Below are 227,989 nucleotides of genomic sequence, written 5' to 3'. Positions count from 1 at the left end.
TGATTAATACCCCAGACAATCAATCAGTCAATTAACAAGCATTTAGGCATTGTGTGTAGGCACTGTGATAGACACTGGGAATATAAAAAGGGAAAAAAAAAAGAAACAATTTCTATTCTCAAGGAGTTTACATTTGACTGCAGGAAACAATATATGTTTGTATGTATGTGTGTACACAGTTATCCCTTCTACATCATTACTTTCCTCATGACAGGTCTGATATATCCTGGGTCAGCATGAAAAATTGAATGCGATTTTTTGGGGGAGTTTTGCAGAAACCACAGATGACACTCAAAGGCCAGCAGAAAAAGTTTAGAAACTCAGAAATGCATTTTATATATATGTGTGTGTGTGTGTGTGTGTGTGTGTGTGTGTGTGTATAAATTATATATTATCATATAATATCAACCTAAATTTTACAATAAGGTACTGTAAACATTCCATGAAAGAAAAAGAAAAAATTCAGACTTCTCTGGTATGGAGGGCCAAAACATTTTATTCAGATTTTCCAGGTTGGGGGTGCCATGCCCCTAAACCCTCCCCCAATGTAGAAGAGATAACTGTATATACATATATTAAAATACAAATAAAATAAATATGAAGTAGATTGGGAGGGAAGGGACTAGCAACTATAATTTGCAAAGACTTCATATAGTAAGTGGGGTTTGAGCTGAATCTTGAAGGAAGAGAAGGATTTATGAAGCAGAGGTAAGGAAAGAGTACAATCTAGACACGGAGGATGAACCAGGGCAAAGGCACAGAGAATGAAAATGGAGAGCTATATGTGAGGAATAGAGAGAAGACCAGTTTGTCTGGAGCATGGTAGGCAGGAGGAACAATATATGATGATTCTGAAAAGATTGGTGGGAACAATTATGCGGCTTTAAAAGCTTATCAGGAAAACTTATATTTGATCCTACAGGCAATAGGGAGTCACTGGAGTTTACTGAGTAGAGGAGTGACACGTTCAGAGCTGCCCTTAAGAAAAATCACTTTGGAAGTTGTATAGAGGATGAACAGGTATGGGGAGAGACTCGAGACAGGGAGACCAATTAGGAAGTCATTGCAGTCATCCAGGTGAGAGGTGAAGTGGACCAGAACTAAGACGGGTAGAGAAGAGGGGTCAGATGAGAAAGATGTAGAGATAGAAATAGGAAGGGACCATATTTGGATGTGTGGCATAAGGAAGGGTGAGGAGGTGAAGAAAATGCTGAATTAATGACTGGGGAGAGTGGAAGAATGGTGGTATCTTCAGCAAAAATGTAGAAATTTGGAATGGGAGGGATTTTAGGGGAAAGATAACGAATTTTGTTTTGGACATGTTGAGTTTGAGACATTTTTATTCAATTTTGGGTGAGAATCACTGTGGTATCTTGCTGCCCAGCCCTGTCCCTTAGCCCCAGCCTCTGCAGTGTGTCCATGCTCGTGAATCCTCCTGATACTCCATAACCCTGCTATATGTATAACATGGAGTCCTTCTCCCTTACACTGTCTCCTCCCATGTGCCTTTCTGAAGTAAAGCAATTTCTTTTTCTCTACCAGCCACTGCATAGGAGAAATGGAATCCAGTGATTGTAATTGGTGAGCAATCAGAGTGGTCTAATGTGAAGAAGGTAAAAATGCATCATTGGTGACTCAGTCAGTGACTTTACTACTGAGTCACTGTGCATACTTGGGCAAATCATTAACCACTCTAGATCTTCATTTCTTTATTGGTAATCACAGAATTACAGATGACTAGAGCAGGAAGGATCCTTAGAAATTTTTTAGTCTAAAGTCCTCATTTTACAAATAAGGAAATGGAATCTTAGAGAGGTCAAGGCCATGTGTGAGATCAAAATTCTTGACTTTTCAGGTTGTAAAGAACCTTAATAGTCAGCTTAAAAGTGGAACTTCCTGGGAGAGGGAGGTTGTGGAATGAGGCCTAGGTGGCCTGGTTTCACCCTAAAGTGTGCATGATTAATCAGGGAGAGATAGGAAAATGAGTCACATCCCACACTCCTCCACTCCTCCTACCACTGGTCTCCCATGTGGCTACCCCAGGCAGGGGCTCCAGAAGCTTCAGAACCGATGCAGATAAGTGTCTTACCCCAAGTGTCCCCACACCCTAACCCTTGTGGCTGCTCCAGGTCTTCTACTCAGTGGTGAGCAGACTCTGCACTCTGGGGCGGCTATTGGGGAGAGATCTCTCATCTTCTTTTCCCATCCTTCACCTGAAAACACAAGATAAAAAAAATGGTGAAGGAAGAGCAAGAGTGGTTGGGTTGTGCTTACATTACATTTTCCCCTCAAACCCATCATTTTTCTGTACTTTCCTATTTCTGTTGAGGGCATCACCATCCTTCAAACACCCAAGTTTACAATGTGGGTCCAATCCATTTCCTGAACAGCTGCCAATGAGATTTTCCTAAGGCACAGGTGTGACCACGCTCCTCCCACATTCGATAAACTCCAGTGGTTCTCTATTGACCCTAGGATCAAGTGTTATTTCATTTTTCATTCATCCTTTTATCATTTTGGTGTGTCATAGTATACATAATTATTGGTATAATAAATGTATATAATTTATAAATCAGTAAACATACACATATTGGTGATACACACTTGAAATGACTTTTCTTGCTGACACAGGTGCATGATCAAAAAAGTTTGGAGGTTTCTATCATCCCAGAGTGCAGAAGTCCTCTCTATGACCTATATTAACTCAAATAATGGAAAGAATCTTAATCTTGTATCCAGTTGTTCCAACTTTCTGTTGTGAGCATGGGGAAGTCAAGTAACTGTTTTGAGCCTCAGTGTCTTTATTTGTAAAATGAAGATAATAACATTTGTCCTACCTTCCTCATAGAGTTGTTATGATGAAAGTGCCTAACAAAGTTTAAAGCATTGCCTAAGTGTGAGCTGTTACTATTATCCAATTTCTTTTTGAATGTGTCCAGTGATGGGGAACTTGCTACTCGAGAAGGGTAGGCCATGACACTGTCAAACAATTCTAATTGGTAGAAATTCTTCCCCAAGTTGAGCTGAAAGTTATTCTCTATAACATCTACCCCTTGGTTCTAACTTGCCATAATAACTTTTTGAAGATTGTTGTGAGGATGAGATGATAAAAATAAGATGACACACATGAAAGTACTTTGAATAATAAGAAAATGCTGTCTTTCTGGGCCATTGGAAAGTGAATTATCTATAACATTTATTTCCAGACACAGCCTTTGTACCTATTAATTCACCCCACATTTACCAGCTTACCAAGAATTCGGCAGCAAGCCTCCACTTACTAATATTATGGCACTTATGCACATTGCCACTCAGAGGAGAAATGCCCCAATATGGTGGTTCATAGCTAGGTCTGGAATCATGGGATGTTAGAGATGGGAGGGATCCTAGGGACCTTCTAGTCCAACCCATGCATGAAGTAATTGAGACCCACAGATATTAAGTGACTTGCCTAGAGCTCCATAGTTAGAATATGACTAAAGCCATAGACTCTTAGAGCTAGAAGGCACCTTAAAGGCTATCTAGTCCAATCTTTTACCAAATGAAGGAATCTTTCCCCGACATCTTTATCAGAATTGGTACTTTGTTGTTTTAGTCATTTTTCATTTGTATCTGAGGCTTTGTGATTCATTTGGGGTTTTCTTGGGAAAGGTACTGGAGTGGTTTGCCATTTCCTTCTCCAGCTCATTTGACAGATGAGGAAACTGAGGCAAACAGGGTTGAGTGACTTTCTCAGGGTCACACAGCTAGTAGGTGTCTGAGGCCAGATTTGAACTCAGATCCTCCTGACTCCAGGCCAGTACTCCATCCTCTCTGCCACCTACCTGCCCAAAATTGCTGCTTATCTTGCTTGATTTATCTTAGGGCTAACCTGATTTTTTTCTGTCTCTTCCACATAGTACAGTGAAAAGATCACTGATTCTCGAGTCAGAGGATCTGGGTTCAAATCTCACCTCTACTACTATTACTTGTATGACCTTGGGTAAATCCCTTAACTTCCCTTCACTTGTTTCTGCATTTGTAAAACAAAGGCATTGGACTGCGCAGAATCTGAAATACCTTGCAGCTTTTGCACTACAATCCTGTGAAACAAAATTGACTTAATTAAAAGTAGGTTTTATAGTAAGAGATTAACTCCCTGTGCCCAGGGCCTTAGAGTCGATGATGTGTTGCTGACAGACAGCCTGGGCTACAGCCTTCATTATGTTTCCTGACTAAGTGAATCATGTCAGAAGTAGCAGACATATCAGCAGCAGCAGTGCCAAGCATAGCAGCAGATTTATGGATTCTGTGATAGACGGATGTTGTCTCCTAATAGTGAGTATGGTATGGGATGTGACAGAATCACATTGCTAACATCATTTCCTTGTTGACCTCGGGCATTGCCTGCATCCTGGTGTTTGAGGCCTGGGCTTCTTCTGCTTGTTTCTACAGAATAGCTTTGCCCTAGAATCCTCATCTTTGACTAGACCCAAATTGGTGCCTTAAAACACACACACACACACACACACACACACACACACACACACACACACACAGTTTTCTTGTGCCAGTTTAAGTTATTCACTGGACCTGGAAATCCTTGTCTTTTTTTTTTCAAACACTCTCTGCTTTCTTTTGAAAAGTATTAGCCAATGACTGACAAATTAATAGAGGGCAGAAAAAAAATGAGACCATAGGGTTGGAACTCAAATACAGAGTTTTCTGAGCTTATGTGTGAGACCTCTATGTCGTAAAAATAAACTGTGAATGTTGGACAATTATTTGTAAAGCCTCCTGGATTTCTTAAAACTATTTAATGGATGTTGTCCTCTTAACAGCTGTGATGCTGGTGTCTACCAATTCCTATGGCTTTTGCTTTTGTTCCCAAGGGACAGTGACTGGATTGCCCGGACAATGCTGAAGAATTGTTGGCCGCTGATGTAAGACTTCATGAGCAAAGGCTAGGTAAATGACGTGAGAAATGACAGGAGTAACCTAGGCCTCAGGAACTTCTGATAGGACCTCCAGAAGCTGTTTTCTTTCTACCTGGAATGGATTCGGTACATAAGAGGCATTCTTGTGGGATGACCTCTTCCTGCCCCTTCCCCTTCTTTTGTTCATCTTCTCCCTTTCAAAACACTTCCTCTTCAGATGCCCCAGAAACTTGCCAAATGGAAGATGAAGTTAAGAAATGAGAACATATGGGTTCATATAAATAACCGGTCTTTCTAATGTAGTAGCTTGCCTTCTGAGGTAACCAAGGGAGACCACATAATTTATCACATATATCCAGATAATTAATTATCCATTGTTTGGAGGGAGGGAGGAAAGGAGCAGGGCATTGTTTAAAGAGTCTCATCCTCTTGGTCACAAAACGAGCCAAGGCTTGTCCTTTCCTTTAGTATTGAACCTCCAAGAGGGAACATCTGAGTAAAGGTTATTAAGAGGACAGAAAATCTACAATGTGGAACAGCATTCACATGAAAAGAGCTGTCACACCACAAATCTATTGCAATCAGCCTTTTTCTAGAGCGTAGCTCTTTAGCAAAGAAGTCACAGAAACCATGAGTCACAGAGAGACGTTCTGCACAGTGGGGGTAGAGGTGTTCGCAGCCACCATTGGGCAAATGGAGAGACAGCCATCTGTTTTCTTTTTACAGCAAGCCTTGGACATTTTGGGCTTTGTTCCTGATGAAAAATATGGATCCTTCAAACTCATGGTGGGGTGGGGGGTGTCAAGCAATCATGCACTTTGGAGACTTGAAATTTAAGCAGAGATCCAGAGAAGAGCAGGCAGAGGCAGATGGCATTAAAAGTAAGAATTTCAGTAAAGCAGAAATTTAAAAAATGTTTCACTTTCCTCAAGCCCCCAACCCTACTTTGTTCCCCTCACATCCTCTACTGAGGATAAGGTAGAACTACGGGCATAAAGTAATGTGAGTAAAGTTCCCTCAGCGCCCTCCCCCCAAATAGTTCTCTGTTTTCACCAGTGGTATGCATTAAGCTCGGGGCAGCATATCTTGGAGTTAGCCTTACCATTGACCCTTCTCCTTCCTCTTCCCTAATTCATCTCCAGCTATTCTGTTCTATTCTACTCCACTCATTCATTCATTCATTCATTCATTCATTCATTCATTCATTCATTCATTCATTATTTGTTTGTCTATCCATTCACTTATTTATTTATGTAGCTATACATTCATTCATTTACTTTTTAGGTTTTATTTATTTTATTTTTAAATTATGGAATAAAACAAGCGTTTCCATAACATGGTATAACAAAAAAGATGATTGCGTATAACATTGCAAATCCATTATATACAACTTGCTATTCCTTTTCAATATGTAATAATGTTATCATATACATTTCTTTTTTTTCTCCTCCTCCCCTCATTATCTCATGCAAGTCTCTCCAGACACACTGGAATATACCTTGGTTCCTTTCCTTATCCTGTTCCCTTTGCCTAGGATGCCTCAACATCTTTCCTCCCTACATCACCCAGACCCCTGCCCTATCACAATCTTGCCCATCCTTCCAGGCACAGTGTTGAACACCTTTTCCTCCAATGAAATGATCCTCCCAGTCAGAAGTGATTCTCCTTTCCCTAAATTCTTTTAGCACTTGCTTTGTCTTATAGTACTTATCACAGATCACCTTGTACTATAATTATTTCTGAACGTGCCCCATCTCCCCTACTAGATTATAAATTCCTTGAGGGCAAGGGTTTATTTTTATTTCTCTCATAGTGCCTAGCAAAGTCTCTTTTGAAAGCATGAATGCATGAATGAATGAATGGCATTATGATACCCTACAAAGAAAATTCAAATGGAATAGTGTTGGGCTCTTTTACTAAAAGGGTCCTTCAGCTCAGCTTACAGTATTGGAATTTGTTCCTTTCTTCTGAATTACTTCATCTTGCAGAAGTGACACAGTGCTTAGCTAAGACACTAACAGGAATTAGTTTATGTGATTAGTCATTACTATAAGTAACTTGTCTGAATATGTATAGACACTGACAGGTCTTAGAAGAACAAAACTAACTTCTGAGGTCCCTCTCAGCCAAAGACCTCTTTGGGTGAATCTGCTCAATGTTCTTGAGCTGTCCTCAGCTGCCCTGGGTCTGCCACCTTCAAACTCTATTCTTCTCCTCCAGTAAAAACCTGTCTATCTTTTTGTGGTCCCTTCATCAGGTCCTTGCTCTCTGCTGAGGATCACTGGGGAACATTAGTTAATTATAGAAACTAATCTTTGCTAATGCATTGGCTTACCAATGTATCACTCTTCCCAGTTAAATTAATGCTTTTTAACTCAATGAGAAGCAAAGTCTCTTTGGAGACTTGTGAGAATTAATGTTAAATGTTGGGGATTTCTTTTTTAATCCTTCATTTTATTTTATTTTTAATTAATAAGTATTTATTTTCTTTCTTTCCCACCTCTCCCTTCCCAATTTAAGAGAAAAAAACCCAAAGTCCTTGGAATAAATTTCATAGTTAAGCAAAACAAATTTCCACCTTGTCCATGACCAAAAATACATGTCTCATTCCTCATCTTGAATCTCTCACCTCTCTTTCAGAAGGTAAGTAGTGTAACATCATCACTTTTTTTAAACCATGATTGCTTGTTGCATGGTCATAGTTCTCAAATCTATCAAAGCTATTTATCTTTAAAATGTTATTGTTATCATATGAATTTCTCTCCTGGTTATTCTCGTTTCATTTTGTATCTGCTCAGGGCATCGGATCATGTACATCTTCTCTGGTTTCTCTGAAACTATCCTTTTTCTATTTCTCAGGGCACTAGAATATATCATTACATCCTTATACCATAATTTGCCCAGCCATTCCCAAATTGATAGAACCTCCTCCCTCAGTTTCCAGTTCTTTGTCACCACAAACAAAGCTTTTATAGATATATAAGGGTCCTAGGTTTAGTAAGAGGGTCAAGTAGATTTTTGAGGAAGGTATTTTGGTTATGGGGAGGGGAGTGGGCCTTCTTATGCTGGCCCTTAAACATATCACAGAGAAGTGGAGCCAAGATGGTGGAGTACAAAAGCGCTCAGCTGAGCTCTCCCAAATCCCCCCTAAACAACTTTAAACTAATAACCTCAAATCGAATTCTGGAATGGCAGAACCAACAAACGGTCAGGTAAAACAGTTTTCTACCCCAAGACAACTTAGGAAGTTGGCAGGAAAGTCCTGTCTCACCTGATGGTGCTGGGCTCTGGTAGCACAGGCAATGTAGGCCAAGCCTTGGGGAGGAGGTGAGTCCTATGTTGGTGGCGGCAGCTTCAGGAGTTCTCAACTCACAGATGGTGGGGAGGTCAGACAGCTGGTTAAAAGGAGATTGCAGGTCACCTTTTCCCAGCACTGGATTCAGGATCCTGTTGCATTGCCCATATGCATTCCCAGGTCACAGTCCCAGAGACAAAAGGAGTGATGGCTGTTGTGACCACAAAGGGGCAGGGGCCTAGGTAGAAGTTCCAGGGCAAGGAGGAGGACTTATGGTTGCTCATAGGGCCAAGCCTTGGGGGGTGGCTGCATTGGTGGCAGCAGCTTTGAGAGCACTCAGGCCATGGACTAACAATCTCAGCTACAGGAAAGTGGAGGTCCTGGTCATAGTTCTGGGGGCAGGAGGAGTGCTAGTACTGGTTGCTACAGGAAAACAAGGTCTCTTCCTGGGTAAAGAACAGAGTATAGGCCAGGAGAGCAGTGACCACATCTATCCTTAGAGCATACCAGCTTGAAAGCATTGAAAACCTACAGATCCCCAGAGCTAGCTGTAAACATAGCAGCAGGAAAGGGACAGCTACATGCAAAGCTTCAAATAAAAACGTGAATTGGTCACAGGTCCAAAAATCATTCTTAGAAGAGCTCAAAAAGGATTTAAATATTAAAAAAAGGTGTAATGGAAAAATTGAAAAAAGAAATGAGGATGATGCAAGAAAATAGTGGGGGAAAAAGGAGTCAACAGTTTGGTAAAGGAAGCACAAAAAGAATACTGAAAAAAAATGACATCTTAAAAAACAGAATAGTCCAAATGGTACAAATGGGCCACAAATACGTGCAACAGGCCAAGAGGCACAAAAATCTACTGAAGAGAACTCCTTAGAAACAGAATTATCCAAATTGTAAATGAGGCAAAAAATCCACTGACAAGAACTTTTTAAAAAGCAGAATTGGCCAAATGGAAAGAGGTACAAAAGCTCATTGAAGAAAAGAACTCCTTAAAATTAGAATTGGGCAAATGGAAGCTAATGACTTTATTAGGCACCAAGAAACAATAAAACAAAATCAAAAGAAGAAAAAAAAAGGTAAAACATTTTATTGGAGAAACAACTGACTTGAAAAAGAGATCCAGGAGAGAGGATTTAAGAATTATTGGACTACCTGCAGGCCATGATTGAAAAAAGAGCCTAAACATCATCTTTCAAGAAATTTTCAAGGAAAACTGTCCCAATATTTAGAACCAGAGAGTAAAACAGAAATTGAAAGTATCCACCAATCATCTCCTGAAAGAGATCCCAAAATGAAAACCCCCAAGAATATTATAGCCAAATTCCAGAGCTCATAGATCAAAGAGAAAATATTGCAAGCAGCCAGAAAGAAACAGTTCAAATATTGTAAAGCCACAGTCAGGACCACACAAGATTTAGTAGCTTCCCCGTGAAAGGACCAGAAGGCTTGGAATATGGTATTTCAAAAGGCAAAGGAGCTAGGATTGCAACTAAGAATAAACTCAGCAAAACTTAGTATAATCCTTTGGGGGGGGAAATAATGGATATTTAATGAAATAGAGAACTTTCAAGAATTCCTGATGAAAAGACCAGAACTGAATAATAGAAAATTTGACTTTCAAATATAAGACTCAAGAGAAGCATAAAAAGGTAAACGTGAAAAAAAATCATAAGCAAATCAATAAGGCTAAAATGTTTATATTTCCATATAGGATGATGATAATTGTTACTCCCAAGAACTTTCTCATTATTAGGGCAATTTGAAGTAGTATATATAGACAGAGGGTGCAGGTGTGAGTTGACTGTGATGGGATGGTTTCTTAAAAAAACTGAGAGCTGAGAAAGAGGGATGCACTGGGAGAAGGGGGAACTCTATATAGAGAACTGAGTCAAATTTATAAGAACATGAGTCATTCCCCAGTGACTCGTATGATCAAAAGGCTATAAACAGGCAGTTTTCAGAAAAAGAAATCAAAGCTATTTATAGTCTTATAAAAATGCTTTAAATCACTTTTGATTAGAGAAATGCAAATTAAAACAATTTTGAGGTACCACCTCACATCTATTAGATTGGTTAATAAGATAGAAAGGGAAAATGACAAATATTGCAGGGGATGTGGGAAAATTGGGATGCTACTGTAGTGTTGGTGGAGTTGTGAATTGAGTTAATCATTCTGAAGAGCAATTTTGACCTATGCCCAAAAGGCTATAAAAAACTGTGTACCTTTTGACCCAGCAATACCACTAGGTCTGTACTCCAGAAAAGAAAAGCATAAAATATGTATATATGTATCTGTATAAAATATTCATATGTATATAAAATAATATATATAATATAACTAAAATTATATAATAATACATAAATAATAAAACAATATATGTATATAATAAAAATATAGGTATAAAACATTTATAGCAGCTCCCTTTGTGGTGAAAAGAATTGGAAATTGAGGGGATGCCCATCAGCTGAATAATGACTGAACAAGTTGTGATATGATTGTAATGGAACACTATTATGCTATAAGAAATGATGAGCAGGATGCTTTCAGAAAAACCTGAAAAAACTTACATGAACTCATGCAAAGTGAAATAAGCAGAACCAAAACAACACTGTACACAGTTACAGCATTATTGTGTAATGATCAGCTGTGAATGACTTAACTATTCTCAATATCCAAGATAATTCTGAAGTGCATATTATGAAAAATGCTATCTACTTCCAGAGAAAGGACTGACATGCAGATTGAAGTATGCTTTTCAATTTCTTTAATATTCTTTTTCCTCTGAATTTTCTTTTTGCAATATGGCTTATATGGAAATGTTTTATGTGACTGCACATGTATAATCTATATCAAATTGCTTACCTTCTCAGTGAGGGGGGGATATAAGAGAGAGTGGGAGAGAATTTTGAATCCAAAATTTAAAAAAAATGAATGTTAAATTTTATTTACATGTAATTGGGAAAAAATAAAAATTAAAAATCACACCATAAAATGGCTATTTAATCTATCTATGCAAGAATACCAGCCATGTATAAAATATGCTGTCCTGCCTGTAGCTATCTGTTTCTTCATAGCAATACTCTGGTGTAGGCTTAGACATTTGGCTACATGTTTAAAATGTTTTAGTCTCTGCTATTTAAAATAAAAACTTATTTAATGAATGAAAATGAAATAACTCATTGCTTTGAAAATGATGACTATACATTGTAAGCCATTGAAATATATAGGAGAAAAAGCACTGACTTTGTCGTCACGGGAGATGGGTTCAAATTTTGGTCCTTCTACTTATCATTGGTGTCAACTTGGACAAATGGCTTCATTTCTGGTCCTCCAGTTTTCTCATCTGTGAATAAGAGGGGTTGCACTAGATGATGTTAAAAGTCCTCTTCATGTCTAAATCCCATCATTTCCTAGCAGCAGGAACAGTGTGTGTCCATAGGGATAAGTAGGTGCTACATTCATATGATGCTAGACTATTTGAGAGGCGGCTGTGAAGTTCCTTAATGCTTTCAGAGGCTATTTCTGGTGGTGAGTAAGGTGGAGTATTTTATAGAAAACTCAAGTTTCTTTTCTTTGTGGATAATAATAGACTCCCAGGACCATTTTCTGACACTGGGAAGGGGACAGTGAAGGCTCTGGGAGTTAAAAAACAATTCTTTGAGGCTATTACTATCCTTTTATTATCCATGTGAAGGCTTCCATACCTGATCAAACCAGGCTCCAATCTTTCCTGGACAGTCACTAGGCTATTGTTTCTTATTACTTCTCCCAAATTTCTATTCTTCTCCCAAATTCATCACACACATTTCATTTCTCCCTCTCTTCCATCTCTAAAATTCTGTGATTCTATAATTTTAACCGACTGGGTTCTCAATATGAATTAATCAGGCTTTCTTCTCTTAACAGCAGTGTCAGCAGGGATATTGAAGCACAGAATGAACATGTCTATTTTGCTTTCACTGTTCCCATTGAATTCCCCAAACAGGGTTTGGGATGTGAAAAATGCCCCTGCAATAAAATACCTTGGTCTTTATTACTACAAATAACTTGATATAAAGTAGTACGTACTCTGTTTGTATATTGATTTTTGTTAACAAGTAAATTAAACATTTCAGTCCTATAAAAAATAAAAGGATGCTGTACCTAAAACACAACAACCAATAGCTCTGTAATGTTCTTTTGTTTTTCCCTTCCTGTTTATAGTGGTTGTCCAGGAAATTTTTATTCTTAATTTTTTTTTTTTCCGGAGTAGGAAGGCTGCTTTCTTCTTGCTCTGGGCATTTTTTCTGTAGCATTTATATGTCATAAACATTCTGCTGTAGCTCTCTGGATTCATTTAGTAAGAAAGAAATAAGCTAGAGAGAGATTTCAGAAGGGTGGAATGTGAGTTTTGCTTGGCAACTGAAATGATCTACATATTGGAATATGCTCATAACTTGCTTGCCTGTGGCATGTTTTGTGGTATATTTATCTTTTAAATACCTAATGTGATGTGTGCCTATTCATTGTTTCCTACTTAGAGAACCCCACTCCCTCTTTCTCCATTTCTTCCCACCCCTACCCTTCTACTCCTGTTCCAGGGAAAATGGGAATGTCAATATATTGTTATCACAGTGGTGCAGTGCCGAAATATTCCTGTTAGACAGCAGAGGGTACTATGGGGCAAACAGAGATTCCACAGGAAGAAGGAAGACATTTTGTCCATACCGTGCAATCTTTGTGCGGGCTGCAGCTGATTGGCAATTGTTTTGAATAATGAAAACCATTGTTAACTGGGTCCTACTTCCTTGCAAGCATCTACAATTATAAACTTGTTGCTCAGAAACAACTGCACGCTCACTGTCGTATCTCCCTCCTGTAATTGTAGGGAAGAACAACGTGATTGGTTGGTATTTAATGTGAAATGGGAGGCCTCCTTGTTTTTGGATGAACATTTTTCTTTATTAGAGCAGGTTTAGCACAGTGTATCAGATCCTTTCAAGCATCCAAGAATCACGACAGTCCAAAGGATCATAGGTTTGGAACTGCATGGGAGCTTAGAGGTCATGGAGTCCAACCTCTTCATTTCATAGATAAGGAGAGGTGAAGTGATTTTCACCTAACTCGTAAGTGTCTTGAAGTAGGATTTGAATCCAGGTCTTCCTGACTCCAAGTCTAGTTTCCTTTCCACTATGCCATGTTCATAGTATCATAGACCCTGAGTTTCCAATGACATCAGAAGTCCCTCATTTTACATAGGAGGAAACTGTTGTCTTAGCTGTACATACTCTTTTATTCTGCCATTCTGAATGTGTAGATCCTCAGATATTCTATCCTTTAGGGAATGAGTGTGATTGTAGAAAGAGTCCTTGACTAGGAGTCAGAAAAACTAGGTTTCATTATAGTTCTAGAACTTTCCAGCTATGACCTTGGGCAATCCTTTCTGAGACTTGATTTTCTCAGCTGCAGAATGGGAATAATACTCTCTATCCTGCATACTTTATAGGGTTGTTTTAAGAAGAAAGTGAAGTGTTCTGAAACTTCTAAACTTCACTATGCAAATGTAAGGTTTGAGTGTTCTTTTTAAAATTAAAGCAGAGTAGAGTAATTTTTAATGGTGTTTTTTTTTCCTTTTCTATTAATGGAGCTTAACTAGGTGCTGACAAACTTGCTTACATCACAGGCATTAACTCCTCTGATGTGCTGAATACCTTAATATATCCCAGAGTCAAAGTTGGAAATGAATGTTAATATAGATCAAAATGTATAACAGGTGAGAAGATATTTCCAAATACTGGGGCAAGGTATGAGTGGATGTGTTTGACTTCTTGGAATATCAGCCATAAGAAGTGATCTAAAAAGCAATACAATATCACTGGGGCACAACACAATGTACAAGCCACCCACAGATATGTGCATACAACAGGTCTTCCTCCATGATGACTCTTTAGTTGGAAATCCATACTTCAGACAGCTTTTCTCTAGATAATCTCTTTTCTCAAGAGTGTAGAGAAACATTTCACTTGTTGGCTATCAGTTTGATGGCTACAGCTAAGAGGTTTTCAAAGCTGTTTATGGAGTGAAGGAAACTGAAAAATTGATGTAACTGAGTCTTTGAGCTGTTGAATTCTTTGTGGCAACAGAAGCACATACTATTTGGAAAATGTCTGAAATAGTGGTGTGGGTACTGAAGAGGGTAAGAAGAGAGATGGGAGAAAGAAGAAAGAGCCAGCAGGTCACCTGGTATGGGCTCACCAACCTGGTACAGGTATTGAGGTCTTGCTAAGTATCACAAAGATAACCTGTTTTAATGGTCCAAAGTTAGCTAGGTAATGTTGCCTTGTAAATGTAGCATCTGAAAAGCAGTAATAATTATAGCTAGCATTTATATGGCCCTTCAAGGTTTGCAGAGCAATGTACATATGTTACCTCATTTGATCCTCACAACAACCCTGGAAGGTAGGTACTGTTATTATCTACATTTTATAGATGAGGAAGCTGAGGCTGAGAAAGGCTGAGATGAGAAAGATCACCTAGGATTATACAGCTAGGAAGAGGCTGAGGCAAGATTTGAACTCAGGTCTCATGGACTCCAATCCATCAGTTTTACTCGGTGTGCCAGCTAGCTGCCTGAAATACCAACATAATTCAGTACCGTATGGTAGAGGGGATATCCTTGGTATATGAATATGATGCCACTAATTACCTTTACGGGCTGTGTTGGAGTTGTTTTTTGAAGGACGGAGCTGTGCTTGACCTTCTGTTCTTTCTTATCTGGTTTCCCTTGTAATGAACTCCGTGCATTTATGACAGGTTGTGACCATAGAACAGAATCTCATAGTTGTTCAGTCATGCCCTTCATGACTCTGTTTTGGGGTTTTCTTGGCAAAGATACCGGAGTGGTTTGTCATTTCTTTCTCCAGTTCATTTTGCAGATGAAGAAACTGAGGCAAACAGGGTTAAGTGGCTTTCCTAGGGTCGCACAATTCATAAATGTCTGAGGCTAGATTAGAACTGATCTGTTCTATATCCACTGCATCACCTAGCTTCTATCCTGGGCAAAGTTAACTGGCCCATAGGAGAACTGAACCTGTGACCTGTGCTTCTTAAGTACCATTCTCCAATGACTCAATTTACCTAACTCCAGATATTACTCTGTTAGCTTCAAGGAAAGATGGTGAGTGTGTGTGTGTGTGTACTGAGCCTACTACCCTTCCCCCATACGGAGTGACAAATGAGGATTCTCAATTAAGACTTTCTTTTCCTGGAAGTTTCACTAAATACACACAGACAACGGTCATTACTAAGAATAGGTATAACTTAAAAGGGGAAGATGATGTGGGAAGAAGCTAGGAAAAAAATCCTTGCAGCACGAATTCCACAAAGGAAAATTCACTTTAAAGAAACTGTAGTTGCAGCTCTGTCACTGTGTGACCTTTCGTGAGTTAATTCATCTCTTTGAGTCCCAGCATCCCCCATCTGCAAAATGGGTGATGGTAGTGTGAGAAATGAATATTTCTCTCTTATATTTAATAACTAATTATTGAATCAGGACCAAGGTTTTTTTCCATTTTTTACTAACCAGTGTGTGAAATCTCTCTTAGAGATTCATCCAGGCCAAGATCTAATCAGACAGTAAAAGAAATTCTAAGTATGGGCTAATGGATATATTCCTGTTCATCGTATTTGCTCAGACAAGTCTGGGGAAAGGTTGATTCTCCCTATTATCGAGACAGGTGATATGGAAATTGATGTACCTTTGACTGAGATTTGAGTAACCTAAGTCATGTAGCACAAGACCTTCATTTTAATATGGCCCCCACCTGTCTTTGCAGTAACCAAGATGACTGCTGCTCCTCAGGAACACCTCCTCTTTGAAGGGCATATAAACTAAGACCCCTCTGCCATTACTGGTCTTTGGTCTGAGAGAGATGGCCAAATGACCATGCTTTTATGAATAAACTGTTGACCTTATTAATAAAATGATTAAATTACCCAGAAACTATGTCTCTTCTACCTTTTAATCGTCACAATAGCACATAATTTCTCAGGCCCCCTCTACCTCTAAGATTCTATGATGGATGTTCCAACCTCATACAACCAAAAAGAGGGTTGCTTTCCTTTGACGTTTCCAGAGGTGTCACAGAAGCTTGGCAATAGCTGGCAGAAGAGGAAACAGAAAATAAAGCTCAAGGCTCAATGCTTTGGGGTTTGTTTTTTTTTAAGGAGTGATAGCATATGAACATGTGAAGGATCTGTGTTTTTTGGCAGTATGGGGAGGCTCTCCACTCATGTGTTTCATAATCTATCAATCTAGTGAAGATACTTTGCAGAGGTGCTTGAGAGGACACAGGTAATTTACCTGCCTGCCCAGGACCGCAGAACTGGTGAGTGTTCCAAGGGGAATCTGAGCCCAGGTTTTCCTGACTCTAAGCCTAGAACTCTAACCACTGCCCCACGTTGTTTTTAAAGCAATAATAATTTTTTTACCTTTACTGTATGTATATGAAACTCTACAATTTCCCTATTCTTTTTTTCACAACAGCGCTGTGAAATAGATTGTCTAAACCAGGTGTGGGGGGACCTGCAGCCTCGAGGACACATGTAGCCCTCTAGGTCCCCAAGTGCTGCCCTTTGACTGAATCCAAACAGTTGGATGGCTGGTCCAAACCATATTATTTCCATTTTACAAACTGAACTGAAGCTCAGAGAGGTGAGCACAAAGTAAGCGAATTGGTGTGGATAGGACTCTGGACTTTAAAGTTAGGGAGACCTTGGCTCTAGTACTACCTCAGGCACTTATTAATGTGATCCTGAGCAAGTCACTTAACCTCTCTGGGCCTCGGTTTCCATTTCTGCAAAATTAGGGTTATGAACTCAATGGCTTCCAACGTCCCCTCCAACACCCTAAATACGATCTTAAGAGTTAGAGCAGGATTTGAACACAGGCCTTTCCTAATTCCAGGTCAAAGAGTTCACTCCACACAACACTGCTTGATTAAGAAATGAGTCATTAGTTCCATGGAAAATGGTAATCAATATGTTGGCAGCACCATTTTTTTCTGCTTTGGCTATAGCACTATTTGTGCTATTTTGAGGTGGTGGGTTCTGTATTGAGGTTGCTATTCATGATAAGCTTTACTTGATTCCCTCCACGATCCACACTGCCTACCATTCCCCTTCCTCTCCCTCCCCCCCAGCCTTCTTCCATGCTTCTTGATCCCCATCAGTCCCATCATTCTCTTTCCACTCCCACTTCTGGTTTAGATAAGTGGTTTGAGGGGGTGGTTGGGTGCTGGAGGTAGCAAATTGGCAAATGTATTTTTTCAAAGTGTCAAAGCAACTGTGCCAGAATGAAGATTGTCTTCCAAAGGTTGAAGCTCATTATCGGTATTTTTTTGGACATGTGCACTCTTGACCCTGATAATAAAGAAAATGTGATGCTGTCAGGATTATAGGTGACTGTGGGAATGACTCCAGAGAGCTGATCAGAGAGGGGGTGACTCATAGCTAGATCACCACCAGACACCAACGGGCTCGTGTTGCTGAAAAATTTATGTTATAGGCCTGTTTTAAATGTTAAGTGGTTGTGGCATGTTCTGTTCACCCTGTTTGGAGAATGGCCAAGTGAAATTCACTCCTACTTGGAGTCTGTCAAAAGCCTGCTACTACCAGTAGGGCTGTTAGCATTGTGGAAGCATGAGCGGCATTTACATACTGCTATCCACCCACAGGCCTGGGAGCCTTCTGTACCTCCCTCCCAAGTTCTCACCTGAACCTTTACTCCATTCTAGGAAATGAAAAGCAGCATTAGCCTCTACTTTACAGAAGGAGAAACTGTCATGAGGTGCTAACGTATCCAAGTTCAGGAAGGAGTTTAAGAGAAGAACTGAGAAAGGAAGCTCGCTGTCTTATTACTATCCTTCTTATACTTTACGGTCCAAAAAAAAAAATTAGATTTAGATATTATTTGAATCTGCCTCCATTAATGAGCTATTTAGTGAAACTTAAATCCTTCAAGTGCAAAGTCATGTAGTTCGTTCCAGAGCCGCTAAAACAAGGCATCCTTAACTCAGTGCCTTTTCTACTTTATTCCGTTCTCCCTACCCCCACACCTTACCCCCCATATTTAATCCTTTATTAGAATGAAGGATGTATACATTTTTATCTCTTACATAAACTCTTCATAGGCAGGGCTTATGTCTGGTCCTTCTTTTATGCCCATAGCATTTTGCACAGTGAACATAGTAGGTCCCTGCTAACGGATGAAATTGATTAGAAACTGGAAGTTGACAGAGAATGTCGACTATCAGATCTGGTATTGTTTTAAGATGATGAAGTGCTCCAAATGTGCTTTCCAGGTAATGTTTGCTATTGGTGCCTTGTCTAAGTCAATATGTGATTGAATGTTCGGGTGACTGGTATCACACATCAGTGGAACTCTAGATACCAGGTTGTCAAGACAGTTGTTCATTGGCATCCTTGATGTGGATAGACATGAATCTTCTGATGTAAGTACAATTGGCTGAGAATGCATTTAGCACACATTTGAACAGAAGAAAAGGAAGGGAAAAGAAGGAGGATATGGAGATTATGCTTAGGAACATAGGATTGGAACCCACCACCTCCACATAAAAGCCACTAGTTTATTTTATTAAAATTTGATAGTATTTTTTTCCAATTACATGTAAAGATAGTTTTCAACATTCATTTTTGTAAAATTTTGAGTTCCAAATTTTTCTCCCTCTCTCCTTCCCCTCCCTCTTCCCCAAGATAGCAAGCAATCTGATATAGGCCATACATGTACAATCATGTCAACCATGTTTCCACATTAGGCATGTTGTGAAAGAAGAATCCGAATGAAAAGGAAAAACCACTAGAAAGAAAAAACAACAACAAAAAAAAGAGTGAAAATAGTATGCTTTGATCTGCGTTCAGATCCATAGTTCTTTCTCTGGATGTTTTCTCCACGATGAGTCTTTTGGAATTGTCTTGCATCATTGTCTTGCTTTGAAGAGCTAAGTCTATTGCAGTTAATCATCACACAGTGTTGCTGTTGTTGCATACAACGTTCTCCTGGTTCTGCTCACTTCGCTCAGCATCAGTTCATGTAAGTCTTTCCAGGTTTTTCTGAAATCTGCCTGCTCATCGTTTCCCATAGCACAATAGGATTCCCTTATGTTCATATGCCACAAGTTGTTCAGACATTCCCCAATTGATGGGCATCCCCTCAATTTCCAATGGTTTGCCACCACAAAAACAGCCACTATGAATTTTTTTGTACTTGTGGGTCCTTTCCCCTTTTTTATGATCTCCTTGTGATATAGATCTAGTAGTGGTAGATCAAAGGGTATGCAGTTTGGTTACCCTTTGGACATAGTTCCAAATTGTTTCCCAGAAAGGTTGGATCAGTTCACAACTCCACCAACAATGCATTAAGTGTTCCAATTTTTCCACATCTTCTCCAACATTTATCATGTTCCTTTTCTGTCATATTAGCCAATCTGATAGGTGTGAGGTGGTACCTCAGAGCTGTTTTAATTTGCATTTCTCTAATCAATAGTGATCAGAGAAAAGCCACTATTTTAAATGGAAATTTGGTCTCAGAAAGTTTCCAGGTCAGGCTTAGAAATGCAGTTTCAAATAAAAATAGAGTAGAAGAACTGTCTTTTGTGATTTTGATAGTCATTAAGTATTATTTTATTATTTATTAGTCTGTGAGAGGCAGTAGTGGTACAGTGAATAGAATACCAGGCCCGGAGTCAGGAAGACTCATCTTCCTGAGTTCAAATCTGGGCTCAGACACTTATTAACTGTGTGACCTTGGGCAACTCACATACCCCTGTTTATCTCAGTTTCCTCATCTGTAAAATGAATGGGAGAAGGAAATGGCAAACCACCTTAGTATCTTTGCCAAGAAAACCCCAAATGGGGTGACGATGAGTAAGACATGATGAAAAATGACTAAATGACAAAAAAAAAGAGAGAGAGAGAGAGAGAGAGAGGCAGAAGTAGCACAGAGGACAGAAGGCCAGCCTTGAGTCAGGAAGACCTGGCTTTGAGTCCTGCTTCTGAAACCTACGTGACTTTAGCTTTATGACCTTGCACACATTACTTAAAATTAGAGTACACCAGGAAACTCTCTGAGACTGTAAATTAAAGAGAATTGTGGATCTATATCTGCGATGGGAGTGTCAATAGTTGGAATTCCCCAACAGGATGAAATCATGAGTCTATATGGTAACTGTTCTCTAAAGATGTCCTGAGCATTTCATTAGGTGTGTCACAAAATTTCTCCCATCACCAAGGGTTGACTTCGAGGTGCCTTTGAACTATTGTTTTATGAGCCTTCGTCATTTCACCTCTATGGACCTCAGCCTCCTTTTCTCTAAAAATGAGTGAGTTGTACTAGATGGCATCTGAGGTCATCTATGATTTTATGAAAAAGGATACTGCATTGTGAGCACCATTTTGGGAACCATTGGATCACAGTCTATGCCTTTGGGTATATTCCTGATAAAACCAAGACTATATCTGAATATTTGATGATTCTCAAATATGTTTATTCCCATTCCACAAGAGACTTAAGTGGAACATCAAACAAGGCGTTCTATTTGTCATTAGCTGGATACATGCTCAGTTTTCTGTTGATCATTTCTTTGCAGATGAGCCCTTGTCTTCTTTTTCTTTTTGTCTCCTCTCTGTCCATCCACACATTTACAGAAAAAACAGCTTTGAGCAACTCTGCATTAATTTCACCAATAAAAATTGCAGCGATTCTTCCATCATCATATATTCATCTTGGAATAAGACGAATATAAGAAGAAAGGCAATGACTAGGTAGTCCTTGACTTTGCTTTGGATTTATAGTACTGCCCCAATTTTATTGACAAGATAACACAAAGCTTTTCACCTCTACTCTTTCCACTTGTAATGGATTTTTCCCTTGGAAGATTCCCTCCCCCACCCTGATCCCTAAGCCAGTTTGCCATGGTATGCCATGTCAGAAGTCATATTTCATGGGTGGAAATATTGCCCTGCAATTTTTCATTTAATATCTTTTCAGCCCAGTGCCCACAGCATCCTATAGCCACACTCCATATGGGTTCCTGCGCTTCATAATCCATGACCCAGGCTTTTGTTACTTATTTGTTGCTTATATACGATCTCTGAAGATAATGTACAAACAGCCTTGTCAACATTAACAGGTATCATGCTCTGTACTGGAAAAGCACAGAGCTAAAATGTGAGCATTGTAGGACTTGGTTAATTAGCACCAAGTGAACGAGAAGACCCAGAGCTCCTTAACTAAATTTGGCAAATTAACATGCAAAAAAACACCTGCCATAAATCCTCAAGGCTTGCACTACCTTCCAGAATGTAGTTTGTTCATTTAATTGGACAAGTCCCAGTTAGTTTAGGTGATTTATGATGGTGCTCTGTGGTTTGTTAGTGAATTTGCCATTGTGTATGCTTTGCTAATACAGTAGCATCTTCATGCTTGAAGAGCACAGCCCAGTCTGTGGGAAAGGAGTACGTCCAGGGTTTAGCTGTAGGGCCACCCCAAGGTCCTCTCTATTGTCAAGTCTGTGGGAAACAAGCATAGCCATGTGTACATGGAAACATCTACTGTGTCACACTGGGGCTAAGGGAATGGGTAGATTTCAGACACTCAGTAGGAATTTCAAGACTAGAAACAGGACAATGAAGCTGTGACTGATAAAGCATGAACAAAGATGGGACTTAATTGAATTGATTCAACAAATACCTGTTGAGTCCCTGCTATGTGTAAAATAGCATGTTATTTACTTGACCTAGAATTTAAAGATAAATAAGACAAGTCCTTGCCCTGAATAGTTTATAATTAAGGAGGGTGAATAAGATGCATGTTCCATTAGTAAGAGGCAGCCTGGCTTTAGTGAATAAAAAGCTGGCCTTGGAGCCAGGAGGACACGAGTTCAAGTCCTGTCTCTGACACAGGTTGATTGTGTGGCTCTGGGCAAGTCACTTAACTTCTTAGGGCTCTGGGCAACTCTGTAATACTCTGAGTTGCAAAGAAGGCGTAACCTGCATTGGCAGAGGGAAGTTCCTCATTTGGGAGTTCCTTTTCTTTTTCTGTTTTTTTTTTTTGGCAAGGCAATGGAGTTAAGAGACTTGCCCAGGGTCACACAGCTAGTGTTATGTGTTTGAGGGTAGATTTGAACTCAGGTCCTCCTGAATCCAGGGCCAGTGCTCTAACCACTGCGCCACCTAGCTGCTCCCTGGGAGTTTCTTATACCAATGAAACCATGGGTCCACTCTCTATCCTATTCTAAAAGTTATGTGGCAAAATTGAGAATAATAAGTGAGAGTTTCAAGGAATAAAGACCATTTTTTTTTGCTGATGGAATTAGGGAAAACCTCATGAGAAAGGCGATATTTGGGCTGGGGTGTGGAGGAGGGGTAGGATTTCAGTAGATAGAAATAATGGGGAGTTGGGAAAGGAAGGCAGAGAGTTTGTGTAATATTGTATAGTATGATTTGTTTGGGATGTAGAGAATATGAAAAGAAGTAATGTGAGATAATTGTCAAAGGTAGGTTGGTACCAGGTGTGACCAATAAATACATCCCCATAGGACGTAAGCTCGTAGGTGGAAGAACTGTTTGTCCTTGTCTTTCTATTCCCCAGTACTTAGCGAAGTGCTTGGATGGCAGCAGGTGCTTAAGAGATGCCTGCTGAATGATTGTGGAGGGGCTTGGATGATAGGCTAAGGATTTTCATTTCATCTTTCTTCAGTAGGTAATATGGGGCCATCAAAAAGTTTTAGTAGTACAGTGATATCATCAGAAGTATACATAGCTTTAATCTGGTGTGTGAAAGGATAGATTGGAGGAAGTGAGACTGGATGTGGGAAGCCTAATTAAGAGGTTACTGAAATAGCAGGTCGGGGGCTGAGGGCAGGGAATGTTGCACTTCTTGTTATACTTAGTTGACGTGTTGTTTAGATTCACTGATTTTTTTTGTGGTTGTTATAAAGGGTGGCTCTCAGATTGGGGATGAGAAGAAATATATTTGGAAATGAAGGCAATGTGAAAATTAAAGATAACAATAAAAGAAAACCTAAAAAAGAAGCTATTACAATAGTACAAAGAAACAATAATCAACTATAAGAATTACAGTATTTTCAAACTGGAAATTTCTCATTTTATAGATAAGGAAACTGATGCCCCCCAAATTAAATAACTTGTCCAAAGTCACAAAAATAGTCTCTGCACATAGAAAGAGCTTAATAAATATTTGTTGCCGTGGATTGAACTGATTGAGGCTAAACTTAATTTAAAGGAAAGATCAAAAGGTAGAGGCCAGGGGCAGCTAGGTGACTCAGTGGATAGAGCACAGGCCCTGAAGTCATGAGGACCTGAGTTCAAATCCAGCCTCAGACCAAACACTTGACACTTACTAGCTGTGTGACCCTGGGCAAGTCACTTAGCCCCAATTGCCTAAAAACAAAAAGGTAGAAGCCAGGCATGGTAATGGGCTGGAGCTAGGGAGGTCAGGATGATGACAATGATTAAAAGCCAGGAAGTCAGTCAGGTGTCAGGAATGCCCTTCAAGGGTCAAGGCAAAGCCCAGGATTAGCAACCACAAAATCAGTCAGGAACCAGAGGACAGATTTAGGTAAGACCTAAATCTAAGCATCAGAAACCCGATAAAGAATTGTGTCAGCAGATATAGAACGTCAGGATTCAGAAGGCCTTGAAACTTAGGGCCCAGCCAAGATGCTTATATACATACACACACATACGTACATACATACACACACACACACATATGTGTATGTTTGCGTATGTGTATACACATGTGTGGATATGTGTATACATACATGTGCATATATACAGGTGTGCATATACATACATATGTGTATATACATACGTATCCACACACATACACACATACATATACATATACATACACACACACACACACACATATGCCTCTTTCTATAGGTAGAACAGTGGATAGAGCACTGGCTCTGGAGTCAGGAAGACCTGAGTTCAAATCTGGCCTAATACACTAGCTATGGGATCCTGGGCAAGTCACTTAACCCCGTTTGCCTCAGTTTCCTCATTTATAAAATGACCTGGAGAAGGATATGGCAAACCATTCCAAGACCTTTGCCTAGAAAACCCCAAATGGGGTTGCACAGAGTCAGACAATTAAACAATAAGGACAAAGGCAGAGAGCAATCTCAGGACATTCCAATCAAAATTCTGAAAAAGGGAAGAGGTGAGCCACATTAATTCCGATAGAGTGAGGTTTATGAGCTCGATGAGAGGGATAATTCTCTGATAAAGACATTTTAATTGTTTTTACTCTAAGCTTTACTCTAATGCCACCCACGCTACTTTGTTCATAACAGTCATTGACGTTTTTGGGATACAGTGGGAGAGGAAAATAAATTCACTGACCCCACTTTGTTTAACCATTTGGCCCTGTTGGGAGCTACATCACACACAGGCATGCGTGCATATACACAGGCACGCACATGCATGCTCACACACGCACACACTCGAAAACACAAGCCATTCTACCTTTTCTTTCTGCTATGTAGTCACTCTCGGTTTCTTCCTCCTAGTAAAATATTGGCAGAGAGGAGTCAGAAAATGTGGTCATCATGAGAGGCTAGGGAAGGGGTATTACAGGATAGTGAGTTTGAAGTCAGAGGCTTTGGATCAAATCCTGGCTGTGCCAATGGCCCATCTGGATGACCTTTGGCAAATTGTTTAACCTCTCTGTTTCTTCATCTGTAAAATAAGGAGGATTGACCAGATGCTCTCTTGGGATCTTTCCTGCTCTAAATCTCTGATTCTTTTTATCTTCCCCATTAGAATATAGGGTCCTTACAAGTAGGGAATATTTTATGTGTTAAATATTTATCCCCAGTGCCTGACACATAGTAGGCACTTAATAAATACTTGTTGATTGATGGATTCTGTGTTTTGCTGTTCACTCTAATGTCACTGTGTCTGGGGAAAGAAGGGTCTCCATAAACTAATTTAAAGAATGAGCAAACTATAGATGTGGGGCTTGAGTCTTCCTGTTTAGACCAGGTTCATCACTAAGAGAACTTCTACAAGTTTTAATTCAATAGACTTGGCTTGTAAACAAACCATTCTGTGTGGGAGAAGGCAGAGTGAAGAAAGCAAAGAAGGAAGGATGTATGGGGTACTGAGAAAAGGACCCTGGCTCAATACTGGACTTGAGACTAAAAAGATTAGCCAGAAACAGCCTTTGCTCAAATGTCTGAAACTATGGTACTTTCTGTTTTGGGGTCTCTGTTTTGTCCCCAGCAGAGCAATCAGCTGGAAACTTCCCCAGTTTGTGAGGAAGCAGAGCAATTCAGGCTAAACATTTCCCAGAATTATATGATCCTGGAGACCGAAGGGGGTCCCTAGAGGTCGTAGAGTTTAAACTCCGCCTGAAGTGTCTATATTCCTTTAAAACACCTTTAACAAATGGTTATCCAGCCTCTGCTTATAGATTTCTAGGGGCAGAGTACTCACTCTCAAGGTAATTTATTTCATTATTAAACAGTTCTAATTAGGAAGCTCTTACTTTTATTGAACAGAAATCCACCTCCCTGTATTTTCCATTCATTGATCCTAGCTCTGCTCTCTGAGACCAAGCAAATCAAATCCTTCCTGCATATTACAGGATCACATATCTGGAGCTGTTTGGTCATGTTCAATTCAATCCAACCCAGCACTTATTAAGGGCCTACTATATGCAAAGCACTGGAAATACAAAGATCACAACAAAAGTTGCTGTCCTCAAGGTGTTTATGTTCTAGTAGGGAGATGACAACGTTTATAGAAATAAGTTAATACAAAAGTCAACCTGGGATAAAGAGGACTATCATAGCAGCGACAGCAAGGGTCTTTCATTGAGGCAAGGGGACTGCAATTCAGAACACCACACAGCACTAGAGTGCAAGAGTGCCCAAAAGAAGCACAAGGGGTGGGGTTAAGATACACTTTAATACGAGGAATTAAGTTGTTTTGCAAAATAGCCAAAGGTTGGGGAGTGATGGACATCAGGCTCGAGGTGCAGAGAGTTTCCACAGAGATCCCAAGCTGTGCTCCAACTATGGGATTAGTGAGGTCAAGGGAGCCCATTCTGATCTCTGCATTCAACACAAAGTAATTTCAAGAGGGAGAGAATGCTACAAACAAGGGAGGATTAGGAAATGCATCTTATGGGAGATAGCCTCTGACTTTGTTTTGAACAAAGTTAGATAAGGATTCTACATGGTGGAAGTAAGAAGGGAGGCCATTCTAGGCATGGGTGACTATTTGGGTAACGGCATAAAGGCAGGAGATAGACTGTCATGTATGTGCAACAATTAGCAAGCTAGTTTTACTAAAATGTTGTTTGTCCTTTATTCTCAAAGAGGACCATGACATCAAAAAGGTGATGTCATGACTTACAAATAAATTGTATTTAAGTGAGGCAGGGCTGTGCAAAGTCACCAGCCTCACTTTCTCCTCTGGAGTAAATGATATAATCTGGAAAAGATAGGTGGAAGCCAGATTGTGGAGGGCTTTCAATGCTAGGCTGGAGATCTTAGATTTTATCTAAAGAGCAGTAGGGAATCATTTGGAGTTTTGCAGTAGGAAAGGTGGCATGCTCAGATTTATGTTTTCAGAGTTTGATTTGGTAGTTAAGTAGAGGGGTTTTCCATAAGCCCTCATGACTGACAGTATCCAAAGGCCTTGGTCAGATCCATAAATATTGTGCACAAACCTCTGTTCTGCTCCTGGCATTTCTCCTAGAGTTGTCAGGCTGCAAACACCATAGCCATTTCTGAAGCTACACTAGTTCTTAGGTAGCTGACCATCTTCTGGGTGAAGGCTCAGTTTACTAAGGAAGACTCTAGAAAGAATCTTGCCAGCAATGACTAACAGAAAGACCCCTACTGTGATTGTCACAGATCAGTCTATTTTCTTTATATTTATAGAGATGGACAACGGAGTCATGTACACATTGACAATGAGGTTGATGCACCCATTGCCAGAGCTAGTTCAGTGTTTGGGAGATTTGGAAGGAAAGTGTAGGAGAGCAGAGATATTAGACTGACTACCAAACTGAAGGTCTACAGAGCCAATGTGCTAATCTCATTGTTATGTGCCTGCATGGTTTACTAAAGCCAAGCTAGAAAACTGAATAGCTTCCATTTGAATTGTCTTAGGAAGATTCTGAAAATCACCTGGCAGGATTAGGTACTGGACACTGAGGTCCTTTCCGGAACTAAATTGCCAAGTATTCAAACTCTACTGCAGAGAGTGCAACTCTGATGGGCTGGTCACATCGTTAAAATAAAAGACTATTTTAGTCAGAAGAAGTGATATGAGGACACTATGAAGGTCTCTCTGTAGAACTTTGGAATTGACTGTGAGACATACAAGAGGCTGGCAAAGGACCACCCAGCTTGATGTGCCCTCATCAAAGAAGGTGCTGTGCTCTATGAGCAAAAGCAGAACTTAAAAAAATGAGATATGCAAATATTCACATGACCTATTTAGGCCCAGCCTGTGGTAGAACATTCTGAACTCACACTGGTCTGATCAGCCACAGCTGGACACCTTGCAGTTTGACTCTAATACAGTAATTCATTTTGGTCCTCTTCGAGAACAAAAGACAAAAACCAACCAAGTAGATGAGTATTGGAGAAGGGAAGGGACTGGAGATGGGAAGATTAATTAGTATGGAGGAGGGATGGAGAAGGGGAGGTGTGGATTTAATGAGTTCTGTTTTGAACATTCTGAGTCCCCAAGTCTTTTCTTTTCCAGGTTAAATTTTTTAGATGACAGATTATAAGCTCCTTGAGGGCAGAGACTAAAGGTCTTTTTACCTTTGTCTCCCAGCACCTAGCATAGCCCCTTGTATGTAGCAGGTACTTATTAAATGATTCTTGAACCAAACTAGTCTAATTTTCTTCATTTAATCTTCTCATTGTCACTGGATTGATTATCCCCAATCCTATTTGCCTTAGAGCTGGACAACACACAGTCATTAATATCTTTTCTAAAAAAAAAAAAGTGGTTTCAGAACTGCAAAAACTACTTTCTATGTGGTCTTAGTTGTGCAGAGTAAGGTGACTTTATCACTGCCTTTATTTTGGACTCTATACTTTGATTAATACTGCTTAAGATCACTGCAACATTTTTGGCTGCCTGAGTACATTGTTGACTCCTATTGAGATTGCTGCCCCCTAAAACTCATAGGTCTTCTTTTCACAAAAATGGCTTTTTTATCTGATTAGATTCAGCTCACTGTTCCAGCTGTTTGAAAATCCAGATTCTGTCATCTAGTAAAGTATTAGCTCTCCCTCCTACTCTCATTTCACCTACAAATTTTGTAAGCATGTCATTTATGTCTTTTAAAATTTTTATCAAAGGCCTGGATAAAGAGAAGATAGTCCTGCACAGAGCTCCGTGGACCACTGATAAGAGTACTCCCACAAGGTTAACAGGGATCAATTAATCCCCACTCTTTAGTTCTTGTCTTTCATACAGTTCTGAACCCGCAACTATCATTACTCCCACTTCTCCTTTTTGTCCACAAAAAATATTGTGAGAGACTTTTTTCAAATACTTTGCTGAAACCCAGGATACTTTGTCTGTGGCATGTGTCTGATCTACCAGTCTTATAACGCTTTCCAACAGTGAAATACACTTATTTTAGTATTCCTTATTCTAAATAGATCCATGCAGATTCTTTGTGATCACTGTTTCTTTTTCTAAGGCTAATAAATTGCCACTTTAATGTCCGGTTCTAATATTTTTCTAAGAATCGATGTTAAGTTCATCCACTTTCTTCACTATTGTGGAAACTGGACCATCATTTGCTCACCTCCAGCCCTGTAGCACCTCCTCAAGTTTCCACATTTCCGCAAGTCATGGACAGCAATTCAACAACCATATTTTCTAGTTTTTTCAATCACCTATGAAGCAAATCATGTGAGCCAAGAATTTGGAGCTCAAGGATAGCAGTTAGATACTCTTACCATTTATTCCTCAATTTCAATTTCCTGTTAAGTAGCTTTGCTCTAGCCTTCCCCTTGGATATTATTCTCTTTGATGGGGAGAATAAAAGCAAAATAAGGTTCCAGTGATTCAGCCTTGTTTCCATCATCCATTATCATTGCCCCATCCCCTGCCAGTGTAGCTTTATTTCTTCTTTATTCTTCCTTTTGCCTCTAGGTAGCTGAGAAAGAAGCCTTTGTTTTTGCTCTCCTTAGAAGTTACTGGAAACACCAACTAATGTTCAGTCTTAGCTTTTTGGACAATATTCTTGCTTATAACTTCCATCTCTTGTACATGCCTTTCAATCAGTTAATCAATGTGCATTTACTAATGTTTACTATTTGCCAGCCACTTTATTAAGACTTACCAGTGAAAAGAAATGTAAAAATAGTCCTTGCCCTCAAGAAGCTTAGTTTCTAATATAAACATGATAGGTACATGCACAATACAGAAGGTAGACGGAACTTGTCTATGAGCTCTGCAGCCATATGAGCTTCTTCACGTATTGCACTCTTTTCTTCTTCACTGTTAACACCTTTGGACCATAATCCCAGGATTTCATTCTTTCATCATTTTTTAGCTGACTCTCCTTTTAAAATCTTGGATCACAAAGAGAACCCTACCCATTTTTTCCTCTGAATTATATGAATTATATTTTTTAGGAAGAGGCAACTGGGATTAAGAGACTTGCCCAGGGTCACACAACTAGTAAGTGTCAAGTGTCTGATTTGAGACCAGATTTGAACTCAAGTCCTCCTGACTCCAGGGGTGTTGCTCTTTCCACTGTACCACCTAGCTGCCCCAATTATATGAAATTCTTTTAAGGCAGGGGCAAAAACAGACTTACAAAAAGAGATAAAGAGGAAAACTACATTTTCCCCCTGAAAGGTAACATAGACAATGAGTTGATTTGAACACTTAATCTTTCAGTACTTTGATGCTCACCATGTACCCAATGGTAAAGCTTCTAAATATTTAAAGGAAAAACTAAATGAATTACAAGGAGAGAAATACAATAAAAATGTGATAGTGGAGGAATTCAAATTATCCCCATTAGCCCTATGTAAATATAATAACAAGAAGACAGAAATTAAAGACTTGAACAGAATTTTAGTAAAACTAAATATGATAGGCCTTTGGCTATTATTGAATGGAAATAGAAAGAAATACACACATTTTTCAGCTGTACATAGCATTTAAAAATTGATTTTGTTTCAGACATAAAATTTTTACAAACAAATGCAGAAAAGGCAGAAATTTTATAGGCATCCTTTACTGATTGCGATACAATAAAATTTTGTTAAATAAAGGGCCACCAAAGAAGCATTACAAATTAACTGAGGACTTAATAACAATCACAACAAAGTAGTGGGTCAAAGAACAAATTATAGAAATGAGAGATAATGTACAATAAAGCTAACATTAAAATGGAAGCAATTTGGATAAATCTTTGCAGCAAATTTTTTGTGACAAAGCTCTTATTTCTGACATACATAGTGAACTGATTCACATTTAAACGAGTTAGATATATTCTCCAATGTTATGGATATGAACAGGAAGTTTTCAGACTATCTATAGCCACATGAAAAATGTTCCAAATAACTACTAGAGAAATGAAAATTAAAACAATTCTGAAATTCCAATTCACACCCTTCAGATTGGAAAAGACGACCAAAAAGGAAAATGACGAATGTTGGAGGAGCTGTGGGAAAACAGGAATATTGATGTACTACTGTTGGTAGACCTATGAATGGTTATAACCACTCTGGAAAGCAATATACAAAACATTATTAAACAGTGTCTGCCCTTTGACTCAGTCAAATCACTGCTGGGCCTATGCCCCAAAGAGATCAAAGAAAGAGGAAAAGCTTGCATATGTATACAAGTGTAGCACTGCTTTTTGTGGTGGCAAAAAAACCGTAAGCTAAGGGGATGATGTACATCAGTTGAAGAATGGCTAAGCTGTGTATGAATATGCTAGAATATCATTGTGCTGTAATAAATGAAGAAATAGAGGATACAGAATGAAGTAAGCAGAACAAAGAACAATTTATACTATAATATCAATATTACAAAAATGAATAACTTTGAAGAACGATAAAGTGAATAGAACAAGAGCAATTTATACAATAACAACACTGCAAAAAAAGACCCAACAAGTATGAAAGGTGTAAGAATTATTATCAGTACAATGACCATTAATGATTCCAGAGGATCGATCATGAAACATGCTATCCATTACAAAGAGATGATGGATTTATGTCGCAGTATGAGATGTATATTTTTACATACAGCCATTGAGAGAATTTGTTTTGCTTGACTATGTGTATTTGGTATGAGAAATTAAAAAAAAAATTTTAATAGGGTGGGGGTAGGAAGAAGAAAAAAATTTTTTATTAATTTACATGAACGTTCAGATGAGGTCAATAGATTATTAGTTTTATTTTGTCGTAAGAGAACTCTTATGAAGTGGAAATAATCTGCAAATGTCTCCAACTCTCACGAAGTGGAAGTAATCTGCAAATGTCTATAATATAATAAACAAAATGCAAGAATAAAACTGAAAAAAAGAGAAATGTTCTTTCCTAAATACTAAAGTGCTAGTCAGATTATACCCAGTATTGTGGTGAGGATCAAAACAACAAATGTAAAGCATTTTACAGACTTAAAACACTACATAAATACTAGCTATTTTTTTTTGTTATGAGCTATAAGATGATATGGTTTTTTCCTTCCGAAGTTACCATTATTTTATTTGTTTTTTTATACTTTATTCATGGCTTTTGCTTTTAGACCATAGTCATTTTCAACCATGCCCCACCCCCAGAGTGGGTTTTCCCTTGTGACAAAAAAAGAGCAGCTACACAAAAAACAACCAAGACAGTGACCAAGTGTGACACTGTATGTGACATTCCACACCCAGAGCCACTCAACCTCTTTGATAAAAGGCAGGACATGCACTTCCTCATCGCTCCTCTAGGGCCAAGATTGGTTGTTATAATTACACAGAATTCAGCTTAGTTTTATTTTTCTTCATATGCATGTGTGTGTGTATGTATATATGCATGTACATGTATATGTATGTATGTATGTATGTATGTATGTGTATGTGTGTGTGTGTGTGTATATGTATATATATATATATATATATATATATATATATATATATATATATATATTCCCTACTGGTGATTTCAGTAAGAGAGACAGAGACAGAGACAGAGAGAGGGAGGGAGAGAGAAACAAAGAGAGAGAGAGAGAAAGACAGAAAGAGAGAGAGAGAGAGAGAGAGAGAGAGAGAGAGAGAGAGAGAGAGAGAGAGGCATAGACAAACTTAGAGAGGGCCCTAGATAGGAGCACAGAGAGATGCCTAAAGAAAAGCCTAGAGCAGAGGGTTTGAGACCACATGTGGCCCTCTAGGTCCTCAAGTGCAGCCTTTTGACTGACTCTAAACTTCAAAGAACAAATCTCCTTAATAAAAAGATTTGTTCTGTAAAATTTGGACTCTGTCAAAAGGATGCACCCAAGGACCTAGAAGGCCACAAGTGGCCTTGAGGCTGCAGGTTTCCCACCCTTGGTCTAGAGAGATATAGAGGGGCCTAGAAAGAGGCCTAGAGATGTCAGAGGCTCACAGAGAGAGTACTAGAGGGTCCTAGAGAGGCTTAGAGAGGATATAGAAAGAAGCCAAGAGAGGGGCCTAGAGAGAAGCCTAAGGACATAGAGGAGTGTGGAGAGAGGCATACAGAGGCCAATTGGTAACATCTCTGATTTATAGCCTTGCCTGGGGGCAGAGATTGGGTCAGAAGTGGAACTTGAACATTGGGCTTCCTAACTCTGAGAATAGCTCTCTGTTCGCTATACCCTGATACTTTATTTCATTTGCATTACAGGAATCATTGTATATTTGTTGTTCAGTCCTGTCTTCGTGACCCTGTTTAGGATTTACTTGGCAAAGATTCTAGAGTAGTTTGCTGTTTTCTTTTCCAACTCGTTTTACAGATGAGGAAACTGAGGCAAACAGGGTTAAGTGACTTACCCAGGGTCAGTCATCTAGTAAGCGCCTGAGGCCAGATTTGAACTCAGGAAATGAGTCTTCCTGACTTCAGGCCTGGCACTCTATCCACTATACCACCTAGCTACCCACCTGCCATATAGGCATTTAATAAATGTTTATTGAATTCAATTTAATTCCATAAACAAATAAGAGCAGCATAAAGAAGATTGTATATGAAATTGTGAACCTCAGTTACATCTAGTTTGGATTTTCTGTGTATATTAAATATAAGGTGATAGTAATAAAAGTATCATGTTGGAAAATGCATGTCTCATTCTGTACCTCTAGTTTATCACTTTTCTGCCAACAGGTAGAAATTATTGCTTCATCATCGTCTTCTGATATTCTGATTGGTTTGTTAATTGAATAGAATTTTTAAGCTCTTTTCCTTTCAAAGTTATTTTTCTTTACACCATTGTCATTTAAAAAATTATTCTGGTTCTGTTTACTTCACTGTAACTTAGTTTATATAGGTCTCCCCAGGTTCCTCTGAATCTATCCTTTAAAAAATTTCTTACAGTACAATAACATTCCATTATATCTTTATACTGTAATTTGTTTAACCATTCTCCAATTAACTGGCTATTACTTTGTTTCTGTCTTTTCTTTTGCTATTTCAAAAATTGCTACTATAAAAGTGTCTTTTATAAATGAATCCTTTTTCTCTGCCTTTGACCTCTTTCAGAGATATGCCTGGTAGTAGTATTCTTGGGTTAAAGGGTATTTATTTAGTGACTTTTGGTGCATAGTTCCAAATTCCTTCCAATAATGATTGGTGCATTAGTAAGCCTATTCTCCTATAGTACATCTAATAATCGCCATTTTCCTTTTTTTTTCTTTCATTTTTGCAAATCTGATGAGTATTAAGTAGAATTTCAGTGTTTTTAAAATTTAAATTTCCTTTAATATTGGTGATTTGAAGCATTTTTTATTTGTGTATTTAAGTTGCATTTGTTCTTTTGGAAGCTGTCTGTTCTTATCTTTTTACAATTTATCTTTCGGGGAGCACCATATTCATTATTTCTCATGGTACAGTTATATTCCATTACATTCCCACACCACTATGTGTTTAATTATTCCCCAATCAAGATCCAACCCCATTTTGAACAATTGTTCCTTTTTATTGGTCAGAATCAGGTTGAGAAAGATGTTTTTGTCATTTCTTCAGCTTTCTGAAAGATGAAATTATCAGCACAGCAGTTCAAAAATTTTTCAAATGTTCAGTTTTTAACAAAGAATAACCTCCAGCAGATACCTAGGTAGTTGAAATTTCCCATCATAACTATATCCTTCTTCTGTGACAGCTTTGTGATCTGTATCCAGAACTCATCATCTATTTCCTTTATCTAGCCAGGCAATCAGTAGTATACTCTCAGCAGGATAGAAAGGTTTTTTTTTCTAATCTTTACACAACTGCTCCCCATCAGGTTCATGGATTTCCATTTGACTTTATATGCTGGTGATATGTAATTCTGTTCCACAACCCCTTACATCTAACTTATTCCTTTTAAACAAGATGTATCCTAATTCTGTATTCTAGAAATGAGTCATATCCTGCCAAATATCAAAGATATCTAAGAGGTCACATTTACCTCTTGTCCTAAGATCTCTGGCCCACTTTGCTGCCTATATCTCACATACCTTGTATACAGACATCTGAGGCCACCAGTGTCATTTCTTCTTCTTGTTAAATGCTCTTTATTAATTGCAGGGCACAACCACTACCATGCTTCTATGTCATACCTGATACCTGATATTCTATAGCATTTAGTTTAGTGCTTATGTTTGGTCAGTTTACTTCCTTATTTCTATTCTCAGTTAAAACCATCTTGATTAGATCAGCAAGTCTCCAGGCAACTACATTCTTCCCAGCCCTCCTTAGATGTAAGGAGATGTCTGGTCCTCCTGGTCAAGAGTCCATCATTGCTCAATCTTTAGTTTCAGTTCAGAAAGCTGGATCCCATTCTCTGATAACATTTATTTTATTTTATTTTATTTTATTTTTTTAGGCAATTGGGGTTAAGTGACTTGCCCAGGGTCACACAGCTAGTAAGTATCAAGTGTTTGGTCTGAGGCCGGATTTGAATTCAGGTACTCCTGACTTCAGGGCCGGTGCTCCATCCTCTGCGCCACCTAGCTGCCCCTAACATTTTTTCTTTTTTAGCTAGCAGTTCACTGCTCATATCCTTTTTCTTGTGAAGTTCCTCCCTCTTCTATCAGAAAGAGTGATGAAAAACTCACCTCTTCTCCCTGAATCCCTCAGTTTCCTGCCCAGAGTTCATATAGAAACATTCTCATAGTAAGAATTGTTTAACCTTGAAATGAACTGCTGAGTGAAATTTAGTCTCCCTTTTACTGAAGGTCTCCTGAAATAGGATAGCTTCTTGTCTGTTTGAAATAGGCCCAGGGCAAGGCATTTATATACGTGTGTCTTAGGTGAGTTCTAAAAATTATATTTTCTTGTTTCCCCCACCAAGGAAACATAAACAGAACTTGATCTCTTAAAAGATAGTTTATCAGTGACACTGGTTTTATGGAGGGTGGGATATTGTTTGTGTTTAACCAGCTCATCTGCATAGGGAAACATCTTCCACGAGCACCTGTTCTTGGAGTTGTCTGGGGCACTAAGAATTTAAATGACTTGTCCAAGGTCACACAGCCAGTATATCAGAGACAGGACTATGAACTCAGCTCTACCTGTCTCTGGAGCTGCATTACATGACAGCAGCCTCTCTTGGGTCACTGTAACACATGTGATTTGACATGACTAAATACCTATGTGCCATGTAGAGTGTAATTTTTTGGCAATAAAAATATGTGAGTTCATAAAAAGTTATAATGACAAGTATCCCTTGTAGTCATCCTCTCTCCTTCTGTCCTCCATTGTATTTTCTGTGGCTTCCTCTTTTGCTAGTTTCTATTGTGGCCTGGGATACTTTAAAAGTGGAAGGAGCAGATCAATATTATTGACATCATCATACATTAACAGTGTTCTTATCAAAGCACCTTCCAGGCACATACCCTATCCAGTTCTCAATCACCCTATGGGGTGGAGATAGATGATGTCTCAATGTCCTTCTCTGTCTTCTGGCCATCAATTTGTATCAGATGATTTATATTCAGAAAGCTTCAGATGACATTAAGGTTTTCTGGAAAATAGTCTCCTGAGGCAAATACTCATCCTATTGATTTCACAGCATAATAGATCTAGAGGCAGGAAGGGACCTTAGATATAATCTGAGATGACTATGTGGTTCACTGGTTAGAGCCCTGTACTTGGAGTCAGGAAGACTTGAGCATAAATCTGTCCACACACACTTACTAGTTGGGGGACTCTGGGCAAGTCACTTAACCTCTGTCTTTCTCAGCTCCTCACCTATAAAAAAGAAGATAATAATAGTACCTACCTCCCCCACTATTGTTGTGAGGATCAAATGAGATAATATTTGGAGAGCACTTCGCAAATCTTAAAGTGGTAATATAAATGTCAGCTATTAATATAAATGTAGTTTGTTCCATCATCTGAGGAAACTGAGGCTCCAGGAGGTTAAGGTCACAGAGGTGATAAATGGCAAAACTCAAGCCCCTTGCTTTGAAGTTCAGCCCTCTCTGTTCTCTCTAGCTTATCATATTGCTAGTGACTATGAGAGATGAATACGAGATATGAACAGTGATGTAGGAGCATCATGGAGGAATAGATAGAGGTCCTGGAGTTGGGATGACCTTGGCTTAAGTTCTACTTCTGATATAGGCTAATTATATGATGAAAGACCATCACTTATCTTCTCAGTTCCCTAGGCAAGTCTCTAAGATTTTAAGTTACAAGCAAATTTCCAATCTGCATCAGTGGAGGGAGTTTCTATACTGTGAGTTTGCTAAGCCAATGAAATCACGGGTCTGGACTGAAGTAGTAAATCTCCTGTTGGGAGGACAAGTTTATAAAAAAATAGAAAGGTAAAATGTCAAGGGTCAGTAAGCATTTGGTGATTATTAGTAAGGTTGAATGTTGCCTGTTCCATTGTATGAACGAGAGGCCTGCAATTGCTATACAGGTCAGATTCATCTTTTGGATGAGTGTCATCTGTGATATGACAACAAAAATAATGGCATTAATAAATAACACCTATAGTCTTTTGTAATAACATAATAATAATAACATATAAAGTATTTTACAGTGAGAAAGCACTTTATGTGCTTCAGTTCATCTGATCCTCACAATTAACCTGAAGAGAGAGGTTGTACAAGTATTATTCTCCCATTTCACAGATGAAGAAATAAAAGCTCAGAGAGCTAAAGACTTGCCCAATATCACACACCTCAAAAGTGTTACAGCTGTGAGTTGAACCCAAGTCTAACTTGTGGGCTAGCGCTCTTGCCCCGTGCCACACTGACTCTGTCCGAGGCTTATGGGGCATTCTCTAGTCCAGTACTTGAAGGACTTGAAACACAACTTATCTATAGTCAGTGTCAGGCAGCCTTGTAAGTGTTCATGATTTTTAGTCTGAATTTAATGTTTTTTTTTTCTTACCTACTTCTGCTTCTCTTAAATGACACTCTGGCTCTACAGACAGCATTTCCTGTAGCATTGTCTAATGATAGGAAAGAATGAGAGAATGGAAGAAATGCTCTCTGGTTTCAAGGGCATTTGGGTCACATGCATGAGGAATATACAATTTTTCTCCAAAGGGAAGAGTCCATTATATTTGCCCAGTGTATCTGAGGGAAGTCATCAGTAAAAATGAAATTGATTAAAGCCGCTACATGGATTTGATTCATGCTGAAGCATGAACCTAAGAGAAAAATTCCCCAAATGCAAAAACATTTCAGTGTAGGCCTGGAGTGTTTTATTCTATTCTATACTATACTATACTATACTATACTATACTATACTATACTATACTATACTATACTATACTATACTATACTATACTATACTATACTATACTATACTATACTATACTCTACTCTACTCTACTCTACTCTACTCTACTATACCATACCATACCATACCATACCATACCATACCATACCATACCATACCATACCATACCATACCATACCATACCATACCATACCATACTATACTATACTATACTATACTATACTATACTATACTATACTATACTATACTATATCATCCTATCCTATCCTATCTTATGCTATGCTGTGCTATGCTATACCAAGCCGCACCACACCATACTCTACTCTACTATGTTATGCTATATAATGTTATATATACCATCATATTGTATCATGTTATCTATTACATTGTCATGTCACATCATATCATATCACATTATCACATTGTATTACATATTATTTATGTTGCTATATCATGTCATATATTATATCATGTTATGTTGTGTTATATTAACTTTTGGTCATCCTAAATATAGGGTGAAGTGAAAATTGCCATAGTTCTACAATTTTATTAATATAAAAATATTTCATGGAAGATAAAATTTAATTCAGTCATTTTCAGTTGTGTCTGACTCTGTGACCCCATCTGGGGTTTTCTTGGCAAAAATACCTGAGGGGTTTGCCATTTCCTTCTCCAGCTTATTTTATAGATGGGGAAATTGAGGCAAACAAAAAGTTAAGTGACTTGTCCAGGGTCATGCAACTAGTAAGTGTCTGAGGCCAGGTTTGAATTCACCAAGATGAATCTTCCTCACATCAGGCCCACAGTTGTGTTTTCCACTGCATGATCTAGCTGCCCACAAAAGATAAAATAGGCAACTTAAGAAACTATAGCCATGAACTGAACATAGTATTACGTTGTTTTTAAAGTGTATGGTTACTTTTGTCTATACATACTGTGCATATCAAATGCTTTAGAAATGTCTTCTACTTGCTTCGTTATTTAGAAAAACTCGAGTTTATAAAGAACTTAAATACAAATCATCCTATAATATATATAATGTGTGTAATACTTAATATAGCATTCATTCATTCAACTCATACTTACTAACTACCTACTACGTGCAAAGCACTGTGCTAGGCACTGAGAAAGATACAGAATTTAAATAAGACTTCATCCCTGCCCTCACGGAGTTTAAAGTCTAGTAAATACAATATTACAAGATGCACACGTACATATATAATACATACATATACATACATGTGTGTTTATATGTTTATATAGTAACAAAACTGATTTTTAAACAAATATATCAGAAGCTACACAGAGACCCTGTCTTCCAGGAATTTGCAATCTAGGAAGTAACATGTATAGTTTTGTCATTTTTTTCCTCCAAGTTTGCTGAGAACCAAAGATTCATTGCAGCTTAGTAGAAATCAATGCCTTGTAATGTTCCTCATTGCACATTGTGCTAGTCTGCAGTGCAGCCTGGATGGCTATGTTAAAGGGATGGCATTTGGGGGCTCTTCAGTGCAGCAGAAATTGATTTGCCTAATCAATTAACAACTTCATGGTCACTGAGTACTCATTATAGAGCACAGTTCTAGGGCTATGGAAATATACAGAGGAAAGGGAAAACTGCAGTCTCTGCTTTAGAGTTTGAAACTGAAATCAGCATCCAGGGCAAATGCTAGGAGGAAAAAATAGAAGATACTTATAAATAAATACATGAATAATCCAGATGATGGTAACATATACAAGTGCAGAGAGGACGTATGTGAGATGAGTAAAGCTTGGCATTAATGAAGGAAGGCTTCAGACACAACAGGATTTCCAATAAGGAGCTGGGGAATTGACAATTTAGCAGAGAATAAAGAGAAAGGCATCATGGGTAGCAGAAATAACATGCATAAAAACATGGAAATGGCAGAGGGATGACAAATATGTTTGGCTGGAAACCAAATTGGTGGTGAGGAGTAACTGAGTAAGTGGAAAGTGTTTTGAATTTGGGGGCTTTGCACCTGGATTTGAATCCTGGCCCTGCTATTTTTTTTTTGCCTGTATGACCTTGGCTAAGTCACTTCACCATTCTTGATCTTAGTTTCCTCTTTGTAAAATTAGGAGGTTGGATTAAATAAGACATCTTTGTTCCTTTCTAATTCCAGATCAATGATCTTGTCATCCCTGAATGTGATAAAGTGAATGAAGAATATTGAAACATATGCTGTTGTCTTTAAGGATCCCCAGTGTACCATTTGGGGGGAATTCAATTCATTAAACATTCATTAAATGCCTACTATACACAGGGCACTGTGGTAGCTACTGGAAGGGAGTCTGCCTTGATGTGGGCAGCAGCCCTTTGGCATACTGTATGGATTCCAAGCACCAGGGATAGACAAGTTTGGACCATCACCTACTTTGATATATGGTGGGGTGTGTGTGTGGGGGAAGCAAAATAAGCAATACTTTAATATTACTTTTCCCTCTTATACTATTTGACTTAAACTTTATCTTTCAATTTATGAGCATTTATTTTATCTGCCTCCAACCTCTCCACGCACACTATTAAAAAAACAAACAACAAAAAAAAACCAAAACCAAAACCCTTGGAACAAATAGGCAGAATCAAACAAAACAAAATCCCATGTTGGCCAAAAATGTATGTCTCATTCTGCATATTGAGTTTATCACTTCTCTGGCAGGAGGTGGGCAGATTCCAGAGTATCTTTAATATTACTTTTTATAAGCGCATTTATTTTAGTGCCAGACAATTCTGCCCTCCATGGCACATAAATATTTATTTTGTGCTGCCTATTACAGTGAAGGCTCAAAGCCTGCGCTGGACAGTGATACACATTTTTGGACATATAACAATGAATAAAAACAGTCGAGTTAGGTGTAGGCAGTAAGGAATGGAAATTGAAATACGCTACTTTTTGAAGAGGTAAAATTGTATTTATACTTTCATAGCAGGCAACACAATTTTGGCCTAATTCTGATACTATTGAGAGGTTTTTTTTTCCCATCAATATATCTGCTGCCATAGCCTCCTAATGAAAATGTGAGCTTTTTGAAAACAGAAACTGTTTTTGTCCTTCTTTATATCCCCAGTGCTTAGCACAGTGCCTGGCACATAGTGAGCGGTTAATAAATGCTTGTTGATTGATTTGTTGATGCTGTTCCAGATTAATTTCCATTTTCATTAATATGTCCCTTCTCTATGTCTCTACAAAAGCCATTGGACATCCTGGTTATCCTTGAAGAGTAAAGCATGTTCCCAAAGGCTACAGCAATGACGTTCAAGACAAAACTCTATGACAGCCATCTTGGGAAGTCTTTCAACTTCCCAGAAACCCAGGCCTGACAGGAGGAAATATTTGGCTCCCTTTGAACTTGTACATTATGCAGGAGTGGTGAGTTGCCCCAGGCACCCAGGCTCATGTTTTTTTTGGCATTGCTTCAAATGCACTCAGCTGGTGTCCTTAGATAATGGTTAAGTGAAGTTTAGATTAAGAGAAGAGATGAATGAAAACAAAGTCAGCTTGAGATAAAAGAAGGACAAACCCTCTTAGACTTAGGAAATGAAACATATATGCATTAATAGCTGCACATTTCACCCGGGGGTCAGAGATCCAAAATGGTCTCTGGCCCCACCAAACATTAAGCAAAGCAGCTTCAGAGAGGAACAGAAACCATCAAAGACATTGGATTTTTTCCTATTTGTCTCTCCTTTTAACTTAACGTTGTGCGTGTGCATGTGTGATGTCAAATGGTCTTTTTATTGGAAGTCCTTTTTAATCTGCCATAAAGAAATAGCCCATGGGTAACTGTGTTCTCTAAGCTGTAGCTCAGCAAAGATTTCTGGTGACCTTCACTGCCCCTTCTCATCTTTCCTCTGGTTTATGTGTCATCCGTTTCCTCTGCTTTATACTTCTGGCCAGTGATTCTGAGTGGAATACAGGTAGGAGGATTGGGAAATTATGACCTTCACAATCTCTACCTGCAAAAACACTGCCAGTTTATGTAGACCTATGTAAATATGCTTGTGGCTCTCTTCCTGTTAGACTGGAGTGTATCCCTCCCTACTGGCGTAAAGATTTTATATTGGGAATGCAAAATGATTATTTCCCATTTTTTATAAAGTACAGATAATAAAACCAAACTATCTCATTTCTCTTTTGAAGGCACATAAACAGGACTGTTATCCTAAAGGCATCTAAGTGGTGAAATGCATAGAGTGCTAGCCTTGGAGTTAGAAAGACCTGAATTCAAATCCAGCCCCAGACTATTACTAACTGTGGGTCCCTAGGTAAGCCACTCAACCCCTGTGTGTCTCAGTTTCCTCAATTGTAAAAAAAGGGGGCAATAATGGCACCTGACTCCCAAGTTGTTGTGAGGATCAAATGGGATAATATTTGCAATGTGTTTAACACAGTGTCTGGCACATAATATGTTTTTAACAAACACTTTTTTCCTTCCTTCCTTTTTTCTTTCCTTTCTTCTGTTCCTCCTTCTTTCCTCCCTTTTCTTCCTTGCTTCCCTCATTTCCCCCTTCCTTTCCTCCTTCCATATTTTCAAGTTAAAAGAGCCATATCACAGCTTTCTGTAGTGGAAAGTACAGTGTTGGGAGTCAGCAGACCTGGGTTTGAAACCTGGCTCCAACATTTACTTGCTCTGTGACCGTTAGAAAACCATTCAAACTTTCTGGGTCTCCGATTCCTTACCTGTAAACCAAACCAAACAAAACTAATATAAGCACTATCTACTTCACTGAGTAGTTGGGAGAAAGTTGCCTGGTAAATCTCAAAGCACTTTGTAAATAAATTGCTATTATTATTTCAAATAATGCACTGGCTAATTTACGTATTCTCTTCCTTCTGTTATCTGAACTGCATACTTCTCTGTAGGTGCCTTATAATATCACTGGTTGACTTGAGAATAACCAAGACTATCTTAATGAATCAGTGGTAGGAGTTTTTCAAAAGTCTTCCAACAGCCTCTTGGCCAATCTTTTTGAAAACTACATCAGTACTGACAGCAGTGAGCAAAGTAATCTTTCTTGACCTGAATCTTCAGTGTCCTTAGCTCTTGTGTTATTCCTGTCCTCTTTCTCACAAGGACCTCTCTTCATCCTAGCTGTGACCTGATTGTACCTCTTGTTATTCCCTAGAGGAGGTCTGCAAGGAGACTCTTTCTACCTGTAGGTCCCAGCAAGGTTTACTTGTAGATTAGGGTAAGGCTTGCAAATACTCAGTCAAATCTAGCCCAGGGAGTTCTGTCCATGGTCCTGCCTTTATTTTCCACTTGACCTCGTGTATTGCTCTGATAGTTTCTCAAGTGCCTCTGAGAGGCATGTTAGCTGTGAGCCCTTAGCTTAGGTGGTTTCATTAGAGTGATTTTCTAGGCATTGGACAAAAGGAATATGGATTTTAAAAATTTTTTTATTAATTTATTTTGATTTATCAACAATCACTTCCATATGCTTTTGAGTTGAAAATTTTTCTCCCCCTTCCTCCCCCCCCACCCTTCCCAAGATGGTGCACAATCTGATATAGGCTTTACATTTACATTCCTGTTAAACATATTTTCACATTAATGAAGTTGTAAGTAAAATTAAAACCAATAGGAGGAACCATCAGAAAGATGAAACAAAACTCAACAGAAGGTAAAAATAAGTGATAGCGATTCGACTTCCATAGTTCTTTCTTTGGATGTGGACAGCATTTTCCATCCTGAGGCCTCTGGAGATGTCTTAGATCCTTGTAATGCTGAGAAGGGTTCAGTTTAACAATCTTAGTCATTGCTGTTATTATGTACAGAGTTCTCTTGGTTCTGCTTACTTCACTCAGCATCAGACCATATAAGTCTTTCCAGGTTTTTCTGAAGTCAGCCTGTTCATCATTTCTTATAGCACAATAGTATTCCATTACATTCGAATATGGATTTTTTTTCTTCACAATTCTTTATGCTGTATCACGCATGCAGAACCAGAAGAAGGGGGGGGGAGTAGACAAAATGGCATTTTAAAGGAATCTGCATCTACTCCTATCTATGACACTTTTCCTCAAAGTTTCTAATTCATTTGTTCACTTAACTTCACTCAGATCATAATCTGAGGAAGAATTGGCACCTATGTCTTGAAGTGGAAAAAGTGAAACACTGTCTGGTAATACAGTGTGATTGAGGTCTCCTAGCATGCCATTAAAGAATCAGTACTAAATTTCTAACAGTATGGAAAGAACATTTAATTGTGAATTGGAGGACTTGGTGGATTCAGATCTCAACACCACCACTTATTACTCATATGACCTTGGACAAGTCACTTAAACTTTCCAAGGTTTAGTTTCTTTATCCATAAAATGGGAGGTTGGACTGGGTGACTTCTAAGGTCCCTTCCAGATTTAAATATGTGTTCTGCTCAGGAGCACTGACTCAACTAAAGAGACTATTTCATAAAGTTTCCTTATGTGTAACTTACCTGTTCTCTCTACTGCTTGTAGTTGCTGCTTTCTACATTCTTAATGTTGCTGAGCATCATAAAGCAATTTAAAGCAATTTGGATTTCATCTGGTTCGATGTTTATGGCCATGTATATTCTCCTCCTCACCCTTCCCCACAGCTGATACAAATGAGGAAAAGAAATTCAAGAAAGGGACTTCCTTCCAGAGTATATCATCTCTGTACAGGGTAACTTCTGAGTCAGTGTACATTTGAAATGTTTCACATTTCAGAGGTGGGATTTTATCTGTTTAGACTAGGCAGAAGCATCTCAACTTATCTCTGTAGGAGGAATTAAAAGGTATTTTTAGTACCAGAGCAAGTTTCTCAGGACAGATTGGTAATACCCTTAGGCAGAAAAATGTCAATAAGTATTCCTTCTTCCAAGCCAATTTATTGACTCATCAAAAGAAACTGTTTCTAATCTTCAATGAAGTTAGAAATAATTCAGAAAAGCATTTTTATTTTGCTATGTCTGTCCTACAAAGAGTCTTGTGCTGAGGAAATAATTACTTTTACTTGACTAGTAGGAAAGGATGCTGACTTCATTATTTTGCTGTTAGTGCTCATGGTTGGGCCAGTAGAACTTGGGGGAGGATTTATTTGCAAGGTGGTTTAAATTATAGTTATTATTGTCCTCACTTTAGGAAAAATAAATGAATTGGTGACTAATCTGAAATAAATAGTGCCTTGTTTTGTGAGTTGTCTTATTCCAACAGGAATAAGCTCCAACAGAGCTCCAGGTAAAGAACTAGATGATGAATTATATTTGAATTCCATTTGGTTGAGTTATATTTTGAGACATATTTATTAGTCCCTTTCAAAGAAGTGAAAAGTTATACAGCAGAAAAATGAAAAGGAGTTCAAAGGTAGGTCTTTGGAACTATCTCAAGATTGTCCCTGCATAACACTTATTGGCTGTGTGACCCTGGACAAGTCACTTAACCCCACTGCCTAGCCAAAAAAGCCAAAAAAGCCAAAAAACCAACCAAACAAACAAACAAAAAAGATTGTCCCTGAACTGAAGTCCAAGTGGACATGCAGTGAGATTTCATCAAGCAGGTCCTATTGTAACAGACTAATGGACCTGATACTGGGATCATAGAATCTTAAAGCTTTCAGTCTGGAAGAGACCTTAGAGGTCCCATTGGTCTGATCCAATTTACTGATATTACATATGAGGATACTGTCATCCTAGATGGTGTTGGTCTAAGAAGTGCTTGTCTGTCACCATTCCAAGTTGTTCTAAGAAGTGTCTCAATGATATTTTCTGCAAAGCCAAATGGGAAAAGGACATCGTAAAAAACGAATGACTTGGTCTTAGTTGTCTGAACTCAGTTCCAATTCAGTGGAGAGTTTTTGCAGTGCTAATCTCTGCTTTCCCAGTCCCAGTAATTTCTCCTTTCCCTCTCACAACTTTTATGTCTTCTTTTTCTTTGAGTAATCTTGCACAATGGGCATTTTTCATTGGATGGTAGTAGTGGTGTTTATTTTAAATTAACCAAATCAAAGATACAATGAAAAGATATGATCTTCTCTGGGAAGGGTTCCTTGAGAATAAAGAAATGGAGTGCTTAAAAACTACACTCTCAGAAAAGAGCTTAGTCTGGGTTTGAGACCAATTATCATCCAGGCTTATCACTCATAGTTTAAGCCAGTACCCCACTTCCCTCTCACTTTTCACAAACATGTGAAACTCCTCTTATATTTCTGCTTTCCTAGGAGCATGAAGAAAGGATACATGTCCTTTTTGCTTCCCTTAAATAGGGTGACCCAGAATGAGACACAAAATAACTCAGTGACCCAGACACCACAGGAGAGAAGCAGAGGAGAGATTCCAGAAGACAATATCCTTTAGAATTATCTTGTTTTGAAATTTCAAAGATTTTTGTTTTCAGCAAGCTGAGAAAGGAATCCCTTATATCACTAAAAATGTCTGTGATGATAGTTGATATAGCCCCAGGCTGATGTTCTCCAGTGGGAGCAGCATTTGATAGCACAGTTCTAGCTGTGCTAGTCTTAGGGCTGTTCTCTTGTTGCACACCTGCACGCCCATTCCCTACTTACATGGAGAGAGCTATTAATGGTAGGTGTAGCTTTAGCTGACTTCATTGGAGCCCCAGGGCATATGTGCATTGCTAGCTGCTGTGACTTCTTGATGATGTTAATTATGCATCTAGGGCGTTGGTCAGTCAGTCAGTCAATAAAAATTTATTAAGTACCTACTGTGTTCCAGACACTGCTAAGTGCTGGGGATATAAAAAGAGGCAAAAACCACAAAAACCAAAAACAAATGGGGCAGCTGGGTGGCACAGAGTATAGAGCACCAGCCCTGGATTCAGGATGACCTGAGTTCAAACGTGACTTCAGACACAACACTTACTAGCTGTGTGACCCTGGTCATTGCCTAGACAAAAAACCAAAAAACAAAACAAAAACAAACTACATACACACACATACACAAAACAGTCACTGCCCTCAAGGAAGTCACTATCCAATGAGGGAGACAACACGCAAACAAATATACACAAACAAGCTATATACAATATAAATAGGAAATGATTTAAAAGAGGGAAGGCACTAGAGTTCAAAGGGATTGGGAAAGGCTTCCAGTAGAAGATGAGATTTTAATTGGGACTTAAAGGAAGCCAGAGAAGCCGAGAGGCAGAGCAGAGGAGGGAAAATATTCCAGACATTGGGGAACAGCCAGAGAAATGCCCCTAGCTAAGAGATGAAGTATCTCATTCATGGAACAGCTAAGAGGTCAGTGTTAGGTTAGAAAGGAAATCTCTAGTAGGAAGAATTCTTTGAACCAGAAGATCTGGGCCATAGAATTCTAAAGGATTTTTCAGATGGTTGAGTCTGACTCCCTCATGTACAGACTATATCACTTGCTGATGATGTGACTTTGAGCAAGCCATTTCATATCTTTGAGCCTGTTTCTCACTGTGTAAAATGGGGGGCTCAGTCAGTCAGTCAACTAATATTTAGTAATCACTTGCTATGTCCCAGTCATTGTGCTAATAGGGACAGAAAGAAAGGTAAAGACAGTACCTGATCTAAGGAGCTCACAGTCTAAGGTGTTTGGACTCTTCCACTTCTAAATCTGATGACTGCCTATCATTACTCGTGCAGTGTTACCATGAAGATCAAAAGAAATATTTATAATGCTTCATTAATTTCAAAGTTGGTTATAAATATGAGTTACTATCATTAGGCATTTAATGTTGAAAATCAACATGGATTTCTTTGTTCTTTTTGTATCTATCGGACCAGGGATGGGGAACAATTTGTTCTGTGAAGTTTGAATTCAGTCAAAGGCCCACACTTGAGGACCTAGAGGGCCACATGCAGGTTCCCCACCCCTGTATCACACTATTATGGGGCTTAAACCTACAGGAGGCCACATTTCAAAATAGCAATTACCCATGAAGCTTTAGTCTCAAATTATCTACTTTTAAGAGGAGCATATATAGGCATGAAATTCCATGGAATTCTCTTCCCCATTCTCCCATTCCTGAATTCATTGCATGAGAAACCTACAAGAAGAGGTTTGGAAAAGTATTGGGGTCAGGGTATCTTCAGGAGTGAGAGATGCAAGAAACAAAAGAGAGAGAAGGAATGGTGGTGCCTAGATTGTGCTGCCCTAGCATGATTGCAAGGGGGCATTGACTCTCTAATTGTTGTTTCAACAAAAAAAAAAGGTTTGCCTGGCCACCATAGAAACAAAGGTTTGCTGCTTTGACAGAGGCTGCTGCCACTGCTAATGACCCGTCACACCCATGTCACGAATCTGGACTGCTTGTGTTTTGCTCCTCTTGGGCTGGGATCCAGGGAGGGGGTAACTGAGGAATAATGCTCTTGGAAGGCACTTGGTAGGGGCAGGCATGTGGTATGGGAGCCAAAAATGTGACTGCTTAAAGAAATGTCATTGCTTTGCCTTGCTGCCTTGTTTTCAGTAGTTGCCTTTTACAGACAATTTCGTGTGTCAAATAGGGTTTTTTGTCTGCAAGAGGATTAGGAGGCTTGAATCAGACGTTTGAGGTTTGAAGACCCCCAGCAGCATCCCAAATTCAGGAAGTAGTGAAGGGCCCCAGAGTTATGTGGGCATTTGAAGGAATCTGTGCTGCAGACCTCAGGGGAATGTCATCATCAGCACCTGTGTCTGTGATGTGCTCATCACCTTTGGAATATGTAGCCAGATGCTACTGATTCTAATTCCTACAGGCTCTCTAGCATCCTGCATCTTTATTAACCTCCTGTAATTAAGACCCTAAACTTGACAGTCTTCAGTCTATTTCGGGAAAGTGTGAAGCAAAACAATGATGCTGCGGTTTGAGTTTCTGCAAGAGAAACGCTTCAAGTTCACTCACTGATGTACGCTTTTTGTCTCATTGTGTCTTATCAGCTGGGCTTCTGAATACATTCAGGAGCATTGCTTCCATCTAGCAAGGAATCTAATTAGTGGTATCTATTTTGAAGCAATTCTGTTACCTATTAGAGTTGCCTCCCCATTGAGTTGCCTCTGGTTTCCGTGGTGGTTTCTTTTTCTTAGTCATAAGAAAAACTCACAACCTAACCAGAAAGATGGTTCATACTTTCTTAAGAAGGAACATGAGGTTCATGCTTGGAATGCAGGTAAACAGTGGGGGGTGACTCCATTTTTGTCTTTTCCCTGCCTTTCTGCCTCTTAGTTCCTGGCGAGAATGGGGGTGGGAGAGGAGAACGAGTTATTAGCACAAGGCTTAACAGAGAATGTTTTGGCCCCTGAGCACAGGCAGGAGGAGGCCACGCGTTTTTCCCTTTTTGTGCTGCAGGCACAGGTTTGTATCTGTGAAGCTTACAGAGGACAGAGGGGAAACCAAGATGTGGCAGAGCAGTGATGCTGAGTGACTCTTTTGACCACAGTCCCAGGGGGTGGCTGATAGGTAAAATGGTCTTCCCTTGATGGAAGAGGTGAGAGAGAGGAATGCTTAATATGGAGCAACATGATTTTGTTGCTGTCGTTCAGTTGTTTCAGACTCTTTTCTGGGCAGAGATACTGGAGTGGTTTGCCATTTCCTTCTCCAGCTCATTTTACAAAAGAGGAAACTGAGCCAACCAGGGTTAAATGGCTTGCCCAAGGTCATACAACTAGTAAGTATCTGAGGCCACATTTGAACTCAGGATGATGAGTCTTCCTCACTCCAGGCTCAGTGCTCTATCCGCTGTGCCATCTAGCTGCTGTGAAGCAACGTCATAAGACTGTAGATTTAGATATTATAGAGGCCTGAGTTTAATGTCCTTATTTTAGGGATGAGAAAACTGAGGGCCAGGGAGGGTGACTTGTCCAGGAGCACACAAAAAGGAAATACTAAGGGGTGCATTCAATCCCAGATACTTATATCCCACACTGTTTCCACTGTACCACATAGAACGTAAAGCTTGATAGGACCTTAGAGAATTTGTAGTTAAATCCCTCATTTTATAGATGAAGACATTGAAGCCTAAGAAGATGGTCCAGCAGTTGACAAAGGTTGATGAGTTGGGTTGGTAATCACAAGATAACCTCTTGGTAACATAGAGAAGTAGGTCAATTCTCACTATTTTCTGAGCAACCTAGTCTTTCTCTCATCTAGATCAAGCTACCAGTACTCCTATGTTCTATTATCCATCTTCCTAGCAAAACCTGCTCTCCTAGGAGCATTGACATTCTGTTTCTTATATGTAATTATGAAGTGAAAGACTTTGATCCCAGTTTCAAGCATCAGTAAATATGTTGAAAGTATAATTTGGGGGTGATGGTGCTTGGCTTTTTATAACATCTGAAGCCATGCCACCTATGTGGTTTCCTACCACAGCACTTTAGTTAGCTGTGGTAGGGACTCTCAGGTGAGGAGAAAGATGAGGTCCTTTCTTATGTCAAGGAGAAATATCAACCACATACTTTCATTTTTTTATTTCAGCACTTTATTCTGGCTCTTTGATTTCATAGTTTTTTTCAGTCTAATATTTATTTCAGGAACGAGCCCAATTTGCCTTCTTCTTTCGGGTATAACGGATCTGTATCTGGTACCACAGCAGTTTCACTGTAGTGGTGAATCAAGATAGATTCAGAATTGCTGTCAGGATTTTCCAAACAGATTGTAATACAATTATCCCTTCTGTATTACAGGGATTCGGGGCACAGTACCTCCATGATCTAGAGAATCCGCATAAAATTTTTGGCCCTCCCTTTGTACCAAAGAAGTCTGAATTATTATGACAATATCATACAATACGACACATGTATTTTGTGCATTTTAAAGTTTCTAAACTTTTTCTGTGTCATCTGCTGGCCATCGTGTGTCATCTGGGGCTTCTTGGAGAAGTCATTATGTGGAAGGGTTAAATGTATGTTGAATCCAAGCAAAAGTAAATCTGTGGGCCCAGGATCTGGGGAATACAGGATGGTTTCTTTCACTTTTCCTCATTTGGACAATGTGTTGGGAATCCAGTCTTTGTGTCCAATAAATCACTTAATTTTGGTGGTGAGAAAAGTTGTTTTGACTGGTTAATAGCCTCTGTCGTTTGTGGTTTTGTTCAGGCTAAGGAGCTTGTCCTACATCAGTGTCTCATTACCCTGGGTGCTTGCATGGGAGCACAGGGCCCTTTGGGTGATTTTGAAATTTATTGTCATCGTCATTCTTACTGAATGCCTTTCCCAAAGCCTCATATATCAGTGTTAACAGGGAGAACCCAGGACCTATTGGATTGGACCTCCTAGGGTGCATGCATGCATGTTTTGGCTCTGTGGGAAGGGGCTTGTGCTCTGGCTCAGCTCTGAAAGACTTGGCTTTGGGAAGATGTAGCAATCTCATATTGGTCTCTGATTAGAGGCTATGTCAGATATTATTAGTCACTGATCTAGGAAGAGCTAAGGAGAACAGAAAGATCCTGTGACATCTGCATTATCTTTAAATTTGTAGATTAAATGATCATTATTATTTTCTTTTATTGGAATAGACTTTTTACTGGAATAGACACAATTACCTATATATTAGTCATATTTTTTTTTGGTCTTTTTCCTTATTGCTAGGCTGCTCTGTTCTTAACCTTTAGAGTTCCTCCCCATTCTAGTATGTAACTTCTGATCTGCTACTACCTGAAATTCATATCAGAGTATAGAGGTTAATAATTAATACTGAATTAAATAATTATTACATTTAATTAATTTGTTATCGCATGTTGACACATGTTGTATGTGTTTGTGGCGTGTTTCGCCATGTTATACTAGGCTACACCATGCTATATCGTATCAAAGTGTACTATACTACAATATAACATGTCACACACGCACACTATGTGATCACATGCCGTTAGCATGCCACCACATGCGATTGCACGTTGACACATGTTGTGAGCATGTCACCGCATATTGTTAGCGTGTTATCGCAAGCTGCATGTGTTTTGTGGCATGTTTCGCCATGGTATGCTAGCCTACACTATGCTATATTGTATCAAGGTGTACTATAGTACAATACGGTGCGCCACACACGCACAGCATGCGATCATATGCTGGTAGCATGTCATTGCATGTCACAACATGTTGTTAGCACACCACAAACATGTTATTTACATGCTATTGCATGTCGACACCTGTTGTGTGTCTGTGGCGTGTTTCGCCACATTATGCTAGGCCACACTATGCTATATCAATAGCATCAAGGCGTACTATACTACAACACAACACGCCACACACACTATGCGCTCACATGTTGTTAGCATGTTATAACAACATGTTATTTACATGTTATAGCATGTTAACAATGTTGTGTGTGTTTGTGGCATGTTTCGCCTTGTTATGCTAGGCCACACTGTGCCTATATCACATCAAGGCGTACTATACTACGATATAACATGCCACACACACGTCATGCTCTCACGTGTTGCTAACATGTCACTCACAGGTTCCAGCATGTCACCACATGTTGCCAGCATGCTAGTAACATGATAACACATTATCACATGTTATTAGCATATTATAGCATGTTGACACATGTATTGTTTTTGTGGCGCGTTTCGCCATGTTATGCTAGGCCACGCTATGCTATATTGTAACAAGGTGTAGTATACTACAATATAACATGCCACACACGCACACTCTGAGACCACATGCTGTTAGCATGTTATCACATGTTGTATGTGTTTGTGGCGTGTTTTGCGGGGGATAGATATATCTGTCTTACTAGGGTTACTGTGAGGATTCAATTAATGTATTCGTTCAGTAAATATTCAGATTTAGATATATTGAGTACCTACCCTAATAATAAAAGTAACTCATGTTAATGCAGTATGCTAAGATTTAAAAAGGCATTGATTAGATGAGATAGTATATGCGAAAGCACCCTGAAATATGTGAAGTTCATAAAATATGAATAACTATTATCATTATCTTCATTGTAATTCTAAGAGTTATATGAAAATTGGTTATAATGAGCTTCATGGAAATTGGAATTGTGGAAGAAAAAGGCTTCTTTTTCATCTTTACTTGTCCATCTCATGGTTTATTCTGTCCCTTTTGACCTTGGCCTAATAATTTACTATGTTTATTTAGGTATTGCAACCTGAATCCAAGTGCCATTCCAGTAGGAAAGTCAAGGAGAGTGGGAAAGTAGCCGTAGAGCTCCCTGCCTCCTTCCCTTCCCTTTGCCCAGACCCATTTTGGAATCACTAAGGTAACCAGAAAGCTACAGAGAGTGTTTTCGTAGAAGAGTGGGTAGAATGAATGTGTTTCTTAAAATATCTATGAAAGCACAACCGTTAGGCAGTCTTCCAACCCCCACAGCCCAAACCGCCATCAACAATACTCTTCTGACTATACAAATACAAAGCAGTTTGAGAAAGCAAAGTCAATGCTTTTAAAACCTCAGTCATGATTGTCACTGCCTTTTTGCAGCTTTTTGCCAATAGACACAGTACTGGATGAACTTGAGAGTCTGAGATCAGGTGGTTACAGATCAGGTCTCCTTTCAAGGTGCTTCCATTGTGGAAGCAAACCACTTGCTTATGTCAGGAGAACAGACTTATTCAAGGAATCTCTTAGGAAATAGCTCTTCCAGTTTACTAAATGACATGCATGTCCTCTGAAATCAATAAATCCATTAACAAAGATTTATTAAGTTCTCACTATCTGTGAGGTCCTGTGCTGGGTTCTGGGGAAACAAATGTTAGAATGCAACAATCCCTATTGCAAGGAGTTTACGTGCTTTTGGGAGGCGCAACAAGTACCTCCGTGAGTATATGGTTGGTTTTTATCTTTCATTCTTGAAGAGGAGCAAAATGACATCACTGTTTCAGTGTGTCTTACTGTGGCTGACCAGACCAATGTAAGCTTGGATATTCTCTCATAGGGTGAGCACAAATAGCCCATGTGAACAATCGGGGTGGGTTCTCTAAATCTGCACATCTCATGTTTCTTTTGAGCTACTCCAATTCTGCTTTCCTCATAGAGCACAGCACCTTCTCTGATGTGGGGACGCCATGCTGAATGGTCCTTTGCCAGCCTCTCCCATGGCTCACAATCAATTCCAAAGTTCTTAAGAGAGACCTTGAAAGTGTCCTTGTGTTGCTTCTTCTGCCCGCCATGTGAACTCTTGCTTTGTCTCCCCCAATCTGCCCTCCCCTCTATCATCCCCCCTCTCTTATCCCTTTGCCCCCTATTTTCCTGTAGGGTAAGATGGATGTCCATACCTAATTGAGTGTGTATGTTATTCCCTCCTTAAGCCAAATCCAATGAGAGTAAGATTCACTCATTCCCTCTCACTTTCCCCCACTTCCCCTCCACTGTAAAAGCCTTTTCTTGTATTTTATGTGAGATAAATTACCCCATTCTACCTCTCCCTTTCTCATCTTTAAAATAGTGATAAAATAGCATTCTTGTGGGAGGCCAAATGAGAGAACAGATATAAACTGCCTTGTAAACTTTAAAACACTAGATAAATGCAAGGTATTTTTTATTATTTTCAGAAGTAGTAGGTATACCCAAATTTTTTTTCCCCTTAGGCTCTTGTTGCTTTCATTGATGAGGACTTTGCTCTGGTCCTGGATATCTCCTTAGCCAAGGATGACATTCTCTCAATGAGATTCTGTCTTGGGTTAGGTGTATTCTTACCTGGCCCTGGGTTCTTCCCATGTGGTGATGCCACATTAAGGAGGATTGATTAGTCCAAGTCCAGTTCATAATCCTGCTCATCTTCACTGTTACATCTTTATACTCAGTCTGGCAAGCAGAGATATAGGGACACACACAGAAACAGAGAAGAAACCCTATCTTAGAGGAAGGGAGAAGAGAGGAAACATAGAGATAAGGACTCACTTCTCTAGAAGGGTGACCTGCATGTCTTCATATCCATGTGCTATCTCCCCCAGAGAACCACGTGCTCCATGGAGCCAGCTGACCCCAGGATGACAGTAGGTGGAACCACAGGTGGAGGGGAGTGGTGGGGAGTTCCTGAGCCAAATGGAGCAGTGAAATAATTTCTAACCCAAGATAACTTGGAAGGTCAGCAGGAAAGGTCTGTCTTACTTGGGAAGTATAAGACCTGGAGCCAGGAATAACAGAACATCAGTAGCATAGGGATCTAGGATTTCTTGGACCAGCAAAGGGTTCCTGAACCAAGCTTCTTAGACCCAAAGGAGAAGTTTCTGGACCAAGCAGAGGAGTTTCTGGGCCAACTGTATCAACTGAGTCAGAACTGTGTAACAAGAAGAGATAGAGCCAAAATGTGGAAGAACAAACTTAGTCCTTGCCCTTCACTAATAGAGCGATTTATATGTACTGAATAGACAACTTCTGAATAGTTCAGCTACTTTCTCCATCCCACCCAGGGTAGGGGAAATCTTGTTCTCTGTCTCTGTCTCTTTCTGTCTCTGTGTCGCTGTCTGTCCCCTCTCTGTCTCTGTCTCTTTCCTTCCTTCCCTCTTGGTCTCTTTATCTCCCTGCCTCTCCATTTCTCTCTTCCCTTTTCTCCTTTCTCTCTCTTTCTTTCTGTTTCTGTTCTCTCTTCTTTTCTCTCTCTTAAGTGTACATACAATATATGTTATATATGCATATATAATACACTGCATGTATTATATATGCATCTATATATACATATATAACTGTATACACATATATAACTTACATACACACATATGTGTCTGTATATATACCTGAGATATAGGACATACCAAAAGTATAGGTTGCTTAATTTCTAGCAAACCTAAGTTCTTTCCCCTGTCTGGGCCCCATGCTGTGTAGGTAAGTCTAGAGAACTATATAGATCCCTAAGAGAGGTGGAGACCCATCAGAAAGGGAAGAAAAGTTGTCTTGGCTGTTTATGGGCTCAATCCTTAATGTTGTTGTTCAGGTTAAATTAAATGTCTTGTTGGTCTGGACACTTGCTTGGGAGTACAGGGCCCCGTCTAGGCACAAGCTAGATCCTGATGTTCCCAAGGGAAGTTCTAGGTGGGGCACAGCAAAAAAAATCCTGAAGAAAGAAGTTTCCCCACTTGGACCTTATCCAAAATAAGCCTAGAGCTTATTCTGTGTCACAGGTTACAACCCTATTTGACTCTGGGCTTACCTCAGAGGTAAAGCTGTTAAAAGAAGTCAATTAATACTATCTTTTAGCACTATACGCTTCCAAAATGAAAGTTGGGAAAATGACATTTTGCACCTTTTTGCATCTCTCGTTTTGGAACGCAGGATGGTGAAGTGGATAGTGACCCAGACTCGGAACCAGGAACACCTGAGTTCAATTTCTGCCACTGACACAGACTGTCTGTGTGACCACGGGCAGCTCACTTATTCTCTAAGTGCTCTGGGCATTTCCTCGAGACTATAGATTGCAAAGCAGTTGCTGATCTGAATTAGTAGAGGGAATTTCCTTATCTAGATATAGATATCCTATATCACTTCTGGGAGCCAAGATGGCAGAGTAAGCAGGAAATTGCTTGCATTCTCCCATATTCACCTCCAAACAACTATAAGATAGCATCTCAAAATGAATCCTGGAATGGCAGAACCAACAGAAAAATGGGGTGAAACAATTTTCTAGCCTAAGATAACTTGGAAGGTCAGCAGGAAAGGTCTGTCTTACTTGGGTAAAAGGAGAATACAGTACAGGGCTGGTGAGCCAGAATCAGGTCCTACCTCAGCAAGCCTGGGGGAGGCCAGTGACTGTGGGCCCATGGGCAGCAATGGGCAAGTGGCCAGCCTTCCCTTGCAGCCTGGTGCAGCGTCAGCCATGCCCCGCCTCCCCCTCCATGGGGCCCAGTGAAGCACTAGCCACACCCCCACAACCCTGCTCAGTGTAGGACAAATAAGTGACCAGCCCTCCCTGCCAATAGCCCCAGCGCAGCAGCAGGTGAGCAGCCATATTCTACCCCCAGGCCCTAGTGTGGAACCTCCCCACCCCTGCCCTGAGGGCCTCAGTGCAACACCAGGTGAGCAGTCAGATCCCACACAGCCCTTAGCACAGCACTAGGCAAGTGGCCAGATTCCCCATGGTCCCTGTGCAACACCAGGCAAGCAATCAGGGCTTGTAGCCTCAGGCACAAGAAGCTTGGGACACTTGCCCCTTCCACCCCAGTAGCAGAGCTCAACTTTAAAAGCAACAAAACAGTCTGGAAAAGGTAGGTAAAAAACAAAAGAAAACAAAAGAAAACAAAAAAAGAACCTGACCATAGAAAGTTATTATGGTGACAGGGAAGATCAAGACACAAACTTAGAAGAGGATAACAATGTCAAAATGCCTACATTTAAAGCCTGAAAGAAAACTGTGAATTAGTCTCAGACCCAAAAGAACTCCTAGAAGAGCTCAAAAAGGATTTTAAAAACCAAAAAAAGAGATAGAAGAAAAATTGAGAAAAGAAATGAGTTCTTATTGTTTTAAGAATGACTTTGAGCGAATAAGTTATTTTGTCTGTTTTAAATACTCAAATTAACTATAAAGGACATATAAAGAAAGGTGTTATCTGCAGCCAGAGAATGAAATGATAAATAGAAGTATGTATAGAATAATTTTACATATGTGTGTGTATGCCTATTTGTGTCTAATGGTAGCCATCTCTAGGGTGGGGGGGAGGAGAGAGAAAAAAAAAAGAAATTTACATGAGAATTTCATTGTATATTTGAAAGGAATAGCAAATTGTGCATAGTAGATTTGCAGTTTATGTACAATCATCTTTTTTATTGTATTGTGTTATAGAAATGCTTGTTTTGTTCCATAAATTAAAAATAAAATTAAAAAAGAAGAGTGATGCAAGAGAATCATGAAAAAAGAGTCAACAGCTTGATAAAGGAAGGATATAAAGTGGAAAAATATATACAAAAATTTACCAAAGAAAATAATTCCTTAAAAAGTACAGTTGGCCAAATGGAAAAGGAGGTAAAAAAAACCTAACTGAAGAAAATAATTCCTTAAAAATTAGAATTGGGCAAGTAGAAGCTAATGACTCCATGAGACATCAAGAATCAATCAAATAAATTCAAAAGAAGGAAAAAGTAGAAGATGTAAAATATCTCATTGTAAAAAACAAGTGACTTTGAAAATAGATCCAGGAGAGATAATATAAGAATTATTGGACTACCTGAAAGCCATGATCAAAAAAGGACCTGGACATTATACTTCAATAAATTATCATAGAAGTTTCTTATATCAGTGAGATCATGATCTGGTCCCCATCCTTATTGCTATTAATAATGAATTGTTAGAGTATTCAATGTTTGCTTTCACTTGATAAGCTTGGGTTCAGGCCAGCCCTCAAGCAGGCACTTATTTACTCTTAGGTACTTGGCCGACATCTTTGAATAGCTTCTATCAAATGATGGTGGTGTCCGGGTTATATGACCTTGTGGTCAAGACAGTTTTACTGAGTAAGCTAAGGAGAACCAGCATTGTTAATCGCTGTTGGAGGAAGACAATCATCTAAGTACAATTAGGCGCCTATCTCCCTAAGCCTTAATTGTTATCAATTATTACTTTAATTAAACCTAATTTTCCCCTAGCTTGGGAAGAGCATTTTCTCCAAAGCATTATAAATTTCTCTACTTCACATAGAAAGTCTCCTTTTTGTGGGGAGGGGATTTGGGAAGGGAGAGAGATTTATAACTTCAGTACTACAATGATGTATTGATACTCATCAGTGCTGAATAACAGAGTGTTTGCTTTTGTTCATCGATCTAGGAAAAGAGACAACTAACTGTATTTAATAAAGGCAAACTAATGCCTGCCTCTTGATTAACTTATATTTTACTCTAGAAGTTCTTGCCAGCAGTTATTTTGGCTACTCTTCTGCTCCTTCTGCACATTTTTCTTGCCATAGTTTATAGAAAGAAAGAAATAAGGATATGGTACATTGCTACATTTCCTCACTGAATTCCTAAGGTTGTCTTTTTTTCCCCCCTGGAAAAAGGGAGTCAGCTGTACCTGCTAACCATAACTCTTTGCCCTTTGGAGGTAGAGCTTGCATTATTCCCAATTTGCATTAAACGATCCCTTAGCAATAACCACAATATAGGATTTAACTTTCTTTAAAAAAAACATGCACAACCCTGCTTTCTTGGGGTTATGAACTCAAATTTACAAAAAATATATAACTTCTATCTAGAAATGTTTGAATACAACTTGAAGCAATTTTACAACAGAAATATAAAGTGCTGTCACCACAGACATGTTGTGATAGGAAAGGACAGACCAACTACTCTCTGAGTAATCATAACACCCATCTGCTTTCTCTCTAAGGTGTTTTACAGCTGGCCTCTTGGATCACCTGGAAAAAATGAAGGCTGAGAGACTAGCTAAAATCTTTATACTAATCCAAGCCTCAATAGGAGGCAAAGTGATGTGGGCCAAATTCCAGAAGATTCTAGAACAGAGGTACCACACTTTATAGATAGATGATGCATTCCAGAATCAACACAATCTTGTTTCATTCCTTGTCCAGTGAAATGAAGAATAAATGACACTGGTCTCGTAGTCAGAAGGTTTGAGTTCTAGATCTTTTATTAACTTTCTATGTGACTGTGGGTTAGTTACATGTCTCACCTTAATTTCTTCATCTGTAAAATGGGGATAGCACTACCTACCCTGTATACCTCATTGGATTATTATAAAGACCAATTGAGATAGTGTGCAAGTACTTAGAAAAGTGCTTAAGATTATGCAAATACAAAGAGCTATTATTTCTTTAAAAAAAATATTTGCAGTTCCAAATTCTCTCCCTCCCACCACACCTCTCCCACCCTTTGACATGGTAAGAAATACAATAACTTATTCACCTGAAGTCATGCAAAATATATTTACACATTAGCCATGTCCCAAAGAAAAAAAAGCTAAAATAATACAAGTGGAAAAATATGCTTCAATGCGCACTTGGAGTCCTTTGTTCTCTCTCTGGAGGTGGATAGCATTTTAAATTATGAGGGATTTGGAGTTGAGTTGGATCATTTTATTGATCAGAGTAGCTAAGTCTTTCACAGCTGATTATTGTTACATAATTACCATCATTGTACATTATTCTTCTGGTTCTGCTCACTTCACTTTGCATCAGTTCTTTCTAGGATTTTCTGAAACTACCCAGCTTATCTTGCCAGGAACCATCCTCCTTACCACTTCCAGGCCATTTCCTTACCATGCTGCCTAAACTCCCATCAGCCTTTTCATCTATCTCTCTTCCCCTTTTCAGTTCCTCTTCATATGTTGTCTTCCTCCATTAGAATACAAGCTCTTTGAGGGCAGGACTGCCTTGCTTGTACTTGTATCCTCAGAGTGTTAAAGTATTTGGCACACATAATGGGTTCTTAACAAATTGTTTATTTTTTCTCTGGAATCAGAGCTGCACTTCTTGTGGTCCGGTGGAATATCGGAGTCTTACTGGCTGGGAAGAGCTGGCCCTGAATGCAGCTTTTTCTTAAAATCAAGTCTCTTGTGAAGTCTAGGGAAAGTGGAAAAAGAGATGTCTGGGCTTAAGGAAGAGCTGGCAAAGCTAAACAAAGCCTTGGAGAAAGCAACATGTCAGGGGGAGGAATGCGAAGCAAAGCAAGCCTTCCTTAATTGTGAAAAGAACGACTTAGTCCTCCAGCTGCAGGCTGTGAGCATTCCACCTGGTCCGCTATTCACTCACTCATTCTCTCTTTGGAATTGCTTGTGATTTTTTTGGTAGTGATTGCTTGGAAAGGTTAAAAAAAATAGCAACCAGCCAGAAGAATGTGAGTTTTTCAAACTCCATCAAATTCTGCTGAATATAGGTAATTAAAACATTTTAAAATGCCCTCTCTGTTTCATAACGAAGTGAGGAGATTCTTTGGCAGCTGGTCTTTGTGTATAATTAGGTTTTACCTTATAGAGGTACGTACCATTATGTGTTACAGGGATCAGTTAACTTCTAGACACTGAATATGTATATAATGGTGGAGGGGAGGGGGAGGCTGGCCAAGGATGGTCCAGTCCTTAGATTATGCTCAGATTTTCCTTTCCTGATAAGATACATAGAGTATGTTCTAAGGACTGGGACCTCGTTGGCCACCCGCACCATTATATGTGTATGTGTGTGTGCATGTGTGGATGTGCATGCACACGTACACATTTTAAAGTCTTTAGGTAGACCCTGATCCACTTGCACCACTGAACCATATATATGGATGCATAGTGACTTAGAAAAAACTGCACATTAACATGATCTTTGTTTTATTGTGTTTTTATTTATTTTGTTATTTACCAAGTACTTTTTAATCTGGTTTTGCTGCATTCAGGAGGGTCTGGGGAAGAAGGGATGGTGCTGTGTATTTGACACCTCTGGTCTAAAGTACAGAAAGAAGCTTGATTGTGGCCAGATTGTCAGAATAGGCTCCAAAGCATTCCCCTGCTTTCAGTCTTTCCTTGCATACACAACACTTAACAGTCAACCCCAAAACATTGCTTTCATCATATCACTCCTTTGCTCAAAAAAATTACTCTTTTGCTCAAAAACATTCAGTGGCTCCCAGGGCCTAAGGGATAAAACCTAAACTCCTTAGCCATTTATCAAAGACCCTATCTGGATCCAACTTACAAAGAGTGAAGAACCCTCCCACCTGTGTGCAACAGGTACCTCTGTTGAGAAGAATAACTCTTTCCCTCTCTCCCTTTTTCTCTAAGCAGCCCTAGGTTCATTTGTATGGCATGGCTCTTTTGGCCCAAACACAGATTGGGACTAGAAAGATAAGGAAAGAGACGGAATGAAGGAGCCCTTCCATGGGAAATATCTAATGAGTAGAAGGCTACCCCTTAGAGAGTCAAGAATAGGAAATGGAGACTTGCTCAAATACAGCCAATAGGTCAGCCTGTGGACCCATTTAAACACACATGCTCACACAGGCAGACAGAATGAGTAAATACCCCCAGGAACGTCTTGGAGTTGGGTGGGAGCAAGCTATAGTACTGTCAGCCTCTTCTCTCATCCAACTGGCACAATTTCCTGGGAAGATGAAACAGCTGTCTTGGAAGAGCAATGGAGAGGAGAACCTATGATGCCTGGTAGGAGGAGGAGCCAAAGCAGCTGTTTCCTTCCTTTCAAGGACGATCCTTCCTGGCTTTTGCTCCTGGTCTCCAGGAGATGGTGCCAGGTGTTGAGCATCACTGGAGAGAAGGCCTGGCATTAGTATAACTTTTTCATGCTCCAGAACCAGAATAACTCTAGGCCATTTACTTAGCCAGCCAGTCAACCAGCGTTTAGTAAGGGTTTCCTATGTGCCATGCCCTTTGCATCCAGGTGCTGGGAGAACTGTCTTCTATTTGCTCTACTGAACTGAGTCTTCATTCTCTTATTCTGGACTAAGTTAGAGTTAATCTCTCTTATGGGTTCACTCTCTCCCCAGCTCTGGAGACTAGTGCTTCCAGTTCTTTTGCAGTTTGCCAATGAGTCCTAGGATTCTTCTGTTTCCCCCTTTCTGTTGTCTTTCTGGTCCCTTTCTTTCTCTGGGGCAACTGGGTTAGGTAATGAAAATCCGTTCAGGGCATTTTTAGAGAAAGCACTAAAAAAAAAGAAGCTTGAAGAGGCTGGTAGCTATTCTCAGCAGGAACCCAAGACACAGGATTTGAACGGAGGGCGATGAGGGAGGCATAAGGAGCAATCCACCACTATGTAACTTTTCAGACATCTCCTGCTGTTCCTTTAACAAATCCTCCACATCAGCTAAATTGGTCTGCTTACTTACCCTAAACATATGCTTTTTTTTTTTTTGCCCCTGAACAATTTACCTGGGCTGCTTTCTTTTCCTGCCTCTGACTAGATACATCATTACCTCTCTTTTCAATTCTAGTTCAAATTCCGTCTTCCAGGAAGACCGCCTGGTCATCCTAGTAGGAAGTAATCTCTTCTTCCTTTGAACCTTACAGTATTTTATGGTCTGAATCTGTCATGTGACACTTCTGATATACCATCTAGTATTGTAATTATTTGTGTGCATCTCTTGTCTGCCCTAATACCTGCTGAAGAGCAGTAACTGTCTTTCAAGTTTTTGTATTTCCTTCCTGGTAGTACCTGGCATGGTGGCTTACATATAATAAGCATTCAATGCTGACATAGTAAGTATTGAATGAATTGCATACCATCAAATAGTAAGTACTGAATGAATTAATCAATTGAAGAAATTAATTTTAAAAGCATTGTATTAATTTTTCTGACGTTCAAATTCAGTAACATCAACAAAAACAGCTTAACTGTTTAGGTGATTTTGAACTCATTGAAAGAATTTTAGGGGAAAAAAATAACTTATTAAAGAGCTGAATTGGGGAAGCTAGGTGGTGCAGTGGATAGAACACCAGCCCTGAAGTCAGGAGGACCCGAGATCAAATCCAGCCTCAGACCAAGCACTTGTCAGTAGCTGTGTGACCCTGGGCAAAGTGACAACCCCAATTACCTTAAAAAAAAAAGAGCTGAATTTAACTCTGCTTTTCCCTTGGGTCAATTCCATGTTTCAAATTTACAGAGTCTAGTTGTCTCTGCTGTTAGTTTAACCATATGCACACACTTTTTTTTTTTACTCTTTTTTAAAACCTCCTTGCCCTACCGTCATTCTTGTTTAGAATGAGTTGCAGTGTGTGATAGATTTGGGATAACTACAGATGAGACTCAACTATCCTTTTCTGCCTCTCTACCCTACACAGGAATGGAACATATCAAGTGTTGCCTTGACTGTCCATGGAGACGGTTTGGTTAGTGGAGCTCCAAGGGGAGTGGGAATGAAGGTTAGGACGATGGAATGGCAGACCTAATGAAGGAGGATGGGATTGTGATGAAGTTAAAGAAAAATCCAAGTCAGCCTGGTTACCTAGAGGATGGGTGGTGTTTACACTTGTCAGTCACTGTGTCAAAAACAGACAGAGCTCAGCTCAACAGGGGTCAAACCAATAAGCTTTCTTCTGACTTAGCCTTGGAAATCCTAAGTTATCCCCTTCTAATTAACATAGTGAGTCTGTGTGGGAATAACAGTCATTGGGGAAAGAATCTTCAGGCTGTTAAACTGGCACCTACCAAGGCTCAGTCCCCAAACCCTGCTGTCCTGGGTAATGAATGGATCAATGACAGTCAATTGGATACACCTCTTCATTCAGAGCTGGTAGCAGGCCCTAGATGCACACTGAATGGAATGGAACAAAATATCTGTTCTGCCTGTCAACTGGGGCTGCAATAAGATGAAATACATCTATTATTCCCCAAATTTTGGAGGCTCTTCTGTCTTGCTTCTGACCCTTCCTGCTAAAGCTGTCTTTACATTTTTCATTTAGCTCCCTCTTTGAGGTCCTGATGGAGGGTGGAGATTTACTTTTCTCCCCTTTTCCTTTCTCATCTTTGTCCTTAACTCTTCCCACCCCCTCCCTGTAACCAGCTGCTGAGAGCCACTAGCTTCTCCTGCCAAGAGCTGACCCAGAGGCCAGTAAACAGGATTTTGCCTTTATCTGCTACTGATCTAACAGCAGAGACAACTTAAGCATAGCAAATGAGAAGATAATACACTTCCTGAGCCAATATGTTGCAGAGGACGGGTGAGGTCTTGAAAAGGGAAATGGAGATATGTTTGGAGTTGTGGTGCGTTAAGACCTGGTGCAATCAAGAGCTTGCTCACAAAGAAGAGGTTTCATTTAGCTTCTAATGGAGACAAATTAGAGGGAACTTGATTGAGGGATTCAGACTTATGAAAGGTGGTTTATACTGAAAGGCAATCAGTTCCTTCATTCTGATCCTGACCCATAACACGAAGAACAATGGGCCACTCAGGGAGAGTTTGAGGCGGTACAGTTGGAAATGGATAAAAGGAAATGCTTCTTTATGCAGCCTCACTACAACTTGTGGAGTTTGCTGTTGTTGGAATCCTCGAGGCAAAAGGTTTATTAGAAATCAAATGAAATGTAGCTATTGACTTCAAATAACTCTGGGAATCTTGAATCTGGGCTTTGAGAAAGTAGTACATGATTTGATTCCATTTAAGAATAGGGACCAGGACTGGATCTGTGATTTTTTTGTTATAGGCAACTACAGATGAAAAAAGACCCTCTACCTATGTAGGTTAGCACCTTCTAGTCTAGCTTGTTGGGGAAAGCACAGAGGGTTATTCAGGGTTATACGCTTAATGTACCTTCTAGTCTAGCTTATATAGTCTTAAGAGTTATAGAAAAGGGGCAGCTAGGTGGTGCAGTAGATAGAGCCCTGGCCCTGGATTCAGGAGGACCTGAGTTCAAATCTGGCCTCGGACACATAACACTTACTAGCTGTGTGACCCTGGGCAAGTCACTTAACCCCATTGCCTAACCCCCCCCCCAAAAAAAATAAAGAATTGTGGAAAGCATGGAAGGTTACTCAAGGTTGCACAGCTTAATGTACCTTCTAATCTAACTTATATAGTCTTAAGAGTTGTGGAAAGCATGGAGGGTTACTCAGGGTTACACAGCTCAATGTGTCCCAAGCTCAGAATCCAGGGCTTCCTGGCTTCAAGGTCATCTCCTCTGTCCACTACAATGCACTGTCTAATAAATGGTTACATTTACTAAATATTTATTTAGGTTACAAATGAAAGTGTTGAGGACAGAGGTACAACTAGGATTTTTTTTCACATGGGGACAAAAATAATGAAAGTGTATGGTGGTGGCAGAACAGAGAACAGTCCAACTGTGGATGTAATCCAGGAGAGAACAGCTCATCCTCCAGGAAGTCCAGCAGGAAGATTGAGAGGCATAAGGTAGGCTCCCAGGCAAGGGGTGTTAAGGGGACAGGATGGGGAGGGTAGTGGCCTGCAGGCAGTTGGGCTGTGTCTATCGGGTATTTGGAGTTCCTTGAGGCCAAGTAGGGGTATGACATTCACACCAGGGAGAAGGTACCCCCCTTGGGGAAGAAACTCACCCCCTAGATACTAGGATCCTAAGCTAAAGCCCATTTACTCTCTGCTAGTTAACAGCTCTGATTGATGATATTATGGAGTGGATTCCATCATAAATAGCCTACATTCTGTAGTTCTGGAATGTGATTTTTCACCCTTTTGGAAACAATCACATTCACTCATACTATATACCAACATGAGCATTTCTAGAAATTGTGGGTTTAGAGGCACATGGCTTATTTTTTTTTAAACATATTTGTTTTTTGATCGCCAGGATTCCCTTCAGTGCCCTGGAAAAGGTAATTTAATTTATTAATCAGGCTGGAAGTTTGAATTTGCCTCTAAACATAAATAAGGCACTCCCATCAGAGCGATTGTTATATTATTTTAGAGGTTTAAGAAAAGGTAGGTGGACAACATGTTATACAGAGGGCAGGCAATTAGCTCTCTGCTAAATGTTAAACAGAATTCTTTGCTGATGAATTATTTCCAGCTGTTGGCAACTATTTTCTCTGCATCATGGTAGGAGTAAGAGACCCTGGCAGATGTTGAAGAACAGAACAACTCTGATAATATCCAAGATCCAGCTGGAGGCCAAAGTCAAAGCACTCTCTGAGCCAGTAAAGGAAGAAGAGGAGATAAATTCTGAGCTGAATGCCAGGAAGAGGGAACTGGAAGATGAATGCCCTAGGCTGAAGAAAGAAATCGATGACCTGGAAACAACACTGGTGAAGTCAGAGAAAGAAAAGCACTCTACAGAACATAAGGTACTTTTTTTTTCCCCTCTGAAGAGGGAGGCCTGGTGGCCCACATGCCTGTACTACAACTCTCTCAAACCTGGTTTCTGTCACCAGCTTCTTTTTAATTAGCACAAGAACCGGCTCCCTTAGGTTACAGGAAGGTTAAAACTGGTATAAGATATAGAACACAGTGTGCTGAGCCATCAAATTTAGATTTCAAACACAAGCTTATGTTGAAATCACAGTTAATCTTCTAAGTAATTTTCCCCCATTTGCTTCAGTATCATTGTGTACAAAATAAGATAGAAAGGTTAAAATAGATTTCTTTGGACTCAAAGTGGTTTTTTTTTTGTCATAGAGGGTCACAGTTAACTAAATGGCTGATTTGGAATAGGTAGCAATTTTAATTCTGCCCTGGATTTGCTGTTGGAATTTGAATGAATTGCTTTATTTTTAGGTAGAGAATTGATTCTCTTGTCTTTGTAGGAGTTGAGAGTAGCCAAGAATGATGTGTGTCAAACATTTGGAATTGGTAGACATCCCATATATAAAACTTTTTAAAATTCAAATTTAATTTTATTTTCATTCTCTTTCTCTCACCTCTGTCTTCTCCTGTTGACCCATTGAGAAAGCAAGAAAAACAAAGCTTATTACAAGTGTGTATGCTCATCAAAACAAATTTCTTCATTTGCTGTGTCAAAAAACAGTCTCAAAGTATTCTCTGGATCTGTCCATCAATCAATCAATCAGACATTTATTAACTGCTTACTATGTGCCAGGTACTGTGCTAAGCATTGGCTCTTTCTATCCAGAGATGGGTAGCATGTTTCATTTTGAGTCCTCTGGAATTATGTTTGGTCGTGGTGTTTATCAGTGTACCTAACTCTTTTGAATTTTTTCAACATATAAAGCTTTAATGATGACTTTGACGAGTGACACCTACTCCCTTTTCTGGCTCTCTTTCAGATGAATAGATCCCAGTTTCAGGCTCACATGTTTTGTTTTTAGACATTCTATTCCTAGAACCATTCATCTGGGCACTACCACATATGACCAGTATAAGAATGGTATTTTGTGTTTTGTAATGATGCTTTCTATTTGAATGATCTTGAGCAATCATTCCATCTCTATGGGCCTCAATTTCCTCATCTATAAAATTAGGGAGTTGGACTAGATGATCATCTTCTAACTTCTAAAGCCGGGAGCCCAGGTCCCTGAGACTAGCAAGATTCTTCTGAATCATCAGAGAAAGACTTCAAAGTAAAGCTAATATGCTTTTTAGTGTTACCTATGATTTTCTGTATTCTCACTTCATGAAAATTGGTCATTTCTATATAGCATATGGAGTAACTCTTTGATTACCAGAAATTTTGATTAACTAGATCGTCATGTCCATGATCATGGCAAATAATTCAATTCAGTAGATATTTATTAGGTACCAACTATGTGAAAAACACTGAGAGAGTTTACTATAGAAAGCAGAATGATCGGGAATCTGTGAAGACACTGTTCTCACACACCCATGATGAGGCCAGATCCAGATCCAGGTTTACCAACTCTACCTACATCCCCATATTCTCAGGTAGATGGTTTTCAGTTGGTCCCACTCTGCAGGAAAGGTATATCTTCCAAAGGTCTGTCTCTTTACAATTGGCAATGTGGTATTGGGGAAAGAACACTGATTTTGGACTCGGAGAACCTTGGTTCAAATCCCAGGTCATATCACTTGTGTGATGTTGGACAAGCCACTAAACTTCTCTTAGTCTCCATTTCCTGACCCTGCAAAATGAGGGGATTGGATTAGATGGCCTTGAAGATCTCTTCCAGCTCTAGATTTTTAATTTTTGATCCTTTGAATATAGGTCGGTAACACAGGTAATGTCCATCCAAAATAACTGGAGGGGTCATTTTGCCTCAGAATTTCTAAAGGTCCATCAGGTGTTAAGTTTCTCTGTTCGTCATGATCCTGTCTGTAACACTGGCTACCGTATAAATGTCCAGTATGAAAAAAAATGGATGAAAAAAAGATGGCCTCCTTAAACATCCTGTTGGTTCTGATGAAGGACATCTTGAACAGTTATTACTCCTTACCCACAGGTCAAGAACCTGACGGAAATAGAGTTGCTGAATGATGACATTGAGAAACTTAACAAAGATGTAAAGGCTACCAAGAAGACCCACCAGAAGCCATAGATGAAGTGCAAACCAAAGGAGACATACCCAGCACCCCAAGCAAAGCAAAGCTCAAAATAGAATAGCAAGTCAATGAGGCAAGTGATTTTCCCCCACCCTTTTTGGATATGTTTCTATTTTTTATGTATTTTGATTTTAGAGAATCAAGAAAACTTAGAGGCATATTTTGTTTCAAAATTATTATCTTCATAGTTGGCAATTCTTTCAATGTATATCAATCAACAGAATTCTATAATAAACATGACTAGGGTAAGGCTGGGTCTCCATAGTGGGGAGTAGAATAAAGACATGTTCTCTGTCCTAAGGAACTTAAACATAGATGGAGAGATAATATATACAACTTCAATACTAAATAGAAGACCATATACAATATTTAAGCTGATCATGTTAGGAGTTGAGTTATGTCTATGTTTTTCAGGACTTCATAGAAGAGTACTAAGATTGACTTCATGGATTTTTCTTCATAAAGTGTTCTCTTTTCCTTGCATATTGGAAGAACCTTGCACTGCAATAATGGAACCTTGTTCTTACTCCTATTTTCAGTACCACAATTGGGTTCCATCTTCACATATGCCATTCTAATGCTAGTTCTATGAAAACTGATCAGTATCTACCCCTGACCCTCTCAGTTTTAATCTGGCCTCATTCTTGGCCTTTGTCCCATCTTCATTCTCTACTTCACTAATTGGCATTAGAAGACAGGGTTAATACCCTGTTATAAACTAAATGACTATATGCAATTATATATTGTTTAGCTATGTGGCATGAATTACATGCAAATATAGGCTTTGTTCTCCAGTACGCTGGGACTTTAATGGATCTGTCATTTTACTGGCATGGGTACTGTTTCCTTAATGCAAATTATAATTTCTCCTTACCTTCTCATCCTATGTGATTATCAATATTTTCTCATAAACGCTCCATAAAGAAACTACTAAATATTCTAGGGATATCCCTCTTGTTTTTTTTTAGAGTATCTTTTAAAGTAACTTGTAAAAAAGTGGGCTTTTTATTTGTTATCTCTCATTCTTACTTTTGTAGTCATATATGTTTTTGGTAACATTTCATACCAATTTTTCTTGCGAGTTATTGTTAACAGTGGGCTAAATAAGGCCTGCTTATATCAACCACTCATTTTTTTCATTGCCCTTTAGATTATTTGCACTTCTTTTCCTTTGATGTCATACTGTTCCATGAGTCAAAGCCATATGCATCACCAGAAGAACATTGATGTTAATGACATGAGTCTTAAAATAGTGAGCAGTTTGGGATCATCTACAGCATTGCTCATTTTTCTAAATATAAACTTCTTCCATTCTGGGGTAGCCCATTATCTAGCCTGTCAGGGATAATAATAGGCTAATTTGATTGGCTGCCCATCCAACTAGATAACAGCTAGACACTGGGTGTTTTTTATCCACTTTGTTTTTTTGTTTTTGTTTTTGGTGGATGGTTCCAAAATTGTTTTGCATTGCTGTAGATTCCATGGAGGAGATTTTACAGTGTTCCAGGGATAAATGCAACTGATACAATGTCATCTGTGAGTTGGGGCTTTTGTAGGACTTTGGTATCAATAAGCAATCCCTTTGGGGGCTTTTGACTTCACCTACTACATCTTTTATAACATTGTGTCAATAAGCAAAGATATAGCCATAGTCATAACTTTCATTGATGTATATAGTTTTAATGTATATATAGGAGACACAGTTTGAACTGTTTTCCTCTAAAGAGTTAAATATTTTCTTATGTAAAGAATTTATGAAGATGAAGTTGACCAGAACTAGTTGAACAACTGGACCCCAAAAGTGAGTCATTAACAATAGTTCAATGTCAATGTGTAATGGAGTCTGGAGTGGAAGGCCCATATGATTCTGTGTCATCTAAAATTTTTATCAAAGACCCTTAACAAGACATTTCTAATTAATTAATTAGTTAATTTTTAAATTTTTAGGCATCGGGGTTAAGTGACTTGCCCAGGGTCAAACAGCTAGTAAGTGTCAAGTGTTTGTTCTGAGGCCAGATTTGAACTCAGGTCCTCTTGACTTCAGGGCCGGTGCTCTATCCACTGCATCACCTAGTTGCCCCAACAAGATGTTTTTGATGTGCTTATAAAATCTTCACATGGAACAAAACTAGGAAAAGTGGTTAACACATTAGGCTATCATTAGGATCCAAAAAGGATCTTGACAGGTTAGAATATGGGGCCAAGTTTAACAAAGGAAAATTTAATAGAAATAAATGTAAAGGTCTATAGTTGAGTTGAAAAAACTAAATCTATAAATGCAAAATGGAGAGGTGTGGCTAGATAGCAGTTGATCCAAAGAAAATCATAGGGTTTTAGTGGACTACAAGTTCCAGATGAGTGAACAATATGATACAATAGCCCTACAAAATTAATGCAGTCTTAGTTGTTTTAAGAGAGATAGTGTTCAGGATTGGAGAGGTGATAATTCCACTGCACTCTGCCTTGGTCCAACCACATACGTAAAGCTGCATCCAGTTCTCAGTTCCAGATTCTAGGAACAGTATTGATAAGTTGGAAAATGTCAAGATGGGAGCATCCAGGGTGCAGAAGTACCTTGAGATGATGACATATGAAGACTGATTAAATGAACTGAGTTTTTTCTGAGGCAGACAAAACCTAAGGAGTACATGACCTTTATGTACAACTATTTGAAGGGTGATTCGACTTGTTTTGCTTAGATCAAGAAGATGTGAAGTCAGATTTTGGCTTAATTTAAAGGCACATTTCCTAACAATTTAGAACTATACAGAATTGAAATGAATTTTCTTAATAGGTCATAGAATCATAGTTTCATAGATCTAGAATTGGAAGTGATTCCATAGACCATTTAGTTCAGTTGTCTAATTTTGTGGATGAAATGATGTGTTCCTTTTCACAGGAGGTCTTTAATCAAGGGATTTTTGTTTAGTGTGGGGTTAGTTTAGATGGCTTCTGAAGTCCTTTCCAACTGCATGATTCTATTATTCTGACTATATATAATATATATATATATATATATATATATATATATATATATATATATATATATATCTCAATACTATACTCTTAATAATATAAAAGATCTTTCCTCCTTCATCCCTCCCAATAAAGGTGAATGAGAAGGCATAAATAATTACCAATTCAGATATTGGCTTTCATATCTATACAAACTCTCTCAGAATGGTCTATAAACACTCTGAAGGCATCCTTAATGAAAACATTAGAAAGGAACAGGAAGGAATTTTCAGGTGATTATCTATAACCAACTACATTTTTATACTTACGTGACTGAGAAGTATAAGGAATATGAGATCCCACTATGTGTGTTTGATTTGTAAATGTTTTACAATTCATGGCAGATAATAACTTAAGAGTTCTAAAGGCAGTGGGAATATTTTGGTTTGCTCTGGTTTAAGCTCAGTGTGTGTTCACTCTCATTTTTTCCTAGAAACTGTTCTGCATTTGAAGATATGGACAGTCAGCCATGTGTTCTCTCCATTTTCTCTTTTTCCTATGTCTCTCTGGCTTTTCTTTCTCTTCTCTCATCTTCTTCCCTTTGTTCCCCAACCCCTTGCCTCCTAAATGAGGTTAACCTATGGGTCTCAGTACCAGGATTCCTAGGGACTTTCAACTTTTGCATACATACTTCCTCAGGAAGTTCATATGCTTTCATTTTAACTGCCATGACTTTGTGTAAAGTTTCCAGAGAGTTTTCCCTCATAGCAATTCCATGACTTTATCTACAGGGCATTTCCACCTATATGTCCTACTACCATGCAAAATTGTTAATGTCTGCCCTTTCAGATTGCCTCCTGTTTATACTCTGTGTATGTGTGAGTAATAAATAAATGTGCGTATGTGTGTATCTATGTCTATGTACATATCTACATACATACATACATACATACATACATACATAGCATATGTAGTAGTTTTGTGTTGTCTCCTCCATTAGAACGTGAGGCTCTCAAGATGAAAGAACCATGGTCTTGCTTCTCTTTGTATTTGCAGTTAATTAGTTAACTAGCATTTGTTAGGAGCCTGATATATGCTAGGCACTGTGCTAAGGGCTGGTGATACAAAGAAAGTCAAAAAAATATTCCCTGCTCTCAAAAGAGCTCACACAGTACCTGGCACATAGTAGGTTAAATAATAATAGATAGATAAATGCTTGTTGTTTTTAAATGTGATAATGAAAAGCTCTTCTTTAATACTACCAAGGCTTTCCTTTGTGTTAGTACAAACATTTATTTGCCATATTTACAACATGTATTGCCATATCGTATTGATATTTTAATATAATGTATACATGTAACATAAATATATGCACATATTATAGAGAGTAGAATGTATACATTGATATTATTTACAGGGTATGGTTTTTGTTCTTTCTTCTTCTATGGGTTTTAAGTACATTATACACACCAACCTTCTGCAAGAGAGTTTTAAGCATCTTGATGTCATTAATCATTTAGTTAAAAATAACAAATTTTTCTTTTGTCAGCTTGAGGGTGTCTATGAGCAGGAGAAGAAAATAAAGATGGACCTGGAATGGCAAAAGGAGAAACTGGAGGGTGATTTAGATCTAAGCCAGGAAAGCATCATGGATCTGGAGAATGACCGGCAGCAACTAGATGAAAAATTAGAAAAGTAAGATGCCTTTCTGTTGGCCAGATAATTTAGGAACCACAGTACATACTGGGAGGAGCAACTAATCTGTTTTGTCACTCTTGTGCTTCCAATGCCTCATTTTTTAATGACTCTAGGGAAAGATAACAGACTTAAAAAAATCAAACTTATGTAGTATCTTGGCAAAAGGGCTAAAAGGAAAATCAAATGCGTTAAAGAGCAGTGTGTGGTTGGATTAAGGCAACTGTCCTATTCCTCTGGAAATATTTGGGGAATAGGCTAAAGACAGGATTGGCAAAAGGTATGGCCAATAGGCTGCTCACTTTGTGCAGCAGTAAGAATCCCAGTGGTAAAGGCCAAGAGGAAGAAAAAATTTAAGTGAAGTAATAGATATAATCACTGAGGTAAAACAGGTAAGCATGTTTTAGAATCTACATAGGTAGAGCATTTATTAAGCCTTTGGTATATTCTAGTGCTAGTGCTAAGCACTGGGGGATACAAATAAAAGTAAGTAAGCAAGATCCTGGCCCACAAGGAAATTACATTCTACTGAGGGAAAATGATAAAAAGGGTGTTGGAAGGGGTCAGGGAGGTATGGTGTGGAAAGCTTCTTGGAAAGGGCATGGAAGAACAAAATAAGTCAAAGACCAATGTTCCAGGCTGAGGGAGGTGGCATGAAGTCCAAGTTTTTAGTGGGGTAGAGATAGAAGAGTAGATATCTATAAAGTGGTGTCAGGAATTAAATATCCAACCAAATTGATTTGAATTCATAGAAATTGTATATTTTCCATCCTGACTTACTTGATACAAAAATTATTTCAATTTTTTGAATTTTTGAATTTCAATTTTCTAGGGCTGTATTTTTGAGTCCTAGAACGTTGGGCAAGCCTTATTCTCCCCATTACCCTTCGCCCTGATTGTTTACATGTGCTTCAGTTTTGAACAGTTTTCCCTCTCTGTTGGTGTTTTTTGGAAGTTTGTTCATTAAGGCAATGCAGCACTGGCATTGTTGGGAAGGAATACATAAGCTGTGCCTGCAAAGTGACTAATCCCATAAACAGCAGAAGAAAAATCAGTCTCGTTACCTTACAAAACATCTCATGTCTTTTCTCTTGTTTTCCTGCTTTTGACCTGCTTTCCTCTAATTTTTTCTTTTCAATAATATTTGGTAAATTCAATGGAACTTCTCTAAGTTTTAAAGCTACCTAGAATGGATTTAGAGGAAACAAAGCAGAGGAGAGAAAGCTGATCATAGATTTAGGAAGACCTGGCTTCAAGTCCCATCTTTGACACATACTGGCTGTGTGACTCCAGACAAGACACAACTTTTCAGGGCTCTAGGCAACTCCCTAAGACTATAAGTTGCAGAGAAGGTACTGACCTACATTGGCAAAGGGAATTTTCTTACCTGGGAGTTACCTATACCAATGAAATCACAGATCCAGTCCCTATCCCTAGTCTGGAACAGAATAAAAAGGGAAATAGTTAATGAGGTACAAAATGAAGGTAGGATAAGGGTTTGGAGCAGGAGTTCTTAATCTAAGGTCTATGAACTTGTTTTAAAAAATACTTTAATAGTTGTATTTCAATATAGTTGATCTTCTTTGCAATCCTATGCATTTGTCTTTAAAAATATACTTCTGAAGAGGAGTCCACAGGCTTCAACACTCTGACAAAGGGGTCCATGACACTCACGCAAAAAGGTGGTTAAGAATTCCTGAACTAGAATAAGGCTAGGTTAAGGGAAGATATGTGGTTTGACCCATGGAGATAATAACATGGACATAAAGGTAGGGCTGTGGTTAGGATAAAACTGGTTAAAAACCATGAAGAGCCAGAATCAGAGTTGGGCCTGAGTTATTGTTATGTGGGGGTGGATAGTATCATGTTCTATACTACCTAGTCCAGCTGGGAATTCCAGGTAACTGAGTATTTGTGGAAAGTAGACACCAATCTTAAAAACTGATGTAAAGTCTTTACTAATAGTACAATTTTTAAAAACATTGTTATATAACTGTAGTATCAGTAATAAAGTTGAGGATTTGGTAGGGGAAAGGAAGGCCACTGATTTAAATAAACTTACCTGCCTTCTGTCTGTTGCCTTTACTTTTGAAGATCTGTATCCTTCCTCAGCACAGTGGTGATAGAATCAGAAGTCCTTGGGCACCCTTACTCAGAATTCTAATACTTGCTTTAGAAATTGCTATTTCTAGGTCACTGTACTTTCACTTAAAAGAGAAAAAACAACTTTCCTCTCTGACCAGAGGTTCAATTTGAAGGTGTAGAGGAACCATGCTTCTGTTTGTTCTTGGATTCTCTCCTTAAAAAACTCAGGAAAGAATTGGAAATGGGCCTGCTGAATCCAGATTCCACAGATGAGAGGAACCTCCTCAGCCAGTTCCAGAACATGGTGGAGGAGCTTCAGGTAACCTCAGGTTGCTGAATACTGTATTCATGATCTGGACCAAGCAATGATGGATGGTCCTGCAGTATCCACCAAGGCAATTTTTTAATAGATGTGTTGTCTGTAACCAAAAGTCCTTGACATTGGAGGTTAGCAGTTTCTTTTAACTGCTAAGAACCTCAGAACATACTGTGTTCATCAGTGAATTCTTTTTGTTTTGAACCTGTAATTGAAGCTAACTGGTGCAGTTAGATATGGAGTTAGGAAGACCTGAGCTCAAATCTTGCTTCAGACAATTACTAGTTATGTAACCCTTGGCAATTCATTTTACTTCTTTCAGCCTCAGTTTCCTCATCTGTGAAGTGGGGATAATAAGAGCACCTACCTCACAGGGCTTTAGTGAGGATCTAATAAGATAATTTGAGTAAAGTGCTTTGCAAATCTTTAGGTACTATGTATATGCCAGTTGTTTTTATTATTATTATAGCAACATAAGGAGGTCCCAGTGTGGAAAACCTTTCCACAAATACAGAACAGCAACTCATCTGCTTCTTATAATCTTAGCAAGTTGCCTTGGGCACTGAAAGTTTAAGTTACTTGGCCAAGGTCAGGTAGTTATCATGGGTCATGATCAGGTCTTGAATGCAGGCTCTCCAACTCCAAGTATGAACTCTATGCATGCCAATTACCTATGTATAAGTACCTAATAAATACCTGTTGGTTGGTATATGTGTAGTGCCATAAAGTAATGAGACTGACTTTAAAAGATAAATGACTCTTTAAAAAAGCAACAACCAGACCATTTTGTTAAAACCCCTTGTTTTAGACCAAAAATGGTATTACCCAACTTGATCATCCATCTAATAATTCACCATTATTGGCTCTCAATGACTTTCATCTGCTTTCAGAAATTAAATTCACTCTGAAAAGATGACTATTTACCATCACTACAGATATTCAAAAGAAGAGCTCCAAAATATATATAAGAAATGGCAGCATCCTTAGAATAAGAATATTTTGAAGGGGGAAATACTGATTTGGTCATATACATCTATTAACCATGCAAGTCCTTTTAATTTATAGTCATACTTAAATCATTAATTTTGTGGTTGAGTCATTTTTCAGTCATATTTGACTCTTTGTGACCCCATTTGGGAATTTCTTGGCAAAGATCCTGGAGTGGTTTGCCATTTCCTTCTCCAGATTATTTTATAGAAGAGGAAATGGAAGCAAACAGGGTCAAGTGACTTGTCCAGGGTCACACAGCTCATAAATGTCTAAGGCTGGATTTGAACTCACAAAGATGAATCTTCCTGACTCTTATGTCCAGCACTCTGTCCACTGTGCCACATAGATGCCCCCCAAATCACTAATTTTAGTCATACCTCAAATAGAATGACAGTTAACGCTCATTCATCAGATAGGACAATTTACTTAAAACGAATTTGCCTAACACCATTGTTTTCCACGACTCAGTCATCATGGCGAACTTCAGTAATTTTATTCTTCTGTAATACAGTGAAGTTCTCAAGGATTAACAAAGGATTTGGGCCCTTCCCTAAATGGATCCAGACCCTAGGCATTTTGAGTTCTATTTTCTATAATTGTTTTGTCTCCTCCCTCACTGTCAGCTGCCACTTCTTAATGCTTGTCAGTGTACCTACCTCTCCAATCCCCTATTTCTCTCTCCTTTCTCATTTTCTAATTTGTTGCCTCAAATCTGCTGTGAGCTTAGAAACCAGGTAATCAAACTCAAAAGAGGTGTTGTCTAAAATGAATCTACAGGCTCTGGCCAAGGTCCTGAAGAGGTGCCTCTGAATAAAGTACATGACCTTTGTGACATCTATTTTGGCTGGTGGTTTTGCTTACTTTGCAGCTCTTGGCTCTGTTAAAGAGGAACTGACTTTAGGTGAATTAGTTTTAGGCAAATTGTTCTGCTCCATCCAGAGAGATGAACTTTTAGCATAGCTTTTAACAGCTGACATTGCCAAGTAAGTGGTCTTCAGGTTAGTGAGACATTACTGTGTGGGGAACCATCTTACTATTGTTCTTTTTGTTTTTTTTTAAACCCTAACATGTTATGGATCTATATTCAAGTTTATTTTCAAGGAGTAAGAAAAGAGTTTCCTTTTTTAAAAACTACATGTAATTAGAGGAGACCACATGTCATGTAGGGCTAAGAGCTCAGGAACTGTGAGTTCTAATTCTGGCTCTGTATTGATTTGGGGTAAGTCACTTAACCTCTCTTGGCAACACTTTCTTTAGCTGTAAAATAGTGACCCAAAGAGCCAACTGACCTTTCAGAGTTATGAGAACCAATAAATAATGCCACTATAATGTTCCCTGAGTATAAAACATGGTACAGGTTTCACACTAAAAGAAAAATTATTACTGTTGTACCAGGCTCGAACAGTGGAGTTGGAAAAAGAACTGGAAGCTGAAAAAACAACACAAGCCAAGGTGGAAAAGCAAAGGAATGACCTGGCTTTTGAGTTGGGAGAGATGAATGAGCAGCTGGAAGAGGCCAGAAGCACCAGTCTGGCCCAGATGGAGATCAATAAGAAGACGGAGGCTGGGTTTGTGAGGCTTCGAAGAGATCTGGAGGAGGCCGCCTTTCACTTTGATACCACTGCTACCACCATCAGAAAGAAACACGAGGAGAACCTGAAGGAGCTGAAGGGGCAGGTGGACAACCTGCAGTGGGTCAAGCAGAGCTTAGAGAAAGAGAAGAGTGAGTTGAAGCTAGAAGTGGATGGCCTGCTGACTAGTGTGGAGCAGATGGCTAAAGCAAAGGTAGGGTTTCTCGGGCCACCCTAAGGAGGAGGGTGGGGGGAGGGTGCCAAGGGAAAAGAAGGCGGAGTCTGGCTACCTGTGGCTGAAGGTCATTGGGTGTTGAAGCTCAGAATCAACTGACTGGGTTTGTGAAGTCATCCAGTGTCTAAAATCACTTGCCACTGCTTGGATGGGATTTGACTGTATTTAGCTTAAATAGGGTGTTGCAAGTAGATGACCTATAAGCTCCCTTCTACCTCTAAAGCTATGAACTTAATATAGCTTTATGGTTTTGTTGTAGTTTTATAGGACATTTCCATGAAATACACATCCTTAAACATGTTACTAATGGGCCCACCTTGAAGTCTTTGTGGAGAGACTCAGGATTAAGCAAGTAAGGAAAAGGAACGTTGTGCTATCTGCTTCTGCTAGTGAGGGAGCCTGCCAGGAAAACAGCTGGGTACCGTGGGTGGCTACTGCAGGGAACTCAGACAAGGCTAGAGTATATCTAGATATGACTTGTCCAACAGTCTGGCTGCCCAGGAAAACTGTCCTTTCTCCACCACACTTCTGTGGGTATTTTTCCATCAACCAGTACTAGCAGAAAACATTTAAGGGCATATTCGTAGAGCTAAAAGGTCTTCTGGAGGCCATTTTAAGGATGAGAAAACTGAAACTCAGAGTATTAGGTATCCTAAGGCAAAATTAGGATTACAACTCAGGACCTCTGACTCCAAATCTAGCACTTTTTCCATTACATTATTCTGCTTTTCTGTTTTTCTTCATTAATCACATTAGCAACACATAGCAAAGAGGTCTCTTTACTTTTATTGCACCCAGCCCATAGGGTTAGTGATCAGATTACAAATAAGAGCAATTCTTCCTTCAGGAACTCTGTACGGGGAGGCTAGCTTTAGGTAAGCCAGACTGAAGGGACATTTCTTATTTTCTTTCTTGTTAAACTTAATTTTTTTCAACTAATAAGTTGTTATTTTGTCCCTCTGCCACCTCCCCACTCCCAGCTGAAAAAAAAAGATAAAGAAAAACTATGCCTTTGTAACATATGCGTGGTTAAGCATAGCAAATTTCCTCACTGGCCAAGTCCAAAAATGTATGTTTTGTTCAGCATTTTGATTCCATCACTTCTTTCTTGAGTAGGTAGCATGCTTCCTTTCCTGTCTTCTGGAATTGTGGCTGGTTTGTCTTTATAATGTCGTTGTTGCTAATAAATTGTTCTCCTGTTTTTTCTCTAATCAAATATGTTTCATTCACTTTTTCTACCCCTGCTGTTGGGGGTTGGAGAAACTCATGGAAACATCATGACTAGGAACCCTACATCCCCCTGGCTATTCAATTCAACAAACCTTAAGTGAGACAGTTTGGTGGCATAGTGGATAGAATTCCGGATTTGGAATCATGAATTAAAAATCCTGTTTTAGGCATTCCTTAGTTTGACTCTGGCCAAGTCATTTGACTTGTATGTCTCAGAGTCCTCATCTGACAAATGAGAGGCTTGGTCTATGGTCCTATGATCTTGTAAGTGACTACTGCATACAAATGCAAGATATTTTGGTTATAAAGAAGTTTTGGTTCTATCTTTTACCTTTTGACCTTCTCCTGACAACTCTTATTCTTGGATCACTTTGCTTCCAACTGTGTACAGTGCCACCAAAAAAAAAATTCCTCTAATTTTCCTCCTTTCTACTTTAAGAATTTCTCTATATTGTGTCCCTTCTCTTCTTTCTTTCCTCACAGGGAGTATCCCTCCTTCTTTGCACATTTAATATTTTCTTTTCTTTTTAAAATTTTTTTCATTCACTTATTTGTAGTTTTCAACATTCACTTTTATAAGATTTTGAGTTCCTAAATTCCCCCCCTCCCCAAGATGGCATGCAATCTGCTATAGTCTGTACCGCATTTAATAGTTTCACTGATGCTCGTGACCTCATACTCCTCTACCTTTTAATACTGATCCATGAGTTAACCCCTCACTTATTGCTTTAATCTTTCCCTCTCTGAATGTTCCTTCTTTCTGACTTTGGTCAACCTTGGGTCTTCACTATCTTAAAAGCAAACAAAACAAAACACAAAACCAACTCTCTGGGTCTTACTATCCAGTTGAATTACCACCCTATTTTCTTTACTTCCTTTCATTCTCAAACTTCTCACAAGAAATGTCTGTATTCATTTCTGGGCCACTTCCTCTGTACTGCTTTCTACTGACTAGGGTTTAGAGTACTACCGTCTGCCTAAGATGTTTCTCTTCCAAATTACACCAATGACCTCAGTGTATCATACCAGGCAAGATACAATGTCCTCATCTTAGCGCCCATTCTTCTTGACCTGTCTGTAATATTTATCACTATAAACCACTGCATCCTTCAAATTCTTTCTTATTATCTTAGCTTCTATGACAGTGTATTAAGCTGGTTCTCCTCCTGCCTCTCTGACCATTCTTTCTGTCTCCTTTGTGGTCTCCTTCTGCTCCTTAAATGGCAGTGTTCCCAAAGGTTCTATTCTCTGTCCTCTATTCCTTGAAACATGGTTTCAACTATCCTCTCTATGTGTATGATTTCCAGATCTTATTTCTAACTCCTACCTCTTTCCCAAGTCCTAACAGTTACATTTCCAAGTGCCTCCTGGAAATTTATCCCTACATATTTCATACACCTTTCAGATCCAATGCTTGAGATCCAACTTTTTATATTCCCACCTATATCTGCTCCTTTTCTGAATTTTGCTGTTTCTGTTAAGGACACATTAGCTTCTGTCAACCTGAGTCAAAATCTTAGTGCTGTCTTTGACTTCTTCCATCTTTCTCTCCATGACCAAAATCATCACCCAGCCCTGTTAATACTATCTGTATCTCTCCCACCTCCAATCTCTTACCTCTCTAAATGTATTCTTCACAGAATTTCCAGTTTAATCTTCCCAAAGTGTAGCTCTAATTAAAGCACTCCCCAACTCAAAAGCTTTTAATACCTCCCTAGAGACAATCAAATAAAATTTAAAACTCCTTGCCATATCATTCAAATTCTTCAATGATCTGTCTTCATTCTACCAGTTCATGCTTATCTCCTGCTATTATTCTTACATATGTTATCTGTTCCAGTCACACTTTGCTCCCTGTTCTCCAAACCTACTTCTTCTTCAGCTATCTCTCTTTTCTTATGCTGTTCTTTCTTCTGGCATGCCCTCCTCCATCTCTTCCCATTGAAATCTCACATTATTCAAGGCCTAACTCAAATGCCATTTCCTCCATGAAACCTTCACTAATATCCCTCACATAATCAACTAGAAGTTATTTCTTTTCTTTCTAAAACTCCTTTAGAATTTGGATTCCTTTGGTACTGGTTTTCATTGAAGGCCTTTTACATTTTAATAAGATATGGCAGGTGTGTGGTATAGTGGAAAGAAGGCCAGATTTGCAAACTGAGGATTCTACGTTCTGGTCCTTACTCCTTGGATAAGTCACTTGACTTTTCTAGGCCTTTGTTTCCTCATCTGTAAAATGAGGTTGGACTATATGATCCATGAGGTCCCTTTGAATTCTAAATCTCTGGTCCTATGTTCTCATCATCTTGAAATATATTTACGTACCTGCCTTATGTAAATGAGAGATTTATTTCATATCTTTATATCCCTTTACAGTGCCTTGCACATAGTAGGCATTCAATACGTGATTAATGAGTGAATGAAGGAATAAATGGATTGATTACTATCACCCTGCCTGACCTGCACATTACACAAAACCTTTCTGAATTGTTTATTGCAGCCCTGGCCACTGAAGTGTAACCAAGCAAACCAACACACACTGGCACGGGGAAACTGCAGAATTTTAAAAGCAATGTCATTCTGGCAGAGGGGCCTGGGATAATTCCGAGGTTATAGGCATGAGCATAATTATCCCGATGATTATAAAATCACATTGGTTTCAACGGCATTGCAGTCCATTTCTGGGAGGCAGTGTTTTCCTACATACCTAAAAAACTTGGGGAAAGCGGTTTAAAAAACTGTCCTTCAGATTGGAAATGAATCCTCTTGATGGCTGTAGCCATGTATGTGTGCAGGTGGGGTTGAAGAGACTGATTGATGCATGTCCAGCTCGCCTTTCCATTCTGCACACGTGTAAAGGCTGTCATTTGATAGCAGCTGTGATCCTTAGTTGTTGTACCCAATCACTACTGATGCTTTGGCCTCTTGGACTCTACATTGGCACAAAGCCTTGGCTCAGAAAACAACTACCCCTTGGGTGATTGCTAGATGCCAGGCTTGGTGTCCAAAGAAACTGTGTTGGGTAGTGGGCAGAGACCTGGCATCCAGGTCAGAAAGGCCCCTGTTCAAGTCGCACATACTGGTATCATGCTCCTGGGTAAGTTACAATCCCTCCGTGTCCAGGAGCCTCTCTACAACAGGGGTTCTTAAATGTTTTTGTATCCTGGACTCATTTGGAAGTGTTCCAAAACCTTTCTTAGTATAATATCTCAGAAATCTTTCTCAGAATAATGATTTGAAATATTTAAAACAAAATACATAGTATTACAAAAATAGAAGGCAGCTAGGTGGTGCCATGGGGGTGAGTGCCAGGCCTGGAATCAGGAAGATTCATCTACATGAGTTCAAATCTGGCCTCAGACACTTACTAGCTCAGTGACCCTGGGCAAGTCACTTACCCTTGTTTGCCTCAGTTTCCTCATCTGTAAAATAACCTAGAGAAGGAAATGACAAACCACTCCAGTATCTTTACCAAGAAAACCCCAAATAAGGCCATGAGAGTCAGACATTACTGAAATGACTGAACAACATTGAAAAAGAAACCAATTCTATCAAAGTACAGTTATCAAAATTTTTTTTTTAGTTAGGCAATTAGGGTTACATGACTTTCCCAGGGTCATACAGCTAGTAAGTGTCAAATGTCTGAGGCCAGATTTGAATTCAGGTCCTTGTGACTCCAAAGCTGGAGCTCTATCCACTGCGCCACTTGGCTGCCTCTCAAAATATTTTTAAAAACAAATGAATGGATCCTAGGTTAATAACCCCTGCTCTAAGTTGGAGAATAGCTGTAGGTCTGCACTAGTAGAGCTAGTTTCCTAATTAGGGAGCTTCCTGTATCTATGAAATAACATGTCAATTCCACTCAACCCCTCTTCCCCACCAAAAAAAATTGCTCTGATGAAAGCTATCTATATACTACATCATTTGAGGCTATGGTTAATCATTTCATGCCTAGAGCCTTCTTTTGCCATCCCTATTCATTATAGCCTCTCAAATACTGATATTGGATCGGTCATTCAGTTCCCCTCTCATTTGACAGAGGAGGAGAGAGGGGTCTCTAGGAAAGTAACTTGCTTAATTCAAACAGGTAGTGACAAGTTCAGGATTAGAACCCTATACTGTTTCCAAAGACCATGTTTGATATTAGTTCTTAAGCTTACTAACTACCATTGGGATGAATGGATGGCTGCTATAAGTCTTTCTTGACAGATGTGCAGCCTGGCAGAATTGTGCCTCTTCAAAGGTGGTGTGACTGTCTAGATTCCAGTTCAGTATAAAAAACATCTGTTAGGTATGTTCTTTGGGCAAAGACTTTGACACAAGGCTTGCTTGGATAGTAGACCTTCATTATGGCCATGGAGATAATCTTTGGACTTTGGCAAGCTGTGACACTAAAGCACACACTCTACCTGGCCCAATGGTATGGACAGCTTCGTTGTTATCTACCAAAATGGCCACTTCATAGATCTATTTTATTCTAGGGCAATTTCTCAAGTCTGAGAAATTGATTTTAAAAAACATTTTGATAACAAGGATTCATTACCGTTGGTTCCTTTTGTAATTCTGTGCATATTATTTCATGCATTTAAATACATCATTCTGAGAAGGGGCCCATAGACTTCCCCAGATCTCCAAAGGGGGCCCAGGACATAAAGGTCAAGGTCATCTACCCGGGGTCTAGTAATATATACTTGGCTAGTCTCCCAAAGGCATTGCACCAGCTTTCTTGGCTCAGGTGTTTGTCTCTTGGTCAGTCACTGCATTATGTGAGAAGGTGCTTGCTATGTAAGAAAATCCAATGGCAGCTTTTAGATTTCTATTTACTCAATTTAACAAATATTTTCTGAGAGCCTATTATGTGCAGAGCACTTTACTAGGCATTCGAAGAGATGGAGCTTGGAGTAATAGAGGGATATGCCATGCCTATAGACTAATGTAAAATGAAAGGTACAGAGAAATTATTTTGTGGAGCTGGGGGATGGGGAGGAGAGGGAGAGAAATTGGTTACCCATTGGGATAATCATGGAAAGCTATAAGGAGAAGGTGGCATTCGAGTTGCATTTTAAAGATTGGATAGAAATTTAGCAGACAAATAGAGAGAGAGAAGGTAGACATAGTCCAGACTTTCCATATAGCCTAGGTGGGTGAGTCAAAAAGTACAAGGAATGCACCTTGCATCTATAGAACATTTAGTAAGTACTTTCCATATATTCTACCATTGGGCCCATCCAGTGACCCATATGAGGTAGGTTGGGCATGCAGTTATTATCCCTATTTATAGATTAAGAAACTGAGGCTCAAGGAGGTTAAATGACTTGTCCCAGGTATTAGAGCCAAGAGTCAAACTCAGGTCTTCGAATTCCTGAGCTCTTTCTCTTTCACCATGCTATCTCTACCTAATCAATTCCATAAAAACCTGGTTATATAATAAGTAAAATATTCCACAAAGAATCCACAAACCAGATAATATACACCCAAATACCTTTTGCCTTATTATACAGCAACAACCAAGATGCAAGCTAACTCTATTGGATACCCTAGACCATTGCAGCTGCTTTAGTACTTACAGACTTTTGTAAAAGAGATTAGACTGGTCAGTAATGCTAAAATCAGGAGACCTTTATTATGGCCACATTTTATAACTCAAACAAAGTAAGGAATAAGGTCCAAAATGTGAACCCAGAGGTGGGCAGGAGCAATCAAAGATAAGGTCAAGGAGGAAGGAGGGAACAAACATTTGTAAAGTGCCTACTATGTGACAGGTACTTTGCCAAGCACTTTATACATATCATCGTATCCTCACAACAGTCCTGGGAGGTAGGTGTTATTGTCCTCAATTTGAAATCGAGGAAACTAAGGCTAATGGAGGTTAAGCGACTTGCCCAGCATCATCCACCTAGGAAGAGGCTGAAGCTAGATTTAAATTTAGATCTTCCTGACTCCAGGCCCAGAGCTCTATCAACGTACCACTCAGCCACTTCAAGGCACAGCACAAGGAAGGAGATCAGAGAAGGTTCTATAAGAAGCTATAGTTTGGATTTGTCTCAAGCTTGCATTATTGCTTCCTTTTTGGTGGGTAGGTCACCTAGATCCCTTCATCATTTCATACAACTCATGTGGATGGATGTGGATTGTGGGTCTTATATGAAGGAGAGAATTCTCATTCAGGAAAATTGGATTGGTCATCCACCTCTGATTTCATAGGCAGGGAAGGGGTCATTTTTAGTCATCCTGATCTCTATCTGGCCACTGGACCCAGATGGCTCCAGAGGAGAAAGTGAGGCTGGTGACTTTGCCCAGCCCTCCCTCCCTTAAATCCAATTCACTTGCAAGTCATGGCACCACCTTCCTGATATCATGATCTTCGTCTAGAACAAAGAACAAATAACAACACCAACATAGTCAGGGAACCACTTGCGATTGGCTTAAGGGTAGCTTGGGGCATGGAAGTTAAAGGCATGGATGCCAACATGACAACGTTTCTCAGGCAGAGATAGGCTGTCTTAAATGAGTCTTATGAATCTGAGAAAGGAAATTAGAGGTCTTTGTGAATAATCTCAGTAAGTGAAAACACCTCTGCTCTTCCAATGTACCAACATTTAGGGGTTATTACAGCTAAGTCAGGCAACCAATTGTACTGGATGAGGCTACTGGTCTGGGTCTTAAAGAGATAAGCCTAAAAAATTTTAATAGCAAAAATGAACAAACAAAAAAAGAGTTAAGCCTGATGGGAAGCTTGGTCTGTCCAACTGATCACTACAAAGCTAGGTAGAATGGTAAAGGTGAATAACCACAACAAAACACAATGATTAATAACAGCTGGCATTTATGTAATGATTCTGTGCTTCACCATTTTCTTTTCTTTTCTCTTCTTTTTTTTTTGGTGAGGCAGTTGGGGTTAAGTGACTGCCCAGAGTCACACAGCTAGTAAGTGTTATGTGTCTGAGGCCAGATTTGAACTCAGGTCCTTCTGAATCCAGGACTGGTACTCTATCTGCTGCACCACCTACTTCACGGTTTTCAAGGTACTTTACATACATCATATCATTCATTTCTCACAACAATCCTGAGAGGTAGACATTATTATTCCTCCCATTTTATAAATAAAGAACCTGAAGCTTTGTGAGGTTAAGCAACTTACCTGGGATCAAATAGCTAGCAAGTTTCTGAGGCGAGATTCAAGCCAGGTTTTCCTGGCTTTAAGCCTAGTACTCATGTCCTCTGCTGGAGAATCCAAGATAGTTTCAAGAAATTTTGGGCAGCGTCAGAGACTGGGGTCAATCTCTGTCAATGCAACAGCATTCTCTGAAGCAACCATAGCAATTGCTCTGACAACTGTCTTTTAAGCTGAAGGAAATCTGGTTTACCAACTAAGCCCTTCCTCATTTAAAGGGCCCTCCCTAGGCTTTCATGGGATCTTCTCATTTTTAATACTGGTTGTACTTCTGTACCTTCTTTGGATGGATTTGGGGTGTTTGGACCAGGGTCTCTGAACTCAGACCCCTGACCTCTTCTTCATCTCTGTTCTAAGGTCTGGGCAAGGGACCTGATGCTATAATTTCTCATACTTGCTTTAGATTGAGGAACAGAGTGGTCAGTGCTCTTAAGTTCAGCAGGGAAAGCAGCAATGCTCCTCAGTCTACCTGCTTCATTCTATAGACCAGTCAAGGCAATTCCCTTGCCCTACTCAACCCTGACCTGAAACCACTGATAGGGCAGAGGGAAATAATGGAATGAATTTTGAAATTCAAATCTTGGCTTGGCCACTTACCACCTTTGTGACAGAGAGGCAAGTCACTTTGAAAATCTGGGCCTCAGATTGAACTCTTAGGGAGTTCAATTAGGTCTCATAGGTTTCTAAAACCTATGCTTCTTCTATTAAGCAGCACGGTGAACTACACACACACACACACACACACACACACACACACACACACACACACACACACACACCCCAGTGCGGCATACAACTATCACTTATCCTGCAGCTCCCAAGGTAAAGATCTCATGTCTCAAAGTCCCTCCTAACTTTTCCACCCCTTCAGTTGCTTTACACAAGGCTGCCTTAGGAAGTAAGGGGAAAAAAAGAGAAAAGCTCTTAGACAGATTTAGTTAGATCAGGAGGGCACTGCTGGTATGTAACCATCCAAGCCTCCTGAAGGGTATAAAGTGCTTCAGCACCAGAAAAGGATGGATTACTTGGGGTGTGGAAGATATGTTCAACTAGTGGTCTTCCTTTTGTCTTAGCTCTTCAGGGTCTAAGATACTCCCAAGGTCATGAAACAAGGACCTGGATTAAGAGGGCATCAGACTGGGTCTTGTTTCCCAATCCCTGAAGAAACCAATTAATCCTTCCATTATTCTATATTACTTCAATAATAAGAGAAGCAATGTCAGAGCCAGGAAGACCTGAGTTCAAGACCTTCCTCTCACATACCTGTGTGCATCCTGTGTGATCCTGGGCAAGACTTAATGACTCAGTACTCTAGGCAACTCTCTAAAACAATGACATGTTGGCCTGTATTCCCTGGGAGTTCCCTATACCAGTGAAATCACAGGTTCAGTCCCTGTCCTGTGCTTCAATAAACCAATCCTACTACTGAGCCATCTGTGTGTTTTCCTCCCAGAAAACCCTCAAATGTACTCATGTCTGCCAGCTAGTCTGAGGACTAAGTCAAGAACAAAGATGAATTCCTTTGTTCTAAAAATAGGTCACTCTGCTATAATCAACTTTCTGTCTTTTTCCTTCCTCATGCTTAGTCAAAGGCTGAGAAGCTCTGTAAACTGTTTGAAAACCAACTTAATGAGACAAATGTTAGACTTGAAGAGATGGCCAGATTGGTAAATGATGTTACCACCCAGAAGTCAAAACCTGAGAGTGAAAAAGGTAAGTCAAAGTGAGGGGAGCAAGGGATGGAGCCAGGAAGGTCTCAGATGACTCATTTGGTGATTTGTTTTCTTTAGACGATTTCTCAAGGCAGCTGGAAGAGAAGGAGGCTCAGAGAAGCAAACTTTCCAGAGGAAAGTGTAACTTTACTCTACAGATGGAAGAACTGAGAAGACTGCTGGAACAAGAGACTGAAGTAATGACTTTCTTATTTCACAGTAGGATCTCACCAATGAGAACCAAACAATAATAATTCTTGATATTTTTTTTTCAATTAGACCTGAGATGTCCTGAAAGTCTTTTAGTTTCAAATGAATTGGGAAATGTACTTTATTTTAGATTATAGGAAAACAGAGGTTGGGTACTGCGTGTGTCAGGAAGATTTCAATATTCACAAATAAATTTTGATTACTAAGCATTCTGCTTCAGGAATTCAGATTTTCTCCATAGTCTGTCAGATTAAGGGCCAGTAAGGCATATTTATCCATTCTGCTTTTATCACTATAGAGAGAGGGGAAAGTTTTGACTTTTAGAAAAGTAAATCCCCAAAAGGTGAAGTATTTAATGAAATGTTTGATTGAATGTATGTGGAAGACATAATGATAACTGTGTGGCTTTATTTGATCAGCAATATTTTGGATTTGTTATTAAAGTTATCAGCGAATCATAAAAATAATAACCATGGCTTCCTCTGAGAGAAGATAAAATTACTAATAAGCAATATCAGTGGCAACAGAATCTCAATTAGCATGGGCGATTGAAACATGAGAATTTGGAATCATGGAGCTCTAGAAACAGGAAGGACCTTAGAAATCATCTCATCTAAGCTTTTTATTTTAGTGATGCAGAAATTGAGACTCAAAGAGGTTATGTCATTTGCCCAGAATCACAAAGGTAGGTATTATTAGAGTTAGGATAAGAGAAATCTAGTTTCTTGAGGGCCCTGATCAGCACCACTCTCATGAGACCATTACAGAATGAAATTCAGTATAAGATAGTTTCAACTAATAACCCATTCAAGGAGATTTAGTTAACAAAAGACAAAAATAACCCTGATATAAAGCGGTCGCACCAATAAGTCATGGGTTTCAAGAATAGAGTTATGGCAAATCTCTGTAAAATATCCTTGGATATTTTTAGAAACTCCTTCAGTCAGCTCACTGTAAAATGTTATCATCTTGCTTTTCAGATGAGGTTTTAATGAAAATGCACTGCCGGGTTGACTGGGTCACCAAACTAGAGATCATCCAGAAAAGGGCAAAAGGATGGTAGGGGTACTGGTGACCAGGTCATGCAAATAGAGGTTTGAAGAACTTAAGGGAAGACTTAAGGGGGATATGATAGTTCACGAGGAAGCACAGTACATCAGAAAGACCACAGGATTTGGAATCAGAGGACCTAGGTTTCAACTGCAAGTAGCTTATCCTCCTCAGGCCTTAATTTCCTCATCTGTGAAACAATAGGTTTGGACCATGAGGTCCCTTCTGGCTCTAAATAAAAATGGTGGAAATGGAAAAGTCAACAATTCAACAAGCATTTGTTAAGTGCCTACTCTGTGCACCAGGCACTACACTAAACACTAGAGATACGAAGAAGGACACTTAATTTCTATAGGCCTAAGTTTTCTCAGCTATAATATGAAAGGGTTGGACTAAACAACCCCTCAAGTCCCTTTAAGCTTTAAGTTCATTATCCCATGACTAAGTCTTTGAAAAGCTTTCACATGGGAGGCAGATTTGATTTACTCTTGCTGGAAATCATTCTTTTTTTATAGTAGGTCTTTACACAAGGCTGGATGATCCTTGTCAGGAGTGTTGTAGAAGGCATTCTTGGTCAGACATAGTTTGGATGAGAGTGTCTGATTTTCCTTTTAATACTAGATTTGCTAAAGGGAAGAAGAGATATGCTATGAGGGAAAGACTCGGGCCTGTATAACCTCATGCACATTATAAGACATGTTTCCTGTTGCCTAAAGGATAATGAATATTTTTACTTTAAAATTCTGTTCCCTTTTTTTGGAATTATTTGTCCACATGCCCAAGGTGTCCAAATATTCAAACAAGGACAAGCTTGAACAAATTAATCTCCCCTACGTAATTATGAGAGCAGCAATTTTAAAAAAAACCACTTTAATCTTTCCTTTCTTGGTCCTGTGTTCTATAGTCCCCAATTTTTTCTATTTCACTGTAGCCTGTATTGGGAGTAGAGTATATTGTTGGACTTCGTTTTTTGTGGGCAGGTTGGCCCACTCCCAAGCTATAATTAACAAAGGTACCTTTGTCATTTGTAGTCCAAGAAAGTCCTTGCACATGCCCTGCAGTGGGCAAAACATGATTATGACCTTCTGAAGGGCCAATACAGGGAAGAACAAGAGGCCAAGAATAAGCTGCTATGGGCTTTGACCAAGGGGCATGCAGAGGTGGTACACTGGAGGACTCACTATGAGACGCGTACTCCCCAGAAGAGTAAAGACTTTGATGAAGCCAAGTAAGTGGTGCTACCTGTCGACTGTTCTCTGATGAATTTAGTGTCCCAGCTAGTTCTGTGGATGAGTGAAAAGATCATGATTTGACTGATATGGCTTGGAAAGACACCCTTACAGCCATGTTCCACTTTGGCCACCAAAATAATTGGGTGTGTGGTGTGTGTGTGTATGCACTCGTGTGAGTACATGTGTGTGTGTGTGTGTGTGTATGCGCTCGTGTGAGTACATGTGTGTGTATGCACTCATGTGAGTATGTGTGTGTGTATGCACTTGTGTGAGTACGTGTGTGTGTATGCACTCGTGTGAGTACATGTGTGTGTGTGTGTGTGTAAGTAGCCATCACATCTCTGCACTTAAGCCTCATATATGTGGTTTATAAGAGGTCAGTAAAAAGTGGGTCAGGGACTTCTGATAGCACTTTTGCACTCAGAATTTTTGTTTCATGGTACTAAAGAGATTCAATTTTTATCAAAAATCTAAAGAATATAGATTTGGAGCTGGAAGGAACCTTTGTTGTTGTTGTTAAGTTGTTTAGGCATGTCTGACTCTTTGTGACCCCATGGGCCATAGCACATCAGGCTCTTGTCCATGGGGTTTTCTTGGCAAAGATACTGGAGTAACTTGTCATTCCCTTCTCCAGTGGATTAAGGCAAACACAAATTAAATGACTTACTAAGGGTCACATAGCCAGTAAGTGTCTGAGGCTGGATTTGAACTCAAGTCTTCCTGACTCCAGGTACAGTGCTCTATCTACTGAGCCATCTAGGTTATCTAAGTCAATGCCCTCATTTTACAGATGAGGAAAATGAGGCCTAGAGAAGTTAGATGATAGGTGAAGTTAATAGGTAGAAGATAACAGATTAGAATAGAATGGGAGTTAATAGATAGGAGATAGGTGAAGTTAAATTAGCCTAAAGTCACATATGTAGTTAATGACAGAGGCAGGCTTTGTATATAGATCTCCATCGGCCTCCATAAGGTCATAGATTCAGAGTTGGAGGGGACCTTAAACATGACAGAGCCCAGCCCCCTCGTTCTATAGGAAGCTGAAGCACAGAGAGGTAATTTGTCCAAGGTCACACAGGCAGTAAATGTCAAAGGCAGAGTTTCAGCTCAAATCTACTGATAGCAAAGCCAGAGCTCTTTCTGCCATATAGTATACCATGCTGTCCCCTGCTGAAATCAAACAAATAAGCAAACAACAACAATAACCCTAAGGCATGCTCAGGCCACCCAAGCTAAATGCTATGGGTTAGAAAATGAATTTCACTGACAACTTGATGTAAAGATTTTTCTTGTTTTCCATTGAAACTCCTGAAATATAGGGCCCAGCTGGCTCGGAGGATCACTAGTAAGGCATCAAACATAGCTACTGAAGCATTTTGTTCTGAGATCCTAAAGAACTGGGTATATTTCAGAAAAGACGTCAGACAGTTGCCATGAGGGCCTGTGATCACGACAGAACTTTGCTCAAAAGAATAAGTCCTTTGCTTGCTGTCTTGGCCCAAATCCAGAGCGGACAACTAAACTCCTCTCCTGGCTTCAACCGATGGCATTCTCTCTTTTCAATTCTTCCCATAAAGTGGTCCCTGAGCAGCAGCTGTATTCTGTCCCAGAGGTGTGCAAAGTGATCTGTCTCTGCATCCACAGTCACTTTAAAAGGGCTCTGGGATGACAGACACTAAAAATACCTGCATCAGATGTTATTGAAAACTGTGGGCAATAGAGAAGTGGGACTTTGAAATGAAATGTCTCCTCAACTCTAAATATAGCATTTGCTTTTGAAGTGAGATTCTTCCTCCTCTAATGATGGAAGATGGATGGGAAAGGCAGCTATCTTTCATTTTACTTTGATGAGTTTTAAAATTTTTTTAAGGAGAGCAGAGGAGCGAATGAGAGGGAGTCTGGTCTGATGATTACATCGTTCTGTTGGAGTTGGTCTTGGAGTGAATAGACTTTAATTAGGTCAGGGATATCAATCCATCCATTTTTGTCATTAATGGCTTGTGGAGAATTTATTTTCTTTCTTCTTAAATAGTGGCAAAAATAAATAAATCAAGCTCTGTCTAGATCATGCTTTCATCTTAGAAGCTTAAAGGGAAGCTCACTCTTTTATAAACACGTCAGGATATAGATGGCACACATTTTAGCATACCCACTTTAAATTTGGGAAACTGAGGATCTGTCTGTTTGCTTTTTTAGAAATAGAATATAGGCTACTTTATCCCCATTCTAGTGTCTCCTTTTTACTTCTCCCAAATAATAAGTTTCTTGAGGGTGGGATCTACATTATTTGTGACTTTTTATGCTTCCCTCTCACCCTTGCACCCTTCAAATGCCATGTGCAGATTCAGTATTTAAATATTTAGCAATGAGTCAATCAAAAAACATTTATTAAGCATTCATTCTATGTCAGACATTATGCTAAGCTCTGGGAGATAAAGAAAGGCAAGAAACAACCCATATTATTAAAGAGGTCATATTCTAACAGGAGAGATGTCAGGTGAACAATTAGGTACATACAAGGTGTATACCAAGTAGATGGCAAAAAATCTTAGTAGGAATGGCAACTCCTAGTAGGAAACTCCTTATAGGAAACTCTCAGTAGGAATGGCCAACCAAAAGTTGGGGAGACTGGGAAAGGGGTCCTGAAGAAAGCAGAATTGGAGCTCAGTCTTGAAGTCATTAGAATGTAAGCTTCTTGAGGGCAATGACTGTTTTTGCCCATATTTCTAGCACTTAGCACAGTGCCTGTCACATAGTAGGTGCTTAATAAATGTTTAATGATTGACTGATTGAAGGAAGCCAGGGAAACTAAGAGGTAGAAGTGAGGAGGAAAACCATTCTAGGCATAAAGGACAGTTTATGCAGAGGCAAGGATTGAAAATGGAGTGTCCTGTGCAAAGTGTAGCAAGTAGGCCATTGTATCTGCCTCATAGAGTATGTAGTGATTGAAGTGTAAGAACACTGGAGAGGCTGGATTATGAAGAGTTTTAATTGCCAAACAGAGGGAATAGAAGAGGGCCACTGAAATCCATTGCGTTGGGTGGGTAACTCTGGCTTTTGGAAAATCACTCTGGCAGCTGAGTGGAGGATGGAATAAAGTCGGGAAGAGATATAAGGGAGACTAATTATGAGGTTATCACAGTAATTCAGTCCAGAGGTGATGAGGGATTGAGCTAAAGGTAATAGCTGTCTAAGTGGAGAGAAGGAGGTGTATACAGGAGACATGGAGAAAAGAGTGATGAGATTTGGTAATAGTTTGTATATCTAGAGTGAATGTGAGAAAGATGTTGAGAATGATACCCTGGTTATGAGCCTATGTGAACCCAAGTGAGATGTTAGAAAGCAAAAAAAGGAAGAGGGCCCAGGACAGGAATTTTCTCTCTGTGTATCAGTATTATCAAATGAAGATACTGGACTAGATAACTCTGAGATCCCTTCCAGGGTGAAATCTATGGGCCTATTTTTCAACTATAGTATTGGACTTCAGTTTATTACAGTGTAGTATAAATAGGGCACTCAATTTAGAACCAGAATAAGTGGGTTCAAATACAGATTTATTAGGTGTATAACTCTAGGCAAAAGATTTGTAATTGCTGAATCTCCGTTTCCTCATCTGTAAAATGGGAATAATCTTGCCTTTGGTAACTCTTACAAGGTTGTTTTGAAAAGCCCCTTGTAAACAATAGAGTGCACAGATTTTAATGGAGCTGTGAGCTCATAACAGTGAGAATAGCTCACATTTCTATAACATTCTAAGGTTTACATAGTGCTTTACATAAATAGCTTCATTTAATCTTAATAACATTCTAAGGCTGATGTTATCATTGTGCCCATTTTACAGATAAAGAAGCTAAGGCTCTAAGAGGCTACGTGATTCCCCAGGGTCACACAGCTAGTGCGGGTCTGTGGCTGAATTGGAATTCAGCTCTTCTTGACTCCAAGTGTTGACTCCCAACACCATCAACTACGCCCCCAGTTGCCTTGTTACAGCCCATTACAGTAGTAAAGTTCTCTTCATGGGTAAGGACCATCATGCATCTGTGCCTTCTCAACCTGAATGGAAGTTCTACAGGAGTCCATGTTCTTCATCTATAGGAGGAAAATATCCCTCTATAAAAATATCTCTTTAGAGGGCAAGTATCTCTCTATAGAGGGTAAATATCTGTCATTCACATAATGCTTTAAGGTTAAAAAATGCTTTTCATCCATTATCTCATTTGATCCATACAACAGCATTATGAAATAGCTACTGTTATTATTTCCATCTGCCCAGTGTTGTAGAGGTCTTCCCCTGGGTCTTTGAATATTTCATGAGCAGCCAGCGTTAATACTCAGAATGTCCCTCTGTCATATGTCACTCTCAATGGCATAACTAGCCCGTCTCCTTTTCCAGTCCAAAGTATGTCATGGATGATGTTTTCTGCCCATGAGAAAGTGTCATATTACCCCACGTAACATGGCCCCACCTACTTATATTTACCATGCATCTTCCCATTGTTCTTGCACCATTTGCAGTTTTTAATTCTTTTGGGGTCGTTGTGTTTCATGATTTGCAGCCATACAGCATCATCAGGAGAATATTCGTGTTAAAAGGATGTCCTTTGGCAGCAGGGAGTAGTTTGAGATCATTGAAAGAGCCATGCAATTTCCCAAATGTGATGCAGCCCAATCTCCTCGTCCTATTCAATTCTGAGCCCAGTTCATTGCCCATATTCAGTGTCTGCCTAAAATATATGAACTCATCGAATAACTCAATGTACTGTCCATCCAAATGCATTTCATAATCTGAAAAATATTCATTCTTCATCGACTTGATTTTCCCCTGCTCGTCAGTCTGTGTCAGCCTGTTTCTGTGCCAGTCTCTTGAGTGGTTATGAAACTCACTAGGGTATCACTGTAGTGTTCAATTCAATTAAATTCAGTGGGCATTTATTAAGTGCCTACTATGCCCCATTAACCATTTTAGGAACTGGAGACACAAAGACAACAACAAAGAAGTCCTCCTTCAGAAGCTTTTGTACTGTTGAGGAGGAAGAAAATGCACACAGAAAATTCAATCGAGATTTCCAAGGGGAGGACAAAGACCTAATATGAAGGGCAATAGGCTGGAGGTTCCAGAGGGCACAATGGAAGGTCAGGATAGAATGTGATTAGGGGCATGAGAAGGATGAATAAGGCCATTATTATGATTATCATAATAATCAAGGATCATTGTTGTTCCGTTGTTTTCCATCATGTCTAACTCTGTGACCCTGTTTGGGGTTTTCTTGGCAAAGATACTGGAGTGGTTTGCTATTTCCTTCTCCAGCTCATTTTACAGATGAAGAAACTGAGGCAAGCAGGGTTATACACCTAGTAAGGCCAGATATGAACTCACAAAGATGAGTCTTCTTTACTCCGGCTCCAGCATTCTATCCACTGTGTCGTCTAGCTGCCCTGCTAGGGTATTATCAAGGACTCCCTGACTATACGCTCAGGATATTCTCATAATGATTTTACAACAATGAGATAGTAGGCCTGTGGGTCAGTAGTTAATTGAAGTCTTCTTAATCATCTCTCTTGATCATATTAATACTGTCTGTGGATTTTTCTCATGTTTTATAATCTTCCTCTCTTTAAGGACTTGAAAAATCAATCTGTAAGTGTCTTTAAAATTCTGTCACCTTCAACATGGATTTCCTTTGTATTTGCTCAGATATTTGCCACTGGAGAATTGCTTAAAGGAACCTAGGGATATTTAGCCTGGAGAAGAGAAGATATGACAACTATCTTCAAGTATTTAAAAGGCTATAGTCTGGAACTAGAATTAGATTTATTCTGCTTGACCCCAAAAGGAAACTAGGAGCAGTGTGTAGCAGTTGCAAAGCTGCCAATTCATATAAGAACAAACTTCGTAACAATGAGAGCTATCTAAAAACTGAATCGCCACTTTGGGAGGTAGTGGGTTCCCTCCCTACCTCAATGACATGCTTTAAGCTAAGGTTGGGTGGCCACTTGTCAGATACGCTCCAATCATTTTTTCCCAACTTGATTTTCATAAATGTCATTTCCATTCTTCTCATATGGCACACCAGTATGGAAACACTAGTTAAAGTCCATATATGGTGGTTCTACTGTAATCAGTGATATCAAGCCCATAAATCAACCAGCATTTATTAAGCACCTACTATGTACTGGGTATTATGCTAAGTGCTGAGATACAAAGATAAAAGTGAGATAGTCTTTGATTTAAGGAGCTTAGAGTACAGGTGAGGAAGAGGACAGGTACATACAGAGATATCCACAGAATATCTGCAACATTGATTGAAAGTAATTTGAGAGAGGAGGCACTGGCAGCTGGTCGGGTTGGGGGCAAAGAAATCAGGAAAGGATTCAGATAAAAGGCATCATTGGAAGCTGAGCTTTGAAGGAAGTCAGGGTGAAGAGAAAGTGATTGCAGGCATGGATGTGGCCAAACAGGAGAAATGGTCATATAAAAATAAGGAGACCAGTTGGGCCAGGCCATGGTCGGGGTGAAGGAAAGCGAAGTATATTAAGATGGAAAGATACGTCGCAGCCAGGTTGTGAAAGACCTTAGTCAATGGAGACATCTTGGTGGGTCTATCGATTTCATTTCTACTTGTCCTTTTTCTAATTTCGTCGATAAATGCTCTTTAGCTGTGTTTCCTTGGGTCTTAAGCTAAGTTGTCTATATACCCTTTCCTTCTTCAGGTCTCATTGCTGTTTTTTGAAATATGATTTCTTGCAATCATAGGGTCATATTATCATATATATTGTCTCAGTACATAATATTCTATAGTCATAGAATATTGTTACACATTGTACAATATGCAGGAGTAATAAATAATATTATCTAATATATTATACAATTTTATCAAATAATACATAAATATATTACATTATACAATGCTATTATATATTATAATAATATATTATTTATTGTCATATGTGCAGTAGATAGAGCACTTGTCTTGGAGTCAGGAAGGCTTGAGTTCAAGTCTAGCCTCAGAGACTTACTAGCTTTGTCACGTATCTTCTTTTGCCTCAGTTTCCTCAACTGTAAAATGGATATAATACTAGTACCTATCTCCTAAGGTGGTTGTGAGGATCCAATGAGATTATCCTTGTAAAAGCACTTAGTACAGTGCCTGGCACATAGTAGATGCTACATAAATCCATATATGCTCGTTCCCTCCCCTCTCCTCCATATATTTAGAGCTGGAAGGGAGATTAGTAGCCATCAAATCCAACCCCCTCATTTTAAAGATGAGTTTAAGAGGTTAAATGACTTGCCCAGGATCATAAGAGTTTGTGTATGAGGTAAGATCTTCAGGAAAAGATAAAATTTAAGTTGAGTCTTGAAAGAGGAGAAGGAAACTGAAAGGTAGAGTTTAGGGGGCAAATAATTCCAGGAGTAGGGGGACAACTAGTGCAAAAGCATGGAGATTTAGTATCATACTGAGTGTCATATTAAGGAAGTATAAATATGCCAATGAGTGGAGGAGAGTAAAATGTAAAAAGATTGGAAAGGCAAGAAGGAATCAACTTATGAAGAGCTTAAATACCAAATAGAGGATTTTTATTTGATCCTGGAGGCAATAGGGAACCACTGAAGTTCATTGAGCAGTGGAATGACATGGTCAGACCTAAGCTTTAGAAAATAACTTGGGGGACAGCTAGGTGGCACAATGAATAGAGCACCGGCCCTAAAGTCAGAAGGACCTGAGTTCAAATCCAGGCTCAGACCAAACACTTGACACTTACTAGCTGTGTGACCCTGGGCAAGTCATTTACCCCAACTGCCTAAAAAAAAAAAAGAAAATAACTTGACATGGAGCAACAAGGCTGGGACAATAGTCCAGGTGAGAGGTGAAGAGAGATTTAACTAGGGTTGTGGCTGTGTGAGAGGAGAGAAGGAGATGTATTCAACAGATGTTTCAGAGAAAGAAGCAACAAGATTTGTCAATGGATTGAATATGTATGTTGAGTAAGAGCAAGAAGTCGAGGATGACACTGAGGTATGAGCCTAGGTGACTGAGAAGATAGTGATGCCTTCAACAGTAAAATGGAAGTGTACAATAGGGTGGATTTTGGAGAAAAGATAATGAGTACTATCTCAGACATGTTGTTTGAGTGCCTATTCTACAGGAGATGTCCTAAAAGCATCCCCCCAGTTCTCAGGGCAACTAGGTGGCACAGTGGATAGTGTGCTGGCCCTGGATTCTGCCTTCCTCAGTTCAAATCTGGCCTCAGACACTTACTAGCTGTATGACCCTGGGCAAGTCACTTAACCCTGTCTGTTTCAGTTTTGTCATCTGTAAAATGAGCTGGAGAAAGAAATAGCAAACTACTCTAGTATCTTTGCCAAGAAAACCCCAAATGGGGTCATGAAGAGCCAGATGTGACTGAAAAATGACTGAACAACAACATACACACCTAAAAATATATACACATATACATATTTATGTATGCATATATATATATATATTAAGCATAGTATATAACTGAAATATACATAGGTGAATTTATACATTTATGTATGTATATATAATAAATAGTATACTGAGTATACTGGTAGTAATACTAAATATAACTGAAATATGGGTGTATATTTGTACATATAGGTATATTTACATATGCTTAATTTGTACATATACATATATATGTGTGTATGTGTACAAACACATATTTATATACACACTCACACACATATGTGTATATATCTACATGCACATATATATGTCATCCTCCAAACTGACAAAATAGTCCAGATTTGTTTGGATGACATCAGAGTAGTGTAGGACTATAACCTTCTGTCTGTCTGTCTATCCATCTATGTGTATTACATATATACATACCCATATATACGTACATACATATATATGTATCTCAAATGTCTGGTCCCTCTTGTTAAGTATTTTACTATATCGATTCAGAGATGAAGTTGGATGGGTTCTCTTAGTAGGGCTTCTTTTATCGTCCCTTTCTTCTCCTTAGGAAGAAGCTAGGGTTTTGCTTCCAGGCGGCTGGAGAGGCCATCCAGGAAGCCAATGCCAAAAGCACCTCCTTTGAGAAGACAAAACAACGTCTCCGGTTGGAGCTGGAGGACGTTGTATCTGACCTGGAGGAAGTCCATTGTACGGCAGCCTTCCTTGATGAGAAACAGAGGAACTTTGACAAAGTCCTTACTAACTGGAAGCAGAAATACGATAACTCTCAAGCAGAGCTTGAAGCTGCTCAGATAGAGGCAACAAGCATAAGCAAAGAGCTGTTTAAGCTCAAGCAAGCTTATGAAGAGGTTACAGTGAACCAGGAGGCTCTGAAAAGAGAAAACAAGAACCTCCATGGTATGTTGGGCAGACCACAGACCTGGAGAAAACAATGTTAACAAAGTCTTTATGTATTCATGTAACTATGTCTATGCCTTATGTTTGTATAGCCCTTTGTGTAGCTACTTCAAACACTGATGAACCAGCTGGACCAAAGTGATCTCAATAGACTAGAACGCTGGGTCAGATAGAATGGGATGTAATGAAATAGAGATAAATGTGAAGTCTTCCTGTAACTTGATTTAAAAAAAAATCAGCTTCATAGATATACTATGGGGGATGGATGGCAAGATGAAGATTCCTGGGAAAATTTCTCAGAAGGGGTGGTATTTAATGGAATGAATATTCAATAGCAATATTGTATAGTTACAAGGATACTTAGGGTCACAGGGTTTGACTTTGAATCCCAACTCTGTCACTTATTACCTGTGTGACCATGGGCAAATCATTTAACCTATCTCCGCCTCAGCTTCTAGTCCAATAATGTTGGACTAGATGACTGCAAATGTCCTTTCCAGCTCTAAATTTTTCAACCACTGTATGACATGACAGCCAATGACAGTGATACCCAGAACATGGAAGGTTGTGGTCCTACACTACTCCGATGTCATCAGATCACATCTGGGCACCACATCTTAACCTTTTTTGAGCTTCTGAATCTAGCTTTTATTTTATTTTATTTTTAATTTATGGAATAGAACAAGCATTTCCATAACATAGTATAATAAAAAAAATGACTGTACATGAAACTGCAAATCTATTGTGTACAACTTGCTATTCCTTTTAAATATATAATAAAGTTATCATGCCAATTTCTTAAGAGAAAAAAAGGGGGACCACATTTTAGGAGACCACATTGATAAGCTGGGGAGCATCTGGAAGAGAGCAACCTGGATGATAGGGGGGCCTCAAGATCAGGCTATAGGAAAATCTGATGAAGGAACTAGAGATATTTAACTGAAGAAGAAAAGACTTAGCTGGGCACATGGGCATATATTTGTAGTCCCTGATACAGAGGAGTCTGAGGTTGGTGGATTGATTAGGTTTGGGAATTCTGAGCTACAATAAGCCTAAAGCCAATCAGGTTTCTATACTAACTCTGGTACCAATATAGTGAATCTCCCAGGAGAGGAGGACCTTTAGGCTGCCTAAGGCAGGGTAAGCCAGCCCACGTTCAAAAAAATGAAGCAGGTTTTGTATTGATCAGTATAGGAGTTGGTCCCATGAATGGCCACTGTACTTCCAGCCTGGGAAAGATAGGGAGATCCAGTCTCCCCCTAATGACAATAACAATAACAGTAAAGACTTAGCAGAGTTATGATAGCTGTCTTTAAATAATCAAAAGACTGTCACTTTTAAAAAGGGGATTTGACTTTTTCTGTTTGACCTGATAGGGCAAAACTCAGAACAATGGGTAGAAGCTGTAGAGAGGCAAATTTAGATTTGAAGTGGGGAAAGAAACTTCTAACCAGTACTACCCCCTAGTGAAATGGACTATTAAAGGAACCAGTGTTTTCTCTTCCTTGCTAGAGGTATTCAGGCTAAAAGTGGATAACCATTCCTTGTGGGTGTTGCAATGTCAATTCCTAAACAAATATAGGTTGGACTAAATTGTCTCTTTGGTCCCTTCAAAACTTGAGATTCTGAGAAAAAGGTTGTGTGGGAGATCTCAGATGAAAAAGTATATAAGAATCCTTGAAAAAAGATGAAGATGTGACTTTTCTTCTCAGCTAGCCTATCTAGAAATGGAGTCTCTGCATTGTTTCTAGTATTTCAGAGAAGGCTTCTCCACATTTTTGTGGTCCAAAAGTATGCCACTTCTTTCCTGAAGTTTTGAAAACAGCTAGGGTCTGGGAAGAATTCACTAAACACAAAGTATGTATGTGGAGATTCTGGTAGAAAATTTGTCAACAAATCATAGAAAGCGGGGAAGGGAGGGGTGGCCAGGAGATGCAGAATTTCAATCTTGAAAGTTTCCAGTTATGTCCTTCTTGCCACCAGAAATCACCATGGGTGATAGTGAAGGGGGGGGGGGTATGTTCACAGTTTGTAATCTGATAGACTGTGAGAATCCTGACAAAACAGTATTATCCTGTGTCTGGAAGGCACCAGGGTCTGACAGCTGCCCAAAGCTGTGAATTATGACCTGTCCGTATTTAAAACCACCAAAATGATGGTATTTACTAAATATCATGGTAGAAGCTAGCCTATGGGTGTGTGAAAGGAGGAGGGTGAACTGAGAGCTAGTGGGGGACAGTTAGAACTGCCAGAGTTTAAATAGAGGATAGAATGAGAAAAGCAGTTTGACTAAGGGTTAGTTTGGCATATATGCAGCAGGAATATCAGGAGACAAGAACCCTAGTGGTTTGTGCATGAGTGTGGAGAAAGGGGAAGGAGTCTGTTTATGGTGGAGAGTATGAAAAACTCCATTCATTGAGACTAGAGTGCTTGGGTTTCCAACCCCAGTGAGTATGTAGTGCCTCATTGTGAATGAGAGTAGGAAGGAATTGGGGCACTGTTCTATGCCCTACTACCTCCTCCCCACCCTGACCTCCATGCATTGATACAAGTCTTAGAGGGATCATGATGAATGAGTCTATTTGGAATCTATATCTGAACGGTGAATTTCTGAATTCCTTGTAGTATCCTCAAGGGAAGAGTATGCCTAGAATACTAGCTACAAGTGAGTTAGCTGTAACTCTTCTTTCTAGCCAGGAGATATTTGAGTGAAATTCCTGAAAGCCATATGCTTTGTGATCTTTTAGTGGCCTATGAGCATTTAAAACAAGTATCTGAAGATATCATTAATGAAAATATGAGAAGGGAATAGACAAGCCTTTTCAAATGATTTTCTACATCAGAAAGAGCCACACAATTGTAGAGATTGTAAGATCCTTCTCTGTCTATAGTTTGTTGATTTAAAAAAAATGCGCCTTTGACTTTGACTTTGTAGAACAAAACTCACTCTTCAAGGTTCACTTCAAAGTATCTGCTACCAAGATGTTAAGATCATTGACACAACTGAAGATAGAAGATTGTTAAATGATTATCTCTATCAATATCAGGAGATATAAAAAACAGGGAGATATAAGTTCACTGATGGTATTCACCAGAGAAATGGTAGATGCCTTGTGCAAAGTCCAAATCAAAGAGGAATTCCCTATGTATGGCAAGATTGTCCAGATGTTCCTGGAGGTAGATGATGATGTGCTGATTTCAGTGAGCCCTTGAACACTAAAGGACTCCTTCAATGAGATCCATGGTCACTTGAGAGCAACCTAGCCACCCACACTGAAAAATTGAGTGGAATTTAAAAAATCCTATTACCCAAGTATGCAATGAGTTAGCACATCATTATATACATTTTGGACAGGTACTGCAGATGACCTCAGCCCATGTGTGACCAGTCAAGGCCATGAGCTAGTCGAGTTGTGAGGGTAAGGGATGAATAGACAGGCCAAGTGGTTCACTGGGATTCGTGTAATGTTTACAAGAACCTGAGAAAGGCCTTCAGTATGTCAGATAAATTCTCTGTGGAGGACTTAATAATGATAATAGCTAGCTTTTATATAGTGCTTTAAAGTTTGCAACACCCTTTACATATGCTACCTCATTTGATCCTTGCAACAAACCTTTAAGGGAGGTTATTATCTCCACTTTGCAGATGAGGAAACAGGCTCAGGGGGGCTAAGTCACTTGTCCAAGGTGCAGGAGGAAGGATTTGAACTCAGGTCTTTCTGACTCCCAAGTCCAGCTCTCTATCCATTATGCCACCTAGCTACCTTACAGAAAATTATGAATAAGACACAGGATGACAAAGAAGGCTTGGATGAGTTGTTCTCTCTTGTAGTTAAAAGAGTTCATGATAATGAAATCATAGCTCCCTTGCAGGGTGGGGTACAATTGGCTTAGAAGTAGAAGCTGCAAATTGTCCAGGTCAGAGTCTGTCCCCAATCTGTCAATCATAGTCAATCCCGTTCTAGAGAGAATGCATGTCGGAATATGTGACCCCAGTAAAGGCTGCTAATTACTGAACATTTAAATTGCACTTATAAAGTGTTTTGCAACCTCTTTAAGATTATAGACTCTGCCATAGACCTTATGAGGGAATTCAGCATTTTCATCATTCGTATTTTACAAAAGGATGAAACTTAGGCACAAACAATTTAAGTGATGGACGCAGAGTCACCAAGCACAGGTCAGAAGGACACAGCTGGTATTGGACCTTGGAGCACCACAGCCTGTGGCTAATTATCTACTTCCAAAGTCACATTATCTTTCTGATGCCCCCTGGCTCACAATATATCTTTTATGTACTTGAGATTTTACCATGAGGCACGATGACAATAATGCTATCAGGCAGCTGAATTTCCGACAGTGCTGGCTACATCACCCTATTGAAAGCTTGATTCTTTCCCTTTACATTCAGGAGCTCATGCACTTAAAATTTAGAGGGGCTGTTGCCTACTCTAGTCCTGTCTTGAGCATCTCTAGCTTATCTGGGTTTGTGCCTGGATGCAGGCAAAGAACAAATCTGCCTAAGTCCACCTTCCTCATGGTGGCTGTTGAATCCCCCTAACAGGAGAGCAGAGGAGCTGATGAGAGCACTTTAAAAGATGCATATTCTCTGGCTTTAGTCCAACCTGTCTGGATAAGCACCATTAAAAAGGAAAGAGGAGGGGGGAGGGCGAAAAGGGAGGGGAAATTAGTGTTACAAAGAGTCACTGTATATTAGTGCTGCATCTGTCTTAATAAAACTGAAGCTGGTACCCATCACTAACATGGTTTTTCTTCTTTCTATCTCTTTAGAAAAAATCTCTGATCTGACAGACCAGATTAGGGAAGGAAAGAAGAACCTGTCTGAGATGGAAAAGGTCAAGAGATTGGCTGAACAGGAAAAATCAGAGGCCCAGGTGGCCCTGGAAAAAGCCGAGGTATTATCCCCGGGAAGAGCTGAAGGTTTGCATTTCCCTGGTACGCACAGCCAAGCAGGTCTCTCCTGCTGGCACCAAGAGCGGTGGGGCTGAGTAAGACAGATGCTGTGATGTGTGTTTCTACCTCTTCGAGTTCACGATTTAATGTAAAGTACCCTCAAACATAGTCATGAGGTACTTATATGCACTTGCCAATTATTATTAATTTTTATATCTAACACTTTGTAAACTGTGAAATGCTATATAGACACCGGTGACATTTGTTATTATTTACTAATATTAATTTAAAATAGCTGATTTATCACATTTTATAGTTTCCAAAGGCTGTTTTATACATTATGACCTTTGACTTTCATGTCAACCCTCTAAGATAGCCAGGACTCATTAGAAAAGACTGTGATGATGGGAAAGATTGAAGGCAAAAGGAGAAAGGGACAGCAGAGAATGAGACGGATAGATAGGGTTGGAAGCAATAAACGTGAGCTTAGACAGACTTTGGGAGATAGTGGAGGACAGAAGGGCCTTGTGTGCTAGGGTCCATGGGGGTCACAAAGAGTCAGACACAACTGAATGACTGAAAAATAGTAAAGCAAGAAAGTAGAATGTTAAACCCTTTGTGAAAGTGCTATTTAAGTGCCAGCTATTAGTATGAAAATAAGGTATTACCTAATAGTTAATATATAGCATTTTACAGTTGAAAGTGAATTTTATGTAATATACTTTATAGTATGCAATGGACTTCATATATTATCTCATTTGTGCTTCATAACAACCCTCTGAGATAGGTGACAAAGGTAGCATTTTACTCATTGTGGAGGGGAGATTTGAACCCAGGTGTTCTGGATCTAGTGCAGCACTCTATCCACCATACTGTGGTATCAGGCTTCAAATTCAGGCCTTCTGTGTACTAGGGATATTTCCTTCCACTGAGCCATGTCACTTTCTTCATTATTTCTTGACTTAGGTCTCACGAAAAGTAAGTCTCTTCCTTCCCTCTCCACTCCCCTTTGCCCCTTGGATATTAGCTGGCAATTAAAATGCTCTTCTCAGTATGCTTGAGAAAGATGGAGTAACTATTTAGCAGATAATGTTCATTGCATTGTTAACAAGTTTCTTTTCTATTAAATTGTTCATTCTATCTTGCCCTTAGAAAAAAAATACCTCTGCAGTTTAAAATATGTGTATCTGAGGAGCAAATGCATTTAAATGGTGCCGCATAGACCGTTTGAGAGTATGACAAAAGGAAACAACCCATCAAAAGCATTTCCTATACTGAGGAAGATTGTTCCAGAGGCCCTCATCTTTAAAGTTGTTTAAGATTCCTTCCTGAGAAAGGCGTTTCACATGTTAAATCTATGGATAGAGAATTCATTCAAGAAACATCTATTTAGTGTTGTCGACATGCAATGTACTTACTGTGGTAGGCACTGGTGAAGATACAAAACTGAAGAAACTGTGATTCCTTCCTTATAAGAGCTTGAAATCCTCAGTAGACCAGTTTACAGACAAGAATTGTTAGACAGTCAGCCTTATTTTCCTGTCACCCACAAACATTTCTTGAGGTCCTTCAGACTGCTGGTTGTTTTCATTTGTTCTTCATTCTAGAAGACAACCATGACATCAGGGAGGTGACGCCATGACACGCAAGTAAATTCGATTTAAGTAAGGGCGGACTGGGCAAAGTCACCAGTCTCACTCTCTCCCCCAGAGTTATCTGGGTCCAGTGGCCAGATAGAGATCAGGACAACTGGAAACGGCCCAAGATTACTAGCAGAGCATATCTGATAATAGAAAGGACTGTCCTTGATAAAATGGCAGTAGGCTGAAGTAAATAAGAAGACGATTAAGAGGCAGTCCTTTCTTTTGAAAAGGTTATAATCTATTTAGAAGAGTTTGATCCTGGAGGAGGAAGAGCTATGAAGATAATTTTATTATTTATTCCAAAATAAGACATTCACATTGGGAAAGAGGGGTCCTGGAGGAAATACATTGATCTAAAGGAGTATAGAGAAAATGGTGGAAATTTCAGACACTGTGATTGGCTGCAAGGGGAGAGTTTGGGTCAGAGGTATCAGATCACTGTATATAGGCTATTCTGCTTACAAGCCTAATAAGCTGTCTGGTCCATGCCTCTTGCTAAAGTTGTATTCCTTGATTTGTTTGTTCCCACTAGATGGCATTATTCTCTGCCCACATGTACTTGATTCCAACTTCGGCCATATTCATGAAAGCTTAATCAATATGGGCTCCATCAATTTGTGCAACTGGCTTATTTCTTTTTCTGGGCAAACCTTTATGAGAAACCTTATCAGAAACATTTTGAAAAACCCAAACTAAATTGTTATCCTAGGTCACCTTCTCTGGCTCTTTTATTAAACTTTTTTTTTTCAGTGAATTCTGCAGGGTTAGATAGAGGTTATGCAGTTTCCCCTGCAGGAGCTACATTGGCTCACTCTGAGGAAACAGCCATCTAATGGTTTTTTTTTTTTAGCTTGTTTCCTTTTGATTGAGGGGAGAGATTAGAAATCAGGGCAGTAGGAGGTGAGCATGACTAAAATTCCTAATATCTTCTCTCTGTCTATTTTTAAAATATCCACCAGTGCTTACCACATAGCAAAATCAACATTACTATTTTCAGAGTACTGCTCTTAAGAATAACAGTTTTGGCATTGGAAGGGACTTATGACATCATCACATTGTATTTAATGAGAAAACTGAGGCATGCAAAAGTTAAGGGTCTTCTACTAGTAGCTAGTAGCAGAGCAGATAATTTTAAACCTCCTGACTCCCTAATTCAAAACTCTTTCTACTACATTATACTATCTCCTTCCTTCAGTCAAGCAATATATTAGTGACTTCATAATCTTACTTCTGACATTTCTAAGAATCTATTGAATAGCTTCATGAACTTCTCAATGACTTTACATTTAAGTTTTACTTTTCATATATATGTGTATACATGAAAGGCATAATATGCATATACATATTACCTTTCGTGTACCTATTTACATATATTATACATATACACATAATTATTTATATATAATATACAACATAATTATTTACATATATTATATGTATATATAATTATATATATATATATATTATATAATTATTTTTATATATATCATATATATATTATAAGAATTTACCACTGGTGGATTTGTCAAAGGAATCCAAGCTTTTAGTCTCTACCATACCTATTTTTTTTTCTAAAAACTATTTTTAAATGCCTTAAAAAAGTAGTTACCTTTTATTACCTTTAGTACCTTAAAAATTTTAATTGTTGAATAGCAGCTAGAATGACCCACTGAGAATGGAAGACAAAGGTTACAGTGTAGACCAGATTGCTAGATTACCTCTGATCTTGCTCTGATCCCTGAAAAAGGTTAGTTAAAACCCTGCATTTTTTCCCTAGGAACTCCAAGAAGATCTTTGTCCTTAAAACAGTGTGCTCTTAAGTAAAATGTAAGCTTTACGAGAGCTGGGACCACCCCTTTTCTGTATTTGTATTCTTAGCACCTATCACAATTTTGGAGACACAGTAAGTGTTTAATAAATGCTGATTAATTGCCTGATCAATGATGTGGCTCTTTCATCAAAATAAAATAAATAAATTTCTAAGTTTGGTTGTGTAAAAACAGATTCAGTTTGGTGTATTTGATTTCAGGGTGTCCTAGAACGTGAAGAGAGCAAAATCCTTCATTTTCAATTTGAGGTCTTGGAGGCTAAAGTAGAACTTGAAAGGAAACTTGTAGAGAAAGAAGAAGAAATTGAAAACTTGAGGTATTTAAGACTGATACAATGAGTAGTCATTATGTATTTCCTCCATTTGCTTTAACCAAACTGAACTTATTATGTCTTTATAGTCACACTGCTTATCTTACTCTCATTTAGCAAATCATTGAACCTACTAACCCATAATCTCTGACTGGCCAAAGAATCATCACAGTTGCTTACCTTTCATGGTGTGTGTGTGTGTGTGTGTGTGTGCGCGTGTGTATGAGAGAGAGAGCTGGCTCTGAGTCACTGCTACTAGCTTGAGTGTTTTGTATGTAGTCTTCCATATATTCTGATTTTTTTTTTTGGTGGTGCCGCTGCTGGTAGTGGTGGTGGGAGGATGCCCTTCTTTTCATGTGTTGTCCCCTTTCTACCCTGAGATTGTAGGGAAGTGAGCATGTCTACAATTTTCTTGATAATTATTCACAAGTCACACTACATTCCTTTACCCATAGTATGTGTTTAATAAATCAATGATTCTTGAAGGGGATGCTATAGCATCATGAGCGTGTCATGTGTTTCACTAGATACTCTGTAAAATTTTGGATAATCCAGATTTTTAAAATTATAAACAATTTGGCTTAATATAAAATGTACTTATCCAACATATATAGTATGGTGCATCTAGTATTCATGAAATAAACAAAACTTGCCTAATACATAAGTATATCATATATTACAGGTATATCATCATCATTATATTATGTAGTACAAGCATAATACACGATACAAGTTTAATACTTACTACACTAAACTTGACCTTATAAAGACCTCAACAAAATGGCTTAATGTTTTGAAGAGAAGTCACACTCCTTTTCTGGGCTCTGGGCATTTTTGGTGGCTGTCCACCATCCCTGAAATGTTTTCCCTCCTCATCTCTGACTCTTTGATTCCTTGGTTCCTTTCAAGTCCCAGCTCAAACCCTACCTTGTACAGGAAGCCTTTCCCAGTCCCTCTCACTTCTGTCGCCTTTCCTCTGATCATTTCCTATTCTGTCTATAGTTTGTTTGTATGCAGTTGTTTGCATATCGTCTCCCCCAGTAAGGGCAGGTACTGTCCTTTACCTCTTTTTGTATCCCCAGTGCTTACTTAGCACAGTGCTTGGCATTTACTAGGCCGGGGGCGGGGAACCTTCGACCTCAAGGCCCCATGTGGCCCTCTACGTCCTCAAGTGCAGCCCTTTGACCGCATCCAAACTTCACAGAACAAATAAAAGGGATTTGTTCTGTAAAACTTGGACTCAGTCAAAAGGCCTCACCCCGAGGATATAGAGAGCCACATGTGCCCTTAAGCTCATAGGTTCCCCACCCCTGGACTAGGCACTTAATACATGCTTGTGTTAACTAATAGACTAATGTGTATGTTTCCCAGTTCTCCTGTGGTGATGCTCAAACATTTCAATTGTTATGATTTCTCATGAGAGCAATCTTTTTTTCATTTATTTATTTAGGAGAATCACTGTAGTAAATGTTAGCTGACTGACACCAACTTTAAAATAAGAAAGAAGAATCTTCTCTTTCCCCTCCCTCCCACCCCCCGCCCGCCTTCCAGGATTCAGTTGTGGCAGAAAAAGACTTTTACTTACCCTACATACTGTTATTCCCCGGGGACCCATTGCCTGCTTTACAGCATCTGCTAGCCTTGGTGTGAAGGCAGAGATTTAAGTGGCTTCTTGAAGCACAATGAATTTAAAAACAACCAAGGAAAGAATCCACATCCCTTAGTGCACCCATCCCATGCTGAGGATGTTAAATATGCCATTTCTCAGTCCCTCAATTAAATGAAGAGGATAAAAGGAGCCCTTTGCCTATCTCTGAAGGGGGTAATGAAGATCAGTGAATCTGTTTACAAAGCCCTTCAAACTTTATAGATGAAAGGTACTATTAGAAACACAAGGAATTTGTGATTATCTTTTCTCCCTGATTTGAAAGAACGGATCAAAGGGCATTTATTAAATGTTTACTATGTGCCAAGCACTGGGCTAAGTGCCAGAGATAAAACTGGAAAAGCAAGTCAGGCCCTATTCTTAAGGAACTACGCTTCCTAGCTGTGTGACCTTGGTCAAGTCATTTAACTTCTGTTGGCCTCAAGTTTCCTCATCTGTAAAATGGGGATAATAATAGCACTTACCTTCCAGAGCTGTGGTGAGGATCAAACAAAATAGTAATTATAAAGCATGATGACTTACATATACTAAGCAGTATCTAAATATTAGCTGTTATTGTTTGGTGTTGCTGTTACATGTAAGTGTATAAGTATTGCGTGTAGGTGATTTCACCCCAAGGTCAATGAAAAGGCCCCTTTGGTCCTTATGATGTAGTGGCAAAGCAGATGGTAATGTATTGTCTTTAATGGTATTTCTGTTAAATTAATTAAAACTAGACTGGTTTCTGCTGTTGACTCATTTGACGATGTCAAGGACTTTGGCAGTAAGAACTTTCTTTTCTGTGTCTTCAGTAGTTTGGGCTACAACACCTGCAGAGACAGTTGCCAGGTTGCATTTTCACAAGCATTCCCTCTGGGGACCACGGCTGGGAGAGCAGGGGTGGGAAGTAGGGCCTGGTGGTCAAAGGAGCACTGCTGTCCCCTCGATTTTTGGCCTAACCTGCCAGTTTGTAGCAGCTGATCTCCAATTGGTAGTAGTGGTAGTAGACGTAGCCAGCACCTTTTTCACAAGGACAGGGTAGATGATCTAGGGGCATTTCTCTTCCACAGGTTCTCCGGGTCTGAAAGGAGATGGTAATTTAGTAGGTTTGACCTCCTGGCTCATGCCAGCTCCTGTTTCTTCCTCGTGGTGTTTCGTGTCTCCAGCTAGACCGGCTTGACTACTTCATTAACGGTCATTGCTCAGCACCTGGTCTTGTTGGTAGGAATATTGAACCTGTTCTCCACAAGGGTTCCTGCCTTGGATGATGACTTTCAGGGGCTGAGCTGGAAGCCGTACCAGCAGTCTGAGGACAGGGATACTGCTAATTCGGGGTTACTTGGGCTCGTGATATATGTACGTATGCCTTCAATCTTTCTTCTCAATCATCCCCTTAATTGTTAGGAAGAATGCTTCTTCTGTGGGCAAGAGAAAGAAAGAAATTCAAATCTACCATTCAGCAGTCAGATAATTACTCCTCATGTGTTTGGAAAATATTTTAAAAAATAAAAAGGAAAAAGACACTTTTTATAAATCTAAAACCATTCAAATATATTCTGTATTTGGCTCATTTCTACAGTCCATTGTCGGAAGAAACTCCTACTTGGGTCAAGTTTTTAATGAGGATGTCAAACAAAATTCAGCTGTACCTCATGCTTTAGGTTACCTATGCCCTAGTATGTGAAAACTTGAGCCTAAACAATGAACTGGAGTGAATGAATCATTTTTGCTTCTAAGGCCCTGTGTCAATGTCCAAATGGACTTTCTCGATGAAAGGCAGAAATACTAGGACTCAAGAGTTGCCCTACTTTGAGGAGGAGGAAAATAAATGCCTTCTTGTGCAGTTAAATAAAATGATTTCAGGTAGTGTCAAAGGAATACCTATAAATAAACTTAGCCAAGGAAAAATGAATCCTCAGGGAGGCTGTATCTCATCAGGTACATGTGAGTGGTATGGAGCAATTTGCCAGTTATTATAATCTTAGTGCAAAGGAAGCAGTGGATCTAAACAGCTGTCTAACAGTTTGGAGAAGAAAGTACCAAAGGCTAGGCATGAGAAATGAAGAACTGAACAAAGGGGAGGCAGGAGAGTGATGGCTGAGCTGTTCAAGAGTTTTAGTCAATGATTCATAGCAGCTGTAATAATAGATATATTCAGAACAGGCATTAGAATGTCTCCATAGCCCGTTCTGTGTGGTTGTGGGCAGTGGCCGCATGGCTCTGTTCCTAGAATACCAGAATGGCAGAGTTTATGCTATTGAATATGAGTACATGATAGCTTCATGGTAAGTCATGAATAGAGGGAAACGGGGAGGATTGGGTCAGATTCCAGGAGCCAGATATTAAAGGCATCCCCAAAATGGGAGGGGCTGATAAGCATTAAAAATCAAAGAAATCAGCATCCAAGGGTAAAATAAGATAAGATGTCTAAAGCTGGTTAGTAGTAAATAAATCCATAGGGATTCAGTTCAATCCACATTTATTCAGACATAGAGCATTGTTTCAGTGGGAGAGATGCAAAGATAAATCCCTGCCCTCATGGGGCTTGTTTTCATTTGGACGTATATCATCTTCCCTTACTATAATACAAAATATGTGTAAATACATGCAAGAGAGTAAAGAAAGATTAGGAAAGTTCTAGGAAAGGGATAAGATCATTGACTAGGGAAGTCAGTGAAGGCTACGAGAGAGAGCTGACATCTGCGCCAGGCCTTAGAGCAGTGATATCAAACTGGAACAGAAACAGGGGCCACTAATCTGTGCATAAAGATCCCTGTAGGATGCATGTTGACTTAGTTTTGAGATACAATGTTGCCTTTTTTTCCTCATATTTTTATTTATTTTGTTAAATATTTCCCAATTACATTTTTGGTTCAGACAGCACTTTGGAGTGTTGCAGGCAGCCTGTGGGGCGTGTGTTTGACAACTCTGATTGAGGAGATTGGTAGTCAGTCTATAAAGGCATACAGAGCATGGGGAACTGCATGAGGAAAGGCAGTGAAGTAGGAAAGCATGGGATGTGCAAATAGAGGATGACAAGTAATCCAGTTAAGCTGAAGTATAGTCACTATGGAGTAAATGAATTTGAGTTAAGGCTGAAAAGTAGGTTGCCAGATTCTGGAGGACTTTGAATACCAAGCTAAGAGTTTGAATGTCTCTCATAGGCCACAAGGAGCTCTTCTTGGAGGTTCTTTAGAAGTGAAATGTGACCAGTTCTATACCTAAAGATGCCTAGTTTCTTAAGGTTGAAAGTGGCTTTCTTCACCTATACCTGTTTCTTCATGGACATCTCAGCATTGTTGAATTTCTTCCAACTTGGTTGTTTTTATAAATATGTATATAAACTTTTGAATTTTTTAAATCTTATTTATTCCATTTCTGTAGAACATGGCAGGTATTTTTTAAAAGAAAATGTAACATAGCAATTTCTTATCATGTCCCAAATCTGTTGTTTAAAAAATAAAATCAAATCGGAAAAAAGAAAGGCATTTCAGAAGTTATCTATCCAACCCAAACCTGAACAGTAATCCTCTCAACAGCATCTTTGACAAGTAGTCATTCAATCTTTTCTTGGAACCATCCAGTCATGGGGAACTCAAAGCAATCCATTCCACTTTTGAACTATTCTGATGACTAGGAGTGTGATTTCCCTACATCCAACTAAAATCTGTCTCTACACAACTTCTACCATTTGCTCCTAGTTCTGGGTCAAATAGAACAAGCTTAATATTTCTTCAGATAATAGACTTTCAAATATTTGAATATAGTAGTATGCCTCTGATCTACCCTCACCAAAGCTTCTCTTCTCCACACCGAACATTCCTAGTTCTTAGGACTGTAGGATCTTTGGGCAAGAAGCAACCTTTGGGATCATTGAGACCAAGACCATCATTTGACAGATGAAGAAACTGAAATTTGGGGCAGTAAGATGACTGGCTCATAATCCTTCATGACATAGTTCTTTGAACCACCTCTCAGCACCTTTAGTCTTTTCAGCATCCTGAAAGCATGTGTCCTAGCTTGCAATGTTCTTCCCGGAACACAGAACCCATGATACAGTGCTCTCTATGTGTCCAACAGGCACATCATTGCCCTTGTTCTCAATGCTATGCTTCCCTTGATGCACTCTAAGGTTGTGTGAGCTGTCTTACCTGCTAATTCATATATTTGACTCATGCCAAGCTCACAGCCGACCAAGACCCTAGATCCTTTTCACACAAAGTAATATAAATTCATATACTTACGTTAAAAAAAAAGATGTCACTAGACATTTATCCTACTAAATTTTGCCTTATTAGATTTAGCACATTGGTCAGACTTGGATCTTGACTCTTTTATCCAACATGTTAATTCTCCTTTGTCACATCTACAAATCTGTTCATAATGATAGCTAACATCTGTATGCAAGCTAATGCTAAACCAAAGTGCTTTACCTATATTATCTCATTTGATCATCCACAATCCTGCTATTGTCTCAATTTTACAGATAAGGAAACTGAGGCTGAGAAATTTAATGACTTGATAAGCATACCAACTATTCCTTCTCCCAAGTTATTGATGAAAGTGCTGCAAAAACCAAAGGACATATCTTCATTTGATTTTTGGGGTATAATCCAATATAAGCAGCATTATTTAGTACATACTAGGTACTGCTCTTACTAGTACCTAATACTATACCTACTGGTGGCTGCTGGATTCTGGGATACAATGATTAAATGAAATAGTCTTTACTTCAAAGGAGCTTATGTTCTATAACGGTGATTCAATATGTAAACATAACTATTTACATGATAATTTAAGAAATAATTTGCTCTGGCCATTCCACTGAGTCTACCTAACAACTATTACTCTAGAACACTTGTTTCAGTGTTGTCTAAGAGAATATCATGGGAGACAAACTCATTTAGTAAGGCACTTGACAACGTCTGTAGCATTTCCTTGATCTAAGTCTGATGGTCCTATCCAAAAGGGAGTGGGGGGAATGACCTGTTCTTAATGAAGCCATGCTATTTCCAAACTGTCGTTGCTTTTTACAAAAGTAGTCATGAACTATGCCTTCAATATTATATTCTATCATTTTCCCAGGAACCAAAGTCAAGCTTTCTGGGCTATCGTTTGCAAACTCTACCTTCTTCTTTTGAAAATTGGAATGACCCTTGCACATCTCTAATCCTCTATCACTTCTGTTCAGCACAATTTTTCAGAAATGAAAGATAGTGGTTAAACAATCACAAGTGTCTGTTCTTTCTGTTCCCTGGGGTATAGTTTGTCCAAGCCTAGTGATTTGAGGACCATGATCCTGAGGCAAGTTTCTATTTCAATTTCAGCTGCCCTTATACTTATCTCATCTGGAGACCTAATGGTGATGGTAATGTTGGCTAGCTAGTTGGATAGTAAGTGTATAGGTAGAGACACTTTTCTGACACCCTAACTCAGGGGATTTCAATCTTTTCTTGGTGGAGTACTACATACGATTTCCTCAAGTCTTATGATCACTGTCATTGATGGGTAATTATGGCTAATAGTGAAAGTTTGGTGGCTGGCTGAATTCTTCTTTCTCCTGGTAATCTCTGCTAGTCACAGAGAAGGGAGTGTGGTCTTGGTAGTCTTCTTAGAGATCAATCAATTAAACTTAGACATCCACCAGAAGACAGAGCAACAATTTATGTATTAGGAAGCCCCAGCTACTAACTCGTGAATGTAGTTGACTTAACTTGTTACTTAGGTGAATACTGGGCCTTCTGCAAACGTCAGTCATATCCTCCAAATCCCAGCTAAACTAAGCTAAAGCAAACCAAGGGAAAATAGAAATTGCATTTCTGGTTGAGAACTGTGCTCCATGTGTGATATGTTAATAACAGAGGCCCAAAGGGATAGCATTTAGCAGGGCCTAGTTGGTTAAAAAGACAAGTTCTGGCTACTTTATTTGGTTTAAGCTTTAGATGAATGCTTGATCTATTAAATAATCGTGTTTCTTTTGATATGATGGATATTTTTATTTTTTCATTTGATATTGGATTTGGCCATATCTTCATTTATTTCTCCCGTCTAGTTGTGGGGACAATTCAGGTAAAAAGCTTTCCAGCTTTCCACAAGTTTCTAGAACTTGTATGGTTCTTACTATGCTGGGTCATGTGATGGAACATGGATGAGGTAGATGTTTTCTTAAAGTTTCTTTGTTCTAGGAGGATTTTAGACATATCCTGAAACAACCTCCACCACAATAATAGTTAATATTTACACAGTGCTTTAAGGTTTGCGAAGTGCTTGGCACTCACACCTCATCAACACCCTGGGACCCCTCTGAATGGTACATGGAGTAGAAAACTCCCACTCAAATGTTGACTTAAGGAGGCTCTCTGGGCCAGACAACTCTTCATTTCCCATCCAGTTGCGCTTCTTTGGACTTCTTTTGTCACTCCCTTGAGTTTGGTACCCTCACCCAGGCCCTTCCACTTTTCAGCTTTCTTCATTTGTTATCTTCCCCCAGTGAATTGTAAGCTCCTTGAGGGGGACAGGCATTGTCTTTCTTTTTCATATTTGTGTTCCCAGTACTTAGCATAGTACCCGCACATAAATGGTGCTTCACAAATGTTTATTGGCTGACTGGCTGATTTGACAAACATGACTTCATTTTATCCTTACAACAACCTTGAGAGGTAGACGCTAACAAAGACCAAGACACGGCCCAAAGGTGCTTCCATGATTGCTAACTACCCCATTACCTCTTCTCTTTATAATCCTTCTCCAGGAAGTTCTCTTCTTCTCTAAAGTCACAAACATGACAGAAGCATTGTGGGTCCAAATGAAGATGCCTAGTCCTGACTGGGAATCCTCTGTTGTCTCATACTTCTTTGGCAGAGAATGGCTCCATTCATCCCATTGCTAAGCAACAAGAATTGAGCTCATCTCTAACATCTTTAACTGCCACTTTGGTTCCTACCAGACTTTATTAGTTAATTAATTCATAAAGGTTTCTTAAAATGAAATCAGACAAATGAGAGAGAATAAGACCATTATTCTTCAGATCTAGAGATGTGATAGTGCTATGAGGAATTAGCTTTAAATTAATGTGTGATCAGTTAAACCATTGAGTTCATTTTGATAAAATGGAGAATTCATTTTATTTTTTCATTTGATGCTAGATTTGACCACATCTTCATTTATCTTTTTCCTCTCCTCTAGTTGTGAGTATGCTTCAAGTAGGGGTACTTTCGGGTACTTTCTAGCAAACTGTCCTTGGTCATGGAGTGTGGTATTTGCCTATGAAATGAAAGCTTTCTCAAGGCCATCTCTTAAGATTTCTTGAATCTATATATAAGGTATTGATTGGCATGGATATATTAACACTGATGAAGAACAGCTTCTAAAACACTTGTCTGCTGGTATATTTTTATGAAACTTTTAAAAAAATTAATTTTTACTACTTTTAACTTAGAGGTGAGCATGGTTGCAAAACTACAGCATGACTATTTGTTGTCTTGACAATGGAAAGTTTGAGCAGAACATATTCCCATATAGAGGATTTTCACTCAAGGCTCTTAAATGAATGACTCTTAAAAGAAGTAGCTTTGAGAAAAATCTTCTGGTGCTGTAAAAATACCACTTGGTTTTTCCAACGTAAGAGCTTTAGTATTCATGTTAAGTTCACCCCCCTATATCTGTCTGTATCACAGTCCTCCCACCCCTATTCCTTAACCCTGACACCTAGAAGAAAAGGAATTGGAGGTGGGGGAGGATTGCAGAAAGAAGTATTGAAATATTTGAAAGAAAAGACATGCAGATGAAATAGAAATATTCACCCAATGCAGTGGATCAAGAAAATAGTAATGCATCTGTACAAACAATGATGTTACCACATTCTGATTCTAACCTCTGCTTATCACAACAGTTTACATGTCTATGTAAGGTTTACAAAGTACTTTTTAGTCTCTGCAACAACCCTGTGAGGTAGATTCTATCATTGCCACTTTATTTTACAGATGAGGAAACTGAGGCTCAGAGAGGTTTAGTATCTTGTCTAAGGTCACACAAAGAAATGTCTGATTGAGATTTGAACTCAGTTCTTCCTGAATACAAATACTCTCTTCACAATGACTCACTACCTATAGTCAGAGGCAGTGGGGCCTCCATCTCATTTGCCATCTATTCTATCACTCCTTGGATACATTGAGGGATAAGTTATATCACTCACTCTCCATCCCTCAGTTCCTCCTGTGTTTATGAAAGAGGCTTTTGGTCCTAATGGGCTTACTTTATTAAACATAATGAAGCATTCCTAACTCAAATTCCTAGTGATCTTTTTTTCTGACACTGCACCTGATACTTTTTTTTTTGTTTATGCTGCTGAACTCTTTGAGAGCAAAATGAAGGCTCCTTTTGCCGTTCTTAAGCTCTGTCCCGTTCATAGAACTTGCTAATGAGCAGTGCACAGTGGAGAGCTTGCACCTCCATGGGTTTACTGCTGGGCAGCTAACAGGATACTTTCATCCTTTGCAAATGAAATTGCTGCTCAGACTGTGTGACTGCAAAGAAACCCTGAAGCCTCCCAGATATGATGCTCTTATGGATTGGCAATTTCATTCATGTAGATAACTCCCTCCACCCATTCACAAGTGCTCCCTCTGTGTCTTCTCCTCCTGTACAATTTCTGTCAATGTTTCCCCATAGATGTTCCATATAGGCTCTATTCAGCATACTAGAAGGCTTCCTCTGGTCTTTTCACCTCTTGGAGTTCCCATTGTATTACTCAGGCCACCTACCTAGTTGTTGACACTTGTGCATGACTGGCCCACCTACTTTTTTGGACCATATATTAGAATTTCCTAAAATCATCTCTGATTTTAGATTTCTCAACTAATCTTTTGTTGTGTTCTTTCCTCTCCCACTTTAATATAGTTAGTCAGTCAACAAACATTTATTAAACTCTCATTATGTACCAGGCACTGGAGATACAATCCTAGGGACACACAAAGAAAGGCAAGAACACAGTCCCTTCCCTTGAGGAGCACATATTTTAATGGCTATAATGCAACATCAGCTCTGTTTCACAAAGAAAGAAAAGTTTGAACAGTTTCTTCTCCATTCTCTTTCCCCCTGCCACTTGAATGGATTCTGGAGGTTTTATTCTGTTGTCTAATCATTGACAGAGCCTTCTGAGAACATTCCAAGACAAACATGCAGTCCAGAGCTCTTCGTGGATGACATTTCAAGGGAGGGAACATATTGGTGATGATTGGGTGGATGTTCCATATCAACTTTTTGCAGAGAAGGGTGACAGATGTAGGAGTTAACCTTTTTGTCTATGAGTTGTCTTGAGTTTCTAATGTACTATCCCATGTACATAACTCTTTTTTCCCCTACAAAATAGTTCAGTTTTTTTTACAAGTTACTCCATTGTCTTCAGCTCATAACTTCACAAAACTGATGGCTGCCAAGGGCATCTAAAGAGATGCTGGGGTATCTCTTCATCGCAGACTGTGGGCAGATTTCTAGACAGGGAAGCAGGTTTGAATATATGAAAGGATGTCTCTATGCACAGCTGATCCCAGGGTATAAGGAATTGGAGTGATTGTTTGCCTTAGGCCTCTTGTCGGGAGGCTAAAACTAAGATGTACAGAAGGAGCTATATTCAACTCAATTAGATTCAACAAATATTAAGCACCTATTGTGAGCAGAGAAAATTGCCTTTTATGCTTTAAATGTTCTAGTATATTGTCATAGGAAATTAACTTTTTATTTCAGACTTGATTGTCATCTCCTTAAGAGCAGAGGCCATGACTTATTTCTCTTTAAATATCCTGTGTTTGGGGCTGGGAGAGATTCATGGAATGTCAGAACTGGGATAGACCTTAGAGTTCAATACCTTCATTTACATAGGAGAGAGCTGATGTCCACAGAAGTTAAGTAACTTGGCCGAAGTTTCACATCCAGTCAAATGACAGGATCAGGATTCTAATCTAAGTCTTCTTGTTCAAAGTCCAGAGCTTTCCCCACTACAATAAAGTCCATTAAATGCTGGTTGAATAAACCAGCGATATACATATACTTACTAGCCTAATACGTCAATTTCATGGTTTTTTGTTTTTTGTTTTTGGCAATTGGGGTTAAGTGACTTGCCCAGGGTCATACAGCTAATAAGGGTCAAGTGTTGGATCTGAGGTGGGATTTGAACTCAGGTCATCCTGGCTTCAGGGCCGGTGCTCTATCCACTGCGTCACCCAGCTGCCCCTCATGAGTTTTTTTTTTTTAAGCAAGAAGATTCCTGATCCAATTTTGTTAGCTCAGAAAATAGGGACCCCAAATTCTTCTTGTTGCTTAAATCACTGTAAACTCACCAGGTAATCCTTCTTAATCAAACACACACACACAAACACACACACATACACACACACATACACATTTATGTTCTGGCTGTCATCTGAAAACTAGGAGAGACCAGCAGCGCACCATTGATTCTCTGCAGTCGACTTTGGATTTGGAAGCCAAGAGCCAAGCTGAAGCCTCTCGGCTAAAGAAGAAGATGGAAGGGGACCTCAGTGAGATAGAGGTACAGCTCAACCATGCTAACCGACAGACATCAGAGGCCTCCAAATCTCTGTGCACCCTCCAGATGCAAATTAAGGTATTTCCATATTCTTCCCGGAAAATTAAATACTTCTATTTATAGAGATACAGCCTAAGGGATGGAAAATCCTCATTTACTCAACATTCTATACCAAGATCCCTTCCTGCAATTGTAGATGTAGAGCTAGAAGGGACCTCTGAGGCCATCCAGTCCAACATTTTACAGATGAGGAAACTGAGGTCTGGAGGAGTTAAGTGACTTGCCTCAATGTCACACAAGTAGCTTGTGGTGGGGATTTGAACTAAGGCACTTTGACTCTAAATCCAAGTTTCTTTCCAGTGACCATCCTGACTCCTCTCTTGAATAATTATTAGCCAGTAACAGCTTTTTAAATGTGCGCTCTCTCTCTCTCTCTCTCTCTCTCTCTCTCTCTCTCTCTCTCTCTCTCTCTCTCTCTCTCTCTCTCCCTCCCTCCCTCCCTCCCTCCACAATAAGACATTTCTTTTTTCCTTTGCTACAGAACCTACAAGTGCAGTTGGATGAAGCTACACACCAGAAGGAAAGTTTGAAGGAGAAAGCGATGGTGGCCGAGAGGCAACATGCTATCCTGCAGTCTGAATTGGATGAGTTGAGGTCTTTGCAGGAACGTACAGAACGTGGACGGAGATTAGCTGAACAAGAGCTTCTGGAAGCCACTGAAAAACTGAATATGTTGTACAACCAGGTAAGGATAATGAGGATGGTCTTTCACCTTCTGGCCACTACCTTGTAAGAGGAATGTTGACAAATAGGAGTATGTCCAGAGGAAATTAAAGGGTGTAGAAACCATGTCATATGTAGGATCATCAAAGGATCTGGGAATGTCTAACTTGAAAATGAGAAAATTAAGGAGAAACACAATCATGATCTTTAATATTCAAAAAGCTACCCTACTGAATAGAAATTTGATTTATTCTGCATGGATCCAGAAGGGAGAAGAAGAACAAAGGGTTAGAAGTTATAAGGAGACAGGTTTCAATTTAATATAAGAAGGAATTTTCTTCAAACGTGGACCATCTCAAAAAGCAATAAGTTTCTTTTCACTGAAAGTAGTCAAGCAAAAGCCGGATAAGCATCTACCAGGGACATAAGAGGATTTCTTCATTGTGTGGGAGGTGAGACTAGGTGCAGTGATGATACAAGGCATTTGCATACTCTAGGCAAGTTCTAAAATTATTCTCCCCTGTCTTACTGGCTGGAAGACCTTTCTTCACCATAAAACATATAATAATTCCTCACAAAATAAATGCCTACGGATCTCAGAGAAAGGCTTTTTCCAGCATGTCAAATGCCACATCCTATTGTATGTGGTTCTCTTGGCAACTATTGCCTTGCTAACCCTAGTCCCAGTTCTAGCTAGTTGACTTTGAAAGTCCCTTTTAACTCTTAATTCCTCCAGTTGGGGCCAAGAGATGGCTTGTGTAATTCCTTGGTTTCAGAGTTTACAGCAAAGTATATTTCAATTCTTGAAAACTTTGAGTATGAGATGAAGGTGGTCATGGTGTTTCACCACTCTTAATGAAGAAGAGGTGATGCTTTCTCTTAGGATGCTCAGTAACGAAGTAGCACAGTCAACAAATTCCAGTTAGTGGCCGATGGAGGAACAACATTCCATTATCCAGTAGCTGGAATTTGTTCCAGTTAAAGAAAACTACTTCTATCCAGAGCAATTTTGGAAAATTTCCAACTTGGAGGGGAAACAGTATAATGGGAAAAGCCCTGGTCTTGGAGTCACAGAGCAGGAGTTCAAATCGTGGCTTTGCTAATTACTTAATGTATGGCCTTGCCCAAGTGACTTAATCCACAGGGCCATAGGTTATTCTCTTTTAAAAGGCAGAGAAGGTGGACTAGGTGATCTCTACAGTTCCTGTTAGTTTTAAATCCAGTGATTTGGGTTAAAAATTGATAGAGCTAAGGATAAGATCTGCCAAGAAGATAAACAAGGATGGATTATAGAATCCGTGGTCTTTGCTTTGTAGTGCAATATCTTTTGCCTGACCCCAGAATAGCCTTTTACATGAGGGAACCTCCCCACTAGTTCTATGAATGCAGAGTTCTCATCACTTCAGAACTGTGTCCTGCTGGAGAGATGGGTCCCTGCGTGTTAGCCTAAACAGAAAGTTACCCCTTCACTATGTGGGCTCTTTTGTAGCCCATCTTTCTTTCTAGGATCTCCCCAGCCATCCACATTCTGTTTGGTTCCAATCAATCCATATACTTGAAGTTATAATGGACTGACTAAATGGGTATATAGTTGTGTCCTGGTTTAATAAATTCTAAATGAACATTTGGAGAGGCAGTTTGACATAGTAGAGGGAGGACAGACCTTGGAGACTAGGGTACCTAGGCTTAAGTCCTTGTTCTGACACAATACTAGCCATGTGACCATGGATAAGTCACAACTCCTTTGTTTGCTTTAAGTTAATTTTTATTTTTATTCTGAATTTAGCAAACACCTTATGAAATGACCTTTTGAATATGCATAGCAGCATAGAAAAGGAGGACTGTATATGTAACTGCAGGTGCCCCCCAGACTATTCTCTATTGATATAAATTATAGAACATTTGCTAATCTAGATTGGTGGAATGTTTCCATACTGGGAGTTCTCTAACACTGTCAATATCTCAGATTAAAAACCAGAAAATGCAAAAGAAAATTTAGATTTGCAAAAAAGGGGGGGTATGACTATTTATCTTGAAAAATTACTTTCTCATTGAAAAGATTCCCATAGTTATTCCTTTTGCATAGTAAACTTCTCTAGTGACCCAGGAACTCAGTATCCTTGTCTATAAAAGGAAAAGGTTAAACTATGCTTCTCTGAGTTTCCTTCTAGTGCTGATGTTTTATGGTCCTGTGAAAATGACATTCACTTTATACACAACTTTTCAGAAACATACTTGTCATATAAAATGACATACCTGTTATTTGGTCTGGATCTGTGATTGCACTGGTGTAGAGAATGCTCTGGTGAGGAAATTTCTACTACTAATACAGATCTGCAATTATTCTGCAACTCATAGTCAGAAATTTGCCCAGGGCACTGAGAGGTTAAGTCAAACAATCAATCAGTTGAATTTCATTAAGCATCTGCAATGTGCCAGGTGCTGTGCTAAGCTCTAAGCACTTAGTTTAAGTTATTTTTCCAGGGTCACATGACTGGTAGGGGTCGGAGATGGGCCTCAAACCTAGCTCCTCCTGACTCCAAGGGGTCTCTATCCATTATGCTATGCTGACTCTCTAAAGTGAGGTACCACCTATATAGCCAGCATCTTGAAACTACATACCTATAACTATAGCTCACCTCCTACTGGACATGCCTACAGAAATAGGAACCAAGGAGGATGGGGATGGGTCATGGCCTTGGGAAGATTGAGGGTAGGACTATATTATGAGAAAGAATCAAGGAAAACAGACTTATTGTCAATGAATCCTTCTATGGAAGAAGTAGGGGACTAGCCATAAGGCTAGAATAGATTCTTTTCTATTTCTGAATTTAAATCCGGACACCAAGAAGGTATTAGTTGGGAAGGAATTAATGAAATGATAATGGGTGAGAAATTGCCATATGAAGCCTTTATGTACAAGGCACTCTCTTTGATCTAGGCATCATCACACCCTTAGTAAAGTTGTGCTCATAAATACAGGCTAAAAATTAGCAGCTATAAGATCTTTGATCTACTGTGCTAGAGCCATTGGAGGAAAGGCAGAATCCAGCATTGTAATGGAGACTCCCAGTAGGGAATCAACAAGAGAGGGAATAAGATAGGAGTCTTTGTGTGCCACTTTGCAGTGGAAGAGAGACAGGGAGAAATTGGAGTATGGGATAGGAATGGGAAGGGAGAAAGGAGCCAAAGGAAAGACAAGAAGCTCTTTCTTCTTTCCTAAGTGGCCCAGCTGGTGAGTGAAGTTTTCCCCAGGCTCTATAAGGTGTCTCCACTTGACCTCAACTTCTGATCTAAGGGCAGTGACTGCTTACCACATCAAGGAGTGGTGGGCATGCAACCAAATTCCCAAGCATGGAGAAGTCAAAATACATTTTCTGGGGAGTTTGCACTTTCTGGAAATGATGGAAGACATCACTTTGCACTGATTCAGACCTTTCGCTACTTCACAGCTGAGATGAAACATATACATGAGGATAATGTGTACTTTGTGTGTGTGTGTGTGTTGGGGGTCTCTAATGTGAATTCTTTGAGTTTATGCCTATTTAGAAAAATAGCTTAGGGAATCAAAATAGGAGACCCTGTCCCCTGCCCACCTGACCCACCTACCCATGGATATATAATAGGAATTCTGGTCCCTGGGGCAAATTCAGTTGGTTGAATACGACCTCTTCTTTCTCAAAGTCAGCACCAATCCTCTTGGGGGGAGGAGTGACCATTCTTCCCCCCCCCAAAAAAGTAACCCCTAAGGCTAAGCTGATATAGGAGAGGCAACACGGTACAGTGGAAAGAGCACAGGCTCAAGAGTCGGAAGTCTCAGGTTCACATTGCACTTCTGATATTTACCTCATGGCATTTTCCTGGCAGAGGATTGTGAAGTGCTGGAGTGATGAGCCATATGTTCATGGAGGGGAGGAAGCATACAGTTGGATGTTATTACCCCAGGACAAAGCCCCAGTTGCCCCTTCTTAATTATGCCTATTCATCTACCTTCTTCACTGCTGATTAGATTTTGTCTAAATGAACTAATCAATTGTGGGACTCTATGTAGTTATTTTTAGGCAGTTCTAAGGTAATTATTTGCTTGCCTGCCTTCCTTCCTTCCTTCCTTCCTTCCTTCCTTCCTTCCTTCTTCCTTCCTTCCTTCCTTCTTTCCTTCCTTCTTTTTTTTAGAATACAAGCCTGCTCACTCTGAAGAAAAAATGGGAAACTGACAATGCCTGTATGAAGAAAGAATTAGAAGATGCAACAGAAGAACGTCGGAGCGCTGAAGAAAAAGCTAAGAAGGCAATTACTGATGTAAGGAGATGGTTGGTTCCCCACTGTTTTCTGAAAACAGTCTTGGGCTATGGTTGAGGGGCAGTATCAACTACGGGGCAACAAACAAGGGTAGTGTCTGTGCCATTCCCCTGCCTCATGACCAGGAATAAGTTGGTTGGTCTCTCTGTATCTAACTCTATTTGAAAAACATCAGCTCATGCTATCTTCCTCCTAACTGTTTCATGAAGTAATGAGGATAATTGGATTGATCCATGTAAAGCCTTTTTACAAGAAGGAAGCAAAAAAGGGATACAAACCATTTGTAATGTGAGAGTCAATATGTCTTGTGTTCTACAAACATCATAAACTTCCTGCCATCCCTTGCAAAAAGCTTTCAAATAGCTATTTGCCTCAACTCAGTAATGGTTTGTGTCAATGAGTGGGAAAGAATCCTGCATCCATTTTTTTTTTTATAATTCATATACCTCCTGGGAGGCAAGAGCAGGCTAGTAAAGAAAGATCTGGGGGTTTGAGAAACTTTCAGTATTTCTCTTTAGTGGAGTTGTAGGTGTTTCTCTTCCATTGGCAATACTACTGTCTTGAATCCATGCAAAAACCTGGCACTTTGGGTACAAAGGAGAAAGAGAGAAAGATCCAGAGAAATTAGAATTTAATGAGGGCTTCCTTTAGGGATTGTTAGAATCCTACAGAATAGAAGATTGCGTGTCCATAGTTCCTCCAAGTAATGGTCTGAGTCAGAATCATAACTAGCGCAAAGCAACTGAGATTTTTTTCCTTAAGGTGCCAACATCCAAAGGGGACTTTATTCCTCACTCCACTGCCCATATCTGAGCTTCCACTGTGAAGATCCTGTAATCATGATATGTTTCTCCCACAGCTCACCTTCTTCCACACCTGTCGTCCACATCCTTCCCAAAGCTTGAGTAGTCAGGAACTATTGACCATGTGTGTCATAGAGGCATGGCCTGGACTCTCTAGAGGATGGAATAGATTGTCCTCTGTGTTACCCAATCACTTGCTCTCTCCCTCACCAAATGTCACAAGAATTCCTAGTTATATTTTGACCTGAGCAATAAACCTCTAAAGACTTTCCCTAAATCCCAATAGCTGTGCTAATTCTGAGTCTGGAACTCTCTACAGAAAGTATGGGACGAGGATGAGCACTGTCACTCAGACATTCTGAATCAAAGCAGATGCTGGTAGAAGGGAGATGGGTGGTGGCTTGAGAAAGCTTGAAAATGTATTTGCTATCCAAGAACAAACAATTATCTGAATGTTTGTGAACTCTCATCCCCAGAGAGTAGCTTATCTCTGCTGAATTCTCTCTCCTCTTTCCTGTCTCTGTTTGACAAGTTTATGCAGTAGCAGGTTATAAAAAGCTGAAACTCCTAACACTGGCATCTTATTAAGCTGTCCTTGACAATTTTGAGAAGTGAAAACTCCTCCACAGCCTCTCCACAAATCCATTCAGTCTCAACCAGCTCTGCATAGGGCCGTCTGGAGATGTCTCAGGAAATCATACCATGTCCTGTCCTCTCTGTCTTTCTTGGGATCTCTCACACACTTGGTGTTAGGCAGATGACTGGGAACTTGACAAATAGATAAAGCTTTAATTCTGAGGGGCAGTGTTGCCAGAGACTGTTAAATGAATGAAGGACAGCTCTTAATGAAGTACAACACAATGTGAATGGACATCAGGCTAAAGCCAGGGATATGCTTCACAGACAAAAGTTAACCCAACTCTGCCCTGCTCATTGGAATTAGGAATGGTAGCCTGATTTGAGGTCCTTGAAGGCTACATTTAATAACTCTAATTCTGTGATCTGTGGATTTAAATGAGACAGGAAAAAAAAAAAACTTTAGAATGAATGATTAAGTAAACTGTGGTACATTAATTCAATGGAATAGGAAGACAATATAGCATAGTGAAGAGAGTTCTGGCTTCAGAGTCAAGAAGATTTGGGTTCAAGATCTGTCTTCGATATACTGGTTGGTATACAAGGACAAGTAACTCTAGCTCTTAGATTCTTCAGAAGAATCTAAGATTCTAGATTACAGAGAAGATGCTGACCTGTATTGGTAGAGGAAGAGTCCTCATTTGGGAATTCACTATACTAGGGAAATAACAGATCTCATGTCTCTCTCTCTCTCTTTCTCCATATATATGTATATGTATATGTGTATACACATATGTACTGCATACACACACATGTATGTGTGTGTACATATACCTATAAGTACGTACATATTATATATGTGTATGTATATATGCACACATACATATATGTGTATTTTATAGTGCTTCATTAACCAAAAAGAAGAAATCCATTTTTATCTAGACTTTTCCACTTCTTCCCTAGAGTCCACTGCAAAGATTTCCACATTTTCTTTGGCTCAATATACATAGTAGAGTTTGCCAGCTTCCATGGGACGCACACCCATGATGTTGTGTGATGGCGCCAATCTGGCTGCAATACAGCCTTGAGCTTGTTCTTCCTCCGGCTTTTCCCGAGACCTAAACCATGCCCAATCTGGGGAGACTGAAACGTGGCAGAGCCAACAATAGCTGCAGAGAGACGGAAAGATGGAGAGGAAAGAAGCAACAGTGAGGCCTAACACTCCACCAAACCCTAAAAGTGCAACAATTGGATTATAGATTTACTAGAAGGTATCTTAAGGGCCATTGAGTCCAACTACTTCATTTTTATTTCAAAAATAATTTTACATGCCTTTGTAAAGTTTCTCCCATCACCTCCCAAGCAAAACCAACTGACCCACCAACCCAAAAGTCAAAAACAAAACATGCATCATAAGCAGCAAAACAAATTTCTGCATTGGCCATGCATGAAAATGTATTTTAAGTTTATCACCTCTCTGGTAGGAGATGAATCAACTGCTTCATTTTACATCAAAGAAAATTGAGATGTCCAGGTTCATTAACTTGCCCAGCACCACACCACTCATAAGAGTCTAAGGCAGGATTTGAACCTCAATCTTCCTAATTCCCCATCTCATGCCTTATCTATGGTACCATATTGTAAGGGTGGCTAGAGGAATAATGCCATCTTTTTCTCATTCCAGGCAGCATTGCTGTCTGAGAATTTGAAGAAAGAACAGCACACCTGTATTCACATGGAAAGGATAAGGAATAACATGGAACAGACCATTACAGACTTACAGAAAAGACTAGAAGAAGCTGAGCAGAGTACTGTGAAGGGGGGCAGTAAGCAGATCCAGAAACTGGAATCCAAGGTATGGGTTTGGCTTCGAATTGGGATAGGTCCCATTAGGACCCATTACTAAGGCAGCTGGAGATATATTGGGAACACAGATAAGGCAGAAGGCAAGAGCTCAAAGCATCACAATAGAAAGAGGAAAGAATCTTGAATCTTGGGCCCACATTTGCCTCACCCCCCCCCCTTTTTTTGACATTTGGAAGAAGAATGAACAGGAGCAACAACGTCTGATTCCCCATACGAATGCTTAGGAGCATTATGCTCCATTTCCCAGGGAACTCCATCTTTCCCAGGCCTGGCCTTGAATTTAGGGGCTTCTCTCCATAGTCCCACCCAAAGCCCAACATCACTTCCCCAAACCTCAAGGAATTTTTTTTCCTGAGTTCCACACACTGCCTAGGCCCTGCTACCCTGACCACTGTGCTGTTTTCCTTGAGAATGTTCAAGGCTTACAGGTTACCTGATCTTGGTTTAGTGTTTCCTTATTGTTCTCAGGCCAACAGATAAGGCATTTCTAGAGTAAACCATTGTATTAGGTGGTTCCAAATGGTCTTGGGATAGGCAGGCAGGGGTCAAGGTGGCAGAATCTTTATTATATCTGCCCATTTGTGGGGGGGCATTTTGCTGTAGAAATTAATGCACACAGATGTATATGTGTATATACACGCAGATGTATGTATAAAACCATTATATATAATGTAGATAAATATAATGGTCCTGTACTATATACATACATGCATCTATATGTGCATGCACATATAGATGTGTATACCAGACCATTAAATATGTATTATATATAATAGTCCTGTACTACAATAGCTTTATACACACACATACACATACCCATACACACATACAAATATATGTGTGCATATGTGTATATGTATAAGTATATGTATATTTATATCTATCTACCTGTCTATCTATCTATTTCCTCTACTACAATAGCATCATGGTACACATAGCATTTAGAGCACTGGATTTGGAGTGAAGATGACCTGGATTCAAATCCTACCTCCAGTATTGCAAACTCATGTACAAGCCACTTAATTTCTCTAAGCCTCAATGACCTCATTTGTAAAATAGTGGCAGTAATATATCTACTTCACAGGGTTGTGAGGACTGAATCAGATGATGTCTGTATAGCATTTTGCTTCAGTGCAATCTAAAAATCATTGGTTGTTATACAAGCTGTAACATCTGCCTTTTTTGAATCATTCTATAAGACAACATATTAATCGTTCAACTGCAAAGCCCTTCAAGACTTACAAAGTCCCTTCCTTACAATGGCCTTGTGAAGTAAATAGTACAGGCATCCATCTTCTTAAGCCTCAGTTTCTTCATTTGTAAAATCAGAATAATGACTGAATTGTCTAGCATCACAAGGTTAAAAATGTAAGATCCTAGGTCTTGCAGCTCTCTACTACCTACTGCCTCTCAACATTGCAATCGTAACTGTGCTACATCTCGAATGGTATGTGATTACATACAAACCACAAACTTATATTCTATGCCTATGCTTGATTCCAAGTTCCATTATTAGGGTCTTAAATGTCATGACTGAACAGGGGAAAGTCTTAGTCCTTTCTCACATCTGAAGTAGACTTTGAACCATGGGAGAAACAGGCTAGTTCAGGGGTGGGGAACCTGTAGCTTTGAGGCCATATGTGACCTTCTAGGTCCTCGGGTGCAGCCTTTTGACTGATTCCAAGTTTTACAAGCAAAACCTTTTATTAAGGAGATTTGTTATGTGGAGTTTGGATTCAGTCAAAGGGCTGCACTTGAGGACCTAGAGAGCCACATGTGGCCTCAAGGCTACAGGTTTCCCCACCCCTGGGCTAGTTCATGAATAGTTGATAAATAGACCATTTAAGATTTCAAAAGGTCCTTTCAGTTCTGGTCCAGTCTTCAAGAAAAAGAATTGTCCCAAACAGATAACAATATTTTTAGAGGCCACAATATAGAGAGATTCTCCAGCATTCCTTAATTATCCCCCTTCCAATGATTTTGTGGGCTGGCCAATGGAATGACCATTTTTCCATCAACCAGTAAACTGAGGTGCTGTTTTGGTTGCAGATCTGTGAATTCGAAAATAAACTAGAATGTGAAGTACGTCGGAGTTCTGAGGCCCAGAACAGAACCCTTAAATTTGAGAGGTCCATCACGGAGCTGACTTATCAGGTATTGTGGGAAAATTATTTGAGGCAGTGAGGTGATACAGTAGACAGAGTCCTGGACTTGGAGTCAGGAAGATCTGAATTTGAATCCTTCCTCAACCATTTATTACTGATGAGACCTTGGGTGGTAAGTGGCACTTAGCCGCTCATTGCCTCAGTTTCCTCATTTGTAAAATGAAGGTAAATAATAGCATTTATTTCACAGTGTTGTGATAATGAGATAACAACATAAAGTACTTGGTGAACCTTAAAACACTAAATAAATGCTAGCTAATATTATTGTTGTTGTTTTTGTTGTTATGCTTTTTCATTGTTGGTCCTTTCCGGAAGAAATGTAGCCTTTAAAACCTAAAATGACTTTCTCTCTCCCACTGCTTTCACTCTCCATCTTTCTTGGTCCTCAGTCATAGATACAGACTCACCCTTCCTGGTCTCCCATGTTGTTAGTGGTATGGGTGGGCCCCTCCCCTTTCAGAGCTCTCAGGAAGCAGGAGCTGACTGGCAAGCCGCAATTAAAAGTGAAAAGCTATTTATATATTCAAGTCATTTTTCACAGTTGATGTCTACAGCTCCCTCAGAAAGACGACTTTCTCTATGATGCTGGGTGAGAACAGGGTATAAATGAAGAGAATGGTAGGCAGTCCAAGCCAGCTACCGTGGGATGCTTAATAGGAAACTGGACCAACATGGAAAGAACAGCCAATTCTGCTCCCAATTTTCAGGTTCCACAAAATTTAAAGATACAGAGCAGCCTAATGATCTACGTTACAACATGTATATATTATTAGCAGGCTATTTGTCAGCTAGGTTTTATCACCTTCGGCCCTCAAATATTCTTTACTCGATGACATCTCATGAGACTTTATTAATATTGTAGATTTCTTCCAAAGTTAGTGGTCACTGTCTTTTTTTCCCCTCTATAGACAGAAAAATGCCATACCTCCAAAAAGCCCCACAAGTTGATTTCAGCACCTCTAAAATAACAATACAAGCCTGCAAATGCAATGCATTTAAGAGAAAGAAAAAATAGACCCGAGAAAATAAAAATCAATCAGGGGGAAAAAGTACACCCATACAGACCAAAAGACCCCATCTTGCTCTAGCCTCACTGTACAATATAGTTCACTTGCTAATTTCAAAGTAGAAAAGCAAAAAAAGTATGAAGACAGTAATTTATAGACCTTACTCAGATAAAGGATGCTTGATCCGTATCTAGCTGCTACAGGCTGGAACCAGCCCATCTGGGAGTCAGGAGACCAAGATTCTATTCTGGGCCCTGCTTCTGATTCTTCGTCTGACCTCCATGCCAACATTTCTCCACCTCTATAACAGGGAGGATGGTGTTAGTAATTGGCAGTAGATAATGTTTCTGAAGGGTTGCGATATTTTCAGAGGGAATGTTCAGGGAATACAAAGTATAGCCATTACTTGTAGAGTTTTTCCTTCAATCCTTGTCAAGAATGTGCAACTCACCCTGGAATCAAATACTTCTCTAGACTAAGCTGAGAATGGAAAGCAGTAATGGTATAGTGGGGAGCATTTTGGTTTAGACTTAGAGGATCTGGGTTTGAAGTCCAGAACTGAAACTAACCACTTGTCTGACCTTGAGCAAGTTGCTTAGCATCTCTGGGCTTTAGCTATCTTACCTATGAAAAGAGGAGTTTGGGCTTAGGTGACCCTTAAGCATCCCTTCCAACTCTAACTCTTTGATCCTTTGGTTCTATGAGGCCCTAGAGAACGAAGGACAAATCACAACCACAGGAAAATTCCTTGGGGTGCATGTGGCCAGCTAAGCCCCTCAAAAACCTGAAAGAAAAACCTGCATTGTGCTAATCTGCTCCTGAGAATGGGGGAGCAGCTATTTTTTTTTAACTCATGTGCATGCCACTGAGGATGAATTGTGTTCCTTATTAATAAAATGTTTATATTTCCCCATTCATTTTTCTTCTTTTTATAAGCAACTTTACTACTGAACAAAATACCAAAGATACACAATTTCCTCCACTTTTCAGTGTCTTAAAGAATGCTTTCATGTTTACTTATATAGTAGCTTAGTTTTTAGGAAGTATAGGCTGGTCCAGGAATGTGCTAGAGCCAAGCTTTTGTTAGCTCACAAGAGCTGATTGTTAATGTTTTAGTATGATTGTTAAATTTTCACCTCTGAAATCAGCAAATACTAAATCTTACCTTGATTTATTGTTTTGTTAATTGTCTAGACTTAAAAAAGTGATGGAGAAAATGTGAATGATGTCAATGAAACTTAAAATTGTGCATTGTGCACGTTGTTTTTGGAGAACTAGCACCAACACACCCCTGGTAGTATCCTTTACTGACAGGCTCAACGTAATTATTTTGGAGATAATAACTATTCAATCCATAGCTCAAGTCCCAATCTGACGCATTAGTTTCTTGCTAGATAATGCCATAGACACATAAATCCAATCAGCAAAAGCATTTAATTAAGACATGCAACAACACAACAAAATTAGGAACAGAATCAATTAGTAGAACATTTTCTGCACCTGTACACAAATAGATAAAATCTCTTACACTTTACAGGGCCAGTTAAAAACAAATGTGGTGAGTGGTAAGTCGGTCTGACTAGACTGTGGGGTTTATGTGAAGGAGTTAAGGAGTCGTGACAGAGTGGGAACAGATCATGGACTACTTGGAGAGACAAGCAGAGGGGGTCTGAACTTCGTGAAGCAGGCAATGGAGAACCTCTGTAGGTTAGAGAAGGGAGGACTGAAGTGACCGAGGCAGAGTTTCAGGAAGATGAGTCTAGCCCCAGGGTGTAGGATTATTGGAGAGAAGAGAAAATAGAGGCAGGGAAAAAAGCACAGAATGTTATAATAGTCAGGACCTGAATAATATGGTAGTAACGGTAATGGAGAGGAAAAAGCGCACCAGAAAGAAATTTCAAAGAAAGAATAATTGGATACAGGAAGGGTGAAGGAGGAGGAAGTCAAGAGATTACAGAGATTTCTAGCTTAAAGTATTGGAATATTGGTGCTATCACTGAAAGTCAGGAAAGTTGGGCAGGAGTGTTGATTTGAGAAATTATGTAAATAGCTCTCAGCTCAACATATCCAAAAACTAAAATCAAAGTGTAGGCACTTGGAAACATGGATCTGTAGCATGAGTAAGAAGTCACGACTGTCGATAAAGATTTGAGAGTCATAATATGCCAGATTTAGAGCTCGAAGGGGTTCTAAAGCTCATCCACTCCAATCCTCCCATTTAACAGATAAGGAACCTGAACCCCAGAAAGGTTAAATGGCTTGGCTAGCAGAGAGGCAGGATTTGAATCCCAGGTCTCTGGCTCCCAATCTAGCAATCTTTTCCTGAGTCATCTGCAAAGGGATGTCTAGTTGAAGCCATGAGAAAGAGAAAGACTGACAGATAGGGACAGAGACAGAGACAGAGACAAAGACAGAGAGGGACAGAGACAGAGAGAGATTACATAAGAATTTTAAGAGCCCAAAATGCTCAATTTGTACATCAGAGCAACAGAGATGATTCCATTGAATAAATGATTGACTCTCACTAACAAGAATGTTTAAGAGGAGGTACTTGCACCATTTGCTCACGATGTAAGACTTCTCTCAACCTCATGGGTCTGCTTGTCCTTCCTAAATTATCTTCATTTATGTCCTCTTGTGCTTGCAGGCAGAGGAAGATAAGAGAAATCTAAGTAGAATGCAGACTCTGATAGATAAACTGCAGCTAAAAGTGAAAAGTTACAAACACCAAGTAGAGGCTGTGGTAAGTACCAGGGGCAACCACTCTCTCTCATAAAACTTACCTATTCTGTGACTATTCCCATTCAGTTGTCACCTGGGAAAATAATCTAATGATTGAATATTTAATAGAGTGTTTATGGAGCGATGACAACAAGTACACATAGCTTTGAAGGAGTGACACATTAACTGAGGACCCTTAAAGATAGCAATGTCTCAAAGAAAAGTAATCTATCATGGTAGGCCTGCAGGTTCTATGGCAAGTTAGCTAGAATATTTTGGTGTGGTAGAGCCTTACCTGTAATTATAAGAGTGACAAAAACATACCATTTTATTTACATAGACTCAAAGAATCTCATAGTTGGAAGGAACCTCAGAGACCCTAGTCCAACCTTGTCCTTAATCCAAAGTACCTTCTGTAGCATCCTCAAGTGGTCATTCAGTCTTTCCTTGAAGAACTCTAGAGACAGGAAACCTATGATCTCCTGATGAAGCCCATCCCACTTAGGAATTTTTCTCCTGTGTCAAACCTAAATCTGCCTGTCTGCAGTTTATATGTATTGTTTCTAGTTCTTGTCTCATGCAGTTTTCTTTTATGATTTCTTGAAATATAGCTCTGGTAAACCAGGCTTTGATAAAGTCCATTGGAATTCAAATGGAGCTACTTAACTATGCCTTTAAATCCAAATCGCTCTGGCTTTCACTGATTGACCAATAATAGGTCCCAGTCCAAGCCTCATTTGGTCATTATTTGGGTTTTGAAGGCTCAGAGTGAGTGTAAATAGCAATTGTTTCTGTTCTGGCCAGAAACTCTGAGAGTCTTAGCCTCCCAGACTGATTCTTTCATGAAGTCAAACTAGGCCATCTTTTGCCTCAATTCTTACCTAACCTTTAATCACTGAATGAATGTCGCCTTAGAAAAACTGAGAACTGGGAAAGTCCTTAGCTTAAAAAGGCCAAGGTCTCCCACTGCATCTGGGGCCATCATCAGTGGTACTGACCTATGTCTTGCCGCCGAACTCTTGATGATTCTAGAGGACAGAGTAGGGCTGATGACTACACAGACCTGCCTCACTTAAATCCAATTCACTTGCAAGTCAAGACATTACCCTCCTGATGTCGTTGGTTTTCTTAAGAGAAGGAAGAATGAACAACCACCCCCGATACCAAGTAACACAAGTCTAATCCAGGTAATAACCCTTTAAATACTTGAAGACTGCTAGCATATTCCCTCTGTATTTCCTCTTCCTACAGATTAATGTCCCCATTTTCTTCATCCTAGTCTCCTATATTGTGTCCTCTAGAGCTATTACTATCCTGGTCACCCTCTTTGAGAATGCTCTGACTTCTCATTCCCTTCCTAAAATTCAGCAACCAGAATTGAATGCATGACTTGGTATATGGTCTAACTAAGGTAGAGGATAACAGAAATGTTCCTTCCCTCTTTATGAGCCCTGTGCTTCTCAGTGCAATCTACGATACAATTAGATTTTTAGGCTGCCGTGTCCCATTGTTGACACGGGTTGATCTTGTAGTCCACTAAAAACCCCAGATCTTTATCACAGGGACTGTTTCTGGTCATAATTCCTCCATCCTTTACTTGTGAAGTTGATTTTTTTTTGAACAATGTATGAAACAATATGCTTGCCCCTGTTAAATTTTATTTTATTTAATCTAGCGCATGGTTGCATCTATAAAGCTCTTTCTGGGTCCTGACTCTATTATTCAAAGTCTTGGCTATCTGTCTCAGTTTTAAGTCGTGTGCAAATTTGATAAGTGTATTTCATGCAAGTTATTGATAAAAATATTAAATGCTGCAGAGCCAAGGACAAGATCTGGGACACTCCTCTCGAGACTTCTGTCAAGTTGTCATTAACCTATGACTAAGTTTTAGATCTGGTCATTCACTCAAATCTACCTTCCTGTAGAGCCCTGGGCCTTGAGTCAGGAAGACCTGAGTTCAAATCTGGCTTCAGGCAGTTACTAATTGGGTGACCCTGGGCAAGTCACTTAACCTCTTCCTGCCTCAGTTTCCCCAACTGTAAAATGGAGATAATAGTCCCCAGTGCCCTGGAAACATCTGCTTCCCAGGATTGTCGTTAGGATCAAATGGGGTAATATTTGTAAAGTGCTGATACATAGTAGGCACTTATCAAGTGCTTATTTCCTTCAGAATTTGTCAAATGCTTTGTTGAAATCCATTTATTTACAGCATCCTCCTGACTTACCCTGTCAAAGCAGGGTTGGGGTGGGGGAGAGAGGAAATTAGGTAAGTTTGTCATGATTGTTCTGCTTCCCTTTCTAAGTGCTCATTAACTAACCCTTAAATGATGCGTTCTAGTATTTTGCTAGGAATAGAAATCAAGATCCTTGGCTTAGAGTTTGCAGATTCCACAATCTTCCTTTAAAAAGGGGGAGGAGGAGGGTGTTTACCCTTCTCCAGTCTTGTTGTGCCTGCCCTGTTATCCAAGATTTTTTGAGAATTACTAACTGTAGCTAATCAGTCATATCTGGCAGTTCTTTCAGTGCCCTGGGATAAAGCTCATTCAAGCCTGTGACAGGAACTTACTGAGGATGATAGATCCCATCTCATCCCTTATATCTGATTTCTACTCCTTGCTTAGCATTTTTGTCCTATTCTTCCCAGGCCAAGATCATCTTCCTCCAGAAAGAAACCAATGAGCTATTGCGTGTCCTGCTCTTTATTATACCAGACTTGGCTCATCCATTGGGGGAATTTTCAATTTCCCTTTCTTTTTTTAGTGTGAATCACCCTTGACTAGGGTTGCAAGGTTAAAGGCCGTTCTTAGGGATAACCCAGTCCTGGCCAGGAACTCATCACTCCTACATTTTACGTGGTTCAGAAATCCAAATCCTGCCATCAGACACCATCTTCTTAGCCAGCTGTTCATTTCTCAAATCTAGTTTTTTTCTTCTGAATTCTGTACCTTCAATTAGTAGCAGTGATTGAAAACCTCAGAAGCACAGCTGGTGTTTTGTTTGGTTTTCAGTGTTTTGCCTGGGACTTCATAATCTTTAGCAATGCTCTTTAGGTGCCTCCTTGTGGGGATATTATTTATCCCCACATGGATCTTTAGTAGAAAGTATTTTAACAATTCTGTATATATGCTCCTAGAAGCTGGCAAACTTCTCTGTCACATAATAATAATAGCTGCTATTTTATATAGAGATTTAAAGCTTGCCAAATGACTTAGAGATATTGTCACCTTTTATCCTCACAACAGCCCTGGGCAGGTACTATTATTATCTCCATTTTACAGATGGGGAAACTGAGGCAGACAGAGGTCAAGAGACTTGCCCAGAGTCTCACAGCTAGTAAATGTCTGAGGATGGATTTGAACTCGGTTCTTTCATGACTTGAGGTCTAGCATTTTATCTGTTGTGCCTCCTACTTGCCTCTATGTGTCAGACCAATAATTAACTGCCTTAGTATTGGTCACCAGATACCATTACTTATCTCTTCTTCTGTTATTGGGTGACCTTTCATTTGGTAGCATCTGAGCCATAACATCGTTCTTTGGAGTATAAGAAGTACTTCCCCTCCAGGAACAGCTTTATATCCATTACCTAGCTTCAAGTGTTGAGTTCTCCTTATTCTCCCTCTCTTCTCTATGTCCCCTTCTAACCTTTACTTCTGATTCAGGTGATGTTTTTCTTCTGTCTTTTTCTTCTTTATTTTCTGTATGGAACACTCATTACATTCTTTCAAAGAACACTTAATTTCTCCTGTTACCTGAAGAGGAAAAAATGTGTTCCTGCAATCCTTTCACTTCTTCTGCTAGATGGAGATTAATTTGCACTTTATGTCTACCCAAGTCTTACCTGACATGAAGCAGAAACAGACATAGCACGCTTTCCTCAGGTCATCATAAAATTCCCTTCACCTTTCCTCCATAGTTGCTTGAACCAAGATCATCAGTCTTTTCTTCTTTTTGGTGGCTCTCTTGTCTAACCACTGTGGCTAATTTCTAACTAAATACTTAAATTCTATATGGTTGACAGGGAGCCTAGCAGTCAGGAAAGGAGAAGAAGATATCTGAAGATCAATCACATGGAGACATAGGAATATAGATCAATCACAAAGACACAAGAAAATTGATCAATAGAATACAGATCTATAGAATATAGATCAAACATAAGGAGATGTAGGAATATAGATAATTAGAATATAGATCATTCTCAAGGAGATATAGGAAAATAGATCAATAAAATATAGATCTACAGAATATAGACCAAATACAAAGAAATATAGGAACATAGAAGGTAAGGAATATGGATCACATTAAATAGCTGCGTTTTGTCTATGTCTCTTGAATGCTTGTGTCTGCTAAATAAATAAAACTTTCCCTATTTATTTCCCCCTCCCTTTCCCATCGCTGGAGGTGATAGCGAGTGTGGCCTGTTCATCATGACTATTTCCGGTTCTGTGGTTTCTGCTGCTGGTACTCTTAAGCAAAGCCTTATTTATTTAAGTCAAACTTTCCTATTCTGGTCATAGAACAGCAAAATCAGCTCGGCTACTTTTAATTGCTTGTCATCCCATTCTTGTTATACCCTAAAAGAGATAGAAGCAAATAAAAACCAAATCACAAATGGAAATCTAATCTAATCAAATTTATCTTTGTTTCTCCTTGATGCTAAAGTTTCCTTCTCTGGACACTATGCACAGTGTGCCCACTGGGCTTAACGATAGGAGGATGGGACAGACAAAGCTGTATTTAGCAAACACAAGCTCAGATGACACAAACCTTCAAAAACCCATATATAGGAAAATTGAAAAAAATTTAATGGGAGCTACTGACTTTATTTCACATTCTCACTGACCTCTCAACGTCTCCCTGTACTTCCCTGGCTGCTAAGCTTTCTGTCAATCACGTAATATATTCGGTTTATCATTATGCACCAAGGATTTAGGGAAAACTTTACTGCACCTAATTTGTGCAAAATTTATGTCTTATTAAACTGTTTCTCAAGCTTTTTGGGCTCAGGACCTTTTTACATTCTTAAAAACTATTAGGGGCAGCTAGATGGCGTAGTAGAGCACCGGACCTGAAGTGAGGAGGACCTGAGTTCAAATCAGACCTCATACCAAACATTTGACATTTACTAGCTGTGTGGGACCGTGGGCAAGTCACTTAACCCCAATTGCCCCCTCCAAAAATTATTGAGGACCCTCCCACAAGAGCTTTCATTTATATGGGATTATATCTATTGATATTTGCCATATTAGAAATTAAAACATTTTAGTATTATTATAGAAATAGCTTTGATCTCCCAAAGACACTTTGAGAACCACTGCTCTATCATTAAGAGCAATATTACAAAACCAGGGTTTGAATCTCTGATTCTTATTATCTGTATGACATTAGGCAAAGCACTTAAACCTACTGGGTTTAAGTTTCTTCAGTTCCCTACTGCGACTCAGTTTCCTCATCCAGAAAATGAGAGAGTTTGACTAAATGATCTCTGTTGTTGTTCAGTTGGGTCTGACTCTTTGTGACCCCATTTGGGGTTTTCTTGGCAAAAAACCCAAAACACTGGAGTGGTTTGCCACTTCTTTCTCTGATTTATTTTACAGATGAGGAAAATAAAACAAAGATCAAGTGACTTGCCCAGGGTCACACAGCTAGTGAGTGTCTGAGGCTGGATTTGAACTGAAATCTTCCTGATTCCAGGCCCAGCACTCTATCCACTGCTCCACCTAGCTTCCCCAGTGATCTCTAAGTTCTGTGCATCAGCCCTCAGTTCAGGAGAGGATGCTTTAAAGGGTGTTCTGTTTGTAGCTTGAATTTCTGATGTGTTGAAAACTGAATTCCTGCATATTTCTGAAATGTCACAGGCTTGGCTCAGAACTCAGGAGTTGTAATCCTGTTATACACTTCTCAAGTTTTTTTTTTTTACTATGTTAACTGTGGTCATAGCAGAAAAGTGTGAGACCATCTGAGCCCTTGGGACTTCTTGTTTCTTGACAGGAAGCACAAGCCAATCAATATCTGTACCAGTTTAAGACTCAGCAGCATGAGTTGGATGACGCGAAGGAGAGAGCAAAAGTGGCCGAATCCCAGGTCAACAAACTTAAGGCTAAAGCGAGAGAGATTGGAAAAAAGGTATGTCCTATATACCAGGGCTCAACACATATTAACCATTTCACCAGACGTACTTTGTTGTCCACGCAATTTTATTGACCTAGCTTATGAAAACTTAAAAAATACCTGACTCTCCCTCTCTTCTCTCTCTCCTTCCTTCCCTCCTTTTCTCCCTCCCTTCTCCTTCTCTCCCTCTCTCCCTTCTTCTTTCCTCCTTTTCTCCCTTCCTCCTTCCTTTCTTCCTTTCCTCCCTCTTTCCCTTCCTCCTTCCCTTCCTCCCTCTTTCCCTTCCTCCTTCCCTTCCTCCTTCTTTTTCTTCCCCTTCTTCTTTTCCTTCCTCCTTCCCTTCCTCCTTGCCTTCCTCCTTCCTCTCCTCCCCCTTTTCTCTTTTCCCCTTCCTTCCTCCTTCCTTCACTTTCTCCTTTCTTCCTTCTCTCTCTCTCCCCCTCTCTGTCTCTTCCCCCATGTATACATATACACACATATACACATATGGATAGATATGTATGTGCATACATAATATATGTGTATATATATATACACACACAAATATACCTTTTATTTAATGCTTCAAGGTTTATAAAGTGCTTTCCTTACTACAGTCTTGTGAGGTAAGTAGAGCCTCATTATCCCATTTTATAAAGAGAGAACCAAGGTGACATATTCATGGTTCCATAATTAATGAGGGTCACAGCTGGGTCTCAAGCCCAAGTGGACTAACCCCAGGTCCAATGTTCTTTTTGTCATTCTACATTGCTGCCTCTTCTGTAGGTGAAAAAGGCCCAGACCAATTCTACAGGGACACACTTTTAATTTTTATTAGATTCCTGACATGCCTAGTTTCTTTCAGGATCCATTTCAGTATTGTGAGCTAGGCTGATCTGTGTCAAATGACAATCAACAGCCCTGCAAGAAAGGTTGATTGACAGGCATAAGAAGGGAACCGTTTGGAATGTCAAACAGATCTAATTGTACTTTTAAAATATAACATTGTTGTCAAAGGGTCACAAAGCATGAATGGTATCAGTGTGTGTGTGTGTGTGTGTGTGTGTGTGTGTGTGTGTGTGTATGTGTGTGCGCGCGTGCATACGTGGGTGGGCATCTAGGTAGTGTCTCATTCTATTGGCTTATATCCCCCACTGAGAAGACCCAGGAAATTGTAGCATGATGGCCCCATTATGCTGAGACAGATTCTCCACTTGCAAGCGTGTCATTCTAATAAAAGATGATTAAGAAAAGTAGAGAAAATAGAGTCCCATTAGTTGCATGGATGTGTTATATTCCCCTGAGTTGTTTGTAGTTCTAAATGGGAGAGTTCTGCTGGCAAAGGACTCTTCCCCATAATTCCTCTCTTGGTTGAAGGCAGGAGTGAGGAAGGGAAGGTCATTTTTTCTTTTTCTTTTCCTCTTCATTTTTCTGCTGATCTTCTTGATGGCCCCCAGCTGCATAATGTGACCACCTCATCTGCCAGTTTCTCAGACCAGGAGAAGATGAGTCTCTAAAGCTCCACCGTCTCTCTCCTTCGTACAAGGTGAAGGCCAAGCCCTTCTAAGCTGTCTTCTTCCTGGGGGTCATCACCCAGCATCTTCCTCTTTTCCCTTGTCTTTTTTCTTCTTTCAGTATCTTTCAGTTACTGTCTCAGTATTTTGGCAGCCATACCCTGTGGGCTGATGATCATGAACAAAGGGAAAAGGAAAAGATTCCAACGCCCAATAATAATAGTAGCTCATACTCACACGGTACTTTGAGGTTTGCAAAGTGGTTTACTAAGGAGTGACATGTTTATTATTTTGATAAATTGGAACACAGGGAAGAGTGCTTCAAGGGACTTTAAGATTAGAGGACTAGGGTTTTATCTCTAACTGTCCCTGAATTACTGAGGTGAAATTTTCCCATCTCTGTGACATTTAAACTTTATACTTGCAAAATGAGGGTAATAATTTTTACCTTGGGGCAGCTAGGCAGCACAGTGAATAGAGTGCTGGTCCTCCAGTCAGGAAGACTCATCTTCTCGAGTTCAAATTTGGCCTATGACATTTACTAGTTGTATGACCCTGGACATTTAACCCTGTTTGCCTTGATTTCCTCATCTGTAAAATGAACTGGAGAAGGATGTAACAAATCACTCCAATATCTTTGCCAAGAAAATCCCAAATGGGGTCAAATAGTTGGACACGACTAAACAACAACAGTTTTTACCTTTGTATCAGAAAGAGTCAAAGAACAGAGGAAGGACCACTGGATCAGTAATCATGCCACCTAACTCTGCTACTAACTGACTGAGTGAACTTTAACAAATCACTTAGCCAGTTGGGGCCTTAGTTTACTCATCTTTAAAATGGAAGGATTCAATTAAGTAATCTTTGAGATCATTTATAGCCTGACTATTATATTATCTGAAGTTTGAAGTTGTAAAGGGAATAAAAAACAAAATAAAATGACTCACCATTATATTGATAAGCCACTGCCCCAAAGTCTAGGGCAGATATAACTAGTATAAGAGCAGGTGAGAAATATGACTATCCAGCCTACCAATTTCTTAGTCAAAAAGAAAATGAGGCAATAAAGTTCTCCAATCTTTCAGTTCTGTCTCCTTTGAGAAAAATAAAAGCAAGAACCTGCAGAGTTTCCTTTTCTGGGATATTGTTATCTCCTCTCTCTGAGGGTGTTCCCTCTGGCCTCTGTCATGGCACCAGAAGGAAATCATAACGGAGCCCAAGACGGTCAACGCTGTCATGCTAAGGTGATCTTTCTCCCCTGGAGGTCAGAAATTGCCACAGGAAGCCATGGGCCAGTCAGGTGGAGAAGGCAACACCCATCAGGACTCACACACTTGAGTTGCAGAGTCACCAGCCAATCTGCAACTGTTCTAAGTGGAGTGATGTCATAGGACCCAAGGATTCAGAGCCTGAAGGGGCTCCCTTCATTTAAAGATGAGGAAACAAATCCATGGTGAACTTGCCCTCAAGTTCACAATAATTAGCATTTAAGAGATTGGAGAATTAAAACCTAGGTCTTCTGAATTTGAGTCCAGTGACTTTCTCTGACACCAGGCTTCTCTTGATGATAATTTAAGTGAAGTTGCCTTGGTGATGAGGTCTTTGATGGAGGGGTTCCCTATATATTGTTGACAAGGGCAATAGAAATGGCTTCAATGCAGAAGGACTTTTGAGAAAAGGATTATCTTTTCTTTATTTTTTACGTTTTTTTGAGGCAGTTGGGGTTACGTGATTTGCCCGGGGTCACAAAGCTAGCAAGTGTCTGAGGTCGGATTTGAACTCAGGTCCTCCTTACTCCAGGGCCAGTGCTCTATCCACTGTGCCACCTAATTGCCCCCAGAATTCCCTTTTCTTAAGAGTTAATTTTAAAAAATAATAATCTTAGTGTTTTTCATCTTCAAAGCGTGGAAGCATTTAACACAGTGGAAAGAACCACAGCTTTGAAGTTGGAAGATTTTAGTTCAAATTGTACCTCTGACAATTACTACCTGTGTGACCTTAGGAAAGTCACTTTATTTCCATGGTTTTCAGTTTCCTTAACTGTAAAATGAGAGTTTTGAGCTTGATAACCTCTGAGATCCCTTCTAGCTTTACATTTATGATCTTATGTTATAGCTACAGTCTGAATTATTGGAAGACTTAAGAAGTTCCTGACTGTAACATGAGAATTCATATTGCTTCACTTGTGAGGCTCTAAAGAGGCAGATAGATGTAAAAAGCTTTTCAAGCAGCTTTAGAATTAGAAAAATATAATATAGAATGTAATTTTGGAGTCTCAGTTCAGTGACTGCCCAGAATTCTCATGTGACGCATGGATTTGTGTCTTAGAAGGCTGGAAAAGCTGTCTTAGAATAAGGGATTGGAGTGATGCAATGACCCTACTTGAACAGGGAGTATAAAAAAGTAGGTTTAATCCACTTATCAAACACAGTCCAAGAATATATGCTGATAATCCTGATGAGCTCCAAGACCATTCCTCTGCCTCCATTTTCTCCATGGAGATGATGCTTGGATAGAGGCATGACCTGTGTGGAATGGAGGATCTGCCAGAACTGAGGAGGTGGGTTCTCCCTCACTGGGTTCTTCTTATATGTTTGAAGGGGTGTCCAAGGTAATTACACTAGTTCAAAGTCTGTTGTGCATGAGCAAAGAAACAGTTGTGCCTTAGCTACCTACCTGACAAAGTCTACTAGGTAACAGTAGTCCCCATGGGGCTTGTAATCCTATCTGCCCATAGTGTAAGGGCTTCCAACTTGAAATTCTGTCTGTATCACATGGTCTGATCCCTCCCTTATAATACAAGTGGACCTAGCTGTGAACTACTGCATTCCACTAATTGGGATCATGGTGACCCAGGTAATTTAGTCATCCTTAATAATGAGGATCTGGCCTCTGCTGTCGTCTGCTCTTGGTCAGAATTGTGAATTGGGTATTGTGAATAGTTGCTGGGTATAGGATACTAAGCAAAATCTTAGAAGCGGGCTATAAAGCCTCTTATTAACAATCCAAATAGTTTCGTTATCCAAGTCTAGAGATCTTCTATTCCTCATTCTGGAACTTACGAATCCTTAGTAACCTTTCTTTCCATGAGCATCTTAATCAATAGCTTTTCCTTCCCAGTGAAATTAGTGTTATTATGATACCTACCATCACCTACCACAACCACCTTCCATTAGTTAAATGTTCTAAATTTGGTCTGAATCAGCCATCTAATTGGCAAAGAAATTTTGAAATTGGGTGGTATCTCCCAGGTAACTCAAGGGGCTATTGCTCCTGCTTTGTGCAATGCCAGGTTAAATCTTCTACCTCCCAATATAGTAACTATCAGAATGAAAAACAGTTCTAGGGTTATTCATTATAATTATATTAATATACAGCTCTTTCTCTAGCATTTCCACCCCCTCTTTAAAATGGCTGTAATTCAAAAATTTGAGGTTGGTGTTCCCCTTCCTCAGATCTTTGGTTCTGAGCAGAGAGTGGGACCACTCACCCACTAGATAGCATGGGTGATAGTCACTGGAACTGGAGTCAAGAAGAACTGAGTTTGAATCCTGCCTCACATATTAGCTTTATGACACTGAGCAAGTCTCTTGATCTCTCTCATCCTCATTGAGTCTACTACATGTGGTTGTTATAAGGGTCAAATGAGATAATATATGTAAAGTACTTTGCATTCCTTAAAGCATCATATAAATGCTTCTGCTGTTATTGTTGTTATTTGCCTGGAATGGGTAGTGACATTTTTTCCCTCCCTGGTATCCTCATCATTATGAATTCAGTGATACCTGATGATAGTTACGTTAAGATTCATCATAAAACATTTGTGTGTCTCCTTCCAGTAGAGGAATTTGCTGTGAAAGGAGGAAGAAGGCTGTGGTTGAAACAACTTCAAAACTGAGTTGGGAGGATCCTGTTATTATCTTCATAAGGCCATGATCTCCACCTCTCCATCAATCCACATCCACCTTGGTGACTGTAATGTTGAAGTACTAGGTGGCATTCCCTCTGTTAGCATCTTCCTCTGAATGATGAGTTATTGGCTATGCATCATAAATTCTCTTACTAGAAATCAAACTGAGATCAGATCAGAATTACAATCCCAAGAGCTTCCACCTCATATAGTAAATTATACCAAAGTAGGATAATTGCTTCCCAAGTTAACATTAATACAAACAATTATGACATAATACATGAAAGTCATTTAAAACATTCATCTTGTTTAAGCTCATACAAAGTCTTTTCTAAACACTTATATCTGGATTCATCTCTTTCTAGCTTGACATATCCTGATTTAGCCATTACTTGTCAAAATTAAGAATCACAAAAATAATTTGGACACATTTTAGTGTTTTACACAGAAATTAATTTCATGCACTTCCTTGAAAACTCAGTCATTTGTTAAGGTTAAACTAGATGGCTCAGTATTATCTCTGAGAGTTTAGGAACTGCATGTCAATCTCTCGAGAGTAAAATTCTTCTAACCTGGGATATGTAGACCCAAAGTTCTAAGTCTTGAGGTTTAATATCTCTCTTACAGTTTAAAGTCTCTCACAAGATTCTCAGCAGGCTTCAAGCTTTTTTCTGTACTTGGCCTAAAGTAGACAGTGTAGGCTTGACAATGAAAACCTTTATACACATCAGTGTTTTTCTGCAGTTGAAAAACTCATCATATTCACAAAGGTATGGAGGCTGTCATTATTTTATCATATTTTTCAATATTATATAACTAGCATATTGAATATTAAGAAAATTTGGAGTAAGTCCATTTATAATATGTCCAGTTACGTTCTATATATTCTATAATAACCAGCAATTTGCATAAAATTATTTATCTACTATGAGCAACCTTTGATTACTTTCTAAATATTTCATTGTCCTATTGGTTTTATTACTTCCAAGCTGTTATCTTAACAAACTGCTTCATAATTACTATCCTCCCATTTAGCAGGAGTCATAACTCTGTATGTACATGTGTATGTGTCTATGTGTATGTGTGTGTTTGTGTGTGTATTTGAAGGGGAATGACAAAATTCATTGGAAAGACTTACATTTAAATATATAAATTTACAAACTTCATCTAAGCACTTTCTAATTTAACTTGTTTTAAGCTTTTAAAAAACCAAAAATCAATTTGCTAATTTTCATGCTTAGATTCAAAATTAACAAAAGCTTCTTGTTATCCCACACACGTTCCTGTGGAAAGTAGTGCTTTTTTTTTTCCAGAGAATGGAGAAAATAGTATGCTATAATATACCTCTCTTATAGACACTCAAGGTCTTCTATACTTCTGCTAAAAAGTAAATTAACTCTTAGAATAACATGGCTCTCAGATTACAAAAATTGTTACCATTAGGACACCCCAACCCTTTGGTAATGGCCTGGATTTGGGAAGAGTTATTTCAGTGGGGGGCTTCTCCAGACTCAGTGACAAAGGTCTCAATAATAAATCTTTCTCCTTTCTTAACATTAAAAAAAGCATAAAAAGATTCTTCTCTCTAGGGAAAAAGAGAAGAGTTCTGAGTGCATTTGTATACACAAATTCTACAAAATTTCCACTTTGGCCATTGCTAGCACAATTTGGAAATCTATATTATTCAAAAAGATTATACCTGACTTTATTCATAGATTTAGTGTCTCCTTAGTTTTCAATACTAATCTCTGCATACGCAGGAGGATATAGATTTTCCTTTATCTTTCTCTTGCCATACCAAGTGACCTAATTGGAACGCAGAAAAAAACTATATCCTTTAAAAGTTTTGCTAAAAACAAAGCAAAGAAAAAAACCCCCTCACTTCTTCTAATTACCCTTTTTCTTTTGCCTATTCACAAGAAAAAAGCAACTCTACCCAGATAAACAGATACAGACTACGCAGACGCTATTGACAGCATACACGCTAATCTGTAGAAAAACAACAGATAAATGAAATAGAAAAACCTTTCTGTGAGAAAATTCGACTCAGGGCAGCTGCTTGAGCTATTTCTATTGTTGAAGGAGTTAAACTAAAGTTTCAAATAGACTAAAAATTTTCTCTTTCCTGCAAACGTGCAGTGTTCCTCCTACTTTTTTTTCATCCATTCCACCTCCCTCCCCCCAGGTTTGACAAAGCATCTTGTCCCACTGATGAGATTTCTTTAAAACTACCCAGAGCTCTTGTTCCATTAGATGTCACGGGCTAATGTCCCCCTTCTCCCATCTTCTGTCCCCCTTTTCTCCTTGTTTGGATGAGGGACACATTTTCACCACTACCCCTCACAATGCCAATTGTTGAGGCCCAGAGGACTCTCCTACATCTGGATATTGGAGTGATGTAAATGACTGACTTGATTCAAACAGGGGTATAAAAAAGGACATTTTCTTAGCTTATAAGAATATGGTTGTTCATGACTAATGACTAATGTGGAAATATGTTTAATATGATTGTACATGTGGTAGCCTATATCAGATTGCTTGCCGCCTTGGGGAGGGGGGAAGAAGGGAGGGAGGAGAAAAAAATTGGAATTCAAAATCTTATAAAAGTGAATATGAAAACTACCATTACATATAATTGGAAAAAAATAAAATACTATTAAGTGGAAAAAAAAAGAATATGATTGTCAAAAACAAGGCAAAGTTATATGCCAATAACCCTGATGAGCAGGATTTCTCCCAGAGATGATTTCTGAGGGGTGGCAAGTACAGTGTCAGGGAGTGTAGAACCTACCAGGTCTGATTCAGGCCTCCTCATTAGGTCCTTTTTATCTGCTAATGGGGATACCAAGGGTATGTCGTCGGTGCAAAGCCTTCCTTTATACATGAAACCAAAAACCTTTTTTCTCTAGCTGCTTATTATATGTCAGGGTCTATAATCTAGAAGTATTTGTTAATTCTAACATGGCCTATAATCCTACCTATTCCACAGCCTAGGGGGGCTTGAAATACGATCTGCATCACAGGGTCTGCTTCCTCTCTCATAACATGTATGGATTGGGGCTCTGGCCTACTACAGTTTATTTAGGGGAAAATGCCTTGTGTGTCTCTCAAATACCAAATCATGGTGAGAAGGGGATGGAAGGACTCAAAGCAATTGGAAGGCATCTGTCTTTGTCAATCATTGGTAAATTGGGGGAGGGGGTTTGAAGCTGGGTTGGGGTGGAGGTTAGAGGGTAGGGAGAATTCGAATCAGAGATCATCAAATTCAACCCCTTCATATTATAGCCAGGGACGTTGCCAGTGACTCTAAGATCCTTTCCAGCCATGAGGCCTAGAGGAGTTAAATGACTTCCCAAGTTTCACAGTGAATTAGTAGTCCATCAAAGAAGTCAAAGCTAGGTCTTCTGACTCCTGGCTCAGTTCTCTTTCCATTCTACCTTGGTGCCTTTATGAAAGAATTCCTTCACCCCCCTGAGAAACTTTCTAGAGTCCATAACTGTATCACTGGATTTCTTGCTTTCTCAACTGTGGAAGAAAATCCTTAAAACTTTGCAGCTTCTTCAAACCAAGGTGAAAAATTATTCATCTAGATGTGGAGTGACTGGGTGGGTTTTGAGGGGTTTCCAAGTCCTTTTTCTCATGGGATTCAGGAAAGGAGGAACTATCTCTGAAAGACAATGCTCTGTTATGCAAGGAAAAGACCTGAGGTATTGATTTAACAATAAAAAAAAAATCATCTGAGTTTGTTGTTTGTAAATTGAGATATCCCCAAAGATAGACACAGAATAATCATAATAGCTGACATTTATATAGTGTTTACTATGTGCTAAGTGCTTTACAATTATTATCTCTTTTAATCCTCACAACAACTTTGGGAGGTAGGTGTTACTATGATCCTCACTGGATAGATGAGAAACCTGAGGCAAACAGGGTTAAGTGACTTGCCTAGGGTCACACAGCTAGTATCTAAGGCCAGACTTGAATTCAGGTCTTCCTGCCTCCAGACCCATGTTCTATCCACTGTGCCACCCAGCCATAAATGGAGACCTGACCAAGGGACATGGACAGGGTAGAAACAAAGCTTACTTTTTCTTTTTCCTTTTCCTTTTTTTTCATTAATGAAGAAACACAATTATTATTTACAATACAGTATACAAACCCCCCATTTCCCACCCCATCTATTTCAGGTTTATGAAGAGGAATAAACACTCCCTATTCCAGAAGAACCGGAGACCAGATGATTCCAAAATACCACCAGCTACATGGCTACCAATCAGAGCTGAACTTGAAACAAGTGAGCATTTGGAGAGAAAACATTGAAAATTAAATACCAAAGACCATCGCTTTCATATAATTTTAATCACGCTGTTACATCATCACTTCCTCTAGCATGAAACATCTTTCTTTGAAACGTAAATTTAAATAAAAATAAACTATCATACTATCTTGGACCCTGCTTCAATGTCCTTCTCTCTCTCTCTCTCTCTCTCTCTCTCTCTCTCTCTCTCTCTCTCTCTCTCTCTGTCTATTTCTCTCCCTATCTTTCTCTCTCTCTTTCTCTTCAAGATGCCAGACTTCACACTTAACCCTGATTGCCTCCCCGTACCAGACAACAACAACAACAATAAAACAAAAAAGGGGCAGCTAGGTGGCTCAGTGGATAGAGCGCTGGCCCTGGAGTCAGGAGGACCTGAATTCAAATCAGGCCTCAGACACTTACTAGCTGTGTGACACTGGGCAAGTCACTTAACTCTGATTGCCTTCCCCCTCAACCAAAATAACAACAAGATGTCAGATTTCAAAAATTAAGGGATCATGGTTGATCCTTCCCTAAGATCCTATGGCAAATAGCACTTCTACTAATAATAATGTGAGTAGCAACGTGAGTATAGTGGATAGAGAGTTGACTTTGGAATCAGGAAGACCTGAGTTCAAGTTCCACTTCTGACATATACTAGCTGTGTGACACCATGAGAAACTTCACTTCACTTCTCAGTTGCCCCAGGTAACTTCTCAAGACTTTGAGTTACAGAGCAGGGATGATAATGTGCCTCCTTAGCAGGCTAATGGGAGTTCTCTATATGAATGAAATCCCATCTAGAAATATTTTTAAAATAATACTACTAGCTCCTTATATTATCAAACATTATAAGAATATTTTAATAAAATAAATTCTCTTCATTCCCACTTCTCTTAGTTGAATACTCTTCTGAGCAGCACAGACATACCCCTTATAATTTGCCCAACTGACCTCATTTCACAACAACATTGCTAGTATGTTATAGCTGAACTCCACAAAGTAATTTCAGAAAACACCATTGTAATAACATCTGCCTGATCACCCATTTATGACAATGTTTTCAGGAAACAAGTGCCTCCTGGGACATTGTTTCACCTACCATTGTGTTGAAGCAACTAATGACCTTAATGGGCCTATGCCTCTAAGTACCTAACTAGACGTGATTCTTTAGCCCCATAGTAGCCCTACTGGAAAGTGGCTGACAGCCCAAGGTCAGGGTGGTGAAGAAGGCTGGGACTGTTGCTCTCAGGCTCAGCGACTCTCCTCCCCCGCAACAACTTTTCTTCAACTGCGCTGTTTCAAAAAAAACGAAAATAAAGTGAACAAAAAAAGCTCCTGGGCTCAGTTGTGTAGCTCTTTTCATAATTGTTGCTATGATCCTCTCCTTTCTTGCCTTCATCCATCCATCATTCTCCAAGGAGATGATTGGTTCCATTTAATTCAACAAGCATTTATTCAATGTCTAATGTGTGTAAAGCACCTTACTAGGTGCTGGGGCCTCAAAAGCAATAATGAAACCATCCTAACATAGCTTGCATTGTACTGGGACGAAACACGTTTGTTGATGTCTTGTAGATTTCACCAACAGGACCTTAAACTGAAGTAACATCTGAAAGATCTACAGGACAGAACTGGAGGAGGCAAATGTTCTAGTTTTTGAGAAAGGGAAGAAATAGAAGCTGCCAATTAAAGACCAATGAGTTTGAGGTCAACTCCTGGCAAAATTGTAGATGGTATTACTAAAGAGGTGGTTAATAAACACCTAGAAAAGGAAGCAGCCATCACAAAGCACCAGCTAGGTTTCAGGAACAAGTCATATCAGTTGTTATTGTTCAATCATTTCAGTTGTGTCCAATTCTTCATGATCTTATTTGGAATTTTCTTGGCAAAGATGCTGAAGTGGTTTGTCATTTCCTTCTCCACCTCATTTTACAGATGAAGAAACTGAGGCAAACTTGGTTAAGTGACTTGCCCAGGATCACACAGCTAATAAGTGTCTGAAGCCAGATTTGAACTCACAAAAATGAGTCTTCCTCACTCTAGGCCCAACACTCTATCCACTGTGCTACCTAGCTGCCCGTAAGGTATACCAGATTTAAGTTTATTTCTTTTTTGATAGAGTGCTAAACTAATTAAATCATAGGAATACTGTATATATAGTGCACCTACATTTTAGCAAGGTTTTTTTTTCTCTTAAGACTTTTTTTCCCAATGAACAATTATTCATTTTCTCTCCCTCCCACCCCCTTCCCAACTCCCAGAGGAAAAAAAATAAAAAAGAAAAACAAAGTCTTTGTTACAAATATGTGTAATAAAGAAAACTCAATTCCCATGTTGGCCGTGCCATAAAGTGTGCAACTCATTCTTCACATTTAGTCTGTCACCTCTCTGTCAGAAGGTGGTAGCATGCTTCATCATCAGCCCTCTGGAATCATGATTGGCCATTGCACTGATCTGTGTTCTCAAGACTTTCAAAGCTTTTACAATATTGTTGTGAGAGTATAAATTATTCTGCTAGTTCTGCTCACTTCACTGTGCACTATTCTATACATTTCTTCTCAAGTTTCTCTGAAACTCATTTGCATCATTTCTTTTACTGCACTAGTGTTCCATTATATTCATATATCATAATTTATTCAGCCATCTGATAAAGAATGCAGGAAAAGTAGAGTAATATTTGCTAGGCAATGGTGCAACCAGAAGAATTCAGAACTGACGTAATTAGCTGGATTTCAGAAGAAGTCAAAATGGCTTTGTGTGATTCAGGATGTTTCCAATGGAGGGACCTATGGAGGGACCTATGGATTTGGGTGTGGCCCTCTGCTATTCAATTTTTAATTAATTTAATTAATTTAAATTAATTTAATATTTTACTTGATGATTTGAATAAAGCCAAAAAAATGTAGTTATCCTTCTCATCCTTTGAGCTGTGAATGAGAGATCATCTTTTGTTCAGGTGACAAACTAGATAAATGAGTCACAATTCAACGTGCTCTTGACAAGCTACAAGAATAGGGGAAAATATAATAAGATGAAACTTAATAGGGATACATGTAAAGACTTAAGTGACTTTAAAAATTGCCTTTATAATGCTAAGAAGAGAGATGGATAATTAGTCAGCAGGCAATTTGTTTTCAAAGAGCTGGGGTTTAGGTGGACCAAAAGCCCACTATGAGGTGAAAGCAAAGGAGAGCCAAAAAATCTAATGGGGCCTTGGCTACCATTAAGAGAGCAACAACTTCTGAGAATAACTGGAAGCAACATACTTTCCTGGTCTGACCACAGCTGGAGTACTTATGAGTGCCACGTTTTAGCAAAAACATTGATAAGCTGGAGAGTGTCCAGAGGAGGGGTCCAACACAGAACCAGAATGCTAAAGGGCCTTAAGTTTATGCCATATGAAGACCATTTGAAGGAGCCAGAAATATTTAACATGGAGAAGCTAAGACTCAGGTAGAACATGACAGTAGACAAAGTATTTGAAAGGTTGTCGTAAGGGCTGGAATTCCCCTGGCTGGGGAACCCTGTCCCCCACCCTGCCATAACCATAGGGTGTTCTTTTGTACCAAAGCTTTTGTACCCAAAGCTCCAAGAGACCATGGAGCTCTAGACTGCTCATAGGGAGTAGTTTAATCACTCATTATGAATGCTTACAAAACAGGGGCAATCTTTGATCTGGAGTAGCAGCCAGACAGTTCAGTGAATCTCTGCTAAGAACCCCAAAATCTCCATGGTAATTACAGAAAAGAGATGAATGCTGGAGGAGCTAGAGAGTGTATCACTACTGATTGGTGGATATTTTGGGGTTTTTGCTTAGTAATGAGCTTGGAGTTAAGCCAATGTTTTGTCCAAACATAAGTTTGTGATGAATCATATGGGTCACAATATTGTTTTGGCTTTCATAGGTCTTCGTATCTTGAGTTATGACTCAGTGTCTAAAATATAATTCAATATCTAAGTTATGATTATAAGCAGGTTACCATGTTTGGGCTTCCACCTTTCACAGAGTTTAAGTTTTTATGGCTTTTCACTTATTACTGTATTTTATGGCTTTTTCCCCAATCAGTAACCCGCAGCTGTCATGTAGAGGTTTTTCATTTGGCTCCAGAGGAGAGGACTAAGAATTAACAGATACAACTTGAAAAGGCTTTATGCTAAAAAATGCCTTCATAATAAATTAGAGCTATCCAAAAGTGTAGTGGGCTACCTTGGATGGTGGTGGGCTCCTGTTTACTGGAGGTTTCCTTAAGCAAAGAGTAAATGTCTATTTATAAGGTATAAAAAATAGGGCCTCTGTTACAAATACAGTTTAGAATAGATTACTTCTGGGGCAGTAAGGTGGTGCAGTGGATAGAATGGGCCCTGGAGTCAGGAGGACCTGAGTTCAAATCCGACCTCAGACCAAACACTTGACACTTACTAGCTGTGTGACCTTGGGCAAGTCACTTAACCTCAACTGCCTAAAAATAAAATAAAAAAAGCTATAGAATAGATGACTTCCGAAGTACCTACAAACCCTGAAAATCTGTAATACTGTGAGTGCACACAAATGTTGAAATGCAAAATTTATTCCAAGTGAATACAAATTATTTCAGCGGCTAGGAAAGGCACCAGCAATTGGGGTATTAGTAAAGGAAGACCCTGTGTGGCACCTGAACCGAGCCTCGGAAAGAGCTAGCGATTCTGAAAGATGTGAATTCCCTCATTCCAGCAATGAGGGAGAACCTGAGCAAAGGTGAAGAGGGTAGAAATGGAATGGCATCTGCAAGGATGAGCATGTCAATTTGGTAGGACCACAGAGGGTGTAGAGACTAAGAAATCGGAGTTTTCTCTTGGAGAAAATAGGGAGTTATGAAATATTCTGGAGCAGGAAAGAGACACCGTACAGTTTGGGCTGATTGTTGTTCAGTTGTTCTCAGTCACGTCCGGCTCTTCGTGACCCTATTTGGGGTTTTCTTGGCAATACTGCAGTGGTTTGCCATTTCCTCCTCCAGCTCATTTTACAGATGAGGAAACTGAGGCAAACAGGGTTAAGTGACTTGCCGAGGGTCACACAGCTAGTAAGTGTCATATGTCTGAAACTAGATTTGAACTCGGGTCCTTCTGACTCCAAGGCCAGAGCTCTATCCACTGTGCCATCTAACTGCCCCTGGAATCAGAGTAATCTTAGGAGAAGCCTAAGAGAGCAGTGTAAAAAACAAACAAACAAACAAACAAACAAAAAAAACCCCCAAACCTAGACAGCCTAGAGGATGAGGGTGTGGTTAAAGGTTTCACAGAGGTCAGAAGAATGATCTGAGGAAAGACTATCGGATTAAGCAATCAAAAGATGAGTTTCAGTTTGAGTGGTGAGGGCACAAGTTCAAGAGCACATGGTACAGAAGTGAATGGGAGTTTGTCTCTGGACCTACTTTTTATTCCTGGGACTTTGTCCCTCTCATGGCTTCCTTCCTTCCTAAAGAACTGTAACAGAAGGGACAGAATCAAGCAGAACCCACAAAAAACCAGAGTGAGACAAAGTTCCAGCCCAAGACAACCTGGATGGCTGATGGGAAAGGTCTGTTGCACCAGGCTGGAAGAGGAGCGCAGTTCAGCATGGGCCACACCACCAGAGATGGGGCCCCCAAAGCAGGCCTCAGGGGACTGAATTACAGGTAGCTGTGGCAGTTTGCAAACTTATCAACCCACAAATGCCAATGACAACTTAACAGGTCAGTAGGAAAGGTCTGTTCAACCTGGGTGAGAGAGGAGTGGCACAGCCCTGTGGCTGTGGCTGCAGCTGATTCTGGAGCTCTCTGCCCACAGACAGTGAGGGGATTGATTGGCTGATCAGAGGGGGAGGGCAGGGATCTCTTTGTTGGCATTAAGGCAGGATTCTCTTGCTTTGCCCCTGCTTGGATATGGTCACAGTCCTGGGTGGCAGTCCTGGGGTGAGGAGGAGCACTGGCATAACAGAGCTTGAGGCAGCAATGGAGAGGGAATCCTCCTCACAGTTCCAAGGCAGAAAAGAGTGCTTGTGGTCACTCACGGAACAGAGCCCAGGCCAGGAAAGGAGTAAATGCCTCTCCTTTGATGATTCCACCTTGGAAGAACTGAAAATTTACAGGTCCCTAGAAGTATCTCTGAAAACAGCTGCACAAAATCCCTGAAGCTTGGGACAGTACACCCTTAACACTGGAAGCAGACCCCTACTTTAACAAAATATTAAAAAGTAAAGTAACTGGATGGGAACATGAGCAAACAGCAGAAAAAACCCTCAGACTATAGAATCTTACTTTGGTGACAAAGAAGATCAAAACATACAACCAGAAGAAGACAACAAAGTCAAAGCTCCTACATCTAAAGCCTCCAAGGAAAATATGAATGGGTCCCAGGCCATGGGAGAGTTCAAAAAGAATTTTGAAAATCAAGTAAGAAAAGTAGAGGAAAAATTGGGAAGAGAAATGAGAGTGATACAAGAAAATCATGAAAAATGAGTCAATAGCTTGCTAAAGGAGATACAAAAAAATACTGAAGAAAATAACACCTTAAAAAATAAAACCAACCCAAATGGCAAAAGAGGTCCAAAAAGCAAATGAGGAGAAGAATGCTTTAAAAAGCAGAATTGGACAAATGGAAAGGGAAGTCCAAAAGCTCACGAAGAAAATAATTTTTTAAAAATTAGAATGGAGCAAATGGAAGCTAGTGACTTTATGAGAAATCAAGAAATCATAAAACAAAACCAAAAGAATGGAAAAATAGAAGACAATGTGAAATATTTCATTGGAAAACCACTGACCTGGAAAATAAATACAGGAGAGATAATCATTGAAATTATTGGAGTACCTAAAAGCCATAATTAAAAAAAAGCCTAGACATAATTTTTCAAGAAATTATCAAGGAAAACTTCCGTGATATTCTAGAACCAGAGGGCAAAGTAGAAATTGAAAGAATGCATCAATCACTTCCTAAAAGAGATCCCAAAAGGAAAATTCTTAGGAATGTTGTAGCCAAGTTCCAGAGTTCCCAGGTCAAGGAGAAAATATTGCAAGCAGCCAGAAAGAAACAATTCAAGTATTGTGGAAACACAATCAGGATAACACAAGATTTAGCAGGTTCTACATTAAGGTCTTGGAGGGCTTGGAATATGATATTCCAGAGGTCAAAGGAGCTAGGATTAAAACCCAGAATCACCTGCTCAGCAAAACTGAATATAATCCTGGGGGAGGGGGGAATAAATATTCAATGAAGTAGAGGACTTTCAAGCATTCTTGATGAAAAAACCAGAGCTGAATAGAAAATTTAACTTTCAAATACAAGACTCAAGAGAAGCATGGAAAGGTAAATAGGAAAGAGAAATCATAAGGGACTTATTAAAGTTGAACTATTGACATTCCTACATGGAAAGATGATATTTGTAACTACTGAGACCTTTCACAATATTAAGGTCATTGGAGGGAATAAATTTAAAATAAAATTAAGGATTGTACTGGAAGAAAGTGAAAGGGAGAGGTAGAATGGGGTAAATTATTTCACATGAAAGAGGCAAGAAAAAGCTTTTACAGTGGAGGGAAAGAGGGGGGAGGTGAGAGGAAATGACTGAATCTTACTCTCATTGGATTTGGCTTAAGGAGGGAATAACATACACACTAGATTGAATATGGAAATCTATTTTACCCTACAGGAAAATAAGGGAGATGGGGATAAGAAAGGGAGGGATGATAAAAATGAGGGCAGATTGGGGAAGGGGGTAATCAGAAGCAAACACTTTTGAGGAGGGACAGGGTCAAAGGAGAAAATAGAATAAACAGGGGGCAGGATAGGATGAAAGGAAATATAGTTAATCTTTCACAACATGAATATTATGGAAGTGTTTTGTATGACTAAACATGTGTAACCTATATTGAATTGCTTGCCTTCTTAATGAGGATGGGTGGGGAGGGAGGAAGGGGGAGAATTTAGAAATCAAAGTTTTAAAAATGAATGTTAAAAATTGTTTTTACATGCAACTGGGAAATAAGATATACAGGCAATGGGGTATAGAAATCTATCTTGCCCTACAGGAAAAGAGAAGGGGAAGGGGATAAAAGAAGGGTGTGTGTGTCATAGAATGGAGGGCAGATTGGAGGAAGGGGTATTCATAATGCATGCCATCTTGGAGTGGGGGAAGAGAGAGATGGAGAGAAAATTTGAAACTCAAAATCTTGTGGAAGTGAATGTTGAAAACTAAAAATAAATAAATATTTTTTAAAAGGGACAGAATCAAATTCCCTTCTTATTTCCTTCCTGTCCTCTCCTTTAGTCACATAGACCAAAGAGTGGGGAAATGGGTGTGAATTTTCTTGTTGCACCCACCAAGGCAAGTTGCATTCATTTATATGTCAGAGGAAATCCATCCTTTTCTTACCTCCTGCCCTATTTTTTAAGAAAAGTGGTCATTTAAAATCAGAATTTCATATATCTCAGTAGAAGTAATAGACTTTAATGTTTTTGTCATTACTATTACATAGGAGGCACTAGGTAGCTCAATGGATAGCAAACTAGGCCTTGAATCAGGAAGACAGGTTCAAATCTAACCTCAGACATGTACTAGCAATATGACCCTGGGCAAGTCACTGAACCTTTGTTGCCTTGATCCACTGGAGAAGGAAATTCCAAACCACTCCAGTATCTTTGTCAACAAAACTCCAGGGACCAAATGGTCCATGGGGTCATGAAGAGTTGGACATGATTAAACAATAAATTACATAATACCTCTAGAGAATAACACATACAAAAATTTCCTAGAAAATTTTCTAATCTTCTCTGAATATGTCCTATCTATAAACCCTTTTAGTAAGCCAGGCCTTACATTCAGAAATATCATGCATCTGTTTCCAACTCTTTTGTTAGTCGTGTTCGGCAATTTTATTTTTTTTCCCCAGCTAAAAGAAAAGAAGCCTGTCAGAGTCTAAGGTTTACAGCATGGCAGCCGCAGGAGTCTTCCTAGCATAAACACCGTATTTGATGTTCTGGTTGCTTTTTGTAATCTCTTGTACTTGTTTCGTGATCTATCTCCTCGATGTCAGAAAACCAAATTCCTGAGTGACTCTCAACCTGTTCACTGTGTTTATATAGATAACACCATTCGGCAAAGTGGTTCAGGACAGTAAAGACAACGCAGAAATTAAGGCTGTGGACAAACTTAATGGTTTCAATGCTTCTTTTCTTCTTATTGTTTGCTCCTGATAGTTCTAGGAATACCCAAATAAGAATATATCATAAAGCCCAACTCAAGACCCTGAGAGCAGGCTCCCTTTTCAGTGTGCTGAAAAATGAAAACAACAATAACAACACTAGCTAGCATTTATATTTAAGTGACTTACTAGACACAGCTAGTAAGTGTCTGAGGCTAGATTTGAACTCAGGGAGATGAGTCTTGCCACAAAGCTCAGACCTAGATAAGTAGATTGGAGGGTTATCTAAGTAGAGCTTTAAGCTTTACAAAGTGCTTCACAAATGTTATCTCATTTTATCCTCACAAACAACCCTGGGAGGTAGAGTGCTATTATTATCTGTTTTACAGATTAGGAAACTGAGGTAGACAGAGAGAAAGTGACTTTTCCAGGGTTACCCAGCTAGTGCTATTATTATCTCTGTTTTACAGATTAGGAAACTAAGTAGACAGAAAGTGACTTTCCCAAGGTTACCCAGCTACTAAGTTTAGCTTAGTAAATAACTGGTTCTAGATTTGAATTCAGATCTTCCTGAATTCATGCCTCGCACTGGAGCCACTTAGATGTCTCTAGGTAATAAATTTGCCAATCAATTAATAAAACAACCCTCATTTATTAATCACCTACTGTGTGCTGACAGCAGTGATAGGTACCAGGGGTACAAAGACAAAAGTGAAAGAGTCACTGCCCTCATGTAGCTTACATTCTAGTGAGAAGGCAACAGGAACATCTTTTAGTATATACAAATTATATACAAAAAGATATAAAGTAGTCTTGTTGGGGTGGTAGTAGCAAATGAAAGGATTAGAAAAGGTTTCATCCTAAAGTGATCCTTAGTTGAGTCTTGAAGGAAACCAGGGATGCTAGGAAACAGAGATTAGAAGGAAGAAAATTCCAGGCATGGGGGATAGTCAGTGGAAATACACAGAGATGGAAGGTGGAGAGGTCTGTGAGACACAATAAGAAAGCCAGTATATCTGAACCACAGAATGTGTGGAGCTAAATATTGTGTAATAAGGCTGGAAAAGTAAGTTGAAGCAAGGTTATGAAGGATTTTAAACGCCAGAGGACTTTATATTTGGTCCCAGAGGCAACAGAGAGCCATTGGAGTTTACCAGGTAGGGATAATGACATGGTGGCCAAAGTCAGCTATGAGCGGAGCCAGACCTCTGTCCCCCTTTCTTTCACCCTCCTTTGGCCCTAAACCATAAGCTCTGGTGTGCTAATGGTCCTCCTTGTCCTGGGACTGCCACCCAGGACAGTGACCTGGATCCAAGTATGAATGATGCAATAGAGTCCTGCCTCAGTGCTAGCAAAGAGACCCCTGTAATCTCCTGACCAGTTGTTCAACCCCCTTACTGTCTCTGGGCTAAAAGCTCCAGAAGCAGCTGCTGTCATGTCACGGCCACTCCTGCTGGTCCAGTGGCTCCCAAGGCCTGCTCCTGGTTTGCTGGGGCCAGAGCTGTGCTGACCTAGCATGCACTGGACTGTGTTTCCTCTCTTACTCTAATGCAATAGACCTTTCCTGCTCACTTTTTAAATTGTCTTGGGCTAGAAAATTGTTTCACTCCATCTTTTTGTGGATTTTGCTGCTTTAGAATTTATTTAAGGTCATTATTTAAACATATTTGGAGAGGCTTAGGGGAATGCTCAGGCAGATCCCTTCCTTTACTATCTGGGCTCTGCCTCCCCCCCAGTTATATCTATTCCCTCTTATTAAAAATTTTTAGGCAATTGGGATTAAGTGACTTGCCCAGGGTCATACAGTTAGTAAGTGCCAAGTGTTTGGTCTGAGGCCTGATTTGAACTCAGATTCTCCTGACTCCAAGGCCAGTGCTCTATTCACTAAGTCACCTAGCTGCCCCTTCTATTCCCTCTTTTGCTGAAGAGCTTAAGGCTCATGCAGAACCTGGAAGAAAATCCACTAGTGTTACATGATAATTTAGTAACGTACCCTCTTCTCAATTAGCTCAGAGCCTAGAAAGGAAAAGGGCAAGAGGCTGTTGGCAAAGAGCTGAAAGTGGGGGAAAATCCCTCAGGTTGAAGAAAACACGTAGAAAACAGACTATAGAAAAGATAATTGAAATACATAGGGAAACTTACGGATGATACAGTTCTCATTGTGTGTGTGTGTGTGTGTGTGTGTGTGTGTTAGAGAAGAAGGGGAGATGGGGTAAAGAGCATAGAAAAGTGTAAGACTTGACATTGATCTAAATAAGATTAACTAACTCATGTCTGGTGGCATGAGATGAATATATGTTTTGTCATAGGTAACTTTTTCTTACCTGCTCATATGTATCTGTTTATAACAAATAATTTTAACAGATAACATTTATATAGCACCTAGTATGTGCTAGGAACTGTGCTAAGCACTTTACAATTATTATCTTATTTGATGTTCATAAAAACCTTGAGAAATTAGGTGCAATTGTTATCCCCATTTTACAGATTAAAAAAAAAACATCTGAGACAAACAGAGGTTAAATGAGTTGCCCAGGATCACACAGTTATTAAGTATCTGAGGCTGGTTTTGAACTCAGATCTCCCTGACTTCAGGTCTGAGGCTGCATCCACTGTGCCACCTGGCTGCCCCTAACAGATCCTTGGGTGGGAAGGGGAAATAGCCCCCAGTAAAATAAGGGTCAGGAAAAAGAAATATGAACCTATCAGCTAGACCAGGGGTGGGGAACCTGTGGCCTTCTAGGTCCTTAAGTGTGGCCTTTGTACTGAATCCAAATTTTACAGAAGGATTTGTAACAAATCCTTCTATAAAATTTGAATTCAGTCAAAAGGCTGCGTTTAAAAGGCCTAAAGGCCACAGATTTCTCATCCCTGAGCTAGACACTTCCAACCTATCTGATTGGAATTAAAGTCTGGCCTAAGCAGAATTATTCTATTTCATTTAATCTCTGTTTCTCTCTCTCTCTCTCTCTCTCTCTCTCTCTCTCTCTCTCTCTCTCTCTCACACACACACACACACACACACACACATATATATACCTCTCTTGGTGCAGCCAACCAAAAAAGGAAAAAGATAAAAATAAAACATTCTCTCATTCCTGAGATTTGTTATAATGAAGAATAAATTAATTCTGTCTTCTACAGGGAATCAAGGAACCGATAATGACCTTTTCTCTTTTTTAACACAAATTTGATGGGTCTGGAGCAGATCATAATAGATAATAAATTAGATTTTGATAACACTATTGAATTTCATGATGATGGTCTTCTAGATATGTTTGGGATTGTGAAATTGGAAATTGAGGTTTTAAAGAAGTTGGATATTTGTACCCAGAATGTGTTCATGAGAGCATTCTTTTCCTCAGTGCCATTGGTGCATTGATAGAGGGGGCACATAAGTTCGCTGAAACTCTGTATGGATTCTACTTAAGTGCTGTATGAGATGTAAAAATGTTTCCCTCTTCGAAAGCCGAGTCCTTAGGATGAGGAAGTTTTCATTGCTCTGTCTGATCTCAAAGAACTGTGTGGTAGTGTGATTTATTACCCGATGCTTTTAAGTTAAGCTCTTCATGTGAATAGCTACCTGGCTCAAAACATTCTCATTTTGATGAACAGTTTGATGAAAAGGTGAACAGAATATTTCTCTCTTTAGCTCTTCTTTTCTAATTGTGATAGAAATATTATTTTAATTCTAAAGTAATGAAAAGAGTTGACATTTATATTTTTGTTTTTCAGTTGTTTCAGTCATGTCTGACTCTTCATGACCCTGTTTAGGATTTTCTTGGTAAAGATAATGGAGTGGTTTGCCATTTCCTTCTCCAGCTCATTTTACAGATGAGGAAACTGAGGTAAACAGGGTTAAGTGACTTGTCCAGGGTCATGTAGCTAGTAAGTGGCTGAGGCCTGATTTGAACTAGAAATATGAATCTTCCTGACTTCAGGCCTGGCACTCTATTAACTGTGCCACTTAGCTGGCCTAATATTTATGTAGTGCTATATAATTTGTAGAGCAATTTACATAGACTATCTCACTTGTTCTTCACACAACCTTGTGAAGTAGGTATTATTGTTCTCTTTCTTTCTTTCTTTCTTTCTTTCTTTCTTTCTTTCTTTCTTTCTTTCTTTCTTTCTTTCTTTCTTTCTTTCTTTGTTTATTGATGAGGCAGTTGGGGTTAAGTGACTTGCCCAGAGTCACATAGCTAGTAAGTGTTATTTGTCTGAGGCCAGATTTGAACTCAGGTCCTCCTGACTCCAGGGCCAGTGCTCTATCCACTGCTGCCTGCCTTTATATTATAGAAGATAAACTGAGTCCCAAAAAGGTTAAATGATTTGACCAGTCACACAGTGTCTGAGATGGTAATTTTTTTTTAATAATTAAATTTTATTTCATTTCTATGTCTGCATTCTTTCCTTCGCACTTCTACTCATTGAGAAAGTAAGAAAAACAAAACCTGCTACTCACATGTATAGTTAAGTAAAACAAATTCCTGCATTGACCACATTAAAAAAAAAGTCTCAATCTGTACTCTGAATCTATTACTTCTCTGTCAGGAGGTGGGTAGCATATTTCAGTAAATATATTGATCAGAATTTCTAAATCTTTGAAAGTTGTTTGTCTTTATGATATTATTGCTATTATAAACATCATTCTTCTGGTGTTGCAAAATGTCGTCTTCTAGTGTATCTCTTTTAATTAGATCTATTATTTTTTGCTATTATTTTGCCTGAGATCATAATTGCTACAGTGCCTTTTTTATTTAAGTTAAAGCATAACAGATTCTGTTTCAGCCCCTTATTTTAACTTTATGTATATTTATGTTTCAAATGAATTTCTTTTAAGCAACATATTTTTGGATTCCTGTTTTCATGCATTCTGCTATTCTTTTACATTTTACAAGTGAGTTCATACTATTTACATTCACAGTTATGACTGTTAATTTTATATTTTCTTTCATACTATTTTCTTATTCTTTTCCTTTTCTTTTTTTACCAGCTGCTTTTAAGGGTTTATTTTTATTATGGTTAATTCCCCTGTTACTCTACCCTCCATCTTATTATTCCCTTCCCTTTACCCCTTTCCCAAATATTTCCCTGTTAAAATAAATGTCATTTTATAGCTAACTCTCTCTCTTTTTCTCTTTCTCTCTCTCTGTTTCTCTCTCTGTTCTTCCTTCGACCAATTCAGATGAGGATGAGGATGAACCAGTTCAGGTTCATGGGTCTTCTTTTAACCCCCAATCCCTCCTCCTTATTCTTTTGATTTCTACTTGTGCATCCCAATTATGTAAGATAATTTCCTTCATCCTTTCTCTCTCTCCTCACCCTCTGTATTCCTCTTGCCCTCCTTTCCATTTTTTAAAGATCATCAAAATTTAAAAGAATCACTCCCAGGTCCTTTGTCTACTTAGGGCCTTTGGTAATGATAGAATTCTGAGGAAATGTAGATAGCATCTCCCCATATTAGAATGTAAAGTTTATCCCTGTTTAATCCCTTATACTTTGTTCATGTTTTTATTTTTATTTTTTGCTTCTCTTGATGCTTGTGTTTTCATTTCAAAGTTCCTACACAGCTCTGGTCTTTTCATCAGAAATGTTTAGATGTCCTCTTTTAAAGGTCTGTTTTTCCTCCTGTAGAATTATGCTCACTGTTTACAAGGTAAATTATTCTTGGCTATAAGCTCAGATCTTTTGCTTTTAGAATGCTGTATTCCAAGCTCTCCACTTCTTTAGAGTGGTGGCTGCAAAACCTTCTGTGACTCCTTAGTACTTGAATTCTTTCTTTCTTTCTTGATGCTTGCAGTATTTTTCTTTGACCTGGAAGTTCGGGAGTTTGGCTATAATATTCCAGGAAATTTTCCACTGCGGCTTCTTTCAATAGGTGACCAGTGAATTCTTTCTATTACTACTTTGTTCTCTGGTTCTAAATGAGGTGGTATTAAATGTGAGTCTTGCTAATTCCAAGTTCAGTGCTCTATCCACTGCAGTACCAGTTATCTCTATAAATTTCCACTTTTTTTGGGAAGATAAATCTGTGTCAATGTAAGTCATTGGGTACAATCGGCCAAAACATGCTATTGCCAAAGACAAATGAACTCAAACATGTATAAAATAAACATGTTTTCATGTGTTTTTGCCTGAATAGTACAGACCTTATATCAATTGGGTGAACTAATAGTGCATTTATATATGTCAAGTGAGAAATCATTTCGAATGCTATAATTTTGAATGCTTAAGATGTAATTGTAACATTGGAAAGTAGCCATCTTAAGATAATATTCTGCCACAAATAAGATTAGGTCTGTGTGCCCGAAATGTACATATTAAAACAAATGGCATGTAGGGTCTGAAATTTGAAAATGTAATTTGTTTAATAATAGATCAGGCAAATTTAAAACCAATCTACAAGAAAAAAAATTTAAGTAGAATCTAAAGCCTAGAAATGTTAAGTCACAATCAGCAATGTAATCCTAAATTAGTGAAAGGAATGCTGGACTTGTATTTAGGAAAAACTTATGGTCAGGCCTTGCTTGCTGAGTGGCCCAGGAAGCATAATATGGTACCAACAGCCCAAAGTCAAGACATAATGGACCTAGAGAATTGGGCAGACTTTTAAAAATTATTGATCACTTTTGATTTTATATCAGCTCCATTTCCCAATACTCCCTTCTCATTCCTTGTAACAAAGAATAAAAAAGATTTTAAAAAACAGTTCAACAAAACAAACCAACACATTAACCAATATGCAATGTTTGTATGGGAGGGAGAATTCTCATGTTTCCTCTTTGGGACCAAGCTTGGTTATTATAATTTCACTGCATTTTGTTTCAATTGTTTTTTTTCCATTTACGTCATTGCAGTCATTGTACGTATTGCTTTCCTGGTTCTGAGTCCATTGATGTTCATCTAAGTTTTCTCATGCTTTTCTGAATTCTTCATACTCAATATTGCTTATAGAATATTGATTTTTTATTATGTTCATGTATCATTTCCTGTTTAGTCTTTCCCTAATCAATGAGCACTTATTGTGAGTTCTGTAGTATTATAAAAAGTGCTACTTTAAATATTTTCACGTTTGTGGAGCCTCCCCCCCCCATTGACATCTTTGAGGTAAATGCCAATTGGATTTCTGAGTCAAAGTATATAGATATTTTAGTCTTTTTCTTAGAAGAATGCCAAGGTATTTTAAAGAATATTTGAAATAATTTATAACTCCAGCAACAGTATATTAGTGAGTCTGTTTTCCCATAGTTTTGCCAATATTTCAGCTAGATGTCACAGTGTATAAAGGACCGGACCTGGAGTTGTGAAGACCAATATTAAATTCCCTCAGACACTTGCTAGCTATGGGACCATGAGCAAGTCATTTAACATCTGCTTGCCTCAGTTTCCTCATCTGTAAAATGGGAATAATACTAGCACCAGGATAAAATGAGTAATGTTTGTAAAGCACTTTGTGAACTTTAAAGCACTATATAAATGTTAGCTATTATTATTCACAACTTTTGTCTTCTTTGCTGATTTGCTAGGTGTAAAATATAACCTCAGAAATGTTTTGATAAGCTTTTATTATTACTGATTTGGAGCAATGTCTCAAAAGGGTGATAATCATAACGATAATGATCATTTCTACTTGTGAGAATTATTTGTTCATATTCTTTGACCATATATACATTGGCAAATAGAAACCAGATCTTTATCAGAGATATTTGTCATAAAAGATTTTCCCCCTAGTCAGTCGCTCTTCTTATCCTACTTGCCTTGATGTTGTTTGTCCAAAAGTTTTTTTTTCAATTTCATGTAATTGAAATGATCTATTTTATCACCTCTAACTTTCACACTTGGTTAAGAATTCTCCCCTTAGCTATAACTGAAATATACCTGACCTGATTTTTTTCTATATTTTTAATAGTCTTTAATATTCTAGTCCTGTATCAGTTTTGAGCTTATTGTGGTATATGGTATAAGATGTTGTTTTAAATCTAATTTCTCTCTGTTTTCTAGTTTTCCCCAGCAATTTCTGTTAAAGAGAGAATTCTCTAGATGGATTTAATGATTTTGAAGTTTAATTTCACAGATGCAGAAATCACTAATGCTGATGTGGGCTCAGAAGAGATGGTAGGAATCCACCTAGTGGAGCATCACATAGTGGAAATATTTGCCTAAGGAGATGGTATCCTCCCTCTGGAAAATTTAGTATAGTGTGATCTGTTTGCGCTCCTGTGTGTCTAATGCTTTAATATGAATACACTGAAATGTCAAAGGTTAATTTGGTTTGGGGAAAGCATTTCTCCAGCAATTAAAAAGTACAAGAGACCTTAGGAAATTAGAAATAATCTCAGGCTTCTCTGACTGTGTGTGTGTGTGTGTGTGTGTGTGTGTGTGTGTGTGTGTGTGTGTGTGTAGAGCAGGAGGGGAGTCATTAATTATATGAGAAGAAAATAAGATTAATGAATATTCAAATCTGAAGGAAAAAATATGAAAAAGAATGACCATATTTTAATGTAAATTAAATGGATCTCTTAACATGATTAGAAAAATTATTTTTTATTACAAAGTTTCAGATTTATTGAAATTAAAAGCTACCTAGATTTCATAAATTCCTATATCATGATAACAGCTTACTGATTCAAATATTTTCTCTCTCTAACCTGTGCCTCTCTTTCATGAGTTTGGTAATTCTGTAGTGGATCATTAATGGTAAATTTGATCCTAAATTCATTCAGACCTTTCACCACCTTGTTTAGAAGACTAAGAATGCAGTGTCACCTTCAAGGACTCCAAGATAAGGGCATAGAATCAAAAGAGCCTCTGTTGAAGACAGCTGGTTGGATAGTGTTTCAATGAAGTTGTTGGCACAACACCAGTGTTGAACTGTGATAACCAATTGCCATCATGCTATGAACTGGGGTCATCACTGCAAATGGAGTGTAGTGTAGACTCTAGGAGGCTGTCCCAATTTTGGATCGTCTGGAAGGGTAGAGAAGGTAGTCTTCCAAAGGCAATGGAAGGACTTTCCAAAATCATTCTTTATTGTTTTCTGTCACTTAGAAGAGAGACAGACTCCAGAGGAAGAAAGAGCATGGTTCAATGGAAAGAATATCAAATTTTTCCTGCTAAAGTGGAGTCATGGGGCTTGAATTCAATCCCAGTTCTAACATGTACTGTTGAATTCACCTTGGGCGAATCACTTTACCTCACTAAGCTTCAGTTTTCTTATAGACAAAACAAATGGGTTGGATTGGATGGCTATGAAGTTTCTTCTAGCTCAAGATATATCATTCTATGTATACCCTCATGATTAACCATAACCTGGTTATTCTTGGCAGCCATGAGATCGGTGCTGTCAGGAAGTTTTAAAGAGAGGTAAAGAGTTCCTGACCAGGCAGCTCTGAATTGTTTTCCACCCCTGAGATCACAGGAACAGAGGCACCAATCAAATGTGAAATTAGAAGTTTCCAAATTTTAAGCTTTAAAACGAGGACAATTGAAATATTGAAAGGTTTCAGAATAAGGGCAGGGCAGGAATAATAGGACATGAGAAAGGAAGAGGAGATGACCAGAAAAACTCTGTTTTTACAACACTTTTTTTTTTTTTTGCTGCTACACTCCCCAGAAACATCTGGGGATACTGGCTTTGAATGGCACAGGTGGTTGTTATGAGACATGAGCTACAGACTCAAAGCAAGATACAATATTCCCAGAAGTGCCTGGAAGAACCTACAGGGCCTACACCTTTAGCCTGTGGGCCTTGGCTATCTCTGGTGCTATGCCTTCAATAAATCATGCTAGGAAATGTAAATTGTGGGTCTGTGTTCTGCATTTTTTTTCTCTCTAGTCAATAGAGGCTCTTTTGATTCTATGCCCTTATCTTGGTGTCCTTGAAGGTGACACTGCATTCTTAGTCTTCCAAACAAGGTGGTGAAAGGTCTGAATGGATTTAGGATCAAACTGATCATTAATGAGCCACTACAGAATTACCAAACTTCCCATCTGAGCACAAGAGAGAGGTACAGGTCTCCTCAGAATCACCTATTTAGAGAATTGTGCTGATAGGAAAAGTGCTTAGTCAACTTTCATGGTGTGTCATCCTCTTGCTTCCACAGCCAGTTTTGGATCATTGTAGTCTTTTTATTTCTGGAGTCTTTTTAAATTGCATTTTATTTTATTTTCCAATTATACATAGAGATAATTTTTAGCATTCATTTTTACAAAATTTTGAATTCCAAATTTTTCTGCCTCCATCCCTTTTCTCCTTTCTTCCTAAAATGGTAAGCAATTGGATATAGGTTATATATGTGCAACCATGTAAAACATATTTCCATGTTAGTCATATTGTGAAAGAAAAAACAGACCAAAAGGAAAAAAAAACACATGAAAAAAAAGTGAAAATAGTATGCTTTAATCTGCATTCAGAGTTCATCAGTTTTTTTCTCTGGATATGAATAACAATTTCTATTATGAGTCCTTTGTAATTGTCTTGGATCATTATATTGCTGAGAAGAGCTAAGTCCATCATAGCTGATCATCACACAATATTGCTGTTACTTTATGCAATGTTTTCCTGGTTCTTCTCATTTCACTTCACATTATTTCATGTAAGTCTTTCCAGGTTTTTCTGAAATCTACCTGCTTATCACTTCTTATTGCACAATAGTATTACATTGCATTCATATACCACAGCTTGTTCAACCATTCCCCAATTGAAGGGCATCCCCTCAACTTCCAATCTTTTGCCATTACAAAAGACCTGCTATACAATCACGATCTTAGACAAAGCAAAAGCAGAAATAGGTCTAATTAAAAGGGATAAAGAAGGAAATTATATCTTGCTGAAAGGTACTATAGACAATGAAGTCATATTAATGCTAAACATATACACTCCAAATGGCATAGCATTTAAATTTTTGAAGGAGTTGAATGAGTTTCAGGAGGAAATAAATTATAAAACTATACTAGTGGTGGACTTCAACTTTCCCCTCTCAGAACTAGATAAATCTAACCCAGGGGTGAGGAACCTATAGCCTTAAGACCACATGTGGTTTACTAAATCCTTAAGTGTGGCCTTTTGACTGAATCCAAATTTTACAGAACAAATCTTTTAAGGACTTAATTATTAACTATTAAATCTATTTATGGATAGAAACATTGATAATTTCATTAAAGAGAATGACAACAATGAGACAACATACCAAAATTTATAGGATACAACCAAAGCTGGGGAAAACTTATCTGTAATTGCTTATATCAATAAAAGAGAGAAAAAAAACAGATCAATGAATTGGGCATGCAACTAAAAAAAAAACTAGAAAAAAATCCCCAATTAAATACAAATTGGAAATCCTGAAAATCAAAGGAGGGAGTAATAAAATTGAAAATAAGAAAACCATTGAACTAATAAATAAAACTAGAAGTTGGTTTTATGAAAAAAACAATAAAATAGATAAACCATTGGTTAATTTGATTTAAAAAAGGAAAGAAGAAAACCAAATTACTAGTATCAAAAATGAAAAGGGTTAATTTATCACCAGTGAAGAAGAAATTAAGACAATTATTAGGAGCTATTTTGCCCAATTATATGCCAATAAATTTGACAATCTAAATGAAATAGGTGAGTATCTACAAAAATATAACAGAAGAAGAAATAAAATTAACAGAAGAAGAAATAAAATACTTATATAACCCAATCTTAGAAAAGAATTTGAACACGCCATCAATAAACTTCCTAAGAAAAAAATCCCAGGACCAAATGGATTCACAAGTGAATTCTACCAAACATTTAAAGAACAATTAATCCTAATACTATATGAATTATTTGGAAAAACAGATGAAGAAGTCCTACCAAATTCCTTTTATGACACAAATATGGTGCTGATACCCAAACCAGGAAAAGCCAAAAGAAAGAAAATTATAAACCAATTTCCCTAATGAATATTAATGCAAAAATTATAAATAAAATACTAGTAAAGAGATTATAACAATATATTACAAGGATCATACATTGTGATCAGGTGGGATTTATACCAGGAATGCAGGGCTGGTTCAATATTAGGAAAACTATCAGCACAACTGATTATATTAATAACAAAAGCAACAAAACTCATATGATTATCTCAATAGATACAGAAAAAGTCTTTGACAAAATACAGCACCCATTTCTATTAAAAACACCAGAGATCATAGGAATAAGTAGGGCTTACCTTAAAATGATAAGTAATATTTATCTAAAACCATCAGCAAGCATTATATGTAATGGGAATAAGCTAGAAGCCTTCTTACTACTATCAGGGGTGAAGTGATAACAATAAGAGAAGAAGAAGAAATTAAAGGAATTAGAATAGGCAAACAAAACTATCACTTTTTCAGGTGATATGACGTTATGCTTAGAAAATCCTAGAGAATCAACTAAAACACTACTTGAAAATATTAATGACTTTAACAAAGTTGCAGGATACAAAATAAACCCACATAAATCATTAGCATTTCTGTATCTTACCAACAAAGTCCAGCAGCAAGAGACAGAGAAATTCCATTTAAAATAACCATAGCCAATATAAAATACTTGACTTGCTACCTGCCAAAACAAATCCGGGAATTATATGAACACAACTATAAAACACTTTTCACACAAATAAAGTCAAATCTAAACATTTGGAAAAATATTAATCACTTATGGATAGGCCACGCCAATATAATAAAAATGACAATTCTACCCAAATTAAGCTATTTATTCAGTGTCATATCAATCAAGCTATGAAAAAATATTTCATAGAGCTAGAAAAAAATAATAAAATTCATCTGGAAGAATAAAAGCTTAAGGATATCAAGGGAATCAATGAAAAAAAAAATGCAAAAGAAAGTGGTCTAGCTATACCAGATCTCAAACTGTATTATAAAGCTATAATTATCAAAACAATTTGATACTGGCTAAGACATAGAGTGTTGGATCAGTGGAATAGATTAGGTACAAGTTACATTAGAGTAAAGGACCATGGTAATCTAGTATATGATAAACCTAAAGATCCAAGCTTTTGGGACAAAAATTTATTATTTGACAAAAACTGCTAGGAAAACTGGAAAATAGTATGGCAAAAGGTAGGTATAGACAAATATCTCACACCATACACCAAGATAAGATCAAAATGGGTACATGATTTACACATAAGTTGATACCATGAGCAAATTAAGAGAGGATGGAATAGTTTATCTGTCAGATTCATGGATAAGGGAAAAATTTAGGACCAAAAAATGTAGAGAACATTACAAAATGTAAAATAAGTAATTGTTATTATATAAAATTTAAAAGTTTTTGCACAAACAAAACCAATGCAACCAATAAGGAAAGCAGAAAACTGAGCAAAATTTTTGTAACAAGGATCTCTGATAAAGGCCTCATTTCTCAAATATATAGAGAACTGAGTCAAATTTGTAAAAATATAATTCATTCCCCAATTGATAAATAGGCAAAGGATATGCACAGTCAGTTTTCAGATGAAGAAATTAAAGCTTTCTATAGTCATATGAAAACATGCTCTACATCATTATTGATCAAAGAAATGCACATTAAAACAACTCTGAAGTACCACCTCATACCAATCAGAGTGGCTAATGTGACAAAAATGCTGGATGTTGGAGGGGATGTGGGAAAACTGGGACACTAACGCACTGTTGGTGGAGTTGTGAACTGATCCAACCGTTCCAGAGAGCAATATGGAACTATGCCCAAAGGGCAACCAAGCTAAGTATATCTTTTGATCCAGCAATACCACTGCCAGGTCTGTATCCCAAAGACATCCCAAAAAAGGGAAAAGGACTTATTTGTACAAAAAAATTTATAGCAGCTCTTTTTTTGTGGTGTCTAAGAATTAGAAATCAAAGAAATGGCCATCAATTGGGGAATGGCTAAAGAAGCTGTGGTATATGATAATAATGGAATATTATTATGCTATAAGAAATGACAAACAGATAATTTCAGAAAAACCTGGAGAGACTGATACCAACTGATGCATAGTGACATGAACAGAAACAGGAGAATTTTATACACAGTAACAGCAATATTGTTCTATGAAGAACTGTGAATGACTTAGCTATTCTCAGCAATACAATGATCCGAGACAATCCCAAAGGACTAAAGATGAAGCATACTATCTGCCTCCAGAGAAAGAATTGATATTGATTGAATACAGACTGAAACATGCTGTATTTCGCTTTCTTTTTTTTCATTTTTTGTCTTCTTGTAAAAATTATTTACATGGAAATGTTTTACATAATTGCACATGTATAACCTATATATCATTGCTTACTGTCTCCCCTGAGAGACTGTTTTTCCCTGGGGGAGAGGGATTGGAAGGGGGAGAGATAGAATTTGGAATTCAAATTCAAAACTTTAAATAAAAATGTCTTAAAACATTGAAAAAAAAGAAACTTTTAAAAAAGACCTTCTATAAACATTTTTGTTCATGTAGGTCCTTTTCCCTTTTTCATGATCTCGTTGGGATACAGACCTAGTAGTTATTTATGGAATCTTAAAAAGCATACAAACTTAATAAACATGGGGAAAAAACAGGCTATGTGTTTTTATGGTTTTCTGTCTCTGGATTGCTTCTGATGTTCTGTGGCTGTGTCAGAATGCCCAGGATATAAAAATGATTATTATAAGCTGTTTGATGTTTCCAAGAAGGACCATTTCAAAAGTGGCCTTTTTTTTTCCATCCTAGCATTATTGGAAACACTATCATATATCTCAATAATCAATGATTTGTAAGAAAAGAGACAGCAGAGCAAACTCATTATAACTACTAACTTCAAGTTCCTCACTTTCTCAAACCTTTCAGCAGGGTTTCTAACAAATAGACAAATTGACTGATTTCAGTCTTACCTTCTCTACCAACTTTTGCTTATTTTCTGATTCACTGTATCCTTACCTTCTGCCCTGCCTGTCTTTTGCCCATTTTGCCAGTACTATCAAAATATAATTCACCAACTGAATGATTGGAACAGATTCTGTAGAATCAAACATTTGCTGTTGAAATATCAAAGGCCAGTAAATCAGTGCTTGGTTAAACATTTTTCTCTGTCTGAAATATCTCCTCTGGGCCTTATGGGTGTTGTTGTTTTTCCAGATCGGAAGAATCAGTGTTTAAGTGCCTCATGGTGTTGATTTTCACAGAAGAGGAGGATTCATGCTGAAAAGGAAAGAAAGGGAGTAAGACAACTGTCATTTTGGCTGAAAACAATAAGTAGCAACCTGTTTGATGATGTACGTTTGATAATGTTTGATAACACTCCCTTTCCCCTTTTTCTATAAAAGACATGGACCATGGTTTATCATGGAAAGAAAACTACTCAGACTGATTCATATTTTTCCTTTGTCTGCAACCTTATTTATTTGAATTTGAAGAATGCCATTAGAGAAAAGGTGACTGTTTTACTGAAACTTGAAATTTAGGATTTGGATGAAAAGAAAATGACTGACCTCTCTCCCTCTTCTTGTTCCCCCGTAGGCCTGGAGTTTGAATTCCATTTTTTCTTCTTGTATATTGGTGCTGCAACTAGCATTGAAACTAGTGATGAAAAAAAAAGCCCAAATTGAGAAGATTTTTTGAACACAATAAAATTGTGGGGTGAAGGGACTAATTATGTCTGAAAGAGCATATAAAAGAAAATTAATAACTAGCTACCAAGACAGACAAAGAAAAAGACTTTTCAATATACACTCAGTTTGAGAATATCAGAAATAGGTAAGAAATCTGAAGAGAGGCCACAAGGATCTATGAAGTACAACTGAAATAAATCTAGTAATTAGAACCCATTTCTGGCAAAACTTTGTACTACATTTGCCTCATTTATTTTTACTTTTAAAATTTTTATTGACCAATTAACAGATATTTATTTTTCTCTCCATCCCACCTTCCCCCTGCAGTTTCCTTTGACCAACATTGACAATAACTGGAATGAAGCAAAAGAAGAGGGATATGATGAGCACTGGAAGGGTCAGTGTGAATGATGCTACATTTCTGGGGTACTTGTTAGAGACCCATCATTGGGATAAATCCTTTTTTGTGAGATTGAAGAACAGAGAAGTGGAGAGAGAGAGAGAAAGAGAGAGAAGAGAGAGAGAGAGAGAGAGAGAGAGAGAGAGAGAGAGAGAGAGAGAGAGAGAGAGAGAGAGAGAGAGAGAGAGAGAGAGAAAGGTTAAAGACCATTACACTTCGCTGAAAGTTATGGACATTTGACATTGCATTCCAGAAACATTAACTCTTCTGGAAGCTTTCAATCCTTTATATCTCTAGGCCAGCAATATTTATGAGAAAATATATCTTCCAGAGTTCATTGTTGGGCAATATATTATTTTTATAAAGAAAATAGACTGTGGCTCTTAAGAAGTTTGTGACTTTTTCACATGTAGCCTTCAGATTATAAAGACCTCTGAATATCATTGCTTAACTACTTCTCAGGATAGAGATACCCTTGGGAAGTGATGTCTAAAATACCTGGGACCTAATCCCCTTCCTAATTCTTGTTAGTCAAGGAAAGAGAGTAGATAAAGGAATCTCGCTTATCTTGTCTAACATCCTGGCCATCTACAAAACTTGAATCAACAGAGCAAGTATACACTGGCACCCTAAAATCCTGCACAAGCTAGTAAGCGTTTTTCAGAGAAATAGAAGAACCTGGAGAATGTGACTTCACTGAACCAAGAAAGGAGACAGTATAGGAGGGATAAGAGAGGTCAGCAGTAATAAACTCTATAGGGTCAAGGAGAATTAAAATGGAAAAAAGAACATTGCATTTGGTGAATAAGTAGTCATCAGTGATTTTTGAGAAAGTAGAAGCAGGGTATAGAAGCCAACCGCACCATCATTCTCTCAGTCTCCCATGTTGGAAACCTTAATGTTGTCATTGACATTTTCCTCTCCTTCCCTTCTCTTTTCCTGTCATTTAACAAAATGTTTTCTACCTCTACAATATTTCTCTCTCCCTCTCATTCTTCCTTCCTTCCTTCCTTCCTTCCTTCCTTCCTTCCTTCCTTCCTTCCTTCCTTCCTTCCTTCCTTCCTCCCTTTCTCTGTTTCCTTTAATCCATTGGAGAAGGAAATGACAAACTACTCGAGTATCTTTTCCAAGAAAAATCCATGGACAGTATAGTCCACAGGGTCATAAAGGATCAGACATAACCAAACAACAACCTCTCATTGCAATGTTTCTTTTATCCTTGTACTCTTCTCTTTTCCCATTGTTATCAAACTAGCATCAAACTAGGCCCCCATAAACTATGAAATAACTACTATTATAGCTTCCGAACAGGTCTTCTCACTTCCACTTTCCTCTTTCCTTTAAACTTTTTCATCCTGAAAGACCACATCAGTCTGAGAACTTAAACATCATCTGTATCCTCTGCCTCTGAGCCTCTCCTTCCCTCCATTTGCACTGTGAAGACTTTTCCCCAACACAACCTCAATTTAATGAGAGTGCTCAGGTCAGCCATCTTTCATTTCCAACCTGGCTGTATTCCACTGGACCTCTCCATCATGACACCATGATGAATACCTTCTTCCCCTTTTTATATGTTGTCTTCCCCTCTGACTGTAGATTCTTTGAGGGCAAGGACTGTCTTTTACCTCTCTTTGTATCCCTAGTACTTAGCATGTCACTAGGTCCATAGTAAGTGCTTAATAGATATTTATTGACTATACCACTGCCAGACTAATTTTCATTATGTGCAGATTTGAATACATTACTCTTCCAATTAAAACCTTCCAGAGCTCTCCTTGCCTTCTGAGTAAAGTTCAGTTTCTTTATCTGGCATTCAAAGCTATCCACTATCTGGCACCTTCTTATCTTTCTAATATTTCTCATCTAATTTCTGTTCCCATAGTCTATACTTTAGTCAAACTGGACCACCTTTCCTTACATATACCTTTCACTTTCTGCCTCTATGCCTTTTATCATGCTATTTCCTGTGCCTAGTAAGGCCTCCCTTCTCCCTGTTTACCAACTAAATTTCTACAACTCAAATTCTACCTCTAGTAGTAAACCTTCCTTGAGCAATCTCTCAACCCAAATTAGTAATTGTTTTCTTCTTCAGACCTCAGAAAGCACAGAGGAGTAAAGTAGAAAGAAAACCAGATATAAAATCATAAGACCAGAGTTCAAATTCTGGCCCTCCTATTTTCTTGACCTGTGACCTCAGGCAAATCACTTCACCTTTACGGACCCCTTTCCTCATCTGTTAATTCTAGTGAGTATGCTAGATGCTAGGAGGTCTTTAAGGGCCATTCCAGCTCTAAAATACTATGATCTGTTCACTTCAAATTATCTTGCTTCACTGTATATTAAAGTTCTTTATTTCTGTCTTGGAGAGGGTGAAGATTGTAAGCTCTGTGAGGTCAGGGACAATGTCATGTTTAAACTTTGCATCTCCTCTAGTGCCCTGCACACAGTGGGCTCTTAATAAATGTTGGTTCACTTATACACAGTAACAGAAGTACTGTGCGATGATCAGCTATGATAGACTTAGTTCTTCTCAGCAATACAATGGTCCAAGACAATTCCAAAAGACTCATGATGGAAAATGCTATCCACATCTAGAGAAAGAACTATGGGGTCTGAATGTAGATTGAAGCATACTATTTTTAGGGTTTCTGTTGTTGTTGTTTTTCCCTTTTGTTCTGTTTCCTCTTGCAAGACGTGACTAATGTGAAAATATGTTTAACATGATTGCACATGTATAACCTATATCAGATTGATTGTCATCTTGGGGAGAGGAAAGAGGAAAGGAAAAAAGAAACAACTGAAACTCAAAATCTTATTTAAAAATGAATGTTGAAAATTATCTTTACATGTAATGGGAAAAATAAAATACTATTTACAAAAAAAAAAGTTGGGTCAATTGAAACCTCCCTACAGCTACAAGGGCGGCAGCAGTGAAATGTCTTTTGGAGGATCCCGGGACATGTCTATGATCTACCATGTGGAATGTAAAAGGCCCATGGTCTGACAATCTTTAAGAACGGTCTGCTCCCACAATCTTTAAGAAACACATTCTATTGAAAAGAGCTCTAGTGGAGTAAGGAGATCACCATAGACAAACACTTAACTTCTCCACTCTCACTTTCCTCATTTGTAAACTGAATGACTTGGACTAGATCAAGGGTTCTTAACTTTTTTATGGGCCCTTTCTCAGAATGTTTTTGAATGAATAAAACACATAGTATTATAAAACAAATAATTATATTGAAATACAGTTATCAAAATATTTTTTAAAAAATAACTGACCCCAGATTCAGAACCTCTGGACTAAATGATCTCTAAGGTGTCTTCTAGCTCTGGTTCTACTATTACTTATTTCGATGCTCCTGAGATCTGTGATTTAATAAGTGTGGATGGTCCTTCCATGATTCAGATTATAAACTTTTTATTGCTGTGGTCCAAATATGCATCATTTTGAAGACAATCTGATGATAAATCTCTCCAAATTTAGCCAGGTTGGTCCACAAACAATAGACATATTGATTGCCAATGGCCCTATCTTCAATGTCTTTCCAAACTGGCAGAACTCTATCCAGAGCTTTCATACCTCTGACAAAGCCTTCGAGAACACAGTATCACATCCATACCATAAAGAAACATTGGACTGAACTTTATAGCTTAAATGACTTTTAGTTATTTAGACGTTGAATCATTTGGAGAGGTGGCATAGAGTAGTGTATAAGGTTAAGAAGACCTGGGTTCAAATATCATCTCTGACAGAGTAGCTGCATGACTACGGACAATATATCTAACCTCTCAAAGCCTCAGACAAATTTCAGCATAAATATATTGCTCTTTGATTCATGGGAAACTATCCTGGACAAGTCTTTTGTGTGTTTGTCCCATGAACTATGCTTTTACATGGATGCCATAAGAGGGACCCCAAATTCTACATAAAATGTAACTTTGTACAGAAAGGCTGTGGCTAAAAGCCACATATACATACAAATGTATATAAATACATATGCACACATGCATACCAATACCAAATATACATACCAATAAAAGCTAAAATGACCACCAAAATAATATAGGTCTTGTTGAAAGAGTTTCCTTGACCTGGCTCTATATGCAAAGAAAGACAAATTGTTAAATAGTTGCGCAAGCAAAAAAAGATTACCAAAAGTATTATGTGCTACAGTTTAAACCTTAACAGTATTAAAACAGTTCTAAAAAGAAAACAGACTGGTCTAACCCTGAAAGCTAAATCTATCACACATTTAATATTGACAAAATTAAAAGGAAACAATGACAAATCTGAGCAAAACCATTATTTGAATCCTGGATACACTTTAAAGTGGAGAGAGCAAAGTGAGCATTAATACAAGTATATGAAGAATTGAGAGAAGCATGGGAAGATTTATGTGAACCGGTACAGAGTGAAGCAAGAAGAAGGAAAATAGACATTATGACTACAACAGTGCTCTCTGTGGCAACTGCCTACGTTGCTTCTGAATTGCTGTGGAGTTGGAAACCTATTTACTTTAAAGTTAGCAAATTTAATGCCTTAAAAAAACCACTTTTGCCTCTTAGGTGCCCAAAATATATTACTTTGGCCATTGGCTTTGCTAAATCATGCCTGGGGGAAAATCATCTAAAATCTTTTGGCTATTAACTTAGGACATAGATACAGTGTGAAGGGCATTGAATTTATAATCTTAGGACCCCTAGACATTGTACTTATTATCTGTATATTGCAGGACAAGTAATTTAATCTCTTTGGGGCTCAGTTTCCCCATCTGAAATATGAGAGGATTGGACTAGATGGACTCTAAAGTGTCTTCCAGCTTTTGTTATGTTCTTATGAACAACAAACCAAAATGGAATTCCCTTTCTATCCAGAAATGGGGAATAATGAATATGGAATATTACACATACTATCAGTTATTATGAAGGTGTTGATTGAAATTTGCTAAACTGCTTTTTTTTGGCCTTCTTCTTTTATCCTTTGTCACAAGGGATAGCTCATTGGGTGGAGAGAAGAAGGAATATTTTTAGAAACTTAAGTTACATAAAACAAAATATGTCAATATAAAAATTTTAAATGTGAAAAACACCCTAAGTTAAATGTATCATAACCTTTACTGATCTTTGAGAATATTCTCAACTGAAAATTTATCTCTAAGACTATCCACATACTAAGACTTTTTTTTTTATAAATTGCCCCAATACTTTGTCACAATTTATTTTTGGTTTGTTTTTTTTTAAGGCAGTTGGGGTTAAGTGACTTGCCCAAGGTCACACAGCTAGTAAGTGTCAAGTGTCTGAGGCTGGATTTGAACTTGGGTTCTCCTGACTTTAGGGCTAGTGCTCTATCCACTGAGCCACCTAGCTGTCCCACACATACTAAGACTTCTTGACCTAAAAGACTAGTCTATGGATTGAAGTGGTCTCTTTAAAGACATTTTGTTACACAGAATTTCTTTCTTTCCAGTATTGTGTCAGAGTATATGCTAGCTATCTTGAATATTTGTGCACTTTTAAAGGAATAGGACAGGGGCAGCAGTGGCCCATCTCATCTCCCCAACCCCAAAATTCTATATAATGGCCTTTATAAAGACATATCTTGTTTTATTGTGTTTTTTTATCACACTGCAGATATTATGTTTTGTTGTTTTTTTTCTTTTTACCAAATTGAAGTGGCAACTTTGCACCATTTTTCAACAGCATGTGCTCACATCATGTCTCTGTGTCACATGTTTGTAATTCTTGCAATATTTCAAACTTTTTCATTATTATATCTATTATGGCGATATGTGATCAGTAATCTTTGATGTTACTATTGTAATTGTTTTGGGGAGCCACAAACTGTACCCATATAAAATGGTGAATTTAATCAATAAATGTTGTATGTGTGCTGACTGCTCCACTGACTGTCTCTCTCCTTGTCCTTGACCTCCCTTTTCCTTGAGACATAACGGTTTGAAGACTATTAACTAAACTTAGTTGGGTAAAGCAGTGATAGTGTTTGAGAGGATTGATTCCAATTTTGAAAAAAAGTTCTACTATGAGTAAATTTCTATCAAACAGCATTACATTCTACAGAGAAATCTTTCATGAAAGGAAGAATCAATCAATGAAGCAACTTCACTGTTCTCTTCTTTTAAGAAATTGCCGGGGCAGCTAGGTGGCGCAGTGGATAGAGCACCAGCCCTGGATTCAGGAGGACCTGAGTTCAAATCTGACCTCAGACACATAACACTTACTAGCTGTGTGACTCTGGGCAAGTCACTTAACCCCACTGCCTAGCCAAAAAAAAAAAAAAAGAAAAGAAAAGAAAAGAAATTGACACAGCCACCCCAACCTTCAGCAACCACTACTCTGATTAATCAGCAGCCATCAAAATAGAGGCAAGACCCTCCACCAGCAAAAAGATTATGACTTGCAGAAGGCTCAGATGATGGTTAGCATTTTTTTTAGCAATACTGTAAAGTATTTTTTAAATTAAGGTATGTACTTTTTAAAAGATATAATACTATTGCACATGTGATAGACTACAATATAGTATAAATTTAACTTTTATTTGCAGTAGAAAACCAAAACATTCAGTGACTCATTTTATTGCAACATCTACTTTATTGCAATGATCTGGAACTGAACCCACAATATCTCCAAGGTATGCCTTTAATGAAAATTTGTCCTGTTTGTTTTGAAAAAGGAGAGCAATCAATCCTTGACATCTCTATTTCAAGAACTATCATTTGATGGACACAGGGAATTTTGGATCAAGTGAAGATTAATTTCATTGCCAAAATCAGCTCTTCATTTTCTTGCTTGACAACTTATACATTTCTAGTTCTATTGACATACTTTATATATTGATAGTTCCATTCTATTACCAAATGCTACAACTTACCGACTGTCAAAGGTTGAATGGTGAGCTCCATATAATTTACAGATGAAATATTGCAGAGGTATTTCCCATTATCTGATGGAGTAGGAGACATCAAAGTCAAAGAGAACTTATACTTTTCTTGCATCGTGTCTTTGGTCCAAGTGAATCGATTATCAAAGACCATTCTATTTGAAGAACTTGAAAAAGATGCCAAGATTGTGGAGGATGAATTTTCTACTCTGTACCAACTAACATTTATACTTTTCTCTGGCAAAAAATCCTCATTTTTAAGTTTACATGGGAATAAAGCTTTTTTACCTTCTGTTGTTAAAAGAGAACCTAAAAGAGAAAGATTGATAATAGTGCATGGGTTAAAGTGATCATTTTCCACATCATATTCCAATATTTCAAAGATTTAATAAAAAGTTGAGAAGCAGCCTGTAGAATGAGGAAGATTCATTCTTGGGTCTTGGGGTCAGGAGGACCTGGTTTAAGTCCTGCCTTTTACCCATACTGGTTGTGGGATGATGGCCAAATCATTTAACCTCTGAGTTTCCCAAGCTATTCTGTTAAGACTCTATATTGTGCAACAGTTGCTGCATTTGTGGAGGGAACTGTTCCCTCAGGAACTCCCTACTGATGAAATCACAGGTGTGATGAAAATGAAAGAAAAGAAAAAGTAATGACTTTATCGTATTCAGTAATTATATAACCACAAAGTATCATTATTCTAATCATTTAAAAGTGTAAATGCAATATGAAAAGAATAAAGTGCTATGAGTTCAAATTTGTTTGGAAAATATAGCATTTACTGGTAAAGTCACCTGACGTTATGGCATTTTCCAACAACCTTGTTTTCCATAATGCCTCTATAAATGAGATGGGGTAAAGACTGGACCTGTGATTCCATTTGGAACTCCCATGTGAAGAAACTTCCTCTACAATGCAGGGTATCTCCTCTGCAACTTGGAGCTTAGAGAGTTACTTAGAGCATTGAGAAGTTAAGTGGCTTGCCTAGGGCCACATGACCAGTATGTACCTAGTAATTCTCTGTATGGCTGCCTCTTTGTGAGGGAAATGATAAAAAAATGAGAATCGACAATTATTATTGAAGACGCTGCTTTGAAATAACATAATTGTTACTCTGAGTCAAGAGACTCTTAGAAATTATTAAATTTTGTTTGGATTTGATGAAGGTATGTTCCCAACATATTCTACCTTCATCAAAACTCATCTGAAGTACTATGTTTAGCTCTGGCTATCACTGTTTAAGAGAGATGTTGATAAGCTTAAAAGTGTACAAAGGTGGGCAACCAGGATGCTGAATGGCCTGGAGATAGGCTGAGGGAACTGGGAATATTTAGCCTGGAGAAAAAAAGATTTGGGGGTTGGGAGGGGTGCTGGAGAAACACAATAGCTGTCTTGGAGAATTTGAAGGGCTGCCATGTGAAAGACATATCAGACTTATCCTGTTTGCCCCATAGGACAGAGCCAGTAATAAAGGGGAGAAATTTCAAAGAGGCAAAGTGAGGCTTGATGTCAGGAAAAAAAAGAAAACAAACCTCCTAAAAAATTTACTGTTGTTTAACTGATTAGTCATATCTGACTCTCTGTGATCCCATCCGTGGTTTTCTTGGCAAAGATACTGAAGGGGTTTGCCATTTCCTTCTCTAGCTCATTTTAAAGATGAGAAAACTGAGGCAAACAGTTAAGTGACTTTCCCAGGGTCACACAGCTAGTTATCTGAGGACAGATTTAAACTCAGGAAGACGAGCCTTCTTGATTCCAAGCCCAGTGCTTTATCCACTGCACCATGAGGACGTGAGAGCAGAGAGAAATGTTGCTGTTACAAAGTTAATGAAAACAATAATTCTTTTAAAAAGGAGAACTGGAAGAGAAGGATGTTGACAAGTGGTAGGGAAAGAAGTTGATGTTTAGTTGCTTTTTGGATCTTTTCAAAGCAGATTTCACATGCTGGCTGATCACCTTGGTTTTAAAATGGATATGGGGGGGGCATTCAAGATTTAGGTAGGGTATGTACTTCTGAGCTTTCTTTTGATTCTGGAATTCTGCGAAATAGCTCCAAGGAGCCTGGAGACATGTAGCAAATCTCATAAAGGTTGGAAATAAAGTAATTAGCAGCAATAACATAAGTGAGGCACTTATATCTAAGTGGATAGAGTTGGCCATGGTGTAAGGAAGACCTGGGTTCACTTACAGCCTCTGAAAGATTGGCTGTATGACCCTGAGAAAGTCATGTAATTTCTCAGTGCCTCTCTCTCCAAAACCATAAATTGTGTAGCAGGCTGCCCATCTTCAGGGGTAAAGGGTTTTTCTTCCAGCAATGAAATCCCAGGTCAGAAGTCCAGTCAACATACCTTCATTAAGTGCTTATTATGGGTCAAATCACTCTAAGTTCTGTCTTTGCCCTCAAGGAGCTGATGTTCTAACAAAGAACACAACATTCAAAAATGTTACATGCAAAATATTTACAGTATAAATGGAAGATGATATCAGAGGGAAGTCACTAACTAGGGGGTCGAAGTTGGGGTGAGGAAATATCCGCCTGCAGCAGGTGAGAATTTAGTTGAGTCTTGACAGATATCAGGGAAGCCTCTGGAATAGGGACACGAGAAAGGATAACATTCCAGGCATAGGGAACAGACAGTAAAAAGGTATAGAATTAGCAGATGGTTTGTTATATACACGAGAAACAGCAAGAAGTCCAGGATCACTGTGTCACAGAGTAGTACATGGGGAAGAGTGAAGTGTAAGAATGGAAAGGACCATGTCATGAAGGGATTTAAAAGCCAGAGAGGGTTTGACCCTTGGGAGGCAATAGGAAGTCCTTGGAGTCAACTTAGTAGGGGAGAGGTGATGGCATGACGTGGTCAGACCTGCCCTTAAGAACGTTCCTTCAGCAGCTGAAAGGACGATGGAGGGAGGTGCAAGGAGACCAATCTGAAGGCTGTATCAAAAGTCCAAGTATGAAGTGATGAGAGCTTGCACCAGCGTGGTGGCTACATGAGTGGAGGGAAGGGAATGGATACATACGAGAGATTTTGAAAGTGCAAGAGCCGGTAATAGATCAGCTATTTGGGGCAAGTGTAAGGAAAGAGTCCAGGATGACATTAAAGATGGAACTGAGGTTGTGAGCCTGGGTGCCTAAAAGAGGACAGTGCTGTCAAATGTAATAATAGGGAAGCCAAAAGTGGGAAGCGTTTGGGTCAAAAGATCATGACTTATACATACATAAGTATGTACAGACAGTTCTTGCTTCTAGTGGGCTGGCAGCAGGAACCCAGCTCTGGCTCTGGCAGGCTGCTGCAGAGGTGCTGGCACTGGGGTCCTCCAATCTAGGCACTAAGCCACCAAGCCAAGTAGCCATGGAGGGGTGGGGTCGAGCAGAGGCCCATGAGGGGAAGGGGAAGTCTGCAGGATGGTCCACTTACATGAAGTGAGAACTGGTTTTATATGTGTGTGTGTGTGTGTGTGTGTGTGTATGTATACATATATACACATATACACATACATATATACACTATATATATATAGACATAGACACAGACATAGCTGTAGATAAGTAGACATATACTTCTATTTTGATATACATGTGTATATATACATATATATACATACATATACATATATGCACTCACACACACACACATATATAGATATAGATATAGATATAGATATAGATATAGATATAGATATAGATATAGATATAGATATAGATATAGATATAGATATATAGATATATATACACCTTCGCTTGAATCTCTACATTATTTTGCTTGGTTCACATCAGCTCTCATATGTTCATTAATTATCTCTATAAAAATTATTCCTACATGTGTACATTGAGCTCTAGTTTCTCCCCTGAGCTCCAGTTTCAAATCACCAACTGCCTCTTACACATTAGAAACTAGAACGTCCTCTTGTTATCTCAAACTCAACATATTCAAAACAAAAATCATTATCTTTTCTATCCAAACTCTCCCCTATATATCTATGTATCTATGTACATATACACATACCACAAAATACATATATGCACATAGGCACACACATCTTATTGTACATATCCACATATGTATATATACACATACATACATACATACATGCATATACACACACACATCTTTCTCTGGACCTCTACATGCTTGGGTTCTCATCAGTTCCCATATGTTCATTTCTTATCTTTATCTAGGAATCACCTTCTATACAGCAGCCCACATTTATACAGCCCTTTAAGATCTACAAAAAACAAAACAACAACAAAAACCCTTCTGGGCTCTTCAACTCTCTGTGAGTAAAAGCAGTGGAAAGCTCACCTTCTGTTTTCCATTTTCCAATCCATCTTTGATTCAGTACCAAATTTTCAATAATGCATTCATAAGAGGAATTTGAGCCTGTGATATTGAGTTGACTTTTAACAGAGAGGAGAGGATGAGATGAAACTTCCATGTTGCTTTCTGGGTTTGTTGTGTTATTTGCTGTCCATGTTATAGTTGGAAGGGGATAAGCCCCAAATAAATAGCATGTTAAATAGTTATCTCCATTCTGCTCTTGATATTCCATTACAGGTGTGATGAAAGCTGGAGGAGAGAATGAGGGGTGGATGAGCTTGTAGCCACATACTCTTTCGCTGACTGTGGAGGTCTTGTACAGGTACTGTACGAGGTATTTGTACTGTACAGGTCTTGAAATCACATGATATAAAAGTTGGATTTTAAGAGCAAACCCAAGCATCTCTTAAAAGAAAAGCACTCTACAAAAAATTCTTCAAGCAAGTAATCCCTTTGCCGGATAATAAATGAGACAATACCGTTTATGTACTGTGTTTCCTAAGACATCCTCAACTACCTGGAATATAGTTGAGAACACAAAAGTAAGCAAGGGCCAACTGAGTAGTTAAAACAGATGTTTCAGAAGCAGGCACTAAAGATCAGGCACTTTGTTCAGACAGAGCCCCTCTCAGAGTCTATTTATTTTCACACTACACATGATTTCAACAGACTTGGTTATTTAGCCTTTAGCTTACAGTATATCAGAAAGGTTGAGTTACGAGGCTATTAGAAGCAGGAATGCTGATAGTAGCAAGAAGCAAACTCCAAAAGTCTGAGAGTGAATAAAACTGAAAAACCTTCAGATTGACCCAAGAAAAAGCATAGCAGGCTAGAGCTGTTTAGTGTGGGGGTATGTGGCCTCTACAGTTTTCAAAAGACTCTGTAGTGTGTCACACTACAAAGTTTTAAGATCATAATTTTTAAAATTCTGAACTTAACCCATCAAAAAGAACATTTTTATACACAGAGTAGAACATAAAAAGAGAATGGTCTACAAAACCATGAAGGTCTATTCCACATAGCTAGTTGTTTTTGTTTTTTTTTTAAGTATGTAATAAATACAACATGATACTTTCAAAGCTATCCTACTTGGCTGGGCTTCCTTCTGGTCTCTTTCACTCATTTTTTAAAAAGTTTTCATAACTCTATTTTCCCCCTCCTTCTGTTTTTTTGCATCACTATTGCTAGTTCACTTTTTCTCCTCCAAGTCGAAAAAGCACCTTTCTAACAAATAACCATAATCAAGTAAAAGAAATTCACAGGTGACCATGTCCAAACATGTTAATCTCTTTATGTACCTCCAGTTTGTCACCTCACTGTCAGGAGGGAGGTAATATACTTCATCATCAATGCTCCTACTCACAGGCGCAGGAATCCTGATTAGTCATTGCTTTCATCACAGTTAAGTCTTTTAAAGTTGTTTTTCTTCACAATGTTGCTATTTAAATGATTCTTCCAGTTCTGTTCATTCCAGTCTGAACTAAGTTCATATGTGTCTTTCAATGATTCCCTAAAACGGTCTCTTTTGTCATTTCTTACAATAATGACAATATTCCATTACATTTACATACCATAACTTGTTCAGCCATTCCCCAGTTGATGGGCATCCCCTTACTTTCCATTTCTTTGCTAAAACCAAAAAAGCTGCTATGAATTTTGTTGTTATTGTTCAGTTGTTTTAGTCATGTCCACCTCTTTGTCACCACCTTTGGAGTTTTCTTGGCAAAGATACCGAGTGTTTTATCATTTCCTTCTGCAGCTCATTTGATAGATGAGGAAACTGAGGTAAATAAGGTTAAGTGACTTGCACAGGGTAACACAGCTAGTAAGTGTCTGAGGCCAGATTTGAACTCAGGAAGACGAATCTTCCTGATGCTCTATCCACTTAGCTGTCCCACTGCTATGAGCATTCTTATACTTATATTTCATTTTCTTTTGATCTCTTTGAGAGATAAGCCATGGTATTACTGAATCAAAGGATATATATAGATATGTACTTTGGGGATATAGTTCCAAACTGCTTTTCATAATGGCTGGACTAATTCACAGTTCCATTAACAGTAAATTAGTGAACCAGATTTCCTCAAGCCTTTCCAATAATTATTATTTTTTATTTTAGTTGTATTTGCACCAATCTCATGGATGTGAGATTGAACCTCAGAACTATTTAAATTTGAATTTCTCTTATTAGTACTGATTTGAAGCATTTCCATCAGTTCACTTAAGTTGTTTTACAATCATGCCCAACTCTTGATGACCCCATTTGAAGTTTTCTTGGCAGAGATACTGGAATGGTTTGTCATTTCCTTCTCCAGCTCATTTTATAGATGAGGAAACTGAGGCAAACAGGGTTAAGTAACTTGCTTAGGGTCACACAGCTAGTAATTGTCTGAAGTCAGATTCAAACTAGGAAGATGAATCTTCATGACTGTCTAGCCTCTGAGCCACCTAGCTACCACGCCCCTCACTACATTTTTCCCCCCCACATTGCTATTGATATCTAGAATTTCAACCGTTCAGAATGCCAGTTCATATTCTTTAAACATTTACCTATTGGGGGTATGATTCTTATTCTTATATAACTGAAACAATTTCCTATATGTTTTGGAAATTAGGCCTTTACCAGAGAAACCTGCCATAAAGATCCCACCCCTTCCCTCCCCATACTATTTCCCCTTGGCACCCAGCAATTTCTTTATAAGTTTAAAGAAGGTGTGAAAGAGAAAACACATCAACACCACTGGTTTATAATTGAAATGATCTGCTTTTTTTCCACTAATTCCCTTTTTTCCCCTCCCCTAGGCCCAAGATCACTGGTACTTGTTTTTTCTTTAAAAAACAAAAAAAATTTAAATGATTGTCTTTTCTTTTAAAATTTGAATCCTCTTTGAGAAACAACTCTTCAAAATTGAGATTTATTTTGCTTGTGACTGTTCCATCCCAGTATTATCCTCTTAACTCCACCCCCCCACACACACACACTTTATTCCCACCAGTTTACCTACTGAGTTTGACATTTTTTTTTTTGGTCAGTGTCTTTATTTTTTTTAAATTTTTTTTTCCACTTCCACAAGTTTTTGAGTTCCAAATTTCTCACCCCTCCCCCCACCCCAAGATGGCATGCATTCTGAATACCCCTTCCCCTGGTCTGCCTTCTCTTCCATTTCTCCCCCTCCCTTCTCTTATCCCCTTCTTCTATTTTCCTGTAGAGCAGGATAGACTTCTGTACCCCATTTCCTGTATTTCTTATTTCCCAGTTGCATGTGAAAACATTTTTTTAAAACATGTGTTTTTTAAAACTTTGAGTTCCAAATTTTCTCCCTTCCTCCCTCCCCACCCACCCTCATTGAAAAGGCAAGCAACTCAACATAGGTTGTACATGTGCAGTTATGCAAAACACTTCCTTAGTAGACATGTTGTGAAAAACTAACTCTATTTCCCTTAATCCTATCCTGCCCTCCCATTTATTCTATTCTTTCTTTTGACCCTGTCCCTCCTCAGAAGTATTTACTTCTGATTACCCCTTTCCCAATCTGCCCTCCTCTCTATCACCCCCTGCTCTCTTGTCCCCTTCTCCCCCTATTTTCCTGTAGGCTAAGACAGATTTCCATACCCAATTGAATGTGTATGTTATTCCTCCTTAAGCCAAATCCTATGAGAATAAGATTCCCTCATTCCCTCTCACCTTCCCCTGTTTCCCCTCCACTGTGAGAGACTTTTCTTTTCTGTCTTTTTTTTTGTGAGATAATTTACCCCATTCTACCTCTCCCTTTCTTCTCCGAGTATCATCCTCTCTCATCCCTTAATTTTATTCTCCAGATATGACCCCTTAATCTTCAACTCACCCTGTGCCCTCTATCTATCTATATATACATACATACATACAATTTTTTTCCTTCAACTACCCTAATACTGACAAAGTCTCATGAGTTACAAATATCATCTTTCCATGCAGGAATGTAAACAGTTCAATCTTAATAAGTCTCTTATGATTTCTCTTTCCTGTTTACCTCTTCATGTTCCACATGAGTCCTCTATTTGAAAGTCAAATTTTCTATTCAGCTCTGGTCTTTTCATCAGGAATGCTTGAAAGTCCTCTATTTCACTGAATGACCATTTTTTCCCCTGAAGGATTATACTCAGTTTTTCTGGGTAGGTGATTCTTGGTTGTAATCCTATCTCCTTTGCCCTCCGGAATATTATATTCCATGCCCTGTCCTTTAATGTAGAAGCTGCTAAATCTTGTGTTATCCTGATTGTGTTTCCACAGTACTTGAATTGTTTCCTTCTGGCAGCTTGTAATATTTTCTCCTTGACCTGGGAACTCTGGAATTTGGCTATAATATTCCTAGGAGTTTTCCTTTGGGGATCTCTTTCAGGAGGAGATCGGTGGATTCTTTCAATTTCTATTTTGCCCTCTGGTTCTAATATATCAGGGCAGTTTTCCTTGATAATTTCTTGAAAGATGATGTCTAGGCTCTTTTTTTGATCATGGCTTTCAGATAGTCCAATAATTTTTAAATTCTCTCTCCTGGATCTATTTTCCAGGTCAGTTGTTTTTCCAATGAGATATTTCACATTGTTTTCTAATTTTTCATTCTTTTGGATTTGTTTACAGTGTCTTGATTTCTCATAAAGTCACTAGTCTTCCAATTGCTCTATTCTAATTTTTAAGGAAGTATTTTCTTCAGTAATCTTTTGGACTTCCTTTTCCATTTGGCCAATTTTTCTTTTTAGGGCATTCTTCTCCTCATTGGCTTTTTGGACCTCTTTTGCCATTTGGGTTAGGCTGTTTTTTAAGGTGTTATTTTCTTCAGTATTTTTTTGGGTCTCCTTTAGCAAGCTGTTGACTTGTTTTTCATGATTTTCTTGCATCACTCTCATTTCTCTTCCCAGTTTTTCCTCTACTTCCCTTACTTGCTTCTCAAAATCCCTTTTGAGCTCTTCCAAGGCCTGGGACTGATTCATATTTTTCTTGGAGGCTTTGGATGTAAGAGCTTTGACTTTTTTTCTTCTTCTGGTTGTATATTTTGATCTTCTTTTTCACCAAAGTAAGATAATATAGTCTGACTCTTTTTGCTGCTTGCTCATGATCCCAGCCAATTACTTGAGTTTTAAACTCTTTGTTAAGGTAAGAGTCTGCTTCCAATGTGGAGATGTACTGTCCCAAGCTTCAGGGGTTTGTGTAGCTGTTTTCAGAGATACTTGTAGGGACCTGTAAATTTTCAGTTCTTCCAAGGTGGTATGATAAGGGGTGAGGTGTTTACTCCTTTCCTGGCCTGTGACCACAAGTATTCCTTTCTGTCCTGTAACTGTGAGGAGGGGTCCTCTCCACAGCCACTACAAGCTCCACCACGCCAGCAGTCCTCCTCACCCCAGCACCACTGCCCAGAACTGTGACCCAGATCCACACACCGGCAAAACAAGAGATTCCTGCCTCAGCACTGGCAAAGAGATCCCTGCAATCCCTCTCTGATCAGCCACTGGATTCCCCCTCAGTCTGTGGGCCGGAAGCTCGGGAAGCAGCTGCCCCCCCCAGGGCCACGCTCTTGGGGAATGGAGCTGAAACCCTGCCTTCCTCTCCAACCACCGACAGAAACAGACTTTTCCCACTGACCTTCTAAGTTGTCTTTGGCATTCGTGGATTGAGGAGTCTGGAAACCTCCACAGCTGCCCATGATTCAGTCCTCTGAGGCCTGCTCCAGGTTTGCTGCGGCCTGCGCCCACGCTGCGCTGTGCTCCCAGCCCGGGGCGATACACCTTTCCGATCAATCATCCAGGTTGTCTTGGGCTGGAAATTTGTTTCACTCTGTGTTTTTGTGGGTTCTGCTGCTTCAGAATTTGTTTAGAGCCATTTTTTATGAGTATTTGGAGGGGTTTGGGGGAGAGCTCAAGCAAGTCACTGCTTTCACTCTGCCATCTTGGCTCCACTCCCGAGTTTGACATTTTTCTACGCCAAATTCTATATGGGTATCTGTAATTGTAGGTGTGTGTTAAACCCTCTTCCGTCTAGTTCTGATAAAAATGAGGTTCATTTGATTTGTAATCCCCCATGTCGTCTTTCATTTTTGTAAAACCTTGTAAAACACCCAGCAATAAGAAATACCAAGTTCCACCCTTTCTTTCTCCTTTCTACTCTAGTTTTCCTTTTACTACCACCCTCTCCCCACTTTTCTTTGCCTTCTTAAAACCATTGGAATAAAACCAATCCACCATTATTCCCTCTGTTTACCTTATTTAACTCAATTCCTATTCTGAAGGGAGTTTTGTTTCTTCTCCTCCCCTATTAGGATATTAGCACTTTATTATCATATAGCTCCTTCTGATTTCTTATGTAAGTTAATCTTCTCAAGTTTCCCTTGGCTCATGTGTTTATGTTTTAGAGCTTCTACTCAGCTCTTGTCTTTTCATCATGAATGCCTGAAAACCCTCTATTTCAGTGATGTCAGACTCAAACTGAAACAGATCCTTGCCAGTAGCATATGAACTTAGAAAACCACAGATTAACATTATCATGTTTTATTGCATTTTTATTTATTTTGTTAACCATTTCTCAATTTCATTTTAATTGAGTCCCCAGGAGAGTGCTGGGCTGCATGTGCCCAAGTGTTTGATACCTCTGCTCCATTCCATTAAAGGTCCATTTTTCCTCCTATAGGATTATACTCAATTTTGCAGAAAAAGTTATTCATGACTCTTTCTAAGTTATGTTAAGGCATTATCTTTTATCTTGTGGAATATCGTATTCCTAGATATCTTGGGTGATTTTGGCTGTGAATCCTTGGTACTTAAATTCTTTTTGACTGCTTGTAGTATATGTTCTTTTGATGTGTAAGGTCTGGATTTGGGCTATGACACCCCTGGCACTTTTCCTTTTGGGGTTCCTTTTAGGGTACAGTCAGTGAAAGTTGTCTATTTTTGTTTTTCCCTCTGATTCTGATCAGTCTAGAAGTTTTCATTTATGATTTCTTGAAATATACTATTGATGCTTTTTTGGGTAGTAGTTGTTGTTGGACCACAGTTTCAAACAATCAGATAATTCTCAAATTATTTCTATGTGACCCATTTTCCAAGTCAGTTTTTTTTTTAATTTTGGATACCTTTTTCTGATGTATTTTATTTTTTTAATCTTTTGATTTTGTTCTAATATTCATTGTTGTGGAGAAATTGATTTATATCACATCTCTTCTAATTTTCAGGAAGTCTGTTACTTGGGTCGCATTTACTACTTTATCTTCTAAGGTGTTTATTCTCCTCGCAATTTTTTCCTCTAAGGGTTTTTAATTTGATTTTTCTCTCTTTCTTCATTGCTTCCAGATATTTATTTACTATTTGTGGGAAATTCGTTTTTCCTGACTCTCCGCTTGAAGTCATTGTGGATTTGCTCTCTTCTTGGTCGGATTGTTTTTGTGTCTTTCTGGACCTGTTATAATTCTTCACAGTGATAGGTTTCTTCTGTTTAATGCTACCTCTAGTGTCAGATCCTAAGCGGAAGCTTTGTTCTAGGGCCAGCCTCCACCGCCCGATGAACCTTTGGTTGGCAGAGTCAGCCTCGCTTGGCTTCGCTCTGGGTCACCTGGATTCCTGGGCTTCCATCCTCCTCCCTAGGTGTGTCTAATCAAAAAGCGATGGTAAATGTCTGGTCCCCTTTAATCTTTGAGGGTCATGGCATCTTCAGAGCCCTCCATGACTTCTCAGGCCAGAGAGTTACAGGTTTCAAGCTCCTTCACTCTAAGCATCTCTACACTGTATTTGATTGCTGCATGTCTTAGACTGTGACTGCCGTTGCCAATGGCTTCCAAGGTCCATGCAATCGATTTCCTGGGGTTTCCTCCTAGGGGTTTATTGTTGTCGTTGCTTAGTCTGGTTGAGTTGTGCCCAACTCTTCATGACCCCATTTAGAGTTTTCTTGACAAAGATACTTGGAGTGGCTTGACATTTCCGTCTGCAGCTCATTTTACAGATAAAGAAACTTAAGCAAACAGGGTTAGGTGACTTGCCTAGGGTCACACAGCTAGTAAGTGTCTGAGGTCAGATTTGAACTCAGGAAGAGGAGTATGCCTGACTCCAGGACCCACACTCTATCTGCTATATCTTAGTGCCTCTACATATAGAGCTGTGAAGGCCTTTGATGTCTCTGGTCACATACTAAGAAGTTTCCATCTTGTTTGACCCTTTCCTATTTGCCAGTGGGCTTTTGGATGTTGTTGTTGGTTTTTTAATGCAGTTCTGGAGAAGATGGAATCACTTATTATAGTTGATTATTGTATTTCTTTCCTACATCGATGCAGGTAGCCATTTTAGCCAATCATACCACACTAATCCAATTGTGCTCATACCACAATAATTGATATCCATAATGATAATCCTAAGTTACCAAGGAAAGTTTGCACACATTTCTGCCCTTTTGAGCAAGTGATCTAGAAAATCATTTATATAGATTTAGAAAGATATTTTAATGTGTTTGTGCTTAAAAAAACAAGTTTAAGTTACACAGAAAATTCTCTATGTGAAATAGCTTATTCCTGAGAGTGCTGATAGTGACCCCTTAAACCATCACTGTAACAAAACAAAAGCTCTTGTATGCACTGTTCTACTCCCCCAGAAAATGTTTACCTGTGTTTCTTATTGTCATGTGCACAAATCAATTCAGCTTTCCATTGGCTTTAGGGTTGGGGAGGACTTTGGGAACTGTTTTGTTTTTGTTGTTTGCTTTTGTTTTTTAAATGTTACTCTGGACACATGAGCCCATGATCATTTAAAGGACTGGAGGCTCAGGCACCTTGGGTATTCCCAAGGCAGTCTCTTGGAGCATTCATGCGAAGAGAAACCTCTATGGGTCAGAAAGTACTTAGAACATTTTACTTACCTCCCAACTTCAGCTCTACTTCTCTGCACTCCATCTCAGCTTCTGTTGCTGCATAGCAAGTGTAAACTCCTTCATCTTGGAGGTTTAACCTCCTAAGTGTTAGCGAGGCATTTCCATTGTTGATTTCGTTGAGAAAAAGGGATGTCCTTTTGGCATAATCTGGCTCCTGTTGTTCCAGATGGTCACTCTCTCTGTAGTAACTGTGTACCAGCTTATCCTCTTTGTGCCAATGAATCACTATGCCATGCCCTTTCTCAAATGAGCAAGGAAGGATCACATCTTCATAAAGCCTTCCAACAACAGTAGTCATGGGCTGAGAAAACGTTCTATAAAAATAAGGAAAAGGGAATCCATCTAAAAGGAAATAGACACAGACAATTGCAATAAGAATAATGAACAAATGGAAAACACCCAAAATATCAAGGGCTATGTCAATCCTGAGTAACTTAGCAAAGGTAAACTGAGCCATAACAAAAGCAGGAGAGATGGGCTTTGTCCCAAGATAATGAATTTTAAAAGGTATAAAAAAAACCGAACAAGTGAGCTTAGCACCGAGTTATCAAGAATAATCAGTTCTAATAGGGAGTAGTCTCTATGGTCACTGTGGTGGAGGAAGCTGTGCTCATGAATACCATGAATTTGGAGAAGACATATTCCCAGAATAAAGAAATAAGAGTTATACGAATAGAAACTCTCAGGCAACATTCTACTTTCCTCTGTACACTAAGTGAGCTTTGAAAGCTATGAAAACCCAACCTGTACCTAAGAAGTTGAAGCTGGAGTAGCTAGGAGGCGCAATGGATAGAGCACAAAGCCCTGGATTCAGGAGGACCTGAGTTCAAATCTGGCCTCAGACACATAACACTTACTAGCTGTGTGACCTTGGGCAAGTCACTTAACCCCATTGCTTAACCGCCCCCCCAAAAAAGAAGTTGAAGCTATGACCAGCCCAAGCAGTCCTCATTAGTACACTAAGATAAATATCTATTTTCCCAGTTACATTCTGTCTGCTCACTTTTTGATCCCTCAAACTTGCAAATCTCATGGTCAATGAGGTTCTCTCTGGGATCTCATGGAACCCAGGCTGGGAAACTCCCACATCAATACCAGTCCTTCCCCCTCACTGCCACTGCTAAACTTTGTGTTAATTACTTGTATTATTTTCACATCATGAACTACAAAGGCAATTTTACCTCTGCTTTTATTGCTTGTGCTGTTTTCCTCTCGCCCCCAAGCACCAAAATTGCTAATTAGATTTCCGAGGGTAAGTCGTATTAGACACATTTATAGATGGTGATTCTACATCACATACCATAAGGCTGATAGGTTGGACTAAGTGATCCCTTAAGAGCCCTCCAGTTCTAACAATCTTCTCATCTTGCATATGAAGAAATTTGAGGCCAACAGAGATTAAGTGATTTACCCAGTCATACATTTAGTTAGTGGCAGATACAGGATTAGAACCCAAGACTCTTGACTAATGGTCTCTTGTTTATTCCACTGTTAATTCTTCTTTTTCTGTATTGTTTTTCTATGATGAGAATTTAAATAGTGATGCCCTAGGAAAATTGTAGATTCTTATTAAATATTTCTTCAACTGAATTGAGTTAACTTTGGCAATGAGGACCAGACTTGAGCATAGGCAAAAGAGATGGTTGTCTAGATGGTGAGATGTGAATGGAATCACTTGTTCACTTGTCTCCAAGTACCTTCCATGGTCCAGGCCTGCCTGCCATTTTGTCTTCAGAGCACTCCTGTTAACAATGTAAATGTGCTAAGTGGGAGGTGGTAGCACCAATGTTTTCTTCTAAGTGTAATAATTTTAGAAGCAGCTAGGTAGGTGGTTTACTGGCTGGAGTATTGGGCTTGGACTCAGGAAGAATCTAGTTCAAATACTGTCTCAAACACTTCAGTGTGACCTTGTAAGTCAATCACCTCTCTTAGCCTTAGTTTATGCATCTGTAAATGTAGCTAATAATAATATCACCTACCTGACAAGAGTTGTTGTTAAGGCCAAAATAAGACAGCACACGGGAAGTGTTTTGTAAACTTTAAAGCCATACGTGTGTGTAGTGTGTGTGTGTATCTGTGTGTATACCACATATACATATATACATGTATATATAATATATATGAATGTGTATAACATTTAAACATATTATATATGTATAGTATATACTTATTATTAGTATTATTATTGTTATTATAGACTAATCAGGTTCGCCAGAAGAGAACCCCAAGGAAACTAAACACCGAACAGAGACGTGAAGATGTGGTCACGAAAGGTCTGGAGGTAACATGTGGTTGTTGAAAGAGGAAAGAGAACTAAAGGGGAATTGGGAAGACTTCACCTGTTCAATAACTTTGTGAGACCTCTATAAAATTCAGGCAAAAGAGCTAGGATTCTTCCATGGGGTACAAATAGGGGGGGAGCTATAGTTAGTGAGCCAGTTATTAAAATTTCAGAATGAACATTTATGCCTTGAAAATCAGAAAATACTACAAGTCAGGGCTTAATTTGTTATTGTGTTGATTTCTAGATAAAATGATGGAGAAAATATTCATAATGCAGATTAAATTTTCAAATGTCATGATTACTTTTTCTTTTTTGGGGAAAAATGGTTCTTAAACATTTACCAGTATGTCTTTGGGAATACATATGGAATTCTAACCCCCTTGATTTTCCTTTCTACCTGCAAAAACCTAAAATCATCATTGCAAAAGAGAATAGTCTTCAATGGTCAAGAGTCTATGAAGTATTGAGAATTTTTGAGACTGCAAGGTAGTCTGTAGTAATTACCAGGGTGCTGAGTGTGAAATCAAGAAGACCTAGGTTTAGATACTAACTCAGATATATACTACTGTGTTGCTTAACCTCTCTATGTCTCAGTTTCCACCTCTGTAAAATGAGGTTAATAACAACACCTACTTCAATATTGCTGTTACTGTGTGCAATGTTCTCCTGGTTCTGTTCATTTTATTTTGCATCAATTTATGTAAGTCTTTCCAGGTTTTTCTGAAAACATCCTGCTTGTCATTTCTTATAGCACAATAGTATTGCATCACAATTACATACTATAGCTTGTTCAGCCATTCTCCAATTGATGGACATCCCCTCAATTTTCCATTTTTTGCCACCACAAAAAGAGCTGCTGTCAATATTTTTGTACACGCTTGTCCTTTGCCTTTGATCTCTTTGGGGTACATGTGTAGTAGTGGAATTGCAGGGTCAGATGTGTAGTTTTATAGTCTGGTTCCAAATTGTTCTCCAGGGTGGTTGGATCTGTTTACAACTCCACCAACACTGCATTAATGTTCCAATCTTTCTACATCCTACCAACGTTTTTCATTTTCCTGTTCTGTTATATTAGCTAGTCTGATAGGTGTGAGGGGGCATCCTCAGAGTTGTTTTAATTTGTATTCTCTATTCAATAGTGATTTAGAGCATTTTCTTTTCATATGACTATAGATAGATTTGGGTTTTTTTTTTTCTGAAAACTGACTTCACATCACTTGACCATTTATCAAATGGGGAATGATTCATATTCTTATAAATTTCACTCAGTTCTTTATGTATTTGTGAAATGAAGCCTTTATCAGAGAAACTTGCTGTTAATTTCCCCCCTAGCTTCCTACTTTCCTTCTCATCTTGGCTGCTTTGGTTTGTTTGTGCAAAACCTTTTTAAGTTGATGTAATCAACAATATCCAATTTACATCCCATAATGCTCTCTCTTATTTGGTCATAAATTCTTCCTATCCATAAATCTGACATGCAAAATACTCCCCTAATTTGCTTATGATATCACCTATTATGTTTAAATTATGCACTCATTTTGACCTTATCTCAATATACAGAGTGAGATACTGATACCTAGTTTCAGACAAAGTGTTTTCTAACTTTCTCAGCAATTTTTGTCAAATAGTGATTTCTTGTCGCAAAATCTTGGCTCTTTGAGTTTGTCAAACACTAGATTACTATGGTCATTTACTACTGTGTATTGTGTACCTAATCTATTCCACTAATCCATTTCTTAGCCAACACCAGATTGTTTTGATGATTACCTCTTTGTAATACAGTTTGAGATCTGGTACTGCTATGCTACCTTTCTTCACATTTTATTTTCGTTGATTCTCTTGATATTCTTGACCTTTTGTTCTTCCAGATGAATTGCTCTAATTTTTTCTAGCTCTATAATTTTGATAGTTTGATTTACATGGCCCTGAATAAGTAAATTAATTTAGGTAGAATTGTCATTATTATTATACTGGCTTGTCCTACCCATTAGCAATTAATATTTCTTCAATTGTTTAGACCTGACTTTATTTGTGAGAAAAGTATTTTGTAACAGTGTTCTTATAGTTCCTGGATTTGTCTTGGCAAGTAGACCCCCAAGTATTTTATACTGTCTGTAGTTATTTTAAGTGGAATTCCTCTTTCTATCTCTTCTTGCTGGATTTTATTAGCAGTATACAGAAATGCTGATGATTTGGGGGGATTTATTTTTATATCCTGCAACTTGGCTGAAGTTATTAATTATTTCAACTAGTTTTTTAGTTGATTCTCTATACCAATATAGCATCTGCAAAGAGTGACAGTTTTGTTTCTTCTAATTCTTTCAATTTCTCTTTCTTGTCTTATTGCTATAGTTAGCATTTCTAAGCTAATATTGAATAATATTGGTGATAATGAGTAAACTTGCTTCACCCATGATCGTATTGGAAAGGCTTCAAGTTTATGTCTGTTACAGACAATGCTGGCTGATGGTTTTATATAGATACTCCTTAGCATTTTAAGGAAAGCTCCATTTATTCCTATACTCTGTACTGTTTTTAATAGGAATGAGTGCTATATTTTCTCAAAAGCTTTTTTCTGCTTCTATTGAGAAAATCACATGAGTTTTATTGGTTTTGTTATTGATATGGTCAATTATACAGATAGTTTTCCTAATATTGAAGCAACCCTGTATTCCTGGTATAAATCTCACCTGGTCATAGTGTATGAGCTTTGTGATAAATTGCTGTAATCTCCTTGTATTTTATTTAAAATTTTTGCATCAATATTCATTAGGGAAATTGGTCTATAGTTTTCTTTCTCTGTTTTTCTCTTCCTGGTTTAGGTATCAGTACCATATTTGTGTCATAAAAGGAATTTGATAGGACCCCTTCTATGCCTTCTTCTCTATGTATTTTAACTGGGAATCCCTCATGCCTACAATTCTCTTCCTTCTTATTTCTGTCCCCTGGCTTCCTTCAAGTACCAGCTAATATCTCATCTTCTTAAGGTGCCTTTTCCCCCTTAATGCTAGTGCTTTTCCTTTGTTGATTGTCTCCAATATATCTTGCATATATTTTATTTGTACATAATTATATTTTGTTTCCCAAATATGACATTTTTAACCTTTCTTCCTATCCTCAGAGCTTAGAACAATTCCTAGTGCTAGGTGCTTAATATATGCATGTGATCGCCTTGACATGGTAAATGATTCTGTTCTATATTCTACATTTAGGAATAAGTCTGCCAGAAATAATTTTATTTAATATGATTTTAATATCTGAACTACTTCTATCCTAGAAAAAGATGCTCAAACTAACATAGTTCCCCCAAGCCTTCCAACATGTGTCTATCCCAAGACAATTTGAGGTAACATTTACAGAAATCTTGAACAATAAAAAGATGGTAAAATGTCAAAATATAGTTTGGGATTAACTTCTAGAATAGTCACAACTCAGTTCCTTCCTGGACCATTTACCTCAAGGATTGAAAAGGGTCTCTTCCCTGAATTTCAATTATCAGTATCATCCTTCAGAATGGAGAAGGGTGGTTCATAGTAACAATAACTTTAACACATAGACAAAATAGGGAATGCCTAGGTGGGTCAATAGCTCAATCACTTCAAGGGATGGAGCAGGAAATGATCTAGAGCAATGGTTTCAAACCCAAAGGGTTGGGGGTGCTAATGAACCATACACATGGGAATGTATTAACTGAGAAAACCACACATTAACATGATCTATGTTTTACTATTTTTTAAATTTATTTTGTTAAATATTTACCAATCCTATTTTAATCTGTTTTAGCTACTTCCAGGATGCCTGTCTAAACTCATGGAATCACATGATTGATACCACTGATCAAGAGGTAGTCTTTGTTCTAGGTTTTAACCATTCTTAGTCCATTTTCCCAAGAAAGGCATTTTGTTATTAACTTAGCTTAACCAAGCTTCAAAAAGGCAGTTTCAAAGGGTTTTAGACAAAAGAAATGTGATTTTTAAAAATATTTTCAGTTTTACTAAAAAAAAAGAGGATTTTCATGTTTCCCCAACTCCTCAGAGGAATATTTTTAAATATGTAAAATAAAATACACAGCATTACAAAAAAATTAGATAGTTACAAAAAAATTTTCAAAACAGATCCCAAGTTAAGAACCATCCCCCTCTCCAATATATGATTCACCCTCTATATGCAATAATAAAGCTTACCATCAAATCCAATCAGAGGTTGTACAAGAACATTCAGAAGATAAAGATTAAGTAGCGACTGCACCTTCATGACTTCCACAGAACATGTTTGTTAAGCTCCTGAAGAAGAAAAGCAAAGCAAATATCTTTAGAAAAGAATGAATCAACTGGAATCACTTCATACAATCTACCCAGTCATCTAACCAGCATTTATTAAGACCCTATTGTATGCCAGGGACTATGTTAGCAGTAACTTCTGTAATCCTTTCTTTCATGTGAGGGACCCAAAAGAGTTGTCCTAGATTTGAAGAATTCTTTGGGTCTACATTCCTCAAAAACCTTAGTTCTGCTGGTTAGACTGGAAAACAGGATGGCAGAAACTAGGCATAGATCAACATCTCACACCACAAGGCAAGATAAGGTGAAAATGGGTACATGATTTACACATAAAGGGTGATATCATAAGCAAATTAGGAGAACATGGAATAGTTTGTCTGTCAGATTTATGGATAAGGGAAGAATTTAGGACCAAAGAAAATATAAAGAGCATTACAAAATGTAAAATAGATAATTTTGATTATATAAAATTAAAAAGCAAAAACTGGGAAATCAAAAGCAGCAAACTGGGAAAAATATTTTGCAACAATCTTTATCTCTGATAAAGGCTTCATTTCTCAATAATATAGAGAACTGAGTCAAATTTATAATAATACAAGTCATTTCCCAATTGATAAGTGGTCAAAGGATATGAACAGGCAGTTTTCAGACAAAGAAATTAAAACTATTTATAGTCATAAGAAAAAATGCTCAATCATTATTGATTAGAGAAATGCAACCTAAAATACCTCACACCTATCAGAGTGGCTAATATGACAGAAAAGGAAAGTGTTGGATGTTGGAGGGGATGTGGGAAAACTGGGACACTAATGCGCTGTTGGTAGAATTGTGAACTGATTCAACCATTCTGTACAAATTGCAGTTTGGAGCTATGCCCAAAGGACAATCAAACTGTGCCTACCCTTTGACCCAGCAATACCACTATTAGGTCTATATCCCAAAGATATCCAAAAAAAGGTTTCAGAAAGGACTTATTTGTACAGAAACATTTACAGCAGTCTTTTTCTGTGGTGGTTAAGAATTAAAAATCAAAGGGATGGCCCTCAGTTGGGGAATGGCTAAATAAGCTGTGGCATATGATTTTAATAGAATATTATTGTGCTGTAAGAAATGACAAGCAGAAAAACCTGGAAATATTTACATGAGCTGACACATAGTCAAATGAACAGAACCAGGAGAACATTGTACACAGTAACAGCAGTATTGTTCAATGAAGAATTGTGAATGACTTGGATATTCACAGCAATACAATGATCTAAGACAATCCCAAAGGACTAATGATGAAGCCTACTATCTACCTCCAGAGAAAGAAATGATATTGATTGAATACAGACTGAAGCATGCTGTATTTCACTTTCTTTCTTTCTTTCTTTCTTTCTTTCTTTCTTTCTTTCTTTCTTTCTTTTTCTTTCTTTCTTTCTTTCTTTCTTTCTTTCTTTCTCTTTCTTTCTTTCTTTCTTTCTCTCATTTTTTCCTTTTTATTTCAGTCTTCTTGTATAAAATTATTAATATGGAAATGTTTTAGATAAAAAAAAAGAACTTTAGTTCTCAAGCCCCCATCAATTAAATGATTTATTTTCAAGCCCATCAGATGGCATGATTAGTTCAAAGTCAATGCATTTAATGAAATATTATAGCAAGAGATATAGTGATAGAACATTTCCTTCATTAAACCCAGAGTCCAATCTACCACAAATACACCATCAGTAGAAGTGTGGGTGTACATCATCATATTATAGCACTCCTTATGGGCAATGACCTGTGCAACCAGCTTCTGGGATTCATTTCTTCAGGGCCACCACCTTGCCACTTTGACTCCAATCTGTTAAGACAGAGGTGTCAAACTCATATAGAAATGGATACCTGTGGGCCACATGTAGACATATTTTTTACTTAAAATTTTTGCACTAATATTCATTGGGGAAATTGGTCTATAGTTTTCTTTGTTTTTGATCTCCCTGGTTTAGATAACAATTATGTTTTTGCCATAGAATTAATTTGGTAGGACTCCTTCTTTACCTATTTTTAAAAACATTTATATAGTATTAGGATTAATTATTCTTTAAATGTTTGGTAGAATTCTCTTGTAAATCCATCTGGTCCTAGAATTTTTTTTTCCTTAGGGAGCTCATTTCTGGCTCATTCAAACTCTTTTTCTAAAAAAGGTTATTTAAACATTTTATTTCCTCTTCCATTAATCTGGACAGTTTAGATTTTGTAAATTTTCATCCCTTTTATTAAGTTTTATTGGCATATAGTTGGGCAAAATAGTTTCTCATAATTGCTTTAAGGTCATTTTCATTTGCTGTGCATTCACTTTTCATTTTTGATATTGGTAATTTGATTTTCTGCTTTTTTTAAAAAAAGAGCAAATTAGCCCACAGTTTTTCTATTTTATTGGGTTTTTTTCTTCAGAAAACTAGCTCCTAGTTTTATTTGTTTGAAGATTTTATTTTTTTCCATTTTATTAATCTCTTCTTTCATTTTCAGGATTTCTATTTTGGTGTTTAATTGGGGATTTTTAATTTGTTCTTTTCCCATTTTTTTAGTTGCATGCCCAACTAATATATCTGCTCTTCATCTCTCTTATTAATGCAAGTGTTCAGAAATATAAAATTTCTCCTAATTATTCCATTGGCTGTGTCCCACAAACTTTGTTATGTTGTCTTATTGTTGTCATTACCTTTAAATGTATTGATTGTTCCTATGATTTGATCTTTGACCCACTCATTCTTTAGGATTAGATTATTTAATTTCCTATTAATTTTTATCCTATGCTTCAAAGATCCTTTATGAATATAATTTTTTACTGCATTATGGCCAAAAATGTGCATGTAATATTTTTGTTTTTATGAATTTGTGAGATTTTTATCCCCTAATACATGATCAATTTTTGTGAAGATGCCATGCACAGATGAGATAGATATACTCCTTTCTATTCCTCTTCAATATTCTCTAGAGGTCTATCATATCTAACTTTTCTAAAATTATATTTATCACCTTAACTTCTTTCTTATTTATTTTATGGTTAGATTTATCTAGGTCTGAGAGGGGTAACTTGAAGTCCTCTACTAGTATAGTTTTACTTTTCTCTTTTCTCCTATAACTCATTCAACTTTTCCTTCAAGAATTTGGATGCTATGCCATTGGTGCACATGAGTTCAGTATTGATAGTATTTCATTGTCTATGGTACCTTTTTGCAAAACATAGTTCCCTTGAATATTGAATTTTTGCTTTTGCTTTGATCATCATTGCCATAACTACCTTTTTACTTCACTTGAAGCATAATAGATTTTGTTGCTGTCCCTTATTTTAAGTCTGTGTGTGTGTGTGTGTGTGTGTGTGTGTGTTTCTGTTTCAAATGTGTGTCTTGTAAACAATAGAGTGTTGAATTCTGGTTTCTAATCCCTTCTGCTATCTTCCTCCATTTTATAAGTGAGTTCATTCCATTTTATGGGTGAATTCATTCATATTCACAGTTATAATTGCTAATTCCAGACAGTTCCTGCTTTACACAAATTCAGCTTCCTGGGAGGCAGATGGCAAAACCCTGCACAGCCCCTGTCTCTGGCTCCTACTTCCAGCAGATGACAGCAGAGGCAGCAGTGCCAGTGCAGTCTTGTACCAACAGTCTTCTGCTCCAGGAACCGAAGCTAATCCAGCCGCAGGGAGCCTCAGAGTCATGGAGGGGGCAGAGTAACGCAAAGCCCCATGAGGGGTGGGGGAAGGCTGCAGAACAGAAATGGCTATGTGTATTTTCCTTCTTCATATTCTCTTCTAGTTATTCTTCTCTTTTTTACCCTATCTCCTCCTCAAAAGTCTGTTTTGCTTCTAGCCATTGTTTCTCTTAATCCACCTCCTTTCTCTTAGCCCATTCCTCTCCTACTTCCTAAGATTATTTCAATTCCAACTTTGCCTTCTGGTTCTGAGATATCTGGATAATTTTCTTTTATAATTTGAAATAAAGTTGAGATCAAGACCATATCCAGTTTATAAAACCCAGCAGAATGCTGAAATTAAACTCTCTCTCTCTCTCTCTCTTCTCTCTCTCTCTCTCTCTCTCTCTCTCTCTCTCTCTCTCTCTTTCTCTCTCTCTCTTTCTCTCTTTCATTCTTTCTCTCTGTCCAGACAACTATTTAGGATTTAGCAATTAGGATTTAGGGTTAGCATCTATGGTTTAGCAAAAGAACAAAGTGTAAAGAAACCAAAGTCATTCCACCTAGCCTGAATGGCTGCCTTTATTATGTATATCTGTCAGCAGCAAACTCTGCAGCTTTGTTGGGTTTCTTTTGGTGGTTTAGTCATGTCTGATACTTCATGACCTCACCTGGGGTTTTCTTGGCAAAGACACTGGAATGGTTTGCCATTTCTTTCTTCAACTCATTTTACAGATGAGGAAACTGACGCAAACAGGGTTAAGTGACTTGCCCAAGTTCACACAGATAGTAAGTTCCAGATTTGACTTAATGTGACTTTTTGTTGAGTTTCCCTGTTCAGAATTTAGTTTGGTGCTTTCTGCAGTCATTTTGTAAAATAGCTTTTGGGGGAGGTTTGTCAGTTATGACCTTTCAATCCCACATGTTCATGCTGCCTTCCCTCCACCCATATTCTTAGAAAAACCACAAATTAACATCTAAGCTTTATTTTATTTTTATTTATTTATTTATTAAACATTTCCCAATTACATTTTCATCTACTTCAAGCTGCACTCAGGAGTTTTGTGAGCAGCATGTGGTGAAGTGTGTTATGACTTTGACACCCCTGTTCCCTCATGCCGTTACTAGAATTCAAAGCCCTTCATGACATACCATCCTACTGGCTGTTCCATGAACAAGACACTCCATATCAGTACCTTCACTCTGGGCATTTTCTCTGCCAATTCCCCATACTTAGAATGCTCTCCTTCCTCCACTACAACTACTGACCCTCCACTCCATGCTCCTTGAAGTCCCAGGTAAAATCCCACCTTCTATAGGAAATCTTCTCTAATACCTCTTGCTTCCAGCCCTTTCCCCTATCTTAATTATTTCCTATTTCTTCTGTATGGAGCTCCTTTTGTATATATTTGCTTACATGTTGTCTCCCCCATCAGATTGCAAGTTCCATTAGGGCTGGTGCTATCTTTGCTTCTTTTTGTTTCACCAGAGCTTGGCACAGTGCCTAGCACAAAGTAGGCACTTAACAAATGTTATTCAGTTGAATTGAAAAAATATTCTTCATCAAGATGGATGCCACAGCCTGTAATGATGGTGCATGCCCATAATCCCTGCTACCAGGGGAATCTGAGGTTGGTGGATTGCTCAAGCCTGGGAGTTCTGATCTGCAGCCATGCTAAAGAAAATTCAATGTATGAGCTACTTTCAGCACCTGTATAGTAAAGTCTTATCTGGGGAGGGGGAGTATCTGTGCCTAAGAAGGGTAAACCAACCCTTGTGGTCATTCAGTCATTTCAGTCATGTCTAACTCTTGGTGACCCTATTTGTAGTTTTCTTGGCAAAGATACTGGAGTGGTTTGCCATTTCCTTCTATAGCTCATTTTTACAGATGAAGAAACCAAGCCAAACAGGGTAAAGACTTGCCCAGAGTTACACAGCTAGTAGATGTCTGAGGCCAGATTTGAACTCAGGAAGATTAATCTTCCTGACTCCAGGTCTGGTGTTCTAACCACTGTACCACCCAGCTGCCCCCAAACCAACCCAGACCAGTATAAATAAGCAAATAAAAAAATGAATAAATACGTGGATAGATGGATAGATAATTAATCATAGGTAGAAAGTAAATTGATAGAAGATAGAAAAATGAATAAGTGTCCTAAAACACTGTTAATTTTATGGCCTAAATTTACAAGTTCAGCACAGTGGGTTGATTCATAGCCTAGTAACTGCTCCTGAAATGTAGATGTTTTGTGTCTCACTTGTATGCTGATGGGAAGCAGCTCATTTAACCCAATCCAATTCAATTCAATTCAACATTTACTAAGTGCCTATGCTCTGCAAGGAACTGTGACAGGCAGTTACTGAAATAAAGACAGAAAAGAGAATTGACATTCAACTTAGGAATTTACATTCAACTTAGAGGCAGCTAGTGGCCTGGTGGATAGAGTCCTGAGCGGAGAGTCAGGAAAACAGGATCTCAAATCTGGCCTCAGACACTAGCTGTGTTACCTTGGGCAAGTTGCTCAGCTTCTGTTTGCCTCAGTGTCCTCAACTGTGAGAGGGGTACAATAACAGCGCCCATCTGATGGAGTTGTGAGGATCAAATGAGATCATTTTTGTAAAGCCCTTAGCACTGAGCCTGGCATAATCTAGACATCATATATGTACTTATTCCCTTCTTCTTTCCCCTTCCTTACCCGTGAAATGAGGAGTTTTGACTAGATTACTTCTAAGGTCTTTTTTTTTTAACTGTAAATCTTGGCTATTCGGTATGAAATATAGAATGTGTGTGTGTGTGTGTGTGTGTGTGTGTGTGTATTGGGAGTTTAGGGGAGTGGGTGGCAAGTGAATGACCCACAAGGGAGAAAATATCCTAACGTCAGTGTTCCTTTGTTAACAGAAACATCCAAACAATATGTTTCACTCACATAATATTCTCCTCCTCACCTCAGCCATTGCAAACTTTCCCATTTTCCTGTGATTCTTAATTGAACGTTCAATTACCAAAACCAACAATGTATTGTCTCCTCTCATTTAAGGTTGACAAATCTTCCCAAGTGACTTTTAGCTCGTAAAAAGCTTGCCATGATGTGATCAATGTATGGTTCTACCTGGCAGTCAGGACCGTGGACATAGGGTGGCATTCAAAGGCTGTACCCTCTACCATCCTCTGTTACTTTCCCGGGTTCTTCTCTATCTAGCTTAGAATGTTCATGGTTCCAAATTTATTTTTAAAAATTAATTAATTAGTGTTTTTTAACTCAATTTTTTGAGGGGTGGAGCAGCTAGGTAGCACAGTGGATAGAGGGCCAGGCCTGAAGTCAGGAAGACTCATTACTGTGAGTTCAAATCTAGCCTCAGACACTGACTAGCTGTGTGACCCTGGGCAAGTCACTCAACCTGTTTGCCTCAGTTCCTCATCTGTAAAATGAACTGGAGAAGGAAATGGCAAACCACTCCAGTATCTTTGCCAAGAAAACTTCAAATGGGGTTATGAAAAATCAGACATGACTGAAAAGCGACTGAACAATAAATAGAATTTATTTTTTGAATTCATTATAAAATGTTCCATATTCTCTCCTTCCTTCCAACTCCTCCCCCATCCTTTGAGAAGACAAGCAATGTGATACCTATTATATATGTTAAGTTATGCAAAACATATTTTCACATTAGCCATATTGCAAAGAAAAAGCAAAAAAATGTGGAAAGTGGAAAAATATGCTTCAATCTGCACACAGATTTCATCAGTTCTCTTAGGAGTGTGATTTAATCATTTAATCAATTTCCCTGAACTTCTATCCAGATCAGGTCACTTCTTTTAATCAATCAATTAATCAACAAGCATTTATTAAATTCCTATTATATACTAAGTATTGAGCTAGGTACCAGGAATATAAAGACAAAAGTAAAAGAGTTCCTGCTCTAAAGGGGTTTACATTCTATATTAGTGGAGACAACTAGTCATATAAAGTTAAATCCAATATAGAGTGATGTGAGAGTAGAAGGTGAGGTGGGGCAGAAATGGATATTAGAGGATGAATGGAGCAGGAAGGCTTCTTATAGAAGGCATACCTTGAGTTTAGTCTTGAAGGAAATTAGGGATTCTAACAGGTAAAAGAAAGTAAGAAATGCATTCAAGGCTTGTGGAAGAGGCTAGGACAATGGCATAGATAGGAAGTGGATTGTTCTTTAGAGAGAGTAGTTGAAGAAGGCATAGTTATTTTCAAGGAGATACTTCAAGTAAGTTGATGCATTGACATCAACATTACCATAGTTCTGTTTGGTAAATCAGAAACTCTAAACTTGGACTATGTATCTTTATTTTACTTTGTGGTGATAGTTCATTTTTTGTTTCATTATTATTGTAAGTTGGACATTGCTTGGGTCAGAGGGTATTTTTTATTAACAGCTTGAATTATCCAACATGAAATGCTCTTATATTAATAAATTGATTCTGGCAGATTTTGGCTAAAATGCAAAATATAAATTGTTTTCTTCCACCCACTGCAGCTAAAGAGGGAGCTTGGGACTGGATATTGTAGATAACTGTGCCAGATTCCTTAAGGGTTGCTCCAGCAGTCATCTGCATAGAGATAATAATTAAAACTATGAGTGCTGATAAGGTCACCAAGTGAGGGAGTGCAGAGAGAAAAGAGAATAGGCCCAAGCCAGAGCCTGAGGGAACCCTATATTCAGAGTGATTGATATGGATTAAAAGTGGCAGAGGAGACTGATGAAGAATGGTCATATAAAAAGGAGGAAAACTAAGAAAGCATGTCATGGAAATCCAGAGGAGAGAGGATTCAGGACGAGAGGGAAGGGATGGATTTAGGCAGAGAGGTCAAGAAGGTGGACTGAAAAAGAGATCATCAGATTTGGCAAGTAGTAGATCACTGGTGGCTTTTGAGAGAAAGTTTTTGATTGATTGATGAGGTCAAATGTAAGGCTGCAAAGGGTTGAGAAGTCAGTGAAAGGAGAGAAACTGGAGGTAATAAATTTTGATGGCTTTTTCTAGGAGTTTTTTTAATAATAGAAAGAGAAATAGGAGATGATAGCTTGGGGACCTAGAAGGGTAAGTGAAAGTTTTTGTTTGTTTGTTTGTTTTTTAAGGATGGGGGAGATAGGCATATTTGCCTGGGAAGGATCCAGTAAATATAGAGAGATTAAAGATAAGAGAAAATGGGTGACAACAGGGAGCAATTTCCTGGAGAAGACAGGAGAGGATGGAAGGAGGTAAATGCAAAGGGGTTAGCCTTCAAGAAAAGAAGGGCCAACTCTATCAGAGACTGGAAGTTGATGTAGAAAAGGGGTGAAGGGAGGGGTCGTGCTGAATGGCCTCCATTTTCTCAGTGAAAGGAGGCAAAATCCTCTGCTGAGAGCATGGAAAGAGGGGGAGTATAAGACATTGGAGGAGAGGAGGTTTGGAATAGTTACTTTGGAATCAATTACATAGAAAAAGAAACCTACCCTGCCACAGTGACATCCCGATTGAGATCAGATAACATGAATTTATAGGGGATCCAGTGAGAGTAACTTCCTCCAGCTCCATTCAATGGCATATGAGTAGGCACAAAGGAGGCTGACTGTGAGAGTAATTCAGGGTTGAGGTGTGGCAAATATGAGTGGTACTAGGATAGGGAAAAATGAAGCTGATATATGAGCTGATCATTGAAGGAACCCTCAAATGCTAGTACCCTCCCCTCCCCTAGGCCCTGTTTTTCCATATGTTTATCTTGTATATGCTTATTTATGTATATGTTGCTTTGATAGAATGTAAGCTCCTTGAGGGCAGGGATTTTTCTATTTTCATCATTATACCCCTTCACCTAGCATAGAACCTTCCTTAGTTCTGGTTGTTTGATAGATTGATAGGTCTGCACCTTAGGAAAATTACTTTGGCAGCTATGTGGAGAAGAAGTTGGAGTGGGGCATGGGACCAAATAGGAGACTATTGGAATAGTTCAGGCAGGAGATTGTGAGGGCAGCAGAAATTAAGACAAATTGTGAAGGTAGATGGGACATGATATAGCAATTGAGATTGAGGCAAAGTTGATACAGAGGTTGTGAACTTAAGTGACTAGAGAATGTGCCTCAACAGAGACAGGGAAGTTTGGAAGAGGGGTAGTTTAGGGGAAAAGGTAATGATTTCAATTTTGGGCATGGACAGTTTGAAATGCCTATAGAACATCCATTTTAAATGTCCAACAGGCAACTACAGATACAGGATTGGAGCTTGGAAAAGAAACTAAGGCTAGATACAAAGATCTGAGAGTTATATGCATAGACAGAGTAAATCCAAGGGAGCTAATGATGTCACCCCATGAAAGAGCAGAGAGAGAGAAAAGAAAGGCTTAGGACAGAGCCAAAGATCTTATACCCACAACTAGGGGAACATTTTTAATGTTGCTATCAAGGGAGTATATCTTGGGTAACTAACTTGAGGTTCTATATCAGGGTAAGCCAGTTCAAATAAACTGTGCATGGTTGACCATCCCTGGCATCCTCAACCACAGTAACCTACTCATTCAATGAGTACATGCTAAGGAAGACCTCCCCACTCCCTACTCATCTCCTTTCCTACTAGTGGCTTTAAGACTGCTATTTAAGTTGCGGGGGGGGGGGGATATTTCTTAACAATACACATGACATAGCTAATGACTACCCCACCTTCCTATAGAATTTTAGTCTTTTCCCCCACTTCATGGGGTAATGAATGAATTAGCCATTCACATATGATTTAAAGCATTTTTTTCCTACTAAAACAGAATGGAAATGAACAAAATATTTCTTTTAAAATACTTCCAAAGCAGTGAAACTACACTGAACTCCCCTCCCCTACTCTCTTGGCAATGTCTCAATATCTTCTCCCTCAAAAAGAAGGTGAAGCTTTCTTGGAGATTTAGTCAAAGAAGTGCTTCAGAAGATTTTCTGCATATCAAAGTTACAAGGATTCAGCAGAAACTGTCTTCTCAATTTGTACTCCCAGCCAGCAATCCAGGCAAAGTTCTCTATGTCCCCTCATAAAGCATTATAAGTCCTCTTAGGAGTTTCAGTCAGTGAGTGGGAATGCCTGAAGGTCACCCACTGCCCAATACCTCCTTCATTTTCTGGCCTCCCAGCTTTCTGGTGCTCCTCTTCCAGTGATTCCCTTCTCAAAAATCCTTCTCTGAGAGAAATTAGAATAATGTCAGGTAACTCCACTAATATTACATTCCCAGAGGCTCTCTGAAATTTTTCTGGTGCCTAAAAGACCCAGGAAACTGTAGGTGAAAAACAACAGTTACCAACTAAAGCAGAAGGGTCTGCAAAGAGAGGTAACCAAAGCTCTTAGAAATAAAATGATTTGCTTATGTTCACATAGGTAGGAAATAGGAGAGCCCATGTCTCCTGATTCCATTCTTCTTTTTACTACATCATAATGCTCAGTTGCTATGACTAAATTCTTCCTGGGTATACTCAGCCTTGCATAGGGCCACAGAGAAGCCATTTTAATTTTTCTCATTGGATGGTTTCCAAATAAATGAAGATTTTACTTCTTTAAGAAACCAAATGGTATTATTTACCCAAGGATAGTGATTCTACAAGACAATATAAGCACTTACTATGAATCAGGCACTGTGCTACATAGAGTGAATGAGGAATTATTTTGAGGGGTAAACATAGTAATATTCTATGTATCTTCTTTTAAAGTGTGGTTCAGGGAAAGAAACTCAGGAAAGGGAAAAGAGATACAGAGAATTAGATCTTTGGACAACCTCAGGAGAAAATAGAGAACTCAGTCTCCAGAGCAAGTAGTTAAAGAGGTGGCAAATAATTAGTTCTCATATTCTAAGAAGCCTCAGCCAGAAAACACTAGAAAAGATGTGATAGCTAAAGTTGGCACCCATTTAGAATAAAAACTTACTTGTAGAATATTAGGAAGATGAATGGCATAAAACTACATTCAGTGTACCCCTAAAACAGTGAAAATGACTGGCAGGGAAAATGAGTCTATAAAAAGCTTGTTGTGAAGGGGGGCAGCTAGGTGGCACAGTGGATAGAGCACCGGCCCTGAAGTCAGGAGGACCTGAATTCAAATCCGGCCTCAGATCAAACACTTCACACTTACTAGCTGTGTGACCCTGGGCAAGTCACTTAACCCCAATTGCCCAAAAAATAAAATAAAATAAAAAATAAAAAGCTTGTTGTGAATCCTAAACCTGATAACCCCAGGATCATTCATAGATGAGACTGGAAGGATGGCAACAACTTAATGGAAAATTGAAGAGATGTGCCAGCTTTTCTATAATGATTTTTTTGTTTGTTTGTTTTATTTTGTTTTGTTTTGTTTTTTACCATCAGTGACAATAGAATGGTCATATCTAGACTCCAGAACTTTATATAGGAAAACATTGTATTGGCCAAATGGAAAAAAAAATACACTGAAGAAAACAAATCCTTAAAAAGTAGAATTGCCCAAGCAGAAAAGGAAGTACAAAAGAAAATGATTCCTTAAAAATTAGAATTGGGCAAGTGAAAGCTAATGACTCTATGAGACATCAAGAATCAGTCAAGCAAAATCAAAGGAATGAAAAAATAGAAGAAAATGTAAAATACCTCATTGGAAAAACAACTGACCTGGAAAATAGATCCAGGAGAGATAATTTAAGAATTATTGGGCTACCAGAAAGCCATGATCAAAAAAGGATCCTGGACAGCATCTTTCAAGAAATTGGCAAGGAAAACTGTCCTGATATCCTAGAATCAGAGGTAAAATAGTCATTGAAAGAATCCACCAATCACCTCCTGAAAAAAGATCCCAAAATGAAAACTACAAGGAATATTGTAGCCAAATTCCAGAATTATCAGGTCAAGGAGAAAATACTGCAAGCAGCCAGAAAGAAACAATTCATATATCAGTCAGGATTATGCAGGACTCAGCAGCTTCTACATTAAAGGACTGGAGGGCTTGGAATATGATATTCCAAAGGCAAAGGAGCTTCAATTGCAACCAAGAATCAACTACCCAGCAAAACTGAGCATAATTGTTGAGGGTAAAAGATGGAAATTCAATGAAAAAGAGGACTTTCAGACTTTTCTAAAGAAAAGACCACAGTTAAACAGAAAAATAGATCTTCATATACGAGACTCAAGAGAAGCATAGAAAAGTAAACAGAAAAGGGAGAAAAGAATGTATTATTCAATAAGGGTAAACTGTTTACATCCTTACACATGAGGATGATACTTGTAACTCTTGAGAACTGTATCTCAATTAGGGCAGTCAGAAGGAGTATACGTAGATAGAGGATGTGAGTATAAGTTGGCTTTTATGTGATGATTTAAAAAAAAAATTAAAGAGGTTAAAAAAAAGAATTGTACTGGGAGAAGAAAAAAGGGGGAGGCAGAATACAGTAAATTACATCACATGAAGAGGAGCAAAAGACCTATTATAGTAGAGGGAAAGAAGAGAAAGAGTGAACATTGTTTGAACCTTACTCTCATCAGATTTGGCTCAAAGAGGGAATAACATACACACTCAGTTGCATAAAGAAATTTATCTTGCCCTATAGGGAAGTAAGAGGGGAAAGGTGAAAGAGAAGTGAGAGGGGCTGATAGAATAGAGGGTAGATTGAGGGAGGTGGTGGTCAGAAGCAAAACACTATTGAGGAGAAACAGGGTAAAAGGAGAGTGAAAAGTATATATGGGGGAGGGGGAATAGGATGCAGGGAAATACACAGTTAATAATCCTAATTATGAATGTGAATCGGATAAACTCTCCCATAAAATGGAAGTGGATAGCAGAGCAGATTAAAAACCAGAGTCCTACAATATGTTGTTTACAAGAAGCACATTGAAGCAGAGAGATATACATAGAGTAAAGGTAAAAGGCTGGAAAAGAATATATTATGCTTCAGCTGAAGTAAAAAAAAAAGCAGAGGGAGCAATCCTGATCTCAGACAAAGTAAGAGAAAAAAATAGATCTAATTAAAAGAGATAAGGAAGGAAACTACACTTTATTAAAAGGTACAATAGACAATGAAGTAATATCAATACTAAACATATATGCACCAAGTAGTAAAGCATCCAAATTCTTACAGGAGAAGTTAAGTGAGTTATAGGAAGAAATAGACAGCAAAACTATACTAGTGGGGGTCATCACCTCCCCCTCTCAGAATTAGATAAATCTAATCACGAAACAAATAAGAAAGAAGTTAAAGACTTGAATAGAATTTTAGAAAATTTAAATATGATAGATCTTTGGAGAAAATTGAATGGGGATAGAAAGGAATATACCTTTTTCTCAGCAGTACCTGGTACCTACACAAAAATTGACCATGAATTAGTGCATAAAAACCTCACACTCAAATGCAGAAAGGCAGAAATACTACATGCATCTTATTCAAATCATGATGCAATAAAATCAGTGTAAAAAAGGGCCATAGAAGAAAGATTTAAAATTATTTGGAAATTAAATAATCTAATTCTAAAGGATGAGTGGGTCAAACAACAAATCATAGAAATGATCCATAATTTTATCGAAGAGGATGACAATATTGAGACAACATAGCAAAATTTATGGGATGCAGTCAAAGCAGTTCTTAGGGGAAATTTTGTATCTCTAAATGCTTACATAAATAAGATAGAGAAAGAGCAGATAAATTAGTTGGTCATGCAACTAAAAAAGCTGGAAAAACAGCACATTAAAAATCCTCAATTAAATACCAAGTAAGAAATGCTTAAAAACAAAGGAGAGATTAATAAAATGGAAAGTGAGAAAACTATTGAGCTAATAAGTAAAACTAAGAGGTAGTTTTATGGAAAAATGCAATAAAACAGACAAACCTTTGGTTAACTTGATTAAGAAAAAAGAAAGAAGAAAACTAAATTACCAGTACCAAAAATGAAAAGGGTGAATTCATGACCAATAAAGAAAAAAATTAAAGTAATAATTAGAAGCTATTTTGCCCAATTGTATGCCAGTAAATATGACAATCTAAATGAAATGGATGGCTAATTACAAAAATATAAATTGTCTAGATTAATAGAGGAGGGAATAAAATACTTGAATAACCCCATTTTAGAAAAAGAAATAGGGGCAGCTAGGTGGTGCAGTGGATAGTGAACTGGCCCTACAGTCAGGGGGACCTGAATTCAAATCCAGTCTCAGACCAGACACTTACTAGTTGTATGACCCTGGGCAAGTCACTTAACCTCAATTGCCTTGCAAAAAAAGAAAAAAAGAAAAAGAAATTGAACAAGCCATCAATGAACTTCCTAAAAACAAAGCAAACAAACAAATGAAAAAACTCCAGGGCCAGGTGGATTTACAACTGAATTCTACCAAACATTTAAAGAAAAATCAATTAAAATACTATAGAAACTACTTGGAAAAATAGGTGAAGGAGTCCTCCCAAATTTCTTTTACGACACAAAAATGGTGGTGATACCTAAAATCAGGAAGAGCGAAAATTTAATTCATTAATTAAATTAGTGAATATTGATGCAAAATTTTAAATAAAATATTACCAAAGAGATTGCAGAAATTTATCATAAGGGCAATATACTATGACCAGGTGGGATTTATAACAGGAATGTAGGGCTGGTTCAATATTAGGAAAACTATCAGTATAACTGATGATATCAATAACAAAACTAACAGAAATCAAATGATTGATTATCTCAATAGTTGCAGAAAAAAACTCTTGACAAAATACAGCACCCATTCCGATTTAAAACACTAGAGAGTATAGGAATAAATGGAATTTTCATTAAATTAACAAGTGGTATCTATCTAAATCCATTGGCAAGCATTATCCGTAATGGGTATAAGCTAGAAGCTTTCCCATGAGATCAGGGGTGACACAAGGATGCTCATTATCACCACTATTATTCAATATTGTACTAAAAATGTTAACATTAACAATGAGAAGATAAAGAAATCGAAGGAATTAGAATAGGCAACGAGGAAACAAAACCATCACTCTTTGCAGATGATATGATGGTATACTTGGAGAATACTAGGCAATTAACTAAAAAACTACTTGAAATAATTAACAACTTTAGCAAAGTTATAGGATATGAAATAAACCCACATAAATTATATATTACCAACAAAGCCCGGGAGCAAGAGACAGAGAAATTCCATTTAAAATAACTATAGACAATATAAAATATTTGGGAGTCTACCTGCCAAGACAAATCCAGGAACTATATAAATACAATTACAAATCACTTTTCACACAAAGTCAGATCTAAACAATTGGAAAAATATCAGTTGCTCATGGGTAGACCTAGCTAATATAATAAAAAGTGACAATTCTAACTAAATTAATTTACTTATTCAGTGCCAATTCTAACTAAATTAATTTACTTATTCAGTGCCATACCAATCAAACTACCAAATTTATTTTTATAGAGTAGAAATTATAATAACAAAATTCATCTGGAAGAACAAAGGGTCAAGAATATCAAGGGAATTAATGGGGAAAAAAGTGCAAATGATGGTGGCCTAGCTGTACCAGATCTAAAACTGTATTATAAAATGGCAATCATAAAAACTATTTGGTATTGACTAAGAAATAGAGTGGTGGATCAGTGGAATAGATTAAGCACACAAGACACAGTAGTAAATTACTATAGTAATCTACAATTTGATAAACCCAAGACTCTAGCTTCTAGGATAAGAGCTCACTATTTGATAAAAATTGCTGGGAGAACTGGAAAATAGTATGGCAGAAACTAGACATAGACCAACATCTCACACCCTATGCCAAGATAAGGTCAAAATGCGGATGTGATCCAGACATAAAGGGTAATAATATAAGTAAAGTAGGAGAGGAAAGAATAGTTTACCTGTCAGATCTATGGAGAAGGGAAGGATTTAAGACCAAACAGGAGATAGAGAACATTATGAAGTACAAAATGAATTTTGATTACATTAAATTAAAAAGGGTTTGCACAAACAAAACCAATGCAACTGAGATTAGAAGGGAAGCAGAAAGCTGGGAGATAATTTTTACAGCCAGTGTTTCTGATAAAGGCCTTATTTCTCAAATATTTAAAGAACTGAGTTAAATTTATAAAAATACAAGTCATTGCCCAATTGCTAAATGGTCAAAAGATATGAACAGGCAGTTTTCAGATGAAGAAATTAAAGCTATCTATAGCCACATTAAAAAAAACCACTCTAAATCACTATTGATTAGAGAAATGCAAATTAAAACAACTCTGAGCTACAACCTCACACCTATCAGATTGACTAGTATGACAGAAAAGGAAAAATGAATATTGGAAAAAACGTGGGAAAATTGGGACACTAATGCATTGTTGGTGAAGTTGTGAACAGATCTGACCATTCTGGAGAGCAATTTGGAACTACGCCCAAAAGGCAACCAAACTGTACATAATCTTTGATCTAGCAGTACCACTACTAAAGTCTGATGATGAAGAGATCATTAGAAAGGGAAAAGCACCTACATGTACAAAAATGTTTTTAGCAGCTCCTTTCGTGGTGGTAAAGATTGGAAATCAAGGGGATGAACATTAGTTGGGGAGTGGCTAAACAAGATGTGGTATATGATTATAATGGAATATTATTGTGCTATAAGAGCTGATGAGCAGGCAGATTGCAGAAAAACTCGGAAAGACTTGCATGAACTAATGCTGAGCGAAGTGAGCAGAATCAAGAGAACATTGTACACAGTAACAGCAACATTGTGCAATGATAGACTTAGCTCTTCTCAGCAATATAATGATCCAAGACAATTCCAAAAGACTCATGCTGGAAATGTGATCCACATCCAGAGAAGGAAGTACGGTGTCTGAATACAGATCGAAGCATGCTATTTTCACTATTTTTTGTTTTTTGTTTTTTCTTTCCTGTGGTTTTCCTCTTTTGTTCTAATTCTTATTTTACAACATGACTCATTTGAAAAGATGTTTAACATGATTGTACATGTATAACCTATAACAGATTACTTTCTGTTTTGGAGAAGGGAGAGGCAGAAAAATTTGGAATTCAAAATTTTATCAAAACGAATATTGAAAACTATTTTTACATGTAATTAGAAAAAAATAAAATACTATTAAGTGGGGAAAAAAGGCCAAGGTCTCCCACTGCATCTGGGGTCATCTTCAGTTGTCCTGACCCATGTCTTGCCACTGGACTCAGATGACTAGAGGAGAGAGTGAGGCTGATGACTTTACACAGCTCTTTCTCTCTTAAATCCAATTCACTTGCAAGTCAGGGCATCACTTTCCTGATGGTCTTCTTTGAGAATGAAGGACAAAAAAACGATGACAACAACAACATATGATAAAGAGGAGAATATAGGTTGGGTGAGAGGAGAATAATGGATTCCTTGCTTACTTTTGGCTCTGGCTCAAATAAATTTGCTTGCCAAACCAAAGGAGATCCTGGGACTGTTTGACTCTAAGTGAGATACTTGACCCGATAAAATATAAACTCTTCTGTTCGGTTTGTAAAGTCCTGCACAACTTGGCCTCAACCTATCTTTCCAACCTCATTGTGCTTCAGCCAAATTGATCTTCTCTCTTTTCTTCATATAGTATACTCCAATTCCAAGTCCAGTTCCTTTACACTGACCATCTCTCTCCCTTGGAATGCTCTATTTTCTTACTCCTGCCTTGGAGTCCCTCTCTTCTACCTTAAGATGCAATTCAAGGATCATCTTCTGCATGAAGCCTTTCCTGATCTGCTGTTTCCAACCACCATTGGCCCTCGTCTCAAATGACTTTGTATTTAATTTCTTTATAAATAGAAGGTGTCCCAAAAGTCTTAGTACTTTTAAAGATTTAGTAGTTAAAAAATGCACTAAGAAAGGAGAACCTGTGTTTGTATTTACTAACTTTATATTTATGCTGTATATATTTTTATATGTATTGTTGTCTCACCCATTAGAATGTAAGCTCATTGTGAATAAGCATTATTTCATCCTTTAAATTTGTATACCAGACCCCAACATAGTGCCTGGCACATAGTAGTGGCTTCATTAAAGCTTGTTGATTGATTAGTTATTCTCTTTCTTAGTGTATGCTTAGTAGTAGCATACATGTGCTCACAGGATATGTGCAATTTAGTCACTTTTGTGGGAAGGTTTCAAATGTTTTTTCCAGAATGGTTGGGCCAACTTACAGTTTTACCCAGAATGCACTAGTGTCCCCTTCCTCTCATAACTGACATTTTCACTTTTTGGTCACCTTTGTACATCTGATGGTTGTGAGGTAAAACCTCAGGGTTATTTTAACTTGCACTTCCCTTATTATTGGTGATACAAAACATTTTTTCACTTAGGTTTCATTTCTGTTGGGAATGGTTATTGTTCTCATATAATTGAATTCCACATGTATGTTGGATATGAGACCTTTACCTAGAGATACATGCTATGAACTCTTTTCCCCAATTAACTGCTTTTATCCTGTACTGATGTTGCTTGTGTAAATCATTTCAATTTTCCATCATTGAAATTTTCCACTTTCTCTTCTATCCCTTGTTTATTTATCAATATTTCTTTTAGGAACAGAAGTAAAAGTAGTCTTCCCTTTTTTTTTCTTTATAATGTGATTTTTTATATTTAAGTCCAGTGTGACATTTGGAGTTTTTGTGGTGTTATTGTTGTTTAGTTGTTTCAGTCACATCCAACTCTTTGTGACCCCATTTGGGGTTTTCTTGGTAAAGATGCTCAAGTAGTTTGTCATTTCCTTTTCTTTCTGTGTTACACAGGTTTTTTTTTCCTGGTTGACTAGTGGTGCTTATTTTGTTGTTGTTGTTGTTTTTTAATGTTACTATTTTATTTTTTTCCCAATTACACGTAAAAAAATTTTTAACTTTTTTTTTTAACAGTTTTGAGTTGCACATTTTTCCTTCCCTCAGTCCCCTGCCCCACTATTACATAGTCTAAATATTATTTCAAATGTAATTTCTGCCACACTGCTTTTTGCTTTCCTAGCAGTTTTTTGTGAGTAAGTAGTTGTTATGGTGGGTTTATCAAATATTTTTTCTAATATTTTACTATAATAATGAGCAAATTTGGTCTGTGAAAGTACCAGATACTTTTGATGATTACTGCACATTAGGCTGAGATCAGGTAATACTTCATTTCTTCTTTTTTCACTATTTCACTTTATAGTCTTGATCTTTTGTTCCTTTAGAAGAATTTTATATAGATTGTGTCTAGTCCTATAAAGTAACCTTTTGGCAATTTGATTAGCATGGCACTAAAACTGCAAATTAATTTTGGTGATATCTTTATCATTATTATATTGGCATGGACAAATTATAAATAATTACTATCTCTCCAATCATTAAAGTCTTTTTTTTTTCCTGTAAGGAGTGTTTTGTGGTTGCATTTATATGTCTTGAATACATATAGTATTCAAGTATTGAATTGGTAGGATGTTGAATTCAAGTATGGTAGCGGTAGGATGATTCTCAGATATTTTATAATTATCTTGAATGTAATTTTTTTTCTGTCTTTTACTGGGTTTTACTGGTAATATAGAGACTGGTAGTTTTTGTAGTTTTATTTTGTAACCTGTTACTCTACTTAAGTTATTTACTATTTTAGTTTTTAGTTGAATCTCTAGGGTTCTCTAAATAAATTATATCATGTATGAATAGTAAGAATTTTCCCTCTTTGTCTATATTTATTCACCATTGCATTTGTAGAACTATTTCAAATTATAGTGGTAACAACAGACATCCTAGCTTTATCTCTGACCTTACTGGAAAGGCCTCTACTGCTTCTCTATAATTTATAATAAAAGCTCTTGGTTTTAGATAGTTGATTGTTTACCAATTAAAGAGAGGTCCATTTATTCCTATGCTTTTTAGTGATTTTAACATGAATTAGTAATATTTGGTCAAAAACTTTTTCTGCATCTATTAATATAATCATGTGATTTTTATATTTTTGTAATTAAATCAGTTTTTCATATTTATAGTTTCCCAAGTGCTGAACCAACTCTGGATTCCTGATATAAATACAACTTGGTCAGAGTGAATAATTTAAAAATTATATTGCTATAATCTTTTTGGTAAAATTTTATTCAATATTTTTGTGCCAATTGTCATTAGTGATACCACTCTATAGTTTTCTTTCAATTATTTGTCTCTGTCTGTTTTAGATATTAGGACCACTTTTGTCTCATAGGAAGAATTTGGTGAGATGCTTTGTTTTTCTATTTTTGTGAACAACTCATGTAATACTGGAGTTGATTAATTGTTCTTTGATTATTTGACAAAATTCTAATGTAAGTCCATCTAGCTTGGGTTTTTTTTTTTAGTTCATTTATGTGTTATTTAATTTCTTTTTCTGGGATTAGGTTACTCAAATTCTTTTTTGTTCTATTAATCTATATATATATTTTATATTTTCTTTAAATATGCATCTATTTAAAGGCTATCAGATCTTTAGCAAATAATTGGATTAAATAGTCTCCAAAAATTTATTTTATTTCTTCTTCATCTATTGTGAATTTTCCTTTTTCATTTAAGATTTTGGTAATTTGGTTTTCCTATTTTAAAAATAAGATCCGCTAATTGTTTGCATATTTCATTGGCTGTATAAATAGCTAGTTTTATCAACTCAATGTTTATTCTTAATTTATCTTTCCTGTGACTTTCAGAATATTCATTTTTGTGTTTATTTGTGTTCTTTTCCATTAGTTGCTTTTCTATTTTAAAACTACAAGCCATTCATTAGTTATTTCTTTTTCTTTTTTGTTAATAAAAGTGTTTAGAAATATCAATGTTCCTTTAATGATCTCTTGCGCTACATCCCTAAAATATATTGTCTTTATTATAATTATCTTTGATAAAATTATTTATTGTTTCCATAATTTTTATCTTCAATTGCCTCATTCTTTAGGATTATATTATTTGGTCAGTCAACTAACATTTATTAAGTATCTATTGTGTGCCAAGCACTGTGGTAATCATTGGGAACACAAAAAAAGGCAAAAACAGTCCCTCCTCTCAAGGAACTCAAGTCCGAATCCACTTTTTGAAATTCCCCTTATTGGTTATCAATTTGTTATGCTATAGTCAGTAACAGTTTTTAATAGTTGATAAATTTATCAGTATTTTACACTGCAGTATGTCATCAATTTTAATGGGTGCTTAAATGCTTTCTATATACTCAGGCACTGTGCTAAGTTCTAAGGGGAAATACAGTATCTGCCTTTAAGAAGCATATATTCTAATGATGAAAATCACATATAAATAACTAAGTATATATTCAAAGTATATACAGTATATACTGTATAGGTATAGTATAGTATATACAGTATAGTATAGTAAAAATATGTATATATAGTAAAGTATATACAGTATATAGGTATAGTATAGGTAGAATTTAAAATATATATATAGTACATACAAAGTATATACAGATTAGGTAAAAGGCATTCTGAAAGGGGAAGGTATTAGTAGATGGGAATGGAGTGGAGAATAAGAAAAGATCTACTGAAGAAGATAGAGTGTGAGGCACATTTTGAAGGAAATCAAGTAAACTCAAAGGCAGAAATGAAGGGTCATTTTCCTAATGGGTTAACAGGCAATGCAAAGACATTAAAATGGAAAAGGAAGCATCATGTTTGAGGAACTGCAAGTAGGTCGATGTACTTTCCTGGAGGGTAATAAGGTATAAGAAGACTAGAAAGGTAGTAAGGGTCAAATAATAGTTTTAAATTCTGTGTAAACACTTGGACTGATTTGATTCTGTTTTCTAATTAATTATGCCACCTTCCTCCATTTTGTAGGTGAATTCATCTCAGTCACATTCATGATTTTAATTGCAGAGTGTATTTTTCCCTCTGTCATATCTCTTTACTAAAGTTTGCTTTCTTTTTCTCCACTTCCCTTTTTCTTTTTCTTTCTTTCTTTTTTTTTTTTTGGCAATTGAAGTTAAGTGACTTGCCCAGGGTCACATAGCTAGTAAGTATCAAGTGTTTGGTCTGAGGCCAGATTTGAAGTCAGGTCCTCCTGACTTCAGGGCCGGTGCTCTATCCACTATGCCACCTAGCTGCCCCTCCACTTCCCTCTTTATAAAGAAAAAGATGGTGGGAAAAGAAAGGCAATGAAAGCAGTGCTAGAAATTCATAATTTGAGTAGTCCAAACTACTCAAGTATCCAGACTCGATACTTATTCTCTTCCCCCAGCCCAGGCTCAGAAAACTAAGATTAACTCAGAGTTGTGCTGGTAAATATTCAACAATCAGCTCTCTAGGAAAAGAAACGTAGGCATGATATACTTAGGTTTAATTTGCATTATTAATATTTACTCTATCATTTTCTCAACTCTAGACAATCAATGAAACAATAAATGAAGCCCTGATATGTAACATTTACTGATTTTCCAAAGTATAAATGCTCACCCTAACAATTTAACCACTGGTTCTCTTGAGCTATTTCGAGCTGGGAAAGCCCTTGACTTACCCTTTCCCTCTCTAATTTTAATACCCCCTTTATTCCTCCACTCTTGGTTTGTTTTGCTTCTGAGTCATTTCCCCCAAGTCCTTGCCTATTTCTCCATTCTCTATTGGGTATTTCTAATGTGTGCGAATTAGACATTCCTTTGTCAAGTCCATGTAAGTGAGTTTCATGAGGTGCTCCCTATCCATGTACTTGTACACTTTTTTCTGACACACTCTAATAATCAGTAGTCAGTTCCAATCAGTTCATTATTTCCCTTGTATATTCTTTTTCTCCTCCTTTTCCTTTTTTAAAAACACAATAAAATCACACCTAAGACAGCCATCTATTTTTAAAAATGAGTTGTTATTGGTATTTTAACATCACCTATATTTGCCATTATATCTCTCCTTCTATTCTCTACCAAAAAGCCATCCTTTACAACAAATGTTTTTCTTTAAAAACAAAAAGTTAAACAAAACTCTCCAACACAATAAAAATGTTTAGCATTATATGCAGTGTTCCTCATTCATGGTTTCCCCCTTTCATAAAAAAGTAGAGGGTAGGAAAAAGGTCTCTTTTATGTCATTCTTTTAGAACCAAACTTGATTAATATAGTTATGCAGGATTCAGTTTTGCTTGTTTTGTGGGTTTTTTTGTTCTTTACATTTATATTTGTAATGAGACTTGCCTAGGTGTGCTGTCACCATCTAACATGGAGATTCTCTGGGTCCTACCAATTTGTAGAGGATCCATCCAGGTAACCTTCATGTTAGGTGATCTGAGCACACCCTGGAAAGTCCTGTTATACATTGTTATAATAATCATGTATAATTTTTCCTTGTTCTGCTTACTTCACTTTGCATCAATTTATTTAGGCCTTTACATGCTTACCTAATTTATCATATTCATAATTTTGAGAGAACAGTATATTCCATTACATTTTTTCCATTTTTTTTTTGTTACTCTACAAAATGCTGCTCTAAATATTTTGGTATACACGAGGCATTTCTTTTTGTCACTGGCCTCACTGGGGTCTATGTCCAGCAGCTGAATCATTCTCTGGGTCTAAGGATATGACATTTCAGACACTATCTTTGAAAAGACATCTTTTTAATACCAATATTCTTCTGTTGACTTTGAATCATGGAACGTTGTGATCACTGAAGAAATAACATTGTGATTGACCCAAAGGGCAATAGAGAAATACATAATGGGTGTTTGTAGACTATAACATATTACTTGCAATGACTTGCACATAAAAATAGAAATAACGGATGGACAAAAAAGTTAAAACCCATAAAGGAAGACCTGTAGCATCATAAATCTGTCCTCTGTGGAGGACTCCTGAGAGGACATGGACAAGAACCAAACAGCTAGAGAAGGTATGTGTATGTTACAATCTGCCCATTTGGAAGAAATACCTTTATGACTAAGATCCCAAAGCTACATAAGTAACAGCTGAATGTA

General features: G+C 38.4%; 2 protein-coding genes and 1 pseudogene across 3 annotated transcripts in view; 2 read left to right on the top strand and 1 right to left on the bottom strand.

Moving 5' to 3' along the window:
- The first annotated feature begins 739 nt into the window (after positions 1 to 739).
- On the top strand, positions 740 to 56,449 carry LOC144454352 (myosin-7-like; annotated as a pseudogene).
- A 428-nt stretch (positions 56,450 to 56,877) lies between these two features.
- LOC110217522 (myosin-15) lies at positions 56,878 to 151,764 on the top strand. Its single transcript, XM_078146138.1, is given in 25 exon segments — positions 56,878 to 56,990; positions 59,424 to 59,558; positions 60,515 to 60,626; positions 60,628 to 60,771; positions 66,561 to 66,592; positions 66,594 to 66,801; positions 68,872 to 68,959; positions 68,962 to 69,044; positions 73,476 to 73,621; positions 75,935 to 76,025; positions 78,408 to 78,797; positions 88,812 to 88,938; positions 89,016 to 89,134; positions 91,229 to 91,425; positions 100,427 to 100,776; positions 105,568 to 105,692; positions 109,363 to 109,478; positions 121,549 to 121,741; positions 122,205 to 122,408; positions 126,560 to 126,685; positions 129,749 to 129,919; positions 131,980 to 132,084; positions 135,750 to 135,845; positions 141,814 to 141,948; positions 151,524 to 151,764. Coding segments are annotated over 25 exon segments (3,624 nt in total). The 3' UTR covers positions 151,542 to 151,764.
- A 19,405-nt stretch (positions 151,765 to 171,169) lies between these two features.
- The window catches only part of HHLA2 (HHLA2 member of B7 family), a 100,500-nt gene continuing 43,680 nt past the window's right edge, over positions 171,170 to 227,989 (bottom strand). For both annotated transcript variants that reach the window (XM_020999952.2, XM_020999956.2), the window contains 7 exons: positions 203,356 to 203,454; positions 196,876 to 197,229; positions 187,992 to 188,255; positions 183,676 to 183,993; positions 180,819 to 180,884; positions 176,264 to 176,351; positions 171,170 to 175,973 (listed from right to left, as the gene is read on the bottom strand). In XM_020999952.2, the coding sequence (XP_020855611.1) occupies positions 175,952 to 175,973; positions 176,264 to 176,351; positions 180,819 to 180,884; positions 183,676 to 183,993; positions 187,992 to 188,255; positions 196,876 to 197,229; positions 203,356 to 203,425 (1,182 nt within the window). In that variant the 5' untranslated portion in view covers positions 203,426 to 203,454 and the 3' untranslated portion in view covers positions 171,170 to 175,951. The remainder of the gene's footprint in view (positions 175,974 to 176,263; positions 176,352 to 180,818; positions 180,885 to 183,675; positions 183,994 to 187,991; positions 188,256 to 196,875; positions 197,230 to 203,355; positions 203,455 to 227,989) is intronic.

Source organism: Phascolarctos cinereus, unplaced genomic scaffold, assembly GCF_003287225.1.
Source record: "Phascolarctos cinereus isolate Bilbo 61053 unplaced genomic scaffold, phaCin_HiC Scaffold_726;HRSCAF=1367, whole genome shotgun sequence".
In the NCBI taxonomy this organism is placed as follows: Eukaryota; Metazoa; Chordata; class Mammalia; order Diprotodontia; family Phascolarctidae; genus Phascolarctos; species Phascolarctos cinereus.
The sequence above is the reverse complement of the archived record's forward strand: the minus strand, read 5'-3'. Positions and strand labels throughout refer to the sequence as shown.